The sequence below is a fragment of the Rhea pennata genome, chromosome 1, assembly GCF_028389875.1.
Source record: "Rhea pennata isolate bPtePen1 chromosome 1, bPtePen1.pri, whole genome shotgun sequence".
NCBI lineage: Eukaryota > Metazoa > Chordata > Aves > Rheiformes > Rheidae > Rhea > Rhea pennata.
The window spans coordinates 183,247,572-183,535,929 of NC_084663.1; the positions used below are offsets into that span (position 1 = coordinate 183,247,572).

Sequence of the window (288,358 nt, forward strand, 5' to 3'; positions counted from 1 at the left end):
GCCACAAAACCTGAGCATGGCAAGGCTAAAGGAGCCTGATGTCAAGAGGTATAAGCAAGTCCTGTGAGAACCTCCCATGCATCATGAGGAAAGGAGGTGAGCTGACTAACACTATTTTAACATTAGTTCCTAGAACAAAGTCCTTTATGCTGTGACATTCCTTAGCAGTAGCTCATGTTCAGGGAACAAGGGAAGGAGACCAGACATCCCTAGGGCAACAGCACCCAATTGCTCACCATCAGCTCTACCAGGCCTCCTTCCAAAAAAGCCAACTGCTGTAAGCCGTCTTGTTGGTTTCCTTCTGAGGTTGCAGGCTTACTACCGTAACGGGAGTTCATCAACAGACCACTGATGAACTTATTATCGACAGAAGTAGTTCCTTTTTACTGCTGCCAAAACAAGTGAGGCAATACCAATTCCTCAAACGAGTTATACCACTGGGGCAGTTCTCGGTGCCTGGGTGCATGTACCATTTAAAATTAAAGGGATTTTCTGCACATGTAGTTAGACTGGTATGAGAGTGGGTAGAGATAAGCCTTTGCCTTCTTTGGCAATAGCACACACGCTCTTCTTTGTAAACTACCGATGTAGTTTGCAAAAATCGGAGATTAGATGGCAGTTTCCCACATTTGTGTAGGAAAGGTTTAAAACAGGACAAAAATTAATATATCTTTAAACAAGACTATTACAAAACCAAATTCCTTTCTTCTTTCTTGTGGCCTCCAACTCCTTTTCTGATGCCTGTATTTATCAAGTGGATGACCCAAAGATAACTTTTTGTGATGACATGTGATAGATGCAAAAGGGCAGGCTGGGCTGCAAAGGAATACAGAAAAACTACAGCAAAATACACCATTAGTTCAGATGTCATTGGTCACCGAGCTTCATTTTCTAACTCCCTGCTCTGTAATCCTGCTCTTTCACAAATCCGACTATTCTGCAACTGGAAGGAACAAGTAAGTGAAAGCGCTGCGTTCACAGGAGGCTACGACATCCCCTCGAAGAGCCGTAAGACTTGGCTGTTGTTCAAGGGTATGCCGGTAACTAGTAAACCGAGAAGCCTGAAGTACGCGCCCTGTGGATGGGTAAAAGGCTTGGTGGAAGGCAGAGAAATCCCGCAGCCCCGTAGGGCACGGCGGCCCCCGAGACGAGATGGGGGGCACGTCCCCGCGCGTGGGGCAGGCGTGGGAGCAGGCCCGAGAGGGGCGAGAGGCTCCTCAGGGGGGAGAGGGGCAGGTCGCCGCCTCGCCCTCTCGGGGGGGACGGGGATGGGGGGGGGGGGCGGCGGCTGCAGGCCGGCTCCCCCGGGAGCCCGGCGGCCGTGGGAGGGAAGCAAGGGGGGAGGGAGAGAGGAGCCGGGCGGGGAGGGACGGGGGTGGGGGGAGCCCGGGCGGGCGAGAAAAGGGAGGAGCGGGGCGGGGAGGGGAAGGGAAGGGAAGGGCGAGCGGCGGCCGGGAAGCGCCGCGAGCCGCAGCAGCGGCGGCAGGAGGGAGGCGGCGGCGGCGCAAGGCGCTGCGCTGCCCGGCGGCCGCCCCCGCGGCTTTAGGGCTCCCTGCTGCGGGGTGATGGAGGAGCACGGGCACCCTTCCTATAGCGCCCGCAGCCCCGCCTGGGAGGAACTGGTAGGTGCATGCATGCCTTGCAGCGCGCAGGCATTTCCTACTCGCCTTCCTGCCCGCTCCGCTATTGTTTCGCCCGGGGCTCCTGCTGTCATCCGCGGGAGCGCTACCCCCTCCCGCCTTGCGCGGCTCCCGCCGCTGCCCGCCGCTGCCCGCCGCCCCCCGGCGCCGCGGCTGGCTCGGGAGGTCGCTGCCCGCTCTCGAGGTTCGCTCCCCGGGTGCGAAGCCTGCGGTTAGCCCCCCGGAGCCTTGCCTCCGGCTTTGCTGGGGGAAGCAGGGGAGGGGGGGATGGCATGCCGAGGAATGCCTTCTCCTAACAGCATAAGCAACGTGTGCGGCAAAAGGGAGGCAGTTTCCAGGAAGAGACACTTTGGGGATTTTTTTCCCCCTCCGCCTGTAAGCAGGCTGGGAATCGCCCTGCTTGGGTAGCTGGTTAGGTGCGAGGGCTGGGGCCGAGCGCGGGAAAGCGGGGCGCTGCGCCCGGAGGGCATCGCCCGGGCCGGCCGGGAGGGAAGCCGCGCCAGGGTGGCTTTCCGTTATGTTTAAGCAACTCGGAGACCCTCCTTCCAACCGAAGGAAGTCATGTCACAAGCATCCTCAGCGGGCGATAAAATCAGATTTCCCTTTTCAGTGTTGTCAGATCCCGTTGTTGGGCTTTTCGCACACACACACAGAGCTAAAAATAGTCTTTGGGTAGCCGCCTGGGAGACTTCAGGCAATCCCAGAGGTCAAGGCTGGGCTATCTCTGGCCCTGAACTTGGTGAGACCACAGGAAGCACAGACCCCTGCCACTGCCGAGCTCCCCTTTAGATGGCAGTGCCATATTTTGCCAACCCGTTGTGTTGCTCCAGGCTACGCGGTTATACTTGTAAACCTAGTTTTAAGCAGCAGCTGTGGCCAAGCCACGCTTTGGCTGGCCCGTTGTGTGCATCTCCAGGAAAGTGGCAGCCCAGCCCAGCAGATAGCCACAGTGAACTAAGTTCACCCTTCCCAGGTAGGATTTGTAGCCCTCTGCTCTCCCAAATACATTTTTACTGGCCTGATTTTTGCTGTGAAGTTGAGTATCCTCCTTCACTGCCCTCTGCAGTCCTCATCCCCCCCGAAGCTGCTGCCAGAGATGCAGCTGTGATAGGGAAAACAGCTGTATGCGTGTTCCGGTAACATGGAGCTGACACCGAAAGCATCACGCAAGGGAAACCCAAGATTTTTGTCTGGAGAGATGAAGACATCGTGGGAGGAAGGCAGCGAAGCTGATTCCCGTGAATGTGTTATCCTGTTAAACAGTGACGTTTAGGTTGGCTGCCGTCATCCGAAACTCAGATGAAACTCAGAAGGCAGATGAATTGCAGCCCCTCCGCTTCAAAATGCGGAGTCCTGGCTGAAGCGTCTGAACCCGCTTCTTTCTGGTGTGCAGGGCTCAGATAAACAAGCAGCACCTTTTTTTCTTCCCCCTCCCCCAGTAAAAGGCAGGATTTGGGTCAGGTTTATTGTTTCATTACTGCATTTGTGAAGAGTACATGCATGAATGCAGTTTTAAGGTTAACCACTGCAGTGATTTCCTTTGAGACTAATTTCAGCTAACACACGCAATCCTTTACCTGGTTACCTGCTGATAAAACACACAGACTTTGCGGCCAAAGCCAAATTGTTCTTCTTTTGTATAAATTACCTGCTTCTACGCAGGTTCTTTATTAGAATGGAGACAAAGGGAGATTTACAGGAAGAACTGCACGAAGAAGAAAAAAGTGCCCCGAGCCCTCCCTCCCTTCCCCTCAAAACATAGAAAAAAATCAACAGGATAGGGGAAACTATTTATTGCAGCTTTTGAATCTGTGCACATTAATTATCTATGCAAATTGTCAGAAGTCATTTGCAAGTGCTGCTCATATAGCCATCCTGAGAAATAACTGATGGACATCAGACAGAGCCACACTTTCTTCTCCTTTTAGACTGTCAGGGTTGAACTTGTCTGTCTAAAATTTCAAGCTTCCATTAAGTCCTTTCCTTACTTTGCAGCTCACTTTTGAATGGAAAACCTCTTACTGACTTCAGTAGGCCCTCAGTGATGTAACTATATAAAAGAGGTCGAAAATGTAAGGCTCATCAGAGAGATTCCATGACTTTATACTCAAAATATACTCAGTATATGCACCACAAAGTTCTATGCAATACTTTCATGTGTTATATGACAGCTGAGTCCTGATTTTACCTTTCCTTTGGAACGCACAGATGTGCCCTAATACATTTTTCAAAGCAGCTCTTTGTTTTGATAATAGATACCCTACACGTTTTTTCACACCTTTTCATTCTGAAGCATACGAAATGTTTTTGTAGCCTACAGGTTACAGGGTTGCCTCAGGTACTCCTGAAACACAGCCACTGCCATAGTAAAAGTGATTTAGTTATTCTCTTTAACAATGCTATGCACACGTTTTGTTGTATCTTGGCTTCCCCTTTGGTAAGTAAGGAAGCCAAGTAAAGAATAACATAACTAACTGCAGAGGGAGTTCAGACAGGCATATCTGAAATTAATTTGCTCAGTATGGTAACTCCAGTTAAAAACTATACTTATTATTAACCATCAGAATGAGGAATTATTCAATATAATCTCTTTAATATGATGAATAATGCATTATTAGCCTGACACATACACCATTATTTGGTCAGATCCCCTCAGAACAGCTTTCTGACGTGGAGAGAAAAAATATACTATCTCTCAATCTACAGATGCAAAAGTGAGCTACAGAAAGAATATGCCTAATACTAAGGGAATCAATATTAAAGCTGGAATCATTTGTGATCCTGGAATCAAATAACGCATTAAAAATATAAATTATAATCTCCAGGGCAGCTAGAGTTTATGTGTATTTGGATTTTTTTGCATTGCACATGCATTTTAGTGACATAAATTCTATTATCAGTACTGGAAGTAGTGCAGTTAAAACTTTCTCACAGTGCATATATTTACACAGCACTTTGGAATTCTTTGACTATAAAGGGCAGATCATCAGCTGATATTAATTGCCATAGCTCAAATGATGTCAGTGGAGCTGTTTTGTATCAGTTGAGAATCTCCTTTTAAATGTCAACCTTTCCTTACTCTTTCACCAATCTTCCCTTGCTTTACTTAGGAAATTTAAGCCAACTGTTAAGAAGTATGAAATAGAGTATGTTAAATGAAAGACATAAACACAGGCAGATATCATATGTGTATTTAATGGCTGCATAAGAGCCTGATTCACCACGTAGAGAATTCCAGAGGACTTTAGTCCATGTTTGCACTACAGTAGCACATTCACTGAGCTGAAATGTTGTATACAGTATTTCTTATATCAAGTCTGACATCAATCACTTGGGTAGATTTCAGCTGTGAGATAAAAATGACAGAACTCAAGTTGGTAGTCCTTATCTGGATAAAGTTTCATGGTTATCTTGGGTAGTTTTACCTGTATAAGGACTATGGAACTGGTGCCTTGTTACTTATCAGTGCAGAACAAGTGGAAATGTTGAGATTTTTAAAAAACATTTTTTTTTTTTATTTATTTATTTTTTTATTTTTTTTAACCATGCAAAGTTTTGTGCATGGACAATGCTTGCTTTTGTAGAAATAACTTTCTATGCTAATATGAATGAATAGCTCAGGTACTTTTCCACTTGGTTTTCTCCATTTTGAAGAACTCTACAAACATTAGCTGATTGCAGATTTTAGAGCCCATAATTTTACAAGTTTCACTACTTACTTTGCAGAAACTATATTATCATTGAACTGTACTTGCAGGACATTTCCCGTCATTTGCAGATTCAGGTTATTACTACTAAAACCTGTGCAGCAAGTAACACAAGATAACATTTCCAGTATTTTTTGTCACAGCATTTTGAAGTTCTTCAAGATATCGAAAAAGAGAATCACTTTGTAGCAAAAGGCTGGTGCATTCCCTCCTCCTAACTGAATTTTTGGGCATAGAGCAGAGAGGCATATGACAGCAGTGCAGCCTGTGTGGGGATACATGAACCTTTCTGCCCTGGGGAGAAGGCATGCATGTTACTTAAGCTCTTGAGGTGAAGAACTGTATTTATTGCCCACTTGCATTTCCCATTGCAACCACAGAAATTCTGACCAGCCTCTACCTGCTTGGGATGAAATTTACTGAAGGAAATCTGAGATACCTATACAAATCTCTCAACAGATCTGCAATCCTCTGCACTCTAAGAGCCATCAGATGTGACAAGAGCTGCTATATTTAAACCACATTATTAACTTGTTTCTGTTTTCCAGGTGTTTTATCTAGCATATGAGAACAGAATGCATTTACATTCCTTGCTAAGTGGTCCAATACTTTATAAAATTCAAGATGAGTTTTTAAATTAGCTCACAAGAAAAGCTCACAAGACAAGAAAGGTGAAACTGGCTTGAAAACAAATCAGAATAATATCTTGCTCTGGAAAGCAGTGATAATGTGTGTTTATTATTCCAAAACTTCAGTGTAAAGAAGATTTTGGAAGTACACTTTAACCACCCACTATTTTTAGGATCGAGGTCTAAGTATAAGAAGCAACCAAATTATGTTTTATTCAGAAATCCCCAAAGGTACAAATTTAGGGTCACCAACAGACTCAAACTCCATGGTCTCCCAAAGCTCAAATGTACTCACTCCAAATTACATATTCAAGTAACATGCTCTGTGTGCCTTACCCTTTGCTCTCCTTTTCACCTTAATTTTGAGCTATATTTATTCTCTGTGGATAAAAAGTGAACCTCGGAGCACTTTGGAGCACTTTCGCACAAAGCTTTGCACAGGATCCCCATCCTGTGATACAGATACCGAAGCATCACGTGCCTGTGCATGTGTGCATGTGCATAGTTTGATTTTCTTAATATGGGAACAAATTTAATAATACAAATAGCCTCAGTAACTAGTGTCGTTCGGCTAATGTTGTTTAATTCAGTTGAATTAAACGGAGTTAGAGTTGCAGACATTGTATTTAGCCGTAAGTGTTCCTCAGATCACAATCACCGTGCTGCGTAATATATGTGAGTGCTGTAACATTAATTAGCAAACTCTGCCTTGTCTTTTGGTAATATTCAGTTGTCATTCACCTTCAAAAGCTTCCTTTCAACTACTTGCAGTGAGCATATTCTGCTGTGATTTGCTACTCTTGAAATTGAGGTGGCGAAGGAAGAGAAAGAAAGAAGGATGGAAAGAGCGAGTGTCCATAAATCTATCTTTCCTTTTAACTATGTCCTAAATTACTACACTGAGAGCATTATGTTCTTGCTGTTGCCCAACTCTGAGCTCAAGTTTTTGAAAAAGGGGAAGTCTCTTTCAGAAGAATGAGACAACACAGAGTCATCCTTTAATTTCACAATTAGCAAATAAGGCACAGGGCTATATGAGAACTTCATTTATTTTGAGACCCGATGCTAATGATAGGATTTTGGGCCTGTTATTCTTCTAATGTAGGTAATACTGTAAAATAGCCATTATAATAGAACTTAATAGCAGGTGTTCTACACACAGCAGGGCAGGACAATCTCATTTTAAGTGCCTGATGCAGTAACACAGGACTAAGACGGAAAACCTGCAAGGTGAGTATTTATGCGAGTATTTAATTTCACCTACGCTGAGTCCCAATGAAAGAAATGGGATACCTCACAATTTAGGAAATTAAGTTCATGACTAAATGTTTCTGATGTAGGACAGGTTCTGCAGTATGGTTTCCGTTTTACTTCTCTGTAACTATTTTGCATTTATGTACTATAGCACTCGAGCTGGCGCATTAGAGATTTCTCAGTTGAAAATAAAAATAGAAATAGAATTGTGGGAATGCAGAAGCCACAAGTATCGATTGCGCTCGCATGTTTAATCCAGTTTATGCATTTAAGATTTGTATGTTTTATTACATATTGCTGTGATTCAGGCACTTATTTTGAACACTGACTATATACAAGCCACCGTCATTTCCAAGTCCCGCAATTTAAAACATGTGGTGACATTTCAAGATCGTGTGAGCTGCCAGAACTGAGATTAAAAGGGAAAACTGCCACTTTTTTTTTTTTTTTTGGACAAAGGTAAAGGTTACTCTTTTATAACGATAAACACGAGCAGAGAAGTCAGAGCAGGGCCCGACAGTGCCCGAGGCGGACGAGAGGGGCGGCGGCGGCGGCGCCCCGGGCCCTGCCCCGCCACCTGCCGCGGCCCGGCGCCCTCCGAGGCGGCGCCCCGCTGCCCCCCCCCCGGGCCCCGGCGCCCCCTGGAGCCCGGCGGCCCCTCCGGGCGCGGGGGGCCGCGGGCGGCAGTGCGGCCCTGCCCCCGCCGAGGGGCGGCGCCGGCGGAAGATGGCGGCCGGGCCGGGCCGGGCCGGGCCGGGCCGGGTCGGTTCGGGCCGGGCCCCGCCAGCCCGCCCGCGCCCGGCTCTGCCCCGGCCCGTTCGCCGCTGCCGCCGCCGCCTCCTCCCCCCTGCGCCGCCTCCTTCCCCGCCCTCCCGCGCCGCCTCCTCCTCCTCCTCCCCCCCGGGGAGGGGAGCGGCGGCGGCTGCCCGGGCTGAGCCGGGCTCGTGTGCGCTCTCTCGGCAGGACTCCGGGAAGATGGCCGGGGCCGAGGCGGGCGTGAGCGGCGCCGCCATCCAGCAGCAGCAGCCGCAGCACCCCGCGGCGGCGGCGGCGGCGGCGGACGAGTCGTCGGACAGCGAAGGGGAGCACGAGGGACCCCAGAAACTCATCCGCAAAGTGTCCACCTCGGGCCAGATCCGCAGCAAGGTAACGGCGGGGCGGGGGCGCCGCGCCGCCTGCCGCCCGCATCCCTCTCTCCCGCGGGAGCAGCGCCGGCGGGAGGCGGCCGTGCCGCCGCCGCCTCCTCCTCCCTCCCTTCCTTCCTCCCTTCCTTCCTTCCCTCCCTCCGCCCCCCTCGCGGGCAGCTGTTGCGCGCACATCTGTCCCCGCGCGGGCAGGAAGCGCCCCGCTGCCCGGCGGGCGCCGCCCGGCCTCGCCCCCGCCGCCCGGCACCTTCCTGCGCCCCTCGGCCGCCTTCGCGCCGCCGCCGCGGCCGGAGAGGCGCCCGCGCCGCGGGGCTCGCACGCGGGAAGCGCCTGGCGGGGCCGCACCGCAGCGCGTTCGCGGCGCCGCCTCGGGCTCGGCTCGGGCTCGGGCTCCGGCTGCCGGAGCCGCGCTGGCGGAGCTGCTTGCTTAACTTTTTTTTTTTTTTTTTTTTTTTTTTTTGGATGGATGGTGCGTTTACATCACGATTCGCCCACGAGAACGCCGTTAAAAGTGCAAAAAAAAAAAAAAAAAAAACGACGAGACCTAACTCGCTTTCCGCGGTGCGCGTCCCGCGAAGCCGCGCGGGGCTTGAGCTGCGGGCGCCGCCGAGCCGAGCCGAGCCGAGCCCACAGGTTGCGCCCGGGCGGCCGCGCAGCGCGGCCCGAGGGGACCCCACGCGGGCCCCCACGTCGCGCCCGGGGCTTGGCCGGGCGCGACCTGTCGCTGCCCGCGCCGAGCACCGGCCCGTTGGGGTCGGTAAGGACCTCGGCGGGTTTGGGCCGGCTAGTAGCTCGTCCCGCGTTCGGCTTTCGCTCCGCGCGCTGCCTTCAAAGTGCAGCCGCCTTTGAACAAAAAGCATCGCTTGTTCAGCGGTTCCCTTATCCCATCATATACAGTGGAAAGGCTTTTTTCTTTCTTTCTTTCTTTCTCTTTTTTTTCTCTCCCAGAAACCTTATAAACACAAGTCATCCCGTTCTATTGTAAAATGTTAATTTTGCATTTGCAGGTGGTAGGCCTGGCTGAGGATTTATTGAGAATATACAAATCTAATATATGCAATATGCAACATAAGGTACAGAAATAAGATACGACTTTTGCATGTCGTTGATGGTAGTCATGCGCAAACTTTCAGCTTTGACACCGTGTCTGTGTGGAGATCTTTAAAACGTTTTGAAGTGACAGAGCATGGCGCCTTTTAACTGTAGTGGTGTGTTAAGTGAATTCAAGGATTTGCTCTCTGAAAGGTTCCTATTTGTGTAAAGCGAACATGAGGATTATGTACATTATTGAAACAGTTTTGGGAGCATGAGATGCTGGCAAATTCTCATCAGCTGTTATGGGTTGGAATATTATATATGTGAGGGCTGTGAGTGCATGCAAAATTGCGATCTTCTGCAGTTCTGAGACAACTCTAAAAGTGATGCTTTCATTTATCTTAGTTTGTCTTTAGTTCTATTTTTGTGAATCAGATTTATATAGGAAAATCTGACTGCTGACAGAATTGTTTATGTTCATGTATTCATGAAGCATTGCTTTACCGATTACAATCTACAATAATACGCAACTCAGAATATAAATAACTTTCCATTTAATTAAAAGTGATATGTCTTTGTTAAAGATGAGACCTATGCTAAATAATTCAGTAGCACTTTATTTTATAACTCCTGATGCATTATTTAAAAGTAGCTATATTTAGACAGACAACTCCCATTTAGTTTAAGGGTGTTGTATGCTTGCTGTTGTAGTAGTTGGTGATCAGTGGTTACATGAAACCACTAGAGCAAGGAACATCAGGGAACTGCACTTCTGCCCAGCTAGTCCCTTTCATTCAAATTAGATTTGTTAAGCTTCACTTACTCTTTGAATCTGTTCGTAGGCTAAAGTTTTAATTAAATGGATTGGGCTTGTCTTACGGCTAAGAATAGACTTTTGAAAGAACCCAAAACATGTATATTGCATTTATCATTGATGTTTGTGGGCCATTTAACACTGTGCTATTTTTCTCTGGAGGTTGCTTATATACTTTCTTGAAATATTTCAGCAACATGGTATTGATTCCCTTGCTTAGAACTATACCCCAAAGTCTTTGCTGGTAATTGTTTTTATTTTACTTAAGGAAGATGTTATTTTTAGATGTTTTGGTATAGTTGATCATTTGTGAAAACTAACATATGGTGATTCTTTGCAGACGGAATCATTCAGTAGTGGATTTTTTAAAGTGTGTTTATAATAAGATTTAGCAAATGTACGTTTAAGAACAAAACCTTCTCCCTGGCAGAAACATAGGTTTGTTGATTTCAAACACTTGTTGCGCTTGTAGTGAGCTCTGAAGCTTTACCCTTTTCTCCCTAATTAAAAACAATTAATTATTTGGCTGTAGGGATGGTGAAAATCAGAATCAGAGAAGAAAGAGAGGGAATAATGTGTTGGAAGATAAAATTACACTGAAGTTCATTGCTTGTTTATGGTATGCTAATAATATACCTTCTGTTCTTATGCTTAGAAGTTTGTAGTCAGTTTTAACACTGCTTGCCTACCTTGAATAGTAACAACTTCTGCAAATAGCTTTGATTTCAGTGGAACTATTTTAAAGTAAATTACTACTAGATATGAATGGATGATAGGGCTACATTTTTAATTTATGTATACTTATTACTCTCAGTTTTAGAGTGCTCTGAAGGCCTGCCTGTGTCAAAATATGGCCATGATTAATTTCCCTGATACAGCAAACTTGAAGATCGACATATTTTGCTCTCTGCAAAACCGGAGAGAACAAGTTGCACTGCAAAGGACTAAAATATTCCTTGGGACAGCGTGGTTTATATCTAGGAGCTGTTCACTCAAGTACCATACTTGTTTATAAAGTGATACTGTGGCAGTAGTCATCTTTAAGGGAGCCAAGACTGAAATTAATTAACACTTCTCTGAGAATAAAGTCAGCATCTTTAGACCTTCTCCTGGATGTTGTTGCATTTGTGGAGCACATGTGTGTTCCCTGGAGGAAATGCAACAGAATAAGCAGGTGGCAAGTACTCTAGGAAGTTTGAGCAGGTTTGAGCTGAAATCCCAGAGTGTTCAAACAATTCCTGGCTTCGTGATGCCTATTCACCCTCCCCCTCCAGCATGACCTGAATATTTAGTACATAAAAAGGTGTCTTGGTAAAAAGCATTTGGGAATGTACATCATATTCTCATGAGGACTTTGGCAAACTGGTCAGTTTTGTAGCTCTATATGTGATGATGTACAAACAGTGTTATGTGAGGGATGTAAATTCTGAAAAATTCTGCTAGCATCTGCATTAAATGTGGCTTCTTAACTTTTAAGGATGCTACGACAGGCTTCGTTGGTGCCTTCCTTAAGTGAAACAGATAACGGACTTTATCTCCCTGTCATCAACTAGGTTCCAGTTTCTTTAAAGTTAATCACTGTAGTGCAAACTGCGTTCCTTAAAATGATGGCCTTGTTTCAGCTCTGAAGAACTGGAACCTCTCCGGAAGGGAAGGTCCAAATTAGAACCGACACTTTTTTAAAAACTCTGTTCATTTTTGGGGCAAGCAGAAGAGTAATAAATGAACTAATCCCTGGATACTTTGAAGAAGAGTGATTAGATGAACATAGTTATGGTTCCTACTCTTGTTTTGAGTACTCTTCGCTAAAAAGTGGATATGAAGAACAGCAGTTGCAGTGCTGACCTGGCTTCCTACATTAATGGATCCATGCACAGTTAATGGGAAAGCTCTGCTGGATGTGTGTTTTTTTTCTCAAATCTGAGATTGGGGATCTGGCCTGTAGTTATTTTTGGATGAAGCAGACATGCTGTAGCAGAAGGTATAAGTCAGGAAACGCAAGAAAACAGGGAGTATTTAGTGAGATAAATAAGCTTGTAAAGTATCAGGGAGAATGCTCTCTTCCCTTACTTCACCCCAAGTGGCTTTTGTTAATAATGAAATTACTGTAATGTGGGAGATTTTCTGAAACCCATGTGTGTTATAATTAGTGGAGATGATACAGTGTTGTTTAGTTAAATGGCAAGAGTTGTTACTAGAATTATCTTATCTAGGATATTAATACTTTTTTTTTTAAGATATCCTAAATCATTATGGAGTAATAAAAGTAAATTAATTAAATTCTGACTGTGTTTTTATTGGCCTTAGTGGATAGCACCAGCCATTTAGGAAACTGAGCCTTCAAAAAGTTTCTAAACTCTTCCATATGGAGACATTTCACCGTGCCAAGTCCCAGTAGTCACTTCCTGTTTGTTTCTGGTATACATTTTTCTCTGATTACTGTAGTTTCTTAATTCACCTAAATGTAAGGTGCTGTTGCTGGTAGTAGTATTAGACTTGATAAACATTATTCTGTGCAATGTAATCTGCTTTTCCTAGCTGTTGTTGTTTGGTAGTTTCTGATTTACTTGGCTAACTGGTCGTTGATTCCTTTCTGATTAAATGAAATGTGATTTTTTTATTTATCAGAAATTCTCAAGAGAATGTTGCGGTAGCAAATCTAACTCTAATGTGGATTGTGGATGTGTGTTAGGATTGTCTGAATCTGCATGACTTCAAAATGCGTTGTAATTTGCACTCTATTTTGCAACTTTAGTAGCATATGCAGTGTCTTTTAAACTTTATCATGCTGATAACTTAGAGTGAGACAGAATTAAAGTCACTAAGTACATAGCAGTCATCCTCAATCACTTGGCACCTCACAGAAAAGATTTAAGATTATTTGCAGGATTTGCAGAACTGCAGGATATTTCAATGTTTGTATTTTCCGTAATTTTCACTCTACAGTTGTTCAGTGCCACAGATCCATCCTTAGTCAAATATTTCCTTAGTCATATATTTCACCAATTTTTTTCACAACTTGTTGTAAAATCTCTGGCAAATTTGATGTCCTCTTCTCCCCCTGGAGGCTTATGCCTAATTTTTAAGTGAAATATTCAGTTCATCAGTATATGGTACTGATACATGCAGACAAACATACTTATGTACAGAGTAATATATGTAAAGCTTTCCATCTATATACGTATTAATGAGTTCTTGAGTATGTCTGGAAGAAGCAAAATAGTTTTTAGCATAAAAAACCATCATGCTTTTCATACCCGATAGAACTTTACGTAAGCTTTCAAAAAAAGGATCCATTAGTGGAAAATTTCAGCCTAAGACATGATAGCTTTGGAAATGACTGAACATAGTGTGTAGAAGAGAGCGGGGTTAGGATGGAAAGAGTTGCGCTATTGAAGGCATGGTGGTCATTACCGCTGCAGGTTCTGACATATGTTTGTGTAAAACTGGAATGAATCTGCTAAGGCGTTTTAGTGATGCATGTATTGACAAAGCTTGGATTGCTAACTAAGTACAGAAAGGAGGAGCTTATAACATTTTTCAGTAGGTATTTGCAAGCAGGTCTTTTGACAAAATAGTTGCTTTTGGTCCTTTTTTTATTTTCCCCCTTCTTGCTAAAATAAAGATTTTAAAGAATAAAAGAAGAAATGAAGAATAAAGAAGTAATGTTACTTGTTCTGAAAAATAACATGTACTATGTTCCCCCCCCCAGCTGGTGAGTTGTGAGTGTGAAGAAAGATAATCTCACTCTCATCTTTAATATAAGAAATTTTGATTATTTTGTCTTTTGTTGCAAAGAGCCGGGGAATGCTTTTCTGGCAAAAAGATCAGGTTAAACACACTGAGGAGGCTGTGTAATTTACAGAGAATTTCTTGTTCTAGAAAGCACGAGAAGAGACAAATTCAAGACTAAATGGCAACTAGGAATCCCTTTTCCAACATGCCTTATCTTGTGAACTTTATGTGTACAACCCTGAAGACACGTAACAGTTATGCCAGAGCTCAAGGAAGGACTGTTCTATAGGTGGATCTTACCTGTGTAAGGCTGTATGGATATTCTGGGGACATTTTCAATTGTTTGCAGCAGCTACATCAGAATCCAAGATGCAAGACTGCTCTATGACTTTATGGACTATTTGAACTGTTCAAGTTAGCTTGGATATCTGTAACAGAGCACATAGAATTACGGTGTTTTTCTAATTCAAGTAGTGATCAAACAGTCTTGTTATCACAAAGCCTTTATCTGAAGGGAAGTGTTGAATCCTCTTGACCAGCTGAAGATGATAAAAAATAGTTTTAACCAGTGTTCTTGCTCTGGAACTCTCCAAGAAGCTATTTTTTTTTCCATATTGTTACTCCATTTTCTTTGAACTCTGCCCAAATAAGCTTCTGGTAAGGGCTCTATAGGACAGCATATGTTATCTGGGACTTCAGAATCTAAGCTCGGCAAGAAGGTAACGTAGATTTGGGTATTTCTGTGTTGTTTGATTGAAGCTCAGAATATTACTTGGAGGTTTGGATATAGAAGAACACTTCTATTTTAATTTTGATGTTTTGGATTTTTTCCCTCCAATACGGTTAAGACATATGGATGTATAGTGTTTTGTGAAGGTAGTTCTGAAGCTTACCAAGACTGATGTTTGCAGAGGAACAAGAACAATATTTTGTTCTGATAGACCATGAGGTTTTTGAGTTTTTTTTCCCATAATATTCTTTATTGTTCTTTATTGTTCTTTTGTAACATAGGTGGATATAATGCTATAAAATTATTGATGCCATGGTTAGCTTTGATCAGTTTAATTTCAGTTTAATAATTTGATACCTGGACTTTGTCTTTTATGAAGAAAAATAACTTTCATCTTTGTATTTGCCGCCTTCTTTCATTATTGTTTTACCCTTTTCCCTCTGGACTCCCAAAAAAATGAGTTGCATTCTCCAAAATCTTTCACTAAAAACCTAAGTTCAAGCTGCTGAATAACAGTGTGGTTACCATAAAACTGAGTTGAACACTAACTTCAAGCCACAACCCTCAATTTGCTAGCAATGGCAGAAAAAGCCTAGCTTCGGGGCATCCATAACTTACTTCCTCCACATCATAAGAAGAAAGAAGGATGTCTTTTTTTTTCTTTTTTTTAAATGAATTTATCACAATAAGCAAGCTTAACATTGACCCAAGGTAGATATTTCATTGATATGCTAAAATAAGAACACTGCATTAAATGCTCTTTAAAATGAAATAAAAGATTTATTCTAGTAAAACGTTTAAGTACATAGTGAAACACGTCAGTCATCCTATACAATTTTATATGATTAATTACTTCTTAAAATTAAGCCAGCGCTTAAGTGCTTGTTGGATGTAGGCCATGAGAATTTTGTACAGAAAGTTGGAACATAGTTGACTTATAAAACTTTTACCATGTATGACTTTTCCTGTTGTGTTGCATAATTACGAACAAATAGCAAAAAAATTTTTCCAGATAACGTTTTCATTTGACTAATCTTACTGTCAAAGAGTTTTTCGGAAGAAAAACGTTTTGATACTGAAAGCACGGTGACAGAAAACCGAGCTATGCTCATGGGAGAGTTAACATTATTGTGATGAAATCACCACGGCTTTATACTTGATGAAAATTTATTTGTTTATTATATGGGCGGCGTGAGATTTATGATCATACGAGCCGTTCGTTTCCTTGCCTTTAAATGTTTGGGTTTTGCAAATGGTGTGAGAGGGAGCTACGTTCTAGTCACTTAGCAACCTTAATAGATTTTTTTTTAAGCCAAGCAGCTTGTCGTTGCGAGTTTCCCAATGTATTTGCTGGGTAGGAAACTACGCAAATTGGTCTGGGGGCTGCCCTGGGGGAGGATGTGTGCCCATCAAATTCCCGGGTCTTTCCAGACGTGCTTGCTGAAGAAAGCTGGCTGTCAGTGTCACTTTGTAGCTCTGCGCGTGGTTTCACGCTGGGAAGATCTGCCGAGGTTTTTCCTGCCTGCGGAGATTTAAGTGGATCTGAGGGGCTGACGTGCTGCTCTGGTCAGCTATGTCCTGTTGTGTGGCTGCTTAAATTTAGCAGCTGAGTTTGCCCATCTTCAGCTTGACAGCTGATCATCCTTAGAGCTGCTGTTATGCTTGGGAAAGACTGGGAGGATGGTGTCTCGCCGGGTCTTGGTGAAAACGGTGGCTGTCTCTGGTTCGGTAGCAGCTAAGAGGGGTGTCTCAAAGGTCCAGCAGTCCCAGTGGTCCATCAGGCGTAGAGGTCTTCCCTCCCTCTCTACGCTTGATGTTGATCACCAGGACGGACGCATACTTCTGCATTTGCCCCGATGCTCCCATAGAGACATTTTGCTCCTTGATTTCCCTCCTTTTCTGCCTGCTGCTGCCACGGTTTCTTTGGGAGCTTGAACACAGACAGGACAACGTCTCTTTTCCTCTCAGCTGGCAACTCTGCAAGAGTTCCTCCAATAACCTGCATAAAGAGAGGAGCTAGCTAGGACCAAAAAACTTTGCCAGGCAACGAACCTCAGAGGAGCTCAGGTGTATGAGGCTTTTCCTCTGGACAGTACCAGTCTGTACTGCCTTCTTTAGTGATACTCATCTATCTCAGGAGCAGACGGCTCACCACTAACTTTGAAGCTAGTGCATGTGTATATATATATTTTTGCCTATTTCTAGCTGTTACAGTTTTTTTTTTGCGTGGTATCTCGGAAGTGTTGAATTAGTTATTTTACTCACAGGCATTGAAGGAACCTCTGTCTCAAGCTTTATGTTTTAAATAAAAGTGAAAAAGAGCACGAAGAAGGGGTTGTGGTGCATCAAAGATCCCATGAGTGAAAGAACATGGTGGTGTTTTTGATGTATACAGTAATTCTTTTGTATATTAACATGGTATATTTATAATACATGGATTCTGCCAGGGAAGAATGCTAAGAGGGTGCAGGAGAGCAAATGGAGTGCAGAGAGCAACTCTCGGCAATGGAGAGCTAATGTGAGTGAGTTACTTGGGTTGGAGATGAAGAGCAAACATCTCTGATTAAACCAGAGCTTTTAAGGAAATAAAAATATTTTTTATCGTTTACACAGCTTCTCATTAAAGACAAAATAAACAGGGATAACCTTCAGAGCCATGAGACCTAAAGTTCTCTTTGATGTTGTTAAACTTGATTTTCTTTCCCCTGAGTGAATGAAATTGTCTAAGCAAACTTTGTATATAATATGGAAGTCTGCCTTATAATGCTTTTGAATTTAAGAGAGCTTCTTCACATAGTTCTGTTGGCTGCTGCTTGTTCTTTTTGTTATAAATGAATCCTGGAATAACATGTATATTTGCATGCTGTTTCTTTGCTGCTTCTGGCTCAACCTTTTTAAGGCAAAGAAAGGATTTTTCCCTGAAGTGCATCCACTGGTTAATTTTTTGTAGCCTGTTGCATTAATAATGGAGAATGTGCCTCAAAACTATGTACAGGCAAGATCAGATTTGTACCTCTCACACTTCACTGCTTAGGCCAGTGGTCTCCAACCTTCTCCGATGCACTGGCAATGTAAGCTGCACGAATTCAGAACCACTTAAACAACATGGGGTCTGTGTTTGTATCTTCTCTACTAGATTACAAACTTATTCCCTTGTCCCGCTTGCTAATTGTATAAAATACATGAAAAAAATAACCTGACACTCCTCTGAGGTCAAGTTCAGTGTATGTGCCTCATACTGCCTTGCAAAACTGTGTTCTGCTGCTTCTTCCTGCCATTGAGAAGGAAGCTGTGGGATGGAGGAGATGAGAGTAATATCATAGGTTCTCCTCCTTTCTCGGCCCTTGTCAGCCTTGTCAGGGGATGTGCTGCCAGCAGTTCTGCAAAGGGCTCCAATTTCAAATTATGCTTTGAGCCTGTGATAAACCTGTGCCATGGGATGCAGGATCAGAGTGAGGAGTTAGAAATGACTGGGAAATCTTACATTTTTCTATGTAAATTAAAAAAAATAAAATTCAGAAATTTATGCTAAGGATGATTATACCTTTTCTTTGAAATATACTCTGGGGTTATTTATAGCTACTCTGCAGTTTAAATTACTGTGCGTAGGTGTGGGAGGGTGTAAAGAGGGGCTTTTTGTAGAAAAAAAATTACAGGAATTGTTACAGAATCATCATAATAGTTTGGGTTGGAAGGGACCGCTGGAGGTCATGGGACCTCCCATGCTCAAAGCAGGCAAAATTTCAAAAAGCGACTTTAGGTCGCTCAGAGCCTTGCCTTTGCGAACGACTTGCACTTCGCTAGACTGTGATTTCTAATTTATTTTGAATGAATTATTCTCTCTCTTTTTTACACAAGGGTCATGGATAACCTGCATCTGTTAAGGAGGGTCTGTCAGTTTTAAGAGTTCTAAAGGTTGGGTTATGTCTTCAGAAAAAAAAAAAAGAAAACACCCACCTTCTTTTTAGTGGCACAGCTTAAAGAAAGGTCTTAGAAGGTATGCCTAATTACAAGGCATTATTGCAAATAATGTTATGTTTGTATCACAGATAAAGCTGTGTGATTGCTGATCTGTGGTATGGAAACATGTTATGTCCTATCTATGTCTCTTCTATGTCTGAAATCTCCCCCTTCCCTCTAAATGAAAGCTCCTTACCCCAGACCGGTTGGTGTTTTAGAATAGTCTCCCAGCTGTAGCACTGGCTGACTTATTTATTTTTTTAATGCTGTATTCTGCTGCAGCTCAAATTTGAAAGCTGGAATTTTAAGAGACACTTAAGGGAACTAGGAACTAACTTCCCTTATCCCAAAAGAAAATTGCAAGAACTTAAATTATTTCCTTGTTTTCATTTTGGTGTCAATTTGTATTACTTTTAATGACCAGGGTTTTTGAGTAGGATGCAGAAAACTGCTGTTGAGGGTGACTGAATAGTGTTGCACCATATTCACAGACCCTCCTAAATCATTGGGTCTAGGCAGTGGAGGTGATCCTGCACCTCTCATAGGTGCTGAAGGGCGATGCGGAGGTGGTGAGAGTGGTACAGAGCAAGACCCATCTAAACGCGGTGAGGAGATGTTTGGTAGAAGGACTTGACAAAATTTAGACTTCTTGGCTCTTCATTTCTAGATTATTCTTGTTATATTTTCCCTCTTTAATAATTTCCATGACAAACAAAGCATTTATAAAACATTTCAAACTACGTAGTTAAGTTGAAAGATATGATTTCCGCTTTTACTTGTCTCTGAACCACATAAACTTGGTGGGTCGTGAGTTGTTGCTAATATCACTAATCTGTTTTACCACCGAATATAATGGAGAGATACCACTTCCATATTTTCTCCCCAAAGTGGAGAGACTTCTGATTTTTGATGAGTGCAGAATTTTGTGGTGTGCAGAAAAACATTTCTGTGTGCTTCTTTCATTGGAAGGGTATGTGATGTAACTGATGCAAAGAGAAATTTATACTTAGCTATAAGACAAAAATAATACATCTCCAGAAAGAATATATGTTGATGGTTTTGAATTTTCCTTGTTTTTATTTAATCAATGATTAAAGTCTAAGAATATGTTCAGGGCTATAGTACTGCTGTCTTAGAAACATTTGTAATAGAACTTTTGTTCCCTAGATAGCTACACGGTATATAAAATTATTATTCATCTGATGGATATAAATAAATAAAAATGTTCTGACACATTACATGTAATGGTGACTTTTGTTTTAATTGCAAAATTACCTTTTTCTTTTTCGTTAGAAAGGTTGAAAATCGCTAGTGGTATCTTGTTAAGTGGTATAATAGGCTGACTTTTTCTTTCCTTTAGAGCCTCCTAACTCTGACTGAATTTGCACTTAATTTTTACCCTAGGGAATGGCACTTACAATGGGAATTTCTTTCCGTGCTATCTGAGAATTTCTTACTCTCTGATTTATTTGACTAATTGATTAATTTATTTATTTTAGTGCATTGTGTGTAGCTTGGTTATTCTCACCTTTACAGATGGTTTCTTTTGGGTTTAGTGTTTGGTAAAAGCAGCGCCAAGCGTGAAGCCTGAAGTTCAGGCAGTTCCCTGACGAAATTCAGAGTGGTGCCTATTATAGAAGCTCTGTTTATATTGTTCCATTTGAGAACTTCATAGCATGTCTATTACAACAATCTCCTTTTATATATTGGCTATACAAACTAATTCTAAACTGAAACAAGAGTGTAGTGTTGGGGGTTTTTTGTTTTGATTTTTTTTTTTTTTGGCTTGGAATGAATATATAGTGAAAGCCCATTTGAGAGTATTCGAGACTAAACGCTGCTCATCATCATAGTCTCTCGGCAACTTGTGCTAGTTTTATTGCAGGTAGGCACCCAGCTGCCTGAGTATTGGTGGGAGCTTTTTATCTTCTTTGTTATTTCCACAAGTTGCACAGAGAAAAGTACAGATGGAAATGTCAGCAGCCTAGGATTTGGGCAACGGAGGTGGATAAGCAGCCAGCCCCTTTGGCTAGTGCAGCTTAAATGTGTTATGGTGTAACATGCGGGACAGCTTCCTTCCAAAGCTGTGTCAAAGCACAGGTAGAGGGTTGTTTGCAAACAGCAAAATAACTAGCTTTGGGGGCAAGTGTCATGGATTGCTGGGACCACAAATGACAGTAGGAGCTTAACTTGGCTGTGTCTTTGACATCACAAATTTTTTTTTTTTTTTTCCCAACAAATAGATATTTTTTGTTTTTTGTAGCTTCTTGGGGTGAAGCAGTAGCTCATGCTTCATCATCATGGTCCATGCATCATCATGGTCCTCAGAAGCTTCAATGAAAGCTCCGCGGAGGGGCAGTGTGTGTCTATCAGCAGGGAAGGATATGGTACTTAATCCACTCCTGTATAAGCTTCTGTTCTGGATAGAAGACCAGGCATAGAGTTGTTGAAGCAGTAGCATGAAATAAGGATTATCATTGGAGTAGGAGTGAGGATATGCATGCTTTAGTGCTTTACACACTGTTCCTCATGCACACCTAACCTCTGTGTTCACAGTGAGCAAGTCATCCTGAGGATGTATATAGCAAACAATAACCAAGATGTGGTGGGTGCCTCTGCGATGTGATTGCTGCTGCTCCTCAGTGACTAAAATTACTGTAGGGCAGACTGGTTCGTAAGATAACCTCTAGGTGCTACATCCGTGGCACCGTATCAGATATTCCCTGCTGTAATGGCTTTGTAAGAGCTTTTCTTCCAGGAGTTAGTCTGTGTGACTTGTTGATGCTTATGGGGCATGCTTTAATTCTATGTGTGATGCTGAAAAGAAAAATGTTATCTGGAGCCCAGTATTCAGCCTATGAAAGCCCTCATTATTTTTTATAATCTGTTGCTTGTGAGGTACTCCGGTTTCTGTTTTCCTTACTTCGCCTCAGGTGGGTCCCTACCCATGACTTCATGAGATGTTGTTTCAATTAAGTTTATATTTTTAATTGCTGTTGTCAGAGCCTGAATAGTAAAACATGATTGCCTGTCTTTTTAGAAATCCAGCTGAACTATTTGGTCTTTCAGTGATGTTCTAAGCCTTGTGTGTCTTCTGAGGATGGTAAGAATTTATTTTAATTTAAAAGCAGTTAATTCCCTGTTTGTCTGCTAGACAAGTGTAGAAGTTGTTGTAGGCTAGTGGGATCAAAGGACTTAGATGTTGATGCAGGCACTGAAAGCTTTTCTATAACTATTACAAATTTTTCATTTTGCAAGGCATATATGTTCTGAAATGCATATTCTTATGCTGTAATAGTTTGCGTATCTGATGACTATACTTACGACACTTCTTTAACTTGGATCAAGCTTATTTTTTGAACTGTATTTGCCAAACTAGAAAGAGTAGATTATTATATTGCCCCAGATGGAAGTGGTGATTCTTCAGAAAACGTTTTAATTCCTGAGGAGAAAGTTACGACTCCTAAGCTAAGACAAACCCTCTAGAATCTATTGGACGCTTGTTTAAAATGCCTTTTAATTTTTTCTTTAGCTGGATTATGTAGCACTTAGCCATTACGTCAAATGTCTGTGATGTCTGTAGATGACTGCGGTGAGAAGCAGGGACAGCTGTCTTGAATGAGCTGCTTTGTTATTTTCTGTTCTTGCGGTTTTGCTTTTCTAAAACAACTGGCTAGGTTCAAAGACGTCTGTTTTCGGTGGACGCTAGGGCAGGGTGTTAGGCCATAGAGATTATTCCTGATATGGCAGAACCCTGGTCAACAGCTATATTCTTGGCTAGGACGAACATAATTACCTATTGTGAAAGCAGCAGCGTAGGAATCTGTGCTAACGCGGGGTCCATGCGCTGCCTGTTTGCACGTCAAATATAGGAATTCCCTTCCAACTTTGGTAAAGCAATCCCAATTTTGGGGTGTGATTGCATTTTCTCCGCTTTTTTTAGAGCATGTATTTTGAAACTGCTCTTCCAGTAAAATTATTCCTCTTAATTATTTTTTTTAATCATCTTTTACATGTTCAGCTGCTATGTGGTGGCTACGTCTGTCTGGAACACAACAGTGCTGCACAGAGGTGCCCTTGGTAGCCCGAAATGAACTTGCACTCTGGCTTCAACGCAGCAGCGCTAAGCACGGCGCTCTGTTCCCAGCGGAGCTAATTAGCTGGGGCGTTACATCATCCAAAAACGGTTATCTTGCTTCCAGTTCTCCGGCACTTCATCTAGCGATAGCTCACGTATCTCTGCAAAACACTGCATTGTGTTGTGGAAGCCTGTCCCAAAATACTTAGGAGGAGAGAGATTTACAACAGGGTACTCAATTAATCCTATTTCCTTGTTTCCCTAGTCTTTGTACAGGGGTGAATTAGGTTCCTTCCATGCTGTCTACGGCCTCTTCCTGCATGCAGGAGCCATCCTCTTTTTTTTTTTTTTTTTTTTTTTTTTTTTTTTTTTTGTCTTTGTGTTTGCTGTTAAACTGTTAAACTTGCTCACAACCTACCTCTTGCTCTGTCTATACTTATTAGCGGTAAGATATCTGAAGCGTTATGTGAGGATGGAGAAGGAGTTGCGTGCTTCTGCTTGACGAGGAAAGGAACATCCCAGACCTTGCCTGCTCTCCACTGGGACCTTCTTTGCTTTTTCTACCTGAACAGTGCAATGCAACGTTGCTAGTGCTAATGTGGTAACCAGTGTGCAGCAAAACTTTAGGGAATGTCTTAATAATGCCTTACTTCATTCAAGGACCTAGATGAGTGGGTATGGATAACGGTACCAGGGAGAACTGCCTGGTGTTTTCAGCCTCTTCATATCCTGTGATCTGTCTTCCCTGTAAATAGTTACGTGAAACTGAAGCGGCAAGTGCTTCAAAGTGCTCTAGTCCAAATAAAAATGCTTGCGCTATGAGATGGTCTAATCGGGATCAGAGCCTCCCTAGTTTAAAATTTTCTAATGTGTGTTTGTTGCTTTCTTTGTCTGTTTGTTTTTAATCATCCATTGACCTAAGAAATATAGTTATTGTAGTTAACAATACTGTTACAGCACACGCTGACAAAATCCAGATAACTCAAAGTTGGGCTGACACTTGATCCTTTACTCATACTATTGTTCCATAATATTTTTTCCTCCATGACATCATGAACTATGAAAGTGCCAGCATTTTTTTTTAAACTGCCTAGCCTTTTCTTCCATCATGCCATAACCTTTACTTTAAAAATAACTTTTTTTGTGTGTGTAATTAGTGCATATTTTGCGAGGAAGCTGATCTCCATGTGAGACTGTTCTAACATCTGTGGTGGTTTTACCACCACGTATTCAAAGCAATTGGCACATGCATTTATCTGCAGGGGTACAATGACATTTTTCTCGGCAGCTGTATCCATGACAACAACTGGGAATGTCCATGCCTCTCTAATTCTTACAAGAATATGAATTCTTACCTTCCTAATGAAATGCATGGGAGAAAAGGCTGCACAAGTTTAATCTGCTGGATTCCCTTCAGTCGTTAAATAACGGCCCCTCTCAAGTGTTTTAATATCAAAAAAGTATTGAAAGAGCAAAACTAAAATACGTGTATCCATCTGTACTGAGCAAAGAATGAGTCTCTGTTTCACGCTCACCTGCTGCAACTTAGTACAAATTGTGTGAGTGTTAGAAAAACAAGAGCAGCATTAGGGAAGTTCATTTTATTTTCAGTGTTGACACCTGCATGAAGTATATAATTTAAACACTAAGTTCAGAGATGTAAGAAACAATATATCATTAAGAAATTCACTTATGTACGAGTTTCCACCCGTGCATAAAAGTCTAAGTTTCTTTTGAGTAGTGCACCATCTCTCTGTAAATGTTATCTTTAGGCATAGCAAATGGTACATGAAGTGGTACAGCAGTAGTTGGCAATGAGCAGCTTTTCAAGAGCATTCAGCATCTGGCAGCTCCAAAGTGACTTGTTTACATGCCTGAATGGGAGTTGTGTTGAATGCTCTCGAAAATCAAATGGTGTTTAAAGCAGTCTCTTACCCTGAACTGAAGAGAAGTTGGAAAGTACAACGAAGGACTGGGGTAGCTTTCTTTTCTCTTGAGCAGAAATCTGAATACGAGGACGAAGCCCGTATATACACCCTGCTAATATATAGGCTGCCAAAAAGCAGAGGTTTCTTAGGAGCTGAGATTTTAATTGCTGTGAAAATGAAGGTCCTAAGCTTACTTTCTTGGCAAACTTTACATCCATGCTAAGATGTCTTGTATGTGATTTCTACTCTGTTTTTATGAGTAGCTTCTTTCCTGGACTACCAAGAAGAGCCAGCTATGCCTCATACTGGCTTTTCAGACAGCAAGAAACACCAACCGTGACAGATGGTAGAAGTCTTTAAATTAGTTTGTTCAAAGTTACCTGTGCACATGTATATTTTTATTAAGAATACTGTGAGGGTGGGCAGCAGGTTGAAAGGCATCATACCATTTTTTGCTATCTGATAAGGAGAAGGGAAGGAGGGTAGTTTGTGCCTTTAGCTTTTGGGGATTTTTGAGAGAATAAAGAGAATAACAGGGAAGTCACAGAAGTGATGGAAGGAGAGAGAGAGAGACTTTCCTAAGCATAGAGGGGCTTCAGGGGAATATGCTCAGCTGAGGAAAGCACTAATTTCTGGTCTGAAAAGAAGAGTTCAAAGAAAGGACTTGGTCTCTAAGGCCATAGATAGTTGGACAGAGATTTGTGTCTGAATTTTTTTACTGTTTCACTTGGCCTTTTTGCATTTTCCCTCCTTATGGGATGATATTGTAGCTTACTAATTATATGTTACGCTAAAGCATTAATTCTAGGGTTTGGAATGGTCTGATGTCTTTTGCTGTGCCCTGCGCAGGAGTGGGAGGATGGAGGATGGCTGCCTAAGGGTTCTGTCACACCACCAAACTCCAGCTTGTTACCATACTCTCTTGGCTGAGGTCAAAAGCTTCTCCATCTCCAGGCAAAAGAAAGCAGCTATAACAAACTCAGGCATTTCTAAGGACTGGTTGGATGCCCTGCCAGATCCATCCACTTTCCAGAAGAGGGAACAGTGTACCTGGAGAAGCTATTACATGGTCATTACGTGGTAAAATTGTCTGTTTTCCTGTTAATGCACAGACAAGCCTCTTTTGATTTGCGGCAGGAGCTCGAGGCGGGCTGGAAGCCCTTGAGAGGGGGAGAAGTAGCCAAATGTACATGGGTTTTGGCATGGAGAACTCTTGTAACCCTCCAGTTTGGCTTTAGGACAAGTGCAAGTCCTTGCTGCTTCATTGCTGCAGCTCCTGATGTGCTCCACCCGAACAGAGATGAAAAACGCTCTTGCTGGGAAGGGTATGAAAGCGTGTCAGGACGGTTTCTGTTTTGTTTTGAGCTCCCAGGCCCACACTGAAAGACTTCAGTAGATCTGGCCTCCATGATTCAAATCCTGAGGCTTTAATCATTGTTCGGGAACAGCTTCTGTGAAGTTTAGTGAATGAAGTATGTGGAAGTGCTTATTCTGAGCAAAATGCAGGCAAAGATTTCTAACTATGCAAAATCTTGGAAGTTAGTTCAGGGTAAGAGAACAGAGTCCTTTTATCCTTGCAAGAAACGAGGAAAGCCTTAGCAACTAATTAAAAAAAAATGCTTCTATTTCATGAGCATAGTTGCATCTAAGAGAACTTTGATTTTTCCAAATAAAGGTGGTAGAATTAAGTAAGTGTTTTATTGTACTAGGATAAGAACTTGATATCCTTTTAGAAAGCTTATTTTTCACTTTCTGAAGTAGTTCTTTATTGCAGGGCTTTGTGAAATGTCTGAAATCCTATCATGCATCTGCAGGCACCTTTCTGAGTTTTATTGCTGCCTGGCATGCACGTGTTTAACTAGAAGAAAAGGACAGACAGATATGTTCATGAAGAATAATAGTGCTATTTCCAAGAAGGCAACCCAAGAGAATGACCTTTGGATAGAGCGTGTTGTCAGTGTGTCCCCGGGGCACCTAGGGTTTCACTTTTGTTTCTTGGATATGGGTGGCCTGGTTGGAGGAGGTCACCTTCTCTTGCCTCTACCCTGGGTGAATTGATGGGAAGCACCTGTCACAGTGAGTCAGCAGGGCTCAGCTGGCATCTGCCCTGGCCTTCCACCACCTGTTGATGGCATGCGTCAGCCGACCTCGGACAGCGGCAAAAAGCGATGATTCCAGGAACAGCAGCGTACCCCACAACTTATATTTATTTCTGTGCCCTGAGTTAGTGCCCTTGGAGGCCCTATGTTCCCGTCCTGATATTTTTTTCTAGTTTCTTTCTTTCTTTCTTTCTTTCTTTAAAGTTTAGTTTAGTTTTAAATTCATTACATCATTTCATTGTGAGTGATGTTTGGTTTATGCTGAACGCATACCTGATGTAACCGCTCGTTTGAGAGCTTAGTCCCTATGCCAACAAACAATATACCTTGGCAGCTTAGAGCATTTTTTTCCAGTGAACATGTCAATGGGTTGCAGAGACTGGATGGAACTAGAAACCGATGTATGATCCTGAAATAAGATGCGTATTTTTAATAATCACACCATGTTTACTTTTTTTATGCTTTGTAGCTATTGTGTCCAACTGTTTTATTGGTGCCAGTATCATAAGTTTTCTCAGAAAAATTGTATGTAACCACAATTTGTGATTCAGTGCAGTTTGTGTTCGTTTTAAACCTCAATATTCAGTGAATCAATTTATCAATAGAACAGCCTATTTCACTAGAAAGATCTAAAAGAAGGATAATTAGCTCTATAGCTGATTCTGTCTGTCTGTCTTTTGTCTGATGAAGTCTGGAAGCAACTTAATAGAATATAGAGTATTTTAAATTTAATTATCTGAAATTACTTTCCCTAATTCCATTCACTTTGCATGTTGCAACACTGAATTAGTGTGTATTCTGTTCATAACTGCTAATGAACTACGTTCCATTTACATGGTTACTCCTAGGCTTCTCTAATAAAGTCATGAACTAATAAACTTCAGAGTTGAGGTATTGCAGACCCATCTGGACAAGTGTCTGGTAGTAATGGACTGATAGTCATCTGTTTTTTACAGACAACATGGAAAGATAGTCTAAACTTTTTTTTTCTTTTTAAGATGAGGGATTTTTTTGTTTTTGGATACCAGTATAATTTTCTAGCTAGATCTTATTACCACTTAGGTTCTGATCATCCAGATTTCATGTCCATATAATATTTCTCAAGTAAATCATTGAGTAGTTACTTTGAAAAAGTATGTGTTCATAAGTACAAATTATCCAGATAGGTCCAGTATCTGTTTCGTTAGAGGATTCACAATCTGCTTGTCATGCTTTGCCTTCAGAAAACCAACTGCTTTATGATACAAGTAAATATAGACAGTATCTGTCATCTAAAATGTTTTTAACTGTCAGCCTGAAAATAAGACCATGGTGCTTTTTGAGGTAAAAATAGATTATATCTGGAAAGCTATATGAAAAATTGATTAAGAAAACCTCCTTTGCTCAACCAAATTGTTCCACAGAAAAACTGTGCAATAAACCTGCTATCAGGGGGTAATGGAGGGAAATTTAGCCTTCGTGCTGCAAATATAATCTTTTTTATAAGCTCTGAAAGGAGTGGTTAAGGTGGGATTCATTTCACTTCTTTTCACAGATACAAAATTAGTCATCTACTCCAAGCTACTTTAGCCACGATTGTCACCTGCAGATACATTTCCTACGGCAGAGCCTGGTGGAGTAGCCGTGCTGTTGATGCAGGAGGTTCTTGCAGCATATTACTGCTTCCCTTCTCCCACCTCTTCCCAGGAATTCGGTTCTGGTGTGTGCATTAGCAGTTCTGAGGTGCACTCTCCTCTGCTGTAGACATGCATAACTTGTCCAGATAGTTTGAGGTGACCTGCTGTGTTCCCAACAAGGCAGTTGTGTTGGTTCTTGTGGTGGAGAGGCAGTTACCAAGTAATACCTAGCATATGGTGAAAAGCTGTATTCACTCACTATTTGAGGCAGATCTGGGCTGCGCAGATCTCAGCTTTCCCCTGCCCTTTTCTGCTACATGAAAAGCTGTTTTCGATAGAGCAGTTCTACCTGTTTAAGATTGTAATGTAGAAGTACGAAGTATTGAGCGTGTTGTGATTGATTTTTGGTAACATCTTTATTGAAAAGTGAATCAAAATAACATGGGAAATATAACTGTATTTTAATTCACTAAGCATACTGGTGGAGTGAGTTTACACGAGACTTTAGATCACAGCTAACTTTTACGGTAGTGCATACACTAGCAGAATAGTGTTTCAAAAGGATGCTTGCGAAACGGGAAATGCATGTTGTGATGAATGCCTAGGTTGTTTTGCTTCTGTTGTAGATAAGTAAATAGATAGTATGTATAGATCAGGGTCATTTAATGAAAACAAAGGCGAGTACGGTTCTTTGATGCTGGAATATAAATAAACAGGTTTTTCTTTATTAGAAATCTGCTTTAATCAAGTGCGATTTTAGACTGGGAGAAATTATTTTTTTTTTTAAAAAATGTGCTTTAGTTGAAAGATGTTAATAGAAGTTTTTAGACTGTCTAGACAAGTCAAGGTGCCAGTTGTCAACTGGTTGAGGCGACCCTGGAAGGCAGAGGGCTTGGTAAAAGTTCCAGTGTTTCCACTTCACGTTTCTTTCACGCTTTTTCTCCCTTTTCCTTCATTCACGCTAAAGTCTCCTCCGGTGGCCGCTTTTTTCTCTTTGGTCTCCCTCTGTGCTCTGTGTCCCGGGTTCCCACCCTTATCGGTTGTGTTCTTCGTATTTCAGTGCTGAAATCGCCCGCGGGAGAGACGTCGCCCGCCGCGAGGAGGCTTCGGAGGGAAGGCGCGTGGGAGGGCGCGCAGGAGCGCTTCCCCTTTCGCCCTTCCGAGCCCCCATCTCCTCGCTGCCCGTCTCCGGGTGGGCAGCGAGAGCCGGGCAGGAGGAGCGGCAGGATGGGCTGCTCTGCTTGCTAGAGCTCTGCCCTGCTTCGGACTCGCGTTTCTCTTCGATTTGGAATTAACTGATGCTGTTAAGAAGCGCAGATGATTCCAAAACAGATTAAATAGCTTAAAAACGCTTTGGCTGGAAGTTGTTATTTACTCGGATATGGCGATTTTTCCTTTCTTCCTTCAGAGATTTGTGCTCACGAAACATCCAAAACTGGAAGCTCAAAATTATTGCTTTATATAGAAATACTTCACTAACAGTCCAGCTGTACAGTTTAGCCAATCAGATGAATTCTTTCTATATTAGATTATGTTGGGAGTAATAAATATAACTGAGGGTAGTGGCGTATAAAAACCTTGAGCGACAGAATAGCCACGCTACGTATTTGAGACCTTTTACTTAGCATATTTGTGAGGAAACTCCTGCAAAACGGAATTAGGATAGAGCCGTGATTTAAGACACGGGTCTACAGAATCACTGAAGCAGTAAGTATTGTAAGAAGATGTTCCTTAGTGCCGTGAACTGCAAGGGTTTAGCTGTAAAAACAGGTTTATAGGTAAAGACAAGCATGTCTAAGAGTGATATATTTTACCTGGGCTAATTTCAGCTGCTGTAAATATTTGCGTTCAGTAAACTCATTTGTGCACTGAGCACTGTTTCTTCTAAAACAGATTTCTTTTATGATCACCAATATATTGAAGAAAATAGTTGGTCTCTCTTTTTTTTTTTTTTTCTCCTTTCAGGTTCTCCATCTGTTTATGCTTTTTCTTTCATTTTCATTATTATAATTTTTAATTAATCTCACTCTCTCTGTTTCTTTGATTAATCTCACTCTATTTCTTTGTAATAGAATCTGTTATCTATAACTGGTTTATTTTAGTGGTGTATTGTGGATTCTTGGTACTTTCATGTAGCATCTGCCTTTAAAAATTCTCTTTAATTTAGGCTACATTAATTTCACTTACTTGAAGCTGTCTTTCTCCTTTGCTCATAGTGTTTTCTTCTCAGACTTTTAGCATTCGCTGACAATAGAAAAGATCAGAATATTGCTTTTCGGGAATCAAGTTTATGATTTCGTGTTGCTGATGGAAGTACAATACTATCCTAGTTTTATTTTGATCCCCGTTACTGTAGAAATGAAAGTAATTAGTTGTGAATGCTCACAGTAAAACATTGCATAATGAGTTATTACAATGGAAATGTTCAGCAGTTTGTGACTGCCTTCATACTAATTTTCTTAATTACAATGCCAGTTTTTAAAAATATGTTTTGGCAACAGGTAGCTGATCAGCTTCCTCTTGAAGCTTTTTGCTCCGAAGGCACGTACTTTGGAATCTTATTTTGTTTAAAAGCCTATGTACATGACATTACAGGAACAGGTATTTAGAACCTATCAAAGAGAGTATTATATTGTATTGCTAAGTACTTACTGATATATGCTAGTAGATCAATTCATCTTTTAAAATGCTTTATTTTCGAAGCACCAAGAAGCAGGAAAACAGTTGCCTGTTGAATACACATCTGTTCCCTGCTATTAGATTGTTTTTTAAAATACGATTGTATTAAATGGCAACTTCTAGCATTGTATAGTATCAAACTATTTCATATGTTTGATTTATTGATGTTTCTGTTATAATCTGTATTGTGCTATCCACTGTGCTATGAAGCAGAAGTGTGCTCTGGATATCACCACTATCAAAACTACATTCTATAAAATGTTCATTTCATTAAATGAAAAAACTTTCAAAGTCTAAAAACAAAATTAAGTCAATGACGTAAAAAATCTAATCTCAATCTTGACTTAGTAGGTTTATTACTCCAGTACTGTAAAAAGGATTGGGAAGCCCATTTGGAGTTGGTGAATATATTTCAGAAGTTACTGGCAGCACAGAAGTACCTCACAAGAGGAGGAGTTTTTCAAGGATGAGTTGACCCATTCCTTAAAAATTGCATTTAATGTAGATTCCTTAATCTACATTAAATGGAGGGACTATCACTAGGGTGCTTTGGTGGTTATGGCAGATAGCCTTGCTGAGATGTACACTGAAAATGTAGATAAGGAAAAGATGGTGAAAACCTGAAGTCATGAAAATGCAGAGTTAAATGCTCTGTATTGTTTGGGGTGGGGGATTTTTGTTAATTCAAACCCATATCAAAGTTAGCAAAGAGAGAATCCTTTTTTTTTCTCCCTCCTTGTGCTGTGTTTGATGTGTCTGCCCTATGAAAGAAGTCGCTCTGCCGTCATTCACTAACCTGGTTACGTGCCTTGCCAGCACCTTTGGAATCATCAGCTGCTCTCCCCTCATCTCGCTGAGCCAGATCCTTCAATCGCAACGCTTGCATCTTCCCTTGAGTAGACGGAGCTTTATACAGTCATTACGTACGGTGCTTTCCTCTGACTCTTAAGTGAGGTTTGGAAAGCTATTTTGCTTTGGCATCTTCATTGCGGGACTTTGCATCCAAACTGCCAGGGTCGTGAAATCATATTGAAGACCGTTCACTGTTTGCATCATGTTTGATAGTGGAATCTATGAAGAAGTTTCTGCTTCCCATCATGGTCCTCCTGCTGTGGCTCCCTTTTCTTGCATTGCCAGTTGCTCCTCTTAGTTACTCTATGTACTTTTATGGTTTGCTCTGTGCATGAGGTCTTTGAAGTGGTCTGGGCTGAAGATAACTCCTTTTAAAAACAACAAACGAAAGATTTTTAACCTGGATGATTTCATTGCTCCAGGTTACAGAGCATCAGCGTAAGTGAGAGGGCAGTGAAACACAGAGCAGTGTCTGGAAATGGGAGGGAGAGGATGAGTATTTTGGGCCATGTTTGCACGCCCGAGGCGACCTGCTGTGCTGCTAAATGAAACTTCCTACCTTATCTATAGAGCAAGGAAGATGTGTCTGAAGACCTCCAGAGGGAGAGCCTGTCCACTTAAGTTTGGGTGTCTCTGCTTTAAAGGGGGATTCAGAATAATACAGTAGAAGTTAGTGATAGCCTTACTTTATAGCAGCTACTGCAGCTCCATCTTTTTCAGCAAACGGTGTATAAAATCGAGTGTTATTTGCATATGGAAGAATCTACACAATGTCAAGTTGTTATCGAATAAAACCACCTAATTTAACATTATGACACTGTATTTCAGTACTTCTCAAATTTAGATATTTCTGTTTATAAACTTAAAATTCCATGACCTTATGTACACGAAACAGAGAATATGTTTTATTTTTTCATCTGTGTAGCTCTATGTAGATACCCAGATTGCTATTTAAGGAAATAAACTGTAAAGTAAGGCAAAACAGCTAAAAATAGGAACCACTAACTAATACGTGCTCATCCAAATAGAGCATGTGGAAAACTTCCGTTGAGTATGCTGGAGATTAATTAAAAAAAAAATCATGATAGACTAGGGATAAACAGAGCCTTTAAAATAGAGGAGGAGAGCTACGTCAATCTATCGGTTCTAAAACCAGAACGGAAATCGGGAAAGGGAAAGGGAGGTTTGTGCAGCCCCCATGGGGAACTTGATCTGGCTCAGAAATAATCTGCAGAAAATTGTGAAGCAGAAACGAGAGAGAGTGGCCTGCTGTGAAGGTAACGGGGGCATTGGCTTAGGGATGCCAGGGGCTGCCTTGGCTCTCTGGGTGACTATCATTTTTGTGCAGTCCCAGCCCAATGGGCTTCTCAAACAGCACTTCTCCAATTAAGTGATTGCAGCTCTGATAAATGGGAAACAAATTGGAGGTTCCCTGATAGCTGTACAACTGCACCATCAGAGCAAATTCTTTAATTTCATTATATATATTTTTGGATCATTGAGTCTAATTAAAAATGGTCACGTGGAGAGGAAGTAATCTCTTTCGAAATTAGATTGTGAAAAAAGAGTAATTAAGAGTAGGGAAGTTTTGTTAAAAGTAAAGAAGACTAGTAAGAATGAGCAAGAGGGAATGGCATGAGCTGACCTAACAAGGTCAGTTATTATAGCTGAGCCAAGTTCTGACAGCAACGCGGTGCACCAGGAAGTTAAAAACAATTATTTGTAGAAGATGAATTGTGTGGGAAGGGGAATAAAGTCCAATCTTTCTGCTTCATTTATTCCAAGTGCTGAAATCTGTACAAAGGCTTGGATTAACTGCCATCCAGTTCTATCGCTCGAGCTTTGATGAGGTTAAAATTCCATCAAAATAATACAGTAGCTAGGGAATTAAGTAGCTTCCAACATCTTGAATTCTGTTGTTAATTTAACACACAGTTTAATAAATATACTTCCTTATTTTCAAAATCTATATAGTATAATTAGTCTTCACTGCTGAGTGCAGTTCTGTTTGTATAAATGCAGACAGTTTAGGAGATGCAAGAGGAAAGAATTTTTGTCAATTTTTGTCGTTTTTTTAAAAATGTTTCTGATTCTTCCAGAAGACTATTTTTGAAGAAAATATCCACTCTTACCCATTTTCAACAGGATAGTGATGTACTCTTCAGTTTCAGCCTGCACCTGGCACATAGAACATACTCTGAAACTTATTTTATAAATCGAGAAAAAACTACAAATTAGATGTCTTACACATAGAGCAGAACATGTTTAGTAATTAGGACATTCTATTTCTAATGGGAATTTTTTAAAAATTAAAGCCTGTCCTGATCAGAATACCAAGGGCTGCTTGCTTATTCATGCAGAAGGAGACCACATGCATACATACATAGTTACATATATCTATATGTAGGTAGACATGGGACCACAAATATATATGGTAGCTGTACCTGGAATTCATATTGCGTTGATATATTTTATGGTTTGCAATATTCAGAGACAGAACAAAAACAGCTGACAGTGCTGATCAAGAAAAACAGAAACAGAATCAGTTGCAGTAGAATTGCGAGTGTTTCCAATTTGCGAAAACTATGATAAATGGACTCTAGTGAAAATCAGAAATCCGGAAAATCAGGTCCTTGATTGCTCAAGACAGGGAGCTCTGGCTAGTTGTTGTGATGACTCTACTTCAATAGTTACGGTTGTTTTCAGATTTTAAACTGTTTGCCTGTTTTTTTACTCTTTTTGCTCATACGCTTCACCTGCTATCTGTTAGTGAAGGATGCAGGGGTGCAGTTGTGAGCAGGTGAGTGGTGGGCTAAAAAGCCCACGTCTGCGTGGAGCAGGTGCCTTTAACGGATGGGGCAGGGAGTGTGTAGACATAGGTGCAGAATCTAAAAGCTTGATTTTTCTCAGGACACAAGTGATATTTAAAGCTGACTTCCCTTGTTTTTTAAACGCTTCTAGTTTTGCTGCTTTTCTCGTATGTTCTGGTAGGTTTTTATATTTAATAGTTGGATAAAGTAACGTGATACAACCTTGAGAAATGTAGAGAGGCCAGTGAATAATCCTGACAACTCGCAAGAGGAGGAGGCTTTTCTTTAATTGAGTTTCATATACTCATTTTCATAAATTTCTAAGTGGTGGCCTATGAATTAGTTAGTGCCTTTGGGACTCTGGAGGCTGGAATACAGTTGAGTAGCTCTTCTCCTTTCCAGGTGTGTCAGTACAAGAGCAACAGCGTGAAAAAGACGACTGGAAATATGAGTGATGGTTGTGCTCTACTGCGGTAATGCTCCAAACTTGGTTTTATAGATCTGCTTCTGCTCAGCCAAACTTAAGCCTAGGATTCACATCTTGGGGATGTGAATTTTGAAGGAGATGCGGGTGAGGTTTTATGTTTGTGTGTACACATATATACATGCACAAATATATATAAAAAATATATTTGCACAAAAAATATATATACAAATATGCATGCTTTCTGTATGTTTGTATTTTGAGAATTTGTTTATATGTATAAATACATACGTACTTTCATGTATACACATATACATACACTCACACTGTATGTGTATATATATGTGTGTAGGTATACACCCACACATGCACGCACATATATATATATACTGTACATACATTGGGATATTTAGGGTTTTATGCAAATCTTCCTGGCAGGAGGGATATACACAGTTTGTGTTTGTTTTTATTTTGGTCTTCGCTCATCTTTTTTCATTCCCGAAGACACTGTAGTGGCATCCTTGCTCATCTGAAAGAGGAGAAAATGGTTCGGGCATTGAGGTCCGTTTTAAAGGCCACCTCTTCGCTGCGGCTTCGAAAGAGCCGCGTGATCGGTGGGAGGGGTGACTGCTTTCTGTCGATGCTCTGTTAGTCACCAGAGGTGCTAGCTGGCCGTGTCTTCGGGATCATGGTGGTTTTCTAATTATCCCTTTCCAGCATTGTCGTCTTTTAATTTAATTTAGTTCAGTTTTGTGTGTGTGTGTGGGGGGGTGCGCTTGGGACTGTGTAATTAGCAGTGTAACTGGACTATTCCTCCAAAATTTCTTAGTTTTGCTTGTGTATATAATTAATATATGAACTCCCCTTCTTAGGTACTACTCAGTAATAACCCATTTGGCCCATTCTTTTGTTGTAACTAGTTGCTTAAGGAAACGTGAAGACTTGGGGTTAACTTTCCTTTGAGCCTAGCAGGGAAACAGTAAGCAAAACAGTGGTTTCACAAGGTGTTACTGTATTAACTGTGATGCCATCAATTCACTGTAAGGGCATATTAAAAAGAAAAAAAAAAAAGAAGGATCTGAGAGCAAATGCCTTGTCTTAAACAAACTGCTGATGAGTAATTAGACAAGTTCCAGCCAAGGAGTCAAAGAATTAAGATCATCAGACTGATTAAAGGGTGCTAACTTTTTGTATAGCTACTTGACTAGGCATCTTAATTTTAAAACATATGATTTTAGAAAATGCAAGCCTTCAATGTAGTTTTTTTTTTTCAAGGTTGTTTGTGCAATATTTCACTTTAAGCATGCACAATGCAAAACTATGAAGAACAGCATTAAAGTCTACAATGCCTTTACCTCCACCCTCAGTCCCTTCCAAAACTGGATATACGTGTTAATTTAAAAAATATGTAAACCTTGGCCTGCTCTCTAGAATCTATTTCTCTGGGAAGTTTTTTTTTTTTTTTTTTTTTTACTTAAATTTCCTTTGCAGTGTGATCTGGATGGTGTGAGAAGATAATCTGTGTGGTGTGTTTTTTAACCAGATAGTTTAATTGTGTTTTGCTCATAACCCACTGAAGTGTTACAACAATAATTTTTAGAGAAAAAAGCTTTAAAAACTTGGTCTGTGTATGGTTTTGTTTGTGTTTTGTACTGCCATATTATATATGCTACGTTAGGAACTATAAAGTAGTGTACAAGAAGTTAGCATTAATCAGAGGTAGTTCATCTAGATTTTGCAACTTGCCTATGCCCCATGTTTTGGGGGACATAAATTTCTGCTGAAAAGCTCATGAGTTCTATAATTCTCTGTTTAACATACTAGAGAATTTTTATATGCTGAGACTGCAATGAAGACCTTGTTTGTTTTAGCTATTAAAAAAGAGGTAGATGTACCTTTAATAACCACAAATTTTGAAATTACGTATTCTCAAATTACTAGTTTTGCAATTTGCTGTCTTACTGGATCAGGCGCGGCACAGAGAACATGGAAGTAAAAATAGACCTAAACTGAAATATGTTGTTGAAATGTAGTTGAAAACTTTCAGTGATTAAAAAAAAATTACTTTCCTGAGTAGCTAATACTACTTAAAATAGATTTGAAGGCATTTTAACTTGAAAGTTCAGGCAACAGTCTTTTATGTCTACTTCTTTGGCAAAGGAAAGATACCAAAGCCTGGTAGAAGACAGAGAAAAAAATACACTGTAGCCGTCCTTCTCTGAACTTCAGCATCTCCTGTGATGTTCTGTCTGTTCTATAAAAGGAAGACCAGCTGAATAAAAATAATCAAGTTTAATGTAAAACTTCCTCACTGTAGTAGTTAGTACATCTTAATAAAAGTGAAAGTAAGTTTATCTCCTTTCTGCTCAGTCTCCGTAGAGATTTTTTTTAAATATAGGGTTGTACTGCTAGTTATCTTTATTCATTGCGGTTGAGATGACTTAATAGGAGGTACACTTATTTCTTACTAAGCAGTAGGCAGAGTGATTACTTGGAGAAGGCTGGGGTTAACTTTTTCACTAATAAGTCATTTTTTTATAGCCTCCATTTTCCCTAGAAACCCTGGGACAATGTCAGTTTTAATTGATAAGATTTGTAAATATATAACATCTCTGAAAATTAGGCTTCTGTTGTGTCTATTCATGTATTAAAAAGTGAATTGCACAGAATTAGGGGTACTTAACTGTTAGCGCTAACTCTCCCTTCTACTTCATATGCAAATTTTCAACTGAGACTGAATTGGAAAACTATGAAAAGTTTGTATTTGAGTAGAACAAAGTGATTTTTTTCTCAGTTATCTCCTGTATAGTTCTTGTGTCAATCTTTCCTGTTACATTTGTGTAAATATGGAGACAGATACTTTAACTTACCAACTGGTAGCATCTGAAGGAAAGTCATCTATATAATATTAATTTTACTTTTTTCTAAGAAAAAGTACATGTTTAAATTACTAAAATGGTTATTCAAACAGGCTTATTTTTTAATTCATTTCCACTCAATGATTAGTTTGCGTATGATCTCTTTAATATACATGTTTTTTGTTTTTGCTTTTTAAATGTCATTGATGTTTGGATATAGAAGCTGCTTGTAAATATTGAGCGACATAAAAATGTAAATTTTTGAATGATAAGAAAAAACTGTTTTCAAAACTCTGCTTTGATGTTTCACTGATTTACTTTGAGAAACAAACACTTCATTTTAAAACATCCTGCTAGGTAAAATTTTTGCCAAACAAGCTGGATTATGCTTCTCTCTATGCATCTCCTCACTGCATCTTCCTCGCTTCTCTACGCCGAATGTCCAGATACCGTCTCTTTATGACAAGCAACCATATTTCCAGCTTGTGAGGATATTTGAAGGCTGGTGTAATTCATAAACCTGCCTGAAGTGAGCAGGAGCATGAGATTAAGGGCTGAGTGTCTCCAATAGAGAAAGAATATTTGACATTCTTAACTCTGTTAAACATACGACTGTTAAGATTGCACGTTTAAAATTGTAGTGCTCAAAACGATCAATCTGTCAGCTTATTTGTTCAGCCCATGTGATATTTCTAAGTGAAGACAAAGTACAAGATACCAGTGTGTTTATTTTCCTGTAGTTGACTGAGTTAACCTGAGATTTTAATCTCTTTTGAATTAAATTGATATTAATATTTTTATAAATGCTAGACAAATGCTAATTAACATTTTTCTTTAAAATAATTGACATTTCTTTGGTTTAAGCATTGAAGTATATAGAACAGCAAAATACTCCTTCCTTCAGAAAGGTCTAACTTAGTCCTGTTAATTACGTGTGTGTGTGTGACCATGATCTCCTCCTCTTTTTCCTATGCCTTTGACAGTTACAGTCAAATGTGTGAATTGATATAGTTCCTTCCTTCTGAAACTTCAAGTATTGAAGGTAAAATAGCAAGTTGTAGTTTTTGTTAACAGTCTACTGAGACTTGACCGCTAAAATACATATTAAAAAAATACTATTTCTGCAGCTAAAGTGTTAATCTTAATGCACCTCATTAAAGAAATGGAATGTGAAAAATAAGTGGTTTAAATCTGATGCTCCCTACTTAGACTATGGAGTACATTCCTTATTCCTGTCCAAAGGGAGAAACTAGATAGGCAAGCTAGAAGCAAAAGACGAATAAATATATTGATATACTACTGTATACATGCAAAAATCCCAGGAAGATGAAAAATAATAAGGAAGACGTACAATTGATAATAATGGATAAAGCCTAGGTATTTATTCAGCCACTTTTGTGTGGCACAGGGTTTCTGATCCCTGTGCTGGATACATCATCAAGCCTTTGTAGCAATTTGTGCGCAGACAGTATTCTGCAAAACCAGTTCATCTTCTTGGGTTTTCTTTGTCAGGATGGACTTTCGATATGGCCTTCGTCAAAGGAAATCCCTCAATTTACCTGCAACCAAACCCTGTATTGAATCTACCAAGATCCAGATGTTACGTTTATAATCAGCTTTTGCGTTTGTTATTCCTCCAGCCTTTTTCTTAAAGAAAAAAGAAAAGAGAAACAGATACAGTGATTTTCATGCAGAGAATCCAACTGAAATCTATTAAGATTGAATCACCAGTAGTGGGTAAGACATGTCAGGGCTGGAACACAGGGATGGAATTGAAGAACAGAAAAAAAAAGTATATAAGTTATGCTTTTCAGTATCAAGAAAAAAGGCAAAAGGGAAATAATCTAGAACAGAAGACAAAGGACAAATGACAGCCAGAGGTAGTACTCATCTCGTCTAATACAGAGCCAGTCACTTCCACTTTGTAGTCAGTAGAGAGAAATGGACACTTTTAGGTTGATATGTCTCACCTGTTTCAGCTGCCTTCAGATTTCAGGATCGAGTGAATCAAGTGACATAAACCCTTTTTTTTCCCCCCGCTGTCTACACAAGTAGGCTAGGAGAACTAGCTTAGATAAATCCCACAGTAGATGTCTGTTACTTGCATCAACTTGCAAGGGTGACAAAAGGGTAACAAAAAAGATGCTTCACTCGCAGAGAATTTTTTACTGTGTGGCTTAAAGTCAAGCTTGTAGTTTAATCACAAATAGGATTCTGAGTTACAGAGGAAGAGCTTAATGATTCAGAAAATGAAACTCATTAGAGGAAAAAGTCAGATAGCCTCCAACAATAGGGAGAAACCTAATGAAGTGATGACAGCGGGTGGAATAACTTTTTCCAACTTAATCTCCTTAGTAGATTTTATTGCGTCCTTCCAGAAGAGGATGCAGCTGTACTCTTCTGTATGTTCACCAAGCCTGTGCTGAAAGCGCTGTTAAACTTAGGTCACATTTTTTTCTTGGGTGGATTCTCCTCAAGAAAGAGCCCACACGTTGTAATGACTGAATAATCTATTGACTAGATAATTCTAGTGCTTGAGTCGAAGGATAAAATGTCCACACGCCAGCGCGCGTCCTGGTGGTGGTCGTATTGTGGAGGGGCAGCTGTACAGCAGTTCCCTATGTCCGTGATGCAGCGGCATTCCAGGTGTCACTTCTGTGCTCTGCACTTCCTTAGTAATAATTGAGAACTCGGTCACAGTTTTCAAAGCCACCAGTGGACCAAGACATAACTGTATCAGAGATTGCCTACTGCCTAGACTTCGAAAAATAATGTCATTCTTGTAACTAATTAGATATTGAGGGTAAAGTGCCTAAATTTCAAGGAAGGGTTTCTAGGCTAAGGATGTGCATTTTGCTGTAGTACCAGGAGAAGACCAGATGTGCAGAGGAATGCAGATGCAATTTCCCTGTCGAGTCATTTACAGTACAGTGCTGGATGTTTCAGGACAACCTTGCAGCGTGTTGGTGTTGGCACAGAACAATGCATCTCCTGCAATTAAGAACGAAACCAAACTTGTTGAATACATTTAAATAATGAATGTGTTGAAGAAATATGCCTCTGTGTGGATGTTTTACAAATGTTAAGAGGATGATTTGACAAGATCAGTGAAAACTAAATTATTCACACAGTTTTGAAATAATTAGTCATAGTCCTGTATAGTCCAAATTTGTAGATTTAAAAAACACTGAAAACCCACCTCCTTGCTGTTTTTATATTGAAGCAGAGAGGCTGCTTTTTGACTGTGATTAATATTTTGAGCAGCAGAGTGAGGAGATTTCAGTGTTGCAGGTTACATAGCATTTGGGGACTTTGACTGGTTTTTTTGTCACAGATATTTGAAGCTGCATTGTAGGATGTTTTCCGTAAGAATGACTGAAGACTTCTTTGTAGAGCTTACTTTATAGTTTGACATTTAAGATCAAAATTGCAATGGCTTTCCGTAGCAGGGACTATGCACTTGGCAGCTACAAAAACTGAGGTTCTGTGTTTCTGCTCCTGCAAGTTTTAGTTCTTCTTTGGTTCCCTCTTGTTTCCATGCCACATCCTTGCAAAAAGAACCTATCAAAGAAATGATACAACCTCAGGCAGCATTATTATAATTGCACATAGTTGGTAGACCACAAGGGTGTGGGATGGAGAAGGAAGAAATGAGGTCAACTTTACAGAGGTGCGGAGGTAACATTTCACTGAGGTGGATTTGAGATTTGCACATTATCTGGCCTTGGCTACTGCTGCTGTGTGCACTGCACTTCTAATTATTTTTCAAAGGCATCAAGAGTCAGGTTGATGTCCTTTTATTCTATGTTAGGTTGCCTAACAGTTTTCACTATAAAAGATTTTCCTCTACTTTTTTTTTTTAAACACTCTATTAACTTCACTATTTACCACAAGTCTTTAGAATTCAGTAGAGAGAACCACAGAGCCAAAGAAGTACTTTTTCTTTTTTTTGCTTGAAATCCTATAGTGTTTTTTTAGCTCAGTTACAAAAGATTGAAAATAGATATTCTTTTTCTCTTGCAGCTTTTGTTGTCTGCAGAATTTTGGCAGCTTGTCAAAATAATGTCTGAGCACAAAATATTCTTATCAAAGTCTGGTCCCACACTGCTGTCAGCAGTACACAGCGCGTTAATGGGAAGGAGGAAGGAAACGGTAACACTGGGAAAGAGAAACTGCGTGAAGGGCAGGTTTGCTTATAATAAAGGGCTAATAGAAGATGCTCAAGAAATTCAGCAAGGATGTGGGGCCAGTTGGTGGGGCAGTAGTTTGCAGGTCGCGTATCTCACCTGTGATGGATCATCATGTGTGTAGAGAATGAAGCCAGAAATTACAAGGCCAGGTAGGATGTTCTTGGGATTTACACGAATGAATGACAAATGGCAGACTATCTGCGTAAGGCTTGCTTCTTTATAGTCTTTAAAGGATTGGTTAAGGCAATTTTAGGGCAGATGGCCACTAAAATTGCAATTCGTCCATTTTTGGCTGCTGAGGTCCCTGTTTATGGCAGAACTGAACTCTCATCACGTCCCCTGAGGTCCATGGGAACAGGAATACTAAGCACATCTATGAAATACAGGAATGAACTGTTGGCTGAGGGGCTGGAGACACGTTCTGAAGTTCTGTCCTTGGCTCTGCTGCTAATTCACTGTCCTGATCCGTAAAATGGGAAAGGTAGCATATTCTTGTTTCACAGGGCAGAAAAGAAGATTACGTGCACTGATGCTTGAGCAGCAGGATGGTGAAGGGTGTCTGAGGCCGTGAGAAAAAAATGAGTAATTCTGAACCCAGTAAAAAGACTAGGTGGCATCCCCAAACGATGGGGAGAAAAATTAATAGACAATTTTGTTTTTGAACATCTTATATTCTGCTCACTGACTTGATTGAGGATCCGGAGGAAGAAATAGCTTATCATTTTGTAATTACAGAGCTGTAAAAATATATATGTGCTTTATGTAGTTAAATTATGATTACTCAGCCAAACTAATCTGGTTTTGGTTGGTTTTTCAGTGCTTGACTTTCTCATGTAATAAAACAGATCTTTTTAGTGAATGTAATGCAGTTATACATTTGAAATAAAGATAGGGCTAGTGTAAATATTTGTTTCTTTATTCCTCTTTTTTTCCCCTGTGATTGTAAAATGCTTTTCTTGTTCCAAATAGTAGCATTTGTGTTGATAATGCTGCTTGTATAATTGGGGTTTTTAATTTCTTGTATGAAAATTGAGAGTATTTTTTATTGTTTGTTGTTGTTTTGTGTAAATAGTAAAGTGTTATGGAGCATAATTAGAAAATGCAGTGTTAGATGTCTCTGAGCAGTATTATTTCAAGCAGCATCTCCTCTGTTTGTGTTTTTTAAAGTCTGGCTAGAAGTAGAAATTCTGTGGATTTCAAGGGGATCAAATGTGACTTTCAACTCAAACTGTTTACCAAGAAATTCTGGTAATAATTTTAGGAAGAAAAAATTCTATTTATAACTCAGTTCTCTGCTTTTACTCTTTTTTTTTTTTTTTTTTTTTTTTTTTTTTTCCTAGAGAGCTGTAGGAACCAAGGAAATTACATGTAGCACAGTATTCCTTATACGAGTTGCTTAATATACTATGTACAGTATGGTGAATGTTTAAACAGATTTCTTATCTTCTATTTATTTTGAGAACAAGACATTACCTGTTTTGAGGTGAGTACTCAACAGAAAAAGCACTATCTGTTGCTAGCTTGGAATTTTAGTAGGGATGAATAGCTTCCACTTATAAACTCGTGACCTAATTACTTCCAGTTTTGTGGAGAATTAGACTGTTGTCATTAGTTTAGTGTTTTCCAGAGTGTGCCCTGTGTTGCAGGATTGTCCCTCATCCTTTTTCTCTCTGTATTTAGTTTGGTCTTAGAAAACACTTTTTCTTTTTGGTTGACAACAATAGAAAAAGAAAATTTCTATGGAAGAGAACAGATGTTAAATACTTAAAGCATGGTTTAAACTTAAGTTTAATTTCTGGTCTTACTGTGCTTGGGACACTGCACTGTGGAGAAATGCTCTCCAAGCTAGTGAAGCCGTATATGGGTCCAGGTAGATGTCCAAACCTGTCTGGCTGCTGAACCACCAGCTACTGTTTGATTAGGGGTTAGGTTTAGCTCAGTTGGTTAGAGCGTGGTGCTAATAATGCCAACGTCACGGTTCAATCCCCGTGTGGGCCACTCATTTGAGGGTTGGCCTAAATGATCTCCAGAGGTCCCTTCCAACCCTACCGATTCTATGATTATATAATTGAACTGCAGTGGGAAAAGAATGCAGTCATAATGTCTCTGAATTTCCTTGGTGATTTATTTTTTTCTTATTTTTTAAATTATATTGAAAGGTTAAAAAATTGAATCTCATTTAGAATACACTTTGATTCTTTAGATCTGTGCTTGTCTAGGGCACCTTAATTGTATGTTAGAAAAGTTCCTTGTTGTAAGATGAAGTGAGAGAGCAGCTGATAACTTTCTCTTAATTTTTTTTGGAATGTTTTCCCATCTGAGCTGTCTCCAAACTCTTTCAATTTTCTTGGCTGAGTTAGAACTTTCTTTCAGTGGAAATTTAGGCACTAAAGGGCAGTTGGCAACTACTGTCTGTGGATATGGGAAGGGAAAAGGAACACAAAAACAGGAGTATGAAAGTTCTAAATCTTGTAGTTTGGTAACCAAAAGAGCCGGTTCTTTGGAATGGGACTTTTGATAAAATTATTAGCCAGAGAAGAAAGTGCATCAGTGAAATACGCCTTGGACAAGGGAGATGTGCTTGAGCTTCCTTTTGTTTAGTAAAAGTCTGTTCCTATTCTTTCCTTAAAGCTTTAGCTTTCTGTATAGGAGAATGGCATCAGGAAAAATTAAATAATTGTAACTTACTAAGTGGAATTTATTCAAAGCTGTAAGTTCTTAAAAAAAAATTGATTTTACAACCAAACACATCCGGAAGATTTGCTTCATGAAAACACAGACTTTTTCTTGGTGGTGGTGGTGCTTAAATTGTTTGAAGGCATAGATCTTTGATTCTTGTTGGTAATAGTTACTTCCATGAAGCTTGACATACGTACATACATGATATACATACATTTAATAAACTTTTAGCCAAAAATCTAAAGCAAAACATTTCCAAGATGTATGCTACTCTGGCGAAGTTACTTGACTGGATGGACATCATACGTAAAGTGACTCTAGATCCAGCAACCCTCTGCTTGAGTAACTATTAAAAATATCATTCTTTTTAAAATCAGCTTTATTGTGCCGTGGATTATCAGCTGTAAATAGGAGTGGATACCGAAGAAAATAGTTTAAATCACAAGTAATGCACTGCATTTTGGTGATGTGACATAATATAGCACATCTGTCTCTTAAAAATCAACTATACGTAGCAGGTGAATAGGATCATGCCCTCTCCTCACTTCCCTCTCTCAGAATTTAAGATCCTTAACTTCCTTTGCAAACTCCGCAGGCCGGGCTTATGCTTTGTGTTCTCAGGCAAATCAGTAGAATAATACTCTATACAGTACTTTGATTGTACTTATTAGTGACATTGCAGTGTTCAATTAACAAATCTTTCGCAATATGCACTGGTACTTGCTATTGTGAGAGACATCTTTCATTAATGGCCTTCCACCTCATAAACTTTGCACGTAACCCGTATTATTTTTTAGAATGTCATGTTCCCATTTATGTTTTCCCCAAGTAAAATTTTCCAGTCCCAGTTGCTTTCACAGCCACCCAAGACTGAATTCATTTTGATTCTCTTCCTGTATCTTGTTATGAGAATGTCATGAGAGACTGTCAGAAGTCTTGTCAGCTGGAGTAAGGATATAGAACATGTTGCTTTCGCTCTACCCACAGGTTTGTTACCCTATCATACAAGAAAATTAGTTCAATTGACAATTTTTTTCGGGGTTGTCTTGAGAATTGAAGTTGTCCTTGTCCATTATTCTTTTGCTTCTTCCTTTAAACTCTTTTTTAAAAAAGAGAATGACGGCGATTGTCTCTTTGGGCTTTCCAAGCTGAACTCCTGCTCTGTGACTTCTCAGAGATTGTTGCTCGTGATCTGTCATTACTTCAGTCAGATTGCAAACAAATACAGAGAACTAATGACTTTTGCCAGTCATTTTTGGGAAGGAGGGAGAAGTTATTTTGAGTCTGCACTTGAGCAAGCCCTGCTTGACAGCTTGGATTTTTCCCTCTATCCCCTCCTCCAGAAAGAGAAATCTTTATCTCCCTGGAATCAAATAAGATCTTCATATTTTTTTTCCTTTATTACAATATAATCATCGTGTATTAATTTTATTTTAATGACATGCTTCTAGTGAAAGAAGTGATACAGTAGAAAAGATTTACATTTGAAGCAGAGTCTCTGTCAGAATCAGATTAAAAGATAAAATGGTTGTTGTTTATTGGTCAAACAATTTCAGGAATAAATGTCATGTTGCAAAAAATAACCTCTTTGGTGTCCTTTGGTTATCTTAAGGTTATAAGCTCATTTGCTTATGTCTCTACAGTCTGGAAATCAGTGTCAGTGGAGGTAGCAAGTATGGGCCATAATTACTGGTTCGTGGCAGGATGTTGAGTGCGAAAATAACTGGGTGTCATTGAAGAGGTTAGATTAACTGTTAGAGCTGACAAGATATAATTGCTTATGAACCACTTTCTTTAACAATGAAAATTGTGTTACTTGAGGCTGTTTCTTTTTAGCATAGTGTCTGTGTCTGGCTGCAGAACTGGTTTTAATTAGAGGCTGAAACCACTGAGAAGTAAGTGCTCATTTATTTTTAGCTAGGATAAATATCACTGAAATAGATTTTCCTCAGAAGTATATGAATAAAGGGTAATGACAGCAAAATATTTCAAAATGGAGATACTGGTAGCTTAATTGAATTTGAAACAAATGGCTTCAAATCCAAAGCATACATGTATAGAACGTCTGTCTTTCTGTTTTAATTGATTTCACCTCGATAGTGCTGAACACTGAAATTATCACACTTCTTTACCCAAGTTTCTTGGTTGTGTCAGTATGTAGACTCTAAATAGAGCTTTCCAAATATCTTGTCTTGAATAACAAGTGAGAGATTTTGGTAGTGAAGTGTAAATCTGACAGACGTGGTTGTAACTGTCTTACTACACACGGGTTTGGAGAGGTAGGATTTGTTTATCGGGGTTGCTGTTGCATGCAAACAAAGCTCTGATGTTTTAACTTTGTGACAAATGACTTTTGTGTTCAAGGGGCCGCCAGCTAATTCCAAATCTTATTTTGGATTTAGGCTTTAGGAAACTAATGCCCTTGATTATTACTTTTTCCTTACGTTGGGGAAGTGCTCAGTTTGCAGCTCAGAGGGGTTTGGGTTCTTCAGAGTGAGTAGTTGCTCTTAACAGCTCACTTTCGGCTTACAGAATCTGTTGAGGTTTTCTGCCTGTATTGCACTAGTGTCTTGTCCTCAGAACAGCTTGTGCAATGGGAGAGAAGCCCTGAAAGAAAGAAAAATTCCTTCCATCATGAGAGAAGTAGCCAGAATGATGCATCTGGCTCGCAACAGGGAGCTGACCCACAGCAAGCTATGTGCTATGTGAATTGCTCTGGAAACTTTTACCTATTTCTCAGGCTCTAATCTACAGTGCAAACACTTCAGAGCACACATGATTTCATCCTGTTTTATGTTCAGCACTGATGTGGTGGGTCCCCAGGTTCTTAAACATTTCATAGGATCGTCTGGAGAGCGTAAGAAAGGTGGTGGTATACAGCCCACCACTTCGTTGTACAAGTGGAAGATATATGAAAATAAGATTTGTGTTTCAATTAAAATATGTAACATGAGAAGAAGTTTTGCCACATCCTTCTTGATGGACAGTTGATTTTTATATGGCTCTTTACAAATTGTTCAGCTCACTGTAAAGATTCTTACATGTTGCTTGTATTAATGTTCTGTCACAGAATCAAGAATGGTTGAGGTTGGAAAGGACCTCTGGAGATGATCTAGTCCAAACCCTGCTCAAGCAGGGTCATGTAGAGCACGTTGCCCAGGATTATGTGCAGGCAGCTTTTGAATATCTCTAAGAGTGGAGACTCCACAACTTCTCCGGGTAACCTGTTCTAGTGCTCTGTCACCCTCACAGTAAAGAAGTTTTTCCTTGTGTTCAGACAGAATGTCCTGTGTTTCAGTTTGTCCCCGTTGCCTCTCGTCCTATCGCTGGGCACCACTCAAAAGAGTCTGGCCCTGTCCTCTGTACACCCTGTCTTCAGATACCTATATGCATTGATAAGATCCGCTCTGTGAGTCTTCTTTTCTTCAAGCTGAAGAGTCCTAGCTTCTTCAGCCTTTCCTCATATGAGAGATGCTCCACTCCCTTAGTCATCTTAATAGTTCTCCACTGGACTATGTCCAGTAACTCCATGTCTCTCTTGTACTGGGGAGCCCAGAACTGGACACAGTACTTGAGATGCAACCTCTCCAGGGCTGAGTAAAGGGGGAGGATCACCTTTCTCGACCAGCTGGCGACAGGCCTCCAGCTAGACTTTGCACCACTGACCATAACCCTCTGAGCTCTGCCATAAAGCCAGTTTTCAATCCACGTTGCTTTCTGCTCATCCAGCCTGTGCTTCATCAGCTTCTCTATGAGGATGTTATGGGAGACAGTGTCAAAAGCCTTACTGATATCAAGGTAGACAACATCCACTGCTCCCTAGGCCTAGAGCTTATATAGGCCTCTCCCTAGGACTGACTAGAAGGGTCCTTGACCAACCTCATTGGGGCTCAGCTGGAACAAAGTCCCTGGCTCCACCTGATCAGAGCTCGTCAGCAGCTGCTACATCTAGCTAAAGCTTCCCAGGACCTTCCCAGGCCTGCTGTAGCGGTCCTTGACTAGCTTTCCTTACCTATCAGCAGCAAGCGCCCTCTCGATCTTCAGTGGGTCCCTAGTAAGTCCCCACAACTTCCAAAAAGCTTCTCAGCTCTGTGCAGATCTCACACACTGCTGCCTGTTCCCTGCCTCTGTTAGCTGCACTCTTCATCCTGTAGAATCAATGTATTTGGTTGAAAAGTGGCTGAACTTTCTACTGTATTTTGAAGAAAATATGTCAAGGCTTTTAAGAGAAAGCACCAACTTTTAGGTTTGGTGGGAAGGATTGTCTCAGTATGAGCTGATGTTTTGTGCTGACAAATGTTTCTTCCCTAAGCGATCATTCCATTTTTCATCCCATTTTTTCTTCAGTCTTTGAAATGATCAGTGAATCCAGCAATATCGTATAAAAATTTTGCTTGGGGACCCTTGGAATGGGTTCTCAGGTCTGAAAAATTGGCTGATTTTCCATTTCCACTCTGATCTTCATCTTCATCCATGTAAATAGATAATGTAATTGCATCATCTGTGCAACCAAGGTACCTGTTGTGACTATGTGTAATGGAAAGGAAGGCCAGGGCTTGAACCAATATTAGGAGGAGTAAAGGCAGAATTTTGGTTTAGTAATTTTTGTACGCTGCAGAATTTGAAGACTATATATTCTAGTCAAAGTTAGTATAATACATTAAACAAATTAGTCCATCGTATACTATATTTTTTTCAATACAATTTCATTAAAAACAAATCTGACCTCCAATATGTTTTGTTTCTTTTACCAAAAAGAAATCTCAGAAGTCTGATCTCCCAAGGTCTGGACTTGTAGCCAAGCTGTACAGATTAATGCAAAACAGCTTTTCAGAGCAATTTAGTTGAACTTGTACCAATGCCGTGTGACAATGCTCAATTCATTTTGAACTTGGTTCTTATCAGTTTAGTTTATCTTAGTGAATTTACTGCTGTGAACAGAATTGGTGTGTTCTTAGACTAAAATGTGTCTATGGCTAGATCCATATCATAATGTGTTAACTCCTGCACTTTAAAAAGAAACTCCGCTTTTTAAAAATTCCAATATATGCTCTAGATGTAAATGTAATCTATATGTGCAGGTAGAGGAAGGCCTTAGAGTGGGTAAAAAACCAGCAAGGCTGGAAAAATTGCCAGTCATTGATCTCATTAATGCTGATTTTAAGAAGGCTGCTGCAAGTCCCAGTTGAACTTCTGTAATGAGAACCAGGGCTGCAGAGGGCCCACAGCAAGCCTGCAGCTTTGGTGGGTGCTCTTTTGGAGTTTTGGCACTAGCAGTGAGCGGATAGACCTGGAAGTATGACTTTGACATCGGTAGCATAATGAACTGTTTAATGAATGTTTTGAGCAGCTGGCGGCACTCCCTGATCAAGAGAATGTCTGGGAACATGTGTCCACCAAAGTCATGACTTGGAGCTGATTTAAACAAATAAACAACCCCCCCCCCCACCCATTCAGCGTCTGGATCCTTTTGCATTAGTGTGGTGACCCGTAAGAATTAGGGTTGGCTGGATGTGTGAACTTGCTGACTGGTCTCCTTTACCATTTCATCTTTAGTTACTGTGCTGTATCATCCAGTGTTTGAATTCAGTCAGATTCATGGCCTTCATGGGTCTGTATGTCTCTTGTTTTTCCTAGTGATAAAAATCCAAGAATTTTATTATTGTTGTTGTCACTGATGGAGAATTTCCCACAAAATGCTCTCGTTGAGCAGTGGCATGTTTTGACAATAAATAGTTTCATAGATACTGCAGATCCAAGAGCTATACTGGAAACTGGAATATGTAATCTTTTAACTTACTGGAGAATGCTTCTCATAAAACAGTGTTGTTCACCCTGTGTCTATGGACATAGAGGTCATAGAGGAGGGCAAGACTGTTGTTAGAGAGTATAAAACCTCTATTCATATTTTTGCATCTTTATTTTTGGGACCTTCAGGCCCAAAAAGATTGAAAACTTGACTTGGGGCTGTACTCAGGTGCTCTGTGTGGTCCTACACAGTGATCTCAAGATTTTTCAAAAAAGCAGGATAGAATATCAGCAGACTTAAAACACTTCTCCCTAGTGGCAAGGTAGTCAAAAGACCATGCTGATACTCAAGTATGTGTAAAGTGCAGATAACCCATTAATTTAAGTTGTGTGTACTACTGGGAACATATCTAAATCAGGTACTTGGTCTTCATGCTTTGCTCTGAACTAAGAATCTGTCTGAGAGCTTACCTGAGTTGAAGTATCTGGTCTTGTTATAATTTCTAATTTCTAATTAGACTTGAACGACTTTGCAGATATTAATCTGAATACTCAAAACATTCTTTTTAGGATTTCTGCAGCTAAAATCATCATCTTTGTCTAAACATTTCACATATGTGTTGTTTCCCTTATATAAAGATTTTTAAACTTACAGAGTGAAAGATTTTAAATTTTAAAATGTCATGTATTCTAATCTAGAAAGTTCCTGATTTGAGTTATACTCTCCCTCTTGGTTAAAGCAAAGCAATGCTTCCACATGTGTAGGCTAGTGAAGTAAATTAAAAAGTTGATCTATGCAGGCATTTAACTGATTCTAGATGCTTCCAGAAAAATAAGGATAAAATCATCTTTCTTAAATTATTTAGAAGATGTATATAAAAACACTAAATAGAATAATGTGCAGCTAGCTCATGATGTGATGTTAAAATCATCATGTCATGCAGTTTTTTCACTTGTCTGGAAATTTTGTATGAATGTGCTTTAAAATAATGGCGTATTCATTTCTGCTAGTTGAATAGACTGCAGTATAATGGTGCTGAATAAGATTTATTTGAAACTTCTGCCAATAATGCCTGTCTGTCTAACCTATTCTGGATATCAGAATGACTTGCATTGCCGTTGTATCTGAATGAATCATCAAAATAACTAAATATATCTTCTCCCTCTTCTGTGAATAAGAAGGCATTTTTGCTATTTCCAACTGTGAACTCAAGATTTAAAAAAAAAATATGAAAAGTTGCCATATTGCTAATAATCAAGAAATCTGTAGCAGATGGGAATCAAATCCAGATCCCTGATTCACAAGTCACGCCTTTATCATACCATTTTTCTTAGGTTTCTAATGGTGTTTTATAAAATCAAGAATTTTCTGATACTGTCTGTATTTTATCAGAAATGTGTATTTGTCAATTTAGTTCCAGTTGTGACATAAGATTGGATAGGATATAAAGTTTGTTTTCATCCTCTCTGTCTTTCAGGTCCTCTTCATGAGATAATGATAACAAAGAGTTTTTAAAGCCTCTGAGCTGGCTCTAACACACTTGTTGACGCGAGCATTTCTAAGAGGTGTTGCTTTTAGAAATAGCATGATAGATAAAAGCTAAAATATTACCAACTGTGAAATACAGAAAACTTATTTTCACTTACAGTAGATTTTTCATGCAAAGTTTAAAACTTTTCTGGAGTCTAGGGGCTGTATTTGAAATTTTTGTTTTTTAAGACTAAATGTCATAGAATATCAGCATTTGACATTCTCAAGAGTTCTTGGATCAGCTCCGTTTCTCTTGATGATAACTTTTCCATAAATACATCAGTATTTTGTTATCTGCAGTATAAGTGAAAGCCAAGACTCTCCACAGTCCTAAACGATGTTACTGTCTTTCAGTGCTGATTTTTTTTTCTCTTACAGAAATGTTAATGAAATAACAGCATAGTGGGTGATAGTGTTTACTAATTATTTATGGTTGGCATTTCTGTTGCAGTTGCTTGGTGTTTCAGTAACGAATAGGTATGATTTCTTGTTGACAGTTAAAACATGTATATTGCTATTACATGAGTAGTACTGTAGGTTTATCGTCTCCATTTATTTAAAGCAAGAGTAAAAAAAGACAGTTTTAAAAATTCAAATTATACTTACATTTCTTCATTGGTCTAATATGTAAAGCTTCCTCTTTCTTCAGCTGTTATAGACTATGAATATTTTAAGGAAGATGAATAGCAAATAAGTAAGTTGCCAGAAAAAAAAACAACAAAAAAAAGAATGTTTGTAATGTTGTACGAAATGGCAGTGCCAAACCTGAAGTACAGAAAGATGCATGTTTTTAGTCTCTCACTTTATTTTTTTTAACAAAAAGATATTTCTGACTTTAGGTGGTGACATGTGCCAAACTGTGTTGTGGGCTGATATAAAGTGCTGTAGGAAACAGATGGGGTGACACAGACGGTTAATTCTTCATGTGTGTCTGAGCATGAAGTTCTGGAGCGCTCTGAAATTTGCATCCAAGTGGAATATGCATCTCATTTGATTGCAAACATGCGTGGAGATTTTCCTGTTTTCATGTTTCATGTTCGTCTCAGTTGAACTGAGAATGGGGAGAGGGAAAATGAGGTGAGGTAATACAAAAAACCACGTAGATCCTGGGGTGAAAAGGTACTTAAAAGAGAAGCTGAACTGTAGCTTCCTTAGGAACCTAATCCTCTTCCCATAGGAAACAGAGGAATTTTTGCTGTGAACTTTGGGGAGACCTTGGATCAGATCCGGCCGTAGCAGGTTGTCATGTCTGCCTTTAGGATGGCTGCATCGATGCAAAAAAGGCAGAAACTGCTCCCCATTGAGAACTCGTGCTGGGAAAAATGTAATTTGGCAGCTGTACTCAGAATTACTTCCCTGTATACGCTGTTCATGACAGTAGTATCCGGACATATAGCGCAGGATATCTTATGTTTTTGTTGTATCTTAAGCACATTTAATCCTCTCGCTTGCCTTAGCACTAAATGACTCTGTAACTCCTGAAAGCGTTTACTTGGGATTATTTGGAGCCTAGACATTAGAGCGTTAACCTAGGAGAAAGATGTTGGGTATTTTTTTGTGACAGCTTATTTAAACAAATCAAAATTTCAGCAACCAGAGTACTTGAGACTAAAATAGACTTGAAATGTTGTAAACTGACTTACTAAAAGTAGAATATTAATTGGCTAATGACTGTCAAATACAGCTCTTCACATTCAAAATAGTTATTCTGGGCTGCTGGTGATTAATTCAATGTAATTGACTTGTTGATAGACAAGATTAATGACAGGTGACTCAGAAAGATGCAGAGGTAAAAACTGAGCTACTAACGTAAATATTTACAAGATTCTGTGGTTAAAAGGCATATATACAACTAGATTTTTATTTTATTGTTTCACTCTGGAAGTCACACTGAGCTTTTTAGTAGATTCGGACAAGGCTTGGGGATTCAGTACTGGTTAAGTAGCATTTCTTGAGGTAGTAAAGCACTGCCCTCCTACTTCTGAATATGAAATACAGTCCAAGGTAGAACTATGTTTCTGCAGAAGTATGAGGAAAATAAAATTAAAGCTAGCAGAAATTACTAGATTTTGTATAATTTCAGACATGCAGATTTGAGTAAAAAGTTTATTCTGGTTATGTTCTAGATGCTCACTTGTTTTAAGTTTCAAAAGAAATCACTGTAATGTTACGGCTTGGAAATCATAGTGTAAAATCCACAAAATAATGCATCAAATGCAAAAAATATGCAATAGCGTTTTATCCAGTGACTGTATTATACAAACTGCATAAACTGTCCATGGAGAAGAGGTCAGAGCCTAGGTCTTCCCCTCCTGGGGAAGTATCATATGGCTATGTCAAGTCATGGAACCATTCCGCTTTTTTGGAAGGCCTTTGAATAGATACTTTTTGCAAAGAGGCACACCTTTGGCAGGATGAATTCGATGTTGTTCCATAGCCTAACAGCTCCTGGCCAAGTTACTGTCTTCAGATGGGACATAGGGGCTTTGAGCCCTTTTCACCTGAAGACTAGAGTGCAGTCACAGGTTTCTTGCGTCTTGGGCCAGTACTTGAACGTGTGACCTGCTGGACCATCAACCCTTTTGGGTGTTGTTGAATAGAAGTGACTGTGATTTGCTTTTTTGCGCAAACCTCTTTCCTATTGGTATGGTGTTAAGTTTTGTGGAGGTTTATGTTGACAACACCTGCCAGATCAGGGCAGACCCTGGAGATGTTTTGAGAATCCCAAGCGTGTTTAGACGTGAGAGAGGATCGAGACTGCTCATTTCTGCCAGAGCGGGGCCCATTCTGGACACTTGCATAAACAGAGCTTTAGGCACCGGGGCAGAACTTCACTATGTGGAAACTGAAGAGCCTGAAGAACTATGTGGTATTTTTTTACTTTCCTGTTTTTGGAGCAGTACATTTAAGTACTTCATAGAAATTGTTTTGACCCAAACCAAAGAAATCAATTTTTACTCCATCAACTTAAATGTCTGTGGAGGATAACTCTATTTTCAGCTCTAAGGATCATGCTCTGAGTTGATTTTTGTTTTTGTTATGTTGTTCTTCAGAGAAGAGCATTTTTTGTGTGTTCTTCACCCAAAGGCATGCTGTCTGTTGAGTGAAGTTTGCTTTTGTGTATCTCTGTCCACGCTGGGTGGAGGTGAAGGGAGCAGAAGGTAGACATGCGTTAAAATTTGTGTTTAAAAATGTGTTTTAATGCACATAGATTTTTAGAAGGGTGTGATATTTAGTGCAAGACAGTTGAAAACCTGTGCTAGGGGATGTGCTAGTTATCTTCGGTGCTGATGGATGGGGTGAACTGCCGTCAGACACTGTATTTTTAAAAGCGTGAAACAGTATCTGCATCAGTTGTGGTATTTAAAAATATGTTAAGGTAGCAAGTACACTTTCATTGATTTTAAAAAATCTATTCCTTTACCTCTAGTGCTCCTACTGTTCTAGAAAGAGCAGGAAATAAATAGCATTTTTGGAGCACAATTTCTTTGCCTTCCAGAACGGTTCCCTAGTTTGTAATTAAACTGCTGATTTTGTTTGCCTCCATTAATCGCTCTTGTACTGTGGTGAGCAACCAGACTGGTCGTGATGGGCAGCAACACGGACCCTTCCAGAGACCTTCACCCTTCTGCACTATTTCCTTCTCCCATCTCCTTTAAAGCTTTTGAATTTCACAAGTTTCCTCAGAGGAAACGTGGACTACAGCTACACTAGCGGTTTCCCTGGGGTAACTGAAGCGGAGCTAAAGGAGATGCTGTGAGCACCTCAGGTCTCCACTCTGGCCAGGGCAGAGTTGGTTTGGATTTCAGTATTCGCACAAATACTCATGCTAACTCTACTTGAAATTACTGGTATAGATGTAGCCAACCCAAGTTGCAGAATTTCTTTTACTCCAGAAACTGTAAGAGTTCCTCTTCTCTTCTTTTTTTTTTTTTTTTTCTTTTTTAATATAGTAACATGTTCGGTCGAAGCTGAAGACTTGAACAGGACTTGAGTCCTCTAGGTTATGTTTTCCGTGGTGTAATTATGTGGAAGATTATTACAAGGTTGTCTTGAAGTGAGTTCACAGCTGAGTCTGTTTTTACTCGAATTTCTTGTATTTAGGAAGCATGTGTACATGAGGTTTTTCTCAGAGTGTGTTCTAGACTTCGACTGTATTAAATGTGCTCTTGCCTTTAGGCAAATTTTTTTTTGGTTGTTGTTCTATTAATTCTCCTGCCTTCTTGTACATCCTCATGTTTGTTAGCTGTTCAGTAATCTTTCAGACCTATGATAATATCCAGTATCACACCTGATGCTGTTTTCCTTCCCATTAGAGATGTATGCATATAAGGTATGTATCCTGCTGCTACTGTACAGTTCCTGTGAATAAAAGCAATTTTGCCTCACCCAGAATTACTACAAAATTTTAGTGACATGGCTTTTTTCATAGTCTTTCTGTGTTTGATCATTTTTTTACATTTATTCTCTGATCTTTTGTAAGGGTATCTTATTGTGATTTGTTAAATACCTTGGTCTTTTGCTGATATACTCTTTCCAGACATGGTTATATGGGACAGCTAGATATCCTGGAAGAGGAGTTATCAGTGATGTACCTGAACAATAGACTCTGCTTTGTTAAATATGAGATTTTTCTGTATACTTTTTTATTGAAGTCATTTCTATATCAAAAATTCAACTTCTCTCTCTTTTTTTTTTTTTTTTTTTTTTTTTTTTCCCACTCCCCTTGCTATACTAAACACTGAGTTCTTCCAATAGAGCCTGGTATATCTGTTTTTATGCTTGGATTTCCCAGTGCACAGTAACAACCAGTAACTTTCCTGATTTGTCACTGTGCCATCTTATTTTTGAGAAAGCAAACCTCGGTGTGCCAGTGTAATCAGAAGCATGGCTATGTGAATCATGAGCAGTAGATACACTTAAGAGCTGCTTAGGGATTGGGGGGGTTGTTTTATTTTGCTTTTTTACATTTTACCTCTGGCATTTTGCCTGCTTGACCCTACCAGTGTTGGAATTTGGCCAGTTAGGAAACCTCTCTATTTTGCTAGTTACAGATTGTTTTTATTTGGGCGCACTTATAAATGCTGTGCATTCTTTGCAGTATTTGTGATTCACTTTACTGAACTTCACTTAGGTTGCGTTCGTGCTTGCCTGCACACGCGCTTTTCGTTAGCGAGGAGCCGCACGGAGGCTGCAGTCGGGAAGGGCGGAGAGGTTTTCTTAAAGTGCAGAGGAAGGGTTTTGACACCTGGGTCCTGTTCCTGCCACAGACTCTGCTATTTCCGCTGAATACGTGGTGGGATTCCTGCTCGTCTGCATCTCAGGGGCAATTTCAGGTCTTCTGTTGAAAAGCCTGATATGAAGCACCGAGTGTTACTAATAGTGTTGTTAAAATGCCAGCTGTCAATCAGCAGCAGGTGTTTTGATAGGAATGAAAAAACGCTGTTTCCAAGAAATCTACAGGAGAGCCTTTGCCAGTCAGTCATGGCGTGAGCAGTGTTTTCTTGGTGTTGTTCACCGGTGTTGAGTAACCAAGTTCAAAGCGAGGTCTTGCTTTTGACGGATCCGCAGGGTTGCGTGCGGTCTCCTCCATGGAAGTGTGGCACAGAGAGTGCGAGTGGCTATTCCATGGTTGCTGAACAAATATAGCATGACCCGTGCGCTTCGCTATTTATTTTATTTATTTATTTTTGGAGAGAAATTGTTCCATTTAAAGCCTGACATTAACCAAATCCTCCCACAACAGGTCACATTTTAGCCTTGGCCTCTGTTTCCTGTGACCGTGATGCTTAGAGATGTAGAGTTGGGTTATTCCATCATCTTGACAAAGCGCTGTGCTGCTGGCTAATAGCCAGCAACATTGAAGAAATATCCCCCCCCCAAATAACAGCATTTTTTTTCTTTTTCCCCCCCACTTTTTTTCCCCATAGAGATGTGACAATACCGTCTGGCCCAGGCCAGATTGCATCAGTCTGGTGAATAAATTGAGTTTGCGCTGTTGCCGTTTCAGCGCTGCTCGGCCCTGTTTCTGTTGCGTTGCGAGCCGACGTCCTGGTGGCATCCTTCAGAGCGGAGCTCACAAAGTTCTCTGGAAAAAGCGTTCTGGTAAGGGGGCATTTCGTGCCACGAAAAACGTTGAAAATTTCCCTTTTATTCGCCCCTTGAACGTTGTGCTGAACATCTGCAGCAGATACGCAGCGTGTCACCGCCAGCTTTTTGACTGTCCGTTCAGAAATGTTCGGAGGTGCCCTTTAAACTGCCTCTGCGCTCTCCACCTCCCACCACCGAGGAGATTATGGAGCCTTGCCAGTTAGAAATCTTAAGAGAAAAACACTATGTTCAGAAAACGCTGCTGTATTCGGAATCCTTAGGACTTGTTCTAAAAATAAACTTAATTGAAAAGATTTGTTTTCTTTCCTAATGTGGTTTACATCACTGTTTTTATTAATATTTAAATAACAGAATGGCGTAACCCAGAACACAGAAATACTTCTTTTGTGCAGAGCTCCCACCAGAGTCTTGGAAACCTTACACGAAACGTTATTATGTTTATATAGCCACTGGCAATTTTCTTGGTTTAATGTTGCAGTACAAAAGAAGATGAAACCCTGTGCTCCCTTCAGAATGAAAACCAAATGATTAACGGGTTAAAAAGGAAAGTAATTAATTTTACAAAGTCATTATGCTTACTCAGGAATAATGCTTTATTCGCAGAGATTATTACTTGTGGGAATCTCTTTGTCATTTACTTGGAGATTTTTGCATTTTTTTTCCTCCAAGCCACCACATGTCTGATACTTTAACACAAAGCATAAACCTGATATTTTTCTTTATGTCCGTAACATAAATGAAAAACGTGCATTTTGTATGCTGTGGGCTACATCCGCAAAAGGGAGAGCCAGCTTTGAGGAATCTGATCCTAAATAGGTTCTACAGGCGTTTTGGCATAGCTCGTTTTTGTGTTAAGTAACCAAAAAGTACGACTTGTAGCTGAGCAGGAGTTGGTGAAATTCTAGGTTTTTTTTATATGTTACTTTTTTATTTATTTTTTTTTTACAGCAGACAGCTAGCACGAAGCAAAGCGCTTTGCATTTAGGCGTAGGTAGCAACACGCAGTTGTGAGGTTTTCTCTCTCAGTGGGAGAAGGTGGAGAGCTTGGACTGCTGGTCTGTCCTGCGTACCGGAGGCTGGAGCCGTGCGGTACAGCCAAATTATCCCTGCAGGTATCTTTCCCGGCATGTGCAGGATAGAAATGAAATTTTTCCATGCAAAAAATGCAGCAAAATGGCTTATTTTTGATGGAGACATGTTCTAAGCACCAGCCCCTGTTTAATGGGGAGGATGTTTGGTCTTCGGCACCCGCTTTTCCTCGGAGAGGCGAGCGAGAAGTGTGTTACCAGGATATTAGTCAGAGGTGGCCGCAAGTGGTTTCCCTCGGTCGCTGCCGGGCCTTGCGGAGGAGCCGGGGAGGGTGCTGACACGGCCGAGAAATGTTTTTCACTTTGAACCCAAGTGCTTCCTCGTTGCTGGAGGAGAACGGGCCTGGATGATAAAAGCTCGCGGCCGCCCGATGAGCAGGGCTCAGCTCGCTCGTGGTTTTGTAACTCTTGGGTCTCTGGCCGAGCAGTTTATCCCCATCCAGATCGTCAAAGAAAACTGCCCATTTCAATCCAATGGTTGCCTCCATTTCTGTAAAGATGCCCTTAAATGACCAGCGAAGCAGGTTCTCCACGTCCTCCTCTTGCCAGCCCCGGATCGTGCTTCAAGGAGAACGTGTACCACCAACTGCGTTCAGCCTTCCCGGAGGCTTCACCCGCCGCGTGTTGAGTATCTGGAGGGAAACGGGATACGCTATTTCAAAATACAAACATGGATGCCCTACTTGCCTGGCAGTGTCACCGAGGCACTATCTGTTAGTGTTCTTTTTTGTCACTCAGGGCTGTCAGAAACTAATACTGATAATTTCTTCAAGAGAGCTTTTTTTTCTTTATATATTTAAAGCAGAGGAAAAGACTTTCCTAACTGCAGTTCTTTTTTTTTTAATGTGAAGAATATTGAACCAAACCTAATAACCTGACAAGAAGCTGAATATAGATAAGGCAAATTTTGATAAATTGTATTTTTAATTTGCAGTTATTTTGCTATATTAAGCATAAATTGCCTGGCTTTCTATCTATTTCTGAATAATTATCCTTGTATATTGTCTTTTAGTAATTTAAAGTGAAATAATTGGATTAATGCAAAACTGCAATGACTGGCTTGCAAATGAAAATCAGTTTTTCCAAAGAAAAAGATTATTTTTAGTAACTTTACAGTTGCAATTTCAACTGAAAGCTTAAGGTGAGCTGGCCCCTCATCCAGCGGCTACCTCGGCTGTACTAATGCGTATTTATTGGGTGTATTTTTCTTTCCTTCTCCCCCCCTCTTTTATTGTCCTCCCATGACCTAGGATGCTTATTATAAATAACATCATGTCCAAAATAGGTATTTGATAAACTAGGAAAAAAACGAGCCGTTTGGAGACTCTGTATATTCGTTTCAGGTCCATCTAGTGTAATCTGTTCTGTTTGAAGTGGTGAAGACTGTGAACTTTAACTTTCTGCTGAGGCTAATGCAAGCTGCATGGGGTTTTGATGGGGAGACCAGCTGGTTTTTGTCCTTGTGTCATCAGCGGCCTTACGGTACAAAAGTTTCCAACTTACTTAAAATAAAAGTGATGAAATGCAAACTCATCTGCCTGAGCATGCATGATTCCATGACAGTTTAAAGATACTTTAACTGTGTTTTAAACTCAATTTACTTATCTAACACGGTAACAGGACTTGCATGCAGATGGAGTCAGACATTAAACTAGACTGTGATGAAGGCAAATTTCTCATACTGGGAGTCACCTTAACTTAGAAAATCAGCATATTTTAATTTTCAGCTGTCCAGTGCTTCAAATGAACAGCTATTTTTAGGAAAATTTGGCAAAATTTAGTTGTTTGCTGGATATCCTCTTACTCATTGCTGTGGTGAGATCATCTTAACTAGCCTCAGTTAGATGATGGCCTTTTTTTTCTTTTCTTTTCCATGCACCATCTCTTAGGCTTTTCAGAAAACTCAGTTTCCTCATCTGTTCCTCCAGCTGCCTTTTTGAAGAGGGATAAATGTGTGTGTTATGATGTGGAATATTCTGGCTCTTACTTGCCCTCCATCTCTTCCCTAAAAATTTCTTTTCCCTGCTTTTATGAGAGGTGGCATGTGTGTCTGTAGGTCCTCAGGCTTCCCACGAAGCTATCTGATAGACAAATCTGGCAGCTTGATGTCACCTACAGGGCAGAAGATTGGGATACTGAGATATGGCTTCTCCATGCAGATACATTTGTAGCAGAGAAGACTTTTATAAGCAATATGTTTATCACTGTTGCTCACGTTTTCACACTCGCATATCCATCTACGCACATGTTTTTTTCCATAGTTCATCTGCACTGGAAACTATTCCATCTGTTCACTTCATTTATACATAAGAATTTGTGTCTGCCTTTTAGTTTGGGTATAAATGTTCAAAGAGACAGTATTTCCTTGGAAAGTTACTATGAGATATTTTTAATTACTTTTTTTTTTTTTTTTTTTTTTTTAACTACCCCTGGCTGCTGATCTGCTGATTGTAAATTTGGTGGCAGGTATTTGTTTTCAGTTTGAAATGGCATGGTTGGTTGGCATTAGGCAACTTGCGCAGAATTGCTTTTGGTTTCCTGGTTGCATAAGCCTACCAGGAAGGTTGCCGGAGGTCATTCCGACTGGGAGAGAGTGGCTGCAGTTTGGGTGTGCTCTGTCTGAACTAATCAGAAAAAAAAATGTTTGTAAAGTAGGGAGTGGCTCTGTGTTGCCTTTTGCATGAGGAGAGGAACTACTTGCATCTATTTTTTCTCTTTTTTTTTTCTCCTAAGGCAACTGGAGCGAGCTCAGTGAATGTGATTATTGAGCATATTTTGTGTTGTGGTATGCCTTTTTAGCTTGTAGGCACCCAGAAAGTCTTGCTTTATGTTTCGAAAGTACTTTAGGTAGGGAAATCAACAGAGTTCATCTATCCAGTTCTGTAAAACTAGCAAAAGCAGTATTGGGGAGCTGTTGTTACGGATTATTGCTGTGAGTAACACAGCAATTGGAGAAAGTGGCATTGCCTCAAATGCCGTTCCTCCTCATTCTTTTCTTTCTTGCATTTTGTTTTCTGAAAAATATTTTCACAGTCCAGAAAAAGTAATTTAGTTACTTAAAGTTATCCTCTTTCCTTCCCCTGCAATCAGCACTCCTTTTATTTGCGGCTGGGGGGGAAATGGATTACCTGAGAATATATTCTTTAAGCAGTGAAAGGTGGATTTGGCTTTGTTTTGGATTGAGCAGCTCTACAACTGGGTAAGAGGAAGAAAAGCCAGGCTATTTCGCTTGCCAAAAACTAGGAAAGAAACTGTTGCACGCCTGGTTTTGTGGGCACGGAGATACGAGTTTCTAATGGCAGTAAATGAATATGTGAGTGTATATATTCCACAGTTAGAGACATTACACACAAATCAGTGAAAAAACCCTGTTGTTTATACACTTAAAATATTTTTAGTGACCACCTCTACTATGGGGATCTGCTGTGTTGCAGCAGGGATCCACTTTATTGTGGGTAACTGAGGAATAAGTATGAAAATTGTGCAAAACCCAGTTTCTTTGGATGTGCCAGAATATGGAGATTTTGCACAAAGTGAGGTGCTAAATTATACAACTGATGGTGGTGATCGTGTTACACCTCTACATGCCACCAAAATTATTGCATTTCAGGATAAATGAATATCACATTTTCATAGTGTTCTTGGAATTTTTGTGCTCACGAACGTGATGTGCCGGGGAGGCTTGGGAAGCAGGCCAGTACTGGGGTATGAACAGGCCCATTTTTTAGGGGGCAACATTTGATCGTACAGATCTTGAAGCAGCACAGGTAATGCATATACTTTGCTGTGGGTCTTAAAAATGCTTTTTTCAACATATTGTAGGATTCCTTGTTAGAAAAAAATGTACAAGGAGAATACTTACACTATTGGAGGTTACTACAGTAAAGTTGAGCCTTACAGTATGCAAAAAAGTAGTGCCTTCTGTGATCGTTTGAACTATGTAAACTATGATCATTTGGTTTATATCCATGGCAAGGGCGCATTGAAAAAAAAATACCTGGCACACCATAAAAAGCTTGGACATCAAACTGTATACAAAGGCTAAATAATTATTTCCCCATCTTCTCTGGTGGCAGAAGTATTACCCTTGCTTTATATCATGGGAACCTGGAGTGCTGGAGCTGTAAACTTTCCAAGGTTCCTTAATGCATCAGAGGGGAGGTATTTTGAATCTGGAAGGTTTGATCTTAGTCTCGTTTCACTAAAAAACATTTCCTTAGTCCAAGATAGCTATTTGGAAATACGTGTATTTTTCTAAACTTGTTTCAAAATCATACCAAGCAATGAATAATGTAATCAGATCCACATTCAGTTTACTGGTCTATGGTATTCTATGTTCTGAACTGGTTTATTTGTTAAAAATAAATTTACATATTTGCTGATCAATGGATGTTCTTTCACCACTTTATTAAATAGTGTAGTCTTTAACTCAGTGAAACATTATTTCATTTCCAAAAGTGTGACCAGAATATCTCTCTCTGTTTGCCATTGTGCTCTTAAATTCTTCAGGTTTTCCAACTTAATTCAGAAATATTTTTGTGTGCGTGTCAATGTGGAATAGCACAGCCTGTGCTAGAATTTTACTGACTTCATTATTTCCATGTTCTCATATTAAATACATTGGATTTGTTAAAACTATATGGACAGTTGATATTTGTTCCCCTGAAAGGGAAATTTGAAGGTCTTGAATTTGGATACTGTCACAAACTAATTGAATCTCCTTGTTCTGTTCAGCTCTAAAATTATGAAGTGGTTGGAATATGTAATCTGATCATCTCTTCAACATAGACAAATTAATTTGAGATCTTAGAAAACCTTTGTTGGACTTGATTCTGTCAGAATTAGGTTGAGACAAGTGCTCTTGAATGAATCCATTCAGCAAGTGTTTCTGAATCTGCGTGGAGTTTCAGGACCCACGAAACCCAAGAGAAACTTCTGACATTGTGAGTGTAGGGTCAGAATGGGATTATTTTGTTGTTTTTGCATCAAGAAGCTAAACAAATGAAATCAATAAAAAGCTCCAAAGCTTTTCTAGTACAGCTTGTTTAATTCTTTTTTAGTACAGCTTATAATTCTTCTGACAACTGATACAACCTATACTGCCAAAAATTCAGTTTGCTAATAGATACAGCATCTGTGAAAGTCTGTTGTCATACAGACATGCATGTCATTGCAGCTCTGCCAAGGAAGTATTTCTAATGCAGCTAAAATGGAGTGTTTCTGAGATTGCTATCTTAGATATCTTGGTGGGAGTTGTCAGTAGAATTTTTTTCCTGTTTCTCTTCTTTGTTTCAGTGTTGTTTTCTACATAGATCTTCTGAGCTTTGAATGCATAGGTCTCTACTGCAGTACCCATGTGTTCAGAGCTGTTTTCCAGCAGTGACCCAGAACGTCTCCGGTGTCTCAAGGTAGCAGCTAATACACCATTTTTCAGCTCTTGAGCTCCTGGCAACAGAAAATTTGACACTGGGACTTTTATAGGAATGAAAAAGTGATGTGTAGGAAGGAAGTACAGTGGCCTCACAACCACTCTGTTTGTCTGCCCTTTCCCACTGAAAATTTTGTTTCATATACTGCTTAAGTTAGAATATTGTCACCAGCTGAGCTTTAAATATTTTTAAAAACTTTTTAAAATATTTATTGTACTGATTCAGGGACTTCAGATGTTCTTCAAATGGAGTCAGTGAACTAACAATTTCTTAATAGCTTCCAGACTGCTTAACACAACCAAGTGTATCACACACCTGATTTTTGATCTGGAAATACAACATATGGCTTAAAAAAATCTTTGTGTAATGACTGTCTCCAGGCAGAATTTCACATCTTTCCTTCTTCCCATGATGTGACTGATGGTCTATACTACTGCAACCTCAGAAGATATGAGAAATTGCAACAGAATTATAAGAAGTTCAGCTATTCCCAATATGTGGCAGCTAATGTATTAGTTCTTTGTCCCTTCTTGTTTGATTCATGCATGAATGAAGAGATGAAACAGAATTTTGAAACTGGAATGAAGCTGGCGAGTGCCAAGGTTTGCTGTAATGCAGGAGGAGGCTCTTTGCTTCTCTGCTGTCCCTTCAAATGAACTTCTGGGTTGTTCCTTAACCTGGTGGGGAAATGCTCTGGATACCTAGCAACCCATTTGAATTGCCTCGACCCAGCCCGAGACTTGCATGACTTCTGTTGCAACAAATTGATGGTGTTTATGGCTCTTTCTGACTCCGTCAGAGCTTTTAATTTTGGGAAAAGAAAGGTCTCCTTCTCCTCTCAGTGAAGTTTCAAGCACGCAGGTTTTCAGGATTTGACAAAGATGCGCGGAAGGGAACACACTGGTATTTGCAAAGGATTTGGATCCATGTTTTCTGTAACAATTGGAGGCAGTGTGGGAGTCGGGCACTGCTCTCCTTCCAGCAGGTCTTAGTGATCAGTTCCAGACTAAGCTAGTTTTCTTTCAAACTTAAGTATTTCTTTAATTCTTCATGGAAGCTTTCATGAGTGTTGCAAGAGAGAACTTTCTTAGATGTTTGGCATAATTTGTTTGGTACCTTTTGTCATTTTGAAATGACCAGGTCAATTTGTAGGAAAAGAATCTGAGTGTATGTTAATTTTTTCTCTGACCTAGAGCAGATGATTCCTGAACAATGTGTGTTAATTTACAAATATTGTGATGTCTGAGTTTTAGCTTATTTATTTTGTGATCAGAGGATTTTAGAGACTTGTTCTTGGACATGTTCTTAGGAAGAAGCATTAAAACTGTTTAATATCAGTCATCTGGAATGCCAAACTTGACTCATTTATCTAGCATTAAGCAAGAATTTACAATAAGACATGAGAAATGAGATCACATGAGATCTTAAAAGTAATGAAATATTTCCTTGATTGATTTACTAAAGTCGGCTGTAACATGAAAAATTCCATTTACAAGAGCAACTTCATGGTTGGAGTGAAGTATTGCAAAAAACACAGAGTAACTAGATGTGGGAAATGAGTCAATCCAGTAGTTTGAGAATGGGATTAGGATTTAGAGTCACTGTTCTGTTGGTGATGACTCACTGTGACTTTACGCAAGTCACTTAATTTTTCTAGGTATCAGCAGCTCAGACTAAAAATACTCTCTCTCTCCCCCTTACCTTCTTCTACTGTCTGCAAGCTTTGACTACTGCGGACAAAAAGGCGGAAGTCAACTTTAACTAATTTTAACAAATAGTCAATACTTGTCCTATTCTTAAAACACTTTTTTTGGGGGGGGGAGGGGGAAGTTGTGTTTTCCTGTTTTCACTGCTGTTTGGTGGTGTCTTTCTCTGCTGCTCCGTGAAAAGCCTTACAAAGGGGAAGAATTGACTCTTTACTATACTTTATAATTAACTGGTCTTATAAAAGACTTAGCAAGTGCAAGAAGTAAAACCAAGATAAAATATAAATACATACATATGTATATCTTTTCCCTAATCTCCTTTGATAATGGTCATTTTAAGTCTGTTTAACCCTGGCAATTTAGTTACCAGTACAGCTGCCCCAACGCAAATTTCTTGGGCTTGTCTGGTTTAGGAGAAAGATTATTTTTAGGAAAAAGTGTATTAACCAACATATGAAGCACTTCAGTGTTACAGTGGTAGGTGAAAGTATTCAGATAAAGTGGGATGACATTTTATTTAACCAAACTGTTGTCATTCCTGTTTAAATCTCTTCTGCTTCCACCAGTAATGTTGGCAAGGCAGGAAGCTTCATGCTCTTGAACGCTGTCAGGTTTAGCAGTTGCTGCTGAAGATGATCCTGTCCTCACTTGTACACTCTGACTTTAACCATTTTTTTGCCGTGAGATGCCTTGCACCTTCCTAACCTTTTTCTTCCTGTGTTTTTCTTGGGTTGTATTAAGCATAGTTGTCAGAGCTTCATTTACTCCACTGAAAAGAATTATTATTTCAGAAGTCACTGTTGATTTAATGAATCATCCTGACAGCAGAGAAGTTCTTGAGCTGGAGATTAAGCAAAGCAGGAGCGAGATGCTTTCGTCTGAGGATAAGAGTGACTGCACATGGGAGCCGCTATTGCACAGCACTGTCAAACGCTCCTGTAATCTGCATTCACTTTCAAGTCTGGGCAAGCCCTTAACAATACTTGTTTAAATTTAAATACAGACACTGCCTATCCAGAGATTCTGGGAAGGCTTGTGTTTGACTTTGCGACATACAGGTTGCAATACCGCTTGGAGAAGAAAAAACAGTTGGAGAGGAACGAATCATGGGACTGTAGCTCAGCTTGGTTTGCCAGCTTAAAAATTTCTTTCTTCTCCTATTTTCTCTTGATAGTCTGTCTGAAGAACACTACCAAATGCGTTTGTGACAGTGATGCAGATAAAAAATAGTAGATTCAGAAAGTCTGTGATTCAGCATAGCTGATTTTGCACACCCAATTAATACTGCACACCCAAACAAATTGCCTAATGCTTAACTGCACCGTATGATCTTGTATGTACCTACAGCTATTTATGTGGCGGATAACCACTTTCTACTTTTTCCTCCTCCATTATGATTGCATACAGTACAATTCTAATAAACATTTACATATTTATCTTAAAGGATAGTGACTCGCACAAGACTGACTCTTGTGGGTTATATATATACATATATATATATATATGTATGTATGTATAAAACAATCAGAACAACACTGGACCTGCTAGCACTAGCTATGAGCATAGGAATTAACTTTGCTTTTGGTAAAGTTAAACCTGAGCATTCTCTTTTATGTATAGAATATTCAAATCTATATTTAAGGCAAGAAGTGACTAACTGCTGATAACTTACTGACTTGTAGCAAAAATGCTTATCTTTCTGTAGTTGAGTAAATGGAAATATCAGTCTTCAGTAAATGACTGCCAAAAGTATTTTAAGTATTTTCTCACTAAAGGTTAATTTGTGACTGTTTTTTTTCTCAACAAATTCTTTATAGAAGGAAATAATAGCTTGCATTTCTTCCCCGAGTCTCCCATGCCCAAACTGTAGATTTTGGTAATGCAGTCAGCCACATATATGTATGTCCTAATGTTTAAGTATGTGCTTAAAGGATCAAACATACACCTATCCAAAGCCTATTGCAGAAATGCGATCTTAATTCACGCAACCAGCGCTTGCAGTGCTTTGCAATCATGCGCTTGCATTATGATGGAAGTTAAACGTAAAACATCTGCATATGAGCATTACCATCACACTGCTACCCCCTTGTGGTAATTAGCTATAATTTAATTTTATAGAAAGGAACAAAAGGTTCTTTTACAGTTTATATTCACTTAGAAGTGAATTTTCATTTTTAAAAAGGACAGTGCTTATGTTTTTATCTCAATATATTATTTAGAACATTAAGTATAAAGCATCAAGAGATTTAAAAAATCAGCATGTGTTTTACTTTTCACATAGTATTGTTACAAAGTCAGTATTAAGAAGTTGAATAAAGAGCTAGCCTTTTGTATCAGCTTTTATGGACTGAGTAGAGAAATAACACCTGGAAATTTCCAGTGTGGAATCTTACACAGTCATCTTAATAGACTACAAAACATGAAATAGAATATATTTAAAGAAGATTAATATGGGATTTTATTGGGAATAGCTATCTTTGAATATAATATTAAGCACAGTATTTACCTCTGAAGTAGTTCTTGTGTTCAAAACCAGTAGATGCTTTATAAGTGTCCATGACATCCTGCTATGTAAAAGACCAGTGTCAATAACAGTATACTCAGAAGGATATGCAAGAAATTTCCATGAAATAAATGTTTTGTTCAGAGCAAATGATGTATCTGTATGTATCCTGTATATATAACTTACCAGTGTGTGGTGTCGTATGGTGATTTGTGTTGAGAGGGCTTTTTCTTCCATCTGTTGCAAGAACCTGTCCCAGTTGGGATTAAATACGCACAAAGGGTGGTCATCATTTATTATTCAAATCCTAATTTGTAGATAATGCAATAATCTTTATTAAGAGTCAGGCAGAGAAGTTTTTCTGTATTACTATTACCTGTAATCTGTTCCAGAACAGACAGTGGTTTCCCTTTTTTTCATTTTTGTCCCTAGTTCTTATTGTTGGCATATCCACTTGAAGTCTAGTTGGACTCTCTGTTCATTGATTACTTCTCTTCCAGGCTAGAGAAATGTTAGTGTAATTTAAAAATTGTCATAGTTTACTTTTTCTTGGCTCTTCCTATTCTTCTTCTAACCAGATGACAAATATGTTTAGAACAGGAATATGATACTTAAAATTAGGTGTGGAGATGTAGTCCTCTCATGTTCTATACTGACGGTGCCACCGTAGCCATGAAAGTATCTCTTCTCTTGAGAGCAATGTTAATGTGCAGTTTCTCAACGTAGGTCTGTGTTTCAGTATTGATTCTGTTTGCTCATTGAAAAGGTTTCTAGGTAGGTCAATTAAGTAGCTTAATGACTTCAGTTCCACAATGTACCAAATGATAGCAAATGCTGTTAACAATTTAAACTGAGGCTCCAAAGTGCAGTTATTCCCATCCTTGATTATTCGTAACATATGTGAATTGTTACTGTGGATCATGGGATGTAAGCTTGCACTGTGGGAGACCCTTGCTGATTTGCAGATGGCTTTCCCAAAATTGGCAGTGATGTTAGACTTAATCCTATGTCTTTTATTTTCCTGTCCTTTTTTCTATGCTAGTGCTGCTTTAAGGACCCTCTTTCTTGTTTCAGGCATATCACTTGTCTCTCTCCACTGAAATTCCCTCGTGTCCTTTCAGTATTGAACCAATAGGAACAATTTTGCTGCCTTCTAGTTACAAACTAATATATTCCTTCCTTCAGGCTTCATAGTGCATCCTTATTGTTGTTGTATCTTGATTGCTTAAGAGGTTGCAGCCTCTTTGGGCCAGTAACTCCTTGTTTTTGTCTGTGGATCACATTCAGCCCATTTTTGGTCCAAATATAAATAGCACCAGAAGGATGTCCTAAGGCAAAACAGGTTCAGTGGTCATCTTCAGTGGCTAAGGTAGCTGAAGAGAAACAACCCTCAACCTCAAATAAAAGAATATTGTCACTCTGTCAGTCTTAAAGTATATTAACAAGTGCATAAAGAAACCTTCTGCCTTCTCATTCAGAATTATAACCCAACCAGTCCCTAATGCAGATAAAGAGCAAAAAGCCGGTGCCTGGCAGGATCCATTAATTAAATAGGCTTCTGCGGCTTGGTGCTGCATTCCTGATAAATGAGCTGGGCACAAGGAAGACGAAATAGGCCATTAGCCTTCAATAACCAACCTACCTCAGGGCCTCCTGGCTTTCTCATCGTGTATTAGCTTGTCAATGCCTGTCTGTGGCTTTTCCCCTACAGGCTTCCCTTGTGAGTTTAAAACCTTCCTTAACTAACAGGTATATAAATTAAGCCAGGACTTCCAGTGGAGAATGAAGAGGTTTAAGCGTGTCCTTTGCTGGTGCCCCCATGGTATTGTGTCGAGAGCATATTCATAGGGCAATTACTGCACCAGTTAATGAATGGGGACATAAGGCCAACCCTTATATATGCTGCCACTTTTGAGGGTACAGAGCTACGACTTGAAGTGTAACTGAAAGACTCAGAGGGATTTAACAGTTCTGATTTGCAGTTTTGAGAGGAAAATCTACTGAGAAGTAATTTCTATCTTGCAGTTAGAATATCTGTTGTTTTTGCAGTATATTTGTAAGGTCTGTGGAAAAGCAACTTGAAGTCTGACAAAGTTTGTAAGCAGCAACTACAACGTAATCAGATGAATAATCCTCTATCAGGTTGGGCAGCTTTAGAGCAAATGAGCACACTTACAGGCCACTGCCTGATGAAGCTTGACCAAATGCCCTCCCGAAACCTGTGGCTGTCCTTAAATAGTTTCACTGATTGATCACCCTTCAGTTAGCAACCTGAAAATCTGCTAGTAACTGTGGCATTAAAGAAAAAATGTTACAGTCTCAGTAGCTGATGGGATAAATCAATGGACCTGGTTTAAAATCAACACAGATGATTTTAAACTTATCTTAGATTGTGGGAAACATCAATTTTTCAGCAGTGTGAACTGCTATGTCCCTAGAATTGGTAGTGATGGTAATTTCTGCCCCGATAATAAAGCCATATCATCCATATAAACAGGCAACTGCAGTTTTCTTCTGTTTCCTCAGTTGAATCAGTGGGGCTAACCTATTAAGATACAAAGTGTAAAGATGATTTAACTGTTCGAGACCAAACTTTTTGATGTAAAAAAGAAAAGAAAAAAGAGAAAAAAGGGAGTATTAATCACTTTTATTGGCAGACTTCTTGCTAATACATGATTATACCAGTAATCTAGTGGAAAGAAAAAGAGAATGATAAAGCTTTGATGACTCAGAAATCAGTCTTGACGTGGGTTCCTTCACTTCGTTGTCGCCTTCCTCTCATCCAGGTCCCTTCTCGGCAGCTTCTCTGATGGCGTCTCTAGTCTGGAACCAATTAATAAACTGAGAGTATCTTTGTGCAAATGAGATTTTGGACTGCTCATTTTTTCTGGAAATACTCCATCTGAGGTGATTTTTCCTTTTTTTAACAAATCATTGTAACAAATATTTAGAATTATTTTTTCCTAAAATTAACATAGTATGACACTATACTTACCTAGCCTTTTCTTTGAAGCCTTGTTAGTTTAAAAGGAGACTAATATTCTCCTGGTAGATTTTCAATTTTCATCATACACTTTAGACCTGATTAATGTATTCTTAATGATTTTAGGTCTGTTTTCTATGACTTTTTCTGCGTGTGGAAAAAGTTAGAGTACAACTTGGCCTCCAGCACAAGTATGCAAATAAAATGGGATGCTCTGACTCAGAAGTTTTGTTGGTTTTAGTGATGTCAGTGGCAAGGGAACATCTGCCCTACCTTTCTGCTCAAAGTTGCTGGCACTGAAACAGAGGATACATGCCTGTGTTCCCGTTGCTGAAGCTCATAACATGTTTTTGGCTGTTTAACCTGAAGAATTGAACATTGTTCTGAGATGGCTGAAGCATGGCTGCATACTCCGTTCGGATGACTCCGTCACAACCGCAGGAAGGGTCAGACAGCACGGACAAGAGTTTTTAGAGCTTATCCAGCAGACTCCTATAAAGAAACTGGATGGATCTCAAAAGTTTATGATACCTATATTAAACCAAAGCAAGCAGTTGTGAGAAAAAATGTCTGTTTTTTGTTAATAGAAGAAAGAGATCGAGATAGATACCAAAAGAACATGATCAGCAAACATAAGAGGAAATCTGATTAACCACAACAATTTAGAAAAATATATTTTCCATGCTTTCCACTTCTATGTGAAAGGCCAGTGAAATAATTAGGACACTGGATCCACATCCCAGAGGAAAACGGAGCTTCTAACTCAAAATTACTTTTGAAGATGATACTTCATTGAGAGGTTTCACAATCATAACTATCTCTAAGGCTGTATGCTAAGTGCAGCAAGGGAGGTTTAGACTAAGGAAAACATTTAGTGGTAGAGACTCTCCATTAATAATGACCTTTAAGAATATCTTAGACAAGTATCTTATGGGAATGGGCTAAGTATGGCTGGCAAAGGCAGATGTAGACCTGATTTAAATAGAAAGGAAAGGAGAAGGGTGTGCTTTTATGATGACTTTCTGGTCCTGTGAAAAGCCAGGGCCTGTGAGTGCTCTTTTAGCACTCATAGATGTGTCTAGGGATTCTGCACATGGGGACTGACCTGTATTGTAGATGTGTAGGACACGTGAAGATTAACTTCATGGAAGCAATGAGTTTGGGCTTGTAGGATACAACACATCTATTGCTTGCATGTTGCTGTCTTCTGTTGCAGATGATGGATGATAGTGGCTTTTTTGCCAAGAAATAGGCCAGACAAAATAGAACACCTGAATGAAGTGACAGATAACCCATTTATGCAAATAAAATTAATCTTACTTTGCAGGAGAGGGTGGACTGAAGGACCTTTTTTTTTGCCCCTCCTGGCTCTTTTGTGAGTTTCCAGTTTTGCTTGCAGATATGGAATAAATGTTGTTGAACAAAGATTTGAGAATGTGGTTGAGGTTTTGTTAAAGCTGAATAGATCTTGCCTTCTATAGCTCCCCTGAAAAGCAGCTTTTGCATAACAATCTGAAAGCAAGTACACTGAACAGCGCATAAATGCTCCTACCTGCAAGATGCCAAATCCTCACATACAATGGATATATGAAGAGATAGGTTTTATAAAACTGAGAATGTATTTACTTCGATAAAATAGAAACACAGTCATATTAAACGTTCATCTTGTATTTTTCTAGGACATTTATGTCCATGTTTATGGTTTTATTTGTTTTTATACCAGGATTATTTTGTTAATAGCAATTTAAATTGTTTAAATGGGAACAATGACCATCAAGCTATTTAAAACTGAAAAGACAAAGGGCATATTTAACTGCTCAACTCACTGAAAGAAGCAAAATGTGTGATTACTACATATGTTATATTTTAGCAATAAGAGCTATTGAATAGCAAGCTGTATGGGAGATATTATGTTATTTTTCTGATGCAAAGCTCATAAAAAAGTGTCCTTGGAGAAATTCTTACAAACTATCTCTAGAAAGAGCTTGCTAGATGATAGCAAATGAATGTTTTTGCTATTACCTACTCACACTATTCAGGACCCAGGAACTTTAAAAACTTTTAAAACAATTTTGCATTAAAAACTAGAACGTGATGTAGAACTGTAGTTGTTATAGGGACTATTGTATGATGTGGACTGCAGCAGCTTGAACTTTCAGTTGGTCTGATTTCAGCCATGTGTCCTGTCTCAGTAGAAGCCCATCACCTGCTGCTGAAATTGTGCTCACTTTTCTGCCTTCATTCCTCCAATAGCTTTTTGTCACTTTTTCTACTATGTTTTAGATGTCAATGAAAGCTCAGTAACAGACTGCTGAAGTCCACTGTAGCTTCTCTTACATAATTTGACTTGGCTCTTTTTTTTTGACCTTTTTTTAAATTTTCCCTTTGTATATAATAAACAGTATACTTGGCCATTAAGGCGGAAAGCTATTAAATTTACATATTACAACTGGGATTTTTTTCCTTTATTTCTGATACTTGTGCATTTAGAAGAAAAAAAAAGAATTGAAAACCGTACTAAAGATGAGGTATATCACATTTACTGTTCCTCATCCATCCACAAATTCAATCATGTTATTTTAGAAAGCTTTCAGGAGTTGGGTAGATCTATGCTATATTTCCTGCTTTTGCTTCATTTGCCCAGAAATGTGTTTTAAGGGGACTCACACTCACTCCATGATAAGTGAGGCGTGATGTTGAATTTTGCAATTGAATTTGAACATGGAGTAGGAGTAGGAACCTGTGTTTCTTAAAGTACAGATGAGCAGGAGCCACACTATAAAATTTTGGGAGTTACCAGTCTGCGCGTTCCAGTCAGAGGCGTGTATTCTGGGAGAAGCTTAACTGTGATTTCTGAATGAGAGAAAATAACATGTACATGAATGAGCCTGGTCACCAAGAGAATGTGAATTCCAAAGTAACTACAGGCTCTTATTTCCTGGCAGTAAACAGAGGGGAAGGGAAGATCCAATGTATGTTATTCTTCTGCTTTCCAGTCTCGTGGTCTCAGAAGAGAGAATTTCATCCTTGATTGTAATATGAGAATTCTGCTTCCACTGTGGTTGCTGCTAAAGACTGGAGAAAGGAAAGGGAAAAAAAAATGGATTTTTACCAAGAGAAATACTAGAAAAAGCTAGAAGCAGCTTAGATTCTGTCGTGTTACTAAAAGTGCTTTGCTGTTTTGGGAAATTCATAAGAACTCTTCAGGTAGTAGTAGTCTATATCCTAAATGTGTAGTAGCTCAATAGGTACATGACTTTATTACTTGTGCAATATTTATATGTAGCTGCACAAGTGAAAGAATCAGCGTGACATCTTTTTGAGGTAGAGAAGTATTCTTATTTCTGTGTGTTCAGAATCAAAGTGCAATGAATAAGTGACCTACCAAAGATTACAAAGGAAATTGGTAGCTGACCAAAAAGTAAACTTCAGATCTGTTTATACTAATCCTGTACTTTATCACCAACTGTTCTTTATTTTTGCCCCAAATACAGCAATCTATAAAATATTTACCTACTAATTATATGAAATTTAATAGCCTAATACTATGTAAAATGCAGTAACTGGAACTGAGATTTTGCTGCCAATATGGATTCCAGACATTGTGTAAGTGGTAACTTAATTGTAAGGTTTTATAGAAAAAAACACACTGAGAAGTTCCTGGTAGCAAAAAAACACCTTATTCACTTTTAGAACTAACAAAAATGCAAAATGAAAGAGGATGAGGTTTATTAACTGAGAGTCAGAATCTGGCTGTTCCTATGATCAATTCTATTTATTAAAAAGAAATTATGTCATATTTTGTTGAGCAGATGTCCTCAGGTAATAGTTGATCATTATTCTTCACATGAGAAGTACACAGTGGGATTCCCTGGGAACCGGTCCCAGAATCTTGAAAGCAATCTACATGACTATGTGGATGAGCATGAATGAGGAGCTTCTGACAAAACTCAGACATAAAAAGGAAGCATACAAGCAGGGGAAGCAGGGACAGGTGACCCACGAGAAGTATAGACACTGTCTGAGTGTGCAGGGATGGGCTTAGGAAAGCCGAGGAACAAGAGTTGAATGTGGTAAGGGATGTGAAGGACTGCAAGAATGACTTCCACAGGTATATCAGAAATGAAATGAAGAGCTCCGCAGAATGGATGGAGGACCTGGTGGCAGGGGACATGGAGAAGCCTGAGGTACTCAGTGCTTCTCTATCATGGCTAAGGCTTGCCTTCAGCATTCCCAGGTTCCTGAGACCAGAAGGAAGTATGGAGCAAGGAAGACTTGCTGGATCAGAGGAGGAGGATCAGGTTAGAGAACACTTAAACAAACTGGACATACAGGAGTCCGTGGACCCTACTGGGATGCACCCACAAGTGCTGAGAGAGCTGGCTGATGTCACTGTGAGGCCAGTCAATGATCTTTGAATGATCATGGCAAAAAGGGAAGTTTTTTTGAGGATTGGAAGAAAGCAGATGTTACTGCTATCTTTGAGAAAGGCAAGGGGGAGGATTGGAGAGCTACAGTCCAGTAAGCTTCACCTTGATTCCTGGGAAAGTGAAGGAGCAGTTAATCTTCGAAACCGTTTCCAAACATATGAACTTGAAGGAGTTGACTGTAAATAGTCACAGTAGATTTATGAAGAGGAAATCTTGCCTGGCCAACCTGATAACCTTCTGCAACAAAGTGGCTAGCTTGATGAACAAGGGGAAAACAGTGGATGTTCTTCATCTTGACTTTAGCCAAGTTTTTGATGCTGTCTCCATAACATTTTCATAGACAAACGGAGAGAGTACTAGCTAGATAAATGGACAGTGAGGGGGATTAAAAACCAGCTGAACTGCCAGTCTCAAAGGGCTGTGATGAGTGGCACAAGCTCAGCTAAAGGCCAGTCACTAGTGGTGTCCTCCAGGGGCCAATACTCGGACCAGCATTGTTGAACAACTTCGTTAATAATCTGGATGGTGGGACAGAGTGCACCCTTGACAAGTTCACAGTGAAACTGGGATGAACAGTTGATACACCAGTTGTTTGTCCTGCAGTTCAGAGGGACCTCAACAGGCTGGAGAAATGGGCAGAGAGGAACCTCCTGGAGCTCAGTAGAGGGAAATGCCTGGTTCTGAACCTGAAAAGAAATAACCCTATTTACCAGTACAGGCTGAAGTGTGACAGACTGAAAAGCTTTGCAAAAAAGGCCCTGGAGGTCCTTGTGGACAGCAAGTGACCATGAGCCAGCAATGTGCCCTTGCAGTAAAGGTCAGTGATATCCTGGCTTGCACTAGGAAGAGCATCTACACCAGGTCAAGGGAGGTGATCCTTTCTCTCTGCTCAGCCCTGGTGAGGCCACATCTGGAGTACTAAGAGCCCTGAACTGGAACTAGTACAGAAAAGACATGGACATACTGGAGAGAACCCAGTGAAGGGCCATGAAGAGACTGAGAGATCTTGGACTGTTTGGCCTGAAGAAGAGAAAGTTGAGGGGTATCTTACCAATGTGTGTAAGTACTGGATGGGAAAGAGTAAAGAAGATGGAGTCAGGCTCTCCTCAGTGGTATCCACTGAACAGACAAGAGGCAACAGGCACAGACTGAAATGCAAGAAATTATGTCTGCATATAATAAAACACTTTCACTCTGATGGTGGTTGAACCTTGGAACAGGTTGCCCAGAGAGGTTGTGGAATCTCCATCCCTGGAGATCTAAACCTGACTGGATCCAGTGCTGAGCAACCTGTTCTAGCTGACTCTGCTTGAGCCAGGGGCTTGGGCTAGATGAGGTCCCTTACAACCTCAAATACTATATGATTCTATGATAACTGTGCTCCTTGATTGTGAATGTGTGTAATCTACACCAACAGAACACATAGTAATTAAAGAGTGCAAATATTAGAAAGGTTCTGTACGATTCCTTGCCTCAAAATGCTTTGTCATCCTGTAGCTTTGATGACTCCTGTCGTCATTCCCATCCGTAGGTGATTTTAGGAATGAGCTGAACTCAGCTTCTGAGTTTAAAATTCTGTACTCTTCAACTTTTTTTTCTCTCTCGTTCTAATGGAAAAGTATAGGGATTGTGAAATTCTTAAGTTCCAATTTTATTACTTCTGAAGTTGCTGTCATTCACAAACTCATTCGTGAACGAATTTGTTTGTAAGAGGAAATGCCTCTTCTACTGAGATTCTCAATAAAATGATGAGAAATCTCAACCTGACTCTTCCAAAAGAGAGTAAAGACGGTGTTGTTTCCGTCTGAAGACCAAAGAACACACAATAACTGATCTGTTCTAGGTCACGCACAAAATAAGCGTAGTCAAAGCGGGAATAGATTTCAGGTCCATAGCATGTCCAACCCATATTTCTGTTTTCTCTAAGTGATGTAGATGAGAATCAATTATTTGAGTCCGTGGTGTGTAACCACTTGGCTCTCCAAAGTTTCTAAGGAACTAAACCTGTTCAGGAGCTTTGCAATGAAGCTGGAAATTCCAGTTTGTGAGTCTTTTTCTCAGAAAAGAATTTTCCATGGAATTCTATTCAGTTTTTGGCACTTTTTGTCACAAAAAAGGATTCCCAGGCCCAAAGCAGAATGGGAAGGAATAGCCTCTGGCTATAGGGCACTCAGCTTCAGTGCAGGGACCCTCATTTAGCTCCGTGGCAAAACTGGTAGACTGTTACTTTGTTTGGGATGATGCATTCTTTATCTGTTTCTCTTTTAGAATAACTTTCTTACAGAATTGGAAGATGTCTGTTCTGTCCAAGTTGAAAAGCTGTGAAGCTTTTTGTGAATTTGTTTTAGTGTTTTGCCAGAACGTTGTCTTTCTAAGAATATGCTCTTCTGAAACATATTTGCAATAATATTGATGTTTCCTGAAATTGTATGTTTACAGATATTCCTGAGCCTGTTTGAATTTTCTCGACGAATGCTTTTTCTCTTTCCTAACTTATTTGTCAAAGGTCAGGGTATAGGTGTGCAGAATGCCTATGAGAAGGAAATTGGTTGTTCTCCAGCTTTCCCTGGGGGCTGACAAGCTTTAAGTTGTTCTGCGCAGGCTGTTTTCTAGCAAGCGTAGCTCCGACGAGTTCTGACGTCACCAGTGGAATTTGTTTAAACATTCTCACAGGCGAAAAAATTAAAACTGCAATAAGTAAAACACAGAAGGCTTGTTATGACAAGTTTAATTTAGAATTTCTTTTAAAGAAAGGATTGCTTAAAGTTTGCAGCAGTGCTTTATATATTTTTGTTCCATGCTGCTTTTCTAATTTCCTCAAATATCATATGCATAATAACAGTAGATAGAACCGCAGAAACAGTTTGCTTTTCTCTGTGGAAATGTAATGGGATTTTTTGCATTTGACTGTGGGAGGCATCTTATTTCTAATGGTTTATTTTGGACCTACGCTACGTACACTTTATAGAACAGCAAATGTGTTGAGTATCGTTCCAAGTCCACACCAAGATCTAAATAACTCTGGTACAGAATAAAAGTCTTGCCAGCAGAATGATTTGACTATTTATTATAATTTTTCCATTTTTTTTCCAAGATATGTGCCATTTACATTCTTCTGTCTCAAAAAGTTAGACTTAGTTGTTTTACATCTTTCTGCTGGGAGCACGCATAATTTAAAATGAACAGCTGTTGAAGCTCCAAACGGTAGCTGCAAAATATTAGTCTGAGACTGAAGTTAGCTCAGTTGGGAAATAACACCCAAACCCGTAGATCTTTGGCACTTAGTCAGTCCTACAGAGTGTTCTATCCTTTTTCAATATTTTACAGCTGTCTCTTTCCCCTGCTTCGTGAGAACACAGTCTGAAATCAACATTTTGTACATGGATAGAAATTGAGAGTTTAAATACTTGAACTGCAGATAAAGGTGGTTTTCTGACTCTCATTCTAGTATTAAGTTTATAATTAAAATAGTTTTTTTAAATCAAATTGTACTGTTGCATTCTAATATGGTAATATCCTATTAATTTTTGATACATTGTATAACTTCTATATTAAAGATGTCTACCAAGTGAATATCACCTTACTATCAATATATTTTTATGACAGAAATTGCTCTGCAAATTCATGTTTGCTTCATGTTTTACTACTCTACCATACATTGTAAGTGTAGGAATCTGGAAGTCAGACTTTTGTTTTTTTGGTAATTTTAACAACAATAATGCAAAATCTGTTTCCTCAAAATAGGGCAGAAGGGAACATGAGGGAAGATCAGAGTTGAGGGAAAAGTGCACTACATAAACTGTATAATTGCATTTATTTTGCATTACAGTTTCATTTAGGCTAGACTATGTTCACATAAAGGACGCCCCCCCCCACAAAATACGGAATGTAAGGATAACTTTGGAAGACACATTTTTATCATTACACAAAATTGTGATGCTTAATCGTAGGTTGGTATTGTGGTGGAGGGGGAAGTGGCTGGTCTTCATTCTCAGAGTTTAGAAAGCTGTACTCCCAAACCTAGCTAGCCTTATTTTTTTTTTTTCCCAACTGAGAGGATATAGCTGTTATCAACAGTGATGGACTGAGCGTATGCATTTTGCCGCTTCTTGTGATTTCTCTGTCACTGCTGGTATTTGGTTGTAACTGAGAGGTCACATTAGCAGTGCAGTCTGTGGCAACTCAGTTCAGGCAGCCCATGAAGTTGCTGAAGAGGTTACGCTGAGTGAGCAATATTTTTTAGTGCTTATTAAGATTTTCTTAAAATTGAAGCAATTCTATAGCCAATGTGATTACACTGATTTTCATTATTTTTTATTGTGAACCTTCTGAGCTGTATAAATTCATAGGTATTACATAGTTCGTGGTTTGGTTTGGTTTTTCAAATGTCAGGCTTGCTTCACTACCATTAAGAATCCTCAACAGAAATGTAAGCTCATACTGAGCACCTGATGAAGCTTTTATTCTCTGCAGATAAAATCTATTTTTATTTTGACATAATTAATGAAGTATCTGTCAGCATAAGTGGCAGGAATGGAAGCTGCTGTGCTGTGATTGTCAAGCAAACCGTGAGCTTGGAATTCCCAGGTCACAATTTTAATCCAAATTTGAGAGCTTGATTGTCATGTTCTTTAATAAGGAATGTCATTTTCTATCTAGTGAACACTTTGAATATTTTAAGGGGCTCTGAGTTAATAAGAGCTGCGAGACTGCCTAATAACGTAGTGAGGATTTTGTCTGTCTTTAGCCATGCCTGTGCAAACGAACAAAAGTCTCCACGATGTTCAAGCAGTCAAGGTTTGCTTTATTTCAGTAGTCACCTTTGGAAAGACGCATCAGTCGGATCTCTTCTTTTTTCGGTTGTCTATCAACAATCCAAGTATTTATTATTACCGTAGATGAGGGCCAAGGTACATTTACAACCTCAGACATCAGACTCTAAAACGAAATGGTTACTGTCAGATTAAGGGGAAAAAAAATCCAGCATCATAAATGTCCTGCTGGGTCAGACAGTATTTGCTATTTAACAGCGCAGTCGGAAAGGCGGTTAAGGAACAGCTCATGAGTTTGGCCATTAAGTAGTCCAGTCCCCTGGTACTTCTCCCTGGCATATTAAAGGGACCATATATGGAGATGCTGCCCTTGAATTTGTCTAATCCTTTTTCGGACTCGCTGTTACAGTCCACCTCTACAGCCGTCCGTGACAGCAAATTTCATAAAGTCACTACCTGCTGTGCGAAGGCATGCTGCTTTTTATCTTAATCGTGCTGCTCTCAGTACAGCCTCATCACCTGCCCCCTGGGTTTAATGCTGTGGGATATGGTGAATAACAGCGCTGTATACTCCGTACGCCCTGCCTTAATGCTTTTGTAAGGTGCTCTTAAAATTGTTCTTTATCCCTTTAGTTTCCTGTTTACATTTGATTTGTGCTGTTCTACAGCCTTTCCTCTTCTCATGTTGGTTCTCATTCTCTGAAACTTCCTGATACTCTTCTCTTCACTCTTCTGACACATTTTAGGCATTTACATTACATTATAACTAAAAATGAGTAGAGGGGAGAGTTATTTTCATCGCTAATCATTCAGTATTTTGATTTGCAGTTGCCAATAATTTGTCTGTAGTCATGCTTACTCTTGTCTTCTCCAAGTTCAGCATCTTTTCTACTTTCTTTAGTCTTAGAGCAACAGAAATACAGAATTTGACTATTGGGCAGATGTGGGGCTGTATAAAATGAGTGAATCAGAAGCAATATAATGTGATTCTCTTTGAAACAAACTTAATTTTGAAATTTCAGGAGTGTTATACGGTGTATTTTTAAAAATGTTTATATTTAAAAATACATTTGTATAAATGAAACTGCCTCTAACTTTTTAGTGATGAAAATATGCATACACCCCCCACTTCAGATTATTTTATGCAGAGTTACGTTAAACGTTCTTGGAAAATTGACACTAACTTGCACCTTCTTAATTTTATGAAATGCATCTATTTTTTGCGAGAGATTTGGTTAGGAAAATGCACTGCTGAGAAGCGCTGCGGTGTTGCGACTGTGATGATGTGAATCATTTTCCTAGCTGTTAATGGTGAACGTAGTAAAGGTTCTTAGCGGTTAATTTTGTTCTGAGTTGAAAACACTGTCAAGCTTATCAATAATTAAAACTTTCTTTATTGTTGTAGTAGTTGCTCGGGTAATTGTAAGTCCTTGCTGTACGCCTGAAACTTTTGCTTTTATTAGAGCTGCATGCTTCTGGAGTGATGCTCTACGGCTGGGTTATGCAGGCTGTTGCAGGGGGAAGTCGGAGGTTTTGCTGAGCAGACGAGAGGTGATTCTGTAAACGTGTGAAGTGGCATGGGACTGTGGGATTTGCACATTAAGTTTCTCCTAATTTGCAGCAGGAAAGTAGTTAACGTAATTGGCAATGATTGTTGCTTGTGCTTCAGAGTTAATGTCCAGCAGAGATCAATTAGAAGAAGGTTTCTCGTATCAGAAGAGTGAGATCTGGGAGCAGAGTCTTAATTGCAGTTGAGAGAGGAACGGTAGTGCTTTCTGAAGGTGCAGCTGCAGCCTGAGCAGTGGATTTGAAAACTTTACCGGACCCAGCTGTATATAGCAATAGGCACCCAACGGGAGAGGTCTCCTCTGACCTGAAGTTGCTGTAAGAACCGTGACCTGCGCGTAGGTTCAGGAAGGCGTTATTGGTAGATTAGCTAATGACGCAGTTGGCAATCTGAGGTTTCCTGCCTGTTTTTTGAGGCTAAGTGAAGTTAATGAAAGATATGGAGTCCAAACCTTGTGCTTGGCTGTGGTTTCTGCAGCTGTGGAATTGGCTGTGTTCGATGCTTAAACCTCAATCCCCCATATCCATTGGTGGTAAAAGGTAAACTTGGGGTACGTATTTCATGAAGTGCTTGTATTTCCTGGGAATTGTTTACCAATCCAGTGTTTTTCTACTGTTTTAATACAAAAATACATTCTGTACAGGTGGTATGGTGATTTGTTGCTGATTTTGAGTTAGTTTTGAGGGACTGACTTGCTAAAAAAAATTTAATTTGAAATATTAATTTGATCTTGGGGATACTGGGTGCGATAGGGGAAAAGGGCTTATGTAGGTATAAAAATGAGTTAATTTTAATCTTTAGGAAGCAAAAAGCTCAATAAAAGATTAATATTCTTTGACCACACTTTACAATTCCTGTGACTATTTGGTATAATGTAAATTCAGAGTTTGCTTAGTATGTGCCATGTGCAGTAGTGAACACGGATTCCCTTCCATTTAGTCTTTTTTCTTTTTTTCCAGTAAGTCAGTGCGCACGGTGTAGTTGGTGTCCTGTTTCCTTTGGAAGTGAATTCCCTTATTCTTCTTTTGAACCCTAACGCCCAAGTCTCGTACTCCCGCTCTGCGCGATGAACTTTGGCAGTGTCAGAGAGCCGTACGAAGCACAAGTGCTGCGTGGCTACGACAAGCAGCTTTGAATATGCCCTTATGTTTACAACGGCCTGGATTGCTAACTGATTAAATCTATTTATGCCATGTAAAAATAGCTTATCTTAGGATTTAATCAGGAGTATTGCAGGCAGTCATAAAATTGTGTGCTCTCTGCTCCCTTTCAGCAGGGAGTATTTGTGTCCTCGAAGCAGACATGGGTTTAAGCAGATTCGGGAACCGCAGGTAGCTGTGCGGGTACTGTTGTTAGCGGTGGGATTTTTATTATTTATTATTTTTATTATTTATTATTATTTATTATTTATTATTTTTATTATTTATTATTATTTTTTCCTGCTTTGTGCCACCCTCCGTTGTTGCTCGCTCTGGCGTTCGCACTGTTGCGGCTGCCCAGATGACCGAATTATTTTGCGTTAATCACCTCGATGATTAGAGGCCTCACCGCTGCCTTTCCACGGTGCCCGCAAAGGTAGCGTTTTGCCAGCGTTGTCGTCATTTTAAAAATAACTGGGTGTAGTCCGGTTGTCCAGAGGATTGGTCCGAATTTAACGCGAATAGATACAAATTAAAATCGCCAATTTTATACAACATACCATATATTTAAAGACTCAGCTTTCATCTATGTGCTTACCCATTCAGATATACTTACCTGTTGTCTGCTGTCCTTTCATGTGTTTTTCAGACAAGCATAAAAGAAGGATTACTACTGAAGCAAACCAGTTCTTTCCAGAGGTGGAAGAAGCGTTATTTCAAGCTTCGCGGTCGTACCCTCTACTATGCTAAGGATTCCAAGGTAATTTTGTGATGCTACCATCGAATGCTGTATGCTGGGGAAGGCAATTTTATTTAGGTTTATAACTGTAATAATAATTCAATGGTATGCTAGTGATTGCCTGCTTTTCTTTTTATTTTTTTAAAAAATGTATATGTGAGATGTAGTGTGCTAAACTACCTTTAACCAAGGAAGGCTGGTGCTTCCCCTTATCTCTTTTTCTTTTTTTAAAAAAGGTTCTTTTAATCTTTTTAGACTACTTAGAAAAATAATACATTGCTCTGAGTGTTGTTTTAGGGGCATGGGCTCTCGCAGACAAATCTTAGATTCCAAAATATAGTCATCCATAAGCTGCTGCTTTTTTTTTCTTTTTTTTTTTTTAAAAAAAAAAAAAAAAGAAAAGAAAAAAAGCTATTCCTCTGCTGAAGCACTGAAAGGAAGAGCCCTTTGGTCTTCCCTTCGTGTTCATGAGCTGTCGCGAGTTAGCGGGAGCTGTCTAATCCTTTGCCAGAGGCTGGGGTGTCTAGAGATGACATCTGTTTCTCTTCCTGGACCAGCGAAAAATAGGAGTGGGAAGGGATCTCCTTAGGCCCTTGAGCTCCATTTCCTCCTCTTACAGTACCATACTGGAGATTTGAGTTCATAAAGTTAGAGTTGCATCCTGAAACTGGTTAGTTCATTTGCATTTCGCTACTGTGGCTCTTTCTGCTTTAGTGTGTTTATGGTACACACTACAACTGAATCGACTAGAAAAAAGAAAAAATCTTCAAATGAGATTTTAAAGCAATATTTTGGGGAGCCATTTAGGATTTTTACACTCTTTAGCTGATTAGATAAAGAACAGAACTTTGTTTAGAGGACATATAGGAGGTTTTATCACCTTGGCAGTCCTGTCTTTTTTATTTTCCTCCAATTTCTATTTCTCTTTTTATTTTCCCGTTGGAATGGACATGAGGAAATGAAAGCACTGAATATAAAGCTTACTTGAAAGGGGACTCGGGCAGTATTTGATGTTTTTGTGTTCTTTTCCATTCACAGTCTCTAATATTTGATGAAGTTGACCTGTCAGATGCCAGTGTAGCTGAATCAAGCACAAAAAATGTCAACAACAGCTTCACGGTATGGAACAATTATAATGGTGGTCTTGAAATCTGTAGATAGACTGTTACGAAGAAAATCAAGACTCCTATGAATAGCTTCTCATTTCCCTCCATTTGAAAATAAAATGCCCTTTATTTGGAAATGGCATAATTTATAACGTGACAGTATCATGTCAGCTATTGATAATTTTGTGTCAGTTAACTCTTTTTTTTTTTAAGCAGAATGTAGTAATTCTTTCATTGCTAACCATATCCCTGTATTTTTAGAAGCTTCTAAGTCATATGAAAAACTGTCTTCACGGTTGTACCTTGATTTTTTTTTTTTTTTTGACAATGGTACGAGAAACAAAGGTGCTCATAAAACACACTTGCAAACTTTATGTAAACAGAGATGTTACACGCAGTTCTTGACATTTATTGTTTAACCTCATTGTTGGAACTGTGATAACATCTGACTCTGTTGCTATGCTCATTCTTAACCTCTGGGAAAGTAAATTCGATGAACAAGAACTAGCTATGAGGAAGACTGTGGGTAAACTTGCCCTCTTGAAGGTCATGAGTTCTTCCACTAGCTGCAGTAGTGTTAATTTTCTTTATTTACAGATGTTATTATTCTTTTAAAAAGTTGATACTGCATTTTCCTGAAGATTTGAATGGTCACAGGTGTCTATGTTGTCAAGTGTTGCCATTTTTCTCAGAGATGGTCCCAATGCAAGCCTCAGAGCTTGTAGGTTATGGCTCCAGGTGTTTCTCAGACAGCTACTGGAGTAATCAGAGCGCTGGAATGATGTGTTCCCCTTAGCATAGATGGGCTGGCACGCTATACCAGTAGAAGTTTATTTGCTGACTAAATATGACATTAAAAACACTAATTTGGTCCACTGAAATGAGTGGGTCCCTGCGTGGTGTGCTAGCTTACCATCTGGAAGGTTTCTGTGGCTTAGAAACTCCACTTTGGACTTTCTCTTGTCCAGATTTGAAGCTGTTGTTCCGGCGTCGGGTTAGTTGAGGCGTAACGAGGCATGCCAGGGCTCTTAGCTGAGGATCCCAACAGAGTCGTGATTGTCACTTGTTATTCGGGAAGGGATATAAGACTTGGCATCCCCAGGAGACCTAAATCTCTTTCACTGTTGTCTCTATGATGGGAATAAAGAAAATTAGTAAAACCCTGGGTATAATATTACCGTTCACAGAATCAGTCAGATGTTCCTGCTTATACGTGAACTTTTGCATGGAGAAGAAAGGTAGTGTATCTTTGGATTTTTTTTCTTCTTTTCTTGTTATTTCTTATAATATTTGGTATTTTGATATCCTTTAGGATCATGTAGGCCCACTCGCTTTATCGTTCTTCACCAAAGATGTGTTTTGTAATTAGTATCAAGATTTCTGTGGAAGGAAGTAGTGATAAATAGATCTTGGGGCCAAAGCTTTAAAAGCTGTGGTGACGCTATTTATTTTCATGTCCTAGGTATTTCAGAACAAACAGTGTTTTCAGTAAGGAGTATCAGAATTCATGTTGAAAAATTATTTGGGTTTATAGTTCTCCTGGATTGAAGTGTCAGCTGACTGTGAAATATGGTAATAGTTGTCATCTCTTTCAATCTTTTGGCTTCTTCCTTTGTGTTTCCCTAACCTGGTCTCCAAGCAACACAGCTCAGTGGAGTGAGATATCTCTGGCCTTGCCTGTGCTGGTTTGGAGAGGGATAGGGTAGCTTTCTAGCAATACTCGTTAAAAAGAAACAATCCTTTTCATGGTCCCCCCCCCCATCTTATAAAAAGAAAAACCAGAAAGAAAACGGAATTCTAAGAAAGATTGGATTAAAGTGCTCTGCTAGCATTGCAGTCATTTAAAAAAAGTGAAAAATGAATCCTGAACTTTTGCTTTCTGTAGTTAATGTGTTCCTCTCGTTTTCTTATCCTAGTAGAGAATATTGTTAACACAAACTTACATGGAATAGAAGCCAAACAACTATATTTCAAGAAAAATAAATTTTCATGAAAATTCATAAGAAGTATAGGTATTTCTTTAAACATGCCCTTGTCATTAAAAAAAAAGAAGGTACACCACGTTTCATTCCTCTCTCCAATCTCCCAACCCCACAATTTATGGGGTTATGAAAGTATTCTTTTGCCTTCCGTTGCCCTTTCTGGTTGTCTCAGGTTGGAGACAGTTGTGTGTCAAGATTTTCCATGTTCTTTCTTTGGATAAAACTCAAGTCCTAAAATCAGTCCTGACACATCGACTTAAGATTGAGTTTATTTGTAATGTGTGTGCTTGCGGAATGTTTTATGTAACTGAATACTGGTGGTTTTGCCCCAGAACTACTTTTCCTTTGTTACTACAAACAAATAGAGATTGTGGGGAAATTGATAAGTTTTGGCTAATTAAAATAAGAAGCTGCTAGGTGTGTAACAGCTCATCTGTTTTCAATTTGTACTTTAATGTTAATACTGTTGTTACTTTCCAGTGAACAGTCAACTCTCCTAGCAAACAGTTCCCGGCGCGCAGGCTCATGCTAGGGGGGCATGTAACAGATTATAGGTGTTTTATATTTCCGTTTCCCACTTGCTCGTTAGGTCCCGCTTTCCTAGGAGCGCGGGAAGAGAGCGGATCAGTAGAGCTAAGCCCTGTATCACCCTCTCCATCAGCCACGTGGCGTGACTCTTGCTCCCCACCCATGGTTTGCTTTGCCTCAGAGGATTGTTTTTGTATCTACATCTATCTATCTAGTGGTATCTAAGGAATAGAATTTTTAAATAATGACTTTTTATAGGCATATTCAAATTAATGGAGCTCTACAGAGCAGCAAAGATGAATATGAACTGCGATTTCTTTTTGACATGGTAGCTTTTGTAGCTCTTTCTTTCCATGACAAAAAAAAAAAAAAAAAAAAAAAAAACAAAACTTCTGATATGCACCAGGAGAGGGGGAAAAAAAGCGGTAAATGTTAACCGTGTTGCTTTTCAGTTGTTGATCCATGTGCATGTGTAAAATGCAGTGGGTTGTTATACATCTATCCTGGCTTAATTTCACGTAAAATGTACAGGCATCATGTAGCAACACTTACATTTACTCCATCCAAATTAGTATCTGAAACATTTTGATTGTTACGCTTTTCTGTGACGGATACGATGGAAAGATAATAATTTCAAGGTAGAGATGCTGGTTTTGAGGTTTTACTTTGCATATCCGTATTTGAACATGTGGTTTTGGTAAGGCCAGCTTCTAGTCCAGTTTAATTTTGCACTAGATTTCTTACTAAACATACATTCTCTAGGAAAGTGAAGATCCTGAATAGGTGAATTCTCTTATCTTATTGCTTCTGAGAATAACAGAGGAAATATTTTCATGACAGTTGGGGAAGCTGCCCTCTAGGAATGTGAGAGTAAACGTACTAGATAATACTTAAGGTGGTGACTCAGCTTGCCCTAACTTCAGAGTGGGATTCAGTGATGGATTTATAGATGCCTAAATTTAGTTATCGAGAATCAGATTAATAGGTCTTTAAAGTAGATTCATGCATTTGTTCAGCTCAGAGTCTCTCTGGACTGATTATTGACTAGATCTCCCTTAGCTTTCTGAATCATGTGCTGAACCTCATCCTTCTTGTTGAACATGCAGCTGCTGAGAGTGGTCATCTTGAGGGGAAGGCTTAGGAAACTGCAGATCTGCTGTCCTGGAAAGCCTACTGCAATTCTTACCAATTAGAAATTGGCTGGAAAGGAGACTTTATATTCCAGCCAATAGCATTGATTACTGTGTTTCTGGATGTGCTTGCAAAAATGTCTAATGTCATTAATTTTTTTGCAGATTTCTTGTTTTTTTTGTAATGCTATAGGCTGTATAGCAGTCTAATTGTATATTGTGTGGGAAAAATTTTTCCTTAGATAGCTTTTAATGTAAGAGAGGATACTTAATTAAAACACTATACAAGACAAAGACAGCAAAAGCCAGTAAACTCTGTTCTTTATTTTCTATGTTCTTATATACACACGTATTCTCCTTTTTATATATTTCTATACTATATATATTTGTATATGTCTGTGTGTGTATATATGTATTTTTATGTATGTCTTTTTATTTGCCTATTTTTCAAGGTAAATTTTTGTAAACTTTTCTCTATACTCTTGCCTATTGTTGCTGTTTTTCTCTTATTCTGCAATATCATCTTGGCATTCAGGAGTCCAAGTGAAAACAAATTATAGATACCTGGGCTTAATAATATTTTCCAAATTGTACTCTCTTACGTTCCTCATAGATCTAACATTTTGTCTGTTTTCCACTGCAGCTGCACATTATGATTTTTTTTAATTCTTTAGAATGGTACCAAGATTCCTTTCCTATTAATATGGAGCTGTCTGTAATTCCTAAATACTTTGTATTTCTGTATTTTTCTATATTTATGTAGTTTTTGATTGGTGTTTGCTTCTTTGTTTTTAGTTTTTACCAACACTGATCTCTTTCAAGTCACTGTGCTGTCTGCTTGTTGGTTCTACCTGCAGTGCCTCAGTAATCAAAGGGGGGAGCTAAGCAACCGAAACTTTATCTGTAAATTTTCCACTTCTCTATTTTATACTCTGCTTCCAGTTTAAAAATTGCATCACAAAATTTTGGGACAGAATAAGGTGCTGATTATCTATGAATCTTTTGCCATATTAAGGATTACTCTCTTTTTAAATTTTAAAAATACATTCCTTAGTTAGCTTTTCCTCTCATCTTAGGGTCATGGCATAAAAATAATTAACCCCTTTGGTTCAGTGACTGAACTGGAAAAAGAAAAGGTAAGAAATAGTTATCGGTCAACCTGATGTTTTTACTATTGTTGAACTGAAATACTTCGTTTAGTTCAAATTAAAGAGTTAAGTTCTGTTTTAGAGGTTTTTTCTCTTTGAATTAGAGATGGAAAAAAATGCAGTGAATGGCATTTCATTAAAGTTAGTTCCTGAATGTTATTTTGTTACAAAGAATTGAATTTTTTTTCTGATTTCCATTGTTTTAGTTGGATTTAGCAATTCTCTCTGACCTGAAAATAGAGATCTCTGCTATTTCAACCAGAAATCTTTGTCTATTTATTCTTAATTTCCTTAACATATTGTACATATGGATGGGTTTTGAAAAACTGAGTGTTTATAGTTACTTTTTTCTTCCTTTCATGTAGTAGTTTGATATGATTAGCTTTTTTTTACAGGTTAGTGAGGTCAAGTGCTCCTTTGCAGCAGCTCTCCTGGTTAAAGTTGGTATGGTTTTCTTCCAGAATTCTGATTACTCTATTTCCTGTCCATATTTCTGAATGTAGTATATCCTATGTGTTCACTGCAGATACAAAGTTTGCTGATATATAAATTGTGTAGAACCAGCTTAAGGTATAAACCAATTCTTCTTGTCTTTAATTCCCTCTGTACTACGGCTCTTTCTAATAGGAGCTTCCTCAGCTCTGTGAGCAGCTCAGCGACTCGTTTCTTACGATTTTTCAGAATTGCTGGTTTTCTCACACCTGGGCCTGAAGGCATAGTGTTCTTAAGCAGTTTATTTCAGTAGCACTGCTTCTCACATCCCAGTCAGTTTTGTACTCATCGTCGGGATTAGCTGCTTCTAATTTTTAAAGCCCATTGTGAATATCGAGAGTTAATTTTCTAAAATCAATGTATTTTGTGGTATTGCCAGACTTTTGCAATATATTGGATAGATGGTGTGAATTTCTTAGAGACTTGTATTTACTTTGCTTCCTTTCTTACCACCTAGATTTCTTGTCAAGACTTATGTTTGGGAACTTTTATTTTTTTATTTTTTTTTATGAGGAATGTGTGACTAAATATGAGAACTGTCTAACTCTCTCCAGGTCACATCAGGAGGACATGAGAGGAGTGTTTTCCCAAAGGAGTTTAAAACCTTTTATCTTCTCCTTGGGTTTGGACACTGTAATTTTCTGTCTTTCTCGGTATTAGTCTCAAAGCTGGGAATAATTATGCTGGTATTTTTGTTTCCTTCTTCAGATATTCTAATACCAATTCAATTTTATGATTGGCCCTTTTGTTGCAAGTGTTTAGGCCAGCGTTGAGGTTTATTTCAGCTCAAAGAGCTGAGGCCAGCTCTTGAGCTTTATTTCAGTGCAGATACACTTGCGGATGCTGACGGAGGAATTTCTCCTGCTTGCTTTCAGCATACAGTTTACTGCAGCCCTATGTCCATGAACACTAGATCTGTTTGCTCACAGCATCAGGCCTCTTTCCAACAGTATCCTACTTTTTTTTTTTTTTTTTTTTTTTCCCTCCCTTTATGCTTTTTCCAGAGGCCACCCACCTAAAAATTATGCTGACCTTTTCTGTTTTTTTCCACTGCTTTTATTCCACTGACTTATTTCTGCAGTTCTGTAAAATCAACTTGCTGGCCCTGTGTTGGGAGACCCCTGGGATCATGTGGCCAGCATCTACCTTTGAGGCTTGTGCTTGTTCTAGACTTTGGGTGGTTTCCTCTGCTTTCAGCATTTGCTAGGGAAGCCATTTCTTAAGGTGGCCACTGTGTGCTCTGTAGCCTCAGTAGGATGCACAATTACTTACTAGCCACACAATGTTGTTATCTCTCCTGTTGGCTTGACTCCTTTGCCGGCATTGGGTGTTTCAGCTGGGTCTCCTTCCATGGATCTGGCTGGAGAGCTTCTGCACTGCTGAGATTCAGGGCAACCATCCTCACTGCACATCATAGATGTGAGGAGTGGAAACAATTCAGTATCACAGCCTGGGCCTTGCCTGGGTGATTTTAAATTTCCATTTTGCTCTATGGAAATACTCTGGAGCATATCTGTCTGCAGTTTCATTTTTCTCTTCAGTGAAAAATGCTTTTTAGTAAATTTCTATGTGTCTATGCTGATGGTCCCTTGAAGGTAGACTCTTGTTGGATTGCTCCACTTAATAAGCCACGTTAGCATAGAAATAATGAATTGGTGTTTGGAAACATGTTTCTGTTTCTTGATAAGCTTTCATAAATCACAAATTTTTAAAAAATTTACATGTCAAGTTTTGTTAACAGAGTGCAGAATCCTGTGTGAATACTTTCATCTGCTTGAACCTCTCCTGTCAGTGAATCTCAGCTGCATATTAACATAAACTAATAATACAACTTTGGGGTTCAAGTAAAGTCTATGAGCTTATAATAGTATTATGAAATTACTCATGTAAACAAAAAGGAAAGAAAAATCAGCAAACTGGTATGTACTGTGTATGGCGCTATCCTTAGGATTCCTCTCAGCATGATTTGCATCAAGTGTCCTTCGTCATTTTGTCTTTTAAACTTAAGATAATTTCCTGGTTTGGAGTACACTTTGAAATTTGTGTTCAAGTTCAGTGTTAATATTGCTACCAATCTGTGCTGATGGTGGTGGGAGCTCAAACACGTAGCTTGTGTGTAAAGACATCTTTAAATATCTTACTCTGTGAGCTGAAATCAACCCCCAGAAGCATTATCTTTTAAGATTTGCCCTCGGTGTTAGCAGAAGGGTCAGTGCATGGCACCGTTTCAAGTTCCCCTAATGGCGCATTCACTCCTCTTGCTGGATTTAGGGACCACTGCAAGGCTGGCTAGAGCTCCTGGAGAGACATCTGCAAGGACTTGGGGCTCTCTTTTCTCAAGGAGGTCAAATATGCCTGGAAACGGTTCCAAATTCTTGTGCTGGTCCCACCAGCATGACTCAACTTTGGGATGTCTTGAACCACTGTTCAATCATGGGTAGCTAACTATTCTGATTTATTTAGTTTTTCTCTAATTGTGAACTATCTTCTTTTTCATACAAATACTGATCAGCCTTTAAATGACAAAGGCTTTTTGATGCTTCCAACCTGAACAATACCCAAACCACAGAAACAGAGAAGTGCTTTGGATTCCATTTTGTTCAATTTTATACTCATTTTTTTCTATATTCAGGCAGTTTAGAAACAAAAAAAATTGCAACGGCAAATTAATTATGCTGCAGAAAAGAATCAGAGAGACAAAAGCAATTAGTGTTGGAGTCTTATGATGCACTTCGGTTTTCTTCCTCCATTTAGCATTTGCTCCTTCTCCCCTGCCCATTGACAATAACAAAAAAACATAATAAAACTGAGAGCTCTTTGGGTAGCTTTGGGTGTGACTTTCAAGTTTTAAGCAGCTTATCTCTGCCTTGATGCACTGTCTCCCTTTCTGTAGAGCGTCTAGAGACATTGAAGCTTTAGGTTTCATTATGAAAAAGCAATAAAGCATTCCAATTGTGAGGCTAAAATCCATAGATAAATCCCTTGGGACTGAGCTATTACAAGAAAGCTGAACACTTTTCAGAAGAGAAAAAGATGATCTTAAAATGAAGATTTTGCTCTGTACCATACATTTTAGTTCTAGTTTCATTTGCGTGGAGCTTGCTTTCAACATTTTTGAGCTTATACAGAAATTTTTGAAAAATAGGTCACACGAAATAATGAAGAACATCTCTTCCTCTGGTTTTTGAAGAATTTCTTTAATTTGTGAAACACAATAAAAAGACGTGTATAAGTAATGAGGTGAAAAATATCATTTATTTCCTTGTCTGGATGCATTATATAGCATTATTAACACAGTTAAAGCCTTTAAAAAGCAATCAGTGTTCTATGAATTAATGCAACAGAATTACCAGATTTCATGATGTCTACAGTTTTGCATTAGTTTTCTGTTTTTTTTTTCCTCTCCTCTCACGTTGAAAAATAGTTAAAAGAGTGAAGAAGGCTTAAAAAATACTCCTCAGTACAGTTCCTGTATACAGAATAATTTAGTAAACAGTACCATTGGTGTAAACTTGGAATAAATTTGCTGCTTCTAGTGAGCAAGGATCCCTGGCTTAAAGCAGCTGGATTATGTTTAAACAGGAATCTCCTATTACAGAAGGAAAAAAAATACAGTTGTTGCTCAATAGAGCAACAGTTGTTGCTCAAAGTTGCAAATATGCAACTTTGCACCTGATTCCATTAAGTACAGAATTAGATACTCTCCCTGAAGTACAGAAGCCATCTCATCTGACAGATAGACACTGTGGTTTTTGTGAATCAGGCACTAAGTTTGCAGTAGTAGAAAGTAATATAGCTAAGAAAAGAAAAGTTTATGTGAAAAAATTTTAAGAAATGTGTGGGTATTAAACTCTACCTTGCAGTTTCCAGTTTATGTTTGTAAGGGTGGTTCATTGTTTTTATTGTATTTAAATACTGATTTAATAGAAACTTCTAATTCTTCCATTCAAATTCATGAAACTTTCCAACTCTGGTTCTTGGAACTGGCTTTTTATAAGGCTTTTAAATATTTCAGAAGGAATAATACTTTTCTTTTAGCAGTAGGTTGCTGTTAGACACATGAGGTCAGATTTAAGGGCTCATGTATCTGAATCAGAGCTTTACAGTCTGTAATCAATATATCTATTGGGCTGACGAACTATTGAAAATCTTCAACGCATTAAAAAAATTTTAACTACTTGTGAGTCTAAAAGTGTTGAAAGCCACTGTTATAGATTCTACCATACTTAGGTAAACAGGATTTTGCTTATATTCTTCAGAAATAAACTGAGTGACATCAAGAAACAGATTTCTTAAGCTGTTTCCAGTAAAAGAGAGCTTAAATATTGCTCCCTCTCCCCTCTAAAAAAGAAGAAAAACTACCAGAGTAAGTGACTTTTGTGTTCTTGTTGAATCAAGATGGAATGAGGCAGCTACTTGGTGAAACTAAAAATAGGTAAAAGGAATTCAACAAGACCAGAAGAATTTGAAAGAAAAGCTGGAGGCTTCATAGAAAAAATTAGCATCTAAGAGTGCATGCTCACAAGAAGACGATTGCATTAGAATGCAAACACAGATGCTTTGCTGCTGTTCACTGTTGCTCATCCTCCTTAACTGATGCAAGAAAGCATCTTTACTTTTATTAGGACCTTAGCACTTGAATCTAAAGTTAAAAACAGTCTCAACACTGTCCAGAAAAGCTTGGTGTATTGACCCCCCCCGAGTGGTGGAAGCACATGCAGCATTGCTTGCAAACCAAAACATTTCTTTAGCATGCCTGGCTAGAAACAGAAGCAGACTTGGCCCAAAACCCTAACGGGGAACTGGGAGAGGAAATTTTTCATGTAAGTGCTGGCCAAAAGGAATTCCCAGAACTTCAGGCAAAGAAACCTTTTTTTCTTTTTTTCTTTTTTTTCCCCTACTGGATTTCTGTAGTATGCCCCAATATATTCAACCAGGAATCAGGAATATCTGAATATCTGGTTCTGATCTAGTTCTCCCTTACTAATGAAGGATCACAGTCCCTCAGGCTGTTGTACTTGCCTGCTGAATTCAGGCAAGGATTCGTAGTACGGCCATTTTTTGAATCTCTGCCAACAAAGTTTTTAAGTTTAACAGAATTAAATGCATATATGACAGAGTATATGTGATGTATGTTGTGATCTTTTAAGAATATCTAATCTTTAGATTCTTTTAAGAATTTGCAGTGAAATAGCAGAAAGCCAAGGAAGAAGAAAAGTTACTTCCCAAGAAGAGGGAAGAAACATTTTAGTGGAGCAGATAAAACCAACGTGAGTGAGAGGGAGCCCTCTGAAAGCAGAGGGAGATTGCTTCCTTGAAAGCGATCTACGCAGAGCAGACTGCAGAAATGAGAGGACATGTCGGGCATGTCTCCTACGCTGCCACAGGGAGCTGGCAGCTCCTTCTGCTGGGCAAGAGATGGCAGAGGGATGGGGCAGACCAAAGGCCCCCGAAAGGGACTGGAGAGGGACCAGAGGGATGGGGCAGTTTGCTGCTTTTCAGAAACTCAGAGTTAAGGAAAATCAAGCCTGGACCTGCTTGGAGAAGATGCCATGGGGAAGAGTGAGAGCTATCTATAAACTTTGTATTTCTACTCGTTCTTACTAAGGCTTTGGGCGCTCTGTATTTGCAGGGCTTTGTTTATATATATATGTGTGTGTGTGTGTGTGTGTGTGTGTGTGTGTGTGTGTGTGTATTTAACAGTCAAGTGTGGTTCTGACTTTCAGAGCTTCCTATAGGAGAAGACCTACACAGATCCACCAGAAAACTCTGGCTGTCGAGATTACACCATGGCTAGTCTAAATCGTGCTGAAAGTCTGAGGAGGATTGGCCCACATCTCTGAAACTGAGATGGGTTTGGCTATTGTTTAGTTTCCTTGTTTAGGCTCCAGCCTCCTCTCTTGGAGATTTGAGAATCCACGTGCCGGTGCATCATAGCTGAAGATGAACTGCGGTGCTTAAATAAGAAAGAATCATGGTACATCGGAAACAGAGTAGCATCGTCGAGTTTCATCCACGCTTTTGTTGCTCTTAACTTCCTATTTCCAGCTTCTGGGCTAGAGTGTACTGCTGTTTGGGAGTTGATGTGTGGGACTAACCCCTTCCTGCCCCTTCTAAGATTTCGTCTTATAACGGGGACCAAAACCACACATTGTTTCGTTACTTGTGAGATTGGCAACAGTGAAATAGCAGAAAGCCAGGGAAGAAGAAAAGTTACTTCCCAAGAAGAGGGAAGCAGCATTTTAGTGGAGCAGATAACAATAATTGGTCTGATTATAAATTCTGTATTGTACTCAGGTAAATATAATAGCCATTTATTACTTGTTTTGCTTTTAAATCATCAGCTCCCTCTGTCTGGTATTTTATATGTTTGCCTGGCTCTGCTTGACTTAAAAAGTAATACTGACAATTTACCATAAAGCACTGAATGCATCTTTGGTAATGACAGTACGATATAATTTCTTTAGTATCCTTAATCCAAAGAAACTAGGGTACTGTAGAAAGCTTTCCAGCTGTTACCGTTGTGATTTTTGCAGACAGATTCTGGTAGTTATGGGTGTGACAATGTCCCCAGCTGCCTGTCCCCACCCCTCTGATGGTGGTGCCCACCTCAGCGTAAGAAAACACTAGTGCTTTTACTTCCTATTCTATAGTATTTGTATGTACCCACCTCCAGGGAGACTGGGAAATAAATCTTGTCGTGCAGCAAAGTTTCAAAGCATTAAATCAGTCGTGTGCGTGCCCCAGGCATCAAGTGTTGTCCCTGTGAAGAAAGTGGAGTGCTCTCTCTCTCTCTCATGATACCATCCTCTCTTCAATAATTCTAGAAGGATATTTTTAAAATTCAGGAAAACCATTTCCTCACCCATTGCTGATTGTAAGTGATGTTTATGCATTACTAAACCAATTCAGGATCTGCCATACACAGTGCTATTACTGTAATGCCTGATAATAATTTAGAGCAACATAAGGTGCTTTAATGCAAATATCATGTTGCAGGAAGTTAAGTGATTTACAGCTCCTACTGTAGCACTGCTGAGATGTAGACCATTATTTTCTTGGTTAGCAAACGTAATGTGTGCTTTTTTTATTTTTGAAATGGTATTTCACCTTTGTTTTTCATGTCAGATTAGAATACCATTCAGCATGCCTGAAGTATTAGTTTTTCCAAATAATTAGTGCAATTTCTTTAATGGTGAATTTGTGGTATTATGGTCATTTATGGGTGCACTGAAACAGTAAGAATCTGATTTGGATACAGTTACAGTGAGAAAGGGAGGAGAAAATTCATATTCCAGAAGATCCGCAAAGGAGCTGCCATTTTACTGCAATGTGGGCAGCATTAATTTTGCAATATTACACTATCATTTTCTCTTCGGGGAAGTATAAATATTCTAGACAGTACTTGTCGATAAGTGCTATAGTCTACCAAAGACTAATCAGTTTACTTAGAATACCCTGACATTAATTTATAGATGGCTTATATTTTATTGATTCTATGGTAGAATGAACAGTGACTGTAGGAAAAGAGATTATGTATTTTGCTTCATGAACGTGTGAGGGAGATGTTTATAGCAGGATCTTTATTCCTGTGTTGCAATTATGAGAATGAATATGAAAGTATTTCACATTACCAGCTGGTAAGTGCCTACCTCAGCTGCCTAAACTAGTATCGTATAGAGTGCACAGAAAAGAGAGGGACTCTCACAGAAGGGAACCCCAAACAGAAGCCACCAAGTTTTAGGAATGCTTCTTCTTAATGTGTTTCTGTCATACCAGAATTTTTATTTTAACAAAATAAAACATGAGATTCCTGGGCAAAGCCTGGATTTTTATTTTATTTTATAGTTCTTAAGTCTAAACTCATTGTATTGAAGGCTAAGTGGAACTGTGCTGAAGTTAGCTCCTTTGAAAGCAAAAGGTGCTTTCAAATTTCCATTGAACTTAATGACAGTTTTATTTCGTATGAAAGGACCTTGGCAGGTGTTGTTTGAAAGAAAAGTTGCAATTGCAAAGCTTGAGTGGGTGATTTTTACTGAAGTGATTTTTCTTTCTTTTTTTTTAAAACATACACATAGAAGCGTATGTACTTATATGTATGAGTATGTGTATGTTTTTAGATGCTGAATTATCCCAGTATCAACATGTATGAAAAATCCCAATTTATGGCAAGGCCTGAATAGTGGCAGACTGAAGAACGTGCTCTTGTTCTCTTCTTTATTCCCCACTCAGAAGCCCCTTGTTTTTCTGTTTAGAAACATTTAGGAACAAAACCAGGAACATTATGACAATAACGGACCGTTTTTCTTTGTATCCAGATATTCTTTAATCCCTCTGATGTCTTAGCACTTGCACTATTTCCTCTGTAAACTTTAAATACTGCACAGTCTTTTGCTATGCTTACTGCATTAAAAGTGTTGTCTGTTCCCACAACCTCAATTTCATTATTTTTCAATATACTGCAGTATCTGGCTTTGGTGACTCTCTTCTCCAAAATCAGCAGTAACTTCTTCCTGGCTGCTTGACAAGAGTGCAAATTCTCAAATTAACTTAATCTCCTAAATTAAATTTGCTTGATTTATTCATTTTTAAGGCCTTCACCTGCGTTCATCCTTCTCGATTTGTCTACTGCTTTGTCAGTGTGTGAACCATTAGCACTTGAATTTCTCTGAGATTTAAGAGTGGGGAGTTTTCTTGTTCTCAAGTTACTTCTTTAACTGCTCTTCTAGAGTTTCTTCTGACGCTACTTTTGTCACTGAATTAAACAATTTCTTTGTGTCTATTGAGAGCTTAATGTATTGAGTGATGCATAAATAATCAAGAAGAAAAGTAATGTGGAATAAGACAGTAGAAGATAAGATACTGCAAACAGGATTTTGAATATGGCTGCGTGCAATGAGATGACATTACTAGTAAAATCCAAATTTGCATGGCTAGAACTAGCTTTAAGAGCAGTTAAAGCTATTTTACTATTATGTCTGCATATGAGTTTAACTGTCTTTAAGAAATACCACTTAAGTTAGTTTTTTATAACTTTCTTTGAGCCTCCATAAGAAACACACCTTCTGTGCAAATGCAAATGGCAGGTGCATGAAATCATTCCAAGTTTGGGATAAGCAAGAACAGCTATGCTGAGTTAGAGTGAAGCTTATAATCATTCCCTGTCATTGCTAATCATTCCATTCACTCACTGAGTTCTTATGTTAAGTGAAATGCCTAACAAATAGAATATATCTTCTCTTTAATTTTTTTAGACGTTAAAATGAATGGGAACTTAAATGAACAGTTCAGCTTCTCTCTTTTTTTTTGGAAGAAAAAAATCCAAGCATTGTCAATATTTTTTGCATATAATGCATTTTGTATCTTTTCTGAAGTTTGTTGTTTAGAAATAACCAAATCAAGGAGAATATGTAGATCAATCATCATTTTGTGTGCTCTCTATACAAATATGTATGAATCTTTTGACTTTCCACTTTATTTTTATAGTGCTAATAATAATTTGTCCTCCATTTATGTGATCATTCATGTGTAACTTAATAACTTTTAGATTTTTGAAAATTTTCTGAACAACTGTTTAATAAAATCTTAGGATATAAGAACTTCTGGTATGTTTATAAGTAGTGGTATGTTCAGTAGCAACATTTGGTGGCATGATTTGGTGAGTAACACGTGGATGAGTGGTACCTTTTGAGATGTCCTTTGGTGTCCCGTCTGCGTTATAGCTGCTGCTCCAGCTGGTCTGGTCCTCTGTTGTATCTGCCAGCCCTGGACTGATGCTTTGGGTACCAAAGGACATCACAGTAGGCACTGGAAAACTACGTTTGAGCAGCTGAACCAAGGTCTTGATTAGGAGATGAGGGAGAGTGAAAGGGGGCATGCGGGGGATTTCTGTGATCGGAAATATTAAAGACATGAGTAATTCAAATAAATATTACTTGGAAAGACCAATATTTTCAAATCTTCAGCAACAAATGCAGCTGTTGTTGCTTAAGGGCATTTCGCAACATCTGGCTGCTGCTTAGAATCAGTAGTGAATGTGCAGGAAGGACTGACATGAATTGTAAAATTTTTGGTGGACTTCTAACTTACTCTTTAGTATGATGTCATGCTATATAATAGGAAATAGTTGGGCTGAGTGTATTTGCACAAATAAGATTTCTGAGTTGAATAAAACCTGGAAATTCCTGGAGAATGGTGATTATTATTGGAGCCAGGGCTATATTATGATTTAATGGCTTTTCTGGGCTTCGTTTGATGACCTGGCTTAGAAAAACATTTTGAAGTAATGAAGCGTCTGTTTGGCTCCAAACTAATGAGAGAAGTATTGCTCTTTGCATTAACTGTTCTTTAGAAAGAGTCGTGGATAGCTACTAATAAACCTTATTAAAAAGCTTATGCAAGATTGAAGGAAATAGAAAAGAGAGAGAAACCATTCCATTCCATGCGAAGTGCCTACATCTCAAAAAAAAAAAAAAAAAAAAAAAAAGAAAAAGAAAAAAGAAAAAGAAAAAAAGAAAAAAAAAGAAAAGAAAAAAAAGCTTTTGCTTCTCTTCCATGTGACTTGCAGCCTGCTGCATTTCAGTTACGTTGCCTCTGAGATATGTTAAAGTGCAGCTCAGTCAGTTTAATGAAGAAGTAGATAGGACAAATCAAGACCAGAGACTATTTCCAGCAGAGACTGGGTAAGTAAATGCAGGTGTAGATGAGTGATTGCTAATATTGTACAAATGTTACAATATCTAGCCTGTAGCATTTAATACAATACTCAAAGCAGACATTTTTTGGTGGTCTAGTCTTTTTTGTATAAATAATTTGCAATTGTGTGTGGTACATAATATGCAATGTATTTAGGTACAAGACTTACAGAGGATTTAACTTGATTTTTTTTAGACTTCATCCAACAAAACAAACAACTTTTATTTTATATACTTACTTTGTTTTAAATTCCTTGCTATGGAAGTAAATGCTTCATCCATTTTAGTGCAGTGCTCAAAATAATTTCAGTGGGAGTTAGCAGATAGTTTCTGGTGCCTTCTTGTTATTTTAATTATTTCTCTACTGGTGAGGGAAAGGGGGAAAACAACTTATACTCTGACCCTCCAAGATCAGTATCTTCATTTTCAGATTTCTGAAGTCTAAATTCAGACCACTTAGGGCTTCCGCGGCATTAACTTGTTCCAGGAATTCATTCAACAGTTCTAGAAGGACTGTAGGGTATGATTTCAGTTATTTGCTTTTGTTCTCTATGTCCTTTAAATCTTTTGTATTTGTTCCTGTATTAATGTTCGTATAGAATGTTATATTTTATAAAATTTATGTTTCATTATTATATATGTTTAAAATTATGTAGACTACATATCAATATAAAAGATAGAGAAATATGATGAAAGCTTTTCTTTTCTTTTTGACTTTCCAGGCTTTTGTTTATCAATATGGTTTGGTTTTGTTTCCAGCAATTTGAATGGACTTTGCAGCTGCTATAATGTTGTTATGGAATACGATTGAAGTCTTCCTCAATTAATAATTTCTCAACAGGTTGTTTTAGCAATTTCAGAGCTTTCTATTTGAGTGTTCAGATCTCATTGCAGAGACGAGGAGCTGAAAAGGAGTCAGGAACAACATACATTGTAAAAACCTGTATCAAAGCCTGATACAGCCTTAGGAACTGAAGAAGGAAAAGTAAACTCCTCTTGGTAGTCTATTAAAGAAAATAATAATTTTAAAGCATTAAATATCCTGAGATCTGGGTGTGTCTTTCATTTACATCATCCCAGAGGAAAAATTTTATCAGATATTCTATTCTATAATGATTTCCACTGTGTAGAATCATCACAATGCAAATCTTTTTCAGATAATCACTCCGTTCAGGAGGCTAATATTGTGTGCTGAGAACAGAAAAGAAATGGAGGATTGGATAAGCTCTCTGAAGTCTGTACAGTCTAGAGAACACTATGAGGTAAGTTAATATCCCTGTTAGTGCAACCTGCTCAAAAGACCAAGCTACAGGACACAGGACTGGAGTAGTTTAATCCTCCTTAGCAGGAATTGTGTATTTAAAGTCAAAACCTAGCTTCGCCGTAAGAACTTTACTACCAAGTGACAGTTTATTATGATAATTTTGTTCAGAAGTTTGGAGAGGAGCAAGCTGAAGCTCCCTTTGAACTTGATTTTCCTGAGCATTGCACTGTCCCCAGTAATATGGAAACCCTTGGTAATTTCAGTCACTGTAGCTGTGTTCTGTACTTGCAAATTTGTCTTAACTTCTCCTTTACTAGACCGCACAGTTTAATGTGGAACATTTCTCAGGGATGCATAACTGGTACGCCTGCTCCCATGCCCGACCTACCTTCTGTAACGTGTGTAGGGAGAGCCTCTCTGGAGTCACCTCTCACGGCCTGTCTTGCGAAGGTAAAATTCATGCTTTTCCCTCCTCGGTTTATAATGCATTGCAAGTTGACAGATTACTGAACGTTTAGGACAGGTAATAATTTTGCAAATAATGAGTAAGGAAGAAAAACGAAAGGAGAAATCTATTTGGTAGAGTGACTGCTAATGACATGGCTCACACTCCTTGTGCTCTGGATGCCTTTTCCTCACTCATTTCAGTAAAATTTTCCCTCCTGCTGCGACTACCACTTTGGAAGGCACTTGCCCGGAGCGAAGGTTTGCAAGAAAAGATCAAATGTCTTTGATTTGTGCTTAAAAATGCAGATGTGAAACACAATAATAGTCTTACTGATTTGCAGAATCAGCATGTCCCAGAAAAAAAATATAATTGTTTCTGCTCCAAATCTGAAACAATTACTAATGTTATAATGCTGTGACCTTTCCCCCTCCATTTGCTGTTTGCTCTGCTGTTCTCTTGCTCATCCTGCAGTACAGGCTGTGAGGGCAGATGTATAGCTTTTAAAATGCTATACAGAGATAGAGATGTAGATGCCTTTGCATTTGGACAGTTAAATAAATAACAGCCAACAGAAATAAAAAGTAAATGTGGATAAGCTTAACGCTGAGTCTTTATTCAGAGAAAAAATCTTTTGCAAGCAAAAAGTCTATGAGAACTCCAAAACACTCAATTTTAAAGTACTTATTTTCTGCTGTAAGTTCTGTGAAAAAACAGTAATGTCTGCTTATATTAGAATCCAGCAGAAAATTAAGCATTTTTATGGCCTTGTGGTATCTATGAAATTCAGAGGCAAGTTTGAGTGGTGCTTTTATAATTACGTATTAATAATTATTAAGTATTTAATTACAAAATAGTTAACTCCAGAAGAGAGTTACTGTTCCTTAGACCCTTCAAAACTTGATTTTTGGATGTGTATTACCAGACTGCAAATGCATTTATGTTGCTGATGCTGTTATATTACTTAAGGTATATTCATAATATAGTATACAAGGGAAACTGTACTAAAGGAAACATTATCCTATTGTCCAAAATTGTCCATGCTTTTCAGGCAGCGAATGGTGCAGTTGCCAAGAAATGGAATGAACCTGTTTCATACAAATTAGATGTAACACGATTACTTCCAGCTTCTCTAGTATGTTTTCTACTGTCTGTAAGTCACTCAGACTATTTTAAGGCAATTAGGATATTTTCAATGTCTGATATTGGCAAATGTAGTAACAAGTGCTTAACTAAAATACAGTTATATTGCCTGAGCTTCTTTCCTTTCATACTGTATTTAACTTCATAAGGTAATATTGTAGCTATTTAAAAGGTTATTTAGCAAGAGTTGTTCCTGTAAGATTATCTGTGTTAATGAACTTAGCTCGTTGTTTTTTGATTTTTCAATATCTTGTTTTGCTTCTAAGTGTGATTTAAATTTCTAAGGAGTTGGCATTAACTTTACATTAAGGAAATTCCTGTATTTCCAGTTTTGTACTTTGTAACCTTTCTGCATTACATATTAAAAATTAATAATACATTTATCCAGATTTGTGATGTTAATTGATCTTTCAGCAATTTTTTACAAATGACTCTTAATGGTAGATTGGGTTTTCTTCCTCTATTCTGCTGTCTCATAAACATACAAGACCTGGGTTGGTTAAGGTGTGCATGTTCTGATATATCTGTTAATAAAAAATTAAAGAACATATACACTACTAGCTAAAAAGTGAAAGAAGATAAATTATTGTGTATGTGTGTGTGTGTGTATATATATATATATATATATACACACATACATATATATATATATATATATGTGATTCAGTTGAAGGTTGATTCTTTAACTGAGGTACTCATACTTTCTACTTTGATTCTGTATGCCTGTGAAAACCCTTGTTAAACCTCTTTAATTTCTTCATATAACAAGTGTGTTTTGGTTTGATATTACTTATTACTCTGAAATTCTTGTGTGATTGAATTCATGTCTAGTTGCTTCTCTCATGCACTTCTAATACATTTTCACTATCTGTTCCTTGACTTATACTATGTTAGCAATATAGAGATTTTGAAGAGATGATACAGTAGGTATGGAGTCTTACGATTCCCCAGACATCTTCTGTTCTACTTTTTCTCATTACATCTTTAAAAAACCTGTTTAAATATTCATGCCTGACATCTGAAGCCTCGAGTACTGCTTTACGCTGGGAATCCATTTATATCTAGATTAAATTCAATTATTTGTATGGTTGTTGAACCCAGGCTGCTCTATTTCATGCATTGGTGAGATGATGCTTCTTAGTAGATACTGGAACTCTTCCTCCTTTAAGGCCATCCGATTACTGGCATGCCAAGTTCTCCTGAAAGTAGCTTAGGTTCTTTGTACTCTTTGTGGTCTGATTCTTGACTGTTATCTGTAGGTAAAAATAAATCCCACTGCTGATATTTTGCAGCTCACAATGCTTTAGAAGGTCAGTTCTTTAATATTTCGTTCTCTTTGACCTGCTGCTATCCGGCAGCTCTGCCCAACTGTTTTACAGCCTGATCACACAAGCCTCATTTCCTTTGGAGATAAAGTGGGTTGTGGGCCTGCCTCCTTTTTTCAGGACCCTTCCCTCCCAATAACTTGCAGCAAATACTGAACAAATTAAGTGCAGGCCACCCTGAAAATACTCCTTAAGTTTTGTAGAAGCCAGTGTAGGAAAAGAGCATGTTATTGCCATCATTAGGGCAAAGAATGTAGTGTGAACTTGTACCTTATTAGACATCAAAGAAGCAGCACGGTGATCAAACAAGAGAAGTAAATTCCTATCAAACCAGACTTATTTCTTTGAACAGTACAAAGAATTATTTGACTTTTTAAAAATTTAATTGTACGTTCCTTTGAGATGCAATGCTACTGCTCCCACTAGTTCTTCCCTTTGTGTCTTCTTAAAATACACTATACTTTTCAAGTGCTGTCCAAATAAGTATGTTGTGCTAATAAACTAGTTCTAAAGGACTGATCTCCCCTGCATTCATCTATAGTCTTTCCTAGGACAGAGAAATTATATTTTCTGCCTTCCTTTGGAAATCCTTCCAAACCATTTGAATCGAGTGAGGCTTTTGTTCCTTATTCTCCTCAAATGTGTCTCTTATTCAGAGTTTAGTTTGCTGTGCACTCAGGAGTGAGAGGTTATCAGATTATCACAGGGATGTGTGGGATGTTTAGACAAAGAAACCTAAAAATCTACAGATCATTAATAAAGCATTTCTGTCAAAGTCATTGCCAGTGGAACATTACCTTTATGATTATTCACAAAGTATTTCTCCAGGTAATGTTTTCATTATCATGGCTGAATCTTGATAGTTAAACATCAGAAATACCTCATAAGCTGAGTAATGCAATGTAGATGAGATATTACACACACAAAACAATGTTAAAAGAGCACTTTTAAGAGCATGGAGTCAGGCAATAAGAAAATACCAGGAATAAATTGCTTTTACAAATGGATCTTTGTCCATTGTGCACCTGATCTTTTCCCATTACAATTGCTTCCCCCCCCACAGAGAACCCACCTCATCTTACTCACTGCATGGAACATTTCATAAGCAATTGCTGGGTAGTCACTGTTTCCAGGACTTCTGCCACATTTTCTGCAAAGGCTAGAAAGTGAATAGTGAGTGAAGCAGCTGGGAAGAAAGAGAATGGTTCATAGTTAAGGGATTAAAAGGCTATTACAGAAAACTGTGTGTGGAGACTTTTTACCATGTTGTAGCCCTGTGTTATCCTGGGCAAATAACTTAAACTGGATTTTCATGCAATTATTAGTTGTATATTTTTTATTTTCTGGGCACTTAGATTGATAACCTGGGGTCTGTATCACGAAGATGCTGAGTATTCAGTAACTGCAAAAAAACAACAATAACAGAAAAATAAAGCTGTATTTTTCAAGATGCTGATTCTTTGGAGATGCTTCATACTGAAAAATCAGGCTGCCGTTGTCTTTTTAACCTGCACAACTGGTGGAAAACTTTGTTTTTAATCTCTCTCTATTTCAGTTACCCCTTCTGTAAATGACAGTAAAAGCAAACCTTTATCTGGGTAATGCGCTGAAAATTAACATGCACTTTTTAAGCACTCAAAACTTGTAGTGGTGAGCACAATAAGAAAAAACCCATGAGGAAAATAATAATTGTGTCTTAAAAGCAGTATTTGATTAGCTTATGGTAAGTAAGATAAATACCTGTTGAAAATCAGGATGTATCGCAGTACTGCACAGCTGTGTACTTATCAAGAACCATCTGTCCTGTGTGGTGGGGCAGGGTCCTGTTAAAAAAAGCGTGTGATTAAGTAGCTGAAGACTTCACACCTTCATAAGGAAGCTATATTAGGGTTGCACGAGGAACTCGACTTAGTAGTACTTGACTTTGTAAAGTAAATGTTCTTTTAACATACTGTGTGTTGTATTAAATTAACTTACAAAGTTATTTATTTTCAAGAAAATAGTAAAAATTGATGAGAAACTATGAAATTTTATCTTTTATAGCATCACTAGCATAGGCTTCAAATCGGAGTGAAGCTAGACTGCTGTTTTCATGTCAGTCTGTCACCCTGTTTACCCTGTGGCTTGTGAGTCCTGCCTGTGAGAGTATTCTTGGAAACAAAAAAGCAGGTTTCATGGAATGCCCCAAGATAAATCCTTCCATCTCGACACCTTAAACTGTAGATACAGCCTCAGGGATCTTCAGACTAGTTTCAAAACTTCGTCTTTGGCATTTGAGGCTGGAAAAGAACAGTCTGAGCCAGCAGCTATCCTTTGAAGAATGCAGAAAGCTCATCAGAAAATTGCTGGTAGAGTGGTAGGTTTGGCAGGACACTCAATATTTCTTCCCAGTGCAGCTGAGTTAATTGATGAGTGAATAGAATAAATAGCCTTTGAGGCAAGAGGGTTTTATAACAAAGATGTATGGTTTCAGCAAAAGAGAGCCTATGATAATGTTCATTATTATGTTCAGTAATGTTGGCATTACTTCATTATAGATAATAATGGCTGCAGATTTAATCACCTTGTCAGACAGCAGATGTTGGTGCAACTGTGACAACTGTTTGCTAATTAAATGGTTTGCCTGATTGACTTTGAGAGAGATTTGTTTTCTATGCCACTTAGAACTATTTACACAGAAAATTAAACTTTTTTAAAAATTGCTCTATGAATACCCTAGTGTTAGATATTGGCTTTTTTTTTTTTGGTCATCTCTTAACTTTTTTTGGCAAAGTAGTGGCAATTGGTATTTAGCAATATGTCTGCATGTTTCTAAAAGATTTTTGATATCAGACTGATGGAAAAATGGAGTGTAATATCATTTGAGATAAAAGAAGTTGGAGGACAATAGAAACTGTGTTTCGGAGTTGGTTAAAATTTCCCTTTTTTATACCATTGTCATCCACACTGCTACGTATTTTGTGACTTTGAGTGAGCTCATTGTGAAAGCTTTAAAGTCTCATCCTGCCATCCTCCTTTCTGACAATGTTTAATGCTTGAAATAACATGAACTATTGCTTGATAATAGTGGGCTTGCAGGAGGGCACCTACAGGAAGTCTGAACTAAGATCGGGTAGGTTATACTGTGCCGATAAAACAAATATTAGCTGTTGCTTGTCAGGATACTATCAGTACTGTGCAGTGCTGATACTCGATAGATCCTTGGTTTGAACTTGTGAATTGTAGTCTGGCCTTACTGGGACGGCAGAGGTTGAATCCAAAACCCTGAGGTCTAATTCAGTGGTAGCCCATAGGATTTGAAAATTCCCTTTCTTTCCTGTGCCTGTATATTATCCAGTCTCTTAGTCCTTTGGAATTTTCTACCATCCCTCACTGTTGATTTGTGACAGCTTAACCTGCGCAGCCAAGGCGAACGCGTCATTTCTGGGTATGAGGCTGAACTGTGTGGCGTCCCTTCTCCAAAACCTTCAAGTGGCAAAACTGCTCGAGGCCCAAGGCGTTTGGAGAGGCAGCCCTCGCTTGTGTGCTGCGGTGGGAGCTGAGTTCCTTTAGAACCAGTTTAGATTGGCAGACACGCAAAAATACGATGCTGAGCTATTTGGAAAATGTGAGTCTATCCTGTTAGCTGAGGAATATGGTATATTTGCACACTTGGGGTCTGTGAAGGTGGCTTTAAAATGACCAGGGGAGTTTCTGTAAAGCAACAACCTCCCTTTTTCTGTTTTCTTCTCTTTGAGCTAAGGATATACTTTCACGCATTTCCCGGAGCAGGGACAACTGATTGCTTTCAAACTCAGATGTTGCTTGCTTAGTCTCCATTCGCTTTTTTTTTAAATTGATCTGGCAATGGATCAGTGGAATTAAAATGAGAAATTTATGATTCACAAGACCTTTTGTACCGTGGCTTACTGTTTTAACAGTGGACCAGTGATGGGCCAAGGCTTCTGATTGCTTCCTGTCAAATATTTGTTTGAAAAAAGACGACTACTTTTAGTCTGCTGGCTAGTTCTCATAAACCTTTAATGCTCTATGCCAAAATAATTTATATAACGCACTGTAAAGAAAATGACCTCATATACTTCCAGTAATGTAAATACTCACAGTTGTATGCATCAGTCTTTCTGGTATAGTACAGTATAATTACCTAGTCATACTAATTAAGTTGAACAAAATACAGTTATTAGATTGTCAGAGTGTCTGCCGGTGCTAGATGTCTGTACTAAATACTACAATTACTGTATTTCTGTATATATAGTCCAGTTAGAAGTCAGGCTCTTCCTCACTTCATGTAAACTCTTGGAAAATATCGTAACCACCAGTCTCCTGAATAAATATATCGCCACCTAATCCTTCATTTTCGTGGCTTCTAGGAAAACAGACACAGCGGTGCCCCCAAAAGGGGTTCCTTAGCCTAAGAAAGAAGCAGAGCTCCCGAAGCACAGTTCTTCTCAGAGACACCCTCCCACGACCTCCTGTAAAATCCAACTGGGTATCTCAGTTGTGCCACAGGAGGAAGAGAAAGGGCGAAAGCATAGGTAAAGGTATATTAGTACCTTGCATTGCACCTGGAAAATAGGGGCAAATGTGAATTTGAGGACCACTGTATTGTGGTTCACAGCTAAGCAAACAAAACGGGTTTTCCTCAACTGCTGAATTTTCTAATCATTTCTCTATCAGAGCCACTTAGGCTGCTATTCTTAGGTCTGCTGTAAGGTGACAGAGGTACTCCAGTCTTGAATGTTTGTGACAGTTGAACTATTTCAGAGGATAGATGAAAGACTATTAAGCCTTCATAGAGTTTCTGTTATCCCTAAACCCAGTTTAGGAAGTTAAAACTGGAATGATTACAAACTCAGAGTTTTATTTTCATTGGTTTGTGTCATGTGTGCAAGACAAAATGAACGTGTATTTGGCTGTTTCTTCAAATAGCTATATTTGATATGTATATATATATTTTAAGATCCGTGTCATAGAAATAAATAACATAATTACATTTATGTATGCCTTACAGTGTGTAAGTTTAAAGCACATAAAAGATGTGCTGTCAGAGCAACAAATAACTGCAAGTGGACTACATTAGCCTCAATTGGAAAAGATATCATTGAAGATGAAGATGGTGTAAGTATTATTCATATTTACAGTACTTTCCAACAGCTATTTCTTCCTTACGGGAAAAAAATGACTAATTATAGAAATACTGTCGTTTGACCTATTAAAATTAATGGTAGGTAGCTGTATTCTCAAACACTTTTCAAAGCTTAACATGATATTTAGAACAAAAGTTATATTCCTCTCTTACAAGACAAGTTCAGTATCTGTGGGCACAGGAATGTAGCTGTAGTTGCAAGATTTTAAAGATCACATGCAGAGAAACTCAGAGGCTGGAGAATTGCTCAGAGAAGTTCCTACTGCTCCTGAGCAAAGGTGGTATTTTATACTGTTGTTAACACTATTTCGGCAATCTATTTTGTGTCCTTTCTACTGATGGTTACTCCCCAGGAGGCCTGTTTGGAATTCACTGACATAGAGGTTTTTTACTGATGAAAGCAAGACTTTTGAAATTAGAAGAAGAAACAACAAAAGCTTTTCAGAGATTTGTTCTGATAGATGGGTTATTTTTACAAACACATCATGCACATGCCACTGGCACGAAACATTTTCCTTAGGAGGTTAGTCCTAAATTGCATAAATATCAATGTAATTTCATCTCTGCATAGAGTTGCGCATCGTATTACAGGGACTGAAAGTGTTAAGCTTTGCACTGAGTTTAGAAACTGCTTTGTAGAGCTGTGACTTGACATTTGTGGTGACTGTGAGGTGACTAAAGCCCCTGAGGTATTCTGCTGTCTTGCCTGTTCTTCTGAAATATAATATTTTTAATGAAGTTGTGACACATATGCAGCATTAAGTGAACAGGTACTTGTGAGATGTGTGTGTGTTATGGAGACTCTAGATTTAAGTGACCTTTTTATTTGGTTAGTTACTACCATTGCATCAAGAACAGTTGAATAAGATGTTTATTATTTCTTCAGGGGTCATATTTCTGCCTAGCAGATGAAATAGCCCCACAGACCACATTCATAGCAGTTGCCTTGTGAGAATCAGTGTCACTTATCCTGGTCTGCCTTATTGGGGCAAGAAGTTAAGATAAAAGAGCTACAGGAAGTAGTTTGAATCCACCTGCAGCTGCGAGACAAGAGCCTTCAATTTCTATTTTAGAATGTTTAACTTTATAACTCCTTTTTCACAGATAGCTATGCCTCACCAGTGGTTAGAGGGTAATTTGCCTGTCAGTGCCAAATGCGCAGTCTGCGACAAGACCTGTGGTAGTGTTTTACGCCTGCAAGATTGGAAGTGCCTTTGGTGTAAAGCTATGGTAGGTGCAATGGACCGCATCCAAGCATCTAGGATTTTGCCAGTGCTACGGTTCATCATTATTTTTACTTTGTCATTTCAGAACTGTGTTTTTGGACTGAAGTAGGAGAAACACCTTGCACAAATTCACATCTTCTCTAACATTCATAAGTTCTTAAGACTGCCCTACTGGCTTCAGTTCATTTTTAATATCTTCACAGATGCAGCTTTTATTTAATGACCTTGACATCCAATGTGTTTTGTCTGCCTGCCTGTCTCCTAACTCCGTGGGAGAGACGGAGGTCTGAGTTCAAAACTTTGTTGGATACATTATTGTCTTTTGTGTATTGACTTTTGTAGGCTGTCAGGTCTGTAGTACTTACTCGGTCTAGACTGGAGCCTTTTTCTGAACAAAGAGTTTTGAGGAATTAATGTTTCAAGATAACTTAAGGTTCAGAAGCCTGTTCTGCAGATCTGACGATGTGTTATCAACTTGTCTTTTTTATTATGAATGATTTGCATTCATCTTTAAAAAATACTGCTGCTGGACTCTTGAAGTGCTCTTCTTCAGTATATTCTATATTGCTGATTGAAATTCTCTAACAGTTTATTGCTGTTTCCCTTAAAATAAAATTTTCTCTTTGTTGCTCACTTGATTTCTTTCTTATGCTAGGCTGTAGAAGTGGGAAATTGGCAGATTTTTTAAGTATTTCAAGGCATTTTATGTAGGTTTTAGTAATTGAAAGTTAACTCTATACACTTCACTGTGACATTAGGCATGTAGGTGTCTGAGGCACTGTGTCCAGGCACTGGAAAGTGATTGGTACCTCCGGAGGTGATTCAGAACTTAGGTGAGCAGCAGCGGTTGCTGTGTGAGCCTGTTTTTTCAATAACTATGTAAGAGGCCTATACAGCACGAGGTTTATGGGGCATAGACCCTGCCTTTGGCTGGTTTCTCTGGCTTGGTATGTGTGATAGCACGTATGTCCTCCAGAACATCCAGATGGGCTGGGCATGTATGGAGCACTGTGTGTGCCTGCTCTCTCTAGCATGGCTGCTGGGAATTCAGTCCTCCGTTGCTGCTGGATGGAGCTAAATGATTTACTTGGTCGTAAGGATTATTCATATCTGCCATAGTGGTGTCTGAAGATGAAGTACTCCAAACTTAACATTTTGTAGAATGAAACACCTTGTGCTTGAACACTCATATATTTTTGTACAGTTCTACTCCTCTTTTCTCTACACTTAAATGTTATACATTAATCCATTTTTGTTATATAGATACTATATCAGTTATCCATTCACCCCAAAATTACATTGTAAAGAAATATTTGTTTTTTTCTTTTGTAGGTTCACACTGCCTGTAAAGATCTCTATCCTCGTAAATGTCCGCTTGGCCAATGTAAGGTATCGATTATACCTCCAACAGCATTAAACAGTATAGACTCTGATGGTACGTAGTACTGTGATGTGATCAGTGGTAGCTCTGGACTTATTGTGGTTAGTGAGATTTGTATAACTAAACAGGGCTAAAATGCCTCTGCTGAACAGGTGGTTTTCAAGTTTAGAGAACAGTAGAATTTTCCATGTATCTTTATAGAGGAATATTTACTTACCATGTTTTTAAAAACATTCTTGAAGGTTTTCCCACTTGAAATTCTTCTCTGTTTTCATTTCTGACTGTTGGAAACTTTTCAACTGAATGACCAGGGACCACAGGATAAAGTGTCCTGATGCCTCCCTGACATAGGTCATGCCTAGAATGAATTCTCAAAATCTGAGTAACTTTGCTCTGTGCAGAGGTTAGCTATCTGAATGACTCAGATCTAACAGCTACTTTAGAGAGGCTGAAAAGATGAATCACTCCCACACTCTCTCTAAATCTGAATATAAGCAGTATAAGAATCCTGCAACACACAGATAGAAAACACAGCAGATGTTCAAAACTCAGAGGTGCTCGCTGGTAGCTCAGAACAGAGATAAGCTGTAGGAGCAGTGGGAGTCTGTATATGAGGTTAAGGAATTAATAAGGAGTATCATGAAATCTGACTGCTATGATTTTGTAGTTTATGTTGGTGGCAAATGTAGACCAAGAACTTTAACATGACTTTTACATTTTAGAAATGATTGTTTATGCTGTACATATTCACTCTTTTATATTCAATTCCTATGTAATGTCTCAGAGCAGAGAGTCATGCTGCTATTTATTATTCATGCTAAGAAGGTTGTTCCATATGTGCATTTATATTTCTTGGCAGTTCAATAAATAAAACAAACCTTATTTTAAATTATGCATTATGATAATGTGGAATCCTGTTAGCATTCCTAGGCTTGTAATGTCGTCTTGTTATTTTAATAGAAGTTGTTGCTTTATTAATTTGTTTGAGGCAGTTAAAAAAGACATAGTTACTATTGCCTGAAATGTTAAAACCTATACCTGTGATTTTGAAATGGTGCTGAGACACCACTTCTTTCACGGAGTAGTCATGTTAGTCACGATGTCCCTTAGTACAGCTTACTGAGGGCCTTAGTGAAAGCCTGCTGTAATCAGCTAAAAGACCTGCATTGACTTTAATTAGGCTCTGTATCACAATTGAAGGTCTGTTGATCAGTAACTCCATTATAGTTAATAGCATAATTTCATTCTCATAATATATAGAATAGAATAAATAAAAGTTCTCATGCAAAGTCTCTGCTGGGAGCAGCTGAATTCAATAACTTTTTAAGTCTATGAGTATTGCTAGAAAGCTCATACAGACTTGGATGATCCAGCCCCACTCAGTAAGGTTAAAAAAAATCAGATAAAACACCAACACTCGTGATTGAAATATATATATCATTATGTGATAACCTTTGAAGGAGAAATTTGAGAAGTATTCTAGAAAGCTACCTTTTTTACTGTGAAAAAACAATAAAGCTATTGTCTTCAGGATTTTACTAAATCTAGGCACTGCAAATATTGGAGAAAAAAAATGAACTGGTAAATATTGAGCAATGGTGTTTTCCTTGGTAGGGCTAATACTCAGTTTAGTATTTGCATTATGCATGATAAGATGTACTCCTTTTGTCCTTCATTCCTTTCCTCCTCTTTCTCATGATTTCTTTTTGTGTTGTTCATATTAGAAAGCCTTATTTATTTCATTCTTTCTAACTATGTTCACAGGTTTCTGGAAAGCCACATGCCCGCCATCCTGTGCCAGTCCTCTTTTAGTTTTTGTTAACTCAAAGAGTGGAGACAATCAGGGAGTAAAGTTTCTTCGTCGATTCAAACAGTCGTTAAATCCAGCTCAGGTGTTCGATTTAATGAATGGAGGACCTCACTTAGGGTAATGACCTTGGAAATCTTGAGCAATCCTTTTGCAAGGGAATTTAGTGCATACTATAGTATTGTGTTGTCCCCTTATTATTGTAATTCCATCACCGATATTTAGCATGTGACTTCCTACTTAAAATCTGTCATAGTTAATGGAATTTTAATATGAATTCTAACGGGTGAAGTGATTGTAATACATTTTTTTTTTAGAAAAATTCACTTGAAAATTCAAAACCAAAACAAAAAGCTCAGCAGTCCATTTTTTTGTGTCTTTTTGACTAGCTTTGAGTTATACTAATTGCTAAGGTTCAAAACGGTTGAACATGTTTAAATGCCTTCCTTAAGCAGGGCCTTTACGCACAGTTGTCTGGATGTGTTTTTACATCTCAGATACGAAAGTCCTGAGACTTTCTTGTAACTTCATCATGAATGACTAACTAAAGAAAAACTTACTTTTCTAAATATACTCTGTAACTTTTTGAATTCCAAACACAAGTGTCAGTTGAGGATTTTACAGCTGGTGATTGAGTAGTGCACTAAAACTTCCGTTACTGGAGACCTACCTTCAAAATCTCTTTTAGGTAACATATGCAAATGGTTGTGATGATGAGCATCCCACAGAATTTGGAGCAAATCCATGATTAAAACAAGCAGACAAATTCCTGGGGTTGCTTGTTCGGGGCAGAGAGAGAGAGGGGGGGTGAAATCTACATAGCAGTGGCCCCTACACAAGCATCCTTGTGGGTTCATAAAGATTAAATTTATTCGCGTTTTTCTGTTCAGGTTCTATTAATCTTGTTCTGCTCAGCTGTAGCCTTGTGATTAAATGGCCTATTAATATCAGTTACAGCAAATGGAAACACTAATTTCTGTATTCTTAAAGATGCAGAATTATAATTGCATGATAAAAATATAGATAACACAAATGCAGAACAATTAAGTTCAAACAGTGGATATAATGAAACACAGCTGTTGATTTTTACAATTAGTACTGCTTTATAGAAATGCTATATTAACTATTTATAATGAAAAGAAAGGTACAACTTAACCCTGATTTAAATCTTTCTTTAATCTAGGTCTCTTTTAGCTAACATTTTGTACGTGTAATTCTAAAGACAAAGTATAAGTAAGGAAGGATCCTCTTACAGGAGAGAGGATTTTTGAGAGAAGATGGTCTGAGAAATGTGTCTTTCTGCTTGCAAGCTCTCTTGCTTTGTATAGGTGTCAGTAACAGCAGTGTGGTTTAGGAGATTCACTTCGGCTTTGCACAGTAACCGTAGATCAGCTTGGTTGCTTTTATCTATTTTTCCCCAGTGTTTTCCAAAGAGAGGTCCTTAGCAGTTTTTCTATCAGCTAGTGCTGATGTCTTCTTTCTTCTAGTAGATTTTAAAAGTAGAGACACATTCTTTGGGGGAGTGTATTGCTAGGGGATTTTCTCCCTTTTTTCAGAGTAGTAGAAATTGATCTGGAATCAACATTTTTTTTTCCTTCTATGCCTGCCTCTGTTGTTCTGAATATGTATCTGCCTATCATATGCAAGTGACATTATTTTCTTTAGAAAAATAGAAATACTTCAAAAATTTGTGGTCTTATGCTGCTTTTAGAAATAGTTTTGAGATGATGCATATTCTGGAAAATAACATGCATTAAATATATCTATTTTTATAATTTTAAGAATTAACGTTGTCCAAATTTTTTTATGTTTATATTCCTGTTGTGGTGGTTTTTTTTAAATCTCTTGCCTCTTTCTTCCCATTTCGTTTCTCTTTCGTCTTTGTCTCACCTCTCTGCTTGTTCTGTGTCTCTCATCCTGCTTTCTCTAATGCTGTAGAGTATTATGTTCTGTAGCTCTTAGTACTTAGAGAACAGAAGGAAGAGCTGTAGGAAGTGAGAGCAGGATACTCCTTAATGATCTCGTATGAAATAGAGCATTATCTGTTTTATATTGTTGTGATCACCTTGTATGTAATGATTGCCTCCAACTGTCCTTGCATTTCACAAGTTGCAAAAGGCTAACTTGCCCCTCCAGGCTGTGCAGCACATCCTGTTGTCACGTCTTAACTTTTCTTGTGGAAAAATCCCTAGTGACCGTGCTGGTGCCTTATGCTTCTGACTTCTGTAGGAAGCATAGAGCAGTTAAGATTTCATAGCTTAGAAAAGTATCTTTTTTAAAATAATAATAATAAAATCCTGAAAACAATATGTGATATATCAAGGAAAAAAACCTCTGCATGTTATTTATCAGAAATGTCAGTATAAGTAGAATGTGCAGCAGTAGATGGAATGCAGATAGATTTATTTTCTTAATAAGATGTATCCACATACCTCAGAGCAGTAGAAGAACCATCATGAAAGATATTTTGCACCATATTTTCATGTAGTATTTGCTAAAAATAGAGGCTCTAACTGGTTGCATTTTCTCTCCAGTTTACGGTTATTTCAGAAGTTTGACAACTTCCGGATTCTTGTATGTGGTGGAGATGGAAGCGTTGGTTGGGTGTTGTCCGAAATTGATAAACTCAGCTTGCACAAACAGGCAAGTGTGTATACTTGCTGTCCTTGACTTGGTTCCTTGTCGTATATGTGGTGATAAGGGTAGGGCCAAACTCAATAGTTACTGTTAAACAAAAATTTTCACTCAAGTAAACAAATTATACTCTGTCTACACAATTTGATCTTCAAGCTTTAAAAAGCTTCTGCTATAAGATCAACATTTGTTGCTTTAAATAGTAATCATTCATAATAGTTTGTATACTTTCTTTCTGATTTTCGATAACAGATTTGCTCTTATACTGTTTTTCAGTGTCAGTTAGGAGTGTTACCCCTTGGTACAGGGAATGACCTTGCTCGTGTCCTTGGTTGGGGAGGATCCTGTGATGATGATACACAACTTCCTCAGATTTTGGAAAAATTAGAACGAGCCAGCACAAAAATGTTAGACAGGTAAATGTAAATGTGTATACACAGGATTATCATAAGGTTCAATTTGTATGTTTGGGTTTTTGATGGCCTAAGTCATCAGAAACATGTTATTGAGGGTTTTTTTGGTTTTTTTGAAAGAAGTTAAAATGGTATAGGGTACAGATCGTAACCCTGAGTGAAGTGAAGATGGTAAATGGGGGACAGCTCTTCAGTGTCCTTTTTCAACTGCAGGGTCAGAGGGGAGAACATCTGATGAAACTAGCAAGAGTTTCATCCAAAGGTGAACAAAAGGCAGCAGTTTTTACATAACGAGGGAAGCTGCGAAACTGTCCATCACAAGAAGCTGTAAGCGTTAAGAAATGGTGTAAATTCAAAATCATTTTGTTCAGTTTGACGGATTGACCGTCCCATGTGGACTATTGAATACCGTTAGAATTAGCATCTCTATTTAGGAAATAATTGAGTTCTGGGTCCTTGGGTGTAGAAAGAAACCTCATCTTATGCTTTCACCCTCTTTGTATTTTATTTAGGCATCAGCTGCTGCAGATGACATACTGGGCTAAAAGGGTTTTTGGCTTGATCCAGTACTACTATTTGAACATATCTTACATAAAATAAACTCAGGGCCAGCTCAGCTTCTCAGTTTGAGGCATTTTCTTAGTCAAAACCAAATTTCATCCTACTCCTTGTTTTGAATGATATTTGCAAGATACATATTTTCATCTATAAAACAAAGGAAGAGTCTTAATTTAAAAAAAGTCAGAGAAATTGGTGATCATATCATTCTAATGAAGGCGTTGCACTGATTTTTGAAAGGACTTTATATATATATGCTAATTTTTCTTATGCAGTGTATACTTTCTCTCATTGGTGTTTCTATTCTTGCTTTAGTTGAGAACATACGCACGTATATAAAAGTTACAAACTTCTGAATCTAGTGAAAAAGGATTTTATTTTAGGGTTTTTGGGGGAGAAATAGGGAAGAAAAATCTTTTTTTGCTTTGAACTTTTCTGCAGACTATTTGATCATTTTACAGCAAATTGTATTAAACAAGCTTGGGGCTGATCCTTGGGTGTAATTGCTGGCCTGGGCATTCTGAAATATTCATAGATTAAATCATGTTTATCTTTTGCTGCACTGAAAAGAACTTGGTGTCATTCTTCACTCTAATTTCTGTAGATTTGCTCCCAAGGCCATCTGCAGTGATTACTTGTTCTTTTCAGCAGGCTTTGAAGGATGTTGTATTAGCAGTTTCATACAATCTGTGCTCTAGAGAATGGTCCTTTTCCAGGGGGAAAAAAAGTATATATGCCAGTGAAGATACTTCGCTGCTTGCTTTGTTCTCATGGCTTCCTGCCACCAAATGAGATGAAAAATGAATGTTATTTGGAGTTATTTATTCTAGGAGCACATCTATTTTTCTCTGACTTCTGCAGTTATTTTGCATGATGTGAATTCTTCTATACCATGAATATTTTGCTGGAAGAGTCTCTGATACCTGCCTTGAACATCCCAGGATTTGTTCGTGAATCACTAACAAAAAATTTCAGCAGAGAACAAACTACTATCTTTAGACTCAAATATTTCATCTTCGTTAAGTTAACTTACAATTAAAACTTAAGCTCCTTTTTTGTTTTTGAACGGATTATTCTGTAGGGTGACAGAGCATTTTGTTTTGTTGATATGTTAGAAAGGATAGTACTATAATAATCTGGAAACCTAACTGACCATGTTACATTTCTTTTAGGTGGAGTATAATGTCATATGAACTAAAATTACCAGTGAAGCCTTCTGTTCTTCCAGTTACTACAGAAGAAGAGTCCGAGGAGTGCCAGGTGAAGTTTTTGTTTTGTTTAGTTGCTGCATAGGCTTTAATTTGAGCTGCTGGAATGACAATATTTAAAATATAATTAAATCACTTGTGTGCAAAATAGAAAACAGATGTTTTGTGATCTGCTAATTGAATTGAGTCAACTTCTGTTCATGCCATGTATATTAAATAATTAGGGCTTCCAGTTCTGTATTAATTGCTGAAATAAATGAAGCTGAGTAGTCTTCAGTGAAGCAGTCAGAAAAATTTCTTCCTGTAAGTATATATTGAAAAAGAAAAATGTTTATTACTGACATTTTGAATTTGGAATAAGCACTTAGGATGCCCTTTTGAAGGCAAAATTTGTGCCCTCTTGATAAAAGAAAGAGAGAAGCTGTTCAGAGCTTGTAAAAATTACTTAGAATGATACTGTCTAATACTCTCTCTGATCTTTTGGAGAACTCAGAATCGTAAGTGGCCTGAAAAGAATAGCGTAGTGTATCTTTCAAACTAGATTTATGCTTATATTATCTGTTGAGGATTTGATTTTGAGGGAGAGTGGAAGGCTGTAATCAACTTAATTGGCATAAAAAGTGTGATTCAAAATGACAAAGTAGTTTACTCCTGAAAAAGCTAATGCCTATCAACTTTAGCTGAAGAGCACTCGAGAAGCAATTAGTCTGCAGGTTCTTGAATAATTCGATGACTCAGGATGTTTTAGTTGGCATGGAGGTTGTGACTTTTGACAGTTGGCAGGATTCAGAGGGACCTTGACAAGCTGGAGAGACAAGCAGAGAGGAACCTCATGAAGTTCAACGAGGGCAAGTGCTGACCATGAGCCAGCAGTGTGCCCTTGTGGCCAGGAAGGCCAATGATACCCTGGTTTGCGTTAGGAAGAGTGTTGCCAGCAGGTCAAGGGAGGTTCTCTTCCCCCTCTGCTCAGTGCTTGTGTGGCCTCACCTTGACTGCCCAGTGCTCCCCAGTACAAAAGAGACATGGAGTTACTGGAGTGAGTCCAGCAGAGGGTTACTAAGATGACTAAGGAGCTGCAGCATCTCTCCTGTGAGGAAAGGCTGAGAGAGTTGGGACTGTTTAGCCTGGAGATGAGAAAACTGAGGGGGGATCTTATCAATGTGTATAAGCCTCTAAAGGGAGGATGTACAGAGGTTGGGGCCAGACTATTTTTAGTGGTGCCCAGTGACAGGACAAGAGGTAATGGGCACAAACTGAAAGAAACACAGGAAGTTCCACCTAAACATGAGGAAAAACATGAGGAAAAGGAGTTGCCATCCTTGGCAACTACTCAAAAGCTGTCTGAACACAATCCTGGACAACGTGCTCTAGGTGATGCTGCTTGAGCAGAGGAGGTCCCTTCCAACCTCAGCCTTTCCGTCATTCGGTGATTCTGTGATACAGAGCTACCAAAAAGGCCATGACTCCACTGACCGCAATTCTGATGCGCTCATTTTTGCACACAACTCTTTCTGGTGCCAGCAGTGCTCACTGAGGCTTTATCTTCTCTGGTTTTACAAGACTGTTGGTGTGTGTAAGTACCCTCCTGTCAGAATGGCTTTTTTTTTTTTTTTTTTTTTTTAACTGTTCTAGTTAGTTTTGCCTTTGAAGATAGGTTTAATCCTTCCCCAAAATTGAAGGAACTGGTCATACAAAACCTCTATTTTGGAAAATCAGTTCTGTAGGCAGACTGTTGTTTTGTGCTATTATTCTCGGTTAGAGAAAGCTATTTTGAGTACCTTGTTCTATTTTTGGTTTAATGATTTTTGCACAGTATACTGAGTTGTGATATTCCAGAAGAGAATAGGTCAACCTTGCTGTAGGTAATGTGTTAAAGTGAAATTTAAAAAGTGGGTACCCAAATCTTTTTCCTTTTTTTACTTTTTTTTTCTTTTTTTTCAGTTTCAAAATACTTCATTTGATTTGCTCCCAGAAGACTTTACTGTAGCTCAAACACCAGTATGTTTGTGCTTATAAATTAGGTATTTATGGTTCTCCTGCCTCCCCAAAATTAAAGTTAATTTACTGTCAAAGTTATACAGTGAAGGTTGGATTTTAGGGGAAAGGAAGAATGACATTTCTAGCTGATTGATATCAAGAACCAAAACACACTAAAAGTGGATTTTACGAGATTCTTAAAAGAAGCCTTGGGAAAATTTCGGAACTGGAGAGTTATTTTCAGCTTCAGATTTAGAGCTTGGTTAGAATTTTCTTTTAAAACCAAAACCTGGATCTATGCCCCTTTTGAGACACGATATAATAGTGCATGAAATTGTGATTCTGATCCATTACAGATTTTTTCTGAGCGTCATAGGATATTATAATTCTTCTGTGCAATAAAGAAGGAAGATGCACACGTTCATTGTCCCAGACACTGTAGTAAAGACTAATCTCTGTATGGTTATTCATTAAGGATTGGTTTTGATATAACTATCAGTTTAGCAGTCTTCATCAGTGAAGATACTTGGGAAGGAAGATAAAATTAGACAGTAAAAAAAGAAAATTCGGGAACATATCCTGAACCTTTGATTCTTAGTCAAATGGCTTAGTCTGAGGGAAACTTACTTACTTTGGAAATAAAAGACATAGGTTGTTATAAATCTAAAAAGAAGGTATATTGTTTTTACAACATGGACTATTTATAGTCTAGAAATAAATTACTGTTCCTACTACCAAGGAAGGAGAATTCTAGATCAAGTTCTCAGATTCACTATTATTCTGAGTATTAAAAATAGAGTATACAGGCACAAAATACAATATACAGGTAGAAGCTGGATTGCTGGCTGTTTGCCCTTGGGCTAGACCTGCAGTGGAAATCCTGCTGTTTCTTAGAGGTGTTTTAATACTCTACTTGATGTTAAAAAGCTGAAGCATGTGGAAATTGAAGTCTTGTTTTTCTGTGTTTCCAGATATCTGCTTATGAGGATTCAGTTGCTGCTCATCTTGCAAAAATCCTCAATTCTGATCAGCACTCAGTAGTCATATCATCTGCCAAGTGAGTTAATGGTTTTTTTGTATGATGTGTAGGATAAACTGCCTGTGTGATTCCCTGTATATCACCATAATAATCTTCTTCGTAAGCTTGAATTTCTTATGACTGGCCCAGCTGGCTTGGCTTAATATAGCCTCATTTGTACCTTGTAGAGTGAATGTTTTTTCTGTATAAATATTATGTGGCTCAACTGTAATGGATATCTTAATACCAAATACATGAACATTTAAAAAAATCATGTTATGTTAATATAATGTGATTTTAAGTCACTCAGAATCCAGCATGCAGTTAAATATGAAACCTACTGTTACTAATGTGATCTAGTTCACATTACAATTTTTATGTTTTGTTTGGCTCATGCTATATCAGTAAGAGGACAAACTACTTCACCAATGCAAAGTAGAATTTCAGCTGTGTAGCTCTCTTACTGCTCTATCTATCAATAAACATTAAAAAGAAAGTGATCTTAGAGAACAGATTTTTTTTCCAAACTGAAATACTTAAAAATGAGGGATAGCTGCTCTAGAAATCATCTGAGATCAGAAGTAATCTGTGTATACTTTCTCTGTGAAAAACTCTTTCATATTTTGTGAAATGCAAAAGACTTACCACAGAATCAGTAATACATGTGACTATCTTAACAGAAAAAAAAGAGATGTAAGTTACTGAAATACTGTTTTAAGATACACATGCTGCATGCTGAAAGTTAAACTACAAAATACTTTCTGTAACTCCAAATTCTAAAAGGTGCCCGTAGCTTCCTAAATCTCACCATTTAGTTCCTGTAAAATAAATTTAAACCGGATGAACACTACTAACCAGTTGTTCACACCTTGTTAGTAAAGTTGCTCTGCGTCTGCTGAGTAGGCAATAAGAACCACTCTTTTCTCTGGCTTACACAATGAAAATTCATTTCAACCACTGTAATTTGTATAGAGATGCCTTAGGGCTAACTGTGGCTCCTGTAATGGGATGTGCGTGGGCGTACGCTTTCCACCTAAGAAGTGCTCCCTTAAAGTCAATAGATTTTCTTGGTGGATTGTAGGGTCCACCTTCACATGGATGGTTTCGTTTGAAGTTAATTAAGGGACTGAAAAGTTTGCTACTAGCCCTGGTACGGAAGGGAGACAAGCGATGGAAGGGTTAAGAGAAAAACATTTTGTTCTGAAGCTGCTCTCTTGAATTTTGCAAGCCATGGAGAATCATCATCTGCTTTGCAAATAAGACCACAGAGTTTGCTTTACAACAAACATGGTATATAGTAGTATACATATGAGTTGATGGCCATAACTTAATCAGTTGTTCATCTCCATACGTTTATGTGAAGTATGTTCTTCTCAAAAGTTTTGGGTAGCATTGGATCTAATTTAAGTATAAACCCTAAAAATGTGTTAATAATTTAATAAAATTAATCCAAAAATTTAATATTAAAATGTGTCTATTTTATTTGATTTCTTCCCTCTCCTATTTTTATCTGAAGAATATTATGTGAAACTGTAAAGGACTTTGTTGCCAAAATAGGGAAGACTTATGAAAAACCACTGGAAAATGCAGAAGAAGCTGATGCCATGGCCACTAAAGTAAGATTATGACAGTTTTGGGGGTTAATTTTCTTTTTATAGCTTATGGATGTTTCATTTTTGAATAGCTCCTGGATACCCAGTTTGGCTTCTGTTTTCAGGTCCATGACTTTAAAATGCTTCTCTTCTTAGTACCTGGAGCAATTATTTCCATAATATTTTTAACAATTTTAAACATTCTCTGTAAAATCTATTTACTCTGAGTAGTGCTTTCTCTTCTCTCTTCTTTCATATAGGATAAAGTGTACAGGATAAAAATACATCCGGATAGACAGAAATATTTTGTATTAGGAATTGTACTTTTCTGTAAAAGGAATTAAGTTAGCTACAGGAAATCGATGGAATAATGAAGAGAAAATATGCTGGGAGAATGAGAGGAGGAGAGATTATAATGTTAAAAATAATGGATTAGTCTGCAAATAGTAGAGATCATGTTGCAGAATCAGTTAAAAAAAGGGGGGGGGGATCTGATTAGAGGCATAAAACCTACATGATCTGAAAAAAAAAAAAGAAACCAAAACCACCAACAATCACAGGGTCAAGAAATATACTTGCTAGATGGCAATTATTTTGTGATTTATGTTTCTGTACTATTCAGTGTACATTTTAGAAAATGTTCCTTCTTCTTTTTTTTTTTTTTTTTTTTTTTTAACTATTCCAGGAAAAATGTTGTGGGTTTCTTATCCCTTAAGCACAGAAAATCACCTCTTTTCCAGTTTACCTGGAAAAAGCAACTAGCAACTGCATAGTTGGGGGTAGAGATGTTCAACAGTGTTCAGTTTTGACTTAAACCTCTTTGCTCTCTGACAACTCACACTTGCTTAAATATACGGTTGTGTGGTCAAAAAAATACCATGAGTTCTCAGTCGAGCAGCTGGGCATTTCCCTGTAGATTAATCTTCCACACTGGGGTATTGAGCGCCCATAATTTGTTTTAATGCAGGGTAAATCAGTGATGGTTCTGACTGTACTACAAACCATCTGAAAAGGAGCAAGATCTAATCTGCACCTTCACTATGCAGCAGGCTGGGGTTAGCATGATATATTACTTTATTTTTTTAGTATATATTTAGTTTATTTTAGTATCGCCTCTTTGAATATGGATGGTACAATCTTGTTGGATGTCACAAGGTCTGTCTGCAAAAAGCCATGCAGACCTACTCATAACCTGATATTGCAAAATGTTAAATCTGGATTTGGAATTTATGTGGATAGTTTTAAATCATACATCAGATAGTTTTAAATCCTACCTCATGGAGAGTGTAGAACCCTCCATATAACTTGGTATTCGTTTCCCCAAAATGTTCACTGCTTTTTATGATTTTTTTTTGTTTTGTATATGTGTGTTCTGTTCCACTTTGTTTGTAATGTACTGTCTCAGTGTTCAGAGTTAAATGAGAAGCTAGACCTATTGCTCCAGGCTCTCCACTCCGAAGCCCAGGCTGCTCCCATTCTCCCAGGCATCACTCCCCCCATCGTGGAAGAAGAAGCTGAGGAATTTTCCAGTGAAGAATCCTTGTCTGAAAGTAAAGAGCAATTAGCAGAGTGTGTTGCAAAGGCTTCTACCCAGAAGCTCTTCAAACCAAGAGAACAGCTCATGCTGCGGGCAAACAGTTTAAAGAAGGCGGTGAGGCAGATCATTGAGCAAGCAGAAAAAGGTGCGCATCAGCCATGGTTTTTTTGTTTACTGATAGAATAATGGTTTTTTTTAATTAGCATAAGCTTTCAATATGAAGGCTTGATTTCTACATTCTCATGCAGATAAAATTAAATCCATATTACAAACTGCAAGGAAATTCTGTTTGAATGTTGATGACTGTCTGTGTGCAGTACACACACATACGCACACACACGTATGTATATGCATGTCTCTGAACATGCACAAGCATGTTTCTTTTGTAACTATACTCCTCCACAAAATGAAAATTTTCAACAGTAAATCTTTGTCAATGGGCAAAGGTTTGCTAGGCTCCTTTTCACTGAATTGGCAACAGAAACCCTTTGTTAATATTTGTAAACCTGAAATTAAAGCTACAGAAACAAGAAGCTAATTTCCAATTGCTGTAGATTTTTCTTTAAAATATTTGAATATATATATATATTCTTTTTTAATAAGCAGTTGTGGATGAGCAGAATGCTCACAGTGAAGAGCAAGTGAACCAGTCCCCACTAGAATATAGCAAAGAGTTGGATGAATCAAAAGAAGAGGAAAAAGAGGAAGATACAAAGGAATTTGAGTCCCAGTCAGGTGAGTAATTTAGAAATAAAATCATTTTAAATCACGTAGTTTTATGAAACCAATCTTGTTGGCCCCATACTTAAAATGGTTAGATTATTTTTATTCTTTTCATACCACATACTTGCTGAAAAAAACATCTTTCTGCATAGACTTTCTTCTCTGTCTCTGTTTCTTCTCTGTCTGTTGCAACCCCTTGTGTTGCGTGTGCTGGGACAATGTGTGAAAGCGTAAAGCTTTGATTGTCGTTTCTAGTTAGTTTGATAGAATATTTTTCCATGAAGATGCTGTTTGCCAAGTACTGGAGTGTCCTTTAAGTAGAAACTATTTACACATTTCAATAGATTTGGCTAAATAAAAGTGGATAAAAAAATGTCAGGGATAAGATGAACGATCTTTTGGAACAGATTTACAAAGCTGAGAAGGCATTTTTGAGGAAAAATGTGCCTCTTTAGTCCAGTCCTGAGCAGGGACTAGAACCTAGGTAACAACAGTGATAGCGTGTCCTGGCCACAGGGGTTTTAGGGTGTATTATCGGAATTGCTGTCAGTCATTTCTGTCGAGGGTGTTTAACTTTGTGTAAAACAGACATATTTATTCATTATATCTGCAACAAAATTCTGATGTCTCATCTGGGAGTTTACCTCGAGACAGAGTTATTGGAACTGAGACAGAATGGATATTTAAGTGTTTTATATGAACTGGAACAACTTAAAGCAGGAAAGTATACAACAGAAATTGGAGCATAGATTTCTCATGAGAAGTAGTAGGACTGGGTTCAAGCCTGCTTTTTTGCCTGATTTAGAGCAGAGATTTGAACAAAAGTCTTTGGTATCGTATTTGGGTCCAAGCTGCCTGACAGGCGGTATTAGCACTCCTGCCTCTTCTTCATGCATGTTATACTCAAGAATTAAATTGAATATTCTCTTTAAGTTCAATCAAGAAATATTTAATTCAGCTTGAAAACAACTTATTTTGCATTACTCTGTATATTGGCTTCTAAAAGTAACTAAAAAGCATGTACAAAGGCAAGATTTTTGTATGGGCACATGTATGCACAGGTGCACACACATTTAAATATATAATACATTTAGGCATTGTGTAGATATTGATTATTCAGAAAGCCATTATTTATGATATTTTTAGATACTTACTAGATCTATTCATTTGCCCTGATGACCTGTCACAAAAAGTAGGATGAGGCCTTCCTGTATCACAGTTAGCTTAAAGAGATTGCTTAAAGTTTTATCTTTGGATGTCTCAAAAATGTATTGAAATTTATGTTTTCAGTAGGATGAGCCATTGCTATCCAAAAGGCAAGGATCTATTATCTGCAGACTAGAGCATGGTGGACTTAATTTGATGGTGGAACCTTTATTTGTGAATTTCTTGACTTCCTGGCATCAGTGTTTGGAGATTTACTTGCAACATTTACTTAAGACTACATTAATTATAATTAATTTTAACCTTATTTTCACTATCAGAGTTTTTCAGTGGTTGCTTTTTCCTATGTGCTGTTAAATAGCACCTTGCTTAAATGTATAGTATATGCTCAGCTGGTCTTATTGTAGGGTAGGATAGTTTTAAAAGATTTTTGAATTGAGCCATTTAGAAATAACAGTACAGTTTCAGCAGTCATTCCCTTTGGATTAGAAAGAAATGTTAATATGGAAAACTGTTCCTACCATCTCTTTTGAGCTGTGCCAGACTCTAAGGCTGGAAAGGTAATGAGCGCTAAACTGTATTTTAAGTTATAAAAGTTAAGTGTGTAATTTCATTTTTATTAATTGACTGATTATTGTCTGGATACTCCTTTAGAGGAGCAGATTTGTAAATAGTTGAGTCGCATATTAGAATACCCCGTTATAAAATACTTACAGAAATTAATGAAGCTAAATCTTTTAGAAATGGACAGGCCAAAGAATCAAGAGGATTAAGAAAAATAACTTGATCTTATTAATTTTTCTAGTGACTCAGTACTCTAATCTTCAACTCTGGGCTTTCACAGCTTCTGTCAGATAGATCACTGTCAGTTACTAGGGCTCCTTCCCACAGCAAAATGTTTAGCTTGGTTGTCCCAAAGACACGTCAAGCTGGCTTCTCAAGTGCTGGCTGCTATACAGCAAGCCATATAGTAAGCCACTACAGCAAGCTACACTTGCTTTCCAAGCCATAGAGCCCCATACCACCTCTGTCCTTGGTCGGATCCACTTCATCAGCTGCTCCATAATAATTTTAGGAAAGCTACTAGGTACTGTAGGTGGAAATTTCAGTCTTTGCTGCATTACGAGGTTTGGCCACAAGAGAAAACCTGAATCGTGGAGAGACAGTGGTGACTGGTAGGGACAGCAAAAGGCATCTCCTAGATATTTAGGAAGCCACTGCCTGTGATCAACAAAATTGTGTGGTATTTGCATCTCCTCCTGTTACACTGGGCTGTATTGAGATCTTCAAGAGGTATCGTCCTCCTGAGGCTCTGCCCTGAATCTGGTGTCTGTGTCATAGCTTCTACCTTAAGCATAGGTTGTGAGCTTACTGGGGCTTCTGTTTATTCAGGATCTGACGTTTCCTTTTCCCCAGTAATGGATTCCAGACTTTCTTCAGTGATTGTCTCTTGCTTGGCCATTCTCCTTTTACCTTGGTTATAGGATATATGTATGCATATGTATGTATGTGTCATCATGATATATATACATATATATATGTGTCTGTACACATATATATATCAATGCTTGTTGCTTGTTCACTTTCAGTGGTAGCTCCTGGTGATGCCAGCTCTGTGGGCATGGTGGATGATCTGTTCCTACTGCTGCAAATATATAATAAAACAAAAATACATAATACATGCAAACAAATATGTATGCATACATATATATATATATATATATGCACATACGTATATAAAAACCTTGTTTCTTGGTGATATCATTTCTGTGCTTGTTAGAGAATGTATTATTCTTCATACATCTGAAGTGTGGGAAATAGAGTGCATATTAATGCTGTCAGAGAGAGATAGGTGTTTAGGGAGAAAGCATGAAACGAATTCAATTATCTGCAATGAAACATCAGTTTTACTCATTAGGGCTCTGTTGTTTTTATCAGAGCATGAACAGCAAAAGTTTATCTTTATTGCAGTTATACCCATGAGTCTCATCTGTCAGATAAAGAGCAGCTGCTCTGCTGATTTTCCTATTTAATATAAGTGCCTTATTCCCCAGTACAGAGAGAACAAACTGTGTGAATAGCATTGTGAATTTTTCAGTAGCATTATGAAAAATGGAAGTTAATTGTGTTCTGAATACTATGTTTTACCCTCTGAGAATTTTCCCTGGTCATTTGATGAAGGTAATATTTTTCCATATGTTAATTACCTTCATCTAAATATTTAATAACTTGTTAGATATCATTTGCCATTTTTATTTCTTTTCATTTTTTAACATTATACGACAATGTTTTGTCATGCACATATGCAAATCATTGTGTTGCATTGATACCACACAGTACTACTTACATTTTGTGGTAATTGCTAAGGCTAGTTTACAGATGTTAAAGTCAGAAGGAGGCATTATGATTATGTATATTAATACATCATTTAGTCAGACCTTGCATATAACAGTCAAGAAAATTTCACTCACTTGTTCCTGTTGTGAGTCTAAGAATTTATGTTTGACTTAAGCAAGTCATCCAGAAAGGCTTGAAGCCTTTTTCCTGAGATACGAGGAGAAGAAGAATTCACCATTTCACTAACCGGTCTACAATAAATTGTCAGCATTTAGAAAGTGTACGTCCAAATTCTAGCTTGAATTGATTTGAATATAATTTCTAAGCGCTAGTTTCTGTTATTACCTTTGTCTTTAGATTTTCCTGCTCTACGTTTTCTTTTCGTAGGTGTCTTTGTACAATATTCCCATGTTACTTTTAGACTGAGTTTCAGGATTAACATGAGCTGATCTGTGTCCCTCCTGCCACAAAGAAGGATATTTTTTTTCCTTCCCAGTCCATTCGTGGCAGTGCTTTCCTACTGCTGCCTTGTTGCTAGCCCTAATCATTTTATTTTTTTCTGTTTTTTCTGAGTCAATTTTGAGATGTTACGAGGAAGATTTTGGATCACTTTGAAATCCTTCTATTTTGCTTTCTGAATTTCTTCAACTGACCAAGGTTGAACTCGTTCCAAAGCTGAAGTACTGTTAACATATGAGGTAAATTGGAGCAGAGGGAGCCAAGAATTGTCTGACTGTGCTCAGATTGTACCAAAGCTTTCAGCACACGCACGGCAGTGCCATACCAAAGAGCATTCGGCAGTACCCAGACTTTCTTTCTTGGGGCACCGATTCCTAACTAAGGCTCTGACTTTCACAGAGGTTGACTTCCCAAGGCTAGTGTGAGCATTAGTGAGCTCCCTCTGTCAAAGACAAGTCATGCTAGGAAACTAAATTGAAGTACCTGAAGTTAGCCCTCTGAAAAGCCTGTCTGTCCTCATCACTTGCAGAGGTAGCCCCAAGGAATAACTGGCCTTACTGAGCTGGATTTCCTCTTTGTGAATATCTTCTCCTTCCCTGTGACTTTCTTCCTCATCTTTTTTTCCTGAGCTCTTGTCTACCTTTGTCACCAACAATTTGATCAGCTACCAAGCGTGGCTTGCTGTGTGTCATAAGGCTTTGTTGATCCCTATTATGTTCGTTCTTAACAAATAATATTTCAACCGTTTGGGGAATTTGTGTGAAAGAGAAATTTCTCTTGTGAAAGAGAAATAAGTGATGGTAAACTGATCTCCTCTGTGATCTTTTTAACTGCAGAAGACAATAGAGTTTGAACATGGCTTTTCCTTCCCGTGTAGTATTCACTTTGGCCGCAGATAAATTTGTCAGAATGTTGTGGGAATGTCTGATTTGTCTGATTTTGTCAGATTCAGAAATCTGATGCAAGCAAATCCATTGTAGCTGCTTAAAATAAATAGCATAGCTGCTAATCAAGTATTACCATGGCTTAATTTGAGCCTGGGTTAATAATCATTAAAAAATGATTATCTATGTTAAAATTGGTATAAATAAATAATAAGCCATGTAATACAGACATCTTTATGAATAAATGTACATTGAGTTTAAGTTTAAATACTTATTTCATTAACATTTCTTCTTCAATTATGATTTTTCTGAAATATGTGATCTTTTTGTGAAATCTGTTGTTACGTTTATTGGAAACTTACTACAGTATTAAATACTATAAGATTTTAAGGCTCATATAGTTTAATTTTTGCTAGCAGCTAAGTTGGGAACTCCTCACACTGAATTCCTTGCATATTAATGCATTTTTATTTTTGCTTGATCTTTCTATTTGTGAGTTTTCTTCCCTGTGTTTAGAAGGAAAAAAGTGGTGTGAGGGAGAAGGAAATTTCTCGTAAAAGGGTGACAGATATTAATTAATACTTTTGAAGTATTTTGAGGACTATAAAACTATGCATTTGGTAATGTGCAGATATATCTAATTGGTGCTTTTATCATTACTTTTTCTGTACAGTTAAAACTGCACCAAGATCTCCGGATCGGCGTGCAAGTCGAGGTATCCATTCTCATACAGGCTCCTTCTCTGCTCCAGCTTTGGCTGCCAGCAAAGAAAACCTCCCTGTGCTTAACACCAGGATTATCTGCCCAGGTAATCGTGATTTTGAAATCTGCTGCTCCTTTCATAGCTTTAGTATAGCCTTCTCTTCTGCTGCTTCCTGTCAAACACTTTTTACTTTTTACTTTCTAATTGGTGCCATAGAATTTTCTAAATAGAAGTGAACTAATGTACACATCTTTGCGTTGTATCACATACTGTATCGCCTGAAATCCTGAACTTTCTTTTCTTTCCTGTTTTTTTCCAATGTGGTACCTGAGTAGTAATCACTGTACTGTGTCTTAGCTCACTCTCTTTCTGTACAAGAGAGCCAGAGACCTGAAAGATACGCAACACAGGCAAAAGTTGAGATGGAAATGCAATCACTTAATGTATGGACTTGATGGATGCTGTTGTCTCTCAGAATCATGTGGCTTATAAGAATCTATGTTTCTCTGTTTATCAAATGAAAATTGTTACTTTGTATTTCTTACCAGGTTTAAGAGCTGGATTAGCTGCTTCTATTGCAGGAAGTTCAATCATTAGCAAAATGTTACTAGCAAATATCGATCCATTTGGTGCTACGCCGTTTATTGATCCAGATCCAGATTCGCTGTAAGAATTTTTTTTTTCCCTATCATCTAGTATGCTTTTTTTTAGTTTGATTTTCTTAAACATCTTTAGCTTTTCTTAATCTGTTCTTCCTCGTGAAACTCTATTTTGTTATCATTTAAATGACTAAGGTGAGCTCACAGCTTTCTTGGGCAGTGGACCTCAAGGTCTGAAAATAGTTTGCATTTGTGCCATTTTGGAATAAGCACTTAGTTATACATAGTGCAGTGCAGTGTTGTAGCAGCCTACTGACTCTGAGAGAAGGAGGTGGGGAGGACAGTGCTTGAAAGCTGTGTTTTCCTGCTTGAAGTGCTGAACTGAACAGCCAGGCATTGAAGCAGAGTTTGATCACTCCCCAATAGACAGTGGAGAAGGTCCCCTGAATGAGTGGTGCAGTGAAGGGGAGCAAATTTTGTGTCCTCAGACGCCTCTGCTTCCAAAACGTGGTGTGGTGTTGGTAGAGACTTACAGATGGTAAGTGAGTTGTGAGCTGCTGCCCTCTGTGGATCCCACAGAGCAAAGTGTTGACATACAGACAGCGTTGGCCGACCGTCCAGTGCCAGCATTCCTAAATGCAGCCTGTGTGCTCGTCCTGGGTTGGTGCTGCTGTCTCAGAGCAGTGCCCAGGGCAGCTCTTTTCCCATATTGTCGTGTTAGAACTCTGTATTTTGGGTTTAGTTGAGATAGCCTAGGATGGGAATATGCTGCTGCTGCTTCCCCATCTGATGGGGAGGAACTCCCACTCGTGAAGGGTCTGGCAGACAATCCATCTCTTCTACTGCTGTTGTGTTTCCATGGAGAGATTCAGAGGAAACACCTCGTGCAATCTTTTGTTGATGTTCTTGGACCAGCCACAATCTTGGTTAAAGCTGTGTATGTCCAGGTACTGTACAAGTGCACACATAATGACCACTTTTCTTCTAACAGGGAGGGATATTCAGAAAAATGTGTCATGAACAACTATTTCGGAATTGGATTAGATGCAAAAATTTCACTTGAATTTAATAACAAGCGAGAAGAGCATCCTGAAAAGTGCAGGTAATAGGATTCTCAGACATATTCATAATTCTATTTTTATGTCTTTATTTGAAGTCCTTATTTTTTTCCTCACTCTAAAATACAAGACATAATAACCTGTGTATTTCGGTATGTAAATTTTATTTTATCTATTTTCAGAAGTCGGACAAAAAACATGATGTGGTATGGAGTTCTTGGCACAAAAGAGTTACTGCAGAGGACTTACAAGAACTTAGAACAAAAAGTTCAACTCGAGGTAATTTTTCTTTATAAGCACAATGTTGTTTTTTTCTGTTTCTGCAACATATAGTTCAGAATTTGGCGTTCCTTCTGAAACCTTTTAGCATTCTTGTGTCAACCCAAGTCAATAAAATTCTGCCCTCAAATGCATACTGGAAAAAAAAAAAAAAAAAAAAAAAAAAAAAAAAAAAAGCTGTATAGTAGGTGATTCCTTGGTGGAAAATGTTGGTGCTTAAATATTCCAGAATATTGGGGTTAATATTTCTTCTTATTTATTTATTTATTTTTAAATCTTTTATAATTTATACAGCAAGGATATGTTTCTTAATGTTCACTATACTAAAGGGCAAGACCAGATAGTATCGCTGCAACACCAAATCCAGTGTAAATTATCTGAGCATGGTTAATTTAAGTTTTAAAGCCAAATATAAGTCTTTTTCACAATACTAGGAACTTAAAGGAGATAAAAATCATTACTGGACGTAGGAAAGGGTCATGGGATGATTGCAGTTCTTTTCACCCAAAGAATATCTAGGCTGGCGTTTGACAGAAAATACTTTTTTTTCATGTTAAATATTTCATATGGAAGTTCATGATATTCATGTGATGATAGTTTTTAAGTTGAGAGAATAATTTTAATTTATTGCAGCTCTCTTCACTGAGCTTTAGGAGGGTTTTGTATGATAGAGGCAGATTGCCGTTATCTAAGGACTGAGTAATTATCAAGGAATTATGCAGTAGTTAGTGAATATAATGACAGGAAAGAACATTATGTATGGCACAGATAGATTTCTAATTTAAGAATCTTTTGAGTAAGATTCAAATAAGAATCAATAAGACATTCAAATCTGACCTTTCCATAATGATTTTTGAATATTTCTGGAAGTAAACCAGCAAGCAGAGATCTCATATTTAGTATTGCCTTGCATATCAGCCTAATGCTAAAACCTGTGATTAGGTGTACAGCTTTGGAAAATTAAAAATATTAATATCAGGAATTAGGGACAAAGCCCTATAATACAAATGATTATGCAGCATCTATTAATCTCACAGCACATTTTGAATGCTGTTAGATTTTGATTAAAATGTTAAATTCTGTAATGTTGCTAAGATCAAAAAACTGTGCACTTTTTTGAAAATGTTTTGCAATTCTTTCTCCTCCTAATAAGTTACCAAAAATTTCCTCCTTATTTTGTGAGAATTTCTATATCATTTGTGTAATCATAAGATATTTTTTCTGTGGGACTCGCAACTTTGGTAATACAGCTATGTTCTTTAAAGGAAGTTTTACCTGACTAGTAAGTTTGCTGTCGCGAAGTGGTGCTGGAGTCCAGCACTTACAACTGTATATTCCCTGCTTGCTTCAGATACACATTTGTGGCACTGAGGCAGGACTTGCTGAAAGCATTCCTGGTGAGCAGACAAGAAAACTAACCTACAGCAGCTGCCTAGGGCCCTCGGCATGTCTCAGTGCTTCTGACCCCCAGGTCAAGGCTTTGAGACTCTTGGGCTCTGCTCTACACTCACTCACTTAGCTTTCAGTCAAGAATGATTTCACTGAAGTCCATAAATTTACTCTGGTTGTAAGTAGTATGAGATTGATTATATGTGGTTTTTGCATGGTATGGTGTGTATGGCTGTCATGTTGAGTAGCACTTGAATTTTCTTAAGTTTTTTGGAGGAACAGAGGGACTAAATGGCAAGAGGTCACAGGACCTACCTCTTGCCTGCAAGATCAACAAGTTTAGCCACAGCCAGAGGGACAGCTGTGAGTTCAGTCCTAGATTTGCCTTTGTTCTTTTGGGAGGAGAGTGATCTTTTTTTTAAGGAAGCCGAATGTACAAGTGCTAACAAAATACATATTTAACTTAATGTTTGTGGCTGTCTCAGAAACACTGTTAGGTTTAGGATTTATTTTCTTTTTTCAGCTTAATGGACTTTACTGAATAACAATTGTATTGCAATATCAGGAATGCAGCTCTAGGATGGGAGTCTAATTATTCAATGAGTAAACAAAGATTTTTGTAATATCCATGAGAAATTTCACAATAAGGGATGTGAAAATGTTTCTCTGAACAGACACATAACACCTTAACACCTCTGCTCTAGGTACTACTGTTTTTTCAACTCAAAAAAATTGATGCTGAGCTTGAGAAGAAGAGGTTTGTATCAGAGCTGCCTCACAGTGTGGGAGGAATGAGCTTGTGCCAGCCTTTTAATGAGTCTGTCCTCCCTTACTGGCTCTGTTGAAGCTTCATATGTTAAAAAATGGTTGATTACTTTTATCATGCTACTTATCTTACATACTGAATGAGCTTTTTTCCATTACAGTGTGATGGACAGTACATCCCCCTTCCAAGTCTGCAGGGTATAGCTGTGCTAAACATTCCCAGCTATGCTGGTGGGACTAACTTCTGGGGTGGAACCAAAGAAGATGATGTGAGTAGCATGAAAGAAAAGTAACTTTATGAGCAGAACCTGCAATAAATTCAATGTGCTGCTGTTTTCATTTAATTTCAGTAGTACTAGCATATAGTAAGGATAACAAATCTTACTCAGGGCTGTTACTGTTTGAATTAAAACTGTGAGGTCTCAATCAAAATAAGGCTTTCCTTTCTTTTTTCTTTTTTTTTTCTTTTTTTCTTTATACATTAAACTATCACTCAAAAATCTGCTTCAGATTAGGTTGTAATTGTAATGTAGACTATCCAGGACTTTTTTTCATCAAAATGCATTCTTTTTTTGTGACTTACTAGCCTCTGTGTATTTAAATATATATAAATATATATATATTTATATATGTATATATGCTTAGATGTATATATACACACACTACACAAAGAAATCTGAACAAGTTTTGATATCCTTTTCTTATTTTTATTATATGTCAGAGCGTTGCAGCTATGTTTATATTTGGCTAGGGATATCTAACATTTTGATATTTTCCATGTTCGCATTCATAGCTTGAATGCATTTCTCTTGTCTGCCCAGCTGCTATTCAGGAGTTTATTTTTCTCCCTGGGCTCCCTCACTGAGAGAGAGAGAAGAGCTGTGCTAGCTGTCATAATAGTATACAGCAAATGCATATTTCTTGGAGCAGTTTTACTGATACTCTTAGTCTTCTGTTGATCAGATGTGCCAGCAAAGAGATGTGTTTGTTCTGGACAAATTTAGGTGCATAACTCACTACTTTAGTGCGGTCTTGAGTGACTGATCATCAGAGATGATGGCAGTTTGAAATGCTGCGAATTCTACTTATCGGGACAGAAGAAAGTTGTTGCCAGCAATTGCCAGCAACTATCTCTGAGACACTGTCCGTGAGCGAAGCAGGATAGCCCCATGCTGACTGAGTTGAGCTGGGCTTGTTTAAGCTTGCTTTTCTGGTCTCAGAAAGACAGACAGGCTGGAAACATGACCCGTGATGAGATGCTCTAGGGTAGGAGGGAGTTATTTCTTGAATGTTGATACTTAAAGATTTGTTTGTGTTTATTAAAAAAAAACAGTTGTTTTTCAGCAAGGGTGTTTTACTTTTGGAGAGATGCAGAAGATTGGGTTGTGGTTTGCCCTTCCTCTTGCTAAAATGGAAGCACAAAATAAATGAGCTTTTGCAACCACTTTTTCTTAACCCTGGCTGGCTGGCCATGTAGACATCAGTCACACTTATTAAAATCCTGTTTGGAGAAAAAAAGCTATAGAGTTTTAAAATACATAAACTAGGTCAAGAGCTATCCATATGTTTTACCTTGGAATAACAGCATCACCATCTTTGCTTTTTTTTCCCAAGACAATCACGTCTGGTTCACAAAAAGAAATTTAGAGAGAGTGAAAAAACATTGCTTCAAAACACTCTAGACCAAGTTAAATTGCACTTTATTTCTTTGGCACTGGTCTGTCGAAGACTGATCTGTGTGGACCTGTGATGCTATGGGGAAAAGGACCACCTGGACATGGTACTAATCTCCAGTGACTGTGTTGTGCTGTCCCTTCCCTGAGATCCAGGCCCTTCTTGGTTTTCTGGCCAAAGCCACTGCTCACCACACTGAGCCTGAGGGCTCCTGCTGGCTCAAGGGGCGCTGAGGACCAAAGACTCTCACTCTTTCCCGTCTTCTCCCCGTTTCCCAGCCCCCTCTTATTCTTCACCCTCGGGAAATCCTCTCCCAGGCATTCCTGGACAGGCCCCGACTATTTGCAGCTTTTGGACTCCTTTCGTGGATTCTGCCCATGATGCCCCTTGAGGTAGTCTGAGCACTGCTACCCTTTAAACGCTTACTGGAGTGGCTCCTCCTCTGATTTTTCTTCCTCATGGCTCTCTTTTGCTTATCAGGATGAAATGGTGAAGTTTCAAGTGACCTTAGGGCTTATGGTATCTCCTTCTGGGTCCTTGGGCCAGTCAACTGCAGCCTAAGACTTCCCTGGGACATGGCTAAATCCCCCTACAGGACACCAGGTGGCAATGGCTTGTCGTGTGCATTGCATGAGCTCACAGAAATCCAAAGTCTTGGCTGGATCAGGACATCTGTTCTGTACAAAAGTGATTTTCATGTTTACAGCAGTTAATTTGATGCAGTGCAAACAAGATTCTCTTCAGTATTAAAGCAGTATTTAATAATGCAGACTATGGGCTCTGATGCTGCTTTCCAGAGAATTAGAACACAGGAAGAGAAGCATTTCTAAGAGAAGAAAAACATTATTTTTCTTAACTTTAAGAACCTCTTACATACTAAGTGCTTTGACAAAGTGAAGACTTGAATAGTCCTTTCATCTTGTGTTGAAGAACATCCTAGTCTGCTTGCTGAAATAGGCCATCTAAGGCTATATTATATGTGGTCGTTCAGATATTCAAAATGCTATTATTACTGGCCTTTTAAGATAACATTTATCTACAGTCTACAGTATTGTACTCCTGTGACTTTTGAGAGGGAGTGTAGTTACTCTGCAGTAAATAAATCAGAGTATTTAAGTGTTGAAAATAAATCTGGAGTTGAACTGAAGATGACTAAATTCATGTTTCATTTAACATAGGGGCTAAGCAATAGATTTACCATCAAAAATTGATTCTTCTTCTTTCAGATATTTGGGGCGCCATCATTTGATGATAAAATTTTAGAAGTTGTAGCAGTATTTGGCAGTATGCAGATGGCAGTTTCAAGAGTCATCAAACTGCAGCACCACAGGATAGCTCAGGTTCGTTTCTCGTTGGAAAGCACGCGACATAGTTGGCAGCAGTTTGGGATGCTGGCGAGTGGTGGTACTCTAGATGACCACTGCCTTATGCATTAATAAAATGTTGACATTGTTTTAATTTTAGCAGCTAACAAATTGTCTTGCGTGATGAATGAACTATAAAAGTGCTTCATCCTTGAGACAAACCTGGAGGGAAGCCACAGCTCCTAGTAATCAACATATTTCAGGTGGACTGTCAGTTCCATTAATATTTATTGCTCTGTAAAATAACATGTTTGTTCTTTTCTAGTGTCGGTCAGTAAAGATCACCATACTTGGCGATGAAGGGGTTCCAGTGCAAGTCGATGGAGAGGCATGGATCCAGCCCCCCAGTGTTATTAAAATTATACATAAAAACAGAGCTCAGATGCTAACACGAGACAGAGTATGTTGCAGAAAGTGTGTTATGAGATACCTTTATTAATGTTGCTTTCTGTAGTAGTTTGTTTCAATTGTAACATGAAAAAACGAAGTGTATAAAATATTTTTATAACTTTATATAATTTATAAACTTATTTATAATTTTATAATTTATATAATAAGCCTAACAGAGAATTGTTCGTTCATATAAATGACTCAGACCATTGTTAATGTTTATCAGTTTGATTAATGCTATTCCTATATTCTTATTAATATACTAAGGTGAAGAACAGTCGAAGTTTGATATGATATTTTTTAAGGCACTCTGTATACGCAGCACGTATTTTAGAACAATTACAGAATTGTCAAAGTTATAAAATCTCCATTTTTCAGAATATCTATTTGCTGTTTCTCTCCCCTGACTCTGACCTACTAGTTCTCCCTCTTTCCTGTGACACGGTCTCAAAAAGTGGAGACACAACAAGCAGAATCTCATCACACAGCCACTGGAGAAGCCATGCTTCTCTAGGACCATGACATAAAAGGCTTAACTGTCCCTCAGTTCTCTGTCCACTAACTAGCTGTTGAATTTACTCTGGAATTAATAGCATTTGAACTGCTTTCTATTAAATCTGTTACTTTTTTTTTTTTTTTTTTTTAAGGTTTGAACCTTGTAGTGCTTTCTGATTTGGAACTTCCTATCCTCGTAACATATGTCTATAGTATTGTCTTTGTGTTCATGTATTTTTGAAAAAATATTTATTGAGGTTAAGGGGGTGAGAGACAGCTCTTTCAGAAGTGACCTATTCTCTATATTAATTTTTTTTTTTAAAAAAATGACATTTCATTATGTATAGAGCTGTATTACATACGTAAGATTGGGTGCAAGTCCGCATGTTTTTATATGAGTATGCATACACACAGATGCATGCACACATATAAATATAAGCAAATACTGGAAGTGCTGTGAACTGAATGTATAATTCATTTTGACTAGGCTTTTGAAAACACGCTGAAGTCCTGGGAAGACAAACAGAAGTATGATTCCTGCAAACCTGTCATTCGATCTCCCTTGTACCCTCAACAGGCTGTTGAGTTGGCTACAGAAGAGGAAGTTGCACAGATCCAGCTGTGCTCGCAAGCTGCAGAAGAACTTATTACCAGGTACAATGAAATCAATAAGTTTGAGTTGGCAGCCTATATTTGAAGACTGAATTATTTATAGAAATGCATATATAGTCTTAAAGGGGTGTATTTTCCCCCATCTTCTGATTAATTTTCCACTCTATTGGTCTTCTGATTCTTTTTTTAAGATTTTAAATTTTTAAGGCTCAACTTGTTTGTGGATATAACTGTTCAGAATTTTTTTCTAGTAAAAATTTCCTTTTTGAAGGAGTGTAATGGGAACAGAAAAACAGGAAGTCTTTTTCAGAGAGGTGTTTGTTTGAAGCATCTCATTTTATACAAAAGCAAAAACACATTAAAAAAAGAAGAAAAGATCTTAGTGGTCAACTTTAGATCAACACTGTGGATGGATTCATCTGACCTAATAATGCCAGACTCCCCAGATAGTCAGTCATATTTCAAGATATTTCTAAAGCCCCTGTGCATCTGATCTGTTTTAGATGCACCCTTTACAAGAGATGCCTGTACCTAGAATTATATATTTCTCTCCATTGGTTATAACAGGAATCTTGGTGACTAGGTCTCAGATCTGTATCTGCATTGCTGATGTCTCATTGTAACAGATGAATTTCAGGTGTTTGCTACTGCTTGTTTTGTTCTTTCCCCCTCACCCCCCACTCCGAGTATTTGAAATAGTCTCCTGTTCTAGGTTTGACCTACCAGTTCTTTTCTTCTGTTGATTTTTCTGTTCTACCATCACTGCTTCCTCTTCCTTTTTTTAATTTCTCCCTGAAGACTTGTAATTCATGCTGTAAAATTGATGAGCACTTTTCACTGGCACTTAAATTTTTCTTAAAATATTGCAGAGAGAGTTACAATACCAACATTCAAGGAGCTCAGATTGCCAGATAAACACTTTGTGCCTGTATGTGTTTATACACTCCCTCATTGTTGTTGCAGTTTTCTGTTTCATTACTAACACTCAAAATTCTAACATTTGTGTAGCTCAGGACACCTCAGTAATTTACATTTGTTGAGATGGTAGTGAGCTGCTGCTACAAAACTGATCCCACGACCTTGCTTATCTTCAAGAAATACTTTCTCCCTGAAATGCAAGTTTTTTGAATAAAGAAACTTAAATTTTCACAGGAAAAATATCTACTTCTTAAGAAAAGGTCTTTTTAAATCAAAACATTTTATAAAACTTCTATTCATCATGACGAATGTTCTTAAGCCTCAAGATTAATTCTTGGAGTGCCTGTTTAGTAGCACTGACAATGTAGGAAAGGAATTGAAGAACTATGTATTGTCTTTTATTGTGGTGGTGACTTAAGTAGGCAAGGAAGAATGATTTAGGTTGTAATTTACCCAAAATGAAGTTTAGCCAAGAAACCTTAGAAACTTTACTATTTTAAAGGTCCATTTATAATTGGACCTCTCATAATCTCAAACTATTGCAACTAATTTTAATGTTGAATCTAAAGGAGTTCTTGAACTTTTCATGCTATACTTTGTGTAACAACTGTATTTTTTCTTAAATAACGTCACATAAGCTATCTTAATATAGTAGGGTTTTCCTTTAATGTTTATAGGAATTAATAGGCCCACATTTTTGGTGTAACTTTTGCATGGCAATTTTACTTTAAGAGAAATAAATGTGTCTTGGTATTTCATAACAATAATAAATCTTCTGTATTATGAATATCATTTATATGAGATGCTCTGCTAAAAGAGATTCCTATATTTCAACTTTTGTTGTTATAACTATAGTTAGGAATCATTGAAGTGTTTTGTGAAAAATCTTTGTATATTTTCTCATTTGAGGATATTATGTACTTTAAGAATTGCTCTATAAATACAGTAAGAAATATTTTTATATTTTTCATATTTTTGTAGAATCTGTGAAGCAGCAAAAGTACATGGCCTCTTGGAACAGGAGCTTGCTCATGCTGTCAATGCATGTTCTCATGCATTAAATAAAGCCAACCCAAGGTTTCCTGAGGTAAAGGAATAACAGAGATTTCCTTATAAGTAAATAAACTGTACAATCTGTTTGCCTAAGGTTGTGACACAGGAGCTATTCTGTACTCGCTTTCCCCATATTATACCAAATAGGATGATAATTCTTGAAGTTTTTGGTAACCGAGACTCCCAAAAATACATACACGTGCTCTAATTTGAGTCAAGTTGTTTAATGGATGAATAGATGCTGTTTCTTCTCTTGCTTTTTGCCACTTATTTGAAGGTAGAGGCAAAGGGAAAGTTGCTTCCAATTCTTAAGGTTCTGCTCTGTGTAGTAGCAGGAAGTCTTAGTTCTTCACATATTATGGAAACACTCTGTAGCTGATGAGTATGGCAGAGGTCATGCTCCATGATTCTGAAATTTATTAATACCAGGAATGGGAGCTAGGAAAACTGTCTTCATACTGAAGAGGCACAAGAGTTTTCTCTGGATCTTAGACAGTGTGACATCTGAGAAGGCAAAAGATGCTGTTTCTGCATTCACTCCATGTCCTCCTCAGATGATGTTGCCTTTTGTAATGGCTGGACTGCAACATTAAAAATTGTGAAAATGCAAAGTGTCTGTTTTTTGTTAAGGGAGGGGCACACAGCTGAAAGGGAGATACAAGGTTTGGACTGGGGCCTGGTAAGAGTACATCTGTTGTCCTTTGGAAGCAATCAGGAAGTTGCTGTGTCTGCAGTGGGAGTGCCACAGCCTGGGATGCTCATCCTAAAGTGATGCACTAGTGCTGATTAAATCAAGTGTGTGTACTAGTATAGCTCTGACCATGAGTAAACCAAGCTCATATTAGCAAAGAGTAAATAAAATAGGCGAAGTAAGCTCATATGTGCTTGAAGAAGACCATGTAGACATATCCCCAGACACAGAGTAGAGGCACGTAAAAGCTGAACAAATGTTGTAATTGTGTACATACCATACATATTGTGCATGTGTTATGTATGTTTATACATCTCTCTCTCTCTCTCTCTCTCTCTCTCTCTTACGCACACACACACGCACACACCAGATCAATCTATGTGGATGCATTCATAACAAATTTTCACCTCCTTTTGTGCTTAGATGTTGGGCTGTAGTGGTACCCAGAGAAATGTAAAGCGTGGAAAACTGAGTTGGATAGTTTCTCTCTTTACACTAGGCAATTGGGTTATTTTTAGAGGCTAGACTCATAGATGATAAATCAGGTAGAGTCTATCTGTATAGTTTTATCTAACATAAATTTACCTAGTCACTCATCTCTATGGTAAATATGGCAAACCCTTTTTTCTTAAAATACATTTAGCAGTTTACTTCTACTAGGAATAATGTGAACAAGTCAGTCTTGTTAAATGACTTCTGCTGGCCTTTACCAACCATAAATATTGCGGGTTCATCTCACAGGTGTCTGGTCACATCATCTTGGGTTTCATATCAGGTCATATTAAACAAAGTTGAGGAAAAGGCAATAAATAGTACATTTTCCTTTTCTAGTCTTAGTGCTGCTGAAGACTAAAAGGGGGTGTTATATCCCCAGATAAGACACACAGTCAGTTCTAGGTTTATCTAAGAATAAAAATTTCAACTTGTGAATTGTGCTTTGGGGTGGTAGTCTCTCTTTAAGTGGGCTGGCTTGTCAGTATAGAGCTGAATTGACATATTTCTCCTAGGAGAGGATCCTTCAGCTGTGTACTGTAAGCCCAGAGTACTTTTCCTAGTCCAATGCGTGTTCCTTCAAATGATCGTTATCCTTCTTATTCCCCAGAGTCTTACCAGAAACACTGCCATGGAGATAGCTGTCAACGTGAAGGCCCTGCATAATGAAACTGAATCTCTGCTAGTAGGAAGAGTTCCTTTGGTAAGGTGACAAAATACTTGGTTTTATTCCTTCACTGATACTAGAAGTGATTTGTTCTTTGCACGCTGCGCTGATTTAAAAGATGGACATGGAATTTATGACATGCTGTTGCAGCTCTCCAAGGCCAGTTGGAGGATATTACACTGCATTTGTAGCTTGAATAAGAATGAGTTATGAATTGTTGTCCTAGGCTGGCACCCATCTCGCCTCTCTTCAGATGTCTGAGAGCTCATTGCCCTGGCTCTTCTTATTGGCCCACAGAGAGAAATAAGTAAGCCTGCAGAAGGCGATTCACCCAGGCCTGTCCTGGAGGCCTATCTTAAAATATCTTCTGGAAGTTTAGCTTTTTAGGGAACCTTGGATGTTCTACTGCATATTTTCAGAATTCAAAGAGAACCTGATGTGACAAGTTTATTAAAGAGAGTTATTCAGACTCATACATTCAACTTCTGCAGATCTAATTTGGACAAGGAAATCTCACCCTTGTTCTAATCCTGGCAGGATTAATACCATTAATTGGTAAGTGCTCCTACATCTGATGGCACTTGAAGTCTTTGCATCTTCTCTCTTTGCTAGTGTTTCTGTCTAAAATGGTGGAAGACTACTTAAGAATTGTTGAACTTTGGAAGAATAATCAGAAAATTCCTATATGTGACATCGTGAAGAGAAGAAACATGTCAGGTTTTCTATGCTGATCCAGTTTTGATATTAAAAAGATCCTCAGAAGGAACAGTTACATCTTCTTGGGATTCAGAAGCAAATTTATTACTAATTTATTATTACTACTAATAATAATAATTAGTTAATTATTAATTTATTATTATTAATTGTGCTTAGGCTCTAAAATTAGTCAAAGGTTAGGCTCATATGATCAGTTTTATGGAGTTTTAAAAAGGAAGGTTTTTCATTGGATGATTTTGTCCAAGAGAAAGGAAAAATACCTGCATTTTTTTTTAATTCAGTTGCTATTGCCAATTTCCCATTTCAGACTTGAGGAGGAATCAAAATAGAGAAATTTGTTATAATTTTAAAATAGCTTGGGAACAGGAATTAAAAGAAAAGGTTTGAGTTGCTGATGCAATACTACGTATGACTTACTAAGGCAGTCTAGAACATAATGTTATTATGAAAACTTCCCACTGAAACACTACCTTTTCTACAACCAGTTCTGATCTCACTGCATTGTTCAATTGGTCCCTTGATCAGACTCCAAAGCCTAATTTGATTTATTTGTGCATTTCTTGCGTACAGTTCTTCTGTTTCTCATTGTAGCCTGTGCAAAAGTCTTCATGAGTCTACATCAAATTCATTTTTTAATAGCAAGGCTGTTGGAAGATACCTAGATACCTTCCAGAGATGTCCATGATACTCATTTGACATTATGCTTGTTTAGAACTGTGTTTTAAAGTCACAGTAGCAAGGCACCCTGGTAGCCTTATGGGCGTGCGTTTTATAAAATGATGAAGTTACATGTATGTTGATCCCTCAGTCTATGAAAATAGAGGCAGATGAAATGTGACACGTTCCTTGGTCTATCAGCTGTTGCCATCATACACTGTTCTCCAAATTAGTTTTCTCCTCTTAAAAAGAAAAATGTCCATTTTTAATGTCTTCCTCTTTTCTATTTCCCCCCTCTTCAGTACTCTTTCACCCTTCTCTTCTCCTGATCAAATCCAATCTCCTGATAGCTGTAAGTTGATGCCTTCGTTGCATGCGCTACTTGGTAAGCCTTTTCTTTGGTTGCCATTTAGCAACTCTGAGTTTCCATCTCTCCATTTTGGCTTCTGAAGCAGATGAAAGAAATTTTAATATATATACAAGGAGACCATGATTTCTGCAGCCTCCTGTAAGATATGATTAACAAAGTTAATATAATACCTAGGTGACATGAAGTGGTGATTTAGTTGTAAATGCCATTTTTAGTGGCATGATTAGATGAGACAACAAAGCTCATCTGTGGAATATCCCAGGTAGTTAACGACTACAATACAATTTTGAAAAAGGAGAAATGTTGTTATGTTTTAGCTAGACATTTTCCAAATGAACCATTTCAATTTTTGCTTTTTTAAAAGCACTCTCACTCTGAAACAAAGTTCCAATTTCAATGTATTAAGGGAGAACTGTGAAAGAACTGAAGAAAACCCTTTATTTTGAATGCTTCAATCATAACGTTAATTTTCATCTTGGAAATTTCCCAGGTGTTCTAGGAGGACAATTTATCCTAAATTGCTAACTCCTCCTTTACAAGAATTCCACTACTGTTTTGCTGTTTCATTTTTGTTTTCAGGAGCAATAAGTGACTATATAGGTGACTATATGTACACTTTCTCACCATGAGATAGATTTTTTTTATTATTTTATTTTTTTGTCCCCAGGTAAAATGTTTTCCTTTGAGAGTCAAGCACTTAAATAAGTGCTTGTTGCAAAAGAGAACTTTTTTGCTTTGTTCATCTATATAAAAATAAAAGACTTCAGAAATAATTTTTAGAAATGAAAACACAATAGAAGTTAACCTTTTCAAAGACAAGTGGGTCTTCCCCTGTGCTCAGAATTAACCAAACTCTTCAAACTGAAAAGTGGAAGGGAAGAGAAAGAATATAGTCTGCTATGGGCATTGAATTTTCTCCCTAAATTTTGGGAACTTTAGAAGATAAATGAATGCTATAGCAAGAGGTAGCTTATATTTCCAATATTACTATACTAAACCGCAATATCTTACTAAAGATGGTCTCTCCACAGAAAAAAAGGTTATTATATACAAACTACTGAAGCTTTATCACCAAAACCCAACAGTATCGAAATCTTTGTCCGGCACTAAAGATCAAAGATTCTCTTACAAGTCCATTTTAGAAATGTATTTGTTAGGATGTAACTTCATTAGATCCTTTCAAATGGATATTCTGTACTGCTTTGCGACTGGTTTTACCTCAAAGAGAGAAATGAATGTTCAGATTGCTTTATTAGTGATTCCACGCAACTCGTTCTGGGATTCAACTGTTTGCCTCCAAATGCTGTTTCAACAACCCCGGACAAGCCCCAAACTGCTCTCCTGTGGATCAGCTGCATGCCTGTCCCCTTCGTCACAGAGTCGACTCTCACTGCAGCTGCAGAACAGTTTTCAGACTGGGATTTTAAGGAAAACTGGCTCCACCATGAGTTTCTCAAAATGTTGCCAGAGCCAAATTCACATAGGTCAGCAAAGCCCAAACTTTTTTAACATTGCCATCACTTTCTTCTCCCCTTTGCCCTTCCCTGAGGGCTCCTTCACCTCTGGGGCTGACATGCTTGTCCCTCTTCCAGACCTTGTCCCCATCGCTTCCCCTAGCAGCTGTTGCTACCAGTCCATGCCCTTATTCAGGTGGGGTAGCACAGACACTGTATCACTGAAAGGCCTTTGAGAATGGAGTATCTTAGGTAAGGCACAAGATCTGTGTCTTCTTCCTTGACCGGAAAAGAGTTATCCATCCTATGAAGAAATTTGCAAATGATAACTTGGGCTTTGTTGTACTACCATCTATTCAAGTTTTGTACACTGCTTTTCCTGCAAAGATTTTCAGGTCATTGTTCTTCTAGTGAGTTTTTCTCTTTTGTGCTGGAAGTGCCCATTTCTAATGTTGCGTCTGGTAGCAATGTTATCTGATAACTTTTGGTACATGGTGAGTCAGGAGTGTGGTGAATGATGACAGCAATTGACAGCTGGGTCCAGGTGGTCCGCACCCGAAGTCTCAGCTGCATCAGTCATCCCTTTGTGGTTGAGACCATACTAAATGTAGTGTCAGAGTGGTTTGATACATCTTTGAAGGAAGGTTTAATTTGGTAAGGTTCTTTGTTTTAACTGTTTCTACACATTCACTACAAAGTAGTCATCTATTTCTGTCATAACAATGCCTCTAGGTTATATGTTATAGGTTAGCAATACTACTAATACTATTTTTCTGACTTCTTTATAAACAGCAGTTAGATGTTCCCCATGAAGAGTTGTTGTCTGATGCTTTGCACAGTGTGGAAATAGAGTTGAGAAAACTGGCTGAGATTCCTTGGCTTTATTATGTTTTTCAACCAAATGATGACGAGGTGAGTCTGATTAATGCTTCCTGTTTCTAATTGAACTTATTTTTATTTTAATAGGTGAAAGTAAGTTAGAATCCCTCATAATCTGGACAGTTTTGGTAATGATGCTTGATCCTTCTGTCTACTGTGAGCAAGCTTTTAAGCTTAGGACTTTTTCAGTTTTATTTCCTTTTCTGCATTTAAAGGTATTTAATGGTTATTTAATAAAAGAAACAAATGTAGAGCTAAATCCTGACATACTTCTTTACAGAAGAAAAATTTGGTCTTTGTCTTTGAGATTGGTTATAGATTACTTTCTCAAGTACAGAATTTAACCTTGTTGTTTTCCATAAATTAAAGGTAACTGTGTCTGTCCTTTCATGCAGGATCCCCCTCTGGATTATGCTAAGAGAAACAACAGAAGTACAGTGTTTCGCATAGTGCCAAAGTTTAAAAAAGAAAAAGTCCAGAAGCATAAGACCAGCCCTCAGCCTGGTATGTGTTTTGACATTGCAAGAAAAATAGCATTTGGGGAGAATGTTATTTTATGTGCTTGTAAGATCTGAAATGGTGTACTCTACCTATGAGTAAAGTCCTGCCCCAGTCAAAGTGAAGGGCAACTGAACTGATGTCTTCATTAGCAGGAACATTTCTTTCAGTGTATTTAGAAAGCATGATTCAGTAGGACCCCAAGACTTCCAGGTAAACCAAGGAAATACTGCAAAAATTCATATAATTACTCTTTCATCAGGAAACAGGACCTGGTCTTGGCTGGTGGTTAAATTTAATTAACTCAGGGCAACACAAACCATATGTAAACACATTGTTTCCCTGTGAAACTCCAACTCATGTTTTACAGATTAGTCTAAGAAGCTGCGCAATAGCTTTTATCACACTGGTTTAATTAACCAGCTGTCCTTAAATTTCAGATTAGTTTTAGGGTTAGTTAGGCAGATCAAATGAAAAGCCACAGTAGTCAATACTGATCTCTTAAATAGAACTTGAACAAACTCCACTCTCCTCTCTTCTCACTGTTATCTGTGAATGTACTTCCTTAAGATTACATCCAGGAGTTAATCAGTGGTCAGATGTACTAAAACTATATTCACATCTTGGTCTTTTAATGGCAATAGGTCAAAATCTGCAAAATCTTGCAGTTTTTAATTAGATTTCAGATTAGACTTCAGATTTCTCTTCATTCTGAATCTAACCAGCATTGAATGGAATTGCAAAACTGTAGCAATTGATAGCATAATCTATTATCTTTCAATAAGTGTGGTCTTACTCAGACTAATGTGGGCAACTAACCTTAGAGAACAATGTTTTACAGAGAGCTTATTAATGGCCTATGTAACATAGTAGCTTAAAGAATACTTGTTGCATTAATTAAGAATACTAGAAAATTTCAATTAAAAATGGACTTGCTTGCTGCCATTGCTGTATCTGAGGTGTGATTTATATATTCATTTTACATGTTAATTAGTTATTGAAGGTTTCTCCTTCCCCTGGATGACTGCTAATAAATTAATGGTATAAAGAAAAACAACTTTAGCCTTTGTGTCACTGATCCTAAGTTGGTTTCATGTGAATCTGTGGGACATGAGGTTTTAAAGGCTTTATTGAAGAAACTGGAGTAAAGCTGAAAGCATGGCTGCAAAGCAAAGAACCCCAACTTTGTTTAGATACTTTCTTATGTTAATTGCTAACCAGTAACCTGCATGTAAAAGGAAATTGTCAGGTTTTTGTGGAAATGATACCTCTAACCTTTCCCTTTGCTAGCACGGCAATTCTACTCTGTTTCCCACTCTCTTTGGCCTAACCTTTGCTTGTAATGCATTTGAGCATGTAGAAATTAAGGGGGTTTTGCTCTTAACTTTGGTAGTTCAAAAATGGGGCACAGATGAAGTTGCTGCTTGGCTGGATCTGCTCAGTTTGGGAGAGTACAAAGAAATCTTCATCAGCCATGACATCCGAGGCTCTGAGCTTTTACATCTGGAAAGGCGAGATCTTAAGGTATTTCCTTTGTGCTACTTTTCTGCTATTGACCATTTTCTTTGACAAAACAACAACCAACTTTTCTTCTTTCCCTGCACTTGTTATGTGCTTGTAGCTTGGCTTTCACTGTGCAAACATGCAATAAACTAATACACGCTGTCTTCTGGCCTAATTTCTTAAATGCTGAATTGTACTTGCAGCCAGGAATATCTGTGATGTCAGAAATTTCCTTTTCTTGCTCTTCATATAGAATGATAGCATGATAACTTACTGCAGAAGGCATAGGAGAAACTCTTTTGATATCTTACTGACGTTAGCATAATATTATATTATCTTCAAAAAGTCACTGTTTCACCCTGAACTCATTAAACAGGATCAGTGTGGATCAGCTTATCAAGCTGATGGAAATAATTTTGAATGTATCTACTGTAAGGTCAACAACCAAAAGTTACTTGAGGTGATTTACTGTAGTGTGACACTTGGATAGTTAGTGTGAGAATGAAAAGCCAGTTTAATAAATTGCAGCACTGGACCTGTATGCATTGGTGTTTCTGTATCAAACCAGACTTTCTCAGTAGTTTTTATTATCCGTGACAAACCACTGCCTGATTTTAGCTATGCAGATTTTTTTTTTTTTTAAAGAAAACATTTTCTTTTGTCTTTCTGGCTGTCTAAAAGAGCCTAAAACTTTCTTCCTCTGAGGTCTAATTGATAAGAACTAAGTTTTGCAGGGAGAAATGTTACCTAAAAGTCTGAGGCTGTTATTTGAGGTTGCTGGTCTTTTTCAGAAATCACTTAAGTGCATCCATTATATGTAATAGAGACTATATCTTTGGGGATTCATTACATTACTTTTTCCAGGAACCCAGTGGTAATGAGTTCTTGATAATGTGTTTGCAACTGCTTTTAGCACGTAAGAGAGGAAATAGGGTATTGTATAAATCACAAACATTTACGTTTAGAGTGCAAGTCATTATTCTACACAATGCAGTAGTCTCCGGATATAGGCAATATTTCGATGCAGATATGCCATTTTTTCGTAAAGTTTCTCATGTAGTTTGAAGTCATGACATTATAAGGTAGTGCTTTATACTGTGAGACTTACAGTAGTGTGTAGCTAATACAGACAGCTGTGTTTGATATGATGTATTTAGCTGTTACATGTTATTGTACCCTTTGGTATTAGGTTGCATAAACTTTTTCCCATGTACGTTAAGTGCCTTTCTTTCAGGATACTATAATCCCTCCATGCAAAAACTTAAAAATAGAAACCTGTCGAAGAAATCCACCACAGTGTTCCAGTCATGGGTGTTATACGTTCCTATTCTAAATGGGCACTGAGCAAATTTAAAACTTAAATGGGAAACTCGGCATCATGTGATACATTGTTTTGCTAAGAGGAAGAATTCCTTAAAAAAAAAAAAAAGATCACAGATTTGTTGAAATAAATGATAGTGGGAAAGATCAATGTTTAGCTAGGCACTATCTCTGACCATAGACCATAGATAGGTACCCTTTTGTATGCATGCCCAGAAGACCTGCACTTCAACCAGGTAACTATCTGCAGCAGTATATTCATCAAACTGTTAGCCTCTGTTCCTCAGGCAAATGCTAAATCTGCACAAATAAAACACCAACACAAAGGGTAATGCCCTGAAATTTCTAAAGGCTTGTCTTGGATAGAGCCTACAGTGAGACAAGCTCTTCCTGACCCTTCTCTCTAATGCTCTCAGGAAGCATTTATGCATGTTCTAAATGCACTAGCACTGAGCACTAGACGTAGCTCAGGCAGGAATTGCTGTTTGTAAGTTGCAAAAAGGGTAGATCCCGTGTTAACAGATGGCTGGCATCTGAGTTTTCCCATCTGTTTGTTAGTGGAGCCAAAACCTTCCAAAGCAGTGCTGTTTGTAACATTGGCCAGGCTTTTGGCCAAACGTGGGTTGTGCTCTGTGTAGCAATGCTGAATTGAAATAGCTGAGTTTAGAACTCATCTTGCCCAATACATACGGGGCATGATCTCTGCAGGCAGCCAACTAAGGATGGATCAGGCAGGCTGTGCTTTTCTGACCAGTGACCTGAATTGATGTCAAGACATATAATATGGTACCTGGGAGATGAGGAACATGTCACAAGCTGCCCTGTTAATTTGTCCTCCTTTTGGTTATTGAGATGTGTAGATGAGTCTTTGGTGCTTTTGTGAGCTATGGTCTCTCTGCAGCCTCTCCTTCAGTGCAAGCTTTGTGCTTCCTAACACAGGCTTAGTGGAATTGTCATTGATTCACAACCTCTTAAATCATGTGCAATAGATTTCCTTCCATTACCTTTCATATCTATACCAGGAAAAATTGTCCATTTTAATTGGACCCCCTGGGTGCACCTTTCCTTCTGTGGTCAAAAATAGAGATGAAAAGCAGTGGGGATAAGGATTTGATGAATCTTTCCTTTCCCTCACATCACTGAAGTACATCAATACCTTGACTGAAGAACTGAATGCCTGTAGTTGTAGAACTGAATGCCTGTAGTTGTATTTCTGCATTGCTTGTGGATCTCATTCTCAGTTAGTTCAGTGTGTAGCAACTGGCAAATGGAGAAGACCTCCACCTGGAACCAGAGACCTTTTCATCTACCCCCTCAGTAATACACTTTCTCCAATCTCCTGTATTTAAGGCTATCTTAGAATTGTACACCAATGTGATTTTATTTTCCACAAGTTAAGGATAGGCAGTGAATTTTAAAGCGTGCTATACAAGCTGGAGACAGAGGGCTCATCCTAATTCTTCTTCTTTTTTATTTAATCTTCTTTTACAAGTAAGCTCATTGTAAACTAGCCTCTTATTTTGCTGAAGTTGAAGACAAGCTTGTTCCTAAGCATGCAATTTAGTAGTAGTCAGAACTGCAACAGATTTGATAGGGCTGGGTGATACTTACCATTCTACTGTCTTCCTAGCAGTCCATGGAAATGTAGGTTTTTTGCAGAAATGGTTTCCACATCTTTTGGCTTTTAATGAGCAGTGAGAGTTAGGCTTAAAGTCTGTGCCAAGAACTGTGGAATTTCATCTCTGTGCTTTTCAGAAGGATTTTTTTTAAAGGATTTGTTGAGAATTTTTTTTTTAAGATTTGTTAGACTTCAGGCATAGTTGAAGTCTTTTGACACTGGCAATGTAAATCAGGGAGATTACTAATCTGGAAGATGTTAATATTAAGGACTCTTTATGTAAGTTGTTTAATAGTATTAGATTTTGACAAAATCTGTGAGGTAACCTAGAATGAATGGTTTCTTGTCCAAGCAGACTGATAAGGGCTTTATTTTTTTTTTTTCTTTTTCTCTCCAACTCCTCTTTGGGAATATTTTTAGCCTTACCTTAGATGGCAAACAGGATAGGGAGAACATACGGAAAGGTGATTCTGTAGTTTTAAGGCTATAGCTGGAGGAGAGGGAGGACTCTTTCCTTGCTCAAACTCTGGCTAGACTTCTGTCTTCATAACCTTATTTTGAGGAAATGAAATTTTTGTTATCCGATATCAATTAAATAGGGGCAGATTGTATAGTTTATGATGCAACTAATGCATGCACTTCTGGAGATCTTCCTTTTGTGAATGATACATGATACGCTGCTGTTGCAAATCCTTTCACTTTAAGATGAGAGAATTTCTGCAAATTTTCCTGTGTCAGCAGTAAAGTGAGAAAACTCGATAGCTTCTAGTATATGGAATGTGTAAGTCTTAATAGACTGATTTGGAGGAAATTACACAAGCATAAAAATTCAGACTTTATTTTGTCTGTTCTGTTTTTCCTCTAAGTGTGGCAGAATGTAATGAAAAATTGAGGTAAGGAGACTTACTGTTTTGATCTAAATTACAGTAACTTCAATGAGAATGAAAAGAAAACTGAAGTTGCCTCTGTAACACAGGCAGTATTGGTGAGATTTTGTAAAAGTTGATGAAAAAGTGACCAAGTTTTCAGGAAAATTTCATAATAATATTCTTTCTTCTGTGGTCTTTGAAGTCTAACAATACCTCACTATGCTGCTTATCTAACAGAAGTTCTACTCATGGAAAATGCTTCTTTTGAAGAATTTGGAAGTTCTTAACCTTTAGCATGTGGGCTTCTTGTGGCTTGGAAAGTATCCTACAGATTTTCCCTATATAAAACTTCATCCAGATAGCAACTGGGATATTTCAGAGAGTTGTGTGTATTTTAATTCATTGTAAAATTAAGTTTATAATAAGAAAAAACATTCTCCACCTTTGTATCTATAATGATAAAACTTGCTCTCATTGTTGGATGAGTTTAACAATTACTACTTACATCAACTCTTCTTAATTTAAAAATCTGTAATCTGCTTCTGAAAAACGAGGTAATCATGCATTAGTTGCAACAAAATATAAAATGATGTGATGTGAAAAAACAGATTTTTCAGATAGGTTTATGAACAACAGTAAGTTGTCCTGAAAGTTTAGTTTTGGGCCTTTTATAAATGCATCTTGAATTCTTTCATTTTGACAACTTTGTGCCAAAGTACTGGAAAGAATGGTCACGTGTTACAGCATTGCTCATTTTCAGTCAAAGATAAAACCAGCATTTTTCCATCTTTCACCTAACCAGAATTCAGACTTGGCTCTTTGAAAATTAATCCACCTGTTAAATCTATGCTATGCTTCATTTATAATAAAATAATAAATTCATGCCTACCATACCACCTCTTTCTTTCTTTGGAGAAATGCATAAAGAATTGCATGCTAACACCTTTAAGTAATATACAGCGCAGATTTTTCTGACGTTTCTATGGATATGGAAAGGTAGATACAATCTTTTTGTGCAAACTATGTAGAGTGTTATATATGGCTTTACTTTTTAGTCTGTATGAAAATAATTATTTCAAGCTGTGTCATCCACTCCCTTTAGTGTCTTTGTAATGGCAAATTCTCCTATTAAAATGAAAGGGTTTATATTTAGAAGAATAGATAGTGAACTTTACTAAAACATTCTTTTATTTAATCACAAACTATTTACATAAGGTTTATTCTACAAATAACTAATACTTGTGTATGCCGTTTTATTTAACATCATTAACCAGGGATTTCAAAGAGTTTTTCAAAGCTAGTTTATACAAATAAGGGAAGCAGAGCTCCAGAGAACCGAGATGAAATTTTGCTGGCACAGTTGGGGATTATTAGCACAGTTGGGGTTCCCATTCTGCTTCTCTGACCATTGGACTAGTAAAAATTGGAAAAAGATGCTACTAAAGCTTTTTATTAATACTGAAATAGGTTTGATGTAAAAATCTATTGTCTACTATCAGTCGTATGGAGATGGATCCCAGAAACCAGTATTAGAAATATTTTGGCTGATATCAATCGCTTTGTAGCGGTGGCTATACCACTGCGTGTAGTGGTGGCTACAAAGAGATTTGCATTTACCCTTTTCCATTTTTCTCTAGGATGCGGCTGTCATGTCTCTCAGAATTTCTTCTCTAGCTCTCTAATCATCCAGCATACCCATGTAAGGAGACTTACCTTTATAGAATGAAAAACATATGCTTACCCTTATCTATTGTTCTCTGAAGGGAAGTTGTCCTACATGCCTGTAGACGTTACATCCACTTTCCCTTGAGAAACTGGGGATGTGTGTGCTCGTTGCTGAAAATAGACATCATAGGGCCACAAATCAAGTAACGTTGCTGGACAGAAGCTCTAATCCATCACATCCTACCAAGCTGTTGATTGCTGTGTTAGAGAGGAGGGGGAGCTTGTTCTTTTTCTCCAGAAATTGTGCAAAGCAGTTATAGTTAGCAGTCAAGCAAAAGATACGTTTTTGAGAGATATTGCAGCGCCCTGAGTTGTGATTATTGCGGGTAAGTAATTTTCTCCCTGCAGGACAGAGAGAGATTCGTTGTATGCTGTAAGCTAGTTTCTCGTTAGCAGTACTTGTTAGTGCCCCAGAGTCTTTTGTTAAGTTGATGTTAACAAATGTTAAGTTGATTGCAGTAAGCACATTTCTAGATATCTGTTGCATAGCTAGATCATAATCATCGTCCTTTTGTGTATTTGGTAAATAAATCTTCCTTTTTCTTTCTTCTTTTTTCTTCTTCTTTTATTTATTTATTTATTTATTTATTTATTTCTGTAGGACCTGGGGATAACGAAAGTGGGCCATATGAAGCGAATTCTCCAGGGAATTAAAGAGCTCGGCAAGAACACCCCTCTGTCTGAAGCATAATTACGTTGGTGCTCTCCCTAGAGAGAGAGGGGAAGTTGCTGGAGAAGCAAAGCTGTTACAGGCACTTAGCTGTCTTTGTAGTTTACTACTCGGAAGAAACAGCACTGATGTGTTTGTACAGGCTAACTAATATCTCCGAATTCTTGTCTGGTGAAGAGCTTGTTGCAAGAGTATAAAAGGTTTTGTGCCAAAAAAAAGAAAAAGGTTCCGTGAAGACGTTTTCTTGGTGTACAAAGACCAGTTTGGTTAAGCACGTTTGGATAAATTGATTGGTATATGGTGAACTGCACTGACTGGAAAAACATAACTAAGAAATGATTGCTTTGCTTACATGCAGCTCAGTATGCCTCTCTTTACAATGCAGCAAGATAGCAGCGTACAGCGTGAGGTTACCTGTCGTCCTCCCAGGCGTAGCTGCCCTAACGCCTCCCGCGCAGGCGACCGAGAGCTGGCTCTTCCAAGGTTGAACGCGTGGGACTGGCGATGCCTCAGGTACCTCGCGCTCCCCGGCCACGCGGAGCGGTGACAGATACCTTGTTATGCCATGATCGCAAGCTGTAATGCATGGTGTGCCTGCCTGACCTGGCTGTTGTTCTGTTGCATGACCCGTCTGAGACTTAAAACACTTGAACAATTTTTATATGGGTTTGAATGAGATTTAATTTATTACTACTTGAGTATCTTTTTTTTTTTTTTTTTTTTTTTTTTAAAAAAAAAAGAGTTTCAGGCACTTTTATATTCTTCAGTGTTGTGTTTTACCTAAATGTGTTCTACGGCGAAGGATGTGTGGGTGTGGAAACCTAGCGTTTGTGCCATATTCAGCAAATTATATGCATTATATAAGAATGAAACACTGTACAGATAGATTTTTAAATATACCATGTACAGAAGGTATATCAGGTAACTAACTTATGAGTATTTTTGAAGGACTGGTACCTCACAAAAATATCAATTGGCTTCCTGCATGGAAAATTATAAAGAATTTCTCATGGTGCGTTAATGTAGTTAGTCAGTGACCTTAAGCATTTGTAGCATATTTGAACTTTTAGGAACTAATCATTTTATTTATTCTATTGTTCAAAATGAGGGTTGAAAGATTAATGAAACTTTTTTTAACATGAGAAGTAAATCCATTTTATTTAGCATACATCAGAAAAATTTTGAAATGTAGCAGCTAATCTGATTTTTGTGAGGTAAGGTTTTGTTCATTACTAATTTACTATTAATTTAAAATTTTCTATGTATGCATTCAGAGGCATTGATTTGTTTCTTGTCAATACTCTTATACTGGTAGATTATAAAAATTAAACAGATTCAAAGGTTTTACACTATGCATGCAAAGATGAATCACATACAAGATAGTAATTCATGAGTCTAAACTGGTTAAAAATGAAAACCATCTTTGTTTAGAAATTGCATTAGAACAGAGTTTATAAGATTATTTACAGTTTACTAAACAAAACATAGCTTCATAATTGAATTTCTGGTTAATTTGTCACAAAGTAGTAATCTATAGAAAAATAATTTGCATATTTCTAGAGGTTAGGAAACTAAAAGCTATTTAAATGTTTGAGGTGAGATGATATTGCACCACATGCCTGAGAACTTGCACAGAACTAATATCTCCCTGCTGTTTCTAAGAATGTGTCATTCCAGCAAGAGGAGCTTGACTTTACCTTTTTTGTCGTTGTCAATTCTTACAGGTTAAAGAGTATGTTAATATGTGTTTGGTTTGTTATTGGACAATAGAGTGATGCCTCTGTTTTTTCGAAAGCTTATTTTCCCCATGTAAAGGGGACACTGTCAAGTACTGCATCCTGGTTTTGCCCTCCCTTTTTTACGAGTATGATAGGAATTGACCTTTGGAAAGGAAGATGTATTCCTCTCATTCTTCTGTTGCGAGAAATTTTACAAAGGAGCAAGGCGGAGTTCATTTATATCCAGTCGTCCTGCTGTGTGCTCTTGCTGCTCATGAACATGAACTGCTCTGGGAGCCTTATGGACATAATTGATTATTCTGATGTACAAACAGAAGTAAAAGGCTACGTTCCATTAGGTTTGGGGTCAAATCCTCCTCCTCTCCCCCCTAGATCTATTTGCCAAGTGACATTATTTTCATGCTGTTGTATTAAAAGCATATACAAACAATGGAAAGATTTTTTTTTTAATGTACTTGACATTGACCCCTTTAATGATGTTCACATGGCATCTGTCAAGCCTTGATAAGTTGTATTTCCTTTCTTCTCCGTGTTTCTCTGTAGGCTACACTATATTTTAATGTGTGGCAGCACTGGGATATATGGCTGTTATGGTAGACTATGCAGTTCATCTTCCCAGTTATAATTCATGAAAGAACTTTCTTTACTTTCCTAATTGCAGGATAAATTCTCTCTAAAAATTTCAGTCTTGTTACATGTAATGCATTAAGTTGGGCTATAGAACCGAATTTCTTAAGACCACACAATGACTGCGGTAGAGGTCTACAGTGAGTATATTAAAAAATGGGAGCTGCTTTTAGGCAGAGAAGATGTCCAAGTGTTGTTTGTGAAGCAACTTTCTTACGACACTCCTCAGATTACCTCAGTATAGGACAACTTTGTACAGTTCAGTTTTTCTAAATGACCACCAAAGAATTTAACTTTGATTGTTACAAGCAAAGGGGGTTTTTAAATGTGCAAGTAGAAAAAGTATTGTAAACATCATTTATGCTGTATTTAATAGACACCCAGGAGAGCAAGTTTTATGCAACTCCATGCCTTAGACTAGTATTGGGTATCAATTCCAAATGCATTCGACAAGGGGGCTCAAAATATTTTATGGAATTTCTCCACTGAGGTCATGGATTGTAACTTGGTTTAGTGATGTGGTTTTTCTAAGGAAAGATTTTTGAACACAGTGTTATCATTTCATGATTACTGTAGATTTCCAAGCATTTGGTTTTTTTATTACTGTTGTAAAAGCCCCCGCTCCTACTGTTAAGGACTTGCATAATTTCATTTTTAATAACTTGAATTCATTATAATTTAATCCCAATGGCTGAAATGTTTCAAAGCATACACCCGAATATTTCAACAAAGAAAAGATAAACAACTCCCGTAGAAGTGGTTAGTATTTTTTTTTTTAAGAAAACTCCTAGTAGTTATGCCAGTACAATTTTAGAGCCTGATTCAAGACACTAAAATCATCAAGTCAAAAATCACCATACAGACTTCACCGTGAAAGGAAATGTTCCATAATCTTAACTTCCACTGAATGCCCACATTCAGTCAGTGTTCCTTAAAATCTGTGTAAGGAATGCAGAGCAGTCTGTGTGTTTTTTGAAGTGGTCAGTATTCACATAAATTAATGGCCCACACTTAGGAAAGAGGAAGAGAAGAAATGCATATTTTTAAATAGTAATAGACTGCTAACTGCATGTTTAGTTATTGCAAATTTTGAATAGAATTCTTCCTGCTTGTGTTCAACTGTTGCAGTAACCTCTGTTTCAGATGATAAAAATAATGCATAACGTCGTCTTTTTAGAAACTGAATGAAGCCAGGCAAACTTGTGGTTATACTCCTTTTTCATTTTTGCAATAATTTAAAGGAAAAACTTGTTCAAAAATCAAAATTCTTATGTGATGGCAGTTGCAAATTTTCTTTATGTATTACGCTACATTTTTATGTGTTTCCCCTTAACTACTTTTCTTTTCCTCCAAAGAGGAATGTTTTAAGTCTGAGAGAACAGTAAAACGTAAAGCGTGTGACCAAAACCAAACTATTTCAGTCTAAACAGACTGCCAGACTATTTCAATTCAGTACTTTTTCTCTAGTTCAGATTTCTCTAGTTCCAGTTCTTTTACTGTAGTACTTTGGGACTAGAATAAATATTCCTGGTAGTGTAAAAGAATCCTCATTTTTTTTCTCCATCTATTCCCAAAGAAATTCAGACTGAAATGTAAAATCATAATTCAAACAAGAAGAGTTGACTTGTTGTATAGTGGCCAATTTTGTGTTCCAATGCTTTCTGTATAGAAACACATAATTTGCCATTTTTTACTTTTTTACTGAACTCAGTGATGCTATTTTACTTATGAAAATTTTATAAAGACTTGATAAGGTACACATCTTTTTTCAAGGGTAAAATTACCAATGTTTTTCACTGCATCTAGTCTTCCTTTCTGGAAGATTGGCAGGAGACCTTTTTCACACGTAATAGAAAATTAACACAAACAAAATATGAGCAGAAGAATGGTAGTATTACTGATAAAAAAAAAAAAAAAAAAAAAAACTTTAAAAATGTATTATACATAGATAAATTCCGCAATGGACATGTCGGAGAACCTATTTTGCTTGATGCTTCCTATTAACGACTGCGTTAGTAATGTTTACTACTGTTTCTCCAATTCTTTATCTGTGCTCCTAAGTATTAAGTTCTTGCATATGGATTTGACTGTTTGGGTAATTTGTAATTAGCAGTGTAAAAAGTATTTGTGAAAGTTAAAGTTACAAGCGGTGTATGTTGTAGAGGATAACTCAGCTGGAGCAATATATTTAGCTTACAACCAGGAAATCATCTCGCACAGCTCTCGTGTGAGTAAGTGAGAGCCACAGAAAGCTATATGAAGTTTTTGTTTTTCCACCCCAATGACATAAGTACCTCTCAAGTGCAGCGTACTGGGTGTTAGTTGCATTGATACAACGGGCTCTCCCCTCTCTTGACTCTGTTTTCGTAGAATGTACATTGTGCGGTATGATTTTCATATCATTGGGGTTTGATGCTGCCTATTCTAACTGCAAAGATTTAATGTTTGCAGGAACTGTACATGACTCTATTGCTCTCTTAAGTAAAAAGAAGAGTTTTTGATGACTTGAGGAAGTGAAGGAGTTTAGACAGGACTTAAATTTTGTCTGCTGCATCTTCAAAGAGAAATGATAGTGTCAGCAGGATTGATAAAGCATCATTTGGTAGTTATCAATAGGAGATCTTTACTGGTTGTATAAATTCATGTATTTATATAGAGAATATAGTGTGGAACTTGATCTTTTATAAAAAAAAAAATCTAGTTCTTTTCTACTACTGTTGCATTAAGTTTAATTGCTCTGTTAATGGTTAGCTTATGTACTTGAAATGCTCGTTTCTGCCATACAGAAGCCCAATCTGTTCATCAGAAATTATATTTCATTTGGATGCCATCTGGAGAGTTCCCTGAGACTATGCCTGTTGCCAATTGGAGCTAATAGCAGAGCTCCTATTAACTTCTGTAGGATTAATAGTGCCTGCAATGCCTCCAATTTTTTGCAATAGAAAAGAGTTTATTGAGTCAAAAGTTTTCTCACTCCGAAGATTAAACTTGAAACATCGTCCCTTTGTAGTCTATTAAAAATTAAAAAAAAAAAATACCCCCAAACCATTAGTACCTTTAACACTTAGCCAGACTAGCAAAATGCTGCCAGTTACAGACCTGAGAGTATTCTGGGACAAAATGTACTGAATTTAGCTGCAGTGGTTAAAGCTACTGTCTTCAGAGCAGTCAACATGAAATTCAGATATTTACATGGCTGAAATACAGAAATCTCTTTTAAATAATTGAAGAACTTCGTCCTACTTGAAACAAATGGTTTTAATACAATCACTTTGGGATTTTGAGTTCATTTAACCTGTTGCTTACATTAGCAAGGGCAGAAGACGCTAGTGTGTAATTTATAATTAATACAAGCTATGCCTGAACTAATGTTCCTGCAGTGCTTCCCAGCTCCGTGTCTAGATAATTTCCCTGCTTGTTGGCAGGATGAGACCCTGGCATGTTGCCCTCACTGTTTCTTCATATCCAGAAGAGCTGGGTAGGCAGGCTAGAAAGGAGCTGCAGGGTGCTCCAGGAGGAGATAACTGCACAGGGCTGGAGGTCTAGTATAGCCAGGGAGGACCAAAATCCTGCTTTAAGTTACATCCCCTGCAATCCCAACTACCTGGCTGCAGTTCTGTCCTCGGCAATCCGCATCAGTAACAATTAACACTACCTGCTGGAGTGACCCTTGGAAGAAAGGTGTTCTGGATAAACCTCACCAGCTCTGTGAGATTTTTAAAAAATACTTAGATTATTAGCTGTTAGTAAACCAAGTGCGGAGTGACTAATCTATAGTTCATTCTATGGAAAACATACTTCAGAGAGAAAAAATATTTGTAGTAAAACTAAAAGATCAATGTCACGATTTAACGGGTATTTAGGGAAATAATATGGTACAAAGCTTAAAGGCATTAGAATTGTTTTTATAATTTTTCCATTTTTTAGGAAGCTGTGTTTGATCTAAATGTAGTGGCGTTGTACCAGAGCATGTGAACTGGAAAATGAAACCAGAAAGAAATGAACTAAAGATAAACTAAAGTTGGGTATTTTTTTTTTGTGGTGAAAACCGAGAGAAAAGCCAAAAATACCGCCCCCCCACATAGTGCTCCAAACGTCTACTATGAAAAGGAATTAGAATTTTAAACCCTACTTTTAATAAACTAAAATAGTAATTAGATAGAGAGCTTTTTAGTTTAATTAATAAGTTACAGATATGTCTTTTTTTTCCCCTGCATTAGTTGAAGTAAGCTTTGTTTGGGCCTAATTCTCTTTGCAGTTACAGTCAATTACTGTGTGAACGTGGAGATTGAGGAAAGCTGTTAGAAGCTGCTCAGTGTTGCTTTTTCAGCGAAGGACCAAGAAAACACGTGTGCTGATAGGTAAGGGTCTGGGGGCTCCTAGTGAGGATTTTGAGAATGTAAGAGCTTTTCCTTGGGCATCTTGTGAACCTTTACAGCCAGCAGCAAGGCGTGCAGGCATGCGAGAAACGTAGCAGGTTTCTAGTGGCGCTGTCCTCGCTCAGGATGACGTCTCTGCACGCTAAAGTAGGCATTTGGACTATATTGCTTAGCTGCCCTCCAGAGGATTTTCTCCTTGCGTCTGTCACTTGCTGCATCTGTGCTTTTCTGTCTGTCTTGGATTGTCTTTGTCCTTAAAACACGCACTTTGAAAAACGTGGTCATCCGTACGTGACAAAATTACCATTTTTCCCCTCAAGGAGCACAGTTTCCAAACTGCTTGGAAATCATTCCTTTCGTTAGCCACTCTCTTATATCCTGTCCTTTGAATCCTCAGAAAAGCTGCAACACGAGCTGCAGCTGTTTACTTAGCAGTGCGGTTTGCTGAAATCTGTATGTTGAGGGAGTCTCTTCCTCATCAGACAGGAGGATAATATTCACAGCAGAAGATTAGATGTGCGGTAGATGGGATTTGTATGTAGAGTTTAGTTATGAACGAATCTTAAAAAGGCACTGAGTAACTTCTGAGCGGTGACGAGGGCTGGATCTCTGTAGCGTTCAGACTCTGGTCCTTCATCATCGTCTCACACACACTAATCATTTAATATCTAATACTAGCAGCTTTGCAGCTTCATCCATGGTGACAGAAAGCATATCAGAAACAATACTACTAAACCTCGCATTGTCAGATTTGAAAGACTTCCCAAAATCGTGTTGATTTTGATGGGTTTTTTTAAGGCTCAGATTCCAGAAATGGATTAAAATAATTTTTTGTTTGGTTGTTTTTTTTTTTACTTCTGGTTCTTAGTTTCTGGTTCATTCTGTTGTCTCTCTGATTGTTTTTTCAACAGTTATATGCCTGGTGTTCTTTGACACAAAGCATGTAAAAAGAATAAAAGGGGAAGTAATGTTTTTTCTTAATGGAAGATTTCTGGAATATTTGGGACAAAACTTTTGAATTTCAGGGGGGCGGGGGAGTAGGGGGGGGACACGACACCCAAAATATTTATTGATATCCAAAATCAGCAAAGAATAATCTGTTGGACAAATATTCCACTGTTCTTTCAGTTCTGGTTCTCATCTGTTTTATTTATTTACGTTATTGTAATAATATGAGTTAAACAGGACAGTTCACACAGAGCCTGATGAATTCTAAAAAACCTCTGCTGCTTCTAGCAATGCAAATAGGGAAAAGATTTTTTAAAATTGAGCATTTTTTTTAGAAAAATATGCCCCAATTATCAAGACCATAGCCACCTAATATGCCTTTTCAAAAATATGCCTGAAATATGGAAACTCTTTACATCATGGCTCTTGTTGCCAGCTGGTTATGGAGAGACTGAGAAGTATTTGGGTGACAAAAATCATGAAATACAAAAAAATAATAAGTGTACAAATTGTTTTACAGTTTCTAGCACACTGGAGTACTGATCCATAAATTGCCCACATGTGAACGGTCATAATAAACAATTTGTCTTAAATATCAGTGTCAGATCTACAGTCCAAGTAAACACTTTCTATTAATAGATACTATCCAGAATATGTTCAGTAGTATTCTTTACTTGGCAAGTGTAGCATGTTCCCATCGTATGTCCAGGGTAGGTATCTTTAAATGCCCAGTGCTATAATATAAATGCTACAACTGTGTAAATGTGTTGTATGTCTTGGCTTTTAAAGAAGCAGATTTCTTCTAAAGGTACTGAGAGCATCATGGCACAACGTGGGCGGGCAATTTTGTTAGCCATATTTATCACTTAAACTTGTTTTCCAGTCCATACAGCTGTTAGTCAATTCTGTAATAACATTTTTCTTTCTTGCGTGAGTGAAAACTGCTAGTGTGCACATAAGCATTGCGGGATGTCCCCTGCTCGTCAAAGATGTGACATAGTGCGGGATTTCTGCACAGCTCAGTTCAGTCTGAATTATGGTTTGAAACAAAAAGCTGAAATAAACAACTTCTGCCCATATCAAGATTGTATTAATTAGCAGTGTAAACTTCTAATGTGATTTGTACTGCTTTAGTTAGGTAAAAAGCGCCCCAGAGTTTGTACCCTTCATTTCCCCTTAGTCCTGTCCACACCACAGGAAAATACATCCTCTTTGCAAACGTATGCATTAAAGCCACAGAGCTATAGGGACTTAGGCATGTTCTTAGCTTTAAACAGCACTTTTGTCCCCCTTTGAGAGTATTTGTGTATTTTAGTATTAGTATGTACGTGTTAGCTTGTACCCTACAGAGGATTTGGATAGGAAGAAATTGTTCATCGCCGAAAAGTTAACATCAGATTGATCATCTGATTTAAATGTTGTACCTGTGAATGTTGTTCTCTTGCCAGTATTTGCGTGTGCATGTGTGTATGTCTGTATCTAGTTTGTAGTGTGCGTGTGCGTGCACACCTGTACATATATGTATATACATATCCTGGTTTTGCATATATAATGATGCCAGCTTGTGTGCAGAGCCAAAAACTTACACGTATACAATGCTACAGATGCTGCATTGTTTTTTATTGTAACATTTTTTCTATCAGATGAATTGTAGGATGTTTACAGATGCATATTAATATTTAACTTATACAATGGAGTGGCAGGATGTTTATGATTGTTGTCAGCTGAAGAATTGTATGAGAATTCTGGGTGAAATTCTGGCTTTGTTGAAATCCTTGGCAAAGCTCCCATTGATCTCGCTAGGGCCAAGTTTAAGCCTCTCTGAATCTATTGTTTACTGGCTATTTTCCTACTGTGATTTTTTTTTTTTTTTTAAGTAAGTGAAATGTATTTATTTTTCCCAATGTGAAATCTGCAGTTGTTATTTGGATTTTTCTACCGAACTTGCAAAATACAACAACAGGTGGGGATATGTGCATTACAGAATGTACAGAATTTTTCATTGTTCTGGTCCTTTACTATGTGTAAGAAAACAAATTCTAAAATAATTTTTGTAAGACTTAATATAGATTCTTCTAAAGATAGATCACATTTCTTATCTCTCTCTGCACAGATAGCATGCAGTGTGGTAACTGAAAATGAAGCTGTCTCATCTGTTTTGTATACCTACTGATTTCGTACTGTTCAGCTGTCTCTGTAAATCTGGAATGAGAATATTTTAAGTACCTTATCCAAAAGTACCTTAACTAAAAAGCAAAACAAAACAAACAACTTTATATAGTACACCTTAAAATTCTTGTCAAAACATAGAGGTCTCTTCAAAGCCTGTTTGTAGAATGATTCTTCTAGTATTTCATAGGTGAAGAAAATTATGAACATATTAAGTGGTAGTGCAAATCAGGCAAATGCCTGACTGATATTAGAGAAATAACTTGTTTAGAGACAGAAGGATGAATTCTTTGCTAGCACCAGGGAGAAGAAATACTGTAATGCCGTGCTTCCTGAATCCCCTTCCAGGGTGTCTTTTTATTTGTGTATACTCTAAGTATATTCTTCCTTTAAGAAGACATCATGCTGTGAAACAGCCAAATAAATACATCTTAATTTCTTAATCTAATGCTAAAAATATTGTTTTCAAACAAGAACTTTCTTGCACTTTGAAATGTGTGCTTCTGGAACAGGTAGGTTTGTATTCGTGGTAGTTAGGCATTCCAGGGACCCAGTAGGATTTGCAAAATGAGGTAGCTACACCAACGTTACGTTGAAGAAATAGCAAGCCAGCCATATTCCCGTGTAAGGCTCATTCTGAAGACATATGTAGAGATGGCCAACTAGCCCCGGGAGAGTTTTGATATAATTTAGTTTAAGAAAGGAAAATACTTAGGTTTACGCTCTCCTTGCTAATACGGAAGGAAGTATGCATGTTGGTTGAACTTTCCAGCAGCTTGTCAGCTACAGAAGCAGACCTCTAAAGACTAAACTGTAGAGGCAATCATGCTAATGAATATTTAGAGCTCTGCCTGGGTTCACTGGTTTGCTAATATGGATCCAACTAAGGATTTGGGAGAAAAGCTCCTATTACGCTCCCGTTGCGGCCGATGGAAAATCTCTGCCGCTTTTAGCGGGAGCAGAGGGGTGCTCAGGCGAGCAGGCGGCTTTCCTTTTGCGTGTGTGTTATCCTTCTGTAATTGGAGTCAGGAATGGAGTTCAGGACTCAACGTTATTTGCCTAAAAGACTGTGATGAATTAATATACAGGATTTCAGACAAAATGAGGAGGAAGTGCAGGCAGTGGCTAGAGGTCTGGATTCTGCTTTTAGTTTCCTGCTGCTGAGCTGGTGCCCGACTGGAGCCAGGTCGGCCAACCTTTCTGTGCCTCGCTTTCTCTGTCCGCAGGAGCAAGGATGCTCTACAGCCCCCTGAGAACTATAGATGAGCAGTGGTATATAAGCAGCTAAGTTTTACGGTCACTATTACATGCAGTATAATTAAATTACTTTTGTCCTTAGCACTGCAAAAATTGCTTTTCCTAGTTTCAGTTCTGACTGAGGATCTACTACATTTTGGGTAGTCAGTTTTGAAGCTAAACAATTGCTATAGTACTTATAATTACACACATAGTGGGCTCTGTTTGCTGCAGAAAAGAGTAAAACTTTAAACTGCCTGACAAAACTTGCCAATGAAGTATATCTAACAGAGCAGGGGCGTAACTTTTGGCTTTATTTACTTGTAATAATGGTAAGGAACAGTGAATTTTGTTTGTTTACATACTGTTTACAATGGCACAGTTTTATTTTTAATATATAAAACAATTGAGGTATTTATTGCATATACTATTTTAAAGATGTTTTATGTGTTTTCACCTTTGGAATATATTGTTACATTTCCTTGTACAGATAATTTGGGTGGCTTTGTTAATATAGTTAGTAATTTTTATGACTACTAAGTGACCAGTTTTCCGTGCCTTTTTATTGTTGGATGCATGATTACATATTTATTATTGTATGGAAGTCACTGAGATGTGTATTTTTGTATTCTGCTGGAAGCAATGGCTGATTTTATTGTACATGGGAAGAGGTGCCTTCCATAACGGGCACTCCCATGAGATCTTCCTTCGCAAATAAACAGAATGCGTTCAATGTATGTAAGTCCTTGAATTCCTTCTGTGTCTGGCAATCAGTGGAAGTCCTTCAGCATCATTACACTGAGTTTTAGATGCTGCCACTCAAATTGTGGGCTGTTAGCAATGTCATCAGATCTAAAACAAAATTCCCTCTTGAAATTGATACAATACTAAGTTCTTGGCACAGTGTAAGCCTCTGTAATTTAACAGAAAACTCTGTATGTTAAAACTAAATAAAACTTGGATGAATGACTGTCAAGCATCATTTCTATTCAGTATGCCACACGCTGCACTAAAGTTGTTTTAAATTACAGGCTTTGAATACGTCTTTTAAAAATACTTTATATGGCTACATGCAAGTCCACATGTAACTTTTAAGTAGGTCGCTGTGCATGTAGGTGTTTACATTTGCAGGGATCTTCCGCCATTGTGCTGGCCTACAGCATATTAAAAGTAAAAATAGATTTACATTTGCATCCATAGCAACGACAATCTTTAAAACAATATATAGCAGTGCCCATATGAGGTAATTGGCAACAAAACAAATGCGTTTTGCCTGGTAATATGTGCGGAACCTCTAAAATGCCAACCCAGGTAAACAGTCATCTGAGCCGAGGCCGTGCCAAGCCCTGGCGACGGAGGGCAACTCGCCAGGCAGTGCCCAGCTACTGTGTTTTAGGGCAGTGAGCTACTAGGTTGGTATTCACCTGGGATGGGATGCAAAAGGAACTGCAACTAATGGCATATGCAAAAGCAAAACTCTTAGTCTCTGTGAACTTAAATGGATTTGTTAGGGCTGCGGTTTTGGAGCTGGGACCCCGTCGTCCCGACGTGATCATTCTGTGAGAGGCGTTTTTGTGGCTAACCCAGACCATTTAGAGGTCAGAGACGGCCGTTTCAGCCCCCAGTGAATTCCCAGGTGCTTTTGAATCTCTTCAGATCAAAGCCCAGACTTTCATTTCAGATGTTTTGTGTGTTTCCAGTTTTCATAATCCAGAGTGGTTGCTTGTAATAATCAAAACTGCCTCATAAATAAGGGACTGTATTAGGAAAAACGGCCAGTGAGGTACAGTAGAGGACACTAGTAGGGACAGCACTCTGCAGTATGATGGTGCGTTGACACCATGAATACTCCAGAATTGCTTCTAGCAACAAGACTTAATAAAAAGTAGGTTTCACATGGTTCATCTTTCCTGTATGCTACATTTAGGTGAATGAGATTTCAAGGAATGTGAAGAAGTGATTGGTTTCATTATAAGCCTTAATTTAGATCTGCTCAGAGAGGTTTTTAGTACTTTTTAAAAGAATCTAGATAAATATGTGAACTTCATACTACTACTACATGTACATGCTAGTACTACATATATTTTAGTACTTTTGCCATATTAGAAATCCCTTAAGCCAGTGTTGTAATGCTGAATACATAATAAGTCATTGATAAAGTCACTGAAATCATGCTAACTCCAATGACAGCATTAATTAAAATCTGAAAGCTGGAAGTCTTAGACATGAAGGAGTTTAAATTGGGGCTCCTGAAGGCAAGGAATCCCCAGAAGCAAATCTCATAGCTAGAGTTCTTGCCAGGACTGTTTATTAAAAAGAGCCATTAGGATATTATCTAAAACATAAAATAGAGAGTTATTTAAAGAGTGGTTGGGATTGGATGAAAAACTACAAGAGGAAAAGTGGAAATGATGGCACTGTGAGCAGCTCCATCATTTCATGTTAATCTTGCAGGTGGGTATAGTGAAAATTGAGATAGTTTTAAAAATGATGCCATTGAGTCTAAAGCTTGTGTTTTGATTAAAATCTTCCCCTGTCCTGGAAACGGATATGGGAGTATAGTGTTAACCCAAATTATTTAGTTGTGTATTTAAGTAGTTTGTAACATTTCCTTAGAGCTGTTACAGGCTATTTTCTAATTGCAGTTCCAATCATATTTGTAAGTCCACTTTTCGGAAATAAAATATCCCATGGCAGCGGAAGCGTGGCCTGGATTGCTCCAGCCATCCGATGGCAGGAAGGGAACCGAGATCGGAATTTGCATTCTCAGCATGACAAAGTATACGGGCAGCCGCAATGCTTTCAGCCCAAGGCAAATAAATGCACGACGGGTGACTGAGAGCAGCAGCTGACCTGACTCCTAGACAAGAACGAAAGGGATCTGCACGGAAACGCGTGCCCCTTTTTATAGAGGGAGGGCCAGATAGGCTTCAGAGCGCTGAAAGGGACATCCTGTATGGTGGCAGATGACTTGTTGAAGCAGCGGGATTTCAGCTTGGGCTTCGCTTTCCTTTTCCTCTCCCTGACAGCAGCACGCAGCTGGGCTCGCACTTATCCCCCCGAGCTCATCCCTCCGCTCTGACCTTTGGCTGTTACTTACCTCTCCTGCATCTCAAAGCTTTTTGGGTGCCTGAAGTATTTCCCCATTCACGTTTGCTATGAGCAAGTTCCTTTCCCTTCTTCAGTTTCATCCCCTACGTCTATGTGTTGCCTAGCTCATACGTAGTTTGATTAACAGCGGATATACATTCTCCCAGTGTTCCTACTGTCCTGCGAGTGATGCAGTTCGTTAATTAAATATCACCCAATTAACACCTCTGAAATCCTAACGCACTGTCCCTGGTAATAATAATCTATTCAGCAAATGGGGTTTTCGCTCATCCTGAGGGGCCGGTACCTCGGAGACTGCCTGAGCACAGCCTCTCCCCTTCTCTCTTGGTATCTGAAGGTCACATCAGCAACTTTTCACTCTGGAATCTGCAAGCAGCTGGTGAATCGCATGTAGCATCAGAGCCGGTGCTTCTAATTTAGGCTTGGTGACTTATTTTCCAGGTCGTATTTGCTTAAAAGCATGCTTTCAGTCAGAAACATTAGGTGAGTAATTTCAGACAAATAAAAATGAATAAAGAAATGCACTTTATGTGATCATGCTCTGTCGTGCTCAGTCTCTCTTGCTCCCTCTCTTCCCTTCCTCCACCTTCCACCTATGTTTTGAACCTCTTCTTTAAAGTTATCTGCATGCAGTAAACCCAAGTAAATATTTGTACACCTGGGATACTTGAGATCAAGAGATGAGAGAGCATCAGATGTCAGCTGAAATCTGAAATTATTTTTCCAGATGTCTGTTAAGTTTTATCTGTCATTTGTTATCTTGTGTATCTTACTAGTAAATAATTAAATGAGTGTATATATAAATAAAAATCAAATGTGTTTCTCAAAGAGTTTATAAAGTAATAAGGTAGCTAAACCAGGGGAATTTGGAGGGGAGGAATGGTTGTGCTAACCCTGCTGTAACACAGTATGATGAGCCATCTAGAAATGAATAGTTTCACCATTTAGTAAAATCTCTCCAAATTGTATTAGGAAGTTATACAGTGCATTACAAATCAACCTTCTTCACTATTAATAATTTTCAATACAATTGCATCTTCCCAGTGGTCACTCAGCCGTGAAAATGATTATGCTGTAATTCCCAGAATCTTGAGCCTATTTAAAGTATTGATAGGAATATTAATTAAGTCTCCCAAACATTGTGGAAAGAGTAGCTTGGACAAATGAGCCTAAATTCCTTAAAAAATAATATCAATATTTTTTTAAAAGAACACAATAACTATTAGTTATATCATGACAATCAATCACCATTTATTTCTCGGTCAATAAGGACCATAATTAATGGCTGACAAAACTCAATTAAGGTTTGCTGAAATGCTAGTTTTTAAACAAGTTAAATTACTAAATCATTTGCCAGCAGGATCAACAATAGGTAAGAGTTTGTTTATTCATTATAAATCCCCTCTCAAAGTATATACATTTTGAAAGGAAAATTCATTGTCCCAAGTTTTCTTAGATGACTAATTTTTTTATTAAGCGCTTTTTCTGTTGATGGATTAAAAAAAGAAGACTGAAACATAAAGCTTGGTGATTCTTTTACATCTGTAAATCTAGGACCTAGTTTGGAAGTCTCTGCTCTCTAGACAAATTAATTCCTGAGGAAGTAGGAAGAGAAAATGGTTTTCATTGATATAAATAGCACTGCTACCCTCAGTAGACATGCTGCTTTGTGACTTACAGGAACCTGACCCTCAGGGTATCTCTGGGCTGGGAGATGGGGTTTGCCTGGGAGGAAGCACAGGAACAGACACTGGAGAAGTTATGTGACATTTTACCAACTTGCTAATATTTCCAGTTTGGCTGGCAGACTCATTTGTTGTTCCTTTCAGGTTCCCAATTACCATATTATACAGAGAAAAAATGAGAATTTTAGAGTCCACACCACACTAGAGGTTTGCTGTAGCCTCATCTTGAGCACTAAGTGACACTGGCACCCTGAGTATTGTTGGATCTGAAGGGTGTATGCTGATGCTGTTGCAATTTCTTGTTAGCGCCATTTACTATTTCATAAAAATTGGCTTAGCTCTCAATATTAACTGAAAAAAAATCTACTCACCGGTTCAAGACATTTACAAAAAAAAGTTGAAGTGTTTTTTTTCTGCATTGACTCTTTCACTGACCTATAATAGTATCACAGAATGGTTGAGGTTGGAAGGGACCTTTGGAGATCATCATCTAGTCCAATGCTCCTGCTCAAGCAGGGTCACCTAGAGCATGTTAGGGTTGCATCCAGGCGGGCCTTCAAGATCTCCAGAGAAGGAGACTCCACAACCTCTCTGGGCAACCTGTGCCAGTGCTCCGTCACTCTCACAGGGAAGAAATTCCCCCTCACGCTCAGGCAGAACTTCCTGTGCTTCAGTTTCTGCCCATTGCCTCTTGTCCTGTCACACGGGACAGCTGAAAAGAGTTTGTCCCCGTCCCCTTGACACCCTCCCTTCAGGTACTTGTACACATTGATAAAATCCCCCCTCAGTCTTCTCTTCCCCAGGCTGAAGAGGCCCAGCTCTCGCAGCCGTTCCTCACAGGGCAGGTGCTCCAGACCTCTGATCATCTTTGTAGCCCTACACTGGACTCTCTCCAGTAGCTCCAGGTCTCTCTTGTGCTGGGGAGCCCAGAACTGGACACAGTACTTGAGATGAGGCCTCCCCAGGGCTGAGTAGAGGGGCAGGATCACCTCCCTCCACCTGCTGGCAACACTCTTCCTAATACACCCCAGGAGACCATTGGCTTTCTTGGCCACAAGGGCACATTGCTGGCTCATGTAGTAGTCACTCTCTTTTAGAGATGTATATAAATTACAGCTGCTAACAGGACTTATTTTGTGGGCTCTTCCAGAGGACACTCAAATACCTTAGCCAACATGCAATTTGTGACTCTGATCCTTACTCTGCTTTTTCTTTCCTGCCTCCCTTTTAGATAGTAAAAACCAAGAATTGGAGCAAAATGGTGGCTGATAGACACTTGTCATAGCAGCTGCATCTCTCTTTCTGCCTTTAGTCTCTGAAGGCATTCAAGAATTTCTTGTTTCCTTGCTGCATCACAGAGGGGCACTGTGATTCATTTCCCAGGTGCAATGAAACTTGCAGGTTATTTTCTCAGCTGGTCTTGACTTAAGCAGCTGAAATTCTGTTCTTTGGGTGCCAGTGCTATTTACTGACCAGCCAGCATTTGTAACTTAGTGGTTTATTTATTCTCAATAATAATTAAAAGGACAATAATTAAGAAAACACAAAAATAAATAACAAAACACAGAAAGCATATCTGAGGAGCCAGCTGGCTCTAATAAGGAGCCAGTAGGTAGCTCTTTAGGTCTTTCCAGGCCTGTTTATTTTGGCAGTTCTCATGCTCAGTATTGGCAGTATCTCTTCCTTCAAGTTTATGACTATCTTAGCTTTTTACAGGTGAGGTTGAAGTCCTTTTGTTAGGTCACTCCTTTTGGGGAAAAGCACCCTTGAAACTACAGGTGATATTTTTTCAGTATATAGGATTAACCCCTAACTGCTGTAGCTGCTGTTTGTTGAGTTGGAAATACAGTTCTCAGTGGCTCATACTCATGATCATGTCACAGGATACCACGTGTCAGCTGAGCGGTGCTAACTCTGCATCTGTCACAACTGGTAATCTAAGTTCATCCTTTATGAAAGGAGTTTAAACTAAGGCACAACAAGAGCCTGCACATAGACAGTTTCATTTATTAACTTGATCCGGTGTCTGAACTCAACAACCTGATAAATCACATTTATGGAGTACAATATGCTATGCTTCCATTGCTTTGCAATAAACAACTGATACTTCCTGAAATCATTGCAGAATGCATGATTTATGCAACAGTTACATTACTTGGGCAAACTCTACTTTTTAATCCTCTCTTGCACACTGGAATAAATGGAATTTCTGATTTCTTTTTAAAGTAGGCCACCTAGTGCTTACAGAGCTACACCACAAGGCAAAAACTACTGCAAACAACTTGTTTTGCTCTCCCTTTAAACCAGAACGGTGCTCTTTACTTTTCATGAAATAACTGAGTTGTACTATTATCAACCATAACAGAGCTTTTGTCTGTTCCCAGCCCTGCTCTCTGCTACTTACATAGCTCCAGCACTTTTTTTGGTCAGACCTGTGAACCACTGTAGCTCCCTAATGGTGGCAAGAAAGGGGAACAACCATAACAGGGTAGGGGTCTGTAGGGTTAAATCAGCTGATGGATCTAATCAACACCAGGGCTAGCCCAAGGAGGAGGTAGTGCAAATGGAAAAGAGGAATGAGGAGAAGGAGAGAGGAAGCATGGTCTTCCCCTTTCAGTGCCAGCAAGCTGACAGAAACTGCAGCCTCAAGCCCCGCCCCCCCCCCCCCCAAAAAAAAAAATTAAGGTAGAAACACCGTCAGCTTCTCCCAACTGGCACCAAAGTGCTATTAGAGAGGAGAAAAAACCCCAGTCCTTAACAAGTGCTATTAAAAAATCATGAGCTAAGCAGTTGCTGTACTTGAATATGACATCTCCAAAGAAAGCTGAAAAGCGTAGCTTGAAATGATGTTGCTAATTCTGTAGCTGTCTGAATTGATATGTAACCAGTATCCTGGGAAGATACTTCATGCCAGCATTTTGCTGGAGTTTTCCTTTCTTCTTCCAATGAGGCAGAAGAAGGAAAGCTAACCCTCTGTGGTCATTAAATGTCTCATGGCACTTCTCAAGGGTGTGCCTAAATTCTGGCGATGATCAATCCTGACCAAATTTTGCATTGGCTAAATCTCCTTCACCCTAACAAAATTCTCTCAGTGATCTTGAGTGAGAGGTGAGTTTTGATTTTTTTAACATATGTAAAAACTAAATACAGAGCTATTCAGCCCTGTATATAGTATAGCATAATTAAACTCAGCTGTGCATGGTTTCCAATGTATTTAACAACATCAGCCTTTCTTGCATAGGTTCTGCTTTTTAGTTACTGTTCTGTTCCTATTTTGTGAAAATCTGTGATTTCTCTTCTAGTCTGCCTTCAAAGAAGTACAGAGCTTTCTTTTTTTTTCCTAAGCAAATTAACACCAGTTAGTAGATCTAATCCTTATCACTAAAATTTGTAGAAATACTGTGTCTCAGACTGTACAACTTGAGCGTATGATTAAATGTCAGAAATTAGAAATAAATGTTTTCTTATTTGGTTAATGGGCTTCGTGCACCTTCACGTACATCTTTTGTTAGCCAGTGCCTGAGACAGAGTACTGGCTGGGCTATTGGATAGTGCATGGAAATGTTCACCCTCCTATGGTGATGAGAAAGTTAGCAGAAAGTAAGGTATAAATGAGGCTCCTTTGGTCATAAATTTCAAAAAATTACAGAAAGGCTCCAAATTTTAAAGCAAGCCTTGCATTATACAAGATAAAAGTGGCAAGCGGAATGCTATTGTATACTACTGCGTGCTGGTGTTGTGAAGCTTCTTGTTAGCAGCTATTTCAAGGATCTGTTATGTCAAACTGACTGAATGTTTTGTCATCACTGGCAAAATGGTACTTGCACAGATGGACAAAAACCGTTCTGGTATACTGCTCCTCAGTGCTTTGCTGGCAGAACTTTACTTTTGACTTAACATCAGCTCTCATTCATTTTGAACCATCCATTGGAAAAAGATGTCGAATGAAGAAAGACGTCTGCATAATCACTCCTGCATCACTTCAGCTAAGTGTTGGGGAGCTTTTTTTTGTATGATGAATACTGTCCAAAAAATAGGAGTTGCCTTAATGTCTTATCACAATACATTAATATTTTTAAATCAATCCTTTTTTTTTTTTTTTTTTTTCTAATGAATCAGAGCATACTTTACGAAGAGCTATACACTACCACTTCAGGATTACTCCAGAAAACACTGTGGTTAGAGAATTTATTAGGTATTTTTCTCATCTCTGCCCATGGTGTGACTTGTCAGGTGACCCATCAGCAACTGATGACTGTATGTGTCTTGGCTTTTATTCTGGGCTGCATTTGGAAAGCTGGCAAGGGTAGAATCTTTCAGAAGCACAGGGAAGATTTGGAGCATGGAGATTTGCAGCACGCAGGGCACGGTAGCTTTAAACTCCTTTTTGCCATTCTCCTGGATGCTTCTGAAGTCTGAAGAATCATAACCGCCTGTCCACATTGTACTCTCTTCTTCAGTCCACTGTGTGAATGCTGTCTCAGCCCTGATAAGCTTCCTTCACCAGCAGCGTAGGTCGCTATCTTTCCTGGAGAGAGCTGGAAAATGACCACATTAAAATTTAAAGCCTTCAGAAGAGTACTTTAAGAGATATTTTAAAGAAAATTTTCTTTGGCATTTAGTATTCTTCTTGTACATGCACATTTATACTGCCTTCAAATATACAATTCAGTCCTGCTGTTTCAATTTATTACCTAAACTAATTACAAATATTAATTAATTTCATTTTTTAAAACCATATCCTAAAACTTGTCAGCTATTAAACTGGAATTAATTTTATTTAGAAACTCAGTCTTAACACTATCAATGTCAATATCATATTTCTGCAATCTCTTAAGGTGCATTTAAAATAGCAAATTATCCTCCCCTGTGACATGTTAGATAGATACGGACAAAATAAATTCTTGAAATTTAAAAAAGGGCTATAATCTGTACTGATGATCCCAGGATACTTCCTGTTTCCCAGATTTGGGTACTGCCCTGTCACATCCCGGTTATCAGGACTGGATTTGTGCTGTAATACTGTACTTCATAACATATTCTAATTTCTGAAAGAAGGAAAATTGAGCATCTAGAACTACAGCACCCCAAAGATTCCCCTCTGCAGTGATCAAGAAAGCAGGGCTAGAAAATATGCTTTCAGGCAAACCTGCCTTGCCAGACTCTTAAAAAACCTAGGATCTGAAGACAAAGCATTAAACTGTTTCCTAACAGAAGATGTGTGCAAATTCTTCAGTGATTCTTCTGAAACCATGAAATGCTCAGTTTTCCTCACACAAACCATTTCTATTGGGCTTTGATCAATTTTCAATCTTAAAAGAATGCTTCCAATGCCCTGAAAAATCAACATAATCCTGCAGACAAAGTAGCTAAATCAGATTAATGTAATTTTGTTTTCTGATATAAAAATGGTGAAGTTAGGCCTTTAGAGGAAATTAAATCCATTTCCATTTTTCTCCTTTGTCATGATGTGTTTTAAATGTTCTATTACTAAAGAAGCCATTATCAGTACTTTATGATAAGTTAGCCTGCAGTGACTTTATTATATCATTATCTTCAGCTCTTATAGGATCAGATAGTTCTAAGTTTATGACTATTGTAAAGTTTTTAGCATAAAGGAAAAGAAATATGGGTACTGTGGAGGTTTCAAACACTGATTTCTTTCCTGTATCCCATCTTCATTGTTCCTGAAGAACAGAAAAAAGTTGCAATTGGGTAATACTTACCTAAGAGCCAAAACTACTTTCAGGAGCGAAGAAACATTCAAAAAAACCTTTTGGCTGCAATCTTTCAAGGTAACCATCTTTCAGGGATGGGCCTCAACATTTCCATGTGTTCAAAGCCGACAAAATGAAAAGCTGCTAGTAATTCTGGAATCTTTTTGGCAGATAAGGAAAAAATAATTTAATACTTTTGTAACACAGCTTTCAGAATCAAATTATGACTTATCTATAGCACATGTGCTTTATTATGCTGCATGTGACCTGGGCAATTATTTGAAAGCAAATATAACTAATTCTCATTTTCCATTCATTTATAGATAGAACAGTGTCTTATCAATTGTAAGTGATGACACATTGCTAAGTTCAAACAATTTAATATACTTTTTTTTTTTTTTTTTTTTTTTTTTTTTTACTTTTTCAGATATTCTTAATGCAGTTTCTTGAAATTAGCCAAGCAGACAGTGGGTTGTTTCTCTTTCAATTAATGAAAATCTTTTGGAATTATGTTTGGTATTTCCATGGTTTTAAAGCAACAAGAGGTTTTTCAGTGACAGCAAAGGAGGTATTTTCCTTTCAACCAACTTTTCATTATTTTTCTATGTTAAAAGAATAAATAGTACATTACTGGTAATGTATGAAGATCAGGTTCCATCAAGATATATAATTTTAAGCTATGTTTGAATCTTGAAAAACTCGATTTAATTTGCTATAACAGTCAATGAATAACTATTGATATTACTTTGGAACAGTTTTGTTGCTCTGCAAAAGGTACTGTATTTTCTGTAGGCTACATTTTTGCAACAAGAAAATATAAAACCTCATTCCTAGAGGCCACAATCTGTTCCATTCATACAATGTCTTACTGGTCAGTACAAAATCATGAAGCCGCTTCTTCCAGAGAGTGCCATACTTGTTCTTTTTCAAGCTGTACCTCAAATTATTGATAGAATATTATCATTACAGACATTGCTGTGATCATGATCTATGTACCTGTAGATGCATATTTTTTAAAAATTAAAAAAAATCCAATTTAGACGCAGACATAGTTTTTGATTACTCTGCATATTCCAAACTTCCTCTGGCCTGGCCCAATGGTCTCCACATGTTCAATTCTATATAGCTTTTAGTCCATGGTAAACATGTAGGCTAAAGTTATATTTAGAAGTCAGGAGGAGTACCTAGGGTAATGATCACTACAATTAGATAAACGAGAGGTATTCTGGAAATATATTTCAAACTTATTTTTTTATTTACATTCTATATTTCTGCTCTGATCTCCTTCAGTGACAACTGAAGTGAATTCGCTTTATACAGGAAATTAAGCTGTTTTGGTTTTAAATACGGTGTGCAAATATAACATTTCTGAGTTCAAATGATAATTTAAATGGGAGAAGCTATTTCATTTTCACTGTGAAAATGAAACAGCCTTCAGCAAAGAACTCAGACACAGTTACTCAGAAATCCTACTTGAGTGGGGAAGAACCTGCAGTATTTCCTTCAAGCATTTCCATTCTTTGTCTCATTCTGGCCAAGATTTTCAGTCTTTGGACATTGATTGTTAAGAGATCCTTGGAACAGAGTTTTAGAGCAGCCACTTTCTGCAATGGTAGCACCCCCAGAGTAATAATTCCCTTTCCCTGCAATATGGCTTTAAGAGATTCCTTGTAATATGCTGACCTTTTATACAATCATTCATTCTAGTTCATCTTAGATGTTTTATTCTTCGTTACTCCTAGTTTTCATTTTTTGAGAGAACTGAAAATGAATTTTTTGAAAAGCTTTCAACACTCCCATAACTGCTGAAAAGGTATCACCAAGTAGTATAAAAATTTGGTAGTTTCCCTTCAAATATTCTGAAGAGAAAGAATATAAAACTTCCAATAAAACACATCACTGATGTTTAAATGGCATTTCTTCTATCAGAAAGGAAATGAAATAAAATTTCTGAGAATGTGGCTGAACTGAGGAAATTAAGCATCAGAGAGCCTTTAAACACCACACTGAAGCAATAACCAGTGTGCAAAATACCAAGCTGGGCAACCCAAATGGACACATTAAGATTGACTGAAACCTAAAAGATATGCTGAAGTTATTACGGCTTTATAAACAGCACATTTTAAGATCTGTTGCAGCAGTGTAAGGCAAACTGTACAACAAATCCACCAGAAAGGATGAAGTAAGCACATCATGAACAGCACATTAGACTATTTTCATTTTGGGAAAGCGACTCACAATGCAAATGATTCCTGTTCAAGAATAAACTCTATAAATAAACTGCAATAAACTAGGCCATCCATAGAAAATATGAAGGTCAATGGAAAGCAAAGTAACTATCATAAAACTTGATTGGAATCTGTGTTTAACAGGCTGTAGCATCTCTACAGGAGTTGAATTTGAGAGAAAACAAGAAAGTAAGAGTTGCATTTATTTACAAGTGGAAGGAACAAGATTTGAAACGTGGCTCAGTAAAGCATCTGCTGTTCCTCTAATTTCACAGCAGGAGTATTAGAGACAACTTAAATAGATGAAGTTGCAGAAAATTTAATTACCACAAAACATTTACAAGGGAATTCATAGTTCCCTGGAGTTACCACAGTTAATGTAACAATAGTTTATGACATCTCTGAGCTTTGAAGAGGAAGTATATGAAGGAAACAACCGACAGAAGATTTCTGGTAGACTAGCAAAGTGAAAAGTACCTGCAGATTTTAAAAAAAAGATGAACTTTATCCTAGATCAGAAATTATTTAAACATTTGGCAAAAGCCCCTGATTCTTTGCATTATGATATCATAATCTTAACCTGTAGGAAAGCAAAGATGTCACTTTTTTACAAACCTGTCTGAAAGTTTTGCAAACTTGTCCAAAAACACTGAAGTGGAAAAATAACTTTAACCCTGCCAGAATTCTGGTTAACTTCAGCAAAGTTAGTGCACTGCTAGTTCTAAAAATGAAGCAAGGTCTCTGAATCTGTGCTGATCTCAACACTACCAGTTACCCAGTTAAGCACATAGACAAGTATCTTTCACCTTGTTTGGAAGATATATGTGCCTCATTATCTCATTTTTGCTAGTTCATCCTAACCTACATCCATCCACAAATACACACTGAAGACAATGAGACAGGGTGTGCCTCATATGTTACATGTGTGTTTATTTCTACCTAATACCTAGAGTAATAGTCTTCTAGAGTAGTAACTGTACCTGCTGGTTAGCAGGGATTCACAAGCAGGTACTATTGGGTACTATGCAGTGTTATTTGGATAACACTAATAACATCATAACTAGCAATGAAGGACAACCTGAAAACTCCCTCATGGGGTTAAGTATCATCATGGATCAAATACAGGAAAATTCAGTGATATCAGAAGCTCATATTCACAATAAAGTTGTGCATAAATCACAAAGCAAAGCTGAAGAAATCCAAAAGGAATCCAAAGCAACGCAGGGTTGCGTTCAGTCATTCCTGACTCAATACTATTCAGTTATTGACAGGGTGTTTGAACATTTTCTAACAGAAAGATTTGCACTGGAAAAGTCACATAGCATTGGTTTCATCAAAACTTTTTACAGACGCTAAAGCGGTGATCTGCCAGCCCGAAATCCAACCAAGCTGGCTGTTTGCTGTAACTTAGCTGCCTGGGTATTTAGATACCTGGCAATTTGCCGACTGCTCAGTTGGTTTCTTGGCTCCCTAGACATGTCAGCTGGCAAAGAAATAGATAGTTCCACTTTTGCCAGAGAGGCAGCCCAGCCAATGTGTTTTGTTCCAGTGCTCAGTGAAACAAAATATTGACAAGCTGGAATTTCCTGTAGAATAAAAATTTCACTTCCCAGCCAGCTCCAGTTGTTATCATACACTCTTGTGTAACATAGTGACAGTGTTATCACATCCTTTAAGTAAATATAACACACAGAAATTATGATAATCCACAGAGTGTTTTAAGGCATTGACTAAGAATCTTGCAGCATCTGAAACAGTCTCTATGCAGTACAATGCACTTTTTATAAAGTTAGTTTGTGACGCTTTCTATTTCGTATAAAAAGGCCTATTAAGTTGTTGCTTAGAATTCGTCAGCAGGACATAACTGGCCAACTGACTGATAAATTTTGAATATGGTCCATGGATTAAATCTTTTATGCATATTGTTTTGAAAGATAATTTACCTTGGTTACAGATCATCCAACTCCAGTTTCAATTTTCATGTCATGGGGAAAAAAAAACAATGACAGTTGCAAAATATGTTTGCGTATATACATATATATACACAGATCATTAGATTTTCACTTTTAAAACAATGAGCTAAAATACTCATGAACATGCAAATAAATATTGCTTCTTAAACACGTCACTTGGAACAAGTGATTTGTGAAACTTTAAGTGAAAACACACCAGAAGATGTCATTATATGTGCCATAAACTGAACTCTTGTCAGAGATAAATACCATGGTCCAGCACTGGCCAAAGATTTATGACAGAATGACAAATAAATTTATACACTCAAAGAGTTCCAATTTTTGTAGTTGGTAGGTATGTTAAGAGTATGATCTTCAAGGACTCACTGAGCAGGGTTTAAATGGCACTGATAATCAACACATGGGTATACACTTGGTGGCAGAAGAAGCCAATTTAAGCTGTTCCTGTTCTAAGCTGTCTCTGTGCTATCCCCAGGGCCATGCTGACACATTCATTATGTTGGTGAACTGGTTCAGCAAAAAAGAAGAAAAGAGAGTTGTTTTCTAGCCTTCTCAGTCCAATCTCATTTACTGCTTGATTTCACAAATGCTCATGCTGGCACAGTCCAGAAGCAGTGCAGATGTAGAAGCAGGTAGCTGAGGCTGAGAGGCAGCATGCTATGTTATAAACAGAGAAGCCACCAAAAGTCATTCAAGAAATTGTATCGTTAATTCACATCAGACAAGCTTTAGATTTTGCAAAAAAAGTAGTAGCAAGCAGGGTAGATCCTTCCCAGCTTGTCACAAGAGGATCAATGGAAAGGTTTATCCAGGCTCTCAAGAAATGCACACTACGTCTCCAGTCAAAAGTAAGAAAGACAAGACTATAAACTGTCTATCTGCCTTTGAGCAAGCAGTCCTTATTACTACATCAGTGCAGTTTATGTGATGCAATTTGAAGTCTTGCCTGAATATAATAAGGCTTTGGGTATAAAGGGACATTCTTCAGAAGTGGTGTCACCAAAAAAAACACTGACTGAATTATGTAACTAAATAGCTTTCCTGTACATGGGAAAAAAGTCTTAGCAAGGGACTAATATGAAAATGAATGGAAAACTGCCATACAGTCACAGACTAGTTCTTCATCTCCTTTTATAGAACGGGGATTGAATATGTTAGAGAGATGACATACAAGTCAGCCTGAGACAGACATTCAACAAGTTGCTTTAAGCCAGTGATACTGAAAATACCAAGCTTATAAGACAGGTGCAGATAATGACTAAGGATAGTATCAGTGATACAATAATATTTCTGCCAGAAAATATTCTAGAAATACACATCAAGATATTTTTGATACAGAAGGAGCAGAAAAAACTGCAAGTGTCTACATGACAAAAATGCAGCAATGTCCAGGGGTAAACCACAATCTGTCTTGCATTCATTTCTGTCATGTTGCATATCAAATGTTGCAAACCCAATATGTAAGAAAAGCCTCAGTGGATCAACAAAAAGGTTTGGCCCAACTCTCTAGTCCATCTCTGATTTATGCTAAAAGAGCTACTATTTGTGGTGTGCATGTTCCTCATCACTGACATGGAATTTGCCTACCCCAAAGAACTTAGTATCATCCTCAAACCTGGAGATTTCACTGTGCACTCCCTTCTTTGGGTCAGGGATGAAGAATTTGGAGAAAATCAGTCCCTGCCATGGTTCCTGAGGAACCCTACTACTGACTCTTCTGCATCCTGAAAAAGTTTCCATTAAGTCCAGTTTGTGTTTACTCGCTTTCATAGGGCCTGGTAACGGATGTTGTTGCTAGGCAAGGTCCATATTCTCCTGCTGGCAGTGAAGTTTTAAACACCCACTGCTGGCAAAGTACCAAACCTGCCTGACAATACAACCAGGGCACCCCCTGGACACCCTATATATTTCCATCAGGTATATGCCTCTTGAAACATGGAAATACTCCTGTGGTGATTAATGAGACAAGCGAAAACTGTTCCACGGTATCAGATTAGTCTCTTGGATAAGTCTGATTCCTGTCGGATCTATGTTAGATATGTATGCTTTGGGTTTAGCTTTGGGTTTATCTACCTATACTCATGTATTAAGTAGAAAAATGCATGAGTTGAAAAAAAGTAATTCATTATTCTTCACCTTTCAGTTTAGTGTTTTCACTATAAGGGGAATGCTACTCTTTCAATCATATATTCTACTAGATTTCTGCTTTATAAACAACCCCCAACTTTTGTACTTGCTATTTGTGAAATTCCCTCCTGTTCTGTCTGCCCATCCCAAAGTATATGAAAAATATAAAGCTAAAGTGTGCTCTACAGGACATAAATTACCAGAGCACAGAAACTAACACTCTCTCTCTTCATCATTAACATGCATTTTAAGAAGTGTTGACTCACCAGCCAATTTTCCTGTATGTTTACAAAGGCAGTATTTAAATCAGTTGTAAAAAACAAATCACTATTCCAGAGCTATTTCCATTTTTAATATTGTATATAAAAACATTTTTCTGACAAACAATGGTGTGCTGTGGGTTATGTTTCATAGTTTCCTGATGAGGGCAAGTCTTGATTTTTTTTTCCAAGGTTTTGGCAGAAAGCCATAGGAACTCATTATTCTGAATAGTCTAAGCGGAATTACAGAACAAAGGGGAGAAAAGGATTGACTTTATTTTTAAAGCACACTTTCTCATGTTTGTTTTGTTTCCAAATCTATTTTGTTTTGGAACATTCGTACTTGAAGTAAGTCTTGATATACGAAAAACAAAAACAAAACCCTTTTACAGAATTATTAGTTTTTATGAAAGCTGAAAACTACTTTGAACCAAGGCATTGGTCCAAAGAGGTACCTTTTGGTTGATCAAAGATTTGCAAAACTGCTAAAATTTCCTTACTTAAACGACAGTAAATTTATAAAATAGCATGGTCTCAATGAGTACTGAAATGATGACTAACCTGAGTTAAATTTGATTCAACTATTCATTTACTTTCTCCCTACCCCATAGGGACCTGTAGTCTTTGGAAATAAGAGAAACCTTTAGTTTGACACACTTTATTAGCACTTTGGAACCAATCATCTTTTTTTCTTTGAATCTTCTATCTAGCCTGCATGGTTTGCAGAGTTTGCCCCAGAGCTTACTAGCTTTTAGAGCAAATTAAAATTAAGTTTCTCTATCTATTGGTAAAATGAGTAAGTGAATATGCATCCTGACTTCTGAAGTGGCTAAAATAATTATACAACCCAGAGATAGCAATGATCAAGGGCTAAACAGAAATAAAGCAAAGGCTTAAGTAAAAACAGAAGCTAGGTGGAAGCCAGGAATTACGTGGAAAAAGTTATGGCAATCCAGTAGTAAATCCAGTAGTTGTTTGTGGCAAGAATACACTCTCACTGCCTTTTTATAGGGCTCAGGCAGTAGTGGGAAGAAGACACAAACATCATTTAATAGGCAGTTAAGGTAGTCTTTCCGCCTCTCTTTGTCTCTCTCTGTGAAGTAGATGGGTCACACTTTGAAATCCCCAATACACAAAAAGCTACAAAGCTAGCATCTTTTTTCTTTCCTTTCTGCCAGTATATAAAGTTTTGGATTCTTGCTAAAAACAGCTGTGGAGGCTCCTCCTTTTCTGCCCTGCAAAAGCTGTTGCAATCACATGGCACCTTGCATGAGTCTCTGATTATAGTGGAATTCTGGTTCTGTTGTTCCCCCTCTTTAGTTTCACTCTTATATGCTGACTCTCAGAAAGACTTGTCTGGATTTTGGGAGTCTCTTTTTGGGGGGAGGGACAGCGTTGTTAGCCAGACTATCCACAGCTGATGGATAGCGCAGAGAATGCACTGCAGTCAACACTTTCTGGTTTGTATCCTCCTTTGCTGCTGCCATGCTGGTGTCTGACAGAGCTGGTGCTGTAATGGAATAACGCTGTGAAGTTGTATGAGCTTTTATTAGATCCCTGTTTCCATGCAGATAGGAAGAAATTCAATGCTCCAACATCATGCACCATTAAATACTCATCACTATCATAGTTCATGAGAATTTTGAAATAAACTGCATATTTGATGGTATAGCTTGCTGTGCTAAAATTACTGGGGAATCTGGTAGCCCTGAGTTTAAAAAGGAATGGGAATGAAGGAAATGCTCGGAGACTTCAGGCAGTTTAAGAGTCTGCGGTCTGTGTCTTGTGTGACTAAAACCAGCTTTAGCCTCTAACCCATCTGCCCTGCTGAGCCAGCCAGGTAGTAAGCCAAGCCTTACATGAGAGATTTTTGCGTGCAACTAGGAGGCAAGTCTAAAGTCCAGACTGACTAGGCAGGAAAGACCCATCTTGCAGGTCTCTCTCTCATATGCCTTGGAGGACAGAGTTTAGCATCCTGCTTCTCACACAACTTTTTAAGGGCTGTCTGAAGGCTCTGGCTGCCGTGCCAGGCACCGAGGGAAGGGTGGTAGCCTCACACCATGCCATGCTTCCTCCTGCAGGGCTGATACCGGCTGTGACCCTAATATAGCTGCTGCTGATGGGCCGAAGCAGGGCTGGCGGCAAGGCTGTTTGGCAGGCGTGCTGAGGGAAGGCCGCAGCGCCAGCCAGCTCACGTATCCCCCCTCGGAGAGGGCGCCTGTCGCGGCCCGCAGCGGCACACCTGACGTGGGCCAGGGGCAGGCACGAGGTGCGTTTGGTTCCTAACTTTGCTGGGAGGAGGCGGGGTAAAATGCGCTCCCCGGGAAGACAATACGGAACATGCGCCGGTTACCGGGCCGCGGGAAGGCAAGTAACGGCTACAACGGGCGGCGGCGGCGCGCGCGCCCCCGACGCTGAGGGGAGGGGAGGGCAGGGCAGGGACACACGCGGCGCTCGGAGGCGCCGCCGCTCCCCCCGCCCTCCTCCTTCACAGGCTTCCTGCTGCGGCGGCTTCGAATTCCCGCCCTGGCGGCCAATGAGGGCGCGGCGGGAGCCGCCACGTGACAACCTCCCTCCTGCGGGGAAGCGGGAGGGGGGGAACGCGGAAGCGTCGCGAGAGCGGCACGCGCGCGCGCGCGCGCGGAGGGCGGGAGAGGGGCCGGGCCGGGGAGGCGGTGGCAGCGGCGGGGCGCTGCGCTGCGGTGGTGACGGGGGCAGTGGCGGAGGGCGGGAGGGGGCCGGGCCGGGCGCTTGCTCGGTTGCTTTAGGAGGCGAAATGGCTGCGGGTGCCGGATGCTGAGGAGGCAGTCAGGTACGGGGCGCCCGCCCTTCTCCCCCCGTTCTGCCCCCCCCCCCCGCCCCTGTCGTGTGGCGGTGGGGGTCGAGGCGGCCGTTGATTCCGTCCGCGCGCGAGGCTGGGGGAGCCGTTAGGCGCTGGGCCGCGCGGCGGCGGAGCAGCGCTGCCCCTCGGCCTGCCGGGCGGGGGCTCGTCCCCACAGGTGGCCGCCGCCTGGGCACGGGGAGGGGGGAGGATGCTCTGCCTCTTGCGCGCCTCCGCTGCGGGGAGGTGAGCCGCGGCGCGCCGCCGCTGGCTCCTCCCCGGCGGGCTCTGCGTGGCCTTGGGCTTCAAGGCGCTCCCTCGCCGGCCTTGCGCCCGCAGCCGAGGTGAGCGCAGCGCCCTGGGCCGGGGGCATGCGAGGGGAGCGGGCGGGCGGTGCTCGCGGCCCCTCCTCGCGGGGGCGTGCGCCGGAGGCCTGCCGGTGAGGAAGTGCGGTGACCCGCTCGGCCGAGGTCGTCTGCGGTCCCGGCTGCGTGCTGGCTTGTTCTGTGGTTGATGCACACGGGTTAACTAAGTTCACCTCGTTCTTGGCGTTTTGCCTTTGGAAAGTGGCTTGTCTTTTTCCCCTCCCCATCCTTCTCCCAGTTCCTTTCCTCTCTTAAGAGAGGAGGAGGAGGAGGAGGGAGTGTTGTGCGTGTGCTTTCCTTGCCCTTCTGAGGTGCTTTCTCTATGTCTGCTGAAGTTACCTGTTTCTGTAGGTTGCACTAGTTTTCTGTAATATCCACTCAAAAACAAACAAATCCCCTCCCCCCAAAAATTGTAAACTGTGCCTGTAGATTCGGTACAATAAGATTCATATTGAAGCCTTGGCATACTACTGCGGTGCAACAAAATCACTATGAGATAGGATGAAAAATAAGAGGAAGATTTATTTTATCTGGGAGAGATCAGTGGTAATGAAGTCAAAGGTAACAGTGCGCTGAAGTAGTCCGTATCAGAGTCGGAAAAACAGTCTTAAGTTGAAAGTTTATTTTGTAATTATACAATTAGCCTTTAATCTTGTGAGAGATACTATCAGTATTAATTAATTCTTGAGAAATTACATATTTATACTGTTGGTCCCTTTTGTCCAGGCAAATTCCTTGGTCTACATACATGATCAGGCAAGGTGACTTTTTGAGGCTTAGTAATGAAATGATGCCATCTTGACTGATAACTCATAGTATTTTCTTACCCTTCAGGGACTGTTTAAAATCCATCGACAGTTAGAAGAGTATGCTGGTGGAAAATCTTACTCAATGTGGAAAAATAGTAAAATAAATTAGATTATTCCCTCTTCCTGCTAATCATTTGGTATGTTAACATGTTAACAGTCTTAAAAATACCTCCTAAACAGGGTATTCTCTTTCAATATTCTTCTCCAAAGGGAAATAAGGTTGTTTGGCTACTATGGAAATGCTTTTACTTATAATATCATTTTAAAAAAATTTAGCCATGTTATCTATTACACAACGGAATAAGGTGCAAAACCAAGAAGTTAATTGCATAAACTCCAAAATCTAGACTAATGGGTATTTTTAGTATATTAAAAGTAATATTTTTCTTAAAGATATTTGAGAATGCAGACTCCTCCTCAAAGTTTCTTATGCTTTAACAATTTTTTTTTTTTTTTAAACAGTTTTTCTGGTGTTTTAATAGTTGAGAAGTTGACTTACTTAGATGAAACTTAATTTGATTTTTTCCTGAAGTGATTTAAAAATGTGTACTTTAGATGAACAAATATCCTGTTTGTTTAAAGTCATCCTTATAAAGGAAGGAAGAGTGAAAAACAGTAAAGTGTGGATTTTTTTGAGGGGGGAGGAAAGGGGATGATTCTGTGGTTCTTTAGTGTTGCTAGAGTGGCATTCTACTGATAAGTGCTATTTTTATGGCTGTGATGCCATCTGTGTTGCTGATATGCAATCAAAAAGTAAATAAAAAACATCGTGTTAATATTGAGTGAGCTTATACAGGCAAAAGATGAGTACTTGCAGTTTACTACAGTGAAAGTTTAATTTTACTGTTTTAGAGAAGATATAGAGAAGATGCAGTATACTGGCAATACCATTGTAAGAATCAGTGAATCAAAAGGAAAAATGGGTGGTGGTAGCAATTTATAAAGAAAATATGAGCCAAATCTTCAGATAGATCTTAATGTGCAATTGATAAATGAAAGCATTAATGGGCAAAATTTGTTCCGCCTTTTCAGAAGGATATAGCTGCAGTCAAGACAACTTGCATTTTTATAAATGGACTTTTTCAGCACTGCCAACCCTATTAGTGAAACTGATAAATTAATAGAAATAAGAAATGGAAACACATCAGACTATTCTGTGTGTCAGTGCAAGATTGTTTAATTTGATTTTTCAATAGCATTTACTTTATTAAGGTTACAAAGGAGTGCATATTCTTTTATTTATTTACTTATTTAAGTTTAATATTTGGAATCCAAGCTCAGCTTTTGCTTAAGCTTGGCTTTTGGTAATCATCAGCTAAGTTCTTTTAGCTTCTTCAGGTCATTACGTTGAAGGCATAAAAAGTATTTTTGCTTTAAAAGAAAGATTTCTTCCCCCTATTAAACAGTACTGCAGCAAAAATATATTTTGGAACATAGTCATAGATATACAGTTGTTCTCAGCTAGAATCTTCTGTTGGAACTTAATGGGATATATATATATAGTTCAAATTTACTGCATATAGAATTCACATTCTTACATACGTTGATATGCCTTTAAACATAGAGGTATGTATGAACACAGCTATTTAAAAGATTTAGCTGGCACATTTGCATTTTATAGACATGAAATAACCTTTGTACCTTTCTTAGTTAATGGTTGTAAGTGCACTATGACTTTAATAAATGCATAGGATAAATTTATATAAAAAATTGAAAACCACGACAAAATTTCGGTTGAATTCTTTGAGTTGATTTCAGTAGTGAATTTTGCATGTTACATACTTGAATGAGATTTGAAAAGCTAAATGCTTATTACTTGTTCCTTAAATTTATTGTGGGAATTGATAATAAATACCCACACTCAAATTCTTCTCTTTAGTGTTTTTTTTTAAGTTTTTTTGAATGTCTTTGTTCTGAACAAAGCCAGAAAAGTTCTGTTCCTCTGACATCTTGTGAAACTTATGATAGGAAGAAACAAAATTTAGTAGTCAAATACAGTATGAAGAAGTGAAAAATAGTTTTAAAGGGTAGATTTTATTTATGTAAAATATGTACTTACATAGTGTCTTCTCATTTCCTTTCCAGTTAGTTGTAGTTTTAAAGTTTGGGTATTTTTCAGATGATTGGACTATTGTACTTTTGAAAGTGAATAATGGTTTTATGTATGAAATGAACACTCTCAGATTTTTTTTGTTCTGTTTTGTGTTATAGTGTTGGACAAATGGGAAACTTCAGATTTCTCTGAAATTACTGCCTCATTTTATTGGGTGATAGGGAGCTGGGTGGTGAAGAGAGCCTGTGTAATGCAAGTACTGAAGGATAGGATGCAGAGGAGACAAAACATTTATGGTGCTGAATCAAGGATAAACCAGGACTGTTTGTGTCCAGCATCTTTCAGAGTCTTTGTACTATGACTTATAGAAGTATTGGTTTCATGGCATAGATGATGCTATAGGTGGCTCTGTGTGGATATTTAGGTCTCCGGAGTTTACTAGTTTAGCTCTATGCCATAGGATGATGCTCAATGTGCTGCCTGTAGCAGCATACTGTAATCTAAAATAATGTACCTGAGAAAATCCTGCTGGGCCCAAGATGATTATGAAGTCATCTCTCGCTTACCAGTGAAAGGAAGGCTTTCTTGAATTTGCTGCGAGTAATGAGCAGTCCGCAGATAGTGGAGCTCAAGTACTTGTACGTGGCACTGTGTGAGAAACCAGCTTTTCCCATTGATGGTCCTTCTTAGGACAAGGATATTTTTAAGAGTATTTCCCTTATACAATTAGATTAGCAAGAGTAGATTAACTATTTAAGATAGAGCAGTAGGGAAAGGTGAAGTGGATCTGTGTGTGTGGTTTTCTTTTCTTTTTTCTTTTTTTTCCTCGTTGGTATCATTTCATGTCATTTTTTAATAGATAAATCTCAAGGGAAATGTCATTGTGGTGGCTTTTTCCTCTTTCATCCATGAAGTTTACTGTATTTTTTTTTATGTGTGTGTGTGTGTGTGTGTGTATTTGTGTGTATATATATTTAAAAAAGAATGGTAGACAGATTTAGGAAACTGCTTTGTGTTATTATCTTAACTAGATTTTTGAAGTTTGGAAGACGCACATTGTGCTTTGCAGATGAACAGGTTACAGTTTATTTACCTGTGTAACATTTTAAGTTTCTAGCAAATTAATTTTCATTATGATTATTTTACTGATGTCTGCATGTTTATTTTTTATTTTGCAGTCAACTTAATGTGTTTGCTTCTTAACTTGGTTTATTTTTGGTAGTCTAGCAGTTCTTGACTATATTATGTGACCAAGAAAAAAGATAAAGTAATAAAAATTCTATAGAACTTGAGTCTAGCACCTACTTTTCCCCACTTACTGCTAATTCTTGGATGGTAGAGGTGAATGAAACAAATTGAATTCTTCTGGTTTTTTTTTCCATTGCTGTTGATTAAGAGGGAAACTTGTAAAATGTATTTTGATTTCATTGCTGTATCTTTTGTTAGAACTGGATATAAGGGTCAGCTTAACTAACTTAAGTAGGAGCGCTTCTGACCACTCCTTTGATGAGGTAAGAGGGCTGGTAGATGCATGCTTGGTCTGCTGTGTTTTGTCAGTTGAGGGAGGATTGTTCAGAGCAATGCCAGAGAGGAAGACTATTCATGCATGTTGTTCTAAGCAGGAGTTACTGGTGTTCTGTAGTACTTAGAATGACAGAAACAAATAGGCCAGTTGGCTGAGAGCATAAGCAGTATGTTTTTCTCTCCAGATTGTTGGAGGATAGTTCCAGTGTACAGCATGATACAGGAATCTGCCAGTGAATTTCACTAGACTATTAGCCATAGTAAAATGATATCTAGTGTAATACTTCTTCCCTCTTCTCTCCCTTCCTCCCCTGCTTTGTGCAAGCTTGAAGCCTACTAAAAAAAATAGACTGGAACTAACTTTTTAGATTTTAACTTTACTTTAAACTTTACTTTTTTAGTTTTACATGTTGTATAGTTTTAAAAATCTGTGAAGCAGTATGCATTTTAAAGGTAAAATTTGTATGGGTGTTATGCCATTTAAAACTGTTTCGATTTTAAAATTGTTTTACATTGTTTTTGTTGGTTCTTGTTTCATGCACTTGCTTTTTCAAAATGTATATTAACTAAATGAGGAAACATAAAATGACCAAGTATGAATGTTTTTTGTAGGTGTTTTTGAGCTGAGTTGCATCAAATACAGAGATTGGTAAAATCATGGATACATATGCCAAGGCTCAGGGCAATCGAGTGAAGCCAAGGATATCTGTGAAAAAGGTAATTATCTGTTCTAAGAAATAATACTTTCAAGGTTTTTTATTCTAATCCTAACAGTCTGGTAATGAACCAAGTAGACTGTGGTAGGTTTGGTTGGTTTTTACTTTGTATTTTGTCAAAGTTGAAATGTTTCAAGGAGACCAAAAACTGCTGTTGCTTTATGCTTTGGCACATTTAGCCAAGTGAAACTGGGAGATGGAATAATTGAAAGGAGTACAACGCATGTTTATTTGCTTTTTGTCTTTTATTTTGAGGTGATTTGATGAAGTTATGATGTATTTAAATATCAAAATTTGCTTCGTTTAGTGGCACGAGAATATTTTTAGAGCACTGGTTACTCAAGTTTATATGTAATTAAAATATGCATAGTGTTCACTGAAAACTATGAAATCTGTTAAGTCTTACTATAACATCCTTGTCTTTGGATCTTGGTTTCTTGACTGGCTTATCTTTATGTTTGCATAGACTTTTGGGGAGTGCTTTGATGAAAAATAAGATCTGTCTAGCACTTAATACTTTTTTTTAACAAGTATGATGTCTACTAATTATAATTTTGTTTATTCTTTTCAATTTTGTGGCTTTAGCTTGGAGAATAGGAATACACTCCTACATTTGTCTTGGAACTTCTATAAGCACTTATTTAAATGAAAGTAATACATTGCAGTTTATCCTGAAGGAACAAATTGATTTGTCCAATCATATTTCTCAAAAAGTAATTGAATGCAGATGAGTATTTTTAGGTCTTTCCTGATTGCTAATAAATTACTCTATTACAGATCTGTGCAATGCTAAAGAAGAGAATCTGATCAAGGAAATAGTGTCACCTGAAAATTGCATTACTTTATTCCGTAAGCGGTGTTTTTTAAGGGAAGCGGTGTCTGTGCTACAGGTCCTGTAGAATCAACTTGAAAATAAAGATCTACATTATGTTTCTGCTAGTTTACTGCAGATAACCACTTGTTCTAGCTTCTGATACAGAGTAACAGTGATACTTCAGTTTGTAACTGTGGGTGCTATTCTTTCACTTTAAGACACAAGGTATAAAGGTTTTGATTTTACTGGCTTATGAAAAATCTCCATTTCAAATAGAATTGTTTAACTACATTCAAGTAATTCTGCATTCAACCAGATCATTAAGTGATTTTTAGAGGTATTTTGTAGTCTTCCCTTTTTTAGTAACACTTTCTCCCTCCTATCCTCTTCCCCCCCCCCCCCCCAAAAAAAAAAAAAAAATCTAGATTTGTGGGCTTTTGATTTCCAAAAGATGTGTTTCTAACAATGGTAGTGAACAGAGATTCCTGACTGATTCTAACAGCATAACAGTAGCCTAAAACATTATCTCTGTGAACTGTTCTATTAATTGTCATTAAACCTTCTAGACCATGTGATTCTAGGAACATGAATTTGACCCATCTCAGGTGTCTAACAGAATTCTTCATATTCATGTAGCCAGACTCCTGATATTTTGGTCTGTAGTTGTCTCTTATTTTTTTCCCCAGGGGCAGCCACTTAGATTGTAGCATGGAACCTCTATCCTTTTGCACAGAGCTGGACAGTAGACTGGTCAGAACCATGCTATTTCCTCTTCTGTTGATTCATAGCTTGTAGTCTGATTCATGTCCTCATCATAATACTGAAATGAATCGTTACAGTATTTCTTAGAAGTCAGTCCATGGTTGTGGTATCGTCATTTGAAACCCAAGCTTTCATCTTTCAAAATGATTTAAAAAAATTGTCAGTTTAAATCTTATGGCATATGAAATCAAGAGCAGCTGTTTTGTTACCTGACAGCAGAGTAAATATGAAAATCGCCGTCCCTGGACTTGATTTCTCTGAGACACTGGAAAAAAGAAGTTTGTTTCAGACACTGTTAATGTTCCTTGGAATCTCTTCCTGCTAGGTGTATAAAGCACTACCCTCTCTCATCCTTCCCTTCCCCCCTCCAATGACATAGACATCTTACAGGTTTGTGAGTTGTTTGAAATGTTTGAAAACAGTTGTTTAAAATAAGTTAAGGAATCCATTAGAACAGAATTAGTATACTGTGAAGGATCCATAGGTAAGGATTCTGTATTTGCTGGCCACAAAGGTATCAGTGCAAAACTTTGTTCATTTGAGCTAGAGGAAGGAGTTTTGTTTTCCATGTTCAGTTCTTGTCATGCTCTGAGTGCGTATGAGGATGTTTCTGTTTCCCCTGGCGTGGCTTACTAAGTTCAAAGTCTTTGTTCGCAGCTGAAATAGGATTCCCTGCCCAATATCTGACTTCAGGCTTTCTGTGTGGAAGGAGTACACAAAACTAGCAAGTAGAACACTACAGAGATTTTGTCTTTTGCCCATAGGTAAATGTGTATTGGAAGTGGTTGTGCTATTTATAAAGACAAATAACATCCTATTGTTGAGGATGACATATGGCTCTTACCTAAACTGAGCTGGCAGTCTTGGGGACACACCATTTTTCAATTACTATTTTAGTTGAGTGCCTCCCAAGCAGAGGTTGTGGGAGAGCTTGCTTGCTTTGCCTGATAGATGTAAGACAAGAAGAATTCTTTGAATTTGAGTCCAGGCCTCTACTGTCACAAGCATGATTTCAGTAAGAATATGAAGTTATTAAACGTAAGCCTTACAGTTAATGAGGGGAGATTTAAAAACAACAGGAGGGTTTTTCTTTTAAGTCTTGTTGAATCTTACTGTTGTAACATGTAGCAGTCTTATGAATTCCAAACTAAAACTATTCACAGCATTTGTTCATGGGTGTCAATAGTGTTCATCTTTTGCTGATGTTCACCCTTGTGGTGTGTTTATAGTCAGATCATACCTTCTCAGCTTACATTCTGAAAGCTCTGTAAGCTAAGGTCTTAGTCTGCTTTTGTATGAAAGCCTCTGCATTTCAATGATTATCTTCCATCGTCGTCCTTGCTGTGCTTGTTGTGAATTCATCTCCTTTTTACTTGTGGATGATATTGTATGTTCAGTTACAAAGGATGCCCTCCTCACTAACTCTAATGATGTTAGTTCTCTTGATAATAGGATACATGTTTGCCTTATTTATTTTCTCCTTCAGTGCTGTATCATATTAACCACTCATTGCAATCCCATGATCAAGTAAGAGTTAAATCTCTTTATTTTCCAACTTGCAGATTTCTAATTCTGTTTGAAAGCTTGCTGTTAGTTTGTTAGTTTTCAAGGAGGTAGCCTTGTACTTTACACTATTGTGTTTTAAACTACTCTTGTAATGACAACTCTCATGTTAAACAAGTTACTTTTATCTGATATGCTGCTCTTACTCTTAATTGAGGATACCTTCCTGCTTTGAATTGTCGTTAGACTTCATCTGTACCTTTTTTTTGCAATACATTTATTAATAATGTAATGCAATTACATTATTAATAATAATGTAATTATAATAATAATTATTATAATAATGTAATTTATTAATTAATAATCACAGTTTCAATATAAATTTTAAGGAACTTGTTACTGGCCTGCTTCTATTGTACCCTCTCAAAACATCATTTGCTGATCCTTTGAGTAGGTTATTTTTTCCAGAAACTATTCTTTTGTTTAAAATTTTTTTTTTTAGTTTGATTGACTCTCTATGTGGTACAGAGTACACTCTGTATCTGTGGAAGTGCAGATGGGTGAGTTCTGCTCTGGAAATAGTATGTTATATATGCCTGCTTATTTCCGTATGTTTTTTTTTATTGTTCTGACTTTTGTAATCATTGATTTGATCTTAAAATCATGCATCACACCCTTCCTCCTCCTTTTTAAATATAGATATCTTATATTTCCCGTCATGTAATGGTACCATCAGTGTGCTACCAGATCTATAATCTTGTGCCTCAGTCCTTCAAACCTGAGGGATATTTTTTTCAATTGGTGGATCTTTCTTCCTTTCTGACTTCAGTCTGGTATTCTTCAAACCTTTGAATCTTCCTTCATCTCAACTATAGTTACTCTTAATACTTTAATACTTTATTCGATTTTTTCCTACTGCCTCTTCTTTCAGGATATTAAACTAAGGAAAAATACTTGCTTATAAATAAGTTATATGTAGTAGTCTGTAGCCTTTGAAAACTAACAGCAGAGAAACATGCTGAGCACTTTTCAAAGTGAATCACTATTAGTCTGCAGAAAATTAGCAGGTCATGTTGTTTGGCTCTTCAGACTTTTTCTAAATTACCGCTTTGAGTACTGTAACTGATAAAATTATTGTAGAAGCTGAAGATGAGACAAGCTTGTTCTTCACAGAAGACTACTCTGAGAGGAGTGGTTGAGAGACTAAATGCTTCTAAAATTACTGGGGCAGAGTCTTTGAGCAGTGTTGGCATTGTAGCCCCTTATAAACTGGAAGATCCAGAGAATCAGGACATTGTTAGCTTGCTTAGGAGATTAGAAAGATATATACCTGTATCTAACACCTGTCAAAGGAAAATTGCAACTGAACATATGTTCAAAAAGGAATAGATAAAAGTAGAAATTAGTTGAGCACTCTTAGTTAATGCACTTCAGATGACCCTGTGATGCTACTAGGATTTTTTCGAATTCTGAGGTTAGTTGTACTGAACTTGAAAGATCATAATTTGTCAAGTGTGAGAATTTATTAGAGCTAAGAGGTTATAACAAAGCTGCAAATGGAACAGAACTGAAAATATATAAACATATCAGAGTTCTGCAGTTCAATCACAAGTGCATGGTACAATGACTGACCTCACCCTTTCCTTGAGGGCCACCCTGCTGGTACAGTCTTCCCTGGATTCTTGAGCAATGTGTGTGGTCTAGCGACCACTCTCGCCCCTTAAGGCCCAGCCCCTCTGGTCTGTTTTCCCTGTTTCTCCTCGCCACACTGGTGACATCAGGGGTGTCCTGATTGATGAGTTAGTCTTTGGGTCTGCAGGCCAGCAAACTGTGGGTCCAAGTCCACACAAGCATATGTGGCTTATTCCCTTTTATACCCGATTAGAATGCTAGCCCACAGCCATACAAAGGCCACGTGGCTCCAGCTGATACCAGAGTGCACATCAGCAAGTGACCTCATGCTTAACCCATGGCCCTGCTGGGCAGGTAACAAGATGCCTGTTAGCAGGCCCTTCTGTGGGGAATGGCTCTACAGCGCTTATGGTATGGGTCTGTGGTGTCCCTTCTCCTTTGTCTGGACCTGCCAGTCATGGAGTTATTAGAGGGTGTGCTCCCAGGCTGCAGCAACCCCACAGTGTTGTGGTGCTGGCCAGCCTCGATGCACTCGGGATTTGTTAACTCTTGGGGAATGCCCCAGAGCAAAGCCCTCTTCTGTGGGCTGCACCATCCAGGGTCTCACGCTTGCTTTGTGGCACCTGTCAGATCCCAAAACTGCATTAAATGCATTTTAAAGTACTTGAGAAGCATGCTGTTGCTTTTTCTACATAAATGATTGTTTTGACTGCTTAAATATCATTTGGCCTTCAGTGTAAGGGTGGTAGTCTGGGACTTGTTTGTTAACATTTTGAAACATATTTTGATAATTTCTATGATCCTAAAATTAAGTTTCTATTTTGCTTTTGTCTAACCATTTTAGAAATGTTTTCCTAATTTTGCATTGCCATGAGTAAAAAGCATGGTAGCACTATGCTATAGTAATTGGGCTTCCCATGCAACAGTGTCATTTCTCTACAGAAAAAATCATTCTTGAGGTTTAGTTTTAATATAGAAGATCATTTTTACTATAAATGGATTGCTTTTGCTGTGGGAGTGTCAGAAACACAAAACATTGACTAAATTTGACTCTCTAGCACTTATACTGTTGTTTAAGAAGCTATGCCAAATTGAATAACTTCAAAAGTTTGACACACTGATTTCATTTTTAACAGAGCAAGAGTAGAGATGATAAACAACTAGACTAATAGTTAATAGCCACATTATGATCCTATTTTTACTTAGCTTGCCACTTTGTAGAGAAGATAACAATTCTAAATAGCAAAAAGTTGCTGACTTCCTAAAAAAAAAAAAAAAAAAAAAAAAGTGAAAGATGCTTTCTTTTTTTTTTTTAAAAAGCTGAGAACAAAACAATTTTTGTTGTTGTTCTACTGTGTTGTTTTGTTTAACTTTATGTAATAGTTATAGTAAGGAGTTCTTTAATTCTGCTGCAATTTATTATTTTTACATTGGGAGAAATTTAGATCCTCAAGCCTTTCTTAGCCACCTGTCCAAGTTTGCGTGTCATCAGAAGTTTCCAAGAAATAATTACGTGGACTCGTTTTATTCAAGGAATGCGAATATGCTTTTTTCCTCTTCTTCCCTCCTCCTGACTATTGCAGTCACCCCCATTATTCCTAGTGACTAAATTGTCTTTCAGTTTTTCTGACAAAAAGATGATGGAAAAGTTCCATGTATAGGTTTTGATGAAAGAGGTAGATAGGACTTGGATTTCATATTGGATTCATCTTCTTTTTTTCCTCCTAATTGTTCTAAGACTGCAGACATTAGTTGAACTAGTTAATAAATAAGTCTGCATTTTCTCACTATTCTTTCTAATACAGAATGTCTCACTTTTTTGGAATAAAAGTATCACTTAAAGAAAAACAACTTATTCTGCGTTAATTCCATTTCCTGAAATAAACTTCATACCTGGTGATTTATTTGACACTGTGTCATACTATTTTGTATATAAGTAAAATTAATGGGGGCAGGGGACAGGTAAATGGACCTTGTATCCAAAACTGAAAATGCATTTTGTTTGCTTTATATTTTGTTGGTTTTTTCATTGTCTTTCAGACTTCTGGTGAAGGTGTACTACATTCTATGAAGTCATTGCTACAGAGCAGAAAGGAGTTATGCAGTGTATCAGCAGAAGAGTGCTTAAATCAGGAAGAACAAGTTGACTTTCTTGAGGTTTGGTATAACCTAAGAATTTATGATTTTTCATAAGTATGATAAAGAATAATGCTGCTTGTAGTGGAATGGGAAGTTGCAGGATAGTGAACGTGAGCAATATGGCAACTTGCTGACTGCCTGTAAGTTTATCTTGTATTGTTGTCCTTGAATTCAGTAACTGCAGTCTTTAAAAGGATTGTAAAGTTTTTCAAGAAGACATTTCTCTGCTTTATGAAAATTGCAAAACTAAATATCACAATGTTATGGATAGATGACTTTGTAAGAATTGTATTACTGGCCGTACTGCATTTGATGAGCACTCCTGTGTTCAGACTGTATGCATGGTATCCTTAGATTCCGGACTGAACCTGCAAGCTCTAGTGGTTATCTGTTCAGGCAGACCGTGCTCTAGAATCCAGAATGAAACTCAAACTTTTCAGTTTTGCCCCCTCCCTCTGTGCTTTTTTCTTTTTTCTTTTTCTTTTTTTTTTAACTTGTACCTGGCAAATAGCTAGCTGTGCATATGTTTTGCTTGCCTCTAGCAATGGTTACTATGGAGAAGGGTGTCTTACTATGCTCAATTACTTCATCAGCTCAAGCAGTTAAGAGCTCTCTGGATGAAATGTAAGGTGGTCAATATACCTTCACAGGACAGATCTTTTTTTCTGTAAAAAATGTAGGGAAAGGCATCTGTATAAAGAATAGTGTTAACAGAACATTATTAGAACTGCAAAGTAATTGCTCAGACTAAGAAAAAACAGAATTTAGGTTTTCTATGCAATTTTAATTCAGCACTTCTGTCCCTGTGGAGTATGATAACCTTCAAATACGGTGCCCCATACGCTATTTTCAGCTTGAGGAAAAGGTTTATGTTATTGATTCTAGGCCCTTTTTTCTCTCTGATCCCCAGTGATTTCTGAACTGGAGTACTAATTTCATCCATGTTTGAGGTCTTAAAGTTGATTCTGTTACTTCTGTGACAATTGAAGGCAGGTCCAATAGAGAGATCCAAATTAATGTTGTCACTGAGGCAAAAATAGGTGAACTCTGCAATGATGTCATTTTGCCAATGTCTGCAGGCCAGTCAACATACATGCTGACTGGTTGGCCCTCTCTGTGAAACTACAACTCCTTAATACTGCCCTGTCTCTCACAACGAAGTATTCTGTGGGAGAAGGGGCTCAGAATTATTACCCTGAAAAAGAGGAAAGGGCTGGGGGGAGGAGTAAAAAGGATGTACACCCACAAAAGCCAACAGCCAACCCCAAAGTCCCCCAAAATGCTGTTCAGAGAATTGGTTTTCCTCCAAGTCCTTTAAGTCATTTGGTATTCTGTTAAGTCTCTTTAGTGGAAGAATTGAGCTGATATTGTAGATTTATAGATTAAAGATGTAGGAGTTGAAAGGTATGTTGTAGGTATTGTACGGATAAAAGATGTAGAAGTTGAAGGGCACATTGCTCAGATGGGATTGTTTTGTAGTTTAGATGGTGAATGCTGTACAGAAGAACTGTTTTGCCTAGAGCTGTTTGGGATGCTCTTGCAAAGCTTTTTTTCAGTTACTGCTTCATCATAACTGAAATATGCTAATTAAGATACGTGGATTTAAACAAGAAGCTCTTTTCTGTTGGGAAAGTAGCCTCCCAGTACAAGACCCCCCTAAAATAGGAGTTGCCAAGATTTTTAATGTTTTAGTATGATTTTGGTTTACAAGTAAGACTTCTTGTCTTACACAAATTTCAGACCTGATTGGAACTGGCTTATACCTGGCCAGCTGGAAGCAAGGACAGAGGAGCAGTGATCTTTTTGCAAAATTGTGTTTATATCAACAGATGTAATGGAACTGTACATGTTGCTCAAGATGCACCAGCCAATAGGCCATTAGAAGAAATTCTAGGTAGTAGATTTTAAATGTATATGCCCTTCAGTCTGATCTAATCTTTCATGACAAGTCAAGTGGCATAGGATTACTCTTCTCCATGTAAGACTGTATATTACTCTTTCTGCAAGCAATGCTGCTCAAAGGTATGTTTTTTTTGACAGTAAAATGAAGCTTTTCAGTAAAATCTGTTTAATTTTAATCATTAAATTTCTACAGAAATCTAGAAACTTCTATGTTTTAACATGTTCATATATTCTACAGATTACATTTATTGGTTTTGCTGAAGAGACTGGTACTGCTCATTTGCAGGTACAGTATATATCTCTATTGGAAGATCATGTAGATCAGCACTGGTGATCTCTTTGAAATAATATATACCTTTTTGATGGAATAGTATTCTTCTTGGAGAAGTTAAATATTTACACTGAGTATTTAAAAATGTTCATAAGTTTTAAATGTAGCTGAAAAATACTTTGATTTTAATACAAGTACCAGTGCTTTATATATATTTAAAATACTGTGTTGGAATGGTCTGGAATACTTAAATTGTGGGTGTTTTTTTAAATTTTATTTTATTCTTTTATTTTTAATTTTTTACTGTATGTATCAGTTTTTGGCATGACTGTTTTGTTTGTAACTTTCTCTTTCATAGAGTTGTGCTTAATAATAAGGTACCATTGTCATCTTCAAAGCTATAACTTTCCTGAATTGACTGCCAGCTAGCTAGAGGTTGCTGTAACAGTTCACTGATGTTTAAAATAAAATAGAAATTCTGAACCCATTTGTGTTCAAGCTTGCATCAATATTGAGAATTTAATAAAATAATAATGCTAAATATTCTCCCAAGTATAGGTAAGAACTATTTGATCATTTTGAGTTAGATTAAGTTTAGAGAGAGCGGGGCTGATGAAGTTTATGAAGTATTATTAGCTGAGTTCAGTCTGCTCTGAGTAGTTGTGCCCTTTGTAGGATGGTAGATGCTTTTTACTCCTTCTAAAATTTCTCCTGTGCAACCTTGAAAGCTCTTCTGTCACATGAGAACAGTAGACATTTTTCTTTTGGTAGAAATGTGGATTAGAAATGAGTGTGGATTAAGTTGTTAGTGGAAATCAGTTTTACACAAATTTGAGAGAATAACTGAAGCATGGGGTAAGAAATAGGGAAGAAAACAAAAGCTTTGTCAAAATTAATGGCTTGTAATATTTTCACAGAATGGTTGAGGTTGGAAGGGACCTCTGGAGATAACCTATTCCAACCTCCCTGCTCAAGCAGGGTTACCTAGGGTAGGCATCCTAGGACTGTATCCAGACAGTTTTTGAGCATCTCAAAGAATGTAGTCTCCACAACCTCTCTGGGCAACCTGTTCTAATTATTAATACACAGTTTTGGGGATATGAAATCAAAAACTCTTATCTACATGTTATTTTTTCACTCTGTATTCTAAATGTATTCTCATATTTAAATTAGGAATTGACAGCTATTTCTGTAGAGCTTCCAGATGTCCTGAAATCGCTTCAGTTGTGCAAACTAAAAGAAAATGAAGTTATATTTCTAAAAGGTATAAAGAAAAGCTTGGAAAAACCTTGTATCATGAAACATCAGGTAAACATTCAGTGTCTTCTTACATGTCTTAGATACAGATATCTTTCAGTTGATTTTACAAGAGTTTAGTACCACACCTTCTCCTGCTTGTAATATTTGTGTTATCTGGGGCCAACCAGTGTTAATATCATGTTTCTGCAGTTTCCTTGTGTGTAAAAATTATGTTAGAAAATCTCAGAATAAACTATTTCCTTTGAAGGCAAGTGCTTTATTATTAATACAGAATAGTTAATATAAATATTTAATATTAATGCTGTGCAAGACAACTTCTGCTACTGTGAGTCTCTCTGTAGCAGTAAAATCAATAGGAGGATGCTTAAAAGGTGAAGCAGTGCGCAGGTAATCCTTAAATGAGCTATGAATAAGTACCCTTTAGGACTGTTTCTTCTTGTAAAAGCACATGAGTTTTAGAAGATTGATTAAGAAATTTGGAGGTGTTTTTAGTTTTAAGTGCACATTATGATCAATAGATTACCTAATCTAGCTAGTATGGAGTAAAATGCCGTCTCACATAATTAATGCATGATATGCCTTGTCTGTGCTTGCTTGCTGACTTGGTCCTGTGCCTCTGCCTCACTGAACTCCTTTTTATGGCCAACTTGGAAAGAAAGTGAAACTAATCACATTGCCTATGACTGCTATGCTCAGATACAGCTTCTGTTCCTCCTTGAAATATAGGTGCCAGGAAATTAAGACAATATTAGCTGTTCATAAAATTCAATGTTTTATTTTTGTTGTCCAGCTATAAATGTTGTTAAAGCAAACGTGTTAAAGCCATGTTGACTCGTGATACAATGTAAACTTTATTGTATTGCTATGATACCCAAACTCAATTTTTTTTCATGCTGAACAGTATTTCAAGTTCTCTCTTCCTCTACAGGTCTTTAACATGTATATTCTTAATGGTCTTTAACATGTATATTCTTAATGGTCTTGAGTGTGTATTAATCAGGGCTGTTTTATGTAACTTTTTAAATGCCATAATTTGTTTAGAATGCAGGGGTTATTAAAATGAGTGATTTAAGTATTGCTGTACACTAACTGTTCCATTTTTTCCTTATCTGTAAAATATTTGTAAATTGCTTCATAAAAAAAAAAAATTTGAAAAAATCCATTGTTATTCCTGACAGTTGAAACTTTTCCAAGTTTGTTATGTTTGTTCTTCTTTCTTGCCCTCTTTTTCAAGAATCAGCTTCACGAAGTTCTTTGTGTGGTGAGATTGTCTCCTTCATTCCCAAGGATCAAAGCTGATTGTGTATTTACCTTGCTGAGCAAATATACTACAGGTGTAAGATATGCACTGGAAATAAATTCATTGCAAAAACATCAAACAGAGACATCCCATGCTGAAGATGATGATACTAATCAATCAGTTTCTTCAATTGAAGATGATTTTGTCACTGCTTTTGAACACTTGGATGAAGATGAGCCTTCAAAGATACAAAGTGTTGGTAAGTCCTTGCATGCAGTTGAATTTTGTTGTAGAGCCTGTATTTTGAATTTTGTCTGTTGTAGGACTTCATGAGGCAATAAATGTATACGAAACATTAGTAATTTTTTTTTTACAGTAATCACCTTTTTCAAAGGGATAATACAAAAATGTCAATTTAAATTTTTGCCTTTTTTTTCACAATAGTAGTTTGTCAAATAATAAGCTAAAGGTTCTAATTGTGGTGTCAGATCCAGATGAAGTAGAACCTGTGGAGTATACTAAAGAGTACATGATTTTGTTAATAATGAGATTTGTCTGATAAATCAGTCCTTCATTCTTTTCAAATTCTGATCGTAAAAGATCAGCTAATGTATTGCAACAATAAAAAGCCCAGTGATTGCTGTCAAAATCTGTCTCCAGTGTTGTGCATTTGTGTTGGGATTTTTGTTTTTGAAGCTTTTTTCTTTTTTTCTTTTTAGGGACGTGCAACTTTAATTCTCGAAACCTTCGAGATGTTGCTTCACAGACCCTCTCTGCTCAGTGTTTAGAAGCCGTTGACTCAAAAATCCTCATGGGTTCTGTACATCGAAAGTCATCTGCTAGATCTTCTACTTTGATTAATATTTTGGGACTTAAGGAACTGTCCTCAGTAAAAAATTCAGTTAAAACCTCAATTTCTGATCCTTGGATACAGTGGAGTTTCTACAAGCCATCTAATCCTTCTGATCAAGGTGTTAATTTTCTACATAAAACATTATTTTCCTCCTCTCCAGCAGAATCTTCTGAGTCAGATTGTTCCAGTCCAAGCCCTATTATCTTTTTAGATGAAGAAGGATATCAAAAAAGCTTGAAGGCAAAACTTCAGCTGCCAAAAATTCCAGTACTGAAAGATGGCATAGAGGATTCAGACTCAGAAGTGAGTGAATTTTTTGATAGTTTTGATCAATTAGATGAACTGGAACAAACCCTAGAAAACACTTGTAAAGTTATTAGGGATCCAGTCCAAGGGAATCCTCCTCAGAAAAGGAGGACTGCTCGTGAGCAGCTATGTTCTGCAAGCACTACAATGAATCCTCAAAAATTCAAGTGTGATCGTCCCACACTTCCAGCCAATGTAAAGAAACCAACTCCTCGTAAACCAGAATCACCGTACAGCAGTGTCTTTGATGTTCCAGATTCTCCTCGCCCAGTTAAAACAGGGGAAGAGAATGGAGGTTTGTTCAGCCCTATTAGATCGTCAGCTTTCAGTCCACTAGGGAGCTGTGGTTCTTCTGAATGTTTGTGTCGGTTGAATCTTGGTGGAGATGGGACAGGTCAAAATCACCATGATGCACTTTATAATTCTTTCTCAGAATATGCTGATAGTTTTTCATTTGAAATACTAGGTTCTGTTCTTCATTCGGAGTCTTCATCAGAACGATTATGTGCAGGAAATGAGTCCAAATGCAACAGAATTGATTTGAAAGGAGAAAAAAGTCAAACTGCAGATTGCAGAATGAAAACTGGCAAGGAGCCAGATAAGCAAGCCAGATCGAAATATAAATCATTAATGATTAGAGATAGCATTCAAAAACTTGCGACTGAATTGGTTGAAAAAAGTTTTGGTAGTGCGTTTAAAGATCTGCAAAAAGGCGTTTCTTCATGCACCAATGCACTTTGTCATTTGGCTGCTAGATTGACTTCTTCAGTCTTTCAGATGGCTTTTTATGAGATTGGAAGACGTAGAGCAATTTCCTTGAAGGAGCGTGCCATTAATGGGCTGGCAAGCTTTTTGGTGAGTGAAGCTATAACTGGTGCTTTGAAAGAGCTGAGCCATATAAAGAAACAAATATTCACTAACACAGTTGCACGATTTGCAGCAGACCTTGCTGAAGAACTTGTATTTGAAGGAATCATGGAAGTATGCCAGTTTTCATATCCGTCAACACCTACAGCTGCACAACCTTCGTCATTTGATTTTGAAGACAAAGTGGTAAGATCCTATGCCAGAGATTTATCTGAATCTGTCATTCAGGAGGCTTTTATTGAACTATCTCAGGTTGATGTGACCTTCACAACACAAGCAGCCATTAGTGTTTCCATGGACAACATTAAATATGTGAGCGCAGAAAGTATGTTACAGTCAACCCAGACTTCCACAGCTTTTCCTAGTTTTAATGATAGAGTAGCACTGAATCTCATACAAGAATCCAGGAAAGAGTATACAGTACAGCATGCTCTGTTTTGTACTTCTGGAGTTGTAAGTTCAATCCCTGTGCCCTTAGCTGGAAGAGCTATTTGTCAGCATCAAGTTTCTTCTGATGTTTATAAAGCAAAAGCAGGGACTGCTTCAAACTGTGGTGGCAAAACAAAAGTGTATGAAGACTCTACTCATTCATTATTCACAACAAGAAAGAGAGAGGAGGAAGTTGCTTCTTTCAGAAATATATACCTAGCTTCAGATTCCAGTCAAAGTACTGAAGATAATCCATCACTTTTACATAACCAAAATGATACCAAACAAGCAAATAATAGATCTGAAATGAATAATAACTTAGAATTAACAAATGGATCAAAAGGCATCAGTAGTTTCTCTGGAACAATGGTAGATATGATTGTAAATGAAACCTATGAAGCTATAACTTCATCAAGGGTTGCAAAAGCAGTGGAAGATTACACAGATTTTTTAACTAAAAAAATAGAGAAAAAGCCTTATTTGCAATGCATTGGTGAAGATTTTCCCAAGAACATGTTTGCAGACCACATGGCCCAGTATATCATAAAACGATCCGTGGATGAAAGTAACAGTGTGGTATCCAGCAGCTGTGATTATTTATCATTGAATATGGGCTCACAGACATATGCAGATAACAGTAGAAAAGAAGAATATAGCATGGTAAGGAAGCAAGAGGCTGAGAAACAAAATAATGTTCCTATAATTGTTGGACAGCAACAGATGCCTTTGAATAATCCATCTAAATTTCTTCTTACTCCAGCTCATTCTGCTCAGTATTCTTCAGAATCTAAAGACAGTTGGCAGGAACAAAAAGGATGGAGGTTTTTGTCAAGTTCACCACCACGATGTTCCACTGTGACTTTTCCTAAGCATGTTCCAGAAGATTTTAATGACACAGGAAGCTGCTCAATAAAGTGCTTAAATAAGCCCTCAAAACACTGTGACACTCAGAAAACATCATCAGGTTTGCTGACTTACAGACAGGATGATAGTTGTCTGCAAGCAAGTAACTTTTCAGTTATGTTTAATAGTGAAGATGCTTTGCAGATGGAAGACAAATCAGCTAACAAGGATGGAAATACCTGTGCAATGCCTGATACACCCCCACCAACTCCCTTGGTACAATGTCAAACTAATTCTGAAAGGAACCTAAGAAAATTATCTAAGAAACTTAAGGGAAAATTAGCAAAGGAATTCGCACCTGCAACACCGCCTTCTACACCATACAATAATCCATCTGTTACTAGTTTGTCTGAAACTGAACACGACTCTCTGGAAAAAGAAGAATTTATGCTGAAACTCATGCGGTCGCTTTCTGAAGAAGTGGAAAGTAGTGAAGATGAAGATGATTCTGAAATGCTAGTTGAGAAAGAAGAACATCCAGAAAAAACAATACAGTATGCAGATCACTTAGCTAGTCATATAATTTCAATAGCAACTGAAATGGCTGCTTCCCATTTAGATGATAAAACAAATGAAGCTGAAGCTAATAAACAGGTTCAGTTAGGAATGCCAAACAAAAGATATGGGACTGCTGCATTTATAAGCATTCCTGAAGAGACCTGCAATTCTTTATGGAATTATGCAGGTGATATGGCAGGAAAAGTCATCAATGAGGCCAAGAAAATGGTGAAATCAAGGCATTGTAACCTGTTGAGGTTGAAGCGAGTTAACTGCCAGGTGGATTGCCTTTATCTGAGAAAAGATGATAGTTCAAAAGAGCGATGGGGTCCAGGGCGGGACCAGTGGTCCAGGGAGAGGGATTCTTCTGTACTTTCTTTACCACAAAGTTTGGGCATGATGAGTTTGACTTCCAAGTACCCAAGCTGTGAAAGTGTGACTGATGAGTATGCAGATCATATTATTCGAGTTTTGAAAAGAGAAGGTGGTAATGCTGAATTGTTGCTGGATCAGTACGCTAGTAGACTTGCTTACAGATCTGTAAAATCAGGCCTACAGCAAGCTGCTAGGAAAACTAAATGGAGGTACAACAGAAAGACACTGCCTGGGCAAAATGCAGAGGTCAATGGTAAGCTGGAGCTCTTCAGAATACTGAATAAAGATTCACTACAGCGAGTGAAAAGCAGCTTTCATCACTGTGAAGACCAAACTTGCGAAAGGAATGTCTGTACCCAGAGAGCGGAATGCACAGAGTTGTTACGCTTTTCAGAATCTCTTGCTCAGAGTATAACTTGTGATGTCAGGAAGAAATTAAAAATGTCAGGAGCGTGTTTGCCCAAATCTTTGACAGATTCTTGTCTATATAAAAAGAATGAATTTAATGAAGTCACAGGGGATCTTATTAAAACAACATTTTCTAGGGCATTTCTTCCTTTCTCCCCAAATCATAAACTGTATCATAGTACAGGCAGTTTAAATGAAAATGGCTACAGTGAAGGCATAATTCAAGCTATAGAACAATATGCTAGAAAAATAGCAGACGATACTGTAGAAACGAGTTTAGAATCTGCTGTTCTCCATGCGTCTGAAAACAGAAAACATGGGGATAGACTCTCATATGCTGAGAAATTGTCTCCTTTTTCTGGAACTGTGTGCAGATGCTGCAGTATGAAGGAACATCAGTACTGTACAGAAAGTACATCTTGTCTACCTGCACAAGAACCCTCAATTCTAGTGAGGCATTTCCCTCATTCTAGGTTGGGTGGTGTCTGTCAAAAATCAAGAGTATTGCACCTTGATATTCCTAAAATTCATATTGATGTAGAACAAAAGGCATTTTTTTCTGACAAGGTGGTTACTGCAGCTGCTGAGAAAGCAGAGAGAGAACTGAGTAACGCAAGTCTGACGGCTGACAGTGGTATTGGGCAAGATGGAGTCAGTTTTGCTGAAAGCCTTACTACTGAAATAATGACATCAGCTATGACTAATATTGGTCAGGCAGTTAATATAAGGTAATATTTCTTTTCTCATTTCTTGCATTCTGTACCGGGAAAAAAAAAGGATTGTTAGTACAATCACTGTGTGATCAGAAGCAATTTCTTTCTTTTAGAAATATACACTTGATATTGTTCTTTTTATTATTCTGGTGATAGTTAAATGATTTGGACATGGGAAAAAAATACTTTTTTCCACTGGTGGGACTTAAAATCAAAGTTTCTGTGTACATCAGCATATGTATGTTCTGGTAGGTGACTAATAATTGGAATTTCAGCTTTAAACACCTGCTATTTTTATTTACCGTAAAGACTGTTAAACCTTAATTAAAGGTCTTGTTGACTTGTGAGCCATGACCGAGTCCAGGTTTGTTCCATACCTGTATTTCCTCTTTTGTACTGAGGAAAAAATAGGTTTTTTTGTTTGTTTGTTTGGTTGGGTTTTTTTTTGTCAGTATGACCAGTGGTTGGTACTAGAAAACCGAGCTAGCCGTTGTAGTATGAAAGTAGTATAAAACTTACTTTTAGAAAAAAAAAAAATACTTCTGATACACTTTAACTTAAAAAAGTAGTAATATATTAGAACAGAAGCTTACTCTTAGACTTGAGTATCTTGGCTAATATACTGTTTCTTTTAATATACCTCTAAATAAGAAATATGTGCCACAGTAACTTTGGGAAAACATTACTTTTTTTTTTTTTTTTTTTTTTTTTTTTTTTTTTTTTTAAAATCAGAATGACTTAATCTCTTCTTGAGGTCTAAGAATAATTTTTATCTTGTTGATCTTTCTAATTTATAGTGGTTACTTTCTGAATGGTTTTGCAAGGGAATTCCTCACAATGGCCAAGGATTTGTTTTCCTGATTTCTAGAGTGACATCAAGATGAATAATAAAACTTTTTAATGTCTTTTTAGTGACTAAAGGCCACAGTGGGACTGAAACCAATTTTTTTACAATGTGATATGGAATGTGTAATACTTCCTGCTTGTAGTGTTTTGTGAATTGAAGTTTTTGTTATGTATATATGAGTTATTTTTACAAAACAATTTATACCAGTAAGCTCTGTTTTAACTTCTGCAGCCTTTCAATGAAAGCCTTTAACTAAAAAATCAAGCAGCACATAAATGCTAATAAGTTGTATACTATGGCTGTTTTAGTAACATGGTTGAGCCCTTAATTGGAGTGTGATCAAAAAAATCATTTTATGTCATGTGATGGTGTTTTTCTAATATCAACAATATCAGAGGTGACACTTTGTTTTTGAATCACTGCTTTAAAATGTTATCTGAAACGTCTAGTTAGAATATGGTAGAGCATCTAAAAAGCAAGGTTTGAAGGATGCTGTTTATTTTTCTGTGATAAGGAGGGGATAATAAAGTTTTAACATGACATCTAGTTTATAAGTGCTTCTTATTGGTATCTAAAGTGTGGTATAAAATGTGTATGCTTCTTGAGAGCTGCCTTGCTTATGTGCAAAGAAAAAAAAATTACTGCTAGCACTGGTATAACTGTGAATAAAAATGGAAAAAAACTTTCGTATTGCCCAATGAGATTAAACAGTACTTATTCTAAGCTATATCATTGCCTGCGAAAATGCACGCCTACCAGAGCGAAGTGTTATCTGTGATGTGCTTAAGACTGGCTTTTTAAATGGTGGATGTAACAATCTTGAAATGATTACTCTCTACAGCAGTAGTAGGATAATAGCTTTTCTTGAACTTTCTAGCATTGATCTATATATAGTTAACCAGAGTTTGACTGTAAAAGTTAGTGCATATAGGTATGTTTTTAGATTGAACTCTAAAAGAAGTTTGTAACATTTTAATTGAAAAGGTATAAAATTGGATCTTTTGAAGGGTCTTCTAAAGACCATCTGTTATTCAGCATACTTGCTTGACTGTGTTTTGGGAGAAAAAACAAAATTCTTCCCTCAGGGACAAATTCTGTATGCTGCCTCTATTGGTGCCCTTCTTGAAACAAGAAGATAATTTTTTATCTACAGAAAGATCTTCCTTAATTTTCAAAAATGGAAAAGTTATAGCATTTTAAACACCAGTGTCCTCTTAAGAAATTTTTCTACAATAGCAAGCCACTAGTAGCTAGCTGGTTGTAATGAAGGCAGGGAGAAGATACAGCTAAATTGTCCTATGGTGAACAAGCTCAGAAATGCTAATTCTTCGCACTCAAAGTGTGACTTGATCCATCTGTAAGAGTAAAATGCCTTACTATGCTTTATACAAGTAATTTTCCAAACGAGAGTGCTATTTGTACAATTGCCTCCTCCTGATGAATGAGTTTCAAATGGCAATCCTGGCTCGAAGCAGGGTATGTGCATATGTTACAAAATTTTTTCAAATTTGAAATTCATTAGGTTTTTCCATTTCTTAGTTTGAAAGCAGAGTACAAATTAATGTATACTCCCCTTTTTTTGCCTGGAATTTAGTACCTTTGAAATGGTATTAAATTACTTTACAAGTTCTAGCACAGATCAGCCTGAGATAACAGCTCAAGTGATGTTTTCATCTTAAACCTCTGTTTAGCTCTACTGGAAGAGAAGGATTTCATTCTGTTGAATCTATTGTTAGCCAGCAGATGAGTCTGAGTATTGGTGATGATAGCACTGGCAGTTGGTCCAATCTAAGTTTTGAAGATGAACATCCTGATGAAAGCAGCAGTTTTCTTCACCTCAGTGACAGGTAACTATAAGTATTTTAGCATAGTTAAACAATTATCTTGCTGTCTGCTGATATCAAATGATTTTCTCTTGGGAAATGGGGAGTGAACAACTTTTCAGGAAACAATGGCTTTTTTGTTAGAATTAGCTCTAATGTGTATGAATCTGTTTTCTTACAAAACTTTTGTTCATGAATGTTAGTACTATACACAGCATTAATATGTAGAGTTTGCATTTTCATTGGTATCAGGAAATGGTATCAAGTAACACTGTATATTGTAATTTCAGCACTAGCAAAAATACAGGCATTTTAAAAGCAACTGTCATGTATAAAATACAACTTGAAAGTAGTGCATCTTACTCATGCTCTGAAATATTAAAACCTAAGAATATATTTTCTGTAAACTCATTTGTTCTGAAAATAAAAAATGTGAATTTAATTTCTCAGGAGCTTAGATGATAAGGTTTTTTTTGGGGGGGGGACAGGGGGTTGAATTTATAAGCTATTCTAACTGATGTTGATGGAGTATTTATGTACTACTAATCAGAGCTTATAGATGTATTGGAACTTAGTCCATTCAGGATAGTAACTTTTTTTTCTATAGAGCGCCTTGCTATACCTCCACTTGGCTGCTTGATAATAAAAAATTTGCAGTAGCTATGCCTGTTGCCAGTGAAAATTAGAGGGAGAATTTTTGACCCTAGGTTCTGTATACAGGAGATTTGAAAAATAAATAGACTTAAACTTGGATGAAGTGTGTATCACTTTCTATGTAAGTTCAGTGTTTGTTTTTTTGCATACTAGTTAGTACTTCCAACATTATTCAGTTGTTAAAGAAAACACAGAAGTAATCTTTACTTATATAATGTACAAATAAATTAGTACTAAAGTGAAAATACTCATTTTAAATTCTGTAGTATCTTCACTTTTATTTAACTGAAAGTAGTTTAATCAAACCAATATTATACTTTATCACTGATACAACTAAATAATTTTGTAAGAGACTACTTTACCTTAAATTTATTTTAATAAAACATCTGTTGAGGGAGTGAAAACAAATCAGACTTACGTGATTAAAGCCAGAGTGTAAGGAAAAAGAATCATATTGGCAGTTAAAGTAGTGAATAAAATACAGATTAGTTGATGCTAATAAGAAAATATATATATGTATTTATATATATTTATATATATAAAAATATAATTTTTGAACCTGTTGTACTAATGTCTTTGTGTATCATCCCAAATCCCACTTTAAAGAAAATTTCAAGAAAATCAATTGCTTCTAGAGGAGGAATGATCCAAACTGGCATTAACTCACATTTATGTGAATAGCCAGGTGCCAGCAGAAGAAACTGGCATACACAGATTTGCCAGCTGGCTTTACAAAACTTACGTGGACTGATAGCAGCACATGTATTTCCCTTGTCACTGATGTTTAGCAGGTGATTGCCAAAAGACAGGGAAAAAGAGCACAGGGGAAAAAAGCCTGTAACAAAATAAGCTTTGGTAGCAACACTGCATGGAGCAGTGTTAGCTTGTTATGGCAATCTCTTTAAGAAATGTAAGAATTGCGTAGCGGTGATGAAGGTATACTGTTTTTACCTGCTCTTAACATAAGCAGAAATAATTAAACAGGGAAATGGCTTTCAGCAGTAATAGAGGGGGCATTTATCATGCAGCTACAGCAGTTGAAATCCTCTGGGTCCCCTCACCCTATATTAAGGCTATCTGTTTAAAAACTACTGCACAGTTTAAATATAAACTATGTCATTTTGGAACATCTGAATGTACTATCAAGTAGTTCTTGGTATCCAGAATTTTATTTGCATCAATGGAAATTTATGTAAGTCTAGTCTGACTGTTGATTGCTTTTATTTATAAATAAATACTCATTTTGTTTTGAAACAAGTTTTTTTGGGGGGGATTGGGTGCAGGGTAAGGGGGAGAGTCTCCCCACCAACCAATGAGTATTTTTCAGGCTTTATGCAGTATTCAGTACATGCTGGTGCATGAAACTTCCCTTGCTTACACTTGGAAAATCATCTTCGTAATGATAAATGTAGAGATACTATTAATGGTAGCTTAAATTGTGCAACACAGGGTCAGAATCCCTATAAAAGAAAATTGATACAGGCTGCAGCAGTCAGGTTCGTTTTACCTTACCTTACTTTCTTATTTTACTTTATTTTCTCATGGGGAAAAAAAAGAAAAAAAAAAAAAGACATGTAGTAGCTATATTGACATTGTATGTGCTCTATTAGTCTGTTAGCTTATGGATTGAGAGGAGATACGTTTAATGAGGATCAGTATGAAAATTGTACTTCATAGAGGATTAAACTAACAATAAACAAGAGAGCAAGACAACTTGAGGAGAATTATCAAGAGTGTGATTGCTTTAGTTTCTTGTGCTGAATGGAAATAGGAACTTGGTAAAGTTAGTCATTTAGGGGAGTATTCAGTGTCTACTTTACACATGATGTTAGCTGCTTAAATTTAGAAATCTAACAGTCTTCAGCTTCCTCTACAGTTATTACACAGGTTTAGGCTTCTCCAGAGGATTAATCAGAACATCTGATTTAGATTATAATTCAGATCAGAGGCCTGCCTTTTGCCTTTTACTGTGTGTACCTAAGGCAAAATCTCAAAGCGTATGACCTGAGTGCTAGTTCAAATACCTTTGGCACAGTTTTGAGACTTGGTTAGGCTCACTTGATAGGCTGAAAGCTTTTATTTCTAGTAGTCTTATTTCCAGTTTATTTATGTTGAAGAGCAGCACGAAGCATCATAGAGGCATTACAGTGCCTTTTTCTGGCACTTTTGTTGCTTGTTCTGTGGCTGCAAGACTTTTTCAAGAGTATGCGGTGTTTTACAGAGAAGTTAAATTCATGTTACAAAACTTCCTTAAGCATTGCTATACATTGTAATCACATGGTTAAATATCTGATTATATGAGACTAAATTTAACCTTTGTAAAATAAATTAACCTCTAATCTGAACAGTAATATGTATGTAGGAGGTCATTATCTGAAATTATAAACACTTTTTCCTTTAATTTCAGAATTAGGGCAGCTTTTAATTGCATTTATGTTATGCATCCAAAATTTTCAATCAAAGACTATCTATGAGTACAAAGCATTGATATTAACAGGCTATGTTAAAATACATGTTCTGTATATGTAATTAAGAACAAATTTATGTTAATACTTCACGTATACTGTGATAGTCTTGTGCAATAGGTTGAGAAATGTTTTCAAGATTAGATTTGCTTTTTCTGTGCAAATCTAACAGGCAACTATAAATAATCTTGGTAAAAGTAAGTAACTACCGTTAGCATTTTTTTAATCATACATTTTAATAGGTTTGCTGCAGTTCTAGAGCCAAGCTGGCTGCTTTGGGTGCTTCTCTTTAATTTTCTTTTTGAGTAATGAGAGAGCAATATGACTGTTCTTGCACATTTTGTCTAAATAACCAACAATAACAATGCGCTGAATAAAGCGTTTGCAACTTCTTTTTTTTTTTTTCTTTTTTTCTTTAAGAGTATATTCACATTGCAAGTTTACTAACCTGCTGTTGTTGTGTTAAAATTAGGATCCAGACAGGCAAACGGGAAGCAAAGCATACTGATGCTGTTGTTTGCTGCCTCTCAAAAAGAGGTTGGTTGTCTGGCTCTTGAAGTCCTCCTTTGCACTATTAGTGATTTCAAATTCTACTATTTGTCTTGAGATTGGAACAAGTAGAAAAGAGCTTTAGCATTCAAACACAACATTTAGCTGAACAGACAACTAAAAGCATCTTCCTGCGGCAGCTGTTCTCTGGAGCTGCTTCATGGCTTGTCATACCATTCATGAACAATTTAACCTTCTCTAAGAATTCTGGTTCTGTTCTCTTGACATCGTATTCTTGGAAGGTTCTGCTGGCATGCTCTAGGGGTGGTAATAAATCAGGGAACAGCAGTTTTAACCATGCGAGCAACTCAGACTTGTATATAAGTGCAGGCCCCACATTCTGTGTAAATTTTAATGCTTAGAATGTACCAGTGTAAGGACATGTTCAAGTTTTCAGCTCTTTGCATTGACTTGAATATAGTTGTGGAATAAATGCAGTATGTTTGTGAGCTGTGAGCAAGTTATCTTTTTAGTCTTGTTTTCACTGATTTATAGAAATAGTTTTTAAAAAGCTTTTAGAAGAATATTCAGATATTTAAGAACTATTTTTTTAAAAGTTTTGGATGTGTTTTTTTTTCCTCCTTCCCCTAAGTTTTTTGTATTCATCAGGCTGCTGTGGATCACTGCTTGGTTTTTGGAATGAGGAAGAGAAGGATTTTCTTTGTGTAGTTGTCTTCACAATATATAATTTCATGATCTCTTGGCTAGTCTTTAAGCAAATATTGTGTTTGTAATCCATATTCCTATGAGTAATTCTGTTGAAACTGTTGAGCCTATATAAGTAAAAAGCTGTGTGCTTAGGTCTGAGGACAGAATTTTTCTTAGCACTGATCTAGAAAATGAATGAGTGCAAATAAATACCTGTATACAGAACTTACCAGTTTTGCATTATTGTGCAAATTGCTGCTCTGAATAGCACTGACAATCATGTTTGTACTCGGTACAGCAAACCTGTTTAGGAAGTTTTAATGCTGTAGCATTAAATATCTTGACAAAACAACTCTGAGGAAAACGAAGGTTCTAGTTCGAGCTATTGTTCTTTTCTAGTTCAGCTGTGTTCTCTTCTTCTCCTGGCAGTAATGGTAACAGCAGTAGCTGGAGCAGTCTTGGTTTAGAAGGGGATATGTATGAGGAGAATTTATCCTTTCCAACATCAGACAGGTTGGTTGAGTCCAGAAATATAAACCAGATGGATTCCTCATAATTAATGCATGAAATCACTTTTTTGAAGACAAGAATACAGTGCATTTTTATGCTGATACATTATCACACTCTTCTCATTTAATCACAATATGATTTTTTTCATTAATTAATCCATACTGATTGGATAAATTCTGCTGTGCTAAACTGATGTTCTGCAGTCTGCTTGCGAAATGAGGGGTCCCTTTCATGCATGTTTTTGCTTGTGATTTTACAAGTCTTTAGATTTACTTTTTCATGCAAACTAGAGACTGCATCCTATGGGATTTCTGTTTTTATTTTCCTTTAGCTTGTAGAAACTTCCAAAATTGCTTGATAATTGATTCTGTGTAGCACTTGTGGCATACAGCTTTGAATAACCTATAGCCGTTCATAACTGTGACCTAAGACTGTTCTTTTCACATGTAAAGCAAAACTAAACTGTCCTCCTTAATTAAAAACAAAGGCTTTGTCTTATTTTAAAATGTCTTCATATTATAATATCTTTCTTCTTAACGCTCTTCTATTTCTCTCCTCGCCTTTCTTCCCCGAAGAGCAAATATTGTAAACTTAGTGACAAGTTCACTTATAACATGAAATAGTGTGAGAAGCAAAGCTTCTTTTCATGGTCATTCCTTAATTCTGTTAGGATCTTCATGCCCTTTACTGATTGACCTTCCTTACAGTCTTAGGATTGATTACACTTACTGTGCATATAGCGGATTGTGTTAAAATTTTTGTTTCACTTTTAAAATAGTGATGGAACGGAAGATAAAGATGAAGACTCCAAGGATGCGGTAGAAGGTAGTATTAGTTCCAACGTAGGTGGTTGTTCTTGACTTGTGCATTCTACATTATTGTTCTTGATTTTTAGTCTGCAAAACAAGGTGGCAACTGTATTATCTGTTATAATTCATGTCAGTCAAGAGTTGGAAGATATTCATATATTAGTACTCTATGAACACTTCTTAATACTTTGATATTTATAGCCTATTGGAAATGCTTGTCACTGTGGTGCTCAGCTAACACAATGTTCTTAAGGTAATGAACGCTGACCTGCTTGTTGAAAGTATAAATTTGTATGTGTGGAAAAATCTCTCTAGAAAATGCTTAATATGAGCTACAGCAACGTAACTGCATGACTATTCTCAAGACACTAAAGATGATGTTATAATTAGCCATATTAGCTTTGGTAAGAGCAGTCATGAGAAACAAATGAGACAACTTGGGTTCGATATGTTTGTGATACTCTGTTTCTTTTCAGTGAAGTATAAAATAGGTTTTATCTAGAAGCTTTTGAACGCCTGCTGGTTTTAAAGGGAACTCCATGCAGGTTCCAGCCTAAGGCAACAACCTTTGGCAGCTCGCTCTCAAACGAGGACAGGCTGAATAGGTAGTGCCTTGTTTATGTCTCAGCCTCTCAGCATGAGTTTGGTTTAAAGATGAGCTGATGTTAGAACAATTTGTAACATAGCTGTTTTTTGTGTTGGATGTATTCTGAAGATGAAATAATCAGAGTTTCAGTAAACCTCCTTTACCTAATTAGAGAGGAAATTAAGTCTTTTTGCACATCTTCAGTTTTGATGTAGGCAAAAAGATGCATTTTTAACTTCTAGAAGAGCGTGGAATTTGAACCACACTTAACTTTTGTAATCCAGTCTCACTGACCATTAGGAATTTGTGAGGGTATAGGGAAATTAACTAAATTACTGAATACCTTTTTTTTTTCATAGTAAAAATAACTATAATAAACATGATTTCTGCTCTGTAGACTTCATCTAGGTTTTCAGTATAATGTTGCTTTCTGTTGGTGGTTGTTGACTTGAAACATTTCTAGGATTTTTTGAATGCACCTAAATTGTTTGACTAAAATGGTGCTTGAATTTATTTCTCTACACAAATAAAGTGTCTCCTGGAGTGCAACAAACAGACTGCTTCATACTGTGTTGTGGATTTCTTGCAAAATACTTCTAGTGAAATTATAACAGTTTAACTGTTCACCATCTCACTATTCATTTGAAAAGATCATTTCAGATTACTTTTGTCATAGGACCATTTAAATTGCATTATGAGTAGAAAACCTTTGTATATGGTGCTGTACATTTGGAAGATCTGGTTATGTCAGTAGCTTGTTTGATTTACTCTCAGGTAGCTGTATGTTGTTCAGTAAATAGTTTGAGACAAAGTCTTGTTATTCCCAAATGCATAACTATTTTGTAAAAATGAAAAATGTATCATGTTTTTTGAGTGATTATATAGATATATTGCCACAATGTTTTCTATCCAGTAAGTGTCACTAATTTTTATAATTGGTTTATTCTTCTATAATGTATTAGATTTTTTTTCTGGAAAAATACTGTCTTCCACCAAAAGTCCTGAATCTTACATTAAAGTTTGGATGCTTTTTAATCTTCAGATATGTTTACATTTGGTTGCAAATGGGATAAACCCTTCTAGCACAAAAGAACAGAATGTTTCAGACCTAGATGTTTTTTGCCCTTCAATATATTCTAAAATGAAATATTTAAGATAAAATAGTCTAATAGTGATGCATAACCATTCTTTTAAGACAGTTTGGACCTGTAAATTTGATATTTTATTTTTAATGTTAGGTATGGAGCAAATAAGAAAGACATTAGCAATAGTGAATATTGATCTGGAACCGAATATAGTGGATCCCCAGCTCAGAGCAGTACTCCAGTGGCTGGCAGCTTCTGAAACAGAGGTGTCTGACCTTCATTTTCGTAACACTGCTACGAAGGAATTTGTCTTTGTAAGTACTTGGGATTTAGGGGGTGGGGAGAAGAGGATTTGCTATTGTAATTGTGTCTTAATTGTGACTTGCTCGGATACATCAGCTCTTTCTACTATGTTTGCTGCACACTGATAAAGAAAAATTTGCTGTTGAGGAAAACAATTATTTACATCCTGAGAAGTCAGAGTGGAATAAGCCTGTTGGTCTGTGCATGTACTGTAAATAAGTGTTAATTAAAATATACTGTTAACTCAGTTTTAATATCTTGTTTCACAACTTGTTTTCTTTGGCTTATTCCAAAAAAGACACAATGTTCTTGTTTAGTGAAAAAATGAATTTCTTTGAAGCAATGTTCACTCAGTGTTTCCTTTAATTGTCTATAAATTGAATCTTATCATTTCTGAACTTGTTCATGCAAGTGAATTTTTGATATTCTGATGTTCTGTCTCTTTTTTTTTTCTAGCAAATATACATTTTCTTAGCAGAATAAATTTTAGCTTCTAATTAAATTTTGATTAAGTATGTTTTTATTCTGCAAGCAATTTCAACCAAAACTATTAAGACAGCTCAAAAAACTATTTCATTTTTAGGAGTGTTTATTTTGGTTTTGTAGATTGAATTTAATATATGATGAAAGAGAAAGTGGAGCTTAAAAGAAGTTAAAGAATTTTCAGCAATTTGTGTCACTTCAGGAAGAGCCAAAATTTTGTCATACAAACTGACTTGGAGATATTTCTATCACAAATACGGGATAGAAAATTTTTGTTCCTGTAAAATTGTAGAATTCATTCCTTTATGTGACTACACACCAAGCTGCACATAATAATCTGGCATTTATTACATTTGACGTCTTCTGAATCTTCTAACTTTATGACTTTTGCAAGCAGGATTCCAGTTTTTGGTAAGCCTGTGAAATAGGATTTTATACTTAGCTACTAAAAGACTAGTATAACAGATATGTGGACATTGTCTCTAAGTATGAGATTGCTAAGGATTATAGTTTATCAGATACTGTATTGTGATGTGTTAACAAATGAAGAAGGGTAAAAAAAAGACTTAATGTGATGTGATTAGTATGTATTTTATAACAAATATCTTGACAAACAATTTGAGGTGTGTATTAGTATCTAAGAAAGCAAAAGCTTGCTTTTAGTTCAGAAAAATAGTTTTGAGACTTCAACTAGGTGCTTTTCAAAGCTTGAATCATTATTCTAGGAGCAATAGGGAAGTAGAGGTCAGTATTATTAAATAGAAAATTTAGTGAAGTGAATGTGTGCACCTAAGGTACTTAGTTACTGTAGACTTGTGTTAATGGAGTGTGAAAGCTATCTCTGGAGGTCAGTTCGGAGCTTACCTGGGCTGAATTGTCTTAAAAGTGCCTTCTGCCTTTTTGGCTGTAGAGAGGCCAGAAAATAATGCTAGTTTTGGATTTCCTTTGTGCAACTGTATATATTCAAACATAAGAGTAGGAAGTCTTGCATTCTTATTTAAAGTAGCCCAGAAAAGTGGGAAATATAGAGGCATGTTGGGATATGTCCCTCTGTTTTTCTTTTCTGGAGTTTGGTATGCATTTGACTTAGAATTATTTCAGAAATGTGTCTGTGATACATTGTTATTTATGGTGGACTTCATGCCTTCATAAACTAAAGAGAATTTGTTGAGAATACTGTTTTTTGTTCTATTTCTGATTTTATTTGGAGTTACTGGGTTTAATCCTTCTATTCAAACAGAGAAGTAACATGTAAGAGTCTAAAATAAGGAAGGAAATGCTTCACTTTTTATTTTCTTATATGCCTGACCAAGAGGTCTCTGAAGTCCGTTTCCATTCTTTTGATATGAATGAGTCTTCCTTAGCAACCATGCTCATTCTCCTTGTGAGTCTGGTTTTGTCTTCATCTGTAGATCTGTCCACTTTGCACTTGCTCTATGTGAATTGCAGTGTTGCAAACATTCAGGTAAAATAGTGTTAGGACTCATACATGTTAGTAGTAAACTTCCTTGTGACTAGTATCTAATCTTGTAGTATATATAACATGTTGGACGAAAAATAGATGGCAGGTGCCCCCCCCCCCCCCCAATTCTTCTGCCAGGTCTGACCTCAATAGATTTCAAAATTCGGATGCTACTGTTTGAGTTAATGCCTAAAGATGTTTAGAACGGATGCTGTTAGCTACCTGTGTATCTGAAATTGTTTCCAGCTACCCTAATAAGAGCACTTGGGAGAACAGAAGTGTCTGGTGTGCAATCACTCTTAAAAATTGTAATATTTTTCTACCTGACACTTTGACTTCAGTCAAAAATTGGTACTTAGTTGACAGCTAAAGATAAAACATAAGACCTTCAGGCAGGCAATAGTCACACAGTCCAGAAAATCTTAAAGAAAGAAGTTGATCCTCTTGGGTATGTGTGTACATGTACATATCTTGCTCCCTTTTGGAGGCAAGGAAGGATTACCTGTTTTTATTGTTTTCATTCTATTTGATTTCCCGTCAGAATGTGTAATACATATTTGTGTCCTTGTTCACTTTGTGGAATTTATGCCTAAAAATTTCCGAACACCAGAACTTTACCTGTCATGTTACTCTGACTCCACATCTTTCACCATTTCTTGGGATTCGAAGCTATGTACACAAGCTTTGGAACACTATTTGTGTTTGAATGACCTCGTGTAGGAAAGTTAGGACATGCATAGGTACCACTTTTTTTGAAGTAAAACTGTAAAAACAATTTGTCAGATGTAAAATTGAAAGAATGAGGACTTTCTGAAAGGATTTTTGGAACTTTATAAGGAGATTATTTTGAAAATACAGTTCTTTCAGGGCTGTAATGAGATACTGAGTAGTACAAGCTAAGTCTTGCAGCTAGTCCCAGACTGAGCCCAGTGAACTCTGGCCAAACTGAGATTCTAGAATTAGGAACAGTCATTTTCAGTTCTTTAAGGAGTAAAGACAGGCACCTCCAGAGGGCGCTGCAGCCTAACAGAAAGTTTAATTGACCTTACAGATGCTGATCTCTCTCTCTAACTAAAGGATTTTTTTAGATCATCTCATAGGTGCTTTGATAAGGTTCCTAAGCAATGTGGGGAATGAGTCAGCTTTAGATCACATTAAAAACAAGAATTTTCACTGTAAGCAGATAGAAGGTTCCAGAGGAGAAGAAAAGCTTATGCTAGCTCATCACAGTATCATAATGAGCCGCTAATATGATGATCCTGTATAAAAGACAAAAGTACTTCTAGTGTATATCAGGCAATTGCTGAAACTCAGTATGAAGTTTTACTCAGGTATTCAGCTTCTTTCTGCCTTGCTGAGCATAACATGAATCCTAATGTATGAAGGGAAATACACTGAGGATCTAAAACAAGAGGCTCATAGATTAAAATAGATGGTTCTTGACTCCTTCACAAAGCCTGGCAGCTTGGATATGCAAGTGCCTGGATTAAAATAAATAAATATAAATGTATAGGTATACATAGATAACTAAACATGATCGGATTTAAAATTGTTTATTTTAGAAATTCTGGTTTGTTTTGAGTGAACTTCAATGTTTCACTTGTCTTGAGAGTAGGAAACAGATCAGTCAGAAAAGGAAATAGACTGATCCTTGAACTCTAAATTAAAAGCAAGATTAGTGAAACTAGGTCTGTGGATCTTATCATGATGGTGTTATCTTCTAATACGATTTGTAAAAATAGATAAAAACTGTACTGTATTTGAATAAATGAGTCTTTGGACATTAGCCTAACTTCTGTCATAAGACTCATTGCCATTTTCTTGAACTAAACCAACAATCACCCTTTACAAAATAGCCACATTGTAGACAATGAAACTTTTGTTTCCTGTGGTATATTTTAGATTTCACAGATATTTCACAGAAACAATTTCAGATTTCAGTTGTCTTTGGAATATGCTTATGTAGAATATGTGTGGTTTTTACACTGAAAAGATGTTTCGATATTCAGGATATATTGTGTATAAGATTAGATGACTGGGTTTTTTGCTTGTTCAAGTATGTTCTGTAAGAAGTTAATTGCTATTTATACATATTTTCTAGGAGCAGCTTTTGTCCAACTAAAAATACAGACTAAAATATTTGCTGTCTGTGCCATTCTTAACTGTTTCTTCATCTACATTATTGTAGTCTGAACATTGCCTATGTGAAGAAGCAGAGTGAAATTGTCGTCTTCGTTTTTATAATTTCATATCTCATTCTGACAGGTTTAATAGAAGAATCCTTATGAGATATTTATTTGGTAGATGTGGGATCTATTTTACTGAACTTTCCTTGAGATTTTTTTAACTTAATACAGGATATCATGATGAAGACTATAAAAAGCAATAAAATTCTACAGTTCCAAAAATAAGTAGAGTAAATGTTGTGTAAATTCTCTATCAAATGCAGCATTGACAGTTATTCAGAAAGCTGCCTCAAATAATTTTTTTTTCTTTTAAACCAAGAGAGTTATCACTCTTGGGCAAAATGGCAAATTCACTAGTCTTAGGGTAGGCTTTCGTCTGTATGTAGCTGATCCTGACACGTAGTCAAGGAAAGTTTCTTACATGGACCCCTGTGGGAAAAATTGTTTTCAGCTACATTGACCTCTGCTTCCAAGTGGTAGTTTAACTTAATCCTCACCTTTTCCTCTCCCCTAAGACGCTATAATTTCCTAACTCTGAAGACACTGTTTCCTTTGAGGGTAGCATCTGTGCCACCCAAACCACACTATATGTTGTGAAAGCAAAATCCACATCCTTTTATTAAGACTGAATTTTGTCTTTTTATATGTGCATTATTGGGATGGGAGCGGTAGCGAATGTCTTAATCTTGTGTTCAGAATTTCCTGTTTTCTGCAGTCTTGATGAACCACAGCCCTCATACCTGTGGCACCACATCATTTGAAAATGTCGCTCCCTCCAGAAGAAATTTCTGTGAAAACTGCCCTAAAGAGAAGTGCTTGATCCTTGAGGAAGTTTTTGTTTTTATAGCTGTGGGATTAATGATTAACTCCTTGCAGTTGTTCTCTTATGAGCTAATGTTTCAAGAATAACTTCTAAAACTCCTAATTAGGATGTGCTAGTGTAAATATTTTGTTTTGTTTTTCCCCCATTTCTCCTTTAGCTTTCCAGAAGACTACGAGAAAGAGATTGGAAAGTAGGAGATCTCTTGCAAGCAGTGCTGAAGTACTGCGAAATAATAGAGAAGGCATCTGATGGAGAACAAGTCCTAAATAAGTCCAAAGACTTGGTTGGTTGGCTTCTGGAAAATGTCTGAAAAATCCAAAGATGCAACATTCTTTGCTTCATTCTCCTTTCAAAAGAAGATAAGAAGATTGCAGATATGTAATATAAAATTTAACTGATGAATGTTCTAGTAATTGTCAGTATTTAAAAGACTTTGAGGTGAAAGTCAAAAATAGCTGTCCTGTGCTTTGTGATACTGTGTACATGATGTGTTTATCCAGTCCGTAATCGGTGTTGTCCACCCACACATAACTTGTATTTACTACTGTGTTCAGGCCATTGAAATAGTTTATGAAAATATATTTGTCTGTGCTAGTAGTTCGGAGGTGACAGTGTGATATTCAGGATTTCCTCAATGCCAAGGTAGCTCTCTTTCCTGTTTTGAAGTGAGCTAAATTCACAGTGGGACTAAGAATACTGATGAGGAGAGCTCTAGAAAATCTTGCTGCAGACCCTAAAGAAATTACTGCTCTTTGTCAGGTGTTACATGCCTATGGGCAGCATTGGCAGGAGGAAAGCTGTTACAGTGCCCAAGGAGCCTCTTAATACTAGCTTCATAGTTGCCTTTGTCAAGCTTAACTTTATGTGCAATTCTGCACTAAAATCATTGAGGTTCACCTATATGTTCTCTTCTGTTGACTACTGTAGAGGGATAACTATTGGCAGCAGGGCAGAGTGGGTAGCTGAAGATAACTTCCTAAATCTTGCTTCAGCAAGGTTTGCTAAACCTTGCCTATCAAGTTTAAATCGCTTTTTTTTTTCTTACTAAAGCTTTTTGTTTGTAAGTACTTCTGTGACATTAATTGTGTGTCTGAAGAATTTGTATGTTTTTTTTCACACACTGATAGATTAAAAGTAGCAAACAGCTTTTTCTTCCTATGAGAATATTGGCTATCTTTTGACTAGTCTGCTTATTTTTCTTTGCCTCCATATATAATTTTTCTTCACTGAAGAGATAACTTTGTTACTTTGAGCACTTCAGAGTTAGTGAAGAGAAAAAGTTAATTAAGACATCAAGGGGAAAATTGCTGTAAATTGATTTTTCATTTTTCTTTACTACCTTTGCTATTTTCTTTAAGGCACTTTTAATCGAGTTGTTTTAGCAGTCTGATCTAAGTTTTGTACCAGTGTATGCTGGTGTACAGTGTACCACTGTACCAGTGCTGCTGACCTGCATTTCCATTAGAGTGGGACATATTTTGTGGTTTGAAAGTGCTTTGGGATTTTTTTTATATGTCCTTTGAGAGAAAAAGGCACTTGCTGGTACTTAGTGTTGCCACTTCATGCAAGTTTTCATATCACTTGCAAGAGAATCATGTAGTCTCATTTATTTTGGATGAACAAAAGAATTTTAATAGCTCTTTCAAAGAAAAATATACTGTTGATAGGTGTGCAAGTCTCCTGGCTTGGGATCAGACCCTGAAAAATGGAGTCCATAAATCTCTTTATGAATTTTTGTAGAATATATACAATTCTGATCCTCCCCACCCAGCCCCAAAATTACTATGAGACATCACACTGGTGAACTCAATCGCACTCTCCTTGTGCAATGTCTTTGTTTCAGGAAGACATCCCACTGATCATTAAGGGTATTTCTTTAGGGACCCGGTATGTTTTAGTCCTTCGTTTGTGATCTGGATTTGAAAGGGAGTGCTGTCTTGGACCTCTCAAAGTTTATCTTTCAAACTGAATTGATTTTTTTTAAAGTATGTATGTGCACATGTCCACACGTATACATTTGTATAAGATCTCATTTACATGGACATAACCTAAATCTTTAACATAGAATTCTATATTATGTTCATAGTTCATTACTTCACCTTTATGTATCATTTCCCTGATTGAAAGACCTGCATGTGGCATGGGACAAGTCAGAATGAAAAACATCACAAGTTATTTTGCCTCGTTGTAGGCAATATGATGTTTTAAGCACCAGGAATTAGTTATCTTTAGAGCCTCTGGGCAGGGGCAGCAGGGGGATTCTCTTAATTTCTGTATTTGGAAGATGGAGCTAGTAACAAATTTTGAAGAGTTTTACAAAAGCTGTCTTGTTTTTTCTGTTTGTTTATCTTCCACACTCTATTCTCTTTTCCTTCTAAAGGATGTAGACTTTGAGAATGTTGAATTTCAACTTTTGTTTCAGATAAAAATTTGAAACCATTTTCTGCTTGTAACATCTTCTGTTTAACAGAGCAATGATGTACTTGCAGACGTAAATTTAAAGTTTAAATGACAAGAACATAAAATGCTAAGAACATGCCTCAAGGCTAAACTTTGCTCTGGTGTTTGATTGCTTACATTTCCACCAAAATGAAATTTCAGGAAATGAAGATACAGTGGAATTACTATAATGTTTCTATACACGTCCAAAAATGAGAGAGAGAAATTCTCTCTTTGCACATTATAAATGTGCAAAATTATCTATAAATAGGTTTTAAGAAATCAGAAAGGTTTTCACTGATATATTCGATATGTTAGATTTTATAAAGTTGGTTTGCTTTTTTCCTCCCTCTTCTGGAGGAAAGCAGAACACTGCAATTCCCAAAGCTTACAATGATATAAACACTTAAATAGAAAATGGTTATGGTGAATTTTTTTTTTTTTAAGAAAAGGAATGTTGTTTTCAGACTGGATAAAATACATCATGCAACTCTATTGGTGTTATATTAAGGAAGAATTTTGATTTATTAGCTTCTGAGGAATGTAGCAGAATTCCCAAATTTACTGGAGAAAGAAGTGTTGTAAAACTTTGATCTTTACTTTCAAAAACTAGCTTCCTACACAAATTGTTTTACATTTGTGTTCTTTAGGCTTTGCCTTTTTCTTCTGTTAGATACGAAAATGGGAAAAACATTAAACCAGTTTGGCACACTTGTTACTAGAATTTAATAATTGCAATAGTTTGTGGGAAGCATTATACTGATTAAATCTAATTATTGTCTGTTATTAGTAAGAAAGTTATTTTTTGCTGGACTGAATTTTGAGTTACACCATTACTGAGTTTATTTAAAACTCCTGGACACAAATACAGAAGTGTAGATGAACTGTAAAAACAAAGGGCCAATTTTCAGCCTGTTGAAATCAGGCAAATCTGCTTTATAAACAAACATAATAAAATAGAATTTGTCTCATCTTGCATTTTTTTATATATGGGAAACCTGACTTGGAAATATAATTTCCAGTTTGAGAAAAATATTTATTATTCGAGAAAAACAACCTTTTCTGAAATACTTCATATATGCATTTGTTATTCTGTATGATGGAAGTGTTTTGATATGCTTTGTAAGGTGCTGTAGAAAAAGCACTTTGAAAATAGTCCCTCTGTATATCAACACTAAAAGTGACCATAACATCTTTGAAGCACTGAGAAAGGGGTACATGAATAATACAAAAATGTGCATAAAGCCTTAACGTTATAAGAACAGAAACATATGCTAAAATTAAGGACTATCTGCTGTCTCAAAATGAGGATGTGAAAAAGCTACGGCCACGTACTTAAATGTAATTTTCATAGTAACTTTGTTCTTGAGATTAAAAAGATTGTGTAAATTAAGAAGAAAACACACACACACACATTCCGAGACTAATTAGGTCTCCCAAAGGTAGTAAATGTTACATTTTCTAATGTAACTTTGTATGGGACCTTTTCTATAAATAGATGCACGTTGTTGGAGATGGGAACACAGTACATAGTAAACACTGTCACCAGCTCAAAAAGAAATAGTTTTACACAGGTGATCTGCAAAGAAAAATACAAGTTTCAGGAATGATCTTCTTTTTAGTGTAAGAATTCTAGCTTTTCAGCAAGAGCCACTACTGTCAAGCTTTTACTGTACTTGAGCTCTGAAGAGGGAAGTACAGAGCCCAGCCACTGTAGTCACTTTATTTTGTACTGTCTTTGTACATTCCTATTGTATAGCTGGAGTTGTAGTTTTAGAGGGCCTTTGTTCTGTTGTAATGTCTGAATAATATTTAACACTAACATTTATTATAATTTGCTGGAACTTCTGCTTATTTGTGCAGTGTTACAGTAATTCACAGCCCAGTCGGTGACGCAATTGTATACCAAAAGCAGTTTGAAGAACTGTAAATGTTTATGTAATTGTACTCAATGAATATGAAGGTCTTGTACTGTATAATGGTGATAAGTGTTGCCATTTTAGTAATTTAACAGTATATTCAGTTTTCAGATTATGAACCCCAGGTTGCACTAAATTTGTCCTTGTTTTAGCAGTGGCTTAAATAAAACACATTTCACTGGCTTCAAGAGAACTGTCATTTCTTGTAAATTCTTAGAATATTTTTCTTTTCAGCTCTAGCAACTAAGATTGGCCTTCGTCAGTGACTGTGTGAAGGAACTTGAAGAATCGTATAGTAAATAGTGCTAATGCATCAGCAGTTGGCATACTTTTTACAGGGTTAAATTAGCATCTGGGAACGACGTTAGAACACTTTTACTGTCTTTAAGTTGGAAGGTAGAACTAGCGTTATGGTCATGTGAAGTAAAGAATTTGTGGATTCTGTAAGGAGAGATTAGGCAAGAGATCTATTACAACAACTCAGTCTAAGATAATAATAACTCGTCTGCATAAATCTCTCTTATACTTAATGACTGGACATGATGTGTCTTGCCTGAAAGCCAGGTCAGGGAGACTGGCTTAGTTCCCCCAGCTATTGCCATTTCCATGTGGAGTGAGGTTAGTCGTCAGCACGTGGTATACTGTTTGGGATATCAGCATAAAAGCCAGCTTTGGAGTCTTCTGGATAAATACAAAATGATACTGCTAATAGAAATATTGTGAAATATTGTGTTGTATGAAACACAAAGTTTCACAAGCTTATTTAAAATCCTGAGGTGGTTTGGTGTCTTGTACATTCAGGAACCTAGGCTTACCAGGCAACAAATTGTCAAGTACCACAACATCTTTGATCAACATTACAATTGTGTACAGTTTCTAAGATTTTAGGTTAAACTGTTATTGCAAATATAATTCAAAACACAGATACAACTGTGCTGCAGACTAATAATTTCAGCAGGGTTTCATTTCAAGAATTAGGATTTTTTTTGTTAAAAGTTATTTTTAAACCAGTAGCTGTACCAAATTCTCTGGCTATGCCGTTGGTGTTGGCAACAGGGTTTTGGATTCTATGACCATGGAACATTGTTTGAAGACGGACAGCTGGTGGGGAGAGGGGATTCACCTCACCAAGCGGGGCACATTTGCATTTGCAAACAGGCTAGCCAGCCTAGTAAAGAGGGCTTTAAACTAGGTGGTGGTGGGGGTATCATAGAGGCAGGGTAGACAACAAATCACAAGTTGGGTTGGAGGACCTCCAACGGGTGCATGCAGCTGGGGATGTGGGTTTGGGACATGGCTATGGGCAACCCCCGTACACCCTTCCTGGGAAACCTGCAGGCATGACCACCCCTTTGAAATGCCTGTACACCAATGCACGCAGCATGGGGAACAAACAGGAGGAGCTGGAGATCTGTGTGCGATCGCAGGGCCGTGATCTCATTGCAATCATGGAGACATGGTGGGATAGCTCACATGACTGGAACGCTGCCATGGATGGCTATGTGATTTTTAGGAGAGACAGGCGAGGAAGGCGAAGTGGTGGAGTTGCTCTTTATGTGACAGAGCAACTGGAATGCATCGAGCTCTGCCTAGGGGTGGAGGAGGAGGAGGCAGTTGAGAGCTTACGGGTAAAGATCAAAGGGCAGGCTAGCATGGGGGACACTGTTGTGGGTGTCTAGTACAGGCCACCTGACCAGGAAGAGGAAGTTGATGAGGCCTTCTATAGACAGCTGGAGGCAGCCTCGGGATCACAGGCCCCGGTTGTCATGGGGGACTCCAACCACCCTGACATCTGCTGGAGGGACTACACAGCAAGGCACAAGCAGTCCAGGAGGCTCCTGCAATGCATTGATGATGACTTCTTGTCGCAAATGGTGGCGGAGCCTATGAGGAAGGGTGTCCTGCTGGACCTTGTCCTTACCAACAGAGAGGGACTGCTTAAAGATGTGAAGGTTGGGGGCAGCCTTGGCTGCAGTGACCACGAGATGGTGGAGTTCAGGATCCGGCAGGAAAGAAGTAAGGCAACAAGCAGGGCTGCATCCCTGGACTTCAGGAGAGCGGGCTTTGGGCTCCTCAGAGACCTAATTGGAGGAATCCCATGGGTTAAGGCCCTAGAAGGAAGGGGGGTCCAGGAGAGCTGGCTAGTATTCAAACATCACTTCCTCCAAGCTCAAGAGTGGTACATCCCTATGAGTAACAAGCGCAGCAAAAGGGGCAGGAGACCTGCATGGGTGAGCAAGGAGCTCTTGGCCAAATTCAGACAGAATAAGAAAGTACCCAGAATGTGGAAGAGGGGACAGGCTACTTGGGAGAATTATAGGAATGCAGTCAGAGCACGTAGAGATGCTGCGAGGAAGACTAAGGCCCAGCTGGAACTGAGTCTGGCAAGGGATGTCAAGGACAACAGGAAGGGCTTCTGCAAATACATCAGCAGCAAGAGGAGGACTCGGGAAAATGTGGGCCCGCTACTGAATGGGGCGGGTGCCGTGGTGACAAGGGCTACAGAGAAGGCAGAATTGCTGAATGCCTTCTTTGCTTCAGTCTTCACTGCTAAAGGCAGCCCTCAGGAATCCTGCAACCTGGATGTGATGGAGAAAGTAAGTCCAGAGAAGGGAAGACTTTCCTTTGGTTGAGGAGGAAAGGATTAGAGACCTTCTGGGCAGGCTAGACATCCACAAATCCATGGGCCTGGATGGGATGCACCCAGGGGTACGGAGGGAGCTTGCGGATGTTGTTGCCAGACCGCTCTCCATCATCTTGGAAAGGTCCTGGAGACCTGGAGAGGTGCCTGAGGACCGGAAGAAAGCCAATGTCACTCCAGTCTTCAAGAAGGGCAATAAGGAGGACCCAGGCAACTCTAGGCCAGTCAGCCTCAACTTCATCCCTGGAAAGGTGATGGAACAGCTCATTCTGGATGCCATCCCCAGGCATATGGAGGAAAAGAAGGTGATCAGGAGTAGCCAGCATGGATTCACCAAGGGGAAATCCTGCTTAACCAATCTGATAGCCTTCTAGGATGGAATGACTGGCTGGGTAGATGAGGGGAGAGCAGGGGACGTTGTCTGCCTTGGCTTCAGCAAGGCTTTTGACACTGTCTCTCATAACATCCTCCTAGAGAAGCTCAGGAAGTGTGGGTTAGACAAGTGGACAGTGAGGTGGATTGAGAAGTGGCTGAAAGGCAGAGCTCAGAGGGTTGTCGTCAGTGGTGTGGAGTCCACTTGGAGGCCTGTGGCTAGTGGCATCCCCCAGGGCTCAGGACTGGGTCCCATCCTGTTCAACTTCTTCATCAGTGATCTGGATGAGGGAACAGAGTGCCTCCTCAGCAATTCTGTGGATGATCCCAAGCTGGGAGGAGTGGCTGACACACAGAGAGCTGTGCTGCCATTCAGAGAGACCTGGACAGGCTGGAGAGTTGGGCAGAGAGGAATCTCCTGAGGTTCAACAAGGGCAAGTGCAGAGTCCTGCACCTAGGGACGAAAAACCGTAGGCACCAGTACAAGCTGGGGGCTGACCTTCTGGAGAACAGCCAAGAAGCTGCCAAGAAGGACCTGGGAGTGCTGGTGGATGACAGGTTGACCATGAGCCAGCAATGTGCCCTTGTGGCCAAGAAAGCCAATGGTCTCCTGGCGTGCATTAGGAAGAGTGTTGCCATCAGGTCGAGGGAGGTGATCCTGCACCTCTACTCAGCCCTGGGGAGGCCTCATCTCGAGTACTGTGTCCAGTTCTGGGCTACCCAGCACAAGAGAGACATGGAGCTACTGGAGAGAGTCCAGCGTAGGGCTACAAAGATGATCAGAGGGCTGGAGCACCTGCCCTGTGAGGAACGGCTGCGAGAGCTGGGCCTCTTCAGCCTGGGGAAGAGAAGACTGAGGGGGGATCTGATCAACGTGTACAAGTACCTGAAGGGAGGGTGTCAAGGGGACGGGGACAAACTCTTTTCAGTTGTCCCATGTGAACAGGACAAGAGGCAATGGGCAGAAATTGAAGCACAGGCAGTTCCACCTGAGCGTGAGGGGGAATTTCTTCCCTGTGAGAGTGACGGAGCACTGGCACAGGTTGCCCAGAGAGGTTGTGGAGTCTCCTTCTCTGGAGATCTTCAAGGCCTGCCTGGATGCAACCCTGTCTAACATGCTCTAGGTGACCCTGCTGAGCAGGGAGGTTGGCCTAGATGATCTCCAGAGGTCCCTTCCAACCTTACTGATTCTATGATTCTGTGATTCTTCATGAATCTTTATTTTTGTATTATCTGCTTAATGGAGGTTGTTATTCTATGTATTTGTCAAAAAGGACCATTCTTTTGTACCATTGAGATATCAATTTAGAAGACTTTTGTGTCTGAGTAATACTTAAGGTTTGATCATGTAGAAAATGCTTGCTAACTGTAGGCAAACATTTAACTAAAATATTGTACAGCCAAAAGAAAAAAAATGAAGTGGTGTGTTTGGGGGCAAAAAAAAAAAAAAAAAAAAAAAAAAAAAAGAAAAGAAAAAAAAGAAAAAAGATTTTTGTGAAGAAGGATATATGCCTCCAGAAGATTACTTGAGCTTTTTTCTTCCTGCCTGGATTTTTTTTTCTTTCTTTTGACAGTCTGTTTCTGGCTGACTTTATTCAACCACAAAACAGTATCCATGCACTTTGTTTAACCTTGGCGCATGAAATTAAGAGTTGAATCTCCAGCTGTTCCATAGCCTTCCCCCAACATACGCGTTACTCCATCTCCTGCTTCCTTTGCCCATACCTTCCTCCCCGTCCATAGCCTGAGCTTCTGGTGTGACTGAATTCCTTGCTGGTTACTGCTCCAAGCCTCCGACTGGAAGCTGGCTAGGGAAAATGAGTCATGCTGAGGCTGAAGAAATCTGCCTTGATCACTAACCTTGCTGGTTATTTATTGAATGCTAGGTTAATCAAATGCTGCCTCTTCCCCTGTTGTTAAGGCAAACCACAAATTGTGTGACTATTTGGGGCAAGGGAACTAACCATGACAAGCATGAGACTAGTGTCTGTGGTGAAGGTATTGGTTATCTAGTCCATGAGCACGTGACACCTTTCCACAGGAGTTACGAAGATTGAAACTGGGGCCTTCACGTAGCCAGAATAATTGAGTATCTTGCCTCCATTCTACCTAAAGTGAATGCTGCTGCTCCTAGTATTGTGAAAGAGTTTTTTAGTATTATTATTTGTGGGGGGGTGAGGAGAAGGACCAAAAGAGAACACTTGTGTAGGTGACCTAGCGTGGTTTCCTGAAGTTCCAATGTTACAGCCAGGAATAAGATGAATATACAGAGTGAAATAGTGTGATAATGTATTTTTTTCTTCCATCTGTTGCAGTAGCACACTTATTACAAATCTCGTATTTTTACAGTCTCCACCTCCTGTAACCTCTAAGTCTCATCCCACACTTTCTTTGTGGCCATTACTGGTTTCTGCTTACTTCTGTCCCTTGTCCAATTTGTAGCATGGCTGTTGCCTTCTGCTTCTTTCCTGACCCTGCTCTGTTGTCCTGATGTGACTTCTGGCCTTCTTGTTCTTGGTGGGCGGAAGTGGTTAAAACCAATAAGGGAAGTCTTCTCAGTTGGGAGATTATGGAATAAGGCTGCCTACCAGAAATCATCAAGCAGTGAAGAACCAAACTTGCTTTTGGCTGAGTTTTTCACTCCTGAAGGAAAGTAATCTGTGGTTGCTTTGGTTTGGAACTCAACTTATTGCTTGCAAAACCCTTAGATTTTATGCTGATCTGAAAGTGACTTTTAAGCTGATACTGAAGTATAATGTAAATTTAAGATACTGCGTTATTCAGGTGGAGGTATATTTGGAGTGCTGCATGACAGTTGCTTCTAGGCACAAGCAGGACAAAATTCATTCCTTGTGAATGCTGGAAAAGTCCCAGTAGTCTCACCCACTTACATCAGGTCTCATTTTACATGGTAATGATTAATAAGAAACAGTGGACACAATTCTCAATTTCTCTGTTTCTGAGAAAGATACGTTTTCATCATATTGTGCTCTGAGCAGATGCTGCAACTGAATTGATTAACCACATAAACTCAGTCATACTACTTGTGATCCTCCAAAAAATACTAATACAATATGGACAGAAATACAACGAAGAACCATCCCCTTACCCTGCATATTGGAGAGTTAGAAGAGATACATAATGCTTCTTTTGGAAAGTAGAATATGACTCTCTGGAAAATGAACTGTGGAGGAAGTTCATCCTGGCATAATTGTTTAAAGAAGTTATTTCCAGAGAAATGGCAATAGTCAACTGTCCTGTTAAATAGACCTCTTTAAAGTATGTTATGCAATGTGTATTAGAGAAGAGTGAGATTTTACATTTAGTAAGCACACTGGAGCTTAAAGTCACTGTGCACAAGAGAGCTTCCAAGGTAACTCCCACAAGGTTGCAAGATGTTTACTTAATGTTTCTGCAACAACAGGAAATGCCCTTTTTAGATGCTGTTGGCTTAGGAACTTTGGGATGTAACTGGTTTATGTCCCAATTTAATGCTATAACCTGGTGGGTGAAGATTGTATCTTCAGGGTGGTGAGAGTCATGAAAGAGTTAAGCTTGAGACATCCTAGCTAGCCTTGTACACATTGGCATCTTCAGCAAAACCTCTTTTTCTGTGACTGCCTGAGAAAATAAAGAGGTGGGTGTTGGAAATTCCCCAAGGAGTCTGGAGGGCCCTCTTCAGTGTGATCAAAGTGCCTTTGAGAGGCTCTTAGAGACATGTTTTAGAAAAGAATTAATGATAATTTCTGTTTAAAATTATTTTTTGAGCTTCCCCCCCCCTTTAAGTTTTGGAATCCTGCTGTTTATGCTATGTGCCTAACTTGTAGTTGCTGTGCCTAAAATTTGACTGACTTTATTTTTTAGTGTATTAGCTTTCTGCAAACATTAAGAGAAAATTTAAGTTCGTTAAGAAGTCATCCTTGCTGCAGTCATCCAAATTACACTGGATGAGTATTTTAGATTAATTAGAGAAATAACCCTTGGTACATAAATCAGCAAAAGAAGGGTTGTTTCCATCATTTGTTTGTAATTTTCTCTCCTAAAATGTGATTTTTCTTTTTCTTTTTCTTCCTTTTTTTTTTTTTTTTTTTTTTTTTTTTTTTGTAGATAACTAGACTGGAAATGCACTATGGCTAAGGCTCAGATAATTATATCTAATTAGCACAGAGAAAAAAGAGGAGAATGAACAGTGGTCATACTAATGTCCTGACCCTGGCAGCTCAGTTAATTTGAACACAAATTAATTTCCTACTGCTATCTTCTGTTTGCAAGTCCAGTGTTCAAACACTCAGTAATGTCATAAATTCAATGTCTGTTTTAATATCTGCAGTTTCTGTAATCTCAAGATGTTAAGAAGTGAGGCACAGTATGGTCACAGCATTTTTGGAAGTGTTTGTCACATTACCAAAAAAAAAAAAAAAAGACGACAGTTCTTGACTGTGAATTCCCGATGGGTACTGCAGAGCTGCGTTGCTGTGCGAGGGTGATACTGATACTGAATACCATGCCAACAATATTGGAAGCAGGAATCATTGCAGTAATATGATTTCCATTGTATTTTGCTTGCTTCTGGGTATAACTAAGTTGCTGTGCATATGGGGACAGAGAATTTCCTTGGCAAGTAAGATTTTAGTAGAATACTGTGTCTTGTACTGTGCAGGTACACTGAATTTGACAGCACCTGGGACTTGCCTCATTTCTTTTCCTGTGAATTCAACATATTAACATGTGCTAGCAGCTTCCAGTCTCTAAAGCTAGGTTTCATTAAAGTAACAACACACAAAGTAGGAGAAAATAATTCTTTAAAATAGAGGAAAAACCTTGAAAAACTTTCTGGATGAGAAAGGTTAGATAAAGTTTTAAAGATTTCCTTTCCTCTTGCCTGTGATGTCCTTGCTGGGTGAGACTTTTTTTCTGGACCTCCTTCCCAGTCTAGCAACCTTCAGCAGGCTCTGTGGCTTGCGCTAATCCCACGCAGCCTCCTGGGTATTGCCCCTGGAATTCCTTCTGCCTTTCACTTCTCCAACTGGGCTTCAAGGCTGCTCTCCACTGCTCCTAAAGGTCTCCAAACCTCAGGTCCTGTACTCCAGAAATTTCTCCAACCCTGAAGGTGCTCAGATACTCTCAGAGAAAGTGAAATTTCCTTCAGGAAGAGACAGCCTGTGTAGGATCGAAGCAGCCAGGAAAAGTCAAGCAGACAGCCTTTCCCTCTGCTGCTCAGCCTCTCCCTTTTTAGTTAAATGTGCACAATAAACTATGCCACCTGAACAATAAAAATCAGTATAGATTACTGTCTCAGAAGAGAAAACAAGAAGATACGTGAGACTTGTAGTGCTTTATTTCCTCTTTGCCTGTGTATTTGGGTCCAGTAGCTAGCTCTGGCAATGCCTTGATTTGACGCAAGGCTAATTGTGCCCCTTATGACCCCTGATTTCCCCTCTGTAAAATGGAATAGTGATCCCAAGTTTTGACGTTTGGAAGTGTATTTTGCCAGATCCCACAAAACTTAGCTTTTCCTTACACTTCCAAATCTAATCAAACAAAGATTTTAGAACTTCAGTTTCTTTCCTAAGAAAAGTTTGAAAATGTGTTGTGCTTCTGTTCTGGCAAACCCAGAAACCAGAAGGCAATGGGAGTCCCAAACCGACTGATTGTTTGTAGAGAAGTCCTTGTAGTTTTGAAGCCAGTCATCTTGGTGAGTACCTGACTCATAGTTTAGAAATTCTTTCCTTGGTAGATTATAATGAAATGTCTCCCTCTTCCTCTGTTTCAGCTGATGAGTTACCTTCAAGGTGGTGGCCAGGAAGTTTAGGAATTTTCAAAGGAAACATGGCAAATGCAAGTGTCTGAAGTTCCATCTCATGCTATTTTACCTTGTATCCTTTTCTTAATACATAATATTGCTACTAAAGGCAGAGCAGTAAAGACTGCAGTGAGGTGCACGATCTCTAAAACATTGTGCGCTTACTGGAATAAGGGTGTTCTCTACACAGTTCCAGCACGGGGCCCCATGAAAGAGCTTTTGGGTAAGTCTCCATTGTGCTGCTTAGTTTCTCTTCATGTGAAACTGGGTGGTTCTTACTGCCCTCTGTGCGGGGAGCTGGTGGGAATCATCTCCCTCTCTCCACCATGTAAAGGGCAAGTCTTCTGCCGAGCTGCATCTGACTGTTGAAGCTCCAGGGAAACAGGTCAGGAGCAGAGAACAAGCTGGATGTTAACAGGCATGTTAGGAGCTGGTCATGGATTAATTGAGATGCACACAGTTTATTCAGGAGCTAACGAACGACCTCTTGTGAAGAACCAAAGTAACCATTTTCAGGATTGCAATACTCTCCCACTAGGAAATTATTGATTGATTATGGATTGCCACAGGATTATGGCTTAAGGGTTAAAATTTTACAGAAGTTATGATCAGAGAAAAAAAGTAGAAAATGCTAGAAGTAGAGTTATATAAATAACTGGATGATATTCACTACTTATTATACAGAAGTTAAGACTAAAAATGCCCCTTGTTAGCATTAAAATATGTTTTGATCCCTGCACCTCCTCTAAGCTAGAGGGTAGTTCCTCACATACTTTATATACAGCTGAGCAAAAAGGAGGCCCCAGAATGGTACCGAAGCTCAGATAATTGTTATAAGAAGATAAAACCATCCTAGCTGTTCTACTCACCTGACAAATATTGTGTTCTCAAGAAAGCCACAAAAATGTTTTGAAGAGAGCAGCATAACCGCTCTTCTGCTAGTGGTTTGGTGAACCTCACAGTCGGATGTCAGCCATACTTTCCAAACGGCAGTAGGACTGGTCAGTGGTTTGACATGAAATGCGGCCAGGCTTGTGCTTTGGCTCCAGGTAATGCCACCACAACCTGTTTATAACATTTACTCTGTTTTTAATGGTTAGGAATGTATGTGTTGGCCTAGCCAGACTATCATAAGCACCTTCAAGATGAACTACTTAATACAGGTTGCCCAAAGCCATCTTGGTCTTTCTGTCTGAATCTCATGTAAATGATGAACACTAGAATTTTCACTGAAATATGCAGTTTTGATCCTATGGGCTTATAGGTTAGCAATCATTGCCAGGTTTCAGGGAATGCCAGTATGTTAAATTATAGTAAATGTACTGCATGCTTCTTTCTGTAGCTTGATAGCTGTAATTTGTCAGCTAGAAATGCACTATTACATACATACTGAGGTTTTGTGGATTTCCTGGCTTCGTTGTTACAATGAGGACAAGTGATTAATCATGTAACATGTCTAGTGATGAGTGAGTATATCCGGTCCAGTTTTTATTGTTGTTTTATATTACTCTTTTTTCTATACTTCTCTAGCTTGTACATGGTTTTATATCAGTACTGCTTCATCTCTTATTAATCACTGACAATTGCAGCCAACCTTTCAGGAGAAAAATTAATCAAAATTAAGGCTAAAAATGTGATACAGTCTATACTCATATTTGTCTTTGGAATTACAATCTGCTAATACGTAGGAAGTTTCAGGTGTACATGTCTTTTACATGAAGAGTGAGCATATAACCTTGGAGGTTTAAGTTAAAGACATGCTTTTTGGTATCTTAGGAAGTAAATCTTTCCTATGAAATCCTTACACATGTGAGGATCTGCGAGAAAGACACATTTTTGTTTTCAGTGTTTGGACAGGCTGAAGTGATAATCCACACCTCCCTCCTCACTGCCCAATGTAATTATTCCACTTGACCTTGAAATCAATTTTTTCTACCAAAACAATAACAGAGATGCTCAGCATCAACCAGCTCCCATGCGCAATGTTCAGGGCCCATATATTCTCTAAGTATTAACCCACCTTTAATTCTTTATATGCTTCTGTATTTCCTTTCTGTTACCATGCTTTAGAAATCACAGTAAAATCCGGCTCACAACTGAGTACAAAGTTTACCTTTAAAATCCTTGCTAAACTTTATAACCCTATCATCTTTCTCTTCACCACAGTAACTCCAGATTGTAGGATGTTATTACAAATGTTATGATTAAGATTGTGATTTTAATGCCAGATTTAGAAGAAAAGTTCTCATTTACTCATCTGTGAAGATGACACAGGTGGGTTTATGCATTTTTTTTTCCTATTTGATTGGCGCTGCAGAAGAGTGAAAAGAGCACTCAGCTAGAGGTAGCCCACAGACACCAGCGGCATCCCCAGTACGGCTTGACTGCTGATTTGCAGGGATATATGGGTCACAGAAAAGATGGCGATTACAGGAACAACAAAGAGATGTTGAAACTGGGGATATCTACGTGACTGCAAAAGAATATATTAGAATTGTAGTGTGAAAATGAAAACAGACGGCTTTGCTACATGGTGTGTACTAGAAAATGAATCTCCAGTGAAAACTACAGATCTTTTCACTTGTATATATACGCTTCCAGCAATACAGCCAGTGTAAAACTAAAGACTTTATGTCATAGCAGAACCAGAAACAAAAGTCCAGATACAAGTTTTAACTTAGAACTAAAGCCACAGTAATCCCAATAGTAGTGATGGGTCTTAAAAAACGAACATACTCATTTATGTCATCAAATTTGGCAGCATTTCCTTCATGCCTGTCTAATCTGCTTGATCTTCAAATTGGTGATAAGTGTGGGCTCCTGTTCAGTTAGTCTTCTGAGTTGTCATGAACATGCAAATAGCCCGGTTCAAGCTAAGCACATGGTATCTATGGAGCTCTTAGTACCACACTCCAGGGTACAGACCCTATAGCTAGAAGTCTGGGAGTCCATGTTTTTTAATTCTTTAGAGAACGTGTTCAGCATCACCAGTTTCAGATTTTGGCAGAATTTTTTAGATGGAGAAAGGGGAGAGACAAACTCAGAATACTCAGGTTCACAGGGACATTTCTTCACATGAGGAAAGGAGTAGAGATCACAGGCAGGTGTAGTATGCATATTTCTAAGCCAGAATTTGATGCTGAAATCTGTAAAATTGGGTGCTGATTTTTAATTAGGAAATTATTTAAGCCATCAGATCATTCTTAGTTATTGGAAAATCTTTGATAGCATTATGTAGATAAAGGAAGATATTTAGAAGTAGACGAATCCTAAGGAAAGATAATGCCTTCCATATTATTGACTATCGCCAAGAACATATCAAAATGAAGCTGTTTTGGCTTGCTATTCTGATGGATATGCTATCTTGAGCTTTCTTTTTAAAAAGGCAATGAATCTAACAAATCAGGATGACATGTGCATGTCTGATGGAGGGGATCTAGTTTCTTAACTATTTCACAGTGAGTCGATTTGCCACAGAAATTTTGGAAATATTTTGCAAATTATCCACTATTTTGGCTCTGTAAAATAGGTCCAAAATATACTTGTTAATTGAATGTCATGTTTGGAAAATGGCCATTTTAGTCCAGGAGCAAAAAAATGGCTAGGACTCCTTGTTACTAATTTTTTTGAGGTTCTCAGTCAGAAATACACATGCAGAAGTGCCATCAGATTTATTTAATGAGACTGGAAAAACTTATTAGTAGAATTCAAAAACAGTATGTTTATGTACACAATAAAATCTTTGTGTTACCAGGTGTTAATGTTGCAGTACCTCATCATTAATTTTCAGATAAAGAGATTGTAATGTCCTTAGCCTATGTATAAATATTAGTACTTGACAATATGGTCAAGCACAAACTGCTTTATGCTGAAGATGGCATTATCAGCCTGTTAACGGAAAATAGACATATCCCAGCCCAAGAGACACCACTGACAACGCCTGTTGGTTTGATTTTTGTCATCAGATGTAAAGGCAGCTTGAGACTGTTATTGAACAGGCTGAGGACAAGCCATGGGTTGAATTCAGATGGGAGTCTGCTTTCAAAAAATTTATGGTAAATGTCTGAAGGGTTGAGAGGCTGAACCACCTACTCTTTTTTATTTTCTTTTATCGTCTCTCCCTCCATCATTTTGGCATAGCTGACAACCGTAAAGCTCCAGCTATGTGAGTAATCCAAGATCCCTCTTTTTTTTGGCTAAAGGAACAGGGAATGACATTTTCCAAAGCAATGACCTCTTATTTTCAGAAGTGCGCTGGGCACCCCGGCAGGCTGACTCTGATCACACACTTTGGCAGCCCTGTTACAACTGCTTATGCATTTTCTTAAAAGTAGCTTAAGTGGAAAGTGCAAAATTGCACAAGCTGGCCTAAAGGAGAGGCCAAGACTTTCTGTGCCTTTAAGGGAGATCCCAATTCATGGGGCTATAATCAGATTACCCTTATTTGATGTTTCTATTGCTTGCTCCATGAATCTTGGGATATGTTGCAACAAGCAGATATCTTGCAGCCTTGGTTGAAATTGTAAGGACTAATTTTATCATACAGTGTAGCAATAAGAACCATCTCTTGGTCCATCAAGAACTTGATTTGCTCGAACTCCCCTCAGATGAGACAGGCGTAGCAGAAGGCATTTCTGTCCTAGGAATGTTTCTACCAATAAGTGAATATGTGAAAAGCGGGAGGCTGTCTTCTGAAAGGGTTTCTTTCAGTCCTTTGAGTTCTTTAGGCATTGATTGAGCAAACAGACTACATCCAGGGTCCCTAGTGAATCCGGTAGGATTCTGGAGCCTTTCCTTCTCCAGCCTGGAATTGTAGAAGAGCTAAGGGATATAGTTGAGCCTGTGGCCTTACAACCAACCAAATGGTAGAAGATGTCTAGCTTCAAAAGGAAAGTCTTATCAGAGCAGAATTGCTGATTGTAAGGATTGTGACGAACCCTTTGAAATGTTAGCAAGTAAAGAGGATTTCATCTCACTGGAGAACTACAGCATATGTTGGACTTAGTTGACCTAAGATCCCTGTAATAATAAGTGACAATAGTTTCTTCTTGGGTATGCTGCATCTCAATCCAAGGTAGACACTTGAAAATAGGTCAGATAAACTGGTATGTGAGCCTTTATTTCTTTCTTTGGACCATAAAGGGAGCCTGGGTTACTAGCTCATATATTGATATTAAGACAGTAGTTTGATGTTGGCAGAGATGAATCCCACTCCTAAAGGGGAGATGAGCGGCTAGTGGCTGGCCATTTGGCTCAACTGCTCAGTCCTATAAGAGATTTGCACTACATTTCTGTCTATATTACCTGTTTGTAGGAATATTTTTGGAGCTACTTTGGAGATGGTCATATTCCTGGAAGAAAACAGGAGGGAATGGACATTGATTAGGCCCAGTGCTTGAAGTGCTTTAAGTACACTCATTTGTTGCTGCAGTGCTATTATTAAGCAGAAAAAAATGCTGGAGACTTTTCTTATAGGAGCTTCTTCCTAGAAGGGGTGTGATCCAAGGGCTCTGTGGTGCCTTCTCAGGGGCAGGTAGAAGTTACAGATAGCCTGAATCTGCCTGCAAGAGACAATATAGGAGACCAAGTGGCCAGTCTTGGGACTCTTCTGGTAGTGACAGGGTAAATGCTCTCAAAGAATGAAATCACTTTTGAATATGGAACTTATCTGCCTACTTTTGAAAAATGTACCTGTGGTTATCAGACAATTCAATATTACTGTTGGTCCATACTCTGCATTGCTTTTTCCCCAACCCTTATGACTCAGTTAAGTATTTTGATAGAAAAGCCCAACTGCATAAGCTTATTTCCACCCAGAGGACAATTCCAGGAGCCTCTAGCCATAGCAGAAAAAGTAATTAAAAACAAACAACAGACTGGATGTACTCTTGTTCTTTTCCATCCTGCTCAGTTATCAGTGGTTTTGAAACATTGCAAAACTGCTGTGGGTAACAAAGTTGATCTTAAAAAAAAAATCATAATGGCTATCAAGGGAAAGACCTATTTATTTTACATTTGATGCTTAGAAAAATAATAAAGTATTCCGATAATGCGGAAGAACATGTGTTGGAGTTGAGAGAGGCTGTCTCACTAGGAACCTCAGCCCTTAGCATAGAAGGCCTGGCATGAGGCAGTAAACCACATGTTCCTCAGGATGAGTGATTATTAGTGACAAAAAAAAGCAATTTTGGCAACCCCAGACTTTCGACACTTATGAGTCATGACTGGGGTCCTGACTCCAAGTCAAAACTATGAGATAATGTGTTTTGTGTTGTTTTTATTTACTTGCTGGTGTTAGAGCATTCAGAACTCACATTTTTATTTCGTTTGTAAGACACTAATATTTTGAAACAGTGAATGAACTCAAGCAATTGGGCATTGGGGTGGGGGCGGGGGGGAAAGCTAGTTATTGTGATACCTAAGATGAAACTGCAAAGGTTGCAAACCCACATTGTTTGTTTTAAACCTGAGATTTCTTTCCATTTGGAAACCAATGGTGGACAGTTCCTGATGACTACGGATATGTTTGTTAGCCATAGTAAGAGTTGCTTGGAAATTCTATCTTAGAAAGGAAAATGTGGTTCTCATAAAAATCAAAATTTACCACAGGAAAATGGTTGATTTTTTTTTCCTGGAATATTTCCATCAACATAGAATGTTTGTTGCTTCAGGTTAGGAGGATACAGGATGCTTGATAGAACCCAAGTAAAAGTAATTTGATTAATTTGATATCTAATTTTCATCCAGCAGTCCTCTGAAATGCACAGTGGAATCTCTTTTGGGTCCTACAGCCCCATTATTTGCAAAGACGGGGCTCTCCAGTTGTCATTCCTAGCTCACGTCAGACTGCAGTCTGTCATTTTGATGTGATGCATCGTGGATGTCTGCGACTGTCACATAAGATACGATCTGACCTGGTTGGGTGTCTGATCTGTAACTTCCCAGAGACATAGTTTTGATATTCCTTCCCCCAGCTGGGAATATGAAGAGATGTGGACATACCCACTTTTCTCACATGGAAGAATTCCTATTTTTGGTCAGCGGCTTTCATAAGTACTATTGAAACTGTTTGCATAAAGACATTACTGCTTATAAATTACTGAAAAATTGTTCGTCTTGCCTACTCATAGTATGTGATTGGTCACCAAAGTCACATAAAATGTTTCTTTTTCTGATTAGAAACATTTAAAGTCAGATAATAATGAATAACAAATAATGTACTCCTGGTTCAAATTTCAGATAAGCTAATATGCGCTAAAGTGCTTGAAATGTTATTGACTTTCTAACATCTTCATGAATATGCAGTGGCTCTTCAAATATTTTTGAAAAAAAAAAAAGGAATTCTAAAAGCCCACAGAAATCTCAACTGGTTTCTTTCTTTCATAAATGACTAGATTTACAAGAGGATTTAGTCACCAAATTGCCTTGGCTCCCACTACAGTCAGAGGAGAGACAGAGGCATCTCCAGGAGACGACAAGGCAAATTTCCCCAGGTTTGACTCAACAGCTGGTTGTGTCTGTCCATTTCCACGGGGCATGGAAGGAACCTAAAGGTACATTCATACAGCCCCCCCCCCCAAACAAAAAAAAGCGCCGAGGAGCGAACTCGAGCCCTGCGACCCCACTGCCCACAGTCCTGAAGCGTTAGCCCACTGGCCAGTGCTGTTTCGGCCATTCATTCCTCTGCAGTTGTCTCCAGGGCAAACCTTCTGTTAAGGGGCCTTGGATCTGGGCAGTGGGGACAGAAGCCCATGTGAACCTCAGATCTGGGGTTCGGGCCCCTGTCCCTCCTTCATTTAGCAGTTGCAGTGTACTCTTATGTACGCACAGTTTTGTGGGATAAATCTGGCCGTGGGGCATCTAAGGCACTAAACTGTACTGGAGAACTGGGGAGCTAACATTAAAATGCTGCAAAACTCAAAGCTCTTTGCAAATCCAGCCCCAAATACAAGCAAATTCCTGTTTGTTCTATATGACCAATTCACTTTTTGTTTTCTAGTTCAGACTTTCCTGAGTCTTTGTCTAATTCAATATGTTGTGTAGTCCTGGACCATTCAAGAGAAACTAAATTGACAGAAGTGACCTGTCATATTCAGTGCATAAATGTTTGGAGGATTAACTAGAGATCAAGAATTTAGAGTAAACTGCAACCAAAATTAAATTTAACTACAAACAGTTATCTCCTTTGAAAGTATTTCCAGGATGTCACATGTAGGTGACTGTGAGAGTTAAGGCACCTGCATTTAAAATGCTCAAATTTTGGAAAACCTTGACTGCCAAAGCAGACAAGCAAAGGAGGGCAAGAACAGTGATTCAGAAACTCACCTGTGCCTCAGGGGTACCGTCAGGAAGAGGTGAGGTGATTATATGTGCCCTATATTGAAGCTTTCAGCACTCCTGTTGATGGGCCATCCCTAGAGAAGAGCAGCTTCAATTCAAATTGTCTCGAATTCAGATTTTCTGTTCCTTGCAATGGTCCCTCAAGCCCTTCCCTCCCTCTCTTCCTTCTTTTTCCTCCTTCTCTCTTGCTCCCTTTTAATGTCATGTGCAATTATTTTACAGCACTTAGGAGACATTGGCCTGGCACTCCTTAAAGTTGCAAATGCTGCTTATGCTTGCTGGTTACACCCTGGTCAAACCAGACCATACAGGTCTGCGCAAAAAACCCATAACATCTGCGTCCTGCTCCCCTCATATCATTAGAACGTATATATTCACAGCGTATGGTGCGCTGTTGGCCTGGACTCTGAATAACAAACCATAAATAGGAAAATGGATTTCCTCAGTACATTATCATTATTCACAAAACAAAACCTCAGTTGTTTTTGAGGACCTTTTTGGTTTCTCTGGATTTCTCCATGGATACAGCTTTCTGCTAGGGACTGATGACAGAGGTGCGCATTTGTTGTCATCTTAACCACTAAAAACCCTGTGCCCTGTCTGCGGTACATGACATCCTCCCCGTGTCTCCTGTTACATTTCCCACCCTGCGATGCACAGCCAGTCCTGGCACGCTGTCACGCGGACAGGCAGTCGCTTGCAGCTCAGCTCCTCAGGCTGTCCAGCCCTTAGGCTGTTTTCTTTCTGTGACCTTTTGGTTCATGTTTCTCTCTCTCTCTCTCTCTCTCTCTCTCTCTCTTTTTTTTTTTTTTTTTTTTTGTGCTTGAAAGAGCCCCCTCCCCCTACAAAAAAAGTTTAAGCTATATAAGTGTGTTTTGTAAATACAAGCTATTACCTTGAGACTTAGAGAACAAACATCTGCCATTTATTAGTGCATTTTGATTCCAACAAATTAAGTCTCTGATGTAAGCAGATATCTGCTTATGCCAGGGCTGAATATAGCACAGTGTTTAAACTCGCTCACAGGCGGATGATGAAGTGGTTACTGAGCACGTTAAATGGACACTGTGGCCCACGGAAGTCTTGGTGTGGATGCATTTCTATCCTTTTGTTGGTACGAGGTTTTTGGACTTTGTTTTTACAGGAAAAGGTAAGCACATTGATCTCAACCAGGTGAGAGGAATTAACACAGAACTGCAGATGATTTTTTCCTTCCTCTCCCACAAAAAGAAAAGCCCTATAATGTCTTGCCCTTCCACACAGTTAACGCTGAAGCCAGCCTGCTGGCTCCAAAGGAGGCTGAAGGAAGTGAGTCTTCTTCTCATTCCCTGTACCAGAGCTGCTGTCAACAGCTCATGAGTTGAGCAGTGATTATGGATGTGGGAGTGAGTCTCAGGCTACAGAATTTCACAACTATTATCCCTTCTTTCTTACTACCTAATGCTCGTGTTCTCCATTAGTGCCTTCGGTTTTATTGATATTCATTTTCTTTCAAGACTGATTTTCTAGAAAGTCACCTAGTGTATTATGAGGCTCTCAAAATACTGCATAGATTGTAACTGCTGCAAAAAAATACACGAGTCACATACAAACAATCTTACTATCGTCGGCAGTTCAGTTCTAGGTCCTGCCTGAACTGGTACATAGCACACACACTGTCTAGGAGCAGAAGATCATATGGGAGTCTTTATACATATACGTATTTTGCTCATCTAATCCAAGGGAAGTTTTATAAATTTGCATTTTATCACAAATGCAAAACCATAATGGGCTTGTAGGTGCTCAAGGCTGATCCTACCTGCCAGGTCCTGACCTCTCCCTTATGCAAGCAAATGTTCCAGCACACGCTGCATGGAGAGTGGAAGGCTGTATGCAGCTCTGGCTATGCTCTGAGTATGCTGTTAGGAAGCTTTGCTATGCTCCTGTCTCCTTGAGCAAGACTGAAGACCTAGCTTCAGCCTCAACCTCATGTCACACTTAGCTGTGCCTAGATGCATTTGCCTCCTTCTTTGGAGTTGGTGCATATTTGGGACCTGAAATATTTTGTCTTTGAGTCTGGTGCCTTTACTGAACATAATAGTAATGCCATTAAAAAGCATATTTTGCACGTGATTCCCACTCACAGTTAGCTTACTCAAAAAATCCACAGGGAAAAACTACTTTTTTTACTCTGTGAGGAGCTTTATACTATAGCTTCAGTTTTGTCACTAGCTATTGGCATTTTAGGAATCGAAATAAAAAGCTTAAAGCTATCAGCTGGCCTCTCCGTAGTAGCTACACCAGTAGCAGTAAATTAAGCAGGTAGCTTCACACTACTCAGGTGAGCTTGCTGCCTGTGCCTCCAGCAATCCCTGTCCCATGCCATGCCCAGCACCCCTGGGAGGATGGTATGGCCAAAGGACTATTCCAAATGGACACTATGGAAAAAGCTGCTCTGTTGTGCAATGGAAGAGAATTTATTCATACAGAAGAGAGCTGAGTTCTGCCTCTTGCCCTCAGGCCAGGAAACAGCCCTGGGTCCACCTTGTTTTCCTGCAGAGAGGTACTGCAGGGGATACAGTAATGCAGAGCACTGGTTAGGAGGAAAGATTTCTTTTGTATCGTGAGCAGCAAGAAGTGCTTCCTATCACAGCCCCTATACAACATTTGGATCTTGAAGGAATGTCTCACTTGGTTTGCGCTTCCTTGGAGCATTTAATGGCTTGTAGAGAGTACTCAGTCAACTACTATGCTGCAAGTATCCCTGCCTATAAGGAAAAAAAAATGGAAACAGTTTAGAAGACTCTATTTTTAATGACAGTGTTTAGAGACTCAGTGACATAGTTCTGACCTGTGGACTATCCATGGGCTTTTGGGGGGAATTACATGTTTATACGCTTTGCTTTTATCATTGCGTTTCAGTAAGAACTGTGAAATTTGGTTTGTCACTGAAAACCCTCATCCTCGTTCTTTCCTGCCACTAATATTGGCGGTTCCTGATCACAGGCAGCTATCCCATTTGTTTGCTGACAAATATTATGAGAAAGGATATGACTAAAGGGCCAGCTTCAAAAGCAAATGTACATTTACCCATCTGCAAAGATGAAAGAAGCATACTCTGACACAGGCAAAATGAATCATGCATAGACATGACTTTTTTTCTTTAATTGGGATCTTCCCCAGTGGTTAGTCCTGCAACAGAGGACAAAAGAGCACTCAGCAGAGATGCCAAAAAGGCGGTAAGCTTACCTATGCATGGCATCAGCACACCAAGTATGGCCTGATTGCTGAGTTGAAGGTATGTGGGTCACAGAAAAAGCCTCAGGCGGCCAGGGCATGAAATGGGGTGGGAGGAGAGGATTCAGTAGCCCCCAGGCTACGTGGGAGTAGTTCCTATTCAGTGGCCAATAGAAGGACCTAAAGCCTGTCTGAGGCATGGGGGACCACAGGAAACTGGGTCAAGAAAGAAAAGAAAGCGAAAGATGTTTTAATTCCAAAGAAGATTGCGTGTGGCCATGGGAACAACTGACATCAAGGGCAATAGATGCAGAATGAAGAAAAGGCAATTTCGTGACTCAGAGAAAAGGCAACAGCCAGAAAAGCTACCTTATCAAGATCTTATGCAACCCAGCAGGCTGTGAGGACACCAGAGACCATGGGAATGTGGTGTGAGAATCCTGAGAGAAGAAAACGGATGGGAAGACCTTGTTTTGTCTTGGGTCTTCTGCAAGGAGTTAACAGGTTTACAAAACGTTGTATTGATGTAGCCAGGGTAATTGTCTGCTTGTAGCAGCATTTCTGTGAAGAGATGATTGAGAGTCTCAAGGGCTCATGTGACTGGTACTCTCAGATGAGGTGTGCTTGTTTAACTTAGTGGGAAATCTAATGCTGGTGTTTCATGGTCAACATCTGCTCATGGCACATTGCTGCCCACCTTGGCCGTCCTGCACCCTTGTTTACACTGGCAGCAGCTCTGTAGCCTGTCTGATCAATGGCCTGAAAATTCACCTAGTGAAAATAATGTAAAAGAACCTGATTTGCCTGGGCAGCAGTGTGGTTGCAACTGGATCCTGGAATGGCCTGGAGCTCTCACATAGCTCGGGTCTGTTCCCATGAAGGTGGAAGGGGCAGGCTATGGGTTGCTGGGGGTGGGGGTGGGAAGGGAAATACCTGAAGATAAATTGCACCTTTTACTAATAAGTTTAAGCTGCCAGTAACACAAAATACATAGATAATGAATGACATGAGTTACTAGAACAAGAACCCAAGCCACCAGACAGATATACTTTTTAACTTTCCTCAGAAAAATTTCAAGGAGGCATTTTTAAGGCTAGGCATGCACTTTTGCTTCTTGTGTATCAGATGGAGCTGCCAATAAAACATAGTACTCAAGATGGATAGTCCCTTTGAGACACTGATGTCCCTTCAGAGCGTAAAGTGACAAAGTCTGTAGGACAGAGTGCTGGGTTATTATTTTCCTTGAAGCTCTGATGGCAAAACAGGGACTGATATTTTGTAGCTTCATTCAGCATGTTTCAATGCTCCTGGAGGTAGCTATCCATAAATTAGATGGATGCACAAGTAGCTTGCTTAGGTAACCAGTAAACACACTGTCATTCTTTTCTCACATTGTGACACATACTGCTCATGCCAGGATACCTCCACGCCAAAGCACCTACAGAAAGGGGCTTGTGGTTCAGAAAAATGCAGTCCTGCACCCAAAAGGTGGGTTGCATAAGGCTTCTTCGACTAATATCAGCTAATATCAGACTGCATCTCACTCAATTGCTTGGTATCACAACTGCTATTCTAGCTGTCTGCTCCATCCCACCCTACGTTTGCTGGAAACCAACCTAGTCACAGTGTCCGTCAAACTCAGTCAGATTAAAAGGGAAACAGTGGAGTAGGCAGAATTTCTGCAAATCTAGTGTACTTGCCACCCCAAGGCAGAAGTGGTGGGTGGTTCTCGTGGCAAGAAATCTGGAAACATCTCATCTGCAACATGTCAGTTCTTTTAGTGCACAAGGTAAGTTCACAGCAATTCACACTTACTTACAAAAGAGGCTGTAGGTTCATTTTGTTTAAGCAGCATCCACACTGGTGTCAATGCAAGCCATCTTTTAGTTTATATGTGGAAACTAGTTTTAAAGAAAAGTTGGCTAATGTGGAAGAACATGTTGCTCATGTAGAGGAGGCTGCACTGAGAGTTGCTTTGGAGGCATGGCAGAGGCCTGGGGGCCACAAAATCCTCATGAGTAGAAGAATCAGTCAAGCTACCAGTGGCAATAAATAGCCCCATGTATTCAACACCTTACAGCCTCCAGCAAACCTAGATGTTTGCTTAAAAATCATAAAGCCTCCAAAGCAATTAATTCTGGGCTGCTTTTATTTGCTTTTTGGTGTTTAGGGGTCACATTTTCAAACATTTTGTACTTAAACACTTTCCCCTGCTCCAGTCCCTCATGATTTTGCCTTCTCCTGCAATTACAAGAGATTCTAGATGAAAGTAGGTGAAATTCTCAGGTAATAATCTGATTCTAGTGAGTGGGGCTTTAAGAAAACAAACCAAGTATGTTTAGACCCAACCATCAAACCACAAACGCTGGCAACACTTCAGTAGTCATTTGGGAATCTTCTTCTATTGTTTACAAGTTGTCAGAGAGCAATGACAGAGACCTTTTGGCTGGTTGCTCAGCAGGGCACTGTGTTTAGATGCTGCCACTTGGCCCATAACTTCTTAAAGCTTCTGTTTGGACTGACTAAATGGATTGTGTTTTTTTTCATTTTCTTTTTGAGTACCTATGCATGCAAGATCTCTCTGCTCCCCTTTAATTATGGTCTCAGGTGGTAGACCCAGCTTTGACACTGTTCTTCCATGCAGACACAAGGGAGTTGCTAAGTTCATTCTGCCTCATTTTTCTCATGAGTGAAATGGGAAGCGTGTGATCTCTGTGTGTTAAGAATTAAATCAATTATTCAGCAATATGTCATTCAGAAGACAGCTTCAGTGGTCAAAGCAATACATAGCCTTGAGAAACCTCACTGATCATTCGCACTGTTGTCAAGCTATAAATCTCCTTCCTTTTTATTCCACAGCAGAGGTAGGGCTTACCTATACTTTTCCACTCTGCTCTTACACTATTTCTCTCACTCCTTCATTCCACACAACTGATTGGCAATAAGAGGTTTGGGTTTTGCTCAGGGAAATGGGAAGTCCTGTCCGGTATTAAGGAACTATTTCTACACATCTTTTACAGCCAAGATGAGAGAGAGAGACAGGGATGCTTTCCTTGAAAATAGGCAATCTCTTGGATTCAGTCCATCTTCAACTAATGGACAGAAAGATCAAGATGGAGAGGAAACATCTTCCCATGTTTTCTCTGCATTTTTGCAAGTAGCAGCTTTGCACTGCCCTGGAATTTTTTTGATCTCTGGTGGGTATCATAAGCTTGCCAGCTCTCTTCACCATTGTGCTTCCCATCTACTGCATGGTTTACGGTCACAGTGAATTTGCTCCCAGCCAGCACATGTGGCCTGAGTAGGTTTGTGTAAGAGCCATCTGATTTTAACCCTATTGCATCATTTCTCAATAATACTCCAAACGGAGTATCTTCCAGCTTTTTAACTGACAGCATCCTGGAGCTTTGGTCATCATATTGACCTGAGGATGAGGGGGATTTATTTTTACTCCCAGCCAGTACCTACCTTGAAGATTCCCCTTGGTATATTTATCTGTGTCTCCCATTGCTGACAAGCATTGAAGGGCTGTAAAGGGCTTCAATAATTTGGAGTGTTTTTTCTAAACTGTCCAGCTTCTTTTATGCCCAGTTTCTAACATATCACTGATAAGAACACAAGTCTCTTCCTAATTTATATGTACTGTGTGTACAGTGTTGTAGCCTTTGATGTGCTGTATAATCCTGGCCTAGTCATGTAACATCATATTTTATGAAAGGAATCACCAATTTTCGAAAGATTGAGTGGCGTCATTTGGGACCATGTGCCCAAAAGACTCCTCAGTAACTGCCTAAAAGCCATTGGGAAAGTCAGGGGGCTGGCCTATATGTGCATATACTTTACCTTCTACAAGTTGGATAAATGAGAACTGATGTTGACAGACTTTTGAACAGCTGAGTTCTGAGGAGGTTTCATAGAAGTAAATCTCAGGCACCTTCATCACCACAGGCTCCCCTTATTGTTAATGAAGAAGTCCTTTATGGAGATTAAGCTCAGTGATGTCTACAATAGGTTGTAAAATAGGGCAGGAGACTGTAATAGGATTAAGGGTGGCTATCTTAAGTGCTGACTGCTAAATGGAAGTGATCTAATGCTAGGTGAGGTGCATCACACCCTCAGTGTCAGTTTTTCCATTTCTGAAAGCAAGTGAGAAAGCAGAGTATACCTTGCATGGTGTTATGAACACCAGTCTGCCTCTTGGGATTCCTGTTGTAGAAACATGACATGCTTACTGAATGCCACTTTGCTTTTTCATGGAAATGGTTGGATGAGAGCTGTTGATACGGTAGCAATAATGTGAAGATCTTGTTTCAACAGCCCTACAGATTCTACTCATCCCTTGCAGATGTATTCAGTAAAGTGGGCAGCTTCTCACCTCCCCAAGTGAAACACCAGAAATGCCTGAGTGTTTTAACCAGTGTTCTCCTAAATATTGAATTCCTGTTTCTTGGAAGGGTTTTGCAAAGCCTCCTTTGCACTGTCTTATGCAATTAAATTACTGCAAGTCAATTGACATTGGCTTGGCTTTAATGAAAATACCAACAGATTCTTATGCTTAGTTATTACACTCCAGTTAAAATAAACTGTATAGGGCTTTATGACAAGTCCATAGGGATGATCCAACCTGTCACAGTATTACAACCTGTGTTTCACAATGTACAGTACTGTGTCTGCTCTGACACTGAAAAACAAACCATAAATAAGATAATAAATTTCCTCGGTACAATATCATTACAGAAACAAACCTCTGTTATTTTGAGGACCTTTTAGTTCTTTAAATTACCTCATAGATACAACTTCTGTGGTCTTTTGACTGTTATTTTCTCCCAAGAACTGATGACAGAAGTGTGTATCTTAACCACCAAAAACTCTATGCCCTCTCAGTGGTACGTCACATCCTCCCTTCGTTTCCTATTGCTAGCGTATGTGCTGTGCTGCATACACAGCTAACCTTTCTATGGATGGCAGGAAGAGGCATGACAAATGATTCTTCAGCTTTTGCTTGACACATTTGGGAAGTAGGCTGCAAAATCATGCCCCATGGAGAAAGGAGAACCTCATCCTCTCTTTAGATACCTCTTCCTTCTTCCCCTCCATGTACAGCTCACCAGCCAAAACCCCTCACTTCTCCTCAGTTGTGGATTAAGGCCTTGGGAAAAAGGAAGGCCCCCTGCCTGTGGGAAGCACTAACACCTGCAAGGAATGTAGGCACCTGTAAGCTTTTGGTGCCAGGAGAGGAACGCGGAACCCAAGGTGGGCACCTTGGACATCCTGTATTGTGGAGTTGCATGCCTACACCTAGGATCCAGGAATAAACATGCTGTTTGAGACTGGTCCATGGGGATTTTCCATCTGGTCATGAGGAAAGGCTGAGGATGCAGGGATGTCTTAACCCCCTCTAAACCAGTCTAGTATTTTTTTCTTGTTTATTTTGTTATAAACCCATGTTATTTCTCTTAACATGGACAGAGAATGGCTAAGCCAACAGATCCTCAGCCAACGATGGCAATAAGCTACATGCAGTAACAACCCCTGAACCCTGGTAACTCGGTAGTCTAGTGAGCACACTTACCTGAGAGTTATCATTCAAGGTAAGTCATGTAACATCCCTTTCCTCCCCTTCCAATCTCTGGCCAGTTCCTGACAGCACAGCAATGCTGAATCCTTTTTTGTCAAATGACCTGGCTTCAAAACTGCAGCTGGAGGCTATAGCTCCATGCTACAAAGCGCCTCAGGCCAGTTGAGATTTAAGGTATTCCTCCCTCGTTCATTTGTTCTTTGTTTCTGCCCCTTGTTTTTCCCTTTTAGGGTTGTTTTTAAGCTGGATGAGATTCTCGAGCTGGTTCCCAGTGGGGCCTTGCAGAAGCTGCCCCAGCACAGCTGAGGGCATGGTGTACTGGTGTGCAAGGCCTGAAAAGGGAGGTGGAGAGGGAGAGATGGCCTAGGACTGCTTTCAGCTGCTATTTCTGCTTTCAGATGCCTACATCCTGCTTGGTCCCGGGTGTCTGCAAGCAGGTCAGTGGGTCTTGGTTGCAGCCTTGTCAGGCAGCAAAGAGAAAAATCCCCGTTTTGCCCTCGTAAGGCACCAGGCTAGCACAGTGTATCACCTCTCTTGCTCACTCTCCTCAGTCCAAGAAGAGGAAATTAGTCAGCGTTCAGGTCACGGAAGAAAGCTGGGGCAAAATTTTTAATGAGTGAAAACTGTACACATTGCTGTTGCAAAGACTTGGATTGGCTCCCTTGTAGGCTGGAGACATCTGCTCAAGGAAGCAAGAAAGGAAACATTTTTATATCATTAAGCTGCTGTCTACTGAGTGTAAGACTTCTAGCTAGTGTGCTGACTCTGGCAACCAGTCAGCCCCAGTGTCTGCGTAGATATTGGCAGAGAGAAACTGGCCTCACAAGACTTCAAAATATTTTCTTTTCCTCTCCATGATTTGTCTTTTGTTTACCCAGGAGAAAGAGATTTGTTGGTAACCTCTGAAGATATAATAGTGTCACATTTCATTTGAGATCAAGGGCATACGACTCATTTACTCCATTTAAAGCTATTGTATTCCAAGACCTATGAAGGACTATATAGGTTATAATTGCCTCTAACAAATACGCTAGTGAAATTGCAGTGTTTCAGGGTGAACCATATAATCAGCCTTCTTGGAAGTTTTGGAGACAGCAGTTAATAATGGGTTATCTTCTCAATTATACTATGCTAGGCCATTTCCTATCTGGAAATAGGTCACGTCAAATAGTAGCAGCAGTTATATTTTTGCTATTATTTGTAACATTCAGTAGCTGCTATCAAAACAGGCCCTTATTTTGCTGTGTGCATTCTGCACGTGAGAAGCAAAAGTAGCCCCCAGCCTATGGACTTTGTCAATGACTAGATGCAGTTAGTGGACAAAATAAACAGTCGACTGTGGATTAGATGTAATAAAGACAACAGAAAAGTATGATTATGAATGCTATGTGTGCAAAATAGTTTGCCATCTGCTCATCTGCTTGCCAGTGGCTGACTGGTCTGGTGGTACCACAGCAGACGTGTGGCTTAAGGACACACGCTGTCTCAGTGGCCGGGGTGGCTGCCAGGCAGCTCCACTATGCTTTTAAAACTTTGTCTGATGCACTTCTGAATTCAGTACGTACGAACAAATGGCCTGAAGCGACTCTTTCACACGTCTAGGACTTAAAAGGGCAATGTTTCCCCAAAGGGAATCGAGGACTGCAATGAAGGCTTCGGTGGGATTCCCCGAAGCCCCCTGCTTGGTCAGAGGGGTAAACCAAGAGCTGTGCAGCTCAGTGCTGCTTTCAGAGACCCGAGCTGACACTTGTGACATTGAGGTGGGTTATCACACAACTGGGACCACCACAGTTCTTCCACGTTCCTCAAGAATGTGACCCCCCCCACACACACACCAGACACTTTATAGGCTTTGCTGATACATTCAGAGTTGGTTGCTGGGAGATGAGTTTGGACTGCCTAAAGCTGTTTAAGTGGTTTCTTTTTTTTTTTTTTTTTTGAACTTGTAGATGAAAATGCACCATTTGTAGTACTAGAACAGGGGGATGGTTTCAGCCAGACACTTATTTTCCTGCTCCCATCTCTTATTTTATTATTCTGCGGAAAAAAAAAATCAAGGGAATCAGAATTCCCAGAACAATATGAAGTCATTGTACCTAAATGGCACTTTAGTTTTGAAAAATGACACTATAAAAATGTCAATGTGCAGTCCCTTTTAAGTGTGTCTTTCTGACGCGATGTCATATGCACTCACAAGCAGTTTTATATGTAATATGGAGAAGGCCAAGCATGTGCTCTCACAAAATCATCTTTATAGACTTTTAGGCACACAAATATTCTTCTCAAAATAGTTTGTCAACCCATTTAACTGTAGCTGTGCCCTAATACAAGACAAACTGATGGGGATGGCACTTTCCCTTGAATTTCCTTGCATTGTGTAGGTAGTCCTTAATTTTAGAAATATAGCAGCATTTGCTATATTGATTAAATGGCACAACATATATTGATACACAAAGAGGGGGGAAGTCTCACATCATCCAGTGATGAGTCAAATTTTACTATTTCTAAAAGCTTTATGAAAACCAGAAGTTAACCATAGCTAGCCACTTTTGCTAAAAGTATTTCCAGTGACCTCTCGTTATTGACTTTGGATAATATGGATCCTGAGAAGGTTTCAGATGCCACTAAAAGCTGATTTATGTTATGATAAAAATGATAGGTCAAATTCCAATTCCTTTACTCACTTTGAAGATCTGCTTACTTTAGGTACAGCCAAAGTAAGCAGAGCTGCTTGAGAATGATATTGCTGCTTGACTTAATGCTCTATGCTATTACTGCCCTTCAAATTCTGTTGAGGGTGGAGTCAAGATAATGCCCTTCAGCAATTTAAATAAGCAAGTTAGTATTTTTTTAAGACAATACTGAACAGGAAACAAATAGAGAAAACCACCATGTATTAATTTGTTGTAGTAAAAATGTAATATATAGTAGGCCACTTGTGGTTTTGCGCAATTCAGGGTTTTCTGATGTGCACTGACATCTTGGTATGTGAATGAGGTTTTCTGATGCAAGGAAGGGCAATTTCCGAGCTTGATTTAATCTCTTCTAACAGGAGGTGGAGAATGGTAAAATATTACTACATGAGCCTCAGCAGTCACTCTTTTGCTTTATGGAAATTCTCAGTTGAAATACTAGTCACAGTGGATTTTTTCCTATGCACACTGATATTTTATCAACACTTACTTTCCAGTTATCAGGAAGGTTTTTTTATTATTATTATTTTTATTCAGTAAAATATGATCCTTGTCACTCCATTCCGTGGTATATCCTTTAAAAATCTGAATTTAACCTTTTATAACAGAGCTTTTCTGGCCCCTCATATTCTATAGTATCTAGTCCAGGTTGCCAGATTATAATTTTAGAAGTCTGAAATACACTTTTTTTCCCCCCAAAGGAAAATGTCCTTTTCCCAAGCACTCCTGTCTTATAGAGAAATATTCCCAGCTAAAATACTTCAGGGCTCTTTTGAATTGCAGACTTCATGTAGATATTTTAAACCTACCTGCACTGCCACTTAGGCATCCTGAGTCTTACTACTGCATTGTTACGTCCCTCGGATGTTCAGAGATCATGGACTAGACCGAAAATCCATGCTATGAAAAATAAATGAACAAACATATCCCACTGTTTTTCTGCCTGCCTACAGACTGCTTGGGACACGCATCCACACAGATCCACCGACCTCGCACCAGCTCTCTAGGAAAGATCTTATTCACGGCTAGTAATTATGATCGTAAAGCTGTCATTTCTTCCTACATTGGTCTTTCACTCAGCTGTCACAATCCTGCTCCTGTGGCTGTATCTACCATCCCTACCAAACTGTGCCACTTCTTTCAGGAGCTCCTAAAAGAAGCTGCTCTGGTCCTGCTTTCTTTTACTCATATCTTTTTGTTTCTTTTTTTTTTTTTTTTTTTTTTTTCTGTCAGCTTTCAGTCTGTCTTCTTTGCCACCCAGTCCATGCTCCTGGATCAAGTTTTCCTCCAGTCGTGGTTTTCTGCAGACTTTCCCCCCCTTGTCGGCAATGCCCGTGTTAAAGGGGAACAGTCATCCTAACCAGGATGGCGGGATAGGATTTCTTCGCAGCGGGAACTGGCAGAGATGGCAGCTCTCCGGAGAGGGGGCCCTTCCAGCTGCAGTTCATGGAAACCATTGACCATTGTGGATGAAAGACAAAATTCGTGGGAATATTTTTGGATTCCAGATTATTAAAGGCTCTTTGAAAATCCCCATGTGAATAGAACCGCCAGAAAAATTCACTGTGTGGCAACTCTTGAGGTTTCCACTGTTGTTTCCATTCTGCACTGACAATAAAATAAAAGCTCTTCAATAAAAATGGGAGATGCTCAGCTATGCTCTAGAGACTGGGGGGCTGATATACGAACTGGGAATAGGTAACTGCAGGCACAAGTGACTCCCTTGTTTTAGGAAGAGCAGAGCTGTGCAGAAGGGGCACTAGGCTGTGCCTCCCACAGCAGGTCAGTAGACATCTCCCCCCTCCCTCCTGAGATGCAGGAAATTCCCTGGAAATCTGCTCTGCAGTATTTTGTGTCTTGGAAATGCAGGCTGAGGTGACAAGTCTACAGCAGCAGGCGTAAACTCAGTCTTCTTCTCTACTAGAAGGGCAGGACAGTATTTCTCATAAAATCCAGAAATATTTGGAGAAATACGGGAAAGGGGTAAGACGCTGCCCAAACTCCCTAATATTTTTGTGTTTCTTACGTTGTATATCTTTTTGCGCTTATAACTCTAATCCTTCAATCAAATGCATGCACAAAATCACAGCTTTCATTTAATCAATCAGAAATGCAAAAAAAAAAAAAAAAAAAAAAAAAGTCCAAGACCTTGTGCCTGTAGGAAAAAAAAAGAAAAAAAATTCAAATTGTGAACCCCCAAAGCCTGAAAGTCAAAAGGTGGATAAGAAAAACTCAAAAGTGAATGTTTTGGAGAATTAAAATTCTAAGGCTCTCATTATTTTGTGGTCGTGCCTTACAATTTTTGATTGCCTGAGGTAGACGGTAGTGCCATTTTACCTCCAATGCAGAGTTGTATTAAGCCGAGAGCAGCATGGCTGCAACAGCAAACAGCAGCGTATCACTAGGTGGGCGACTATCAAGAAAGGAGAGAATAATTCAAGCTAGTGCATGAGGCATACGCAACAGAGTGAAACAGCGAAATAAAATTCCATTGGTAGCTCGTAAGTGAAACTTCCTGGCAGTAAGAGCTGTTATTTTGTTGTTATTTTGTCTGACATTAGCAGGGAGATGAACTGGGTGATCTAAGAGTGTTTTGTTATCTCTTACTTCTAGGAACCCTTGAGCCACAATGCCACTTGGACAGAATTTATGGAGAGCTTTTCAAAACAAGCAGTCCAAACATGAATGTGCATCCGAAGAAAGCTCAGGCAGAGTGGCTTTTCTTCTTCTTCTTCTTCTTCTGGCTTACTGGTCAAAATACAAACGTACAAATAAATGAATAATTTGGAGTCACTTTAAATACTTCATACACTTATACACCCTTTTCTGTCAGTGAACCCCCTTCCCTCCCAAAATTTTCTGCAATTTTTGAAATAAAAATGCCATTTTCAAATGGAAAAGAAGAAATACGAGATTACATTTCAGAAGTGGTGAAAAGATCTTTTGATTTTTCCTTCAGTTCTTTGTCACTTTTGGTTTCACTGTTCTTTCAACTGCAGCTCAAATTCATGAAGACGTTATACTGCAAGTGCATATTTGAAAAAGTCAGCTCCTTAGAAATTATCACAGGTATAAATTGCACCTAAATTGGACATTTTTAGTGTGTATGCATATTTGTGTGTGCACTTATATACAATATATGTGCTATACAAATATGTGATATACAAAATTATTCTTTAGCACTTTTGCAAACCCTCCTTAGTCAGTCTTTTTTTTTTTTTTTTTTTGCTATTGTAACTATTCAGTTTTGCTTGATATTTCACAGCTTGCCTCTCACAAGTTTAGAGCAATTTGCAAAAAATAATCTCATTGGTCAGTAGTGAGATTGCATAGATGTATTTAACAGTCATGATTAATTAAACTTTATTCATTGCTAGTAAAGCAAACATGTGCCTACAATATTACTCACTGTTTTGTTTAGCTCTTCTTAATTTTTCATTAAACTAAAATTTGGACAAAAAATGCTTATCTGAAACGCTTGAGTGGAATTTATCAGTGTGGACAATTCTGTCCCATTTAGATTACATATCTAACTCTAGATACTATGTATCAACAGACCTATGGCCTGCTGCCCAGTTTTAGCATAATGGGCATTCTTTCTTAGCCATGCATTTATTAATTTTGCAAGCCATAGTTGCATAGCATTTCTCAAAATAAACATAAAATCATTTGTATTTTAACTCTGCTTGAAAATACTTACACTTTTGCACTGGAAATCTTGCCTGCTCAGTTAGACAATTCAGCCCCAAGGGGATTTTTGAGCAGACTTTTCAGTGTTTGATAGCCAACTCCAACGGCTATCGATCAAGCCCAACAGTAAATATTTACACAGGCCATTTCATGACCTCTTTATATTTCTTTATTTCTTGCTATAGCTTTAGCTTATTGTTCTTGGGTGTATTTTCCCTGACTGAGGAAAGGGGAACTGTGTGGGACTCATTTTCTATCCCCGCGATCATTGCCTTGTGTCTTGGTAGCTCTTTATAATGTTCTGTCAGAGCAATTTTCATTTTGATTACATAGCTGATTCTCTTAAGCATTTACGTAGTCCTTGTTGGCTATTAATTTTATTACTTTTTAATGTATTAATACCTGCAGTTTAATACTGTTCAAACTGAATGTACAGTTTATGCACAGGTCTTACGCCTATGCATGCAGAAATGCTTTAGCTTTATTTCTAACAGTATTTGCATAGGCTTTTATTAAATTTGTCTAGGAAATACAGGCATGCAGACTATCCAGGTTAATTGCTTTCCTATTGTACTGGCCAACCACACTCCTACTGCATCTGCAATGGGCTTTAATGCATGTGGAATATACTGCTAGGGAACTGCTGTATGGAAAAGGCATTGCTTGTGCAGCAGAGGAAAGCACACGCTGCATCACATGGGCTGGGGTAATTACAACGTCTCTGGAGCTGTAGGCATTCAAGATGGCCACAAACAAAATTTGTGTGAGACGCTGAAGAGAGAAAAACCCTGTGCCGTCTACAAATTTAGAATTGCTTTTTTTTTTAATATAATTTTTTAAAAAACAGGGCATTGTTTCCTGCATTTGGGACCTGATCCTGTAAAGCCTTATGTGAGTCATCCCACAGGCTTGGAAAACTACTCTTTTCTGCTTTTTGCATTTCTTTTATCATTTAGCACTCACGTAGTAAATCCCAAAGGACAAAATACAGTTTGTGCAGAATATGTTTGTGTTGTTGAAGTAATTACAGGCATAGGCTGACTGCCTGTGTGGCCTGGTCACGAGTTTAGGGGCTCTGCACATGCAGCTACCTGATTCACATGTGTAGAGGCAATGCTTACTTGCTTAAATTGAGCATGTAATTTCACCAGTGATTTTAACACACAGCTGGAAAAGCCCTGGTGATTTTTGAAAAACATTGGCATTAAAAGGGTCAGTGTGACAGCTTAGTGTATTTGATACTTACCCTTTCGTACACTGAGAAATGCTGTCGTTTTATTTCTTTCTAAAAACTGCCAGGCTCCAATCATACTTTACCTATACACTGGTAAAGTATAGTAGAGCAATCATTAGAGCAATCATTAGAAATGGTCATCTGACTATACCTGTGCACCTCTATCCATCGTCTGGATTGCATATAATTCTGTAGCTTTTGGCAGTGTGAATTATTCCTGTTTTGGAGTTACATGATTATATCACCAATTTGAATGCCACAAATATATGGTTCACTGCTTCTTCTCCGTGGAGTAACCTCATGCTTCCTACCAAAATTAGGCAGTTGATGTTGGACTTCAAAATCTCCTATTTTTTAAAAGACATTTAACTTTGTGGACAGCTCTGCATTTTTTTTCCCTGCCACTGATTAATCCCTTCCATTTGGTGTAATCTGGCAGAAGATTCTGTCTAATGCAGGGATCAAGGACTTGTCCATCATGAATGCCAAGCCAACTGAGGGATGGCTCCTACCTGAAAGGAAATCACCCAAACTTGTTCAGCTAAACACTGGATTAGGATAACGGAAGAGGAGAGATAAAAGGGTGAGAACTGGAAGTGACTGTATTCATCCTGGCATCTGGAAAGGAGCTAAAGAATACTACAGCAGATTATGTCTGAAAGACTTTCAAAATAAATACATTCAGGGATAACCAAATTCACTGAGGAAAGCAAAACTAAAGCTGCACAGTTGCTCCTAACAGCTTCGTTCTTGACAGGAGAGGTGGCCTCCTGCTACCAAAATACTTCTTGTTTTGAAGACATCCATTTGTCGTTTCTCTAGTCCTTTTTCATTACACATGCTGTCAGCTATGGTGCCATTCCCCTGGTCTCAGCTCTGCAGAGAAGGACCTGGGAGTGCTGGTGGATGACAGATTGACCATGAGCCACCAATGTGCCCTTGTGGCCAAGAAGGCCAATGGTCTTCTGGGGTGCATTGGGAAGAGTGTTGCCAGCAGGTGGAGGGAGGTGATCCTGCCCCTCTCCTCAGCCCTGCTGAGGCCTCATCTCGAGTACTGTGTCCAGTTCTGACAGTACAAGAGAGACATGGAGCTACTGGACAGAGTCCAGCGTAGGGCTACAAAGATGATCAGAGGGCTGGAGCACCTGCCCTGTGAGGAACGGCTGCGAGAGCTGGGCCTCTTCAGCCTGGGGAAGAGAAGACTGAGGGGGGATCTGATCAGTGTGTACAAGTACCTGAAGGGAGGGTGTCAAGAGGATGGGGACAAACTCTTTTCAGTTGTCCCATGTGACAGGACAAGAGGCAATGGGCAGAAATTGAAGCACAGGAAGTTCTGCCTGAGCGTGAGGGGGAATTTCTTCCCTGTGAGAGTGACGGAGCACTGGCACAGGTTGCCCAGAGAGGTTGTGGAGTCTCCTTCTCTGGAGATAATCAAGGCCCGGCTGGATGCAACTCTGTCTAACATGCTCTAGGTGATCCTGCTTGAGCAGGGAGGTTGGCCTAGATGATCTCCAGAGGTTCCTTCCAACCTTACTGATTCTATGATTCTATGATTCTAACCTTGTCTTTCTCAGTAAAGACATTTAGAGGAGGTGCAGAAGAGAAGGTCGCAGTCCAAAGGTGGTCCTTGGCTGACACCAAGCCCAAGCTTGCTGGCCTCGCAGAGGTCTCCAGAGGGTGGTGGCCTGGTGGGCTGCTGGCCAGGGGGGGTGGTACAAAATGCCACTGCAACAGTCGAGTCCATGCAGCTGTGCAGGGACATGGTGGGGCAGTGGGTACTACCTGCGGGTTTTGACATGGAATGATTTTGCTTGTTTTAAGCATTCACTGGCACCACGCAGGTTGAGTCCATCTGTCTGTAGGTATGGATCAGTTTAAATTTGCTGTTGTGGTAGTGGCTAAACCTTTTTAAGGTCCTTGGCGCAAGGAGAAAGCTGTAGAAGTGCAATGCTGCAAGTGCAATGACAAATAACGAAATGGTCTTATTAAAAGTAGAATATACCTCACCCATTGCCAGTAGGTCTGTGGCTGCATTCCTGTAAAGAGAGAATGCTTCTGGTCGTGGGTGGTCTTCATACTCATACTCATGTATGGATAGATATATGGATGCAAGACATGTATCTGTCAATATTGACTCACTGCCGAATGGAGACCCTAGAAACCCTTTGCAGTTCCCTGATCCAGGTGTGCATCCAGCCATATTTTGAGCTCATTTTCCACAATCTGAGTCCATTTTGGGCATGTCTCTTGTATCTGCTTCCTCTTCTCAGATGTTTTGGTTTCCATCTGGGAAAAGGAACCTTAGGTGGAGTGAAGCCATGAAAGACTCATAACATTCTTCTTTTGGTCCTTGATCTCGAATCGTTAGAAATATTTCTGTGAACAAAGATTATTCACTTGAGGGTTTAACATAATCCTTATCCTATCTGGAAGGATGAAGATACTATATATTATATTTTCTCTCACTTTCTCTCTCTCTTTTTTTTTTTTTTTTGAGTTTATAGTTCTCTATGTCCCATTCTGGCTTTATTGTCATTAATAATAATGTCATAGGTATTGCAAGTTTATTTTTCTATGCTAACACTTGCAAGTTGTATCATAAATGCTACACTTCACTTTAAAATAAATTTCAGATAGAGAAATGAATCGTAAATTTTAAAACAAGCTTTTCAAAGATATGTTTTCCATTTTCTTTGATATTGTAGTATGTTTTCAAGAAAGAATAATATCCTTAAGTATATTACATTTTGTCACAAAGATTAAAAACAGACTAAATGAGATAATTATTTTATTTTTTTTTTTCAAGTGAAAGATTTACAGAATGAGGTTGGAAAATTGTGTGTGGGCTGATGTTTTATGTTGTAGCTGGTTATTACTAAGTGAGTCACAGTAAGTTTCCAGAGCCTGCCACACCTTAAGGTTAAGCTGCCTCAAACCAGGCAGAAAACTGTTAGCAGAGGTGCTTTGAATGTTTTTTTTTCAATTCAAAAAGCTATATTTTTAAACAATGCATAAAACTTTGCTGAGACTATTCATATCCTGTTTCCTTAAAAGCTTTTTCCATCCCTTTCTTTTTTCTCTCGTAGTATTAAGCATGACTAAAAAAATTATTTAATTCCAATTATTAACAATAATTTCTAGGAAGAAATAGAGGCCTGGATATTGATAGGGAAGGAGCCAGTATTCGACTGGGTAGCCACATCTGACTCTTTGCAATTGCATCTGAGTGTTGGAAGGTTGGCTGGCAGTGGTGTAAACCTAGCTAGTCTGTAGCTAGTAATTCAGTGCAAAATTCAGTGTTGTAAGACTTTCGATATTTTGAACATGCATGTCATAAATTCACTGTATACATTCAGTTAGCATGTACAGACAGGTGCAGTAGGAGAAACAAAACATGCAGATTGGACATTCATCTCTCCAGTTTAATGCTAATGCATCTATGTATGCTTGACTAAATTCTGCACATGGTATTCAGAACAAATGCTGAAATAGTCAGTTCTAGAAAACTTATTCTAAAGCAGAAGTGGTATCAAAATAACTATTAATTTCCTCAGTATTCAATATCATATACTACTGTGTACCTCCTTTTCAGCAGAGGCATCATTCTGAAAATTGCTGGGTACTTCAGCACTGGCCGAACAAGGAATTTGTATCAGCTTGAAGCGTATGAACTGTTCACCTGAACTCTAAGCAAAACCAGAGTTTTCTGTACTTTGGACAATTCACAAAACCAGAGTTTTCTGTACTTTGGACAATTCACCTTAAGGATTAAAAAAAAAAAGAAAAAAAAGAAAGAAAGATTTTTCATGAAAAATCTAATTCAGAACCTAGTTTTACATCTCTCAATGGGTGGTGGTAGAAGTTAGTGGCTAGTGTCTGATCTTATCCTGGCAAATGAAAAGTTAAAGCAGTATTGTAGTGCAGGTACTCCTAAAATGTGGTACTTTTACATATGCTACTTTAAACTAGAATGCAAAAAAAAAAAAAAAAAAAAAAAAAAAAAAAATCATTTCTACAACATTTTTCCAGAGACTGCTCTCCCCTGGTACTCATGTGCAGCCCAGTACTGAGGCAGGACTCGGTGCTCCAGCACGGGATTGGCAGCGACAGCTTGGTTCTCCTGTGCATGAATGACCTCAATTAGAGATACCCTACTCATGGCTGGAAGCTCATGTCTTAAAATAGACATATCTTAAAATAATTCCTTCTAATAGACTAGATTACTTATGGTAGGAAATAAAAGCCAAAGCAACCCATTCAGTGGTCATGGGCCTCTATGCATGAACATAGTTTTGAAAGAAGTTGAATGCATGTCACATACAAATTTTTTCAGGAAACTTTTGTTAAATCATATTCTGAATTTGATTTTGGATTTTTGTCCCCTCACCTGTATTCATAATTTTTTGAATATGTTAGAGAAAGGGTTTCTTAGCAGAAGTGTTAATGGCAGCAGCTGTCTGTAACAGATTCAGAGCCTACAGGGCTTGCAGAATAGCCCTAGTCCAATCAGAAAAGCATTTTCTATTGGCTTCTTAAAACTTTCATCCTTAGCTATTTTCTCCTGTAGGTGGTGTCTTTTCAAAAGTGAAATTTAAAGTATTTTCAAAAGCAGTGGAAAAAAACCCAAATTTCCTGCCCCATTTTAAAATAACATTTGCAAACTTTCCATTTAAAGTTACCTCAATCCCCCTCCCCCAAAAAAGGAAGAAAACAAAAACAGATTAAGTAAATAGGTGTTAGGAATATTGTCAAATTATGAGAAGAGTATTTTAAATTTTACCAGAACTGATGAAGGGATTCACAAGGCAAAAGTTCATCACAATAAAGAAAGGTAAGACCACAAGAAATGGTAATGAAGAAGACTGTAAAATGTGTATCATGAGAGGAAAATATTATACTATGATTTTTTTTCTTGGCTAACATTATGTTTGTGCTTGGACTGGTAGAGTGATGGATTTTAAGAGAAATTTCAAGACTTTGCTGAAATTCCTTTATTTGTTTTGCTGTCCATACACAGATGTTGAATGTTAGCATTCACACTAATTTCAGGTGGCTACATTGACATATAAACTAATTATCTAGTGAGTAAAACAAGGAAAAAACATTCTTCTTAACTATTTGCCCTTTTTTTCCCTGCACATATAACGGTATGCGTTTACCATCTTTTAGCACCTGATACTGCAAACCATCTCAGCTGTATTTGTCAGCTAACATGAGATGTCCTGTTAGGATGTGTTTAAGTGAATTCTGCAGGTGCCTCCACCAGGCTTCATGACCACTTCTCCCCCTTGACTGCAGACTGGCAGCCTGGGTCTGGTTAATCAGGGAATGAAGTGGTTCAAGTGCCTGAGTTGGGGATGGTGGCACAAGAGATCATGACATAACCCATACAGAGAATTCATCTTAAGCCCATTTGCCTTTCTAATTAGCAAACTACTATGGCCGTGGAGAGGCACTGGAGAAAGTTTTTTTCTTCTTTTCCCATTTTTCGTCCTGTTCAGCTGCTCCTACTGCTGCTGCTACTTCTCTTCAATGTGTTGAACTTGTCCTGAAATTGAGAGAACATAAGAAGGTGGTTTGAATTTACTTTTGGTTAGTGGTAAACATTTTCCACTTAGGATTATGTGTCAGTACTTCAGCTTTTGTTTTTTAATAGATCTCATTTTTAAAAAGCAGTCTCTCAGACATGTGAGAGCAGTAGGGAGAGAGGTTAGTGCAGACAGAACTTACGTGCTCTTACGGAATAGGTGCTACATACAAACATACACTATCAGCATGCTGCTGATTTTGAAATTAGTTAAATCTAATAGTAGATTTATCAGAATACTGTGATAGTGCTAATGCAGCTTTTCGCAGTGGCGGTGCAGAAATAAAGAGTTACACTAAATAGCTGGCCACCTGCATGCCAAAAAAAAAAAAAAAAAAAAAAAAGCCAGTGCCTGGGGGGAGGTTTGGGGAAGGGAATCCTGGTGTAGAGAACATGTTCAGCAGTTGTTTCTCTGTGTAGATTAAAAGAACAATTTTAATCTCCAGTGCCAGCTCTGTAAGATGCCTGCTAATGGAGGCTGAAGCTAAGACCGCCTGAGCTGTTGTACTGCTGTGCTGTACAGAATGCATCGTCTCCACTGGCTTTGCTGTGTTTGACTCAAGGCCCTTTCAGTAAAGCATGTATTTATTGACGTCTCGTGCCACCCTGGTCGCTTTGCCCCTCTACGCAGAAGAGTTTCCTCTTGCCAGGTTTTAATTCTACAGCATATTAAAAAAACCATCCAAGTATATAATTGTCAGGTAACAGTTACAAAGACCTCATGAAAGGCCCAACTCATTACAGTCAGTATCTGAGCTTCAGAAAAGATTGAGCATGCAGAATAAAAGCTGCAGGCTGAAACCTCCCTTCTCATTAACAGCTGCTCATAGCAACTGAGTGGGTTTTTGGTGTGGGATTCAGTTTTTGATTGTAGACACATCTAGGGTCTACACACTGACCTCTTAGCCATGACAGCAGCTTAGCCAAGCTCCTGTTATAGTCAAGAGGGCTTGTCAGCCCCATCCCTGCAGTCTGGACTTTGAGTCTCAGAAAGAAAAGAAAAGAAAAGAAAAGAAAAAAAAAGAAAAGAGAAGAGAAGAGAAGAGAAGAGAAGAGAAGAGAAGAGAAGAGAAGAGAGAGAAGAAGAGAAGAGAAGAGACGAGACGAGACGAGACTCAGTCCTCTGAGTCCCAAAACTCAGCTGGCCAGGCGTAAGGTCTGTTTGGGGGAGTGTGGGATAGCTCTCCAGACTCCTCTGCGTGTATCGAGAGGAGACTAGTGTCTCCACCAACTATAATGGGAGCTCAGACACCTGGCTCACATGAAGACACTTACATTTAGTAAGTATATTTAGGTGTCTACAGTCTGGACCTGAATACCAAAAGCTTGTGGCTTAGGGATTCAGCTGCCTAAACATAGATGCCCTGTGGTGTCTGAGACATCCAAGTGGGGCTGGGAGGTAGGACACAAAGCTTAAAAGAGACCGTGGACCAGCAGATGCAGTCCAGGAAGGACACTACAGGGAACATCAAATGCCTCTAAATATCTATGTGTGGGCAACACACTTGAGCCTTTAGTGATAGAATATATTTATGGATTTCTTTTAAGTACATTTCTTCTCTTTAGTCTTGTGTTGATACCATTTTTTTTTAATCTCCCATTTTCCATGAAAAGTAGCTACACATCTATCAGGATAGTTAGGAATTTAATGTGACTTACTACAAAAAAAGAATCTAAAACTTACTTTTTTACCCAATGTTCATTTATTAGAGGATCCATGCATGGCTGATTCATGCCCCTCAAGATTGATGACCCTTTCCCTGGCCTTACTGCCTCCCCACTCTTTACCCTCCCAGATAAAGCCAGAGAGAAGAAAACAACAGAAGAACGACACGGAATGATAAGGAAAGAGAAGTAGCTCTGTAATTTATACTGAATTGTAATTGTTTACTTGGTTTGTTTTCTAAAACAAAATTCTGTTACGTGCCTGCATCACCGCACCGTGGGGCTAGTTTCGGGAAGGAGGCTGACCATTGCTTAAGTGGTTTGAGAAAGCTCTCAGAACAGCTGATACACTGATCAAGTTGAACAAATAAACAGACGCATCTTTTACCCCTTCAGTGGCCTTTCATCTAGGCCCCCTTGCAGCTGATGATGGAGAAAATGTTTAGTAGCAACGTGGCAACTACTCAGATACTTTCCCCTTTGCCACATGCCCGAATCTCATCATATATATTTTCTCCATGGTGAGAGGAGCAGAGCAAACAGACTGTGCTGGGTCTGATAATCTGTGGTCACTTCAGACATTCCAGGAGTGCCTGAAAAAGAAGTGCAAGGGTGATGGGGAAGGGATGAGACAGTACAGAAATGCCTTTAAACATCTTGCTTTGCTGTGAAAATTTAGAGACTTCGCATGTTTTAAAAAGTGTGTTTGGTAAAGGCAAATTGCGACAAGCAGCGTTAAAATGAAGTAACAACCAAAAGCTAATTCAGTGATTTTTACTGAAGGACTCTGTGTGTCTTCTGTTACTAGCAGTGGAAAGACTGCCAGGGATTTCTGAGAGAGTAAGATATGTTCACAAACATGACTGGCCCATCAATGAAAACCCACGAGGTTGGTTAAGTTTGGTGCCGTATGACTGTTATCTGTTGCACTACTGACAGAAATACTGAAAGCGTGTTTATTTTTTCACTTCTTACGATGCCTGTTTTCAGATGTCCCTATTCTCACAATTTAATGTTCTGTGCACGTAGAAAGCAGTAGCCACAGGCTCAAATTTCCTTCCTATAGCTACTTTAAAAGAAGCATTAGGGTTGCAAGAAGAAGATGATTTCTGCATTCACAATAGATTTTCAAATGGAAACATGAATAGCTCACATTCATAATAGATGAGATGACTTTGATCTTTCCAAGGCTGTACTTTCCATGTTGGCAGTCTCACTGTGGGGTCCATGGCTTCAGAGCACTTGTCTCCAGGCCTTGGCTCAGCTCCAGGCTGAGGCTCAATGCCGTATGTATGTGGTACCTCACTGTGGAGGGTCTCTCTTTGAATAAAAATACAGCCATTATTCAAGTAAAAGTAAAGCTGAACACCTAAGTAATGCCTTGGTCCTTGATTTAATGCCACACAGGCAAATTGCAGTAGGGCCAGGATTAAATGTATTGGCTTGAGTCATCGACATTATGTAGATAAAAGTTTGCTATTATGAACGAGTGTGGAAAACAGACACATATTGTGATGAATGTTATTCTGAAGCTCAGAATGAAATCTCTTGCAATGTGTGTGTGTCAGTTCTAAAGTTAAATACAGGTTACTAGGGAACAGCAGCTAATTGTTTTCAAGCTTGTAAAAAAACACAACATGGGTCAGCTAATTAAGATGATGAAGGTAAAACCTCGTATTTCACTACAGCCAGAGAGGTCAGACAATGAATAGGTCTAAAAACAGCCCCTTCTGTGACGCATGCCTGTGCCAGATTCTGTTGCAGTTTGGAGAAGCAATTATGTAAATATAGATTTGCAAACAATTTCATGAAGTGACAAAAACAGTGTTAATTACCTGAAATGTTAGCGATCTGTCTAGCCAACCACAGAGTGATGAAATCATGGTCATGTTAAAAATGAAAGCCTGATGTAATCTTTTTTTTACAGGAACTTATCTTTCCTTACATCACTGACTTAATTCTTAAGTGCAGCTGGCTTTTTTTGAACCTAGGTCCTGGAAAAACACAGTTGCACACAGACATACCGACACTCAAAATAATGTATCTATTCCGGTTAACAGTCACCTCTGGTGACTCTACAGATATTTATCAAAGATAAAGATCTTGATCTAAGAATTAATTCATTTGTGTTTAAATTCTCATGCAGAGCCAAATAAGATTTGGGCTTCGTTTCTGATACAATGAAGATGCTGTTTATTGTCTTTAAGATGTGAAAAAGCAATGCTGGTGGTAACTATCGCATGCTTTCGATTTGCATGGAGTGTCTTAGTGATTTTACACCACCATTTAAAGCTCTTTAATCTTCATTTGATTCCTTGTTTATTGGGCTGCCAGTAGGCTCCACAGTTCAGTGTGTTACAATTTAAAAGGCTCATTTCTCAAGAATGCGATCAGTGTCTTCATTGTACTCATTAGTTATTTAAGCATTATAAACATGGTTGATAAATAGTAAGAGACAGAGTATATCCTACCGATACTAAATACTGATATCCAGTTATGCGACTTTCCCCAGATTATGGCTATGGCTGTCATACAAGATAGACTAGAAACATTCTTTGGAAGAACCATGCAAGTTCACATCAAGTTTAGTAAAGGTTCTGGATACAGTTAGGCATAAATAATGGTTATTTTGTAATATTCAGAAACATCTTATTTCCATGGATAAATTACTACTTTCTCTTTTTCTGGTGAATATTTAAATGGTAGCTTCAAACAAAAACTGTTTCTATTCCTGCCACAAGGTTATACAACATAGCGTTGATACAGTCTGAAGGAGCTGACTTACTGCTTAAAATATGGATATTGCATGTGACTTAAATAACATGAATTACATGCTGAAGTTATTACTGAGTTCTTACCCAGGCAAAACAGTGTTGCTTAAATGTTTCAGAATTTAAGACTACAATTCTTCGAGACATTTTAGAAATAAAATGGATACTAGCTTTAAAAATTGCTGGTGAATTAATATCTCACTGTTTAAATATTTAGCCAGGAACTTCGTAGTAAAATAAGACTGTTTCCCCACACATTTGTTAAACAAATAGTAAATGTACAAAGGATGGGCAGTATCTCCTACTTCTGCAACCCCCCCCTGAAATAAATGTGTAATAAGAACTCATAACTGCTTTTCTAAAACTCACTTGACAACTCGGTATAATTGCCCACGTCATAGCATGAGAGCAAAGATCTGATGAAAATATATGTCTGTGAACAAAACAATATCTTCTAATCGTAAAAGATTTTAAATACGATTTTTTTTTAACTCTTGCCAAATGTTTCATGAAACTTTTCTTTCTGTGATACTAAAAAGTAGTTCCACTTCTGCAGAAGTGGAAATTCAGGCACAGGGAGACAGTGTATGTTTGATGACGATCAATAATTCTGAATTCCTGAATTTCACTCTCTTAATCTAAGAACCCGAGTTTGAATGACGAGAGATGTTGAAGATTACCAAGTGAGTCAACAGCTAGTCAAACACAAAGCCAAAAAAACCTCTCATAGTTTTGACATTTCTACTGTTTGTAATTCATATCTAATAAACCAAATAGTAAAGAATGTGACTAAGTCAACTAGACATGGTCTTATTCTTTGATTTATAGATTTTAGCATACATACATAAAATGTAGATGAAGTCTTGCTATTGTTTAAGATCTACGGTACTTGTACACATGCTGAACATACAGCTTTCAGTTGAACACGTGACAATATTTTTACAGAATCAGACTCTTACTGTATATATCTTACTATCTTACTATATATCTGCATATTTATTACCACAGTGCCTATGCTAATGGGGCTCCTGACCTCCAATGCAATAGCAATTACAATGATAACTATAAGGAAACACTGCTATCCTTTGAATCTAGTAATGGAAGGAGACAGTTTTTAGCCTTCATTGTGAAATGTGAAAAAATGATGGGCCCAATACAAAACTAAGCAGATCAGCAGAAAGACTCCCACTGATTTAAATAGGCTTTGGACTAGGGAATGGTCTTTAAAAGGTTCTGTGCCTCATGTTCAGATATGAGAAGTACAAAATGAAGGGAGAGAGTTTTCGCTCATCTATTGCCTAGTGTTTGTGATGACTCAGATACAGCAGACTGCTAGGAAACCGTACTTATACCACAAGGACGAGGCTTATTGCAACTCCTTAGTCATCAGAGAGAGGAGCTAAATTCAGTTGTAAGATTTAGTACAGGGTCACAGGCTGTAGCTTTTCAGTTTAATTGCTTAACGTATTGCTTTTTAAGATTAGGTTGATCTAGAAGTTGAAAAGAAAAATATTTCTAAATATTATTTAATACAGGAATATGTGGCATAGCAGATTATTTCAATACGACTCATTGTTTCCAAAAGATGATGACATGAATGAAACTGGCATTGTACTATTACCAAATATCACCACAGCAAATGTTTAGCAAGCATCAAGGACAAGGAACTGTGGCATTAAAGACACAATTTCTTAGGATTGCCTAACACAGGGTATGTCCTCCTTTTTAATCTTGATTTTCAATCTTTCTGGGTCCGGTTACTTCAACAGAAAAGCTGCATCTTTTATCTATCGTCTGCTGCGCTTGTACTGCTGTCCATCACTTCAATATCCACACTTACATCTTCCCAAATGGATGCACTACCAATCTCTGCACATTTGAAACCTTTAATTTAGTGGATTGAGCTCAGCTTTTGGACTCTGTGTGACCCTGCGGATTTCTTAAATAGTTCCGTATTTTAACATATATTTGATATTTAGCCAAGAGCACTCGGGCTCTGTCACACTGCGTTAATGAGACTGAAGGACTTCTTGGTTGGTTTAACTTTCTTCTGCCCTAGGTAGCAACATGCTGTGGTCTCCAAGGGCAACCCTCAAAACTAGAAAGAGCTGGGTACCAAGTCCCAGAGGGGCTTCCTTTATGTGAACTCAGCCAGCCAGCAACTCCATGACACTAGCAGATGTTTTTGGCCTTCAGACCGATGGATGAATTTGTCCATCTTCCCTCAGTCATCTCTCTGACTGAAGCCAGCATGGTTAAAACTGGATTCCTGCCGAGGACAATCAGGAATGAAGCGTTGGCTCAGTGAGGTTTTTCCAGCATGTACCAAGCTGATTGTATTCAGGGGCAAAGGGTCCATGCTACATAAATGCAGTAGATCCTTTACCAGAGTTCTTGGCTCCCCATTGTGCTCTCTTTGATTGCAGGTTTTAAATATGTCATGTATTTCCAGATGCATTATTTATGTTTGCCTGTGTTGTTGTGCAATTTGTGGCAGAGTGAGGGGTCTACTGGAAAGAAGCCCTTGGTTTAGTGGCAAGCCCTGTAGCAAAATATTAGTAATACAGAAATCTGCTGCTCTAAGTGAAATTTGATTTAAACATAAATGAAAGAAAGCATTCAAATAATTTATTATTTTTAAGATGGTACCATTCAAAACTGATTAACTAAAAATGTCTGTATTTTTAATTTTTCTTTTCTCTTTTCTTTTCTTTTCCTTTCCTTTTCCTATTCCTTTCCCTTTTCCTCTTCCTTTTCCTTTTACCTTCCCTTTCCCTTTTCCTTTTCTTTTCCTACTTTCTTCCTCTCCTCCTATCTTCTTCATCTATCCTGTCCTGCCTTCCCTTCTCTCCTCTCCTGACTCTTTTTTTCCCCCTTAAGTACAGTATTAAAGAAGACTGATTTTTCCTGCCTTGCCAACTTCAAAATTAAAAGCAAAGAAAGTCTTAGGATCATATTCTTTCACACTATGTTCTTTTCTTTCTTTCTTTCTTTCTTTCTTTATTTTTTTTTTCAGAAACAACTCCAGTGAGAGACAGACCTGAAACTTAAACTCCAAAGCCAAAAATGAAATTCCTACAGAAAATACGCAGAACTTTTTGTTTTATCTTATGATAGGGGTAAAGATAAAAATTCTAGCTCATCTGGCAATATTCAAGCACTATCAGATGTAAAGCAGCTAGTGGGTGGTGACTCCTGTGGCAGTGACAGAAGCAGCCTTTTCTTCAGCTGGTCTGGGTCTACTGGCTGTGTCTACTTCTGAGTCTAGACCTTGATACCATGTCACCTGGAGTTTATGCAATACTCTTGACATAAAAATACACTTTCAATCTGACTGGAAACTGAAGCCAGCAAAGTCTGCTACTTGGTGTAATTCAGTGCAAACTTGTGACACTTGTGTTTCGCAGTCAGTCAGCCCAGAGACTACAGTTTTCAGGACAATTTAGCTCTATTTGCCTTCTCGTTTGGGATTTACTTGCCTAGAAAATTGACTCTTGCTTCATGCCATACTGCCTTGTAGTCAGTGGAAGCATTTAACTAGGACTGTTTTGACTTTAAAGAAATGTAGTGTTTAAATGACACTTTTTCATGAAGTATTCTAAAATAGAGCTTTTGCTTTCCCATCTCAAATAGTTTAAGCCTAAATACTTATTTATAAATGTGCATATAAATTCCAGGATTTTGGAAGTGAATGCACACTTGAGGCCAGATAATATGTGGCAGTATATGGTATTAGTAAGCTTTGATTTTAATATTTGATTGGCTATTTCCAAGCATGATTTCCTTTCCAGCGCAATTTGAATTTTAGTGTTCCCTAAAAATGCTTGGATTTTTTTTTCTCTTATGAATTATCACTATAAACAAAAATTAAATTAATAACCAAAAATAATTTGAGAACTTACATGAATGTTAAGTGATCACTGCATGATTATGATAATCATTTTTCACTTGGATGACCATTAATTTGTGTAAACTACCCACTTTGTGATCACCCTGCTACGACTGCTACGTATTATATATTGAAATTTACCCTACTCCTCTATGTGACCACAAAAGGAATCCCCAGGGCCGTATTTAATTTCACAGTCAAATGCACTACTTGACTAACAGCCTTGAAACCATTGCAGATCCTGTATTTTTGATCCTCTTTGGGAACAGTACTGTACAATTAATTTATCTATTCTGCTTTGTACAAGAATCCCAGCAGGAAGATTGGGGAGGCAGGATTTGGGGAAAAATATATGTGTAAGTAAAAAAGAAAAAAAAAAAGAAAAAAAAAGAAAAAAGAAAAAAAGAAGACAGTGCAGAACCCTTAATGTTTTCTGAACAAGATGCAATCAGTTGCCATAATACTGTATTGTTTGTATGACTTTTTTTCATTGTGGTTACTGTTACTTCATCCTTGAAACATTTCCAAGAGAAATGAGGGTTGTCCACAAGATAATCACTATCATGTCTGACTCTTATGCATGTAGTGTGGTGTGTCACTAAGACTGAGACAATACCTATAGGCACTCGGTGAACATAAATAAAAAATTTAACAGGGGAGTAAAACTTTCAGTGTACATCATTCTATGAAAGGATGATTTCTTCAAGAAATGTTTCCTTTCCCAGAATTACCTGTAGCTAGGTAAAAGTAGTGCTCTGTCTTTTTAATATCCATAGTTCAGTGTCAGCTCTGTTTGAATGTGATGGCATCTTCAACATGATCAGCATTTTCTAAATACAGGGATTTGGGAGAGGGACAACTCATGATTCCTGAACTGACTCACCCACACTTTAGGATATCGAACTCACTCCCAAGCCTGAGCTGGCGTTGGCACACGTCAAGGAACAAGGATGATTATACATGTCCATGCTCTGAGAAGCTGTCCGGTATTGGTGTGTTATGCTTATAAAGCAATGTCACAACGCACATAAGCAATGAGTAGAGTACAATTTATTAATTCTCAGGCATAGGCTATTCACATATCAGAGGGATAGAAAGAGAGATTAATCAATAGTTAGCAAATAAAGCAGAGTCTACGTACCATCAAGCAATTTGGGCTCTCAGCCTCGAGGGGTTTCCTGGTCAGGTGTCCCCGAACCAGGGAGGAGGTGGCTTGCATCTCTCTCTCCCAAAGTGAGTCCCCTTCCCTCACCTACAGATATACCTGGCAGTGATGGCCACAAGTCACACAGCAAAGCTTTGTTCAGCCAGTGGAACTAAGATGTGGTTCAGATGAAACAAAGATGTGGTTCCAGGTGGTCAGTTCTTGGCAGATTGTCCTGCTCACAGGACAATGCAGCTGTCCAGGTCTTATTAATAAAGCAAGTTATGTCAGCCCTCAGGTATCCGCTCACATTAATAACAGTGACTGGAGGGCAGCCTGTGGAAGCAGGTGTACTTAATCAATATGACAATGGGGTTCAGTGTAGCCTCCCCTACATGGTGTGATCTCTACTGAGAACTGGAGTGTCCCCAAGGGCTAATTTAATTTTTGCCCTGTCTATAGTGATCAATATGGGCAATACCACTCCTCACAAAATTAAATGTAAAGATCTCTGACATGGTGCTCTCATTCTGACATATAACCTTCTTTCTGTGATGCTTAAATGCACCATGCCTTTGCACTCTCCATCATGAAATGGCATGCTGAAAAGAGCAGTTTTGTCAGCTTTGAGATGAATCTAAGCCCCTTGCTCAGGAGCGTCATCTAATGGGGGCTTCACTGCCTTACACAACCAGACTAGCAGCAACAATCTGGAGCTCCAGCCCTCTGTAGCATGACAGGGCTCCATCTCCTATTTCTTTCAATGAGAATAAAAAATACTGAAGACTTGCAGAAGGTAGTAGGGCCACCAGGGCCAGCTTTCTGATGGGCATGCTTGTTCCTGAGTACAGAGCCGAAAGAATTCATTTGCATGAATAAACAGCTTTTTTTAATGCCAAGTTTATGTATTTATGGTGGGATCTAGCATGCCTAACTCAGAAACCTATTGGCACCTAAATTTGATGTGCCTGATCAAGTATTCCATCCTAAGAGGGTGCTTAAATTCCCCGTATAATTGCTGGGGAGGGCAAGGTGCCTCTGGAAGCATCCAGAAGAAAAAGCTATCCCCTGAGGTATCTTCAGATAGGTAGACTAGGACCCAGCATGAATCAGGCTGAATTAGTTTCAGGATATTATTTTTGAAATGTTGAACTCATTAGCTAAATAAAATTGAATCACGGCAACCAGGTCATGCTTGAGAGACCTTCCCTTCACATCAACAGAGTTTACTTGACTGTCAAATAATTGATATTTCCAGAATTGTATCTACTGAAAATTTTGTGTTTTTTTTGTTGTCATTGTGATGGCTGTTGGCCACTAACACAATAGCTGACATGAGTTAGTTGTAAACTATTCATAGGTAATCATCTGGTTGCACTCAATCCATAGAATGATGAAATTAAGTATCCAGGTGTCAGAACACTTTGTGAAAAAGTTTTTTATGATGTCAGTTGATTTTATTGGATTTTCTATGGATCTGTGGAACAGGCAATATATTTGATGCTTTTTGTATATATCAGCCCTTTTTGGCCATAGCTACAGCTTTAAACACCCTGGTAGAGAAAACTACTTTTTTTTTTTTTTTTTGAAAATGTCCTCACAAATTGTTAAATTTGTGCAAATTTGGGGCAATTAAAGTTAGGAAAAATGTAAAAAAAATAGCAAAAATCAATTATGCAAATTAGCAAAAAATTCTTATAAGAATATTGTGTAGGTGCAACTTGGAAAGAAAGCTTTGACTTTGTTATTTGTTTTCTGTCTCATGACTTAAAATACAAGCCATTGCTCCTACGTTGATGGGAAAAGTCAAAACATATGCCTTTCAGCTAACAAAAAATAACATGCAAAGCATAATGTTATTGCAAGTGTAAAACAAAATGGAACTTTTCCATAAGCCATATTCAGAGTAGTGGCCACAAGGCCAGCTTCAGCTTGCTTCTGGGGGTGTTTTAGCCCACATGGGCCATAATCCAAACACAGTAGAAATACAATCCAACCCTGTTTTCCCCTCCCAGCGCTTTTCATGAAACCACCAGAAGTCATGCAGCAGGATCACAATATATCAGTCTAGCTCAGAAATTCAACCCAGCAAAAACAGCTTGCAGAACTGTTTCATGCATCATGCTTTGCAAAACTGAACTACTTTGCATTTGAAGAGGCATAATTATCTGTGCTAAATATTGGTAGTTAGAAGCCATACTAAAAGACAAGTGACATTTTGACAGGTTTTTAGGCCAGGGAGAAGATGAGTAGTTTGTGGTATTTTGACAAATAATAATTGTGTAATTAAATACCTTAAATTGCATTCCGCAAAGTGACTGTGTAAAAATGGTACTTCTTACCCAACCTACTTATTTCCTATATGAATTTAGTCACTGCTGCCTTTAATAATCGAAATAAGTGCTTAACATTTTTAATATGTAAAGACTCTGCTCGAATAGCACAAAATGGGGAGGAAAAGGTGGAGGCTCATCTATTTATGTCACGCATACGGAGATCATCCATAGCACTGAGCACCTCTCAGTATGTCATTTCATTTCCAAGTTGAGTCCTCACATCCTCACATGAAATCCTGCAGAACAGGATGGAAAGCAATTGCAAAGAGAGTTTGGCCTGCAACAGCACTGCTGCTAATGTTAATCAGCAAGCCAAGAAAACATAGCTTGGCTTGTGACTCCAAAGATGTGTTGACAGGGCTGACAGTTAGAAATACTCTCTTTTTTTAACTTGTGAAATGAATGCATTTTACCTGGAATCACTGAGTCACAATAAATATGGAAAACCACTCCCATGCCATTTCCCAGAGTAGAGCGGTCATTTGGTAACAGCATGTTTATACAATATTTGTTTCCACAGGCCATGTGAGTACCTCAAAGTGCTTTACAAACATTAATAAAACTGTTCAAAATCTTTTCTAGCTAAGCAATTTATTTACATTTTATTGACCAGAGCCATGAAGAGACTGGTTCCTAGGTCTTAACACACAATGGTTTTTATCTCTAGTTTTTACAAAAAACAACCCTTAAGCCCATTTTACAGATGGAGAAACAAGGCTGTAAGGAGCACCAGGACTTACAAATGGCCATATCACCATACTGAAGTGAGAGCAAATAGTGTCCCTTTCCATACGTCTTTATATCTATACACTAGCATGTGCTTCATGCAAATCTTTTACATGAGTCATGGGGAATTTGTGAGACAGTGGGAAGAACTGATGGACCAAAGGAGGAGAAATAGCTATCCCTGGTCATGTCAGTGCTGCTTTTTAGCTTGTTTTCAAGAACATGCTGAAGTGGCCTGTGCATGCCCTTGCTGTGGGCAGTTACACATATTTGCATTGCAGGGGAAACCTGCAGCCATCGCACCTTTATCCTATAAGCCCTGTGGTACTGACGAAGCCCTGTAGCAAGTTCTTCAGGACTGATTTGCTTGTAATATATAAATACGAGATTTATGACTCTACTGTGCATTCACGTAGATCTTTTCTTTCTCCAGAAACCCTGGGAGCAGGATTGCCAGGTGAACATGGGGAGAGCTCCCTCCATCTCCCTGCTTCATCTGTAGCATGAGCCAGGGCATGGCCCATGAGAGCTGGGGAGGGTGCAGGTGTGAGGACACTGTTCTTGAATTCAGGACCTGTGAGTGAGGGACTTTGGTCACTGTTTTCCCTTGAGCATTGAATCAGAGGAAAAGTCCCTCGTCATCCAGTGACACACACTTTATTTCTGACAAGAGGCAAGTAGTGCTATTGTTGTCTTGGACAACACCATTGCTATTCCAGGCTGTGGGCAAAGTGCAGGTTTTTGGATCAATGACCTTGATGCCTTGTGATGGTCTAGAAATCACCTGAGGTGACAGAAAGGGCTCTGTCTCCCTACTTTGAATTGCTCTCGCTCCCTGCCTTGCTGCTATACGGGCTGTGTTGTAACTTCTCTCAGCGCTCTGCTTCCAGTATTTAGGGAGTGAGACTATTCCTTCGAGCCATTGGAGTGGACTGGCTGGGAGCCGTGAGGTGTTGAGTGGCTCTCTGTTTTTTGTCAGTCCTAAACGTGGCTTGTATGGGCAGCTTTGAAGCAGTGGATGAAGTTTTAAGGGCTGGGGGAGCTCCCATGCTTCCTGCTGTACTATGCCAGCTGGGTTGCTCTCATGATGGCCTTTAATATGCTGCAAAGGCCAAACAGTGAAGTCGATTAAGAAATTTGGCCTTGATTGCTTGGTAAAGATGGCTGTGCTAATGAGGCCAAGCAGAAGCCATTTAGGGCAGCTTGAGTTCCCAGCTGTTCTGTTCTTTTGACTTTAAATAGTATTTCTCTGTTGTGTTACTGAATTATCCAGCTTTTCTTCAGTTAGGAAATGCTGAAGTGGCTCCTCACCAATACTGTTTAATTGTTGTACTTCTACCTACATTTCTGCATGTATTCTTGCATCATCAGTGCCTCTTAGAATCATAGAATCAGTGAGGTTGGAAGGGACCTCTGGAAATCATCCAGTCCAACCTCCCTGCTCAGCAGGGTCACCTAGAGCATGGTAGACAGGGTTGCATCCAGGCAGGCCTTGAAGATCTCCAGAGAAGGAGACTCCACAACTTCTCTGGGCAACCTGTGCCAGTGCTCCGTCACTCTCACAGGGAAGAAATTCTTGGAGAAAAGAAATCTGTGGCGTGCTTATGGTTGGTCTCCTTGATACTCTTTAATATGCTTTGGCTTCTCTAAGAGCACCAGTGTGTAGGTATGTGGGTTGTGTCTGCTGGCACTCTGCCTTAAGTATTTCTCTAGACTCACCAGACAATGGAGTCTGCAAAGCAGGCTGCTTTTATTCTTTATCTCTTCTTTAATTTATGAAATAATTTTCAAAAAGGAAGATTTGTTTAAGGCTGTATTAGCATTTCTCCCTTTACTGGAGAACCAGGTGAAACTCTCTGGGCAGTGAAGTATCTTGGGTTCCTGTTTTCAACTTGGAGTGTTTCAAAAAATCCTGCCTCATGGCCGTTGCCTAACAGGGAGTTCAGAGAGCAGCCTTTGAATTAAGTCTTGGGTATCTTCACAGCAGGACCTTCCACTATCAAGCACACAAGTTAATCAATGCATTAAAAAAAATAGATTTTGAGCTCACAGAGTCTATGAAAGTAACCTCAGAACTGTGCAGAGGAACTTAGAGGCTTCAGCTTGTGAAGTTCTGAATCTCTGTCCTTCCTAGAAAAAATATAGAACGAAAAATTCAAATCTGAATACATATTCAAGTTACACTGCGTAGATTTTTATAACAACATGATTATATTACACTTTTCGTTTAGCTTCATTCACTGTATTTTTTTAGGTCTATGCACCAAAAGGTCACAGATATAAATGGAGGCAAAGTAATGGAGGTGGCAAGTAATCCTCAGGCAAAATCATCATGGATATCTTTATTCCAGCTCTTTGAAATATTCTAAAGGATAATTGTGCTTGCTAAAAAAGACACAAGATGGCAGTGCTAAGCTCATTAGCAAACTAAAGCAAAACAACTACCTATCTTTTGCTGTACAGAGAAAATGAAATAGAGACAAAATATTAGCATACACAATAGCAGTGGGTTCTTAACCCTTTCTGTCCATCCCACACGAAGACAGTTTCCCCCTAAAATGTACAGGAATGTGTCACTAAAACCCACAGTGAACACCCACAGTCCTGAAAAACAGCCAAATTCTGCTTTGTTACCCAGAGATATAGAAGTGTTTTGCTTAGCCAGCTAATCTTCAGACCAAGAAGAGAAAGTGAAAATGACACCTGAATTTGCCCTAATTTGTAATTTATATATTTTTTGTCTAGGCTTGAGGCCTAGAGCTTCAGAAATTACACATATCCAAATTGCAACATGTATTTTTTTTCTTTTTTTAAAACAGTATGTAAGAAAACCAATAGATCATTTAGCCTTCTCGGTGCTTCTCTTTCTGCTTGTTTGGCAATACAATAAAGGCAAGGATCTCCTGCATCGTTTTAATGCAATATTCTATCAGGGTACTTTTAACGACTGTTTTTTCCTAATAAATTTTCCCTTTGAATGCACAACATCTCTATTAGGACACCTCTAGCATTTAACCTGGGAGCAAATCAGAGCATGCCAAGTTAAATATCTAAAAATAGACTGTATGAAATCTCCTTGTTTATAGCGCAATTTCATTGATGCAGCTAACTGCAGAGAAAACAAAACACAATCAAGGCTGCCAGGCACCTAGGTCTCAGTACCTAGATCAATGCTTGGCTCTGAGCCCAGTTTCCCACTTCTTAGGTCATGCTCCATGGCAAGTAAAGGAGTGGGGAAGCTGGCAACCCACCCTCTTACAGGACATGAGTTCAAGCCTGCCTAGCTTGAACTACGCTGGCCTTAAAATCACATCTTTCATCATATCCCATCCCCTGCCTACGATATGCCTGAGCCCTAGTGGATAGACCAGTCTCTTAGCTGTAGGGACTCTTGCAAGTTTAGTGGGGCACTTGGCAGGACTAATACACGTGAGAGGGAGAACGTGGAGCTATTGGGAGACCAGAGAGCCCTTTCCCGAGGGGAATGTGACAATGGTTTGGGAAAATCCATCTATAATGGTGACATGTACTCATGGATTTATGCCTGGCTGGGTCTGCAAACACAAAAGGTGGTCTGAAGTCTAGTGCTAGCTTAGAATGAAAAAGCTGATGAATGTCTATGACAAGGTCCCAAATGGGAATGGGTATCTGAGTTACCATGGTCAGCTGCGTATGGGCATCCTCACCCCCCTGGAGTGGGGGCGAAAATATTTCCAGGCTCCAATGATATTTCCAGGGGCCTGGATAGAAACATCTAGCTGCCTGGTGGGGCTTCTCTTAACTGGAAACACTATACCTAGAGGTGGGAAAAGACCATACTCCGGTAGCATCCATCCCTTGAGAGCTGTCATCGCCTGGCAGTGGACTGCAGCCAACAGGGCATTTTACTGGTGCCCTCCACCTGGCAATGGGCCACTGCCCACAGAGCCAACTACCTTGCTCAACCTTTTCCATCTGTCATCAAGCCACTGCTTCCACTCTTCAGGGAGGAGATGTGGTAGCCAGACCTTCACAGTTAGAGCCTCCTGCACTCAGGCCCCATCTCTTGGAGGATGAAAATGCCCTACCTGACTGCAGAAGTCTTTACTCATTGCCAGAATAGAGCTGGGGGCACACGGTGGGCAGGCTGGCATCCTAGTGGAGGATATCTCCAGCTAATAATTTCATCTATGTGCCTATTTGTTGCCTTAACAGCAAATATAAACTTTCCATATGTGTAGAAAAAAGGGTGTTTTTCTTTGCTGTACAACAGTTTAGAATGGGGAACAGGCAGACACACAACTCCCCAGGAGCTGGAACAAGATCCAAAGCATCCTACATTTCAGTGATTAAAATAATCCTTTTTACGTTGGAGCAGGACAAATACTACGGCACATGAAATGCTTATTATAAAATGTAATAAATAGAATATATTGTTTCTCCTTTTTTTTTTTGCTAATTTGCTGTGCTAACTAAAATGATTAAAATAAAAATAGCACCTATAACAAAAATATATCATTTAAAAACCTACCAGACCTTTAACTTGTTTTTAAGTTTTACTGATAAATTAAGCATAGGTATTTATTGTTTGGTTCACCTGCATTCAGAAATACCATATTATCTTACTTTCCCCAATCTCAAAATTAAGTTACCTAGCATATATATAGAATATTAGCAAAGACCTAAAATATTCTAAAAATTAAAAGACAAGTGTTTTAAAATCAGCACCTGCTGCTTTGAGTTTGGTAGCCTTCTTTGTTAGTAATTCCATTTCTCATGGCTTGCAGAATCAACTGTTGCTGTTTGGGAGAGTCTCCAGTTAACAAGGCTACTTGTAATCAGTATCAATGTTTTCCAATATTTTTATGCTTTATAATAATGTATGTACTTGCACACAGAATTTACTGCACACAAGATCTGGGTACATGAATGAATCTAACATACTTCCCTAACTCCTCAAGCAGTAAAAGCACACTTAAAGGCAATTTCTCATTAAAAGAATGCAACTACTGATTAATACTTCACTCATTCACATCTGAGACCAGACATCCACATTCCCACAGGACATCAGAATATTTTCTTTTAACATTGCCAAACTGTACAGTCAGAAGATACTATGGCTTTCTCCCACAGGCTATTCGGCTACATTTGCAATGTTTTTACAAGAGAAGTTGTATTATGATGACTCAGTCTCTAGTATTTGTCTGTTCATACTGTGGGCTTATGTGGCTCATTTCTGCATGGGCACAGCAAGCTGGAGAACTCACTTACTATTTACCAACAGTACATCAAATTAACATTTGTACAAATGGAAGATGAATTTGAGGGAGCTCATTATGTCAGTCAGTGTTGTGGAATTTTAGTGCAACAAACTGCTTGAACAGGCTACACACAAAGGTGCTGAGCTGGTCTGGAAAATCCATGACCACATGGAGGAAGTGAAACCCAGGGTGTTTTTTGAGGTTCTTACCACTGTAGCTGAGCGTGGCATGAAATTAATTGCTTAAAATTGTGCCTTGCCCTGATCTTTGTTCAGGCATAACATTAATCTAACTAGATTCACAGCCAGATAATATAGTTGGAGATGGTGATGCAGGTGTGTGCCATGCTCAAAGCCTTCTCCAACAGCCACAGCTCTTACACTGTGGTTCTGTAATAGCTTAAACTCACGTAAGTTGAAGATGATGTGGTCCAGCTCTCCTTCCCCTGGTCCCTGAATGTCCCTTCCCATATAGTAGTAGTGAGTGTGACCATTTGCAAGTCAGTTCAGAAAACTCATCTAGCCAAAATCTAACCCATCAAAATTTCCAACAAAGCAGGACAGGCTTGATTTTAGATATAGACAAATAAGACAGGAGCTTGGAGCAGTTTTATGCCTATTTTTGCCTCTGAAAGATTCCTGGAAAGATGTATGTGGTGCTGCGGCAGTTGATGGAGGTGCTGAGACACGTGGAGTGGCAACTTCTGTTGGTGCTGAACAGCCTGTGGGTAGATACAGCCTTTATGGTTTGTTTCTCCTAAACAATAGCAGAAGCAACAAATCTGTATATGCAAGAGTCTCCTTAACTCTTTCCCTTTCATACCAGTACTGCTTCCCCTTGGGATGGCAGGACTGGCAGGATCCTGGCCCAGTCCTAGTCTCAGTCTTCTACCAGCTACCATCACCCAAAACTCATTTTTCCCTATCCTGCTGAAAGACTTGAGCTGAAATTGAAGTAATTCTGTGCTTATCCTAAAAAAGATCATAAAAAAGAAAAAATACTATTAACAAATCCAAAGACCTATAAGAAAGTAGTAAGTTGCTTTTCTAGGGATGTGCCAACTTTTTATATCAAATGAGTTTCTTCTTATTTAACACATCTTTTTAAAATTATTGTCCTCTG

The 288,358-nt window shown here is 38.5% G+C and overlaps 2 protein-coding genes across 10 annotated transcripts; both read left to right on the forward strand.

The window, feature by feature from the left end:
• Nucleotides 1-1,478: 1,478 nt before the first annotated feature.
• Nucleotides 1,479-158,091, forward strand: DGKH (diacylglycerol kinase eta). Of its 6 annotated transcripts, XM_062566971.1 has the most exons (31): nt 1,479-1,622; nt 8,194-8,376; nt 84,519-84,629; nt 85,647-85,727; nt 102,846-102,950; nt 103,270-103,402; nt 110,877-110,983; nt 112,116-112,241; nt 113,570-113,672; nt 115,383-115,545; nt 117,960-118,068; nt 118,336-118,475; nt 120,203-120,290; nt 123,187-123,272; nt 124,750-124,849; nt 126,231-126,507; nt 126,969-127,097; nt 132,603-132,737; nt 133,181-133,298; nt 134,223-134,333; nt 134,472-134,568; nt 136,884-136,991; nt 139,623-139,736; nt 140,026-140,160; nt 141,133-141,299; nt 143,157-143,262; nt 145,022-145,114; nt 149,069-149,188; nt 149,551-149,659; nt 151,047-151,177; nt 157,290-158,091. In XM_062566971.1, the coding sequence occupies exons 1-31, from the start codon at nt 1,566-1,568 to the stop codon at nt 157,377-157,379; spliced, it is 3,732 nt and encodes a 1,243-aa protein (XP_062422955.1). In that variant the 5' UTR covers nt 1,479-1,565; the 3' UTR covers nt 157,380-158,091. The 6 variants fall into 6 exon arrangements, with proteins under 6 accessions (XP_062422955.1, XP_062422951.1, XP_062422950.1 ...); XM_062566967.1 differs by lacking the exons at nt 1,479-1,622; nt 151,047-151,177 and having other exon boundaries at nt 8,149-8,376; XM_062566965.1 differs by lacking the exons at nt 1,479-1,622; nt 8,194-8,376; nt 151,047-151,177 and adding an exon at nt 76,777-77,450.
• Nucleotides 158,092-188,301: 30,210 nt separating this feature from the next.
• On the forward strand, nt 188,302-230,494 carry AKAP11 (A-kinase anchoring protein 11). 4 transcript variants are annotated; one of them, XM_062566972.1, is made up of 12 exons: nt 188,302-188,369; nt 193,742-193,846; nt 200,597-200,713; nt 202,836-202,883; nt 204,042-204,176; nt 205,363-205,627; nt 206,088-210,735; nt 213,259-213,414; nt 218,106-218,219; nt 218,995-219,041; nt 220,850-221,010; nt 226,111-230,494. In XM_062566972.1, the coding sequence occupies exons 2-12, from the start codon at nt 193,787-193,789 to the stop codon at nt 226,261-226,263; spliced, it is 5,904 nt and encodes a 1,967-aa protein (XP_062422956.1). In that variant the 5' UTR covers nt 188,302-188,369; nt 193,742-193,786; the 3' UTR covers nt 226,264-230,494. The 4 variants fall into 4 exon arrangements, with proteins under 4 accessions (XP_062422956.1, XP_062422957.1, XP_062422959.1 ...); XM_062566973.1 differs by having other exon boundaries at nt 218,136-218,219; XM_062566975.1 differs by lacking the exon at nt 218,106-218,219.
• Nucleotides 230,495-288,358: the final 57,864 nt, after the last annotated feature.

What these genes read in the sequence shown, in the direction of transcription:
- DGKH (XM_062566971.1), top strand. Translation starts at nt 1,566, where the DNA reads ATGGAGGAGCACGGGCACCCTTCCTATAGCGCCCGCAGCCCCGCCTGG. An exon ending in ACTATGCTAAGGATTCCAAG is followed by an intron (nt 84,630 to 85,646) that starts GTAATTTTGTGA and finishes TTCCATTCACAG; the next exon opens with TCTCTAATATTTGATGAAGT. An exon ending in AACAAAAAGTTCAACTCGAG is followed by an intron (nt 134,569 to 136,883) that starts GTAATTTTTCTT and finishes TTTCCATTACAG; the next exon opens with TGTGATGGACAGTACATCCC.
- AKAP11 (XM_062566972.1), top strand. Translation starts at nt 193,787, where the DNA reads ATGGATACATATGCCAAGGCTCAGGGCAATCGAGTGAAGCCAAGGATA. An exon ending in CTTGTATCATGAAACATCAG is followed by an intron (nt 204,177 to 205,362) that starts GTAAACATTCAG and finishes CTCTTTTTCAAG; the next exon opens with AATCAGCTTCACGAAGTTCT. An exon ending in CTACGAAGGAATTTGTCTTT is followed by an intron (nt 221,011 to 226,110) that starts GTAAGTACTTGG and finishes TTTCTCCTTTAG; the next exon opens with CTTTCCAGAAGACTACGAGA.